General features: G+C 38.3%; 1 protein-coding gene and 1 long non-coding RNA gene across 3 annotated transcripts; one reads left to right on the top strand and one right to left on the bottom strand.

Moving 5' to 3' along the window:
• Positions 1-45970: 45970 nt before the first annotated feature.
• Positions 45971-81049, bottom strand: LOC311584007. Of its 2 annotated transcripts, none has more exons than XR_014774749.1 (5): positions 80208-81049; positions 58555-58734; positions 48179-48452; positions 46898-46997; positions 45971-46815 (listed from the first exon to the last, which is right to left on the bottom strand). It is a non-coding gene; the product is annotated as an uncharacterized lncRNA (long non-coding RNA). The 2 variants fall into 2 exon arrangements; XR_014774750.1 differs by lacking the exon at positions 80208-81049 and adding an exon at positions 77842-78396.
• On the top strand, positions 78553-284190 carry TLL1 (tolloid like 1). The gene is made up of 21 exons (XM_084758020.1): positions 78553-79418; positions 178385-178495; positions 181655-181735; positions 183656-183808; positions 184289-184406; positions 195913-196091; positions 199691-199796; positions 204399-204523; positions 211135-211250; positions 226153-226255; positions 229135-229251; positions 230403-230548; positions 243981-244176; positions 245452-245577; positions 249023-249183; positions 252553-252733; positions 258109-258234; positions 260568-260695; positions 270014-270227; positions 277781-278031; positions 279139-284190. Exons 1-21 carry the CDS (start codon positions 79250-79252, stop codon positions 279271-279273), a joined length of 3042 nt encoding a protein of 1013 aa, XP_084614146.1. The 5' UTR covers positions 78553-79249; the 3' UTR covers positions 279274-284190.
• Positions 284191-288358: the final 4168 nt, after the last annotated feature.

The following is a 288358-nucleotide window of genomic DNA, read 5'->3' as shown; positions in this document are numbered from 1 at the left end:
CTATGAGCCTCCATGAGCCCTGCTTAGTTGATTCTGTGGGCCATGTTCTTGTGGGGTCCTGACCCATCTGACTCCTACTAATCCTTCCTCCTCTTCTACAGGGTTACTTGACCTCTGCCTAGTGTTTGAGTGTGGGTCTTCGCATCTGCTCTTATCAACTGCTGGAGGAAGCCTCTAATGTCACCTAGGCTAGGCACTGATCTATGAGTATAGCAGAATATCAATAGAAATCATTTCAATGAATTATTATTATTATTATTATTATTATTATTATTATTATTATTATTATTATTATTTTATTTAGTTTTGGGCAGTCAAGCTTGGTTATACCCTAGGTCTCTGAGCCTTCCAGTTTCCTGTTTCTGGCCAAACAGGCAGTGTCAAGCATGGCTCCCTCTCATGGCTTTGGCCTCAAATTAGGCCAGTCATTGTGTGGCCACTCCCACACAAGTTCTGAGCCCCAGCAGATCTTGTAGGCAGGACAGGTGTTGGGTCCAAAGATTCTCATCTGGGCTAGTGTCCTAGTTCCACAACTGGGAGCCTTGCTAGGTTACCAAAGATAGCCAGTTCCAGCTCCATATGGTATGTATCCTATATATGGTAGGAGTTCTAGCTAGGGTCACCCTCCAGAAATTTGCCACTGCACTGGATTTTCATATCTACCCCTAAGTGCCCCCATATTGCAGTCAACTCTCTATGTACTCTCTCTGTCCCTCCCTCCCCTACCTGATCCCTCCTGTCCTCCTGTCCACCTGCTCCCAGTACACCAGGACCATCGATACTATTTCCTTTTCCCAGGGAGACCCATGCCTTCCCCATAGAGCCTTTCTTTTACTTAGTGTCTTTGTGTCTGTAGATTGTGGTGTGATTACACTTAACAGCTAATGTCCACTTATAAGTGAGTACATATCATGTTTGTCTTTCTGAGTCCGGGTTGCCTTGTTCAGGGCGATTTTTTTTCTAGTTCCATCAATTTGCCTACCAATGTCACGGTGTCATTGTTTTTAACAGCTTAGCAATACTTCATTGAGTAAAAGCACTACGTTTTCTTGATCCATTCTTCAGTTGAGGAACATCTCATTTGTTTTGAGTTTCTGGCTATTATGAATAAAGCTGCTTATGAACATAGTTGAGCAAGTGTCCTTATAGTAGGATGAAGTGTCCTGTAGGTGTATGCTCAGGAATGGCACAACTGGGTCTTGAGGTAGATCGATTCTCAATTTCATGGGGAACCTTCTTATTGATTTCCATAGTGCAGTTCCACCAGTAATGGAAAGCTGTTCCCCTTGTTCTACATCTTCCCCAGCATGAGCTGCTGCTTATGTTATTGATCTTAGTCATTCTGATATTTGTAAGGTGGAATCTCAAAATAGTTTTGATATGCATTTTCTTGATAGTGGAGGTTGTTGAACATTTTAAAAATTGTTTCTCAGCCATTTGTGATCCTTCTGTTGTTCTCAGTTTAGATATGTACCCCATTTTAAACTGGATTGTTAGGTTTATTGATATTGACACATATTTTCTTCAGTTCTTTATATATTTTAGATATTAGGCTTATGTCAGATGTGAATTGGCGAAAATCTCTTCTTATTATGTGGGCTAACTGTTTTTTCTTTGCCTTACAGAAGGTTTTCAGTTTCTTTTTTTATTATTATTATAGTTATCAGTTATTTTTTTCCCTTCTTCATTCTTTTTTATATTTTATTAATTTATTCATATCACATGTCAATAGTTATCCCCTCCCTTGTATCCTTCCCATTCCTCCCTCCCTCCCATTTTCCCCTTACTCCCCTCCCCTATGACTGTGACTGAGGGGGATTTCCTCCCCCTGTATATGTTCATAAGGTATCAAGTCTCTTCTTGGTAGCCTGCTATCCTTCCTCTGAGTGCCACCAGGTCTCCCCATCCAGGGGCACCAGGTTTTCAGTTTCTTGAGGTCCCATTTGATAATCATGGATCTTAGTGCCTGTGCTACTAGTGTTCTATTCAGAAAGTCATCTCTTGTGATAATGTGTCAAAGGTACCTCCCAATTTCTCTTATATCAGTCTTAGTATGCCTGGTTTAATGTTGAGGTTTTGATTCACTTGAACTTGAGCTTTGTGCAGGATGATTAATATGGCTTTCTCTGAATTCTTCTACATAAAGATATCCAGTTTGAGTAGTGCCATCTGTTGAAGATGCTTTCTTTTCTTCAAGTGTATATTTCTAGCTTCTTTATTTAAAAAAAAATCAGATGTTCATAACTATACAGATTTATCTCTGGGTCTTGAATTCAATTTAATTGATCAACATGTCTGTTTTTATGCCAATATCATGTGGTCTTTATTACTATCATTCTGTAATACAGCTTGAATTCAGGAATGGTGAACCTCTGGAAGATCTTTTATTGCTCAGGATTATTTTAGACATCCTGGGTTTTTGTTGTTGTTGTTTCATATGAAGTTGAATATTGTTCTTTTAATGTTTGTAAAGAATTGTGTAGAATTTTGATGAGAGATTTTGTTGAATTTATATATTGCTTTTGGTAGGATGACCATTTTTACTATATTAATTCTACTGATCCATGAGCATGGGAGATTTTCCCACCTTTTCATATCTTCTTCAATTTCATTTCCTGAAAACTTTAAGATTTTATCATACATGTCTTTCACTTGCTTGGTTAGATTTACCCCAAGATGTTTTTTATATTAATTGAGGCTATTTTGAAGGGTACTTTGATTTCTTCTTCAATCTGTTTGTTATCTGTATAGAGGAGGGTTACTTATTTTTGGAGCTAATGTTTTATCCAGCCATTTTGCTGAAAATGGTTATCAGCTGTAGGAGCTCCCTGGTAGACTTTTTGTGGTCTCTTATTTATACTATTACACCATCTGCAAGTAATGATTCTTTGGTTTCTTCCTTTCCAATTTATATCCCCTTGATCCTTCAGCTATATTATTGCTCTAGTTAAAACTTCAAATATTGTATTGAATAGATATGATGAAAGTAGACAGCCTTGTCTTGTTCCTGATTTTAGTGAAACTGCTTTGTGTTTCTTTCCATTTAAGTTGATATTGGCTATAGGCTTGCTCTACATTGCCTTTATTATGTTGAAGTATGTCCCTAATATCCCAAATCCCACCAAAAGTTTTGTTTTTTATCAAGAATAGGTGTTGGATTTTGTCAAAAGCTTTTTTGCCATCTAGTGAGATTATCATTTTTTATTTCAGCTTGTTTATATGATGGATAATATTAATAGATTTAAATTTTTAAAAATTTATTATAATTTGATAGATTTGAACCATCCCTGCATCTCTGGTATGAAGCATAATTGATCATGGTGGATGATCTTTCTGACATGTTTTTTTGATTCAGTTTGTGAGTAGTTTGTTGAATATTTTTGTATCTATATTTAAATCAAAAAATTGGTTTAAAATTGTCTTTCTTTGTGGAATCATTTTGTGATTTGGGTATCAGAGTGAATGTGGCCTCAATAAAATGAATTGGGCAATATTCATTTTGTTGCTGTTTTGTGAGATAATTTGAGGAGTATTGGCATTAATTCTTTTTTGAAGTTTTGGTAGAATTCTGTGCTAAAACTATCTAGTGCTTGGCTTTTTTGAAGGGGAGTTGGAATTTAATGACTGCTTCTATTTCTTTAGGGATTATACATCTATTTAAGTTGTTTATCTAATCTTGATTTAACTTTGGTAAGTGGTATTTATGGAGAAAACCATTCTTCATTAAAAAAAAAATTCCAATTTTGTAGAGTAAAGATTTTAAAACATAAGGCCTAGCGAGTCTTTGGATTTTCTCTGTCTTTTGTTATCTCTTTGTTTTCATTTTTTATTTTGCAATTTGGATATTATCTCTCTGTCTCTTAGTTAATTTGGATAAAGGTTTGTCTATCTTATTGATTTTCTTGAAGAACGAACTCTCTTTTTCATTGACTCCTTGTACTGTTCTCTTTGTTTCTATTGTATTGATTTCAGCCTTTAGATTGATTACTTCCTGCCATCTACTCCTCTTAAATGTGTTTTCTTCTTTTGTTCTAAAGCTTTCAGGTGTGTGTCTAAATTGATAGTGGTAGATCTTTCCAGTTTCTTTATGTAGGTATTTAGTGCTATGAATTTTAAGTTTGAGTATGTTGTGTCTTCATTTTCATTAAATTTTAGGAAGTTTTAAAATCTCTTTCTTCATTTCTCCCTTGACTCAGTAGTCATTCAGTAGGGAATTGTTCAGTTTTCATGTTTTTTTTAGGCTTAAACCAGCTTTAATCCATGGTGGTCTGATAGGGGGGATATTTCACTTTTCTTGTATCTATTCCATAAGGTGAAGAAAAGAAGGTATATTCTTTTGTGTTTGAGCAAAATGCTCTGTAGATATCTGTTAGAGGCTATTTGGTTCATAATGTCTGTTAGATCCAGTAATTTTCAGTTTACTTTTGTCTGGGTAACCTGTCTCTTGGTGAGCATGTGGTATTAAAGTTTCCCACCATCAATGTGTGAGGGTCAATGCGTGATTTAAGCTTTAGTAATATTTCTTTTACAAATGTGAGTGCCCTTTCTTTGAGAGTGTAGAGGTTAGGAATTGAAAAATCATCTTGGTGGATTTTTCCTTGATGAGTGTAATGTGCCTTTTTTAAAATCATTTTTTATTCATTAATTTTTGTTTGAAGTCTAATTTTTTCATATATTAGAATGGCCACACCAGCTTGTTTCTTATGTCCACTTGCTTGGAAAATCTTTTCCCTAACCTTCCCTCTGAGGTAATGTCTATCTTTGATTCTGAGGTGTGTTTCTTGTATGCAGCAGATGGTTGGATTTTAGTTTCCCGTCCATCCCCTTAGTCTATACAAATATTTTCATTAGAAGGTTCTGTTGGTAACGTCTCCAAATTTTTAAGTATACATCTCCTCATTTTTCCCCTAAGAACTATTTTGAAACAGATTATAAACGGAAACAGTGAAAAAGTTAGCAGGATCTCAGCTCAAGTAGTTTATATATTGTGGTCAAATGTGATCATGATTTACATGGGTTGGCAAACTTGCAGGCAGTGAAACACTTATCAACCTTAAGTGTGTTTCCAGATCAAATCAATATTCCCTGATTGCATGTTGAGTATGTGAGAAACAGGAGTCAAGTTTGAAAAGGAATCAAAGGTCTCAGGGATGGAAACCATAATGCTACTACTAATACGGGAAAATGAACTATAGATGGCATAAATTTGAGATGATGAACAGCGTTTCAGTTGAGTTATTTTAATGTCATCCTTACTAGACAGCCAATAGAAGTGTGGCTATGTGAGTGTGAGGTTCAAGACAATAATACCTATTTGTCAGTTTTTAAAAAAAATCTGTAGATGATATTTAAAGCAATGAAACTGTACAGGAACACAAAAGAGGTAAATACCTAGGCTAGTGGGTGGGTCACAGTTGCAACCACAGCACATGGAAGCAGAAGGGTCATCTTGAGCTTTAGGCTAGACTGAGCTGCAGAGTGAAGTTCCCTTTCAAAGAATGAAAAGAAAGTGAGTACCTGGTAAAAGAAGGATAAAAAACTGAGTCTTGCAATGTCGGGAAAAACGTTAGTGAAATCAGCAAAGGGGATATACAAGTGTGTTCACTGAGGTTGGAGGGAATGCATGGCAGGTATGGTATCCTTGGATTCAAGTGAGAGAACTGTGCAAAGTGAAGGAGTTAGTTCTCACAGTCGAATATATGGAAGATTAAAAAAAAAAGCAAGTAATTATTACACACTTGGATTCTAAAAAGCAATCATTCTCAAATTATTTCCAAAAAATACAAAGCATGCATTCTAACTTGCAGATAATATTATCATTTCACCAATGTCAGATAAACCTATCACAGGAAAACTCTAAAGTCATACACATTAAAAAAATATTTAACAAAATGCCAGAAAAAAAAAAGAGGGCACTCAAAGGAAGGATAAGCAGGCTACCAAGATGAAACTTGATAGCCTATGACCATATAGTTGGGGAGGATGTCTCCCTTGGTCATAGACCTAGGGGAGAGGAATAGGGTGAAAGCGGGAGGGAGGGAGGAATGGGAGGATACAAGTGATGGGATAACAATTGAGTTGTAATCTGAATAAATTAATAAAAAAGAAAAAAAGGCAAGTATTGATTCCCCCACTAAATAATAAGTCACTATATATTTTTTGAAACATCAGAGATGATGTTTGATTGTGTTAATTTTGGGTTTAAGTGTACAAACATGCTAAAGTTTTGTTAAAACTATTTATTTTTAAATTGCTTTTAAAAATAGGTTATTAGCATATATTCACCATATAACTTAAAGGTGTACTATGTGGTGTCCCACATGTGTCTACACTCTGCACTGACTAAATCCAGATATGCCCTGTCTACTCCCATCCTCATTGTATTCAGGCTTAAGGAATACAAATTTGACTTAAAGTGAACCGTTTCAGCCTCTGTGTGGTACTGACAGATATGGAAGCACCATCTTCTGGTGAACACTGATTTCACTGGAAGTAACTATTGATGGCCTTGACTTGGGCAACTTTGGTTTAAGAGTGGAGGTGAGCAATTAGCTGTTTGGATTAAGTTTAAATGTTCGAAAGCAAATGGACCTTTCAAGGGAACTGGTCTTAAAAGAGAGGCGGAATTAGGAGTTTTGTGCTACATTTGGGAGACAGATTGGCTGGCTGCAAGAGGGGGAGTGGAGCAGAGACAGTTGTTCTGAGAGGTCCAGTAGTCACCAGTTATAAATGAATAAAGTTGTAAATAAATAAAATTGAATAATTGAAATGCTAATAGTTTGAAATGGAATATGTTTTAAGTAAAAAACAAAAAACAAAAAACAAAACAAAACCAAACCTCCTATGTATCAGGTTTCCATTTTTTAACCAGGAAAGTAAAATATCTGAATATTTTCACATTTTCTGTGTTAAAATGATTACTGTGGATATATAATAGCACTTGGAGGTTATACATAGCGCTAAACTTAACGTCACCAGAATTTTAGTGTTTATGAGATGTGTATAGATACTAGAATATTGAAACTTACATGCTGGCTGACTTGTGTGTTTCACAGACAATCCCTTTCGTCTTAGTAATCACGTCATAGGGGATGATTCATCTTTATTGCCAACTTGACTAGATTTAGAATCACCTGAAATACAAACCACTGGGTATGACCTTATGAGCATTTCAAAAGAGCTTTAATTGAGGGGGGCGGGGTACCCGTCTCTGAAGATAAGTGCCACTGTGTCCCATGCATAGGTGTACCGGATTGAAAATAAAGGTAAAAGATAAAGGAAAGTAAGCTGAGAGCCAGCGAGTGCCCTCTTTCATCTTTCCTCTGCTTCCTCTCTGCAGACAGTAGTCAGCAGACACTTCCTGTCCCTACCATGACAGGCTCTATTCTCTCAAGCCGTAAACCAGAACAAGCTCTTCCTTCAGTTGCTCGTGTCAGGTACTTAGTGGTTCAAATGAGAAAAGTAACTAATACATCCCGTGAGAGTGTACTCCTGAAATAGGGCATGGCGTTTGGAGCAGGATACTCATCTAAAAGGTTCAAGGTTCTGGATTTGAACCCTGCTTCTACGGGAACACACAAAACCCAACTAAACAACCACGCCATGCCCTTTTCAGGAGAGAGCAAAAAGGAAGGAATTCTCATACATTAAGACCATGGATACTCAGTCTTCTATCTATTATCTTCTTTATCTAGGATACTGTAGTACTTGTTTTAGGTAGTTAAGGATAATAAAACAAAATCCCCAAGGATTGTGAAAAATATTGTCTTAACATTAATAACCCAAAATCAAAAGTGGAAAGAATGCTCCTTTTAAAGCTTGTGAGCAAAATTTTTGTGGTGACAATAATGCATTTTCTCCAGCCTCTCACAAAAATCAACTGAACATGAGGATGGTGTTCACTGCTATGGGATTGCACACACTAGCTCATCTTAGCATATGAATGCACACATGTAAAACAGCTGATAGGTTTTCTGAATATTTTGTTATTAGTGCATTAAATTTCATTTCATGGCACTTAAAGCTTGAAAGGGATATATATTTTACTAGAAATTCCTTAGTCTGGTCATTATCTCACTGTCTGTAGATATTTGATGACTGCTCCTTAAAGATATGGTTTCATCACATATCCAATAACTAGATAATTGCGTAAGTAGGAAATGACTCAGCTGTAGTTTGGTCCCACCAAAAAAAAAAATTGAACTTTTGTTCAAATATTTCAAGTGAAATGAAGTCTAAAGTTCATCTAGTGGAGGATATTTTACTTTCAGTTTCAAGGCCATGTGTATTTAGGAAGACACCCGATCCATAAACTCATGCATCACACCTAATTCACTAAGGTTTCTGTTATATAACCAGCATCTGATAGACTAGGAGCTGTGTAAGCCATCTGCATAGGCTTGCTCATCCACAAAGGACAGTCCGATGCTCTAGAAGATTTGTGAACTGACTAAAGAGCCATGCTTGTCTTTTCTTCTCTAAAAGAAACTCACGTTTGTATTAACCCCAAAGATTCTTACCTAAAGTTTTTTAAGTCCATATTATCTATATATCTTGATTGTCAATTCTTTTTCAAATTTTCTTAATGAATTTATGTAATATATTTATAAGTGTACTTACTAAAATTTTCAAACATATTAGTCTTAAAATAATACTCTCGCCAAAAAACAAAAACAAAACAAAAAGCCCACAATTAGAATACATTTGTCACAATGCTAAACTACACCACCTTAGTTTTTAACTGTGTCTAACAAGTCTCCACTATTACAAGCATAATTTGGAAGGCCGGGTTGTCATTATTTATAAAAATTACTAAGCTCTATGACAATAGTTTCTAATTTAAGTAGATTTGATAATTTGAAGTCTACTTTCAAGCACTTCTACCGTGAAGTAATGATAGTAATGGGTTGGTTTCTTTGCTTTTCATTGACTGTGTTAAGTAGTGTACATGACCATATGTAGATTCTATAGTGGACCTATATACAACAGTCAGCTTTACCCGACGAATTTGATAGAGGATAAAGGGGAATCACTAGGACTCATAGGACAAATCCTGCCAGGAAAGCTATGAGCTGAAGAATTTCCCCCGACTCTGAACTGAATGGGAGTCTCCCTTTCTGTATCTTTTCTTAATCCTTTCTGATCACAAGAAGTCTCTGTTGGAAAGCTGCTGCAACTGGTTAATCTGCTCTTCATTTACTGTGTGCTTGAAATTAATAGTGTGATAGAAAGATGGTGTCACCTTCCTCTCCATATGTTCCTCAGTTTGCTCGGTGACAAGATGCAGGAAATAAGTAATTTGGGAGTACTCCTCCCATTTTAAAACTCTGGATGAGGTGTCTTTACAACTGGCAGTGAGCTCAAGAATAGTACATATTTAGCAGACATTAATACTGCATGACTTAGTTTCTAAGTGAGAAGACATAGAGGGTTGTATATTCATGGAAAAAAAGACTCGCCAGTCTCTTTCATAGCCGATGAATTATGTGCCGAAGTGTGGAGTGAACATCATGGCTTATCTTCCTCAAGCTTTCTCCACAATTCATTGCAAACTCAGTTCTTAATTCTTACAGCACATTACTCTTTGTTGAAAACGTGCCCAGAGCCCATATGCATTATATTTCTTAAATTAAAGAATAAATAAATAGTGAGATCTTCAAAGTGAACAGATGTTACGGTTTTACATTCTATATTTATCAGCTAACTGACAACTGCTCAATCTTCCTGAGCCCCGGTAGAACGTCAGTCTGGGTTTGGGGGAGGGCTTGTTGGCAGGATTGCACATGCTTACAACTCTTGTGGAAATGTGTGAAGAATGGCCTATGGTTCTGCTGTCAAAAACAAATGGCTCGGCCACATGATCGGTTTTTGATGTTGTCAGCAGCCAGATTGCTTTCCTGTGTGCAGAGTAGAACAGATCATGTGGTTGTATTTGACTTGTTCTCCTTCAGACTGAGATCCTGTTTGTTTACTCCAGATTCAATACCCAAGGCAAGCAGAGTGTATTCTCTTTTTACTTCAATTTGATCCAATTTGGATTCACTTTTTTAGTAGGTAAAGTGGCTGCAGATTTTGTGTGGCAAACCATTTATATTTGTTTACTTTTACTAGAGTATAGGCAATGATGTGTCCACCATGAGTTCATAAGTAGCCCTAAGTGGGAACTGTGCCGTTCTCTCTCAGCTGCCTGAACCTACGTGTAAGGACAGGGAAGATCAGTCCAACACTCGTTGGCTATGAACACTCACTATGCAGCCTTTCTTTTGGGGATAGTCATTTCTCTGTGCCATTTTGGTTTTCAGCTGGGTGCTACCCCAGCATACACAGTGCTAACCTTTCCACTCAACTCAGCAATGGGGCAACTTTGCCTGGGCAGATGGCAATGTGCACCAGCCTGTGGAGTCTGTTTCCATGTCAATGGGCATCATGGTCTTTGCAGGAGCAGTTTCAGATAGAATAGAAAATAGAATGTGAAGCAATAGGTTCACCTCTGAAGAAGGTGTTTTTTAGCCATCATTTTGAATAAAACATCAGGCAGAAAAGAAATTTAAAAAGTGACTGCATTTTCCAGCCTTTCATCTGCCAATACTGAGCTATATAATTTCTCCGGACTTTAGTTCTATCACATAAAACTAAGGTTTCATTTTATATTAGGACTTCTAAGTCAACTTCTTAAGCTCTATCTCTTTAAGATTTACAGTTCAGAGTGTTATACAAAAACTGAGAAGCCTTTAGAAATATTTGAAAGGCCAGCGATAAAGAGGTCACTTTGTATTTACTGAACATTACTGAATTTTATTTGACTGTAGAGGATCCTATCATTTAAATGCTAGGATACACTTCACATCACTCTTTAAATAATTCCCAAAGTTCTATTTTTCAGGATTTTATGTGTCTTTACCCCTTGCTAATGGCTTCCAGTAACACTTAGTTGATATATTATCATTTAAAACATATAATTGATTATTAAATGTCTTTTATATCAGAAATTAGCGAAATTTGTCCACAAATAAAAAACTTAGTATTCACATTTGATTATTTTCCTCATAAAACTTTATTTTTAATATTCCACTTAACTGATGTTTTTCAAATTCATATACTTTACAATCACTAATTTTGTCATTTAGTCCTTCAGTGGTAAAAGTACATAAAGACCAATAACTAACCATTAAATTTGGAACTAAAAGTTGGAATTTATTATTCTTTTTGCTTACCTTTTATTCTATGAAAGTGAGCAATATCATCCAGACACTGTAAAACGAGGCAAGATGATTTCTTTCTACTTAGCACACCAGACAAATGACATTGATATTTAGGTTATGAGCTAAGTCTACAGTAGACATGGTAAAGTTTGGCAGGGTTATGACAGGTTGATAGAATATTATGTAGTATAAAAAGTTTCACCTAATTACAGTATTCCCTGTAGTTACATGGTAAAAACAAGAAATAACATTTAGACATATAAATCACACCAGATGTCATATAACTGTGTTACCTCAAAATGGTTCCAGCAAAATCTGGCTGCTACCACACTGTGGGAGCCTCACAAGCTAAAGGCTTGCCTGCTTTCCCAGTCAGTTTTGACACTCTTGTTCCTGCTACGCCACACAGCCTCCTCTGAATTCTTCACTGCTCTCCAAAATTGGCCACCTGATTATTCTGCAATAGACAGTGAGTGGATAAAGACTACTTAATTCTACTCTGCATTTGTGTTTCAGGAAATGCTTGTTTTCCATTTGAGGGTGAAAGACTGCCCAGGTGGTTCATAAAGTGTTTTTTAAAGTGTTCTTAAAGAGTGTCTTCATTCTAAACCTCCCCTAGATCCCAATAATACCAATAATTAACTTTGTTTAGTCCTCACTATATCCTGGGTAGTTCCTATGGATTTTATCCTGCAATTGTCAAGGAAGAAGTGAGCTTGCTCTACAGATAATAAAAATCAAGGTTAAGGCATACAGCTGGTGACAGAATTAACTGTTTTGTGTTTACCCACATCTTTACCATCTCCCTCTTGCCTTTTGTAGGTCTCCACATCTAGGAAAAGAGTTTCAGCACTTCTTCCCAAAATGTCAAACATATTTTTCAGTCATTTAATTAATATAGTGTTTTTTTTCCTCTTTTTCACAAAGGACATTCTGTGGAGAGCCACAGAGCCCTTTGTGGACCTCGCCCCAAGATGGTGCCTGGCATGCAGCCAGAGCTGCCTCGATGGAGGTAAACAAGTGCTTATTTGGAAGACGCCCGCTGCTTGCATTAGCTCTGCCTCTACGAGCCTATCAGCGCGTGAGACGTGTCTTAGTGTGATTGGCTGTTTGGGTGGTATAAATGAGCATGACGGAAGTGGCTCGGGGGATTCTCTTGGAAAGAAAAGCCTGAGTAAACCGCTTGAGAGAAGAACTGGTGGTCGCGTCTTTCTTGCTGGTCGAGCAAGGCGCGACAAGTGGTGGGACCCGACTCCCCCACCGTTAAGTTCAGAACTCCAAGTGGTCAGGGATTGCCGGCGGGTAAGTTCCTGGTAAGTGGAGCTTACGACCCCTGGGGAAGGGGAAAGTCCTCGGGAGGGAGGCTATCCTTGGGTCTCCGGAAGGGAGCTAATTCTTAGGTCTCCGGAAGGGAGCCAATATGTGAGGTTTATCACGGAAAAGAAAGTGAAAATATCGGTGCATCACAGTCTCATCCGGTTTTCACCGCTCTTCAAGAGCTGTTAAAATCAAAGGGAATCAAGTTAAAGAGTAAAACCTTGGAAACCTTTTTGTCAAAATGTGATACCGTAGCCCCCTGGTATGCTGTATCAGGTCAACTAACCTCCCGATACCGTCCAATCCTTTTAACAATTGGCTCCTTTGTGGGGTCAATGGCAGCTGACGCTGATGGCCATGATTAATGGAGGAGCATTTGGTAATACTACTTTCAGCTGGAATACATCTGACCTTTTTGAAACTTCTAATGCTTTAGTGGCTACAGGACGCAATGTTTCTTTTGGCCCTACTCCTGTATGTGTTTGGCCAACGCCTTAGAGGTTCAGACCAACATAAATGCACACTTGAAAGGTGGCATCATAATTTTCAATCCGCGTTGATCTGGTACAAGAACAAGTAGATATCCTGTTACAGGTGGTTCAGCTCGGATGCGAATGGAAATGTCAGGGTTATTCACTACATCTGTGCCATATAACAATTTTACACGAGCTGCTAACTTGTCTAAGAGTCTTTCAGTTTATCTCCAGGGGAACTGGTCCACAGAGTTTGAACATACCCTAAGAGATCTGTGCCTCGCCATTGTCACTGTGAATTCAACACGAGTAGATCCTCCCATGGCATTGGGCTTCTCCCCCTGGATGTCGATGGCTATAAGCCACCTGAAAGAATGGGCAGGAATAGGAACCCTGGGGTTCTTGATGCTTGCAGTATGTGTGGTATGCTTTTGGTGTATTTGTCGCTTGCGTGCGTCTCAGATGCGTACGTCTCAGATGCATACTCAAATCATGATGGCTCAGGCATTTGCAGCAGTTGAGGCGGGGCAATCTCCACAAGTGTGGTTGTTGGACCTGAAGAATTGATTATCTCGTCATGCTCAGGGTGCAAGACAAAGCACTGCACAGGAGGTACATTGTTTACAGTTAATGGCCTCCTGGGGAACAAGTCTGATTGCATGTGGGTTGGTACCCCAGACCCCACCTCCAGAAAAAAGGTACCGGACGGGTCCAGTGCTGAGCCAAGTGAAGGGCTTTGGCTGAGTACTGTTGTACATCAGTGTCCATTCAACAGGACGGGTTCAGCACTCAATCTGGTGGAGGGCTTAGATTGTGGGCTGTTATACATCAGTGTCCTCGTAGAGATCAGACCTCTACTCTCACCTGTTGCGTCAGCGCTAATAAAACAAAAAGGAGGAACTGTGGAGAGCCACAGAGCCCTTTGTGGACCTCGCCCTAAGATGGCGCCTGGCATGCAGCCAGAGCTGCCTCGGTGGAGGTAAACAAGTCCTTATTTGGAAGATGCGCGCTGCTTGCATTAGCTCTGCCTCTACGAGCCTATCAGCGCGTGAGACGTGTCTTAGTGTGATTGGCTGTTTGGGTGGTATAAATGAGCGTGATGGGAGTGGCTTGGGGGATTCTCTTGGAAAGAAAAGCCTGAGTAAACTGCTTGAGAAAAGAACTGGTGGTCGCGTCTTTCTTGCTGGTCGAGCGAGGAGCAACAACATTCAATTTAGAGAGTAACAGCGTCAACTTCAACAATAAATCTATATATTATATACAAATTATATATTATTATATTAATATATTTACATATTTTATGTGTCAATTAGAAGCATTTTGTTATTAAAAATCAACATTAAAAGAAATCAAGCTTACTTTTCCCTTTCATCATATTTGCATGGAAGACATTTGAACTGAAGCAAGTTGAATAAATAACTCCACTTTTCAATAACTCAGAATTAAGTTATAATTATTTATGTGATTTTAAAATATATATGCATTCTATTTCACCTCTGACTGTTCCTGATATTCCCTTGGTACAAGCTGATGTGAGTGTATTTACCACTGGGGCTGAGTAATAAACTAGTTATCATATACTTTGTTTAAGGACAACTCTGTAGAATTGGAGATTATATACTCACCTCATGTCTAGTATTGTGAAAAGGAGTTATACTTTGGCTTATAGCTTTTTAAATCACTTTTGGGTGGAAAGGTAAAGTTGATATTTGTAATGTTCCTGCACAGAGTGGAGAGTCTGAAATAAATTCTTTCATGCTAGAAATATCCCTCTCATAAATTTCAGGAAAAACAGGGAAAGAAGATAAGAACTCAGGACAACATCCAAGATGACAGTGATGATCTAGCACAGTAAATAGAGTTAAGCTTTGATAGACTTCAGCTGGCTGAACAACCAGATCTTAGTTTATAAAAGAGACAACTAAAATATGCGTGAAATTTTTACTTATCTACCCTCAAAAAGAAGTACATCTGTCTAACTAATACGTAAGGACTAATTTGCAGCCCACTACCAAAGGGCATTACATTTCATTCAGTTAATTTTGAAGTTACATCTCCACTTTGAACATACACAACAGCTCCAAGAAGTGCCGTAAAGTCAGAATGTGAGTGAGTGAAAGGAAAAGCATATTGGTGTGCCTTTACTTAATAAATTCTATTGTCATTAGGAATAGATCTAGGGTGGGGCTGGAAGGAGGAAGAACTTCCAAAGCATGCAACTTTGTTTGAGGCATCAAATGAATATTGCAGGAAGAAGATAGTGAAATTTAGCAGCCTTGCACATGGCAAACGTGTACAATGATAAGCATGCACAAAGATGCTTTCTTCAGTTATAAATTTGAGATTGACCATCTTAAAACTCTAATAACAATTCATGGTACTGAGTAGCTGGTGAGCATCTAGGTTGGTTAGTAATAGCCGTGATAAACGGAGAAGAGAGTATGGCACCCTAGAATCCATGAAGAGATGTTGAGAAATAGCAAGTCCTATGAAATAACCACATACTGAAGGTCAAATAAAAAACATACCTGAAAACTATTTCTGTAATATTTAAGAAAATATCAATTCACATTAGTCCTCTTTAAAAAACTGCAGGAAGGTATAGTGTTAAAAATAGGAAATTGTAAAACTAAGCTACCTGATCAGAGACTTGAGAAGGAATAAAGTTGATTTCCTGAGTACGCTGGGAGTGAAGGTTAGTAGCTTTCCAAATGAGAAAATGACAGAGACAGTTTGCTACCTGAGTTGTCACCCAAAACTCTATAACAGTGGAGCATATTCCTCAGCCTTCTGGCCCAAGATATCTGACAGACATATTTGTGAGGCAGGAACTATTGTGGACTTGCTTACCCTGTCTTGAAAAAGTTTGGCTGTAGACTGCCTGCAACCAAGCTTGCCATTTTAAAGGTGGAATTCTGTCTGTGATAGAAACAAGGACATTTTTGCCCAGTTGCTTTTTTACCAGGTCTAGATAGATGTTTTAAGTTGATAATGACAATATGTGATAGAGATTGATTTACATTTAGAATTTTAGATGCACCAAGATAGGAAAGACATTTTCTTCAAGGCTGTCAAATACAAATAGCCAAAACACTAAGAATGTAACATTTATATAATTCCCAATTGTGTCATGGATCTTCTTGCTATAAGTAGTTTATTGTACGTATATGTAATAATATAAATGTATACATAAAAATAAAAAATGTTTAATTAATTAAAAAAATTAAAAAAGGAAAAGGTTAAAGAGTGTGAAAAGGTTAAAATGGCAAAAAAAAAAAAGAGGAAATGTCAGGATTAGAGGAAATAAAACTGCATTAATATCAGCAAGAAGTGACAAGATGGAACATAAATATAAACGCAAACACTCAAGGCATATGTAAAGAGAATAGGTCCTCTAGGAAGCACTACTAATTTGATGGGAGGGGGGAATCCTGAAATGGTCTAATAATGTGATAATCATTGCAGAGTACAAGGAAACTTAATCTGTCTCAAACAGGTACTAGGGTGAATTCCAAGTGGATTAGAGAAGCAAACACAAACACAGAAGCCCACAGCATCTTCAGATATTATGAGACATGGAACCCAGGAAGAGGCCTGGTTAGTTTCAGCCCAAGGCTTCCAAGTCCTGGGTCCAAAGTAGATGGTGTTTTCAGCAGGAGGGAGGCCCAGGGAGAATGACAATCACCCATATTGTCTCGCGAATCTCTTGGATCATCCAACTGAAAACTGGAATGGTGTGTGTCCGTGTGTGTGTGTCTTGCATTCATAGAACCTATAGCCTGCTGTCCCGCTATCTAGAGTTCCTTCTCTTCTCTCCTCCCTTGATCTCTTTCTATAGTCTTGAATTCTGTGGCTACTTCAGCTTATAAACTGAAATCTAAAGACTTAGAGTCAAGATTCCCAAATAAGGTTGAACATGGAGCGTTTTTCTTTCTGAGTCTGAGTTGCTGCACATCATACTTTCCACTTCCATAAATTCACCTTCAAATTTCATCATTTATTTTTTTCCAGGTGAATAGAGTCCCACTGTGTAAATCTGCCAAATTCTTATAATTCATTTACCAGCTGAAGGCATATTGGCTGCTTCCGTTTGCTATCTAATGTGAATAGAGTGGCAGTAAGCATGATTGAGCATGTGCCTCTGAAGTAGGACATACGATCTTATGATATATGATGGGACTTTTTTTTTGTCTCTAAATGCTTTTCGTGTTAGGGTCTAGTATTTTTTGTTTTACTTATTCATTTATTATTATATTTGAAAATGTTTTCTTATGGTATCTGATGTTATCTCTGCACTACTGAATTGTCCAAGGCACAGAAAGAGTCATGGAAGTTAGGTTGGCAATATGAACAGAGGGGTGAGCTTAAAACACACATTAATTTGAAGCCTTTGTGCCATATCTGTCAAAATGCTTCTCCTACCCTCCCTCCATGTTGTCTGTGACCTCTTGGCTGAAGGAGTTACTCTGTTGCATAGATCTCAAATTAAGTCCATTTTATCATCTATAAGCTAGCCAGAGAGCCTACATGTTGATTTAAATAAAGCCTATTCTACTTCCACAATCATAGTTATTTCCATGGAATTCGCTTTAATTTTTGTGTTGTACTCATCTATACTAACTCTAGAAAAAGACACAGATCTATACACATCAATTTTATTTTATCTCTACTTCTTTATTTTGTTCCTTATATGTAGGATATAAAATATGAAGTAAACAAGTGAAAAATCTGTTAGTAATTCTTTACAATTCTTTTTTAAATACATATTTTATTAATTTATTCATATTACATCTCAATTGTTATCCCATCCCTTGTATCCTCTCATTCTTCCCTCCTTCCCATTTTCCCCTCACTCTCCTCCCCTATGACTGTGACTGAGGGGGACCTCCTCCCCCTGTATATGCTCATAGGGTATCAAGTCTCCTTTTGGTAGCCTGCTATCCTTCCTTTGAGTGCCACCAGGCCTCCCCATCAAGGGGTCATGGTCAAATATGGGGCACCAGAGTTTGTGCGAAAGTCAGTCCCCACTCTCCACTCAATTGTGGAGAATGTCCTGTCCATTGGCTAGATCTGAGTAGGGGTTTAAGTTTGCTGCATGTATTGACCTTGGCTGGTGCCATAATTTGAGTAGGATCCCCAGGCCCAGATCTGCCCGTCATAAATGTTCTTCTTGTAGGTTTCTGAATCGTTCTATTTTCCCCTTCTCCCATGCTTCTCTCACCTAAAGTCCCAATAGTGACTCCCATCTGTCCCACTTTCCTGGTAAGTGAAGACATTCATGGGACATGCCCCTTGGGCTAGTGTCCAGATATAAGTGAGTATATAGCATTTGACTCTTTCTGCTTCTGGGTTAATTCATTCATTATGATCTTTTCTAGTTCAGTCCCCAGAAAACTGAGAATAAGGCTTCAAGACCTAGCTATTCCACCCCTTGTAATATACCCAGAAGATCCTCCAGCACACAACAAGGACATATGCTCAACCATGTTCATAGCAGCCTTATTCATAATAGCCAGAACATGGAAACAGCCTAAGTATCCCTCATTAGAAGAATGGATAAAGAAACTGTGGTACATTTACACCATGGAATACTACTCAGCTATTAAAAACAAGGAATTCCCAAAATTGGTGGACAAATGAATTGAACTAGAAATGATCCTTACAATTCTTAACTAACAGTTGTAGGTGGTTTCCAAAACAAGTTCTCCCAATTACTGGATTTAGAAGTCTCGGCTAAGCTTTTTCTCAAGGAGTGTTGCCTCCTCCAAACATAGTTTTGAAATATAAGCACTTTGACTTATATTTATAAGTAATTTCCCAAGCAGCAAATAGTAGATCTGTTTTGCTAAAAAGAACGTTTGAGTATTTTGATCTGCATATAGGTAAATCTTCCAATTACATGGTAATTAAAACAAAACCCAGAAAGACCCTCAGAAAATCCAGCCTCTCAGAAAGACTTACTGTCTATCAGAGGTTCGCCTCAGCAACAGAGATGCTCTGAAACTAACCAAGAGCTTTGAGGCTGTAAAACTCTGGTGGCAATCACAGAGAACTGAGTAGCAGAGATTGAACCAAAGTGGAGTTTTCCTTTCAACTCTCTTCCTCCATTATCTTATGCAGAAAAGTTAAAACCAGTTAATGTTGACTCCTTTATCTGTAACAAAGGTTTGCCTCAAGGAGCAAATTAAATAACAGACGAAAACATGCTGGAGAGGGGATGCATCCCCCTGATGTGTGAACTAACACAGACATGGCAGAAATGCAGAGAAACTCACTGGAGACTGAAAACCAGAGCAGGTGTCCCAGGAGTCCACCAGCATCAGATTGACCTGGGACTCAGCTTCACCTTCAGCAGCAGATGCTCCCCTGAAGGTCCAAATGGTTCCTGCCTAGCTTGCCTTTCCCTGTGAACCAGTGTGTAAGGCAGAGTACGTTTTAGAGTTAATTCCTAGAAATGATAAAAACAAAAATAACGACTGTGACTTATTCTCCTATCAACGGAGCAGCTTCGCTCCAGGGCCGTTGGTTCTTGGATTCTCCTGTGATGTTTCTGGAAAGGCCTCTGAAAAGTATGATGAAACAGGAACAATTCCAGAACATTCAGCCTGAGCTCTCCTGTTCCTACAATCACGCAGAGTCTAGACTTTAGATGTAAAAGGAGTTGTCAGACAAAGTACACTTTGTACCTCCAAAGTATCCAACCTCCAGTCGCTTAGTTTGTAATCGACTTGAACAAATAGAGAAAGAAGCAGAGAGATCATGGTGCAGAGGAAGAGGATGCCTTCCTAATAGTGAGGAAATTGACAATAATTCACAAGGATGGAGACATACAAAGTTGAAAAGGTCACTCTCCCAGCTGTGACAATAGCAGGCGTTTGTTTCATACAGGAGCCAGGCTCAGTGTGAACCCTGACTATTCTCTCTGTATAAATCATTTTGACCTGCGTTGCTTCTTGCTTTACAGTGGCTTCCTACCCTGGTCTTGTCAGCATTTATAACTACTGAAGTGAAAGCTCCAGTATAATTTTACTATATTACTTTTGAAACAAGGGTTTTACTTTTACTCTCTGCCTTTCGATACAGTATGTAAATTACAGGGCTAACACAGAAAGTCTTACCAAGTTTGATGAATAAGATTTTTAGAGTAGGTGAGTGGAACTCTTCTGAGAATCAAATGGAATTAGAAGCTTTGCAGGAATGCCCATTTATTCGTGAGGCATTCAAATAGTAACACAACTACAAGTTAATTTAAAACTCACAAAAGTATCTCTAAGAGGCCTTAAAACAGCTATTTCTTGTTAGTTTTAAAACTCACAAAAGTAGCACCAAGAGACCTTTAAACAGTTGTTTCTGGCTAATGTCTCTGAAACTAATGCCTCTGCCATGTATCAGCAACTGTAAAGGGGACTTTTGCTAGTTAAAAGTGTTTCTCCTTTATGTCAAGTAGCCCTTTTAGATAAGTATGTCTAAGATGCAAAACTGATTCTCTTCATTATCGATACTAGGATTAACAGGAAAGAAAAGGTATCCACTTATACTGTAATACCTGTTTTCTATGGAAGTGGGTCTGTGCATTGTGTTGATATTGATGTAACATGTATGAGAGTTTATCCCAAAGCACACTTGGCAGGTGCACACCTCAGCAATAATGTAACCTCAGCAATAACATATCGAAACCAACTGCAAACAGGTCTTCTCTGCTAGAAGTAGCTTCATTGAACATTATCTTCAATGCTGTAAGAGTAAAACCATCCAAAGTAATGTTTTGAAACAGACAAAACGTATTAACCATGTTCCTCTTCTCTTACAGAGGACATTTGTACATATGTTGGCACCCATGTTTGCATGTGCATCTGGAGGTCAGAGAAGGGCATTCTGTATCTTTCTGGATCATTCTTACCTTATGTATTCAATCAGGGTCCCTCACTTGGACACAGGTCCTGCTGATTCAGCTGCCTAGTCCGGCTTGTTTGGGGGTTCACCTCTCTCCTCCATCCTGGCCTTCGCCAAGAATTATAGGTAGGCTGTCTCACCCACTTGGAACGCACGTCGTTTCTGGGAATCCAGACTGTGGTTCTCACACATGCTCAGGGAGCACCTCTTCCACTGAGCCCCCTTCAGAACTCTGACTGAGGCCTTATATTGCCAAATTTGATGAATAGAACTAGTAGTTGAGTGCTTATATCTCAGCATCACTAAGAGCATGTGTTTAGTCTGCTCATCACGGAGGCTGTCGAATGCTTGAAGTAACAGGTGGAAGATTGGTTTGATTTGTTTTTGCCATAACAATATGACCTTTATACACCATAAATGAAGACAGTCACAATTTCTTAATTCGTCACAAATATCTTTTAAAAATATGCTCTTGTGAAAGTCAGACACCACTCTCCACTCAACTGTGGAGAATGTCCTGTCCATTGGCTAGATCTGGATAGGAGTTTGAAGTTTACTGCACGTATTGTCCTTGGCTGGTACCATAGTTTGAGCAGGACCCCTGGGTCCTGGATGGGGAGACCTGGTGGCACTCAGAGGAAGGATAGTAGGCTACCAGGAAGAGACTTGATACCCAATGAGCATGTACAGGGGGAGGAGGTCCCTCAGTCACAGTCATAGGGGAGGGGAGTAAGGGGAAAATGGGAAGGAGGGAGTAATGGGAGGATACAAGGGATGGGATAACAATTGAGATGTAATATGAATAAATTAATAAAATATATTTAAAAATATGCTCTTAAACTTTTGTATTTATTTTAAAGTATCTGTATTTATGTACCTGCTTGCTTGTATGTGCACTGTATGTGCAATGCTTTCAGAAGCCATAATGGGTGTTAGATGCCCATATCCTGTAAGTTATAGGTATTTGTAAAGCACTGCATGTCAGTGCTGGGAGCAGGGCCTGAGTCTTCTGCTCTGAACCTCTGGGCTATCTCTCCAGCTCCAGAAAGATATTTATTAACCGGATTTTTTTTTGTATTTCTTCTCAATCCATTATGTGTTAGCTAAGATATTCTTCTGACTTTTAATGTGAAAAAATACATAGCAAAGGGACTCTAGCAAGCCTTAGTGTGGCAAACAGGGTTCTGGCATGCCTTGCCCTCCTCCCCCACCCTCCCCCAGCCTCACTAAAATCAGTTAGATCACATTCCTAAAGCTAGGCACCAAGGTCTCTTCTCTTACTTGGCCACCTCCTCCTCCTGAGCCTGACTACCAAGGCCCAGCTATCAAAGTTCTGAAGTGCAGCAATCAAAAACCCCTTTTGATTCACCCAACTAACATGCCTAATTAAAATCAAACAGCACATCCTAATACGGGGTTTCCCTTTTACCTTTATAAACTGCCATTTGCCTATGGGCCACTTCTGTCTCCTCTCTATCCAGAGGTAATTCTTTGTCCCCTCTGAGACAAATACCCTCCCCTCACTTGTTCCTTTCCTCTTCACCCTTGTTGTCTATCTCTGTCTTTGTCTCCTATTCTCTGCCCTTTGTCTTCTGGGGCAAATAAATCTCCTTTATGCTGAGTACTTGGTCTTGAGGGTGCCTTGTGCCGATACTGCCCCTTTCTTGTAGACTGTAAAATCTGGACCAAATACTGCATTTTTGATGACTTCACTGGCATTGTTTTAAAATATTTTGCGACCTAGAAAGTTCTAGAGTTTGTTGCTTCATGAGCATCATTTAAATAAATATTTATTATAATTTTGCAATCTTACATGCTGATTGTTATCCCCTGCTTGTATCTTCCTCTTCCCATCCTCCCTCTCCTGCCCTACTCCTCTCCCCTAGACCACCCGCAGGGGGTCCCTCAATCCCGCACAGACTGACCACAGCCTATCAGGCCCACTTTTAATTTTTAAAGATTTATTTTATTTACTTTATGTGTATGAACGTTTTGTCTGCATGTTGCGTAATGGTTTCCTCTGAGATAGAAACATTCCATTCTGCAGGAAGCTCTTTAAGCAGGAAGGTAAACAACTCAAAATAGCTTCAGGAAGTCCCTGAAACTGACTAGATTCACTATGCCCTTCCCTGCCAGATTGAGCAGTAAAAGCCTCAGACACAGGAGAGCCAAACTGCAAAAAAGACTCCCAGACAAGCTGAACTGCAAAGGAGACTCAGAGACCATACAGACTTTCTGGAAGGAGTAAAAAGCAGCAAACCTGGCGGCAGCAGTTTAGGTCAACTGAAGCACCTGGAAAGAGCATTCCTCATCCTGTTGAACTGCCTGCCTGCTGTGCAATGTACTTCAGGTTCCAAGCTTTGCAAGCTCTCACTCATGCTGGTATGGCTTTGGTAATGCTGCTGTCTTTGAGTCATTTCTCCTCCTGTAAGTAACCTCTCACCCATATCCTGTAAGTAGCCAAACTTATCACTTCACCACGTTGGACTTTGGTCATCTCTGTTGTACTTTGATGTGTCATCAGTTCTTCATCTGTGGTGAGTAGACATGGGTATTATGTCTTCCCAGGAAAAGCTTTTTCTCACAATGTTGCATGTGTATATGTGTGACATATGTGTGCCTGGTACCCATGGAGACCAGAGAAAATGGGTGCTGTGCAACTGGGGTTACCTATGGTTGTGTGCTGCCATGTGAATGCTGGGAACTGAACCCACATCCTTGGAAAGTGCAACAAGTGCTTTTATTCATTCACCTCATCTTTGTTTCTGATGCCACTGGATATTTTCTGAATTTGTCCTCATTTTTACCCTATTCATAGTTTCATTAGACTATGAGTGAAAACAAACTTCTTGTGAGCATGTGTATCTGCGGGTCCACATGGCTGCTTTGATGCTCATTTGGAGGCCAGAAGACAATCTCACGTACTGTTCAGAGACTATCCACTTTTGTGTTGATGGATTCTTACTTGCCTAAATCTACCCAGAGAGCCTTAGGGATCTGACTGTCTCAGCCTCCCCAGTGCTAGACTTAGATCTGCATGTTACCTCACATAGCTTTGTTGTGATCTCAAGGTTTCATGCAAGCATGGCAAACACTTTGTTCAGTGAGCCTTCTAGCCTCATCCTCACATGGGCTGTAAAGATCTTTACTGTTATTTTTTCCTTTTTGTCATTTTTAGCTTAAACGACATTCAGAGATATGAATGGGTTAAAAATTACACCCAATCCTGAAAGTATCTAGTGATCATTAATTAGATAATGCTATCATTATTGTTAAAATTCTTTGATTTATTTCATTGTTTTCTCAGCTCTCCTTTCATTCATATGTAGCTGCTATTACACAGTTTAACATGTGTATTTGTTCATGTGAATATACGTACTTGAAAAAGAAATGCATTTACTAGACTTATCAGCGTACAAGCTCTAATTTAAAACACTATGGCACAACCTTATAAACTCATCAGGGGAATTGAGAAGGAAATGTAAATATTGTCATTTATCATGGTTATCATTTTTCAGTTGAAATCAATAATTATTTAGATTATATCACCTATATTGTCTTTCTCCTCCATCTCCCTTCTCCCAAGGATCTATTCAGTTGGCTTTGTTCTTAGAAAAAAATTTGCACAAGTAATTGGAAGCAAAGCTGCTTGACAGTACTGCTGGAAATAAGAAATTGGACTCCTGATTGCATACACCACCCTCCAAACCTAATCTAACAGAAGGTGTGGTTTTGTTCCTTTTGTTTGCTCCAAGTTGATTTGTGGGGATAAACTGAACAGAACCAATATACATAGTATTAATAAAATAAAGAATTTTTTGGAAAATGGAGGTGAATGCAGGATGCCCAGGAGCATTATAATTCAAATGACTGTACTGTTAGAGCAAGCAGTATTGTCCTGTGCTGTGGTCAGCAGGGAAGACAAGGTCCTCATCATCTGTGCCTCTTGGTCCAAACTTTGAATCTCAGTATGAGACTACTTAAGACCCTGCCAAAGAGACATGGAGTTTGTACATTTTGCTTTCTTAAGGCAAATAATATGGATCCTCTCACAATCTCGTTTATAAAAAGAAACAGTGTGTTTGTTGCCTTACTTTTTTTTTTTTTCCTGTTGGACTTGACACAAGTTGGAGTTATCTGGGAAGATGAACCTCAGTTGAGAAAATGCTCCATCAGATGTCTTGTAGGCAAGTCTAGAGGGCATTTTCTTGATTGATGGTTGATGTGAGAGGGCCCAGCCCTTGTGGTCCTGGGTGATGTAAGAAAACAGGTTGATTTAGTTCCAGTAAAACTTTTATCTTTCTTGGGTCTCCTTTGACCTATCAATCATTCAGTAACGAGTTGTTCAGTCTCCGTGAGTTTGCATAATTACTGAATATTTGTTCTGCATAATTTTTAATGTTTATTGTGCTATGGTCATACAGGAAACACAGAGTTAGTTATTTAGTCTTTCAAAATTTGTTACACTTTGTTTTGCATCCCACGATGTGGTCTGTTTTAGCAAACTTCTGAGTGCTGCTGGGTAGAATGAACATTCTTTGGTGTTTGGGTGGAATATTCTATAGGTACCTGTAAGTCTATTTGATATGTAATGTCATTTGATTTTGATGTTTTTCTGCTTATTATTTGTCCGGGTGACCTGCTCTATTGGAGGGATTCTGGTTTAGAAATCATCTACTGTTACTGCATTGATGCTATTCTCTAGTATGGACTCCAGTAGTACATACAATACAACAGAAAAAATTGCAATAATTATTGTAAGCATGCAGGAAGATAGGGCATATGACAGATATGAGCAGTGAAGATGGGGATAGAACATATTTATTATTTTGAGAAAGAAAATAGAAAGAAAGCACTTTCTATAAATGCTTTTCATATTGAAGTGGTTGGGTGTTTTTTGTTTTGTTTTGTTTGTTTGTTTTTGAAATGAAAATGTTTTTACCTCAGGAAAGCTCAAGAAACTATAGGAACTTAAAAAGCACGATTCAAAGAATCTTATACACACATGCATTTACATGTATTGATAGAGAGGCAGAAGGAGAGTTAGAGACACGGAATAGATATAAATAGACAATAAGTAGGCTGATGATAGATGTTAAATAGATGGTAGATAGGGAGATAGATGAGAAATTGATTGATAGATGATAGAGAGGGTAGCTATAGATAGATTGATGATAAAGATAGATAGCTAGAAGATGATTGATAGATAGATAGATAGATAGACAGACAGACAGCCATAGAGGTAGATGACAGGTAGGAAAGTATGTGTGTGTGTATACACACAAATATTTAATTATATTAAGCCAAAAATTACACCATTCAGATTGCCATGACCTTTCCTCTTATCTTGTGGATGGTTAGTATTTAGTTATTTACATTTATTTGTATGTACTTATTTACGTTTTTGCTGCTGGTTTAAAAATAGATGTGCCCCAAATAACTTCATGGATGGAAGATCTAGTTTGTCTAATGTCTTTATTATATTTTCTTCAGTCATGGTGGGGAAGACAGGATGGGTTAGCTCTGTCCGGCTGTAGGTGCAGGTGTAGGTGCAGGTGTAGGTGCAGGTGTAGGTGCATGAGGAAGAGGCCATTCATACTGTGGCAGACAGGGAAACAGGGCGTGTATACCTGGATCCCTTTAAAGTGACCTACTGTTACCAGCTACACTCATGTCCTAAAGATGCCAGTCTCCCAAAAGAATACCACTAGCTTGGGAACAAACATTCAGAGCATTTTATATTGAAAATATTACAATCCATGGTATAAATTGTTACTCAAAAATTGTAAAAACATTAAACAGAACCCAGGCACTGAAGGTAGAAGAAGGAATTTAGCTTTTCTTGGCTTCATTTTTCACTCTAACACCCACTTAACAACTCTATTTACCAACTCCCTATTTCTTTTATGAAGTCTCTGTGTGAAGAAATGGGAGCCTAAAAAAGAGACTGTATACATTTGGTCATGATTTATGGACTGCTTTTTGAACCTGTGGATTTTATGGGATTTCAATCTATCTGCAAAATGAAACGTTTACATTATGTAATCTAGAAGACTGCGGTTTAAAAATTATGAAGACTCAAGTAGAACACACTTTTAAAGAGTGTCCTGTGGACTATTTACTTACATATAATGTATAATATATCCATATTTTTATTCATTGTAAGTGTCAAAATATACAATATGGCTGTTAAAATTTGGGATTGTTTGTTAGTAGACAAACTTTCTAGACAGGTATGACAGTCAAAGAAGGTATCAGACATCTCCTCTGCGTTTTAAGATTTGGGATGGAAACTGTTCTTTTAGAGGACAGAAACTGGAATGTTCTTGGAAAATATGAAAACTGAGGAGGGTCCATTTTTGACAAGAAATCTACCTTCATATTAACTTGCTTTGCATGGTCAAATGTTTCAGCAACTCTTGGTTACCTATGGTCTGAAAGGTTAAATGAAAAAGTCTATAAATAAGGCATTTGTAGGTCTTAAGTTGCATGCCATTATGCAAATCATGCAAATCATGGCGTTTCATGTTGTAAATACTCCATGTGACTCCAAATGAGGGACCTTCCCAGAATCCAGCATACCCAGGTTGGTTATGCTTTTATGCCAGTAGGCTGACTACCACAGACTCATAATGTTAGTGGTCAGATTGTTTAATTTAACAATGGCACCAATGCCCAATAATAGTGATGCTAGCAATTTGGATACACCACAGAGAAGCACTGAAGTTCGTCTGCTCAGTGAAAAGTGAAAAGGTTCTGACTTAGCAAAGGGGAACAAATTCCTCCTACACTTCCAAGAACAAATAGAAAAAAAAATGTAGTGTATAGTTTTAGTCCTTTCTTCATCAAATAATTCTAACTTGTTTCAAGTTGATAATCAGCTAGCCAGAACAACAAAGTAGACCACTATAGAGCCAAAAAGTGATACCTTCTCATTTGTGAGAATATGGATGAACTTAATATCTGCTATGTCGTGAGGTTTAGAGTGAAGTACTGCATGCCCTTACTTGTATGCAGAAAACAAAATAAAGCTGATGGGGCATTGACATTGGTATGGAAGAACAGGGTGATGGAAGGACCCAGAGGGTTCAAGAGGAGCCCACAAGGAGACCATCAAGGCTGGTGGTACCTGACTCAGAGGAGCCTACACAAACTGTTGCACCAACCAAAGACAATGCATGCAGTAAACCTAGACCCCCTCCCTGTACAGAACTAGCCAATGGACAGCTTATTCTCCACGGTTGTGGGGGAGAGCTGGGACTGCCTCTAACATGAACTCTGGTGCCCCCAATTTGATCACATCTCCTTGGTGGGGAGGTCCAGAGGGGAAGCAGATTATCTGGATGAGAACTGATAGGCTGTGGTCATATGGTGGTGGGAGGGGGGAGGTCCCCTTTTGTCACAGGTCTAGGGAAGGGAAGTAGGGCAGAAGAGGGAGGGTGGGAACGGAAAGATAAGAGGGAGGGGATAGCAATCAGGGTGTAATGTGAATACATTATAATAAATTAAAAAATTCAGAAAAAGTTGGGAGAATGGACAAAGAACAGAGGAGCAAAGACAGAGAGCAAGTAACTAGTGTGTACTGAGTGACAAATAAAGAGGTGCAAGGTGTTCTCGCATGAGGCAGAATCCTCACACATGATCTCTGTGCTGTACAAGCCTGAGGTCTTCTGTTTGGATCCACAGCACCCACTTAAAAACCCAGAACTGGGGTGTGTGTGTCCTGCAGTGATCTTTAGGGGCCTGCTGTTCACCAGTCTAGCCAATCTGGAAGCTCTGGGTTTATAAGGGTTCCTGTAACAAAAAAATGAGGTGGAGAGAGATAGAGGGAGGTCATCTCTGGCTTGCATGTGCGCGCACACACACACACACACACACACACACACACACACACACACACACACACATACAAAGAGGCTGCGGTTGCACAATTAGATGGCCACACAGACAGCAATAATATATTACACATTTCAAAATGGTGGAAGAAAGTATTTTGAGTGTTCTCAGCAGAGTAGAAATAGTGAGTGTTAGAGGCGACATTGTGTTTTATTTGTTCTAAATGTTACAGAATACATACATGTTTAAAAATTACAGGGTACTGTAACAGTATGTATGCATTTTATATTTCCACGTACTATTTAAAAGACATTTTACTTACATTAGAAGACAGTATATTTCCAGCTGTGCACTGATGTCATTATTCCTGTTACTCAAAGCTTTTTTTTTGCCAGCTTTTTTAAATTTTTCATTTTTTATTAATTTATTCTTGTTACATGTCAATGGTTATCTCATCCCTTGTATCCTCCCATTCTTCCCTCCCTCCCATTTTCCCCTTATTCCCCTCCCCTATGACAGTTCCTGAGGAGGATTACTTCCCCCTGTATATGCTCATAGGGTATCAAGTCTCTTCTTGGTAACCTGCTGTCCTTCCTCTGAGTGCCACCAGGCCTCCCCTCCAGGGGACATGGTCAAATGTGAGGTACCAGGGTACGTGAGAAAGTCATATCCCACTGTCCACTCAACTGTGGAGAATGTTCTGACCATTGGCTAGATCTGGGTAGGGGTTTAAAGTTTACCACCTGCATTGTCCTTGGCTGGTGCTTTAGTTTGAGCGGGACTCCTGGGCCCAAATCTGCCTATCATAATGTCCTACTTGTAGGTTTCTAGGACCCTCTGCATCCTTCTACTTTGCTATTCTCCCATGCTTGTTTTACTTTTTTATTTTAAAGATTATAACATAATTACCTACTTACCTTCTCCTTCCTCTCTTCATGCCCTTCTATGTACCCCTCCTTTCTTTCTTCAAAATTCATGTCTTTTTTCATTGTTATTGCATGCATACATGCATGTGTATATACATATATATTCCTAAATGTAACCCGTTCTGTCTGGATAATCCCATTTGTGTATATGTCTTTAGGAGCTGACAATTTGGCGAAGTGATTAAACTGCTTCATAATATTAAAAATAGAAACAAAGGGTTCTTTTGTGAGCTTTATATTTTCTGAGCTGAGCAAAACTAATAATGAAGGTGAAGAAATGTGATATGCAGATTATTTCATCCTGTTAGGGGGAGAATCCTATCTGCTCAGTCTAGACGCAGTGTATTCTCAGAGGATCAGTGGTAGAGCAGAAGGGAGCCATGGAACATAACAATCCATTGTTGTCATTGAGATAAAGCCATTCTATTCTAAGCAAAGGGTGCACGGATTTGTGTTTATACAGATGCGAAGCTGCTGTCCTGACCGTGATCCCATCACAACTCATTTCAATCACACCGTCCTCCGCTGAGAGTGTGGTTGCATTGGAGAACAGGTGGTAGCTTTGGGAGAGCAATTAAGTAAACAGCACGAAGGCATCCAGGGTGCTGGTGCTGGCAGAGAGCAACTGAGAAAACATGGACAACAAATCTGTTCTGTAGTGCACGAGCAAAAGCAATAGTCAGTCAGATCTGGAACAGGAATAAGAAGAGTTCTTGCTGCTGAAGTGTGTGTGTGACTTGATCAAAACTGCTTTAGAGTATGTGGTACCCGGCGGTTCTGTTATTTTGGGTAATAGAGTTAAATTTCCCCATCAATCCCAATGTTATTTTGATCTGGGATATACCACTGAAGCCCATTTCAAAGAGTGGTGACCCTTAATTGACAAGATTAGACGTTAAATTTTACAAAACGCTGGCAGAACAGCTTGCAACCTGGCGATGATACTCCTTGGGATACCAGTGCCACCACTCATGTGCACGTACACCTGTGTAGTCAGCTTTTGCTACTTGGACTAGTTAGTTAACTTATGAAAAGTACGGTTGTGTTCCTACAGAATGCGGGGTGGTGGTGGTGCAAATTTAGTTATGGAGAGGATGTATTGGTCAGAAGGAATTCGTGGATTTGAAGATCTGGGAAAAAGCATCAGCACAAATATACAGGAAGAGAGAAAAGTCAGATTGTTCCCCAGTCAACAAGGATTGCATCTTCTGATGATTAAAAAAAAAAAAAAAACCCTTTCTAATACCCTCCAGTCAGGGCTGTTTGTTTTACAGTTTGAGTTTGTAAGACTTAAAAGGGGATTAACTGGGTTTTTATAGACTTTCCCACAAGGCCAAAGTTGAGCTGAAGAAAAGTTTTTAAAAATTATTATTATTATTATTATTATTATTATTATTATTATTATTATTATTATTTCAAAGCCTGGGAATGACTTAGGACAGCAAGTAAGTTGGAACAACAGATGTGTTTGTTTTATAAAATTGAGCTTTGACTGTCACCTTGTGCCTTTTGTGCTGCAAAGCTGGCTTTTAGAAAATGAAAATATCAATAATAATCAAAACACTGTGTTCACTGGGAGCCTGAGGGAACAGTGAAGTTCCTACATTTGCAAAGTAGCGATTTAAAAAAAATATTTGCTTGGGATTCAATTTTTGGACTAAATATATTAGCTCAAGAGAATTAGTGTTGCTGGATTTTGACCAGTTAGGCACAGGCCTGCAAGGTCTTTCAGATTGATTAAGAACATTCTGATTGAGTTACTGTTGGCTTCACTCTGGTGGTGGGTGTGACAATGATCCCTTAGACTTGTGGAAAAGTTAAGTTTGTGGTAGACATTTCCTTGTGAAATGAAAGATACAATTAGTTTGTAATGTCTTTTTGATGAGGAGCACTGTTTGTTTGGTTTTTTTTTTTTCTTTGTTTGTTTCTGGCACTATAGAATGTGGTCCAGCTAAGTGTGTAAATCACATCTTCCTGTAATTTTGCCAATATGAGTTAGGCTTCCTGAGTGGTGTGTGTGTGTGGGGGGGTGATGTTTGCTGAGTGATGTTTCTGTGTCTCACTGCTGTGTTGTGTGAGCTTCAGCTTAGGCTCAGAAGGCCCTGGTTAGAACTCCTGCACCCACGGATGCTTGCACACCACCCAGAGCTGCATTAAAGTTTAACTTGTGTGAGATGAACCAAAATGTCTACTTCTAGGTTTATATATTTAGACTTTGGTGGTGGTTGTTATTTATACTGTTAAGAGATTTGGTTCTACTTTTCCAAGATGCTTGCTGGGAGTTTAATGCTTTGGCCATTTCTGCACAATTTAGAATCAATCTCTAAGATTATTAAAAATATAGCAAAAGAGTTGATGAAGTCTTCAAATGCTGCAATGGGTGGAATAAATGTGGAATTTTAGGAGTTAGAAATGATCAAAAGATTCCTTAAGTTCATTTATTCATATATTAATTTATTTTTGTTATTTGCATACAAATTATTACTTTTCACTATGACATTTTAAAAGTTGTTGTTGGTTCTTGTATTGCCACCCCACCCCTGGCTTCCCCGAGCATCTCCTTTGTGATTTCTTGTCCTGTGTGTCCTTTTCTATTCTCTCCCTTCCTGCATTCCTCCTACCCATTCTGACACTTCCTTCCTTACATACCTATAAACACTAAAAGTTAGGATCTGTGTTTGAGGGAAAATGAGATTTTTTTTCCTTTGAGAAATTTATTTATTTTCCTTTTTTTTATTAATTTATTCTTGTTACATCTCAATGGTTATCCCATCCCTTGTATCCTCCCATTCTTCCCTCCCTCCCATTTTCCCCTTATTCCCCTCCCCTATGACTGTGCCTGAGGGGGATTACCTCCCCCTGTATATGCTCATAGGGTATCAAGTCTCTTCTTGGTAACCTGCTGTCCTTCCTCTGAGTGCCACCAGGTCTCCCCCTCCAGGGGACATGGTCAAAGGTGAGCACCAGAGTATGTGAGAAAGTCATATCCCACTCTCCACTCTACTGTGGAGAGTGTTCTGTCCATTGGCTAGATCTGGGTAGGGGTTTAAGGTTTACTGCCTGTATTGTACTTGGCTGGTGCCTTAGTTTGAGCTGGACCCCTGGGCCCAAATCTGCCTATCATAATGTTCTACTTGTAGGTTTCTAGGACCCTCTGGATCCTTCTACTTTGCTATTCTCCCATGCTTCTCTCATCCAGAGTCTCAATGGGATGTCCTACCCTCTGTCCCAGTTTCTTGGTAAGTGAAGGCTTTCATGGGACATGCCCCTTGGGCTAATATGCAGATATAAGTGAGTATATATCATTTGAGTCTTTCTGCTTCTGGCCTAACTGATCATTTCTAGCTCAATCCATTTGTCCACAAATTTCAGAAATTCCTTGTTTTTAATAGCTGAGTAGTATTCCATAGTGTATATTTACCACAGTGTATTCTTCTACTGAGGGATACTTAGGCTGTTTCCATGATCTGGCTATTATGAATAAGGCTGCTATGAACATGGTTGAGCAAATTTTCTTGTTGTGTGCTGGAGCATCTTCTGGGTATATTCCAAGGAGTGGAATAGCTGGGTCTTGAGGAAGCCCTATTCCCATTTTTCTGAGATAGCACCAGATAGATTTCCAAAGTGGCTGTACTAGTTTGCATTCCCACCAGCAATAAAGGAGTGTTCCTCTCTCCCCACATCCTCACCTGCATGTGGTGTCGCTTGAATTTTTGATCTTAGCCATTCTGATGGGTACAAGATGGAATCTCAGAGTTGTTTTGATTTGCATTTCCCTGATGATTAAGGAGGTTGAGCATTTCTTTAAGTGTTTCTCAGCCATTTGATATTCCTCTGTTGAGAATTCTCTGTTTAGTTCCAAGCTCCATTTCTCAATTGAGTTATTTGGTTTGGTGGTGTTTAATTTCTTGAGTTCTTTATATATTTTGGATATTAGGCCTTTGTCAGATGCAGGGTTGGTGAAGATCTTTTCCCAGTCTGTAGGCTGTCGCTTCGTTCTCTTGGCAGTGTCTCCTGCCTTACTGAAGCTTCTCAGCCTCATGAGGTCCCATTTATTAATTGTTGACATTAATGTCTGGGCTGTTGGTGTTCTGTTCAGGAAGTTATCTCCTGTGCCAATATGTTCCAGGCTCTTCCCCACTTTTTCTTCTATCTTACTTAGTGTCTCTGGTTTTATGTTGAGGTCTTTAATCCACTTGGATTTGAGTTTTGTGCAAGGTGACAAATATGGGTCCAGTTGCATTTTTTTTACACATAGACATCCAGTTAGACCAGCACCATTTGTTGAAGATGCTATCCTTTTTCCATTGAATGGATTTGACTTCTTTGTCAAAAATCAAGTGACCATATGTGGGTGGGTTCATATCTGGGTCTTCGATTCGATTCCACTGATCAACCAGCCTGTTGTTGTGCCAGTACCATGCTGTTTTAATTACTATTGCTTTATAGTACAGTTTGAGATCAGGTATGGAGACTCCTCCAGAGCACCTTTTATTGTATGAGATTGTTTTAGCTATTCTGGGTTTGTTGTTTTTCCATATGAAGTTCAGAATTGAACTTTCAATGTCTTTAAAAAATTGTGTAGGTATTTTGATAAGGATTGCATTGAATCTGTAGATTGCTTTTGGTAGGATGGCCATTTTTACTATGTTAATTCTCCTGATCCATTAGCAAGGAAGATCATTCCATCTTCTCACGTCATCTTCAATCTCTTTCTTTAGAGTTTTGATCACTTGCTTAGTTAGAGTAACTCCTAAATATTTTATATTGCTTGTGGCTAATGTGAAGGGTGTGGTTTTTCCCAATTTCTTCGTCTGTAAGCTTGTCATTTGTGTATAGAAAGGCTACAGACTTTTTTGAGTTAATTTTGTAACCAGCCAATTTGCTGTAGGAGTTCTCTGGTGGAATTTTGAGGGTCACTTATGTAGACTATCATATCATCTGCAAATAGGGATAATTTGACTTCCTCCTTTCCCATTTGAATACCCTTGATCTCCTTTTGTTGTCTTATTGCTCTGGCTAGAACTTCGAGTACTATATTGAAGAGATATGGAGAGAGTGGGCAGCCTTACCTTGTTCCCAATTTTAGAGGAATTTCCTTGAGTATCTCACCATTTACTTTGATTTTGGCTATTGGCTTGCTGTATATAGCCTTTATTATGTTGAGGAAAGTGCCTTGTATCCCTAATCTCTCTAAAATTTTAAACATGAATGGGTGTTGGATTTTATCAAACGCTTTCTCTGCATCTAAAGAGATGATCATGTGGTTTTTTATTTTCAGTTTGTTTATGTGGTGGATTACATTGATGGATTTCCGAATATTAAACCTTCCCTGCATGCCTGGAATGAAGCCTACTTGGTCATGATGAGTGATATCTTTGATGTGTTCTTGTATTTGTTTTGCAAGTATTTTATTTAGTATTTTTGCATCGATGTTCATAAGAGAAACTGGTCTGAAATTCTCTTTCTTTGTTGAGTCTTTGTGAAGTTTAGGTATCAATGTGACTACGGCCTCATAGAATGAATTTGGTAATATTCCATCCCTTTCTATTTTTTCTAGTAGCTTGAAGAGTATCGGTATTAATAAGCATAAATATTTAGATGTAACTTTTTTTTAGTAATATACAGAAATTATGCACATGTGAGTAAATTAAATATGTTGGTTTTTGCTCATTATCAGGTTTGGGTAGGCAGTATTTGATATATTTGTGTCTTTTTTCTTGTCAAGTACATTGTCTCTATTAATGACTATAATTTTTTTTTCATTTTATAAATGAAAAAATTGCTTTTAATTGTTATGATTGCCCCCTAAGTTTTTATAAGAAAAATTTACTGGAGAATCCATGAGAGCCCTTCTCATTTACATCAAAGCAATGATATGCTAAAAAAGAAAGTGTGGTATGAGAAAACAGTTTTTTTTTTTTCAGCAACATAAAGAGGTCCAGAGGCCCAAGGAATCTAGTGTGTTATCTTTCATGAACTAAACATATCAAAGACTGCAAATCTGACAATTAGATGAATCTAGAAAGTGTGTAATAAAGAGTGGCATCCCAGATGGCCGTCAGGCCCTACCAGCTCATCCCAGCCTCGCATTTCTACTTCTTCTTCACCTCTACTTAGTTGCACACGTGAGTTGCCTTCCATGCATATCAGGCGAATGCAAACTCATTATCGGCTTATGCCTCATAGTTATTAACTTTGCATAGGCGGAAGTACACATATTTCTAATGTCTTCATTTTTATAATTTTCTTAGTCTTTTCTCTTTTTGCCACTTAAAGAAAAAAACCAGTGAAATCGGCTAGCATAACCAATACTTGCAAAGGCATGTACTGGGATGCACACCCACACAATCTGAGGTAGTTCTACCTGATGTAAAGATTTGTATTATTTTGGGGTTGAAGAGATGGCTTGGCAGTTAAGAGCACTAATTCTCTTCCAGTGGATCCAGTGATTGATTTCTAGCACCCACAAGGGTAGACCATAATCTGTAATTCGTGTCTAGCAGATCTCATGCCCTTTTTTGGCTTCTACCAGCAAGTGGTGCACATGCAGGGAAAACACATAAAAATAAATAAACAATTGAGGAGAATTATTGTTGTTTTCCATCATATAAATATTATATGTATATATATATTCTTGTCATATATATACACACATATGAGTATAGATATATACTTGTGAAATTTCAAGTCATTTGGAGTAAGTTGTTCTTTACTGCACACTATAGGCTCATCTTGCAGGGAAGGACACTTTCATCTCACTGAAATGAGACAATCAATGCACTCCATTGCAGGGGACTTACTACAGTGGACGCCAGCCAGGCGGTTCTGCCAGAGCTTTCTGTCACCACAGTCACTGGAAACTTCTCCTGTCACAATACCACACACTTTTGGAGGGTGACGATGATCGAGCTTTAAAAACAATGCTAGAGGTGATTGGTCTGAATTGGTGTCTATCAAGGTGTTTACAGACTGTCCTGTGAACGCAGCTTCCTTGAGTTTGATTGGGAAGGAAACCAGGCAGCTAATACAAGCCTCCAGGATATCCCTCTTCTCCTGTGTTTGACATTTGCTTCCATATATATCTTTTTTTTTCCAGCTGCTTTGATACAATCTTAAGAGCTAGAAGATTTTTACATTGTTAAGTTCTTCAGTGTCGATTTGTTGCTAAGCCCCGGTTTTATTCCCCTCTCTAGATCAAAATAAAAAATAATGACAGACGGAGCACTGTATTTGTGAATTCTTTTATAGCTATTCCCACCTAGGGTGCATTGTCATTCTGCTGTGGCTTAATATTATACTTTTCTTTTTCCACTTCTGTTTTTCATTTCCAAAAGATAGTTTCTCAAGCTTTTCTCGAGATAGTCTTCCATCTTTTATTATCCTCATCACATTAACGGCACTTGTTTTCATACGAGGAATGGTTAACATGTCCAACACAATACTTTGTGTTGCGCCTCATCCAATCTTCCTAGCTACTTTCTAAGGAAGGCACCGTTGTAAAGATGAACAATCAAGACACACAGAATGAGGCTGAACAGGCTACTTCACATTTTCAGTTGCTGTCGAGCTCTCCTGGCCACTGGCTGATGCATGCCAAAGTTTTCTTTAAACAAAGGTTCTCAACCTCTGTGACTATCTGGAGCCCTTATTCTTTTACTGGCTCCTATCTTTTCCTGCTCTCAAGTCTTTTTTTTTTCTCCGGCTAGGTTTCTGTATATGTGTTTAGTTCCTTCCTAGTCCCCTTCCCATTTAATTGTGGGTTCTTTTTCACCTCATAAATCCCTCGGGATTATCTGGAAGCCAACGGTAAATCTGGGAGTGCACAGGGCTCTGTTTACAGGTATGTTATTAGATGGCGAGATAACAGAGAGCTGGGAAATTAGTCATAATGAGTGTTGCTGTCCTGTCCGGGGAGGGCAGGAAATTGCACTCCGTCAGTCATGTTGACTGTAACTGCCCGGAGTTCGTGCAGGGACACAAGGCAAAAATAACGGCTCATGTTATTTGATTCATCTCTTTGGCAAACTTGGGCTGCATTTCATCGTACGTACATGTAGCAGATGAGCCTGCCTTCTTGTTTGGTGAAGGGTGGGAATAAGGTAAAGAGTGTGCTTCGCTTAGTTGGTTTTCCTTTCCTCCAAACCTGGTACGAAATTCCTCTTGGCATGCTTTTCTAACACTTGGCCTGTGTAGCTCCCACAGTGATACCTAGTATATACAGGAAGCAAAATTCAACAGAGCGCCTTTGGCCACAACCCATGCTTCTGTAGAAGAGGAAATAAGCCATTATCCCACTCTCCACTTGCTGAACTCTGGCTGCCATCACCATGAGGACAGTATGTATCCTCACCTTCCTTCATTTGAAGTACTGTATTGTTTTCAAGGCGTGGAGTGAGACAACAGGAACCAAACCCAAGGAAAACTAAAGTCTGGCCTCCCACAGTCGGGGATAGCTCTTAGGATGAAAGGATAATAACATCCCCAAGTTAGGTACACTTAGACACCGGTGGCTTTTGCAAAACAAAGCAGCTCACGAGACAGGCGTGAGAGACCATAAGACCTTATTCTCTTGAAGGCATTTAAAGGTCCTTTAATTACAAAAGTTGTAAAGAGGCAGGATCTTAGTTGACAGATTCATAGGGAATATATGGATGTTATAAACATTGACACTGCAGGTGTAAGAAATCCGGAATGAGAGGGAGAAAGCTTGTTATCTGGTGTTACGCGGTAAGAGATCCAGCTGAGACTTGGCCCAGGGTTTCTGGATATGGTGGCTGATATCTTCCACATATCCTACATGACCGGAAGCTTATTTCTCATGCTGGTAGGTATTAGTGCCATCCTGCGCCAGTCTCCTCTGTGACGGAACACTGCGCACACAGCAACTTCATTCACCCTGTCCTTACTTTATTGTCCATGAGACAATAATATTACAGTCCTTCGACAGAAGCACAGACTAAGTATTCATGATGGGAGGAATTTAGAGAGCTCTTACGGGGAGTTTTAGCCAAGATTAATGGGGGAGAGGAAGGTTGCTGGGATGAACAGGACCAGAGATGCTTCTTTGTGTGTTTAGCCCTAGGACAAAGTCTGGCCCTGCAGGTGTTAATTACAGCTAGACAGAGTTGTGAAAGGAGTGAAGGAGGGGGTGGAGGGTGCAGAGGATGTATAGATAGAGAGAAGAAAAAGGAGGATGTACAGATAGAGAGAAGAAAAAGGAGGATGTATAGATAGAGAGAAGAAAAAGGAGGAGGTAGTAGGAGAGGAGGTAAAAAAAAGGAGAAGGGGGGAAATTACTATAAATGGAAGACAATAGAACAGAAAAATCTGGAGTATTGAAGCAAAGGAAGACACCAGCTGTTTCGATAATTGGTAATAAAATCTCCACTAGTGAGAAAAATGGATTGGTTTAATCAATGTATTTGTGCATTATCAAATATCTTAATGAGTCACTTGAAAGTTATTGATGGTCCATTTGAGAAGCTCTCATAATAGTATATTAGCAGGTATAGTTATACTTCCGTGGAAAGCATAACCAAAGAAAGTTCTCATCATCACAGATACTGAAACCTAATATATTCGATAAAGCAGAAATGATCAGTAATGGAAACAATAGTATTATATCACCATTTCGGTTTTGTTGATGAGTCCAACAATTTTGTAGCAATAACAATGTTAATAGATTGATTCTATTGAAATTTCTATTTAACTGAAGACACTGATTCTATCTAAATCAGAGATTTAGCTTGCACCTAGGATTATCATTTGTCGAAACTCATAGTGATATTGACCATGCATTCCTTAGAGTCTTGAAGACCTTCCATGGACGGCACACAGTGTCTTCTGCATGGCTGTCCTGTACACATGCCAGAACTTTTGAATTCTCATAGACGAGCTTCAAATTTCAAACAGTAAGACCTGCGAATAAACTTTTTCTCAAATTTTAGTTTACTTGACCACAAAATGGGAATTATAAAGCTTAGAGCCTCTTTTGGGAGGATTAAAAGAAGCAAGTACCAGAAAATGTTCAGCAGAATGCCTAGGGCATTTATAGTGTTCTCTGTTGTAAGCTCTATTTCCTCTTGCCTGCTGCTTCTGTCTCTTGATATTTATTCTTTATGTTTCACGGGGGTGAGGGATGCAGGGGGACAGGGGGAGACAGTTGAAAGGCCTCAGAAAGTGTTTTCCTTCTTTAACCTGGAATCCTTGAACACCAGCCATATATGTGCTGTCATATTGTTTCTGTTAGGGCTAGGAATAATACAAAGTTTTCATACAGAGTTTAAAGAAAGAAAAAGCTCAGTTTGTCACAGAGGTACCCTCACCCACAGCTTCTCTTTTCTCTACAGGCCTTTTGTCTTCCTGCCCCTGCTCGCCTCACGTCCAGTCTTCACCCTCTTATCGGGAGATGCTGGGGCGGGGGGGGGCTAACTCAAAGGAAGGCTGTATTGTGTAAAACACATAAGAAAGCCAATCTGAAAAACTAATTGATCTATAAGATAAAAATGCATTACAGGCTTTTCGCATATATGTTATGCTTTCTGTTTTTTTTTATTTTTTTATTTTTTATTTTTTTTTCCACGGTGACACCATCACAAATTTATTTTGTGTATGAACATATTAGTTAATACAATGCAATAAAAAGAACAAAATACTCGCAAAAGGTAACACATTTTCATTTCCTCTTTCAAATGCAGATAGTGGATTGGATGTATGTTCTTCCTTGTCTCTGAGTTAAAAGCCAAAAATAAAGAAGATACGCTCCCAAGCACCAAGGAACTGGCACAGGAGTCAGCAATTGCTGGCTCTCCACAACTGTTTACCACCAAGGAATAATTTGTTTGCATTTCTTATATAATTCCAATCATTAACACAGTTATTATATATATATATATATATATATATTATATAATATATTATATATTGCCCTCTGTACTAGGATAATGGAATTACAAAGCTAACAATAATATATTCCTTTCACATTTAGTTTATTTTTTTTCTCCTTTATTAATTTATTCTTGTTACATCTCATATACAGGGGGAGGTAGTTCCCCCTCAGGAACAGTCATAGGGGAGGGGAATAAGGGGAAAATGGGAGGGAGGGAAGAATGGGAGGATACAAGGGATGGGATAACCATTGAGATTTCTGTTTTTTTAAAATGGGATTCCTGTGTATGTGAATGTGTGCTTCTGTGACTATGTTCTTCTCATGGTTTTTATGCTTTTTTTGGTCTTTGTTTTGCCTTATTCTGGCTTGATTTTGTTTTATTTTCATTTCATTTCATTTTAATTATTCCTTAGATGTCTGTTTGTTTTTTAACAACAGAAGGCAGAAAAGGCATGGAATCTGGGCGGTTTGTTGGGGGGTGGGGGAGCAGGTGAGGTATGGAGGAAGTGGAAGGAGTAGGGGGAGGGAAACTATAATATATAATATACAATATAGGATATATTGTAAGGAAGAAAATCTATTTTCAATAAAGACAGAGAAAGAGAGGGAGAGAGAGGTGGGGGAGAGAGAGGGGGGGGAGGGAGGGAGGGAGGGAGAAGAGAAGAGGAGAGAAGAGGAGAGGAGAGAAAAGGAGAAGAGAGAGAGGGGAGAGAGAAGAGAGAGAGGGGAGACAGAGGGAGGGAGGGAGGGAGAGAGAGAGAGAGAGAGAGAGACAGACAGACAGACAGACAGACAGACAGACAGAGACAGACAGAGGTCTCTAAAACAGCATAGGTTGAGGCAGGGCACTGCTCTTGGTTAAGCTCCTGCTGAAGACACCGCATACTTTGGCTGTAGGACTTAGTGAAACTAATCTCAAACTGCTTCCCTGACGACAGCATTCACAGTGCAGAGAAGTACCATGCAGAGGTCAGGGAGGAATAAACAGACAAAAACCATCACATCACTGGTCTGACTCAGTGCTGGACCCGGCAAGCAGCAGGCCTGGCGTGCCAGCAAAGGTGGGCTCACTGGGGATGGAACTAAGTAGTGTATGATTGGAGTTGAGGCCAGCTCCATAGGATGCCCGGGGAGGAGGAAGCACTCTTTTTTGAGGGTGTGCTCACCAGTAGGGTTCTCATGCTCCGCTGGATGGCCCCACACCCATGCTCATATGCCACACAGGGGCAGTGGTGACTAGACTAGGTGTGTTGCAGAAAAAAAGAAAGAAAGAAAGAAAGAAAGAAAGAAAGAAAGAAAGAAAGAAAGAAAGGAGTGCATGAAGTTGGCTAGGGAGAAGAATGGGCTGAGGATATAGGGAAAGTTGAGGGGGACATAGGGAGTACATAGGATTGCATTTCATTGTATTCTTGTATGGAATTTTAAGCAATTTAAAAAAAGGAAAAAAACATATGACACCTGATGTTTCATTATCTCTCTTTATAAGTGAAATATATTCTTTAAAAAAAGATTTATTTATTTATCATATCCCGATCCTTCCTCGCCTCGTAGTCCCACCCTCCCTCTCTCCTAGTCCTCAGAAAAGGGAGGCCCCACCTTCTCAACCACCCCAGTTTATCAAGTCATATCAGGACTGAGGGTGTCTTCTTCCCCTGTGGCCTGGCAGAGCAGTCCCTACAAGGAGAAGTAATCGAAAAGCTGGCAAGAGAGTACGTATCCGTGACAGTCCCCACTCCCTTTATTAGAGGACCCACCTGAAACCTGAGCTACCCATTGATCACATCTTTCTAGGATGCCTACGTCCATCAAGTCCATGCAAAGTCCTTGGTTGGTGTTGCAGTCTCAGCAGGCCCCTTTGGACAGACCTGTGCCTTATTTCTCCTTTTTTATGTAAAATCATACTCACAAAATACTAAAAATAAATTCAGATCCTATTAATACAACATCATTACTGAATGGATCTTTGTGCTGTGTCTCCCTCCAACAACCTAAAGGAAAAGATATCTGCTTTATTTGACTTCTGGCTTTTAGTTCAGCTTAGGTGAATGGAATGTATCATCAGAAGATTGGCAGCTCTCAGGGACAGTGTAGACCTCTGCACACACACTGCTGTCACTGTTGAGGAAGAATAAATGTCCTCACAGAGTGACACTTTTGCTGCCTTAAGCTGTTTTTATTGTAAACCCAGTTGTCTTAGGACAGAAAGAGCCTCCAGTGCCTCACTAGAGAAGAATTATGGATTCTTTATTTGACAGTCTGTGATCTCTGCCTAGCTACTGATTTAAGAGAAACTATGAGGACTAAGAAGGTGGTTCAGTGGGCAAGAGTGAAGGCCTGAGTTCAAATCCCAAGCACCTGTGTTTAATAGGCACTTGTAAGCACAGTGCTGTGGTAGCCAGAGAAAAGAGGATCCCTAGGGTTAACTGGATAGTCTGCCTAGTTGCAGGCTCAGGAATAAGGAAAAGTATAATAGAAAAGGACATCTAATATCCTCTTCTGTTCTCTTTGTATGTATGTAGGTGCATGTGCCTGGACATATGTGTGCATACAATAGCCCCCATACATACATACATACATACATATAAATATATATCTTCATACATACACATGAGAAACCAAACTCATTATTTAAAAAAGTATGCCCACTAGATTAAAATGACCTATAACATCCAAATCTTTCTTTTTTATTTCTTTGAAAAATGTTTTATTTAAAAAGCAATTATGCTCATAGGGTATCAAGTCTCTTCTTGGTAGCCTGCTAGCCTTCCTCTGAGTGCCACCAGGTCTCCCCATCCAGGGGATGTGGTCAAATATGAGGCACCAGAGTATGTGTGAAAGTCATACCCCACTCTCCACTCAACTGTGGAGAATGTCCTGCCCATTGGCTAGATCTAGGTAGGGGTTTGAAGCTGAGCATATAAAGGGGAGGAAGTCCCCCTCAGTCACAGTCATGGGGGAGGGGAGTAAGGGGAAAATGGGAGGGAGGGAGGAATGGGAGGATACAAGGGATGGGATAACCTTTGAGATGTAATATGAATAAATTAATAAAATAAAATAATAAAGAAACAAGGGGAAAAAAGCAATGATGCTAGGCCCAGTGACACGCACCTTTAATTCTATCACTCAGGTGGCAGAGGCAGGCAAATCTCTGTAAGTTCAAGGCCAGCCTATTCTACATGGTGGGTCAAGGCTACCCAGGGCTACATAGAAAAACATTGTTTCAAAAAAAAAAAAAAAGCAATGATGACAATCATGTTCCTACTAAAAGTTCTATTGACAGCTCTTTGTCTTCCATGTTTTTATAATCTGAGAAACGGTTGGATGAGTGAATTTTATTATTATTTTTGAAAAGCAAATGCTTTTGTTGAGGGTCAATAATCTTTCTGTTAACTGACCAAGTTTGGAAACATGGCCTACAGAAATGATATTCTAACAGGAATTCATTTTTTTTCCTGAAAGTGAAAAAGAAATTTATAATACTGAATATCTTTGGAATCATGACTTCATGTTTCATAATATGCATCTCTCTGATGCACAAACATCCTTAATTCCACACCTGATGCATCAAGTGCCTTACTGAAAGTAGGACCAGATGCTTTCTTACCTGGAGCTGAACAGTCCAGAGATGCTCTATCATATTCGCTCCTGGGAGCCCCACCTCTCTTTTTTGGGGAAACACTGTTCCTGAGAAAAGTGTCTATTCACTAAGGACATGCTTGCAGTTTTCCAGAACATTCGGCACCCCCAGAGATCTCTCACTTGCTGCTGGTCTAGTCTGGCTTGCATAATGGATAGACCTCACTATGAACAATAGCAAAACGGGGATACTGTGTTTCTGCATTTCATATTTGTTATTTCATAAAAGAAAATTATGTCAAAGCACAAAATCTTTGATGAATATATTTAAAGTTGGAAGTTGGGGTTAATATTTCGTATCCAGATCATTGGTCCTCTCTCCCTGTGGACATCGGTGAAAGAGTAATATCCCTCTTGCCTCTGTGTGTCTAGGTCTCCTCTGTTTATGCACACCTGTCCTTTAGTGAGCACCGCATTGATCTTGTCTCCTTTGTCGCCCTTTTCATTTATATTACATTACAACCGCTATAAAAAGGACATTTCTGTATTATATATTAATAGCATTATACAAACACTACCCAAGGATCTCTGTCCTTTGTCTGCAGATGACTTTGGAGCATTTGTCAGTACATTTAAAAAAATGTCTAAGGGGGCAGCTTTGAGTCCTTTCTCTGTGATGTGAAAGACATCATGTCTGTTTTCTGAATTATGTCTGCCTTATGAATAAAACCGTGTTTGACTGTGCACTCTAATTAGTGGAGTTCACTTTCCGGCCAGGTCCCTATTGGCAGCCCAGAGTGGATCAGAGCCAAATATGAGGTAGGCTGTTCACTGAGTAGCTTAAACACACACACACACACACACACACACACACACACACACACACACACACGGGTAGGCCATAAGCAAATGGAGTAAAGCTGGTGGTTGTGCAAAAGCTTCATTGCAAATGATAATACTTGTGCTTTCCACAGCTCCGCTTACTTTATATGTATTCATAAAAATTCTCCCTTGATCTTCACCTCCTAACCACAGGATAAATTGACACGCACTCGGCACCTGTCTTTATTAACACGATTTGCTTTTTAATAATTTTTCACTCTGGGTTAATTTCAACCTATCTTACATCTGTAATGAAAGACATTGTGAAGACCACAGGCTCTGCACATGGGCATGCCTGGGTCACAGCCTACCTGTGCACCACTGCACGACTAGGGCTATTACTCAAACACTAGAAACCTCAACGTGTTTTTTTTTCCCTTTATCTATGAAATCAGACTCTGTTATAACCCATTTCCTTGGTACTGTTGCACAGACTAACTGCGGTTTGGCACCTAGTGCAAGCAGTCATTAAATGGGGTACTTGACCCCATTATTTCTGTTACTGTTGTTGGTAATATCATGTTTATCTGTACCATAAAGACAAAGGCTGTCATTAAATGTGGACTGTTTTAATCCAGCTAAAACTGATCCTTATTTCCAAATGACATCGGGACATGTTAGCTCTCAGGATCCCTGAAATATTTATAGCTCCTAGGAAATTCTATCTCGGCTTTCTAATAGATGAGAATGCATCTCTGTATTGCTCTGATAGGCGCCATTGTTTGGCTCCTTGATTTTTATTCTTCCTTCCTTCCTTTTTTTTTTTTTTGTTAGTTAAAATTGTGGATCATCTCAGAAAAAAAAATTTTTGTTTTTTTGAGGTGAAATCTTTTCTCTTGCAGCAAAAAAAGTGTTATGACCTAACACAGAATGTCCGTAGATGCCTTATTTTGAATGAGAACCAGAGATAATGTATGTTCTTGAGGGAGGGACAGTAATCAATCTCACTGCCATCAATGCCATCAAATAGAAAAATAAACATATAGCTATGACGTTCCCCAAAGACACTGAGTTGAGGTGATATGTTTTTACACAGAGTGACCAAAAACCAAACCAAAACAAAACAAAAACCATGGCTTACAAGAGTTGAATTTAGTTGTGTGCACTGAAGTCTGAAGCAAAAACAACTACCAACAGGCATGTCCACCAGGATACATATATGCAGTTCCGTGGTTCACACTTGCAATAGCTGACTGCTCCTCAAGGTTCTCCTCAACAGAATCTGATGGAATCAAAAGATTCTGAACCAAGTTCTGGCTTTCATAATAGTTAAATTTCTTTTTTGACAATTTCATACATTATGTAATGCATTCTGATTTTTTTTCTCTCGCTCTTTTAATCTTCTCTCCCACCCTGCAACACTATCTTCTGTAGGTCCTATTTCCACATTGATGCATTTTTAAAAAATTGTTTTGTAATAATTCTGAGCAATCAAGGGTATGAAATTATCTGGTAGAACCTGGTGGGAATACCAGTGGGTACACATCTGGAGATAGTGACTCATTTACCCAGAGTCTTTTCTTTAATAACCAATAGTTGAACAAGGAGGGATAGGGTCCTATGACCCTTCCACCATCTATTAATGATTGTCAAGTCTTGTGCATGCCTAGGTGGAGGAAGTAGGTCACTTGGGTCATGACGTTGAGTAGTATATCATGTCTCCATTTTCTCTCTTCCTACTTCTTCTGTCCTCCTCCTCCTCCTCTTTCTTCTGGTCTTCCAGGCACTGAGACGCTCTGCTCACCACAAAGCCTTCTGTGAAAATCTCTTGTTTGGTTACAGACTCAGAAGTACAAGGTCAAGTGGCCATGAATGGGAACCTAGAATTGAGCCAAAATGATCCATCTTTATAAGTTGTTCATATGAATAATTTTTCTAAAGCAATGCAACGTAACTACCGACCTCATGCTTGTTTACATTCCACAAAATGGCTTGTGAGGTTCCATCTTCTTCATATCGTTATGTGTTTGTTTTCTATGTTTGAGGCAAATTCTTGCCAAATCTAAGTAGAAATACTAATATTAGTATATAAGCTTTTAAGAAAACTGATGAGAATCTATACATTTAGAAGTCTTAAGTAACAAGGTTTTCTGCTAATACACTTCTCTTTTCTTGTCTCCTTTCTTTACTTGTAGCCCATATTATCGGATGTAAGTATGAGGAGGAAAAGAAATTCGAAATTGTATTTATATTTTGTGCTTTCATGGAGCCTCAAACTCTATCACAATAGTTCCATTTCAATACCTCTTTAGGAAGACACATATATAACAATATATAACTATGTATAAATAGAATATGGAAAACTTAAATAAAGCACAATGTTTTTTCAAATAAAAGCTCATTCTTTCTAACTTAAAGAAAATGACTTATAGCTAAAAGCTTAAAAATACATTGTCGATTTATTATCACCATAGTTATCTGCCACCTTTATTCCCAAACTAAAAGTTATTTATATAGCTTTTTTAAACAAAAATATAAGACATGGAATTGCCAAATCATTGATGAAAATAATGCTAATTAACTTGTATCACTAATCAGTCATATTGCAATTTCTTTTTTTATTTTTTAAAAAATATATTTTATTAATTTATTCATATTACATCTCAATTGTTACCCCATCCCTTGTATCCTCTCATTCCTCCCTCCCTCCCATTTTCCCCCTACTCCTCTCCCCTGTGACTGTGACTGAGGGGGACCTTCTCCCCCTGTATATGCTCATAGGGTATCAAGTCTCTTCTTGGTAGCCTGCTATCCTTCCTCTGAGTGCCACCAAGCCTCCTCATCCAGAGGACATGGTGAAATAAGGTGCACCAGAGTTTGTGTGAGAGTCAGACCCCACTCTCTACTCAACTGTGGAGAATGCTCTGTCCATTGGCTAGATCTAGGTAGGGGTTCCAAGTTTACTGCATGTATTGTCCTTGGCTGGTGCCATAGTTTGAGCAGGACCCCTGGGCCCAAATCTGTCCATCATAATGTTCTTTTTGTAGGTTTCTAGGACCCTCTGGATCCTTCTATTTCCCCATTCTTCCATGCTTCTCTCACCTAGAGTCCAAAAAGGATGTCCTCCCCTCTGTCCCAGTTTCTTGGTAAGTGAAGACTTTCATAGGACATGCCCCTTGGGCTAGTGTCTAGATATAAGTGAGTATATACCATTTGACTCTTTTTCCTTCTGGGTTAACTCACTCAGTATCATCATTTCTAGTTCAATCCATTTGTCCACAAATTTCAAAAATTCCTTGTTTTTAATAGCTGAGTAGTATTCCATAGTGTAAATGTACCACAGTTTCTTTATCCATTCTTCTACTGAGGGATACTTAGGCTGTTTCCATGATCTGGCTATTATGAATAAGGCTGTTATGAACATGGCTGAGCAAATGTTCTTGTGTGCTGGAGCATCTTCTGGGTATATTCCAAGAGTGAAATAGGTGGGTCTTGAGAAAGCCTTATTCCTAGTTTTCTGAAAGTGATTGAAGATGACATATTGACAATTATTTAAAAGTGAATAGCAACTAAAGATCATGGGTTTAAAAAGTAACATTTAACATTTTATGAACCTTGACATTTTCCCTTAGATCTTAAAATGAAAAATACTTTTAAGTTAGCTGCTCTCATTGGCAGTGGCAATGAAACATTGTACGGGCATCTTTGTCTGCCTCTGGACTCTAGTTCTTATATCAGATTTCCTAGTGCAATACATATCAGTTCTTGATGATATCTGATGAAGTATTTTATTTTGCTTTATGGAAAAACAAAATAAAGTTGGGGTGGGTGCAAGTAGGAAGGTTCCATAGACTCAATTTACATTTCACATTCTTGTGGTCCCTGACACTTCTTGTTCACATTATTCCACCCTTCACCTGGATCTCCTTCATGAACAGGTTGTGACCAGGACAGGTACAGGAACACACTTGAAACACCAGCAATTGGAGACCAAGACAGGTGGATTGATAACCTGTTTTATGTGGCAAATTCCTGACTAGTTATGGCTGCATAGTGAGCCTCTGTCTCAAAACAAAAACAAAAGCAGTTTGTTATCACAGGTTATATTCCATTTTTGCAATCTTCCAGTTCTAAATGTACACTAAGATTTAATCATATGAGGGATTGACCACTTAAAGAGAGAAGAAGAAAAATATAAATGAATTTAATGTGCTTGTCTTGGAAAATATTGTTTTTAAAGAGATAGATTCATTTGTACTATCTTTTGTTACTAGAACTTCGTGGAACAAAATATAATTATTGATCTCACAACATATATATATATATATACACAATATATATATACATAGATACATACATGAATACAACATCTTAAAAAGCAATTGGTTGACTATGATAATTTGTTTGTGTTCTGGAGAACATACACACAGCTACACACATAGTTACCCACATAGTTACATAGTTATACAGCTACACACACACACACACACACACACACACACACACACACACACACACACACACACACACACCTGCTTCCTCACAGAAAAGAACATTTTACTACTTAAAAGGCCAATAGGTTAGGTAGGTTAGACAAGGGAAATAAAATAAGGAAAAAGTATATTTAGTGCCTTTCTTATAGCATTGCAACATAGTCAGTGTGGGCAGCAGGAGCTTTGGTATCATATGTTTTGGGCCTATGTCCTGCCTCATATTTCCTTCCTGTTCTGTCAAGGCATGAGGAACTGGGGAGCCCTAGGCATGTTGTTGCTGGCTTGGAGGCTTTCACCTCCATTCCCTCCTGTCAATGATCCCTTCAAGCCATGAGCTAAAATAATTCCTTCCTCATTAAATTGGCTCCAGTACGTATTCTGCCACACTGTCCCATCACCAATTAGGATTAATCGGCTATCTAGCTAATATGTGGTAATATTAGTGATCACTTTTCTTCGGTCTAGTAAAATGGCTCAGTAGGTAAGGGCACTTGCCAGGTCTGATGAAGTGGGCTCAGTGCCCGGACACTGCATGGTGGAAGGAGAGAAACAACTCCCTCACAGTGTCCTGTGACCTCAGCATTGGTGTCATGCCCCTATTCCCCTTCTCCAGTAAATTAATAGATGTGTTAAAAATAAATAAAATAACTTTCCCCTGACTGTGTTTTCTTAAGAGCATATTAAAGGTTTAACAAGTAAAATAATATCCACTAAAAAATAAATCCTTATTGGTATTTCCTATTTTGAGAGATGTGGTTGCCAAATTTTTTAACTGGCAAATGGAATCCTTGCTTCTTTCAAAAGTCCTAAATGTTTCATTTAACTTACAACTCTCCTGTTTTCCCTTGTACAGATGAAATGTCTCAAAAATATAAGTTTACAGAGCAAATTTTAGATAAAGGTAGCAAACATTAACACATAGGCAGGTACAATACACTGCCAATGTCTTTAACTTAGAAACCCCTTGACTCAAGGTTCCAGATTCTGCTGTTATCTGGACAGTTAATACTGGAACATCCACTTTCTGGACTCCAGGCCCACTCCATATCTCTCTGCTGAGCTAGGTGGAGATTCACTTTCAGCCATCTCCTTCAGTTGCTGGAAACAAATACATTTTGCCGTGATCTAAGATGCTCCATTAACTCTCACATGGATTCGTATTTACTATGTCCTGCTATTTATTCGACCTGGGATATTGTCTTAATGAAAGCTTAGCCATCTAGGTGGAAGCTGAAACTTGTAACTTGAAGCATCCCCCACCTTGCCAGGGTTGCAAATGAAACTTAATCATAGAGACAAAAACACCGGTCTTTCTAGCATTTGTGCATCATTGTTCTGGTCTTTCAGTTGCACACCAGAATATCCTGTAAAGCTCTCCTTAAGCAATTCTGCCATGCCAGCAGCTCCAAACACACCTCCCGCCCCCCGCATCCTTTCTGAAAACAAGTTTCTAAGACCCAGGAACAATATGGTCAATTTACGACAAGAGTGACAGCTGCTCTGCTTTTCTGAATTAGGCAGTCCTCTTGACAGTATGGCAGAATATGTACTGGAGCCAATTTAATGAAGAAGGATTTATTTTAGCTCATGGCTTGAAGGGATCGTTGACGGGAGGGAACGGAGGTGAAAGGCTCCAAGCCAGCAACAACATGCCTGGAGCTCCCCAGTTCCTCAGGCCTTGACAGAACAGGAAGGAAATATGAGGCGGGACGTAGGCTGATATATAAACTTCAAGTCCAATAATGTAGCAACCTGAATCCTCCAGGTAGAATGTGCCTTCCAAAGGTTATGTAACTGTCTAAAATTGTGCTTTATCACACCTGGACCTACCTACCTACCTACCTTCCTTCCTTCCTTCTTTCCTTCCTTCTTTCCTTCCTTCCTTCCTTCCATTCTTCTTTCCTCCCTCCCTCCCTTTCTTTATGAGATAGGATTTTTTTTTTGTATAGCATTGTCTGTTCTACAATTAGCTTGTCTGATTGAGGCTGGCCTCAGACTCACAGAGATATGCTTGCCTTTGCCTCCTGAGTGCTGAGATTAAAGGTGTGCACTGCCACCACCAGGCAACATTTCTCTTTCATACCATGTCAGTGTCCATAGTAACATGGAGTACATGTAGCAATGATTGTCTAATATTTTATACAATTGAAACCTAAAATTGCCATACTCTCAACTAATTATGTGTTATCTAACTCTCCTGAACTAAGTGCAGCTTACTCTTGAGGCTTCCAGACAATCACTGTCTTGGAATCTTTGAGTTGTTCAGAGGACAGGGAGAATGAGCCTCCATTTCCCTCTGTGACATGTATGACATCATGGGGCATTCTTCTTGGAAGCTAAGCAATCATATCAACAAAAAGGCAGATCCTGTTAGAAATCAGACACATGGGAGCCTCAAGAAGTTAGAATGAAGGCTGATAGTGGCTCATTCAGTATGTCAGGACTCTTTACTCCCAAGAAAGGTACAAGGAGCTTCATAATTATCCTAGTTAGCATCAATTGTCAACTTGACACAATCTAGACTCACTTTAAACTGAGTCTTGAGCAATTGTACTTATCATGTTGGTTTGTGGAGATGCCTGTCTGAATTGATGGAGAAGGGCCCGGCCTATTGTGGGTGGTGCCATTTACTAGGCTGCTTAAGAAAGCTAGCTGAGCATGAGTCAGATAAGGAGCCAGCAAGCAGCATGCTTCCATGACTGCTGGTTTAAATTCCTTCTTGAGTTCCTGCTCCGAATTCCTTCAGGGATCCACTGTGACCTGGGAGAGTAAGCCAAACACAACTTTCCCTGATAAAGTAGTTTTGGTCAGTGTGTTTTATCAGAGCAACAAAAAGGAAACTAAACCAATAATGGGTTCAGAGCTTAAATAATTAAACCAAGCTTGAAGAATAGTGAAGATCATACTGGTTCAATGTTACACCACACACACACACACACACACACACACACACACACACACACACACGCATGCAAGAACATATTGGCAGTGATACTGGAAATGAAACCATAGCAATCCATTGAGTGGCATGCTTTATTTATTTATTTTTCCTTGCTTTGTTTTTCTGCACTTAGAAAGGCTGACATAAGTACCATTGAGTTGTGTTATGAAATCCTCCTAGTTTATACATCACTAATTTTCATTGACACGTGGAGGTTCCAGTATTGAGCTGATTAAATTGCAATGATTAACAAGAAGGATATTTGGCTTGTAATAAGACATAGTAATAAAAATAATTCAACTTTCTGATTTTCAATCCTTGAAATTGAAATATCAGCCAGGTCTCTCATTGAGTTTTTTGCATTTCACTAATTGGCATCAGTCAGTGCAATATTTTATCATTATTTTTGCAAGCAAGGTGAAAACTAAGCATGGAATCCTTTTGTTCTTAACTAAGAAGATTCTACATCTACCATAATGTTTCATGGTAACACTCATACTTCTAATTTTTCATTGCAATCTTTGTTTTTTCCAGCTTAAATGGGAAGTTATATTTTTTCACTCAAAGCTTCTTTGGGGCTTAGGGTAGAGAAAACCATTTAATGGATGTGAATGTAGTTTTCCTTTCACTTTTCATGTGCATATAGGCACAGACACAATCAGTCACACATACACATACATAGAGATGACAGACATGTAAAAAGACAGAGAAAGATACAGACACATCCACAAATGCACGCGCGCGCACACACACACACACACACACCTTATTGAAAACCACTGTTAATTTGAATTAAATAAATAAATTATGACATTATCTGTGAAAGCACAGGAAAAGAAATGTTTTGCCCATGATGTTACAAGATAGGGCCTCTTTACCAGAGAAACTAAAACCAATGCCATTTTCCATGTGGTCAGTTAGAAAATTATTGTTTAATTATCAGCAGCCATACAATATTCAGCAGCAACAGAGAGATTGTTCATTTTTTCCCCATATCACTGATAGAACAATACTCAGTTACAGAATTTTATGAATTTGTTCTCTTCTAATGATTTGATAATCTCCATATCTGAAGTTAAATAACTCATGATTATAAGCTCAAGTAAAACAATGTATAAAATTTGATGTATAACTGTATGCTTGACAGAGGTTTATGTAAAATGTCTACTTTCACTGTGTTTCCTGCAGATTTTAGTGTCTAAAGACCTTGGCCAGTATTTGGATGCTCTTTTAAGCCAGAACTCCCTGAGATGTTCTTTTATGATAAGGGGAAAAAGAGAGAAAGCAGAACAACTTTGTGTCTGTAATAGTATGGAACGGCTGAAACAACTGAACATTGCTTTTGGGAAGTGAAAAGAAAATGATCATTAGCAACAGTGATGTTGTAGCCCTGGTAACTGTTCCTAAGGCTAAACCGAATCCTTTCTGGATTAAATACCATGTGGAGTCAGAGTCCACACAATAGGACTGGGAGTGGTAATGCAGCCATGGAGCAGAGACAAAAGGGGACTTTAGTTTAAATCACAGCTGTGTTAGACTTAAAGAGCAATCAGTTTATAAGCAGAACTTTTACATTGTTTATCTTTTTTTCATAAAAAGGGTATATGAATGCTGCGTTTTTCATGCTGGCATGATCTCTGCAATACTTACATATATAGTCATCTAAGCAGGATCTTTTGAGATTGACATGGGTTTTGAAAAATGTTTTTTAGATTTTATGCATTTATTTTATGTGCATGTGGCAGGCAGGTGGTGGCACCTGCATACCACAGCTTGTGAAGGACAGAGGACAGCTTACTGTAACTGGCCCCCTTCTTTCAACCAAGTGGGTGCTAGGGATCAAACTCAGGAAGTCAAGTACCTTCATCCACTAAGCCACATTTTGTTACCATGGATGCTCTTATTATTATGAACAACTGCAATACGTTAAATGATATGAGGGGATTCAGAGGCATGACTGTGCTAAGGGCATATTCATGGTGAAGAAAAGATTGGATGATCACGGAATAAAGGCACTATGCAGCAACTCCCAGCAACAGCTTCTATTGATGAGTGGCACAGACTGAAAACAAATCAGTTTAGCTGGTGAATTTTATAAACAAAAAGATCTGTTTGCTTGGAAGAAGAATGGTTCATCTTTATGTGAGCTTCAGTCATAATGTTTTTAAAAACCCTTGTTCAACTGTCAGGATAGTGTGGGTACAATCTCAGAAGGTCTCTCCTGCATGAATATGTAAGTGTGGTATGAAACTTTGGTATAAATACAGGTCTTCAACAGATTGCCTCCAGGATGCAGTTTTTGTATGAGCATCTTGCCAAACAATATGGCAATTGCAGGAAAACCACACACATGCATCTTTAAGTGGAAAGTCCAGCAATGTTTCTGCTTTGAGGATAGATGTTTATAATGGGCATGTGATCTAGAGAGTAAAGTAGTCACAAGTCACGACATTGATGAATTCTTCAGGAGAAAAGATATGTCTGTTGAAATAATAAATTATGTAGGTAAGCACAAAAGACAAGTTCAAATTTCTCTCTCTCTCTCTCTCTCTCTCTCTCTCTCTCTCTCTCTCTCTCTCTCTGTCTCTACACACACACACACACACACACACACACACACACACACACACACACATGTTTAACTCTCAGATGAAACTGTGGCATTTTACTAAAATGTGAACTATTGCAAGGCTGGCTTGTCTGAGCTAATGTAAAACTGGCAGATTCAGTTTCACTCACACTTTCATTAAATACACTAGGAAAAGCAGCTGAACTGTATGCATGGAGTGGTCCAGTGGGACATCATCTACACATAGCAAGTCATACAACCTATTTGTCCTCATCTATTGCCATCTAGAAGGCCTGTGGACTCGAAAGCATCAGAGAATGTCTTTCATTTGAAGAGTTGGGGGATGGAAAGATAGTGGTGGGGGGAAGTTGTCAGGAACTCCACAAGGAGACTATCAAGGCTGGCGGATCTGGAGCCGGAGGGCGGGGCTTGTATAAACTGATGCACCAACCAAGGACACTGCAAACAGAAGACCTAGACCCCCTGCACAGATGTAGCCAATGAACAGCCCATTTTCCACAGAGGCGGAAAGGGAGCCTGGCACTGCCTCTGACAGAAACTCTGGTACCCTTGATCTTTTCACTGCCCCTTAGGTAGGGGAGAGGCCCTGTGGGACCACAGAGGAAGAGGATGCAGGCTACTCAGATGAGACCTGATAGGCTGTGGTCCGACAGTGGGGGAGGAGGATCCCACCTGGCTGAGGTCTAGGGGAAGGGAACAGAGTAGAAAAGGGATGGAGGGTGGGAACAGAAAGGTAAGAGTGAAGGAATTACAATCGGGATGGGACGTGAATAAATTATTCACAATAAAAATAAAGAAAAAAAGAAAGGCACTCAAAATTAGTAAAGAAATATTAGGAGAAAAGACTTTGCTATGGGGAAATCCAAAGATATTAACGTCATAGACATAGGACGTATGAAGGCATTTGGGGTATGAGTGAGGACAGATGAGACACTGGTGAACAGACGTAAAGTTACAGTTACAGTAGGGATAAGCTCTGCTGCAACAGTGACAGTGATAAGTCATTGTGCATTTCAAAATAGCACAGAGGAGCGGTTGCTTTCTGTACTCCCTCCAATAGACAAGTATTTGGGATGACAGATTGTTAAGCAGCCCAATTCTCTTCATTCTCTGAAATACTACATATATATATATATATATATATATATATATATATTTGTTCAACAAAGTAAAACTTGAGTTCAGTAGATGATGGGGGAAATGCCTGCAGAACACCCGTAAGGACTGAGTTCAGATCCTGTGTATCCACATATAAAAACTGGGTACAGTGCCATATGACTGACTGTAATCCTAGCTCCAAAGAGGCATTCTTGAGGTTTTCTAGTCAGACAGTCTAGTGACCTCTAGGATCAATGAGAGAACTTGTCTTAAAGTGAACAGACAGACAGATAGAGAGTGATTGAGAGAGACGCTGGGTATCTCCACCCATGATTACACATGTATACAGCCTTCCCTTCGTACAAACACATTCCTCATATGGGAATACATAATAATAATAATATAATATACTTGAAAATTAATTTTGGGGCAAGTTTTGATCTGCCGCTTAGCAGGTCAATGGCTTTGTCATTGCTTCCATTTAAATGTCAGCATTTTACTTTGCTTTTCCATGAGAAAATACTCAAAGTTGTCTCATAAGAGTTTGTTTTCTAGAGAAATTTGGAGTAAATGTCTGACTTTCTTTTCTTTTCCATACACTTGTGCCAGGTGCAAATGAGAGTCCCTATGTTGTGTGGTGTTTAAGAGTAACCACTCTTGCTTTTCTTCCATACCTGGAATGCCAGATTTTACATGTCCTGAAGACTGTCTACCTAAAAATGCACATGCAAAATAGATTACAATGTTATTTTGGCATAATCCACTGAAGAAAGAGTAGTATTTGCTAACATTTTATCACGCCATGGTACATAAAATAAGGAACTTAGTGACTTTGGTAGCTAGTGGGAGTGCCACGTAAAGCAGCTAAGTGAACAGAAAGTGTATGATGTGCATGCATGTGCATGCACGTGTGTGTGTGTGTGTGTGTGTGTGTGTGTGCGCGCGCGTGCACGCGCATGCATGTGCATATCTCTCTCTGTGTGTTTTTTTAATTCTACAGATGTTTTCTAAAATGAATAGACACACATGGCTGTGTGCTCTCTAAGATGTTAAATTTGCTCTGTAACATTTCAAACTGTAGTCACTACTTTAAATTTATAATATGCTATCCCTGGAATTATAAATTCCTGTGATCTGGGTTTTGTGGTTGGGTCTTTAAAAAGCCTTCTGTCTCTAGAAGAATTGCAGCACGTTCCCGCGGCCTACCTTGCAGGTAGTGAGAACAGCGCTGGCATCAGTGCATTCCTCCTCGCTGAGGTTTCACTGTGGATAAGTTCTAAACGTGATAGAATTTAACTTAATGAGTGTCTCGTGATTATGAACAGAACATTGACCTAAGCATACAGACCCAGTTAACGTGAGGCACCCTCTCTTTTACAATAAGCCTCCCTAGAGGGAATTCTCGCAACTCTATCCAATAAAAAGCCAGCAAATAATTAATTTGAACTGTGTGGATGGATCAAAATGCATCGGGCGTGGCCATCTAAATCACCTCATAAAATGCCATGTTAGCTTTCTCTTCTCTGCAGCAAATCCTACAGAATCACTTGCAAGTAAGTATTGCCAGGTAGAACCAGACTTGGTGACTCTGGTTGGATCCATTTTCAAAATATCTTACTTGTCAATTCAGACAATGCCATATGATACCTTGAAGGTACTCATTTATGCCCAAAGAAGAAACATAAATATTCATATTATCGCAAACAGAAATCTAATCATTCAGAAAAAACTTGTTATATTTTTATTTTTGAAATTTTATTTACTGTACATCTCAATTGTAGCCAGTTCCCTCCTGGTCCCTCTCTCCCACTTCCTCTCTATTCCCCTCCCCCAGTCCTCAGAGAGGGGGAGCCCTTCTTCCCTGACAACTGACCCCAGCCTGCCAAGTCTCAGTAGGACTGCCTGCATCCTCTTCCTCTGTGGCCTGTTAAGGCATCCAGCAGGGGGAAGTGGTCAAAGTGCAGGCAACAGAGTCTATGGCAGGGACAGCCCCCACCCCTGCTCCCCTCAGTAGGGATCCATATGGAGACTGAGCTGCCTATCAGCTACATCTGAGTTGGGGGCCTAGGTCTTCTCCATGCATGGTTCTTGTTTGGTGCACCGGTTTCTGCTGGCCCCACTGGGCCCAGATTTGGAATAATCCAAAAGATGTCTCATTATTAGAAACATACTTTTGATTTTTGACCCCACATTTAGTATAAAAGATACATCCTATGACCTGATGAAAATGCAGCACGTGGCATAGGATTATTACAAAGCAATCCTGACACCTACAGAGAACGTATGCAAACACCCACCTTTAATTGGCATATACTCTGTTGACTGGTACTAATACTTAACATTACAACCCAAAATAAGGCACATTAAGTTGGAGGTTTTGTAGTTTCAAGAGGCATGCCATTTGTTGCGAAACATCTTATTTTATCACCTTTTCAGTGAATGCCACTGCTGCAGCAATTTGACTGTCAGTATTTTGTCAGCCAAGACTGAAGCCTACCTTGTTTAATAACAGTGTGGTGGTCCCATCTGCTGGTGCGATTCAGTGATGTGTGTATCAGCATAGTGAGAAACAACCAAGATGTTTACTCTTTTCCAGTAGGTGGGTCACAGTTCTGGTGAGGAAAGAGCTCTCTTCTTTCCTCTGGTTGTGCCATTATAGAATGTCCAGAACTTATATCTAGGTGACAACAAGAGGTAATAATAACTCCATCTTATGAAACAACTAGTCTCAATAAGCTATACAATTTTAATCCACTGCATATTATCTAGGTAAATTAAATCCCTGTTAATGAACAATAGCAAAAAGAAGGCAAAAGTCACATCTTGTCTTAAGAAAAATTTATTATGTATTAGAGTCTAACTTCATGTGATGATTACTATTAATGAAGAGAAGTAAGAATCCACTGACTGGAATAAAGATGAACATTTACCAGCAATGCTTAGAAAGTATTTAATTTGTTTTAAACAAACAAAAAAACACCCATTCTAGTTTGCTTTGTATAACTGTGATAAAGAACAGGATCAAAAGCAACTCAGCGACAATGGGGTTTATCTCATCTTATAAATTATATTTCATCACCAAAGGAAACCAGGATAGAAATTCAAGTTAGGAATCTGGAGGTGGGCATTGAAGCAACAACTATGGTGGGTGACTGCTTACTGCCTCTCTTTCAACTTCTTCATGGTTAGTTTCCATATAATGACCCAGGAATAGTACCTATGCATAGTACCACCTATAGGGAGTAAGGCCCTCCTCCTTCTATTAACAGCAATCAAGAGAATGTCTGTCTGACAGACATGCCCACAGGCCATGGTGATGGAGGCAGCTTCTCAATAGACAGTTCCTTTTCCCAGATGTGGCAAGGTGACACTAGACACTAGACCTAAAGTCAGCTTTAATAATGCAAACACACTGGATCTTAGACAAGGGAGTTATCACTGGTTGCAGAGATCTGCCCCTGAATAAACATTTCATTCTCTGGGTTTACATAATTCCACAAATCATTCTAGAAAGTTTTCCTGACGTCTTATTTTCATTGTTTCAGACATTCATGGGCAAACCAATTAAGTTTATTTTTGACATGAAGACTAACAAAATAATACTCATAGAGAAATTAATAAAATGCATTCCCAGTAGACGTAACATACCAAATATTAACATGTGATACGAAGGCAGAACAATGACAACACATAGAGCCAGCATTATATAGACAGACATATTAAATATCAAGACCTGTAATTTAGAAGTAGACTCTTGAATCAACAGTTACTGTGAAAGGAAGCATACTTAAGCTGCTCTTAGGAAAATCTATCTCCGTTTTTACCCAGGTAGAAAGACCAGAAGGAACACAGAAAATGAAGCCCATCATATTTTGGCATTACATGTGAATAAGCTGAAGGGAAGTGAGATTACATAGTCCAGAGTGACTAAATAAAGGCCAGAAAAACAGGGATTTTTGTGTGTAAGAGATACGAATGTAATTATGTATGTAAACACCAAATGTGGGAAACATACAGAAATTTTAAAAAATTACAGTATGTTTAAAAAAATTCTAAAACATCCACTTGAAATCAAGACAAAGATTAACAAAAGTCATTTCCAAAAGAATTTACTTGTGTGTTTAATAAATACTAGGAAAATCAGTCTTCTTTCCTAGTGTAGCTCATATTTCAGGAAGCCATTGATAGTATCTCTCACACCCATTCACTGTAGTGTAAAATAACAATACTGCACAAATTTGTTCCCGGGGACTGTAACCACACATCCCACCCACATATTCTTAATTTTGGGGCTAGTGAAAGTGGTTCAGTGCAAAGCTAAATGAAAAAGCACCAGCAAAGGCAGACAGGACAAAAGGAGTGACAGTTTGACTGATATAAATAGCCACATTAACACATATAAATTTTCTTTGGATATAGCACAGAAAACATGATTCTGTACTATGCCTAAGGGGCTTTGCAATAGCTTCATGTATTTTTAACCACAAAGTAAACTTTAATATATGCCAAACATAAAAATAAACTAAATGCAATTGGACAAAATTGAAAGGGAAAAAAAAAAGACAGTTTAGCTGAGTATGGGTGTGTCTTACTTTTAATCCCAGTCCTGAAGAGGATGGGGTAGGAGGATCATTGAAGTTGGAGGCCAGCCTAGATGGACTATTGAGTGAAATCTTGTTTCCAATACCCCTTCCTTTACAAGCCCTCCCCCAAATAAATAAGGTAGAAGAACAAAAATAAACCCAAACATCAACCAAAAACAGTACACCCAAGAAGAGGAAAAGCAAAATGGTATAAAACCTATGACTCAGAAACCTAGAAAATTAGAACATTAAAAACAAAATTTATGAAGAACTTTGAGCAAATACTACGTATTATCAAAGATATTGCAATGAGAAAAGTAAAAGTCGAAATGACAAGATATGGGGCTGAGGATGTAACTCAGTGGTGAGAACATGTACAAGGACTTAGGTTAAATACTAGTATAAAAACCAAGCTAAACCAAACCTAAACAGATGGCTTTTGTAAAACACTGCCTGAGTTCATAGCAAGCTGACAGCTAACATCAAATTAAGTGGAGAGAAATGCAAAGCAATTCTGGTGAAATCAGGAACAAGACAAGTTGTCCACCTCCCCATATCACCTCAAGATAGTACTTGAAGTTTTAGATAGAGCAATAAGACAAATGAAGGAGATCAAGGGGACACAAATTGGAAAGGAAGACGATATGATAGTGACCCTAAAAATCCCACCAGGAAACTCCTACTGCCAATAAATATGTTCAGTAAAGTGGATGTATTCCTTATTAACGCAAAGAAAAAGTCAGTAGCCCTCCCATATACAAATGAATGGATTTAAAAAGAAATTAGGAAAACATCCCTTCATGGTAGCCTCCAATAATATAAAATATCTTGGGTTAACAAGTGAAAGACTTGTATGAATAAAACTCTTCAAGTCATTGAAGAAAGAAATTGAAGAAGATATCAGAAGATGGAAAGATGACCCATGCTCATGGATCAGTAGGATTAACAGAGTGAAAATGACCAATCTACCAAAAGCAATCTATAGGTTCAGCACAATCCCATCAAAATTCCAACGCAAAATTCCAAGGTCTATTCTTTATAGACCTTGTACTACAGAGCTGCGGTAGTAAAGAGTGCATGGTATTGGAATAAAAACAGACCTGTTGATCAATGGAATAGACTTCAAGACCCAGGCATAAATTGATTTTTTTATAGTAAAGAAGCTAGAAGTAAACACTGGAAAAAGAAAGCATCTCTCACAAGTGGTGCTGGTCTGACTGGATGTCTGCATGGAGAAGAATGCAAATAGATCCATATTTATCACCCTGCAGAAAACTTAGGTCCAAGTGAATGAAAGACCTTAACATAAAAACAGATACACTTAACCTGATAGAAGAGAAAATGGGGAAGAGCCTTGAACTTATTGCCACAGGAAAAGACTTCCTGAACAGAACACGAATAGCACAGGCCCTAAGATCAACCATAAGTGGGACCTTATGCAACTGAAAAGCTTCTGTAAGGCCAAGGATACTGTCAATAGGACAAAACATCAACCTACAGAATGGAAAAAGATTTCCACCAACTCCACACCCTACAGAGGGCTAGTATTCAAAATAGATGAAGAACTCAAGAAATCAGACATCAACAAACCAAATAATCGAATTAAAAATGAGGTTCAGATCTAAGCAGAGAATTCCCAATGGAGGAATCACAAATTTCTGAGAAACACTTAAACAAATATTCAATATTCTTAGCCCTCAGGGAAACGCAAAAATCAAATCTATTTTGATATTCCATCTTAGACAGGTCAGAATGGCTACGATCAATAGTACAAGTGACAGCTCATGATGGCAAGGATGTGGAGCAAGCGGAACAGTCCTCCGTTACTGGTGGGAGTGCAAACTTGTGCAGCCACTTTGGAAGTCAATATGACAGTTCCTCAGAAAATTCGGAAATGATGTACCCCAAACCCAGAAATACCACTCTTGGACATATACCCCGTGGACATTCTACACTACCACTACAACACTTTCTCAACTTTTTTTCATTCTGTTTTTAATCATAATAGCCTGGATATGGAAACAACCTAGCTGTCCATCAATTGAAGAATGGATAAAGAAAATGTGTTACATTTATACAATGGGATATTACTCAGCTGTTAAAGACAAATGACATCATGAAGGCAAATGGATACAACTAGGAAAAAAAATCATCCCAAGTGAAGAAACCCAGATCCAGAAAGACAAATATGGTATATATTTACTTATAGCTGGATGTTAGCTGTTTAACAGCTAACTCATTTAATGAGTGATAATCAAGCTACTATTCACAGACTCAGAAAAGTTATTTAAATAGGAGGGCCCTCGAGAGGGACACACGGAGCTCCCTGCAAAGAGGAAATAGAATGAATGTTGTAGGTACACTGTGGGCAGGTAGGGAAGGGAACAGGAGGGATCAGTTGCGGGGTGCGGGATGGAGGGAGAGAGTAGAAGAAGAGAGAATTGGAACAGGGAAGCATTGGGGACATGGAAACCTGAAGTGGAAACTTCCTGGAATTTATTAGGGTGACCTTAGGGAGTATTCCTAATAATGGAGGTTACAGATCATGAACTGGCCATTTTTTTTTTTTGAGCCAGGCTAGGCTTCCAGTAGTGGGGTATTACATTTGGTTGAGGTGTTGTCCACAGGGCCAGAAAAGATCCTTAGACCACCCGGGCTGTGATGCTTGGATAGCAGGTCTCTTCAGAAAAGTGACAGCAGACACCATTGTGGAGGACAATGTCCACACAGTTCACTGATCATAGAGAGGTCCAGCTGGTGGAATCAAGGCTGCTTTAGGCCCTGCAAGGTGTTTCCATGCATCTAGTCTCAATAAAGTGCCTTCTGCTTCTAACAGAATGCTTTTTGCTTCCTGCAATGGAAATCCAAAAGTTTGCCACATCACCACAGAGCTCTGATTCCTACAGAATGGAACCCAGGGTTGAAATGAGCTTATGAAAAGGAAGGGATTTATAAAAAGATTAAGTAAAAAAATATTTTGGCTAGTTTAATAAGTTAAAAACTGAAAAAACGTAGAATAGGGCAAAATCAAACATCTTAAAGCACTGTATATACACATAAATCTTTGTAAACCATAACCTTTAGATAAAATAAATGGAGTGAAGATTGAATTGCTAAGAAAAATAACATGATCAAAATGGTCACATTTGATTCAAGAAGCAGAGACCTCAAATATTTATAAAAACAAGACCCTTCCTATCATAGAGAATCCTCTACTATAAGAAACTTCACTGTCTTCAGATTCCCCCAACTCAGAGTTATAAAATGGAAATATTAAAAACAGAGGTGAGATTAGAGTTTCATCTGGCTATACTCTATACTGCTTACCTCAGCAGTTGATGATCTTAGCTCTCAGAAATATTCATAAAAGCAGCAGAAAACCCTTGTGATTTAAAGTATTAAAGCCTACCATGTCAGTGCTTGAAAAGGGCTGGATATTTGGCCTTTCTTATCACTGTTTGGGCAAGTGATAAAGCAACACAACAAATGCTTATGAGCGAATAGTGCTTGGCTGGCAGATAGAAGGTGGCCTTTCTTCCTTCAGTTTGTTGGCTTTGTTAGGCTTGTGTATCTTTCCATTCAGCCAACCGATCCAGCAGATAATGAAGTTACTCAAGAAAGGAGGTAGCATGTCATACATGTGATTTACAAAGTATACATTGTATTTATTAGGTATTCTAACTAGTCTTTGGTTATGAAGGAATCATACAACTTTTATCTTTATCATTATTGTATTCATAAAATGATGAATAGCATAAGACCAAAACAGGAAATGTTGTTTTAGATTTGTACCAATCTCCCTTCCTCCTTTCTTCCCCCCTCCCTCCTTTCCTTCCTTCCTTCTTCCTCCCTCCCTCACTGCCCCTTCCTCCCTCTCTCCTTCATTCCCCCCTTCTTCCTTCTTTCCTTCCTCTCTCTCTCTCCCCCTCTCCTTCCCTTTCACCAGGTATAATGGTACCTATATATGTGGTATACTTCATCATCTCAGTTAAATCTCTCTGGAAACGCCTTCACAGATGCCCATAAATGTGTCTCCTACATGATTTTAAATGCAGTCTAGGTGACAATGGACCATTGGTCTAGACAAGTAGTTTATGAGTGAACTGCATTTCCAGCCTATACAGTTTTACTCCTCATTTGTACTTTTAGGCTATCCAAACAATTAGCTAATGGATGAATATTTCAAGACTATAAAAGCAAACATTTTTCAGGTTATAGCTCATGATCATGTATAAGTACTACATATATTATGTATTGCATACATATATGATATAAATGTATATTTTTAAATTAGCACACAAGCATTAGGTTTTATTGTGACAGTCTTAAACACAGCTGCTTTTTATTGATTCCACCTTCCTTCCTCCTCAGTCCTATGGCCCCTTCTTGTATCCTTTGACTCATAGTAACCTTTTTTCTTCTTTCGCATAGCATGTGTTATTTATTCTCTTCTCCATCCTCAACATATCAAATCTCCACATGGTCCATTTACTGGATGATAACCTGTGTTCATCCACACATGCTCACATGCACACATGTTAAAGCCTAGGATCTTCCTATAAGAAAGAACACATACTATTTGTTTTTCTGAGTGTGGGCTATTTTATCTTGTACAATACTTTCCAGATCCATCTGTTTTCTTTCAAATTTAGTTTTCCTTTATGGCCAAAGTGCTGTGAGAATTAAGTTGGAAATGATATGATTGAGTTGGCATCATTGAGCTGATTTACATTGTGAGTCAGGTTCTTTGGAGAGTAGTAAAACATCAAACAAAAATCAAGTGTGCCATGGAGCATTTAAATACCATTAAAACCACTAAGAATTTCTCTCTGAGTAATCAGAGGACTTCACAGTGAGCGAGCCAGATGACATGAAGTGATGGCTTCTTAGACCTGAGTAGTGGGCACATTATGTAGTTGCTTAGTTTCTCAAGATCTGAAGCCAGTGCCTTCATCCATCCTCTCTGCATGTGATACATGGCCAAGCAGTGTTGCTTCTGATGACAGGCTGTGCTGTACTTCATGTGCAGGAGAAGATTTGCTTCTCATAAAGAACTTTTGAGAAATGAAAACGCCCTCACTGGGTCCAGATTGTGACCTTGAAACTTAGCAAAACCAAAGGGCAGGGATATAGCTGACATACCTACTTGCCAAACAACAAGCGATTAAGAGGGTGTATGTACGTTTAGACAGAAGGAGAATGGGACATTTCTTTCTGATCATTTTAATTGTGATGGTCCTGATGAGTTATGCTAACAAATTAACATAAAAATTTAAACAATAAATTAAAAATATAAATTTCTTCATTCTGTGCAGTGTATTTAGCTTAAACATATGAGTTAATTACTTAGAATTACTTTTCAAAATTGCTGATTACAAAATCAGAAACTAGACCATTATTAACCAATATGATGGACATTAAGATTGGTTCACTGGGTCATATTTCTGTTTAGTTAAAAAATGAAGTAAGCACATTGGGAAACTGTATCCACAACGGCAGATCGAGAACTATTTAGACTAAGTTCCTTATTAAAAAATGAAACAAAGGAAGGACAAAGGGACAAAGGAAAGCTGGGGCAAGGGGAAAAGGTAAGGATAGGAGGAAGAGAAAGGGAGTGATAAGACAAAGAAGGCAAGTAACAATGCAGATAAATTTAAAAGTAAACCCTGAGCTGTATTGATTACACAATAAGGCTTCTTTTGTTCTTGTTCAAGACAAGGCTTTTCTATGTAGCCCTGGCTGTCCTGGATTCTCTTAGTAGACCAGGCTGGCCTTGAAGTCACAGAGATCTGCTTGCCTCTGCCTCCCCAAATTCTGGGATTACAGGTGTGAGCCACCATGCCCAATGGGGGAAAACCATTTTGTTATTGTGAAGGTTGAATTTATCAAAGGATACTTAAAGATTCTGTGAGATTATACTTATGCTCAAATCTAAGGAAAACACACAGAGATCAATAACTGCATGCATATACCCATCAAATTTTACTAGGGCTATGCAATCACATGCATTTCATAGGCCATACATGTGTGTGAGTATACAACATTGCTGTGCATAGACATTAGAAGCTAGTGTTTCTCATAAACTGACTCCTGGTTAGAAGTTCTTAAACCTGTCAACAGTTTGAAATCTGGTTCTATTAAATACACTTAGTGTGGAAAATACACTTATGCAACATTTTATAGGTGTGTACATTATAAATCTCAAAAAAACATTATTTGATGAAGGAAGCTTTATTAACTTTTCTAAGGATGATTTTGTTTTTATAGAACCCATTGGTTTGGGGAATTATTAACTGCTATGACATTAACATACAAGTTTAGAGTGTTCCAGTTTAAGTGCAGATAAAATTTATAATTTACAATGCTAGTTATAAGACATAAAAACATGTACAGATATTTAATTGTAAAGCCAATTTATATTGAGTATGCTTTATAACAAATGCTCTGGTACATATAGTATATTAACATGCTTATTAACACCAGAAAATTTAAAGTATAGAGGATTTTAAAGCAGAGGCAAAATATGAGAGAAAGTGTGAAATTAGTGTCTGGGTACAACTTTAAAAGAATATTTTTTTCACACTTAACTTTAAATGAAATCTTAGAGTGATGGTAAATAGTGCTGCAGAGAGGGACAGAATTCACAGGGCATCCAAGAAATCAGAAATGGCTGTTGCTCTCACTGCATTTCCCATTACAATCTCCATTGAAGTCCATTAGATGCCTCATTTTCTGCATCTATTCTCCTCTCATTTCATGAATATAATACAAAATATGCACAATATCTTATTTATTCCTCATGTAAGTCCTCATCACATGCTGTTTAGTAGTAGCCATTGTGCACCCTACTGGACTGTACATCTTCAGATTAAGAATTCATCTTTCCTGTGCGTATATTAACTGATTATATATTTATATGTGCACATGTGTATATGTACATGCATGTACATAGTTTGCTAAATATGTGTGAAAGGGTTTGTTGAACTTAGCCAACTGAGTCCCACTCTAAAACTTGTAGTTACTACAAGTAAACTTTTCAAGGTGAGGAGTGACTTATCAGCTACACCGAGCTTTGGAGTTTGAAACTATGATATTTGAATTCACTCTTTTCATACCTCTTTATGCATTTGTGTTTTAAATTGAAATGTATTTACTTCCTTAGCATTTTAACTTGAGAGAAACATATGTTTTATAAAATTAGTTAAGCTATACAGTATAGTATAATTCAATCATTCTATAATTTGAGCTGTGCAGCTTAAAAATATTTACCTCAAAACATATATCTGTTCTATATGGAAGAGGTATCTGTCTTTCAATTGAAGTCGATTTGAAATTGCCATTTAAATTTTCACCACTGGTCATTTCGTTTTTATTCTTTAGTGATAGAAGGTACATTGAATGGAATGGAATTTCTACAAAACACATTAAAATATTTGTATCATCTTTGTAATCAAGAAGAAGTAAGGAAAGGTATTGTGATGTAGCTGAGATTAGTGTTCTCCTCTCTTTTTCCACAGTTCCTACAGCGACTCAGACTGGGTGAAGATATTTATGTTGACTGACAACTGGTTCTCACTAGAGGTCACAGGATCTCAAAAAACTGACCAGCCGACAGGGACACAGCTGCTTACATTTCTCTGCATAAAGCATACTTTAATATATCTGGGGCATGCTGTGGACCGTGTGCCAGTTGGGAAGCTATAACTTTGCAACACATTAGTGCCACTTAGTGCCTGACTCTTGCTCTGTTTCTGTGTCTGAAATTAAAAACTTTCAGGGTAGATGAGATACGGGAGAGAGTTTAGAGTGGTATGGCTAAACACACGCAAGCACGTACGCACGCACGCGCACACACACACGCACGCACAGAGAGAGAGAGAGAGAGAGAGAGAGAGAGAGAGAGAGAGAGAGAGAGAGGGAGGGAGGGAGGGAGGGAGGGAGGGAGGGAGGGAGGGAGGGAGAGAGAGAGAGAGAGAGAGAGAGAGAGAGAGGGAGGGAGAGAGAGATTGAGATTCAGGACAGTGCTGTTTATAAAGATCTTAGAGAAATGTAGGCAGTGTTGGAGGGTTGGTCTAGTCTAGGAGCAATGGCTTCCTTATACTGGAGACTGATATGATAGCTTCCATTATGGTCTTTTTTTTTTTTTTTTTTTTTTTTTTTTTTTTTTTTTTTTTTAGGGTGAGTCAGATACATTTAATGAGCATCACAATCAATTAGAGGAGTTCAGCACATACAAAATCAATACTTAGGAGTCTTAGCCATTTTGCTAGAAAGTTGGGGAATGTTCTGCTCTCCTTAGTAGCCTCTGCATCTTCCATGTGTGCATTACTATTTCTTTGACGATTTTATTGCCTCAGCTCCATCTTTACGTGGGTCATACAGATGTTCCAGTGATCAAACCACAGTGTAGAACTTATACAGCTAATCTTTGCTTGCCTTGAGTAGAGGATCAAGGCAACAAACCAATACTGAAAACACAAAAATGCCTCTCACACAGTCATACAAGAGTACCCATGGTGAATCTTCTGGAGGATTTTTAAGTGGAAAATATTCTTCTGAATCTACATTGAAATGAGTAACCAAACAGTGATAAAGTTAAACTTATGGAAAAATACATTTATGAAAGTTGAGAAAAGCTGAGATTGCCTTTGATAAAAATTTAAAAGCCAGAGGAGTCTTCTATAGGCAAACATTAGCCACCATAAGGCCCATGGTAGTTGATATTGAAAGGAAAATATGACTAGTTTTGGTATGAGCTCTATTGAGTTTATCTTATGTTATTCATTTTGATGTTTCCTACTTGAAAAAATTACATATTACAAACAATATCTTGACTTAGGACCAAGGTAATTTACAGGTTAAGAAAAAATGTAGAAATTGATGTATTATGTATTGGGATATTTAAGATCAATAATTGGTATGATTGGGATGCATGTTTGATATTTCATGCATAGTTGCTGCTTTACATTCATTTAATTTTTCCTTTAGGGTATGCCCTGAGAGCTGAGGTATCTGTATATTAGGGCATGAAAATAAATGTGGCTAATAAACTCTCTCTGTACATATTGAATTAATTGCACTACTAATTACTTTCCTGTTTTATGAGTAATTAGGAGCACACAGCTTCAGTTTCTCTGCATGTGGTCTGACCATTTTTAGAGTAAGCCATAAACCTTGCACTAACACTACAGCCAAATGCATGATGATTTCCAGTCCTTGTAGCAGTTGTTACTACAGACGAAGAAAGCAAAGAGAATCATCTCACTCAATGGGCTCCTCAGAAATATTCAAAGTGTGTAGTTACTCCTTGACAGTATTAGTGCTTTACTTTTCAACGGGAGATGTACTTTGAAATTGTTCTAGCAACAGGATTAAATTCCTTTTCATCTAAATGAATAAGTAGACTCTTTGCAATCCTTCTGAAGATTGAAGATCAGAGAGAGAGAGAGAGAGAGAGAGAGAGAGAGAGAGAGAGAGAGAGAAAGAGAGAGAGAGAGAGAGATCGGGAGAAGGAGAGGGAGAGTGTGTGGTGGATGGAGAGGAGGAGGAGGAAGGGTAGGGGAGAGCAATGAAGAAGGGGGATGGTGGAAAGACAGGGAGAGAGACAGAGAGAGACACATACAGAGACACAGAGACACACAGAGAGACATACTTTGACAAGGTTGGTGGGGCAACTCTCCGCCATTGCCCCCACCAGCTTACTTAATGCTGAGGCTATGGGCTTAGCACCCCCCAAAATGATGCCATATCAAAGGAGTATAACCTGCAAGTATAACTTTTTACTGAATATATGCAAACTAAATCTAAAAACCATGGAAACTGTCCAGAAATGTCAGCATTCTCCCCCTAGCAAAAAAAAAAAAAAAAAAAAAAAAAAAAAAAAAAAATTCATGGTACCACACCCATCTGAAATAGCTAGATAATTGAGGATCAAAACCTTGGCTGGGTAATTGGCTCTTGACAGCTAGGCTCTCCTGTGCATACTGGCAAGGCAGCATGGGTAGCATGCACTCTGCCCACTCTGGAGGCAATTAGAGCCTCTGTTACGTCAGCGGGTCAGCGGCTTGTTCTCTCAAGTGTGCTCAGCTCAGTTTACAAGGCTTCTTTTCCACCTTGGGTTGTCAAACACAAAGTAAATCTGAGTGAAACCATTTTGTGAAAGGTGAGGGGGAAGTAAAGGATGAAGAAAATTGTCCCCTCTGAGTTGTGGATGCTCCTCTGATGTATCTGGTTTTTAGGGGTGATGTTTGAGAATGGATAGTATCCACACATTCTAGGGACCTTAAGTTAATGTTGAAATGCTCTGACGATGAAAAGCAATAGTTATGTAAACAGGGGAACTTCAGACATTCTGTATTGGTTTATTCTTATAGTACAAAATTAGCATTATAGTGGTTGGAAAAGCGACCCTAAAAGGAGTTATAATGCCTGAAGATGAAGGCCAAGGTCATAATTTATTGCCACCTAAAAGGCCTAGTGCAGTTTACAAATTAAATCTGGCAAGGTCCCAGAACTAAGCCAGGAACATAATGGAGACTTTAGAAATACAGAGAAACTAGTGTCCAAGTGCAGCTGTGTGTAATGAATAGCGTTAAATCAGTTATAAAATAACTTGGTGATTTTACAATGCATCATAAAAAAATGGAGTCACACAAGTTTTAAATATATAGTAAGCAATTATGCAACAACTTATTTCTGAGGCTAGTAAACAATGCTAGTTTCTAAAAATTTCTTTCATTTTAAAACAGTGTATTTTTGTACTAACTAAGGCAAGCTGCTTCATTTGAGAAATCCCAGCTGTCAGAGATTTACTTTGCAAAAGTAAACTAATACAATTAATGGTGGAATTACTATTATTTGGACATTCATTATTTATGAGTAGGGAAAGGTCAGGAGAGATGATATTCGGAAAAGAATGAATGGATCTGTTATGGATCTAAACACTCTTAGATTTCAACCTTCACTTAGTATTTCTTTTTTATTTGAATGAAAACAAAACAAAACAAAACAAAACAAAAACTCTTGCTTCTGACAGTTAGTTTCTAAGTACTGATTACAAATTTACCTTCAGAGTCTGAATTGATTATTGGCGCCCTTGTAAGGAGGCACTATTTGGGAATAGGAAAACAGGTGATGATATCCTTGCCCTTGACCTCTCACATGTTTGCTGGATGCGGAGTGACTTATCTACTCACCACATTTGCATTTTACAGCAGCAGCAATATGAGTTGTTGCTGTTGGTCTTAAGTGTTTTCTAAAGGGCTGTGTGTTAACCCTTTGTCCCCAGGGTGGCATCGTTGGGAGGTGGTATAACGCATGGGGATAGCTGCAGGTCACCAGTGGCGCCCTTAAAAGAGAGAGTGGGATGCTAGTATCTTCATATTTTCTGGTCCAGTTGCTCAGCTTTTGGACAAGCAACTCCCTTCCACTGTGATATATAACATCACCATCAGCTCCAAAAAGTAACAAAGCTAACCAAAGACTGAAATCTCCAAAACTGTGAGGCCAAAGAACCTAAACAGCCCCCTTTTTCTTTATCATTTTACTCTCTCAGTTATTTTTCGAGTGATGGGAATCTGATTGCTTCCCTATTAATAGTGAGATAAATAAAATTAATAAAGAGTAAGTGTTAAACATCAATGTAATGGCTATTTAAGCAAACTTTCTAATTCCAGAGTCAATATTTTATGCTGAATACACAGTTTTAGGTACTCATTTGTTTTTCTTTGTCACAGATAACAATTTTGATTTTCATCCAGGGCAGAATATTTTGTGGGACTGATACCCTAAATGATGTGACTTCTATTTGTTATGAGACAGATTACGTACATACAAGACAGAACAAGGAACCCCTGTCTAGAATAAAATCCAGAGACACAAGGGGGACATAGCACATTCTTTAGTAACCAATGCATGTAAGCATCATTAGCAGAGGTGCAGGGCCCAATAAAGGGCAACTGGAGGAGCTGACACTATTAAGATGTGAAATAAATGTGTTCTGTCATTACTTGGCTCTTCTAATGCTTATTCTCCATCCTTAAAATAATACCATAAAATATTGGCAAATAGTTGACATATAACTGGCCCCATACATTTTGTGCCTTCTTCTATCTTAAATGGGTGAAACTGTTTTCTTGAATTTCTATTACATTGGAGATACGAAGGAAGTATGTAGCATGTTGTATTGGGAACTTCACTTTCTATATTTTAATCATTGAAGTAAGCACAAGTCATCCCAGTCTCCCTCAGTGAGGGCACATATTTAGGAAGGGCAGAGCCACAAATACCTAAGGCATACCTGAAGATTATTAACTTGAAGGTCTCTGTTAAAACCAGTATCAAAACTAGGTATCATAAAGCCGATAACCCAGTTAAAAGTGAGGTACAGATCTTAACGGAGAGTTTTCAATAGAGAAAACTCAAATGGCTGAGAAACATTTACAAAAATGTTCAACTTAGCAATCAGGGAAATGCAAATCAAAACTACCTTGGGGATTAATCTTATACCCTCTAGAATGACTAAGATCAATAACAAAAGTGACAGCTCATGCTGGCGAGACTGTAAACTAAAAGGAACACTCATCCATGGCTGATGAGTGGACAAACTTGTACAGTGACTGTGGAAATCAGTGTGGAGGTTCCTCAGGAAGGTAGGAACTGATCCACTTCAAGATCTAGTTATACCACTCTTGGGCATATACCCAAAGAATGCTTCCTCCAACAGAGACACTTGCTCAAACGTGTCCATTGGTGCTCTATTTGTAATAGGCAGAAGAGGGAAACAACCTAGATATTCTTCAACAGAAGGATGGTACATTTACCTATTTACACAGCAATTAAAAATAAACTCACGAAATTCACAGCTAAGTAGATGAACTAGAAAAAAAAAACCATCCTGAGTGAAGTATCCCAGATCCAAAAAGACAAATATGGTATGTATTTGCCTATATAAGCATATTAGCTGTTAAGTCAATGATAATGGAGCTGCACTTGGTAGAATCACAGAAGTTAGGTCTACGTTAAGGGACTTGGGAGACAGGTAGTCCTCCCTAGAAAAGGGAAATAGAATAGATAGTTATAAGTGAATGGGGATGTGAAAGAGGAGGATCAAGTGGGGAGGTTTCAAGTGGGGCTCAAGTTTCAAAAGGTATACACATAGGTGAGGGCAATCTAAATTAAATCTCCAAATAATGTGGCAGACACAGCCCCAACTGCTCATCTTCTCATCAAATGGACCTTCTACTCCCAGGATTGGACTACAGCTGATTGAGTTGTTGACCAAAAGGCTCCCATGGGAATCCCCAACAATCCAGGCTGTTTCCAAGACTACAGAGTGCTCTCCATAAACTGACAGCAAAGGCCTCATTGCTGAAGATGATGCTTACGCAACTCACTGAACATGAAGACACTGAGATAGTGCCTACGTAGAGCCTTCACTCATACTTTCTATGTTTGGTGCAGGAAGGTTCTAGGTACAGGAAGGTATCTCAGCCACAAACCCTTTGGTTTACAGTGCCTTTTTGCCTACAACATATGCTCGTGCAGTGGTGCCACAAAGCTTATGGGAATTGCCAACCAACATCTTATTTGACTTGTTTGAGGCCCATTCCATGAGATGAAACCCATACCCAACAGTAGTTAGGTGACCAGGAACCTGAGACTAGATAGCCCAAGGACTTAGGATAAAACCTAATACTATGTTTCTTTAAAAATAACTTGCACTAAAATGACTCCTAATGACGTTCTGCTATGCTTGAAGACCAATGCCTTCCTCAGCCATCATCAGAGAAGCTTCCTCCTACAGCAGATGGGAACAAGTACAGAGGCCAACAGCCAGACATTATGCAGAGTGAGAGACCATTGAGCACTCAGCCATATTGGGATATAGCCATCAAGTCCCTCCCGTAGGGTCTTAGGGAACCCTCTGAAGAGGAGCAGAAGGAGTGTATATAGATCCAGAGGAAATGGAAGACACTCAGAAATTAAAGCCCTTTAAATCAACATAATCACAGCTCATATGGACTCACAGGGACTCTGCACCAGGCCTGTATGGGTTTGCACCAGGTCCTCTGTGTATACATTATGGCTTCCAGTTTAGTGTTTTTATGTGATTCCTGACTCTTTGAACAAGTGGGGTCACTCTGTAATGCTGGCATGTAAAATAATATGAGATAAAGAGTTATAGTGCTGGAGAGGTAGCTGAGTTTTAGTTAAGAACAGTTGCTACTCTTTTTGAGGATGCTGGTTTGATTCCCAGCATCCCCAGAGGACTAAGTCCACTTCCAAGGGATCTGGTGATCTCTCCTATCCTTTTCAGGCACCAGAAATGCACTCGGTCCACAGACATACATGCAAGCAAAACACTCATACACACAAAGTGAAAATAAGTAGTTTTTTAAAGTCATAGTTTAAAATGTTAAAAAAAAGAGTTAGAAAAATAAATGTAGAGGTTTGAATTCCACAGAGGTTCAAAGAGTCTTCACAGAAAAGTCTTTGACCAAAGTATATATAATTTTATCACAAAAAAGCCTTTGACCAAAGTATATATAATTTCATCAGAAGAACAATGCTGGAAACAAAAAGTATTCTTTTTCTAAAATTTGAAGCAATGTAAAATTGCCACTATTTGTTGTGTTTGAACCCCAGCTACGACAGCTTCTTAGAAATCTACCTTTATGGAATTTCCTAGTTACAATCTAATGGTTTTTAGCTAAGAAGAGAGGGTGGGAAGGAAACATACATTTTATTCCATAGTAAAATTTGAAAAATTTTTGTCTGTTAAGTTTTCCAGACATTATGTATTTCTCAGGAACTAAATGTTGTTTTCTTATTTTAAATGCGATTATTATTTTTTGGGCTTTTTAATTTTTATTTTTTTACAGGACACATGAAGGGAATGTATTCACATGTTACTTAATGCCATAAAAAGTTACTTTTAGCTTTTGACTAATTGGCTAGATTATAAAACAGACATATCTAGTTGGCACTCTCTACATTGCTTAGCTACTATGAAGAGTGTGGCAATTTGCTGTGTGTGGAGTTTGGCCCCTTTTCTGAGTTCACTGTTTGCTGCTACTAAGAGGGACTGAGTGTTATTGCTGGTCTGACAATGGTGGTCAAGGGCAGCCACCGGTTAGATGCCAGGGCAGTGTCAGCAGGTTTTCCTGAAGAAGTCGATATCTTCTTTCCATCTTCCCGAAGAGATTGAATTTAGATACTGCACATGTCAATGGCTACACTCAGTTTCAACTTCTTAATCACAGTCCTTTTCTTCCAAATTGACCTTTTTTTACATGTGCAGAACAAAAATCTGTTTCAACTTAGAGAGATAAATGAATATTTAAACCTGGCTGATTTGTGACAAATAGGGCTATGTCTAAGATTTAAAAAACTCAAAACTAAGGTTGGGAAGATATTTCGGTTGGTAAAAGCATTTTCTACGGAGGTCTGACAACCTGAGTTTAATCCTCCCCAAACCACATAAAAAGCTGGATGCTGACATACATCTGTAATTCAGCATTCCCGAAAGCAGGGTAGTAGCAATACACAGGAGAATTTGTACAACCTTGTGGGCCAGTTAAGGCAGCAGCCGAGGAGATTGTTCACAATGTGGGTGGCCAGAACCTGGAAGCCAAGAACCACCAACTCCCAAAAGTTGTTCTCTTACTTACACACACACACACACACACACACACACACACACACACACACACTGAATGAGTGAATGAATAACATTTTTAAAAATCAAAGCTAATCAGGATGTGAGGCCCAGAATACTGTGATGCAAACAAATACTCCTGGTAAGCATTTTAACCATAAATAAACAGCTCTATACTTCGATCTGGTGCTCGAATATGTTAGCCACCAATTCTCTGCATTATAAATATGTTACATTTTATTTATTAATTTATTTCATTGTTTTTTGAAACAAGGTCTCATGTATTGTAGGCTGCCATCAAACTCCTTATGTAGTTGAAGGTGGCCTGGAACCCCTGTCCTCCACTAGGTAGGTTTACATTTGCCTTATGTGATAAGGGAGATCTGACCCAAGGGTTTGTGCGTGCTAAGCAAGCTCTCTATCGACCAGGTTACACCCCTAGTTCAAATTTATAAAAATGTTAAGCTGAGCAGTGGAAGATCTGTAAGGAAGATCTAACAGACATCACGGCCTAATAATAATAAGGCAGCTGTCCCCGTATGGTATTATTTTCTTTCCCAATAAATGATGAAATGTCTTCACTCTTGCCAAGGACGTGCACTCTAGGTACAAACTCTTGGAAACTAATGTGTAATAAGAGTCCTAGATGTTTTTAAGCATTTAATGGGTTCCGGGCGCAGACACAGTCAGCAGTCCAAGGGCAGGGGTCTTTTTAAAGAAAATTGCATTCATCTTTCTGACATGGGCTAGGTAGGATGCAATTTTGCTTAGCCCCGCAGGAACAACACCAACATTAATTATACAAACAGCTTTTCTGGTTGGGTTAAAAAAAATATTGAACATGACTCAGCAAGATATTTCGACAACAGTGTCTTTACTTCCTTATCATGCATTTTTCTTCTTCTTTTAAAAACCAGAAGTCTGCTCTGTATACCTAGGTTGGGGGTTAGATGTTTATGACACTGTAGGGGTCTTCAAGAAACTCCAATTTTGCCAGGGAGAAGCAGTCACCTCCCCTTTACCGGCGGATTCTTTGAGTAGAACTCAGTATGTCCTTCTCCAGGATCATGTGCTTGCTTTTCCGCAGCAAGCTTAGAATAGACACATCTCCAAACCAAAAGCCAAAGCTAGTCATTTCCTATCTTAAGGTGTGTGTGTGTGTGTGTGTGTGTGTGTGTGTGTGTGTGTGTGTGTGTGTGTGTGTGTGTACTCCTGGATCCTTACTTTTGCCTAAATGGCAACTTGGATCAGGGACAGGTTCCTCAAATAAAGATATAAAAGTAACAGAAGAAAAGCCCTGCTTAAGAGACAGTAAAGGATCTTATTAGAAAAGGAAAACTCAGCTCGCCAAGCTCCCGGAAGTTTGGGGGTGGGGGAAGTGGTCTCACCTAGTTTGGAAACTACTTACAGATGTGGGGAAACCTCCTCAGAATTGCTCACACCAGGGGTTTTTGCAGAGATTTCCTTTGACTTTTTTTTTCCCTTCCCCAATTTCCCTCAACCTGTATTTGTCATGATTCTGCTCAGCTGACTTGTGGTTTACCTCTTAGATCCAGCTGCCGGCTTTTACACTCTGTCCTAGGGAGGAAATCAAACAAGTGAAGACGAAAGGTTCTCGGAGGCGCTGTGCATGGGCGCCAGAACTGTCAGAAAATGTGCGTGGCGAGTATTCCAACTTCCCTTCCTAAGCCCACGTGAGCCCTGGAGCCAGCCCATCAGCGAGGGCTTAGCGTTTCCTGCTGGTGCGATCTGGAACTCGATTTTTTTTTTTTTTGTAAATTATTTTCTCCGGTTCTTAAGTAAAACTTTGTTGGTTTGGAGACTGACTTTGCACAGATGATTTTCTTACCTAGACAGAGAAGGGCCAGATACTTTTTGTGCACTCTTGGAAGGTAGGAAGGTTAAACAGCAGCAAGGGAAAGAAACACGCTCCGCCACTGGGGTGTGGGGTGGGGGAAGGAGAGATTTGCAGCGAAGTTGTCACGATCCCTCACGCCACCCCCGGTCTGACGCTCTGCACTGACTCGTACCCCATCTATTAATTGCTGTTCGTGGACGCAGATGCGGAATGCATTCGGGTTTTTTTTTTTAATTTAATCTTTAGTAAAATAGAAATGGAAATGTCAGCGCGCTCGTGTCTGTTTGTTTGTATAAGGCTATCAAACGAAGTCAGAGAGGAGGCTGTGGCCCGGATCCTGACCCTGATTGTATGAATAAGTAAGCAGGATGCGAGTGATTGGGTTAGATGCTGCGAAGATTTTTTTTTTTTCAAGTTAGGAAGAGGGTTAAAAAAGACAGCCTGGAAGGGGGAAAGAGGCACTCCAAATCCTCACACCCCTTTGCTCTCCCGGCAGTCGGGAGCTTCCCTGGCTTCTTTAAGCTTTTAAGGTCTGGCGGCGTAGAAATGCCTGCCTCCCACCCCCTTCCTCGGTCTCCCCTTTCAGTTCAGATGTGCTGATGTGCAGACTGGATTCATCTTCCCCGAGCGGCGGCGGCAGCGGCGGCAGCAGCAGCGGAGGGCGCAGGCGACTGCAGCTCGCGCTCGCCCGCGGAGTCCTGACAGCAGCGGGGGCGCGGCGCGGGAGCCGGAGCTCGGGTCGCCGCTGAGCCCGCTTTGCGCCTCCGGGCTAGCTGGTCCAGATCGCAGGAAGTTCGGCCCCTGGAAGGACGACCTGAACCGAGCCGGGTCGGCTGCTGCTGCCCAGGGCCGAGCTCTTCACCTGCCCTCCGCCCACCCGCGGGGCCCTTAGCCAAGTTCCCCAGCACCCGGGGGAGCCAGATAGTGCTTGCCCTTTCTAGCGTCCCAAAGACACCCAGATGTCTCCGGACACCTGAACACTCAGGGCTTTCCGAGAAGCCTCCTAGTGGGGAGAAGAGCACTGTCCCTTGAGCCACGCATATCCACAAGGCTCTCCCAGTCTGGTGCCTTCCTTTTCCTCTGGGGGAGGAGGATGGGTTTGCAAGCGCTCTCCCCGAGGATGCTCCTGTGGTTGGTGGTCTCGGGTATTGTTTTCTCCCGGGAGCTGTGGGTCTGCGCTGGCCTCGATTATGATTACACTTTTGGTGGGAACGAAGAGGACAAAACGGAGCCCATAGATTACAAGGACCCGTGCAAAGCCGGTAAGTGCCTGTCTAACTTGGGGTGATGGAGCGCTGCTGGGGAGCAAGGTGCTGGAATCTCCTACAGGAGGCTGTGGGAGCTCAGCTCACCTGTTTTTTTCTTTCCCTCCTCTGCCTCTCAGTCGCCCCTCCTTTCACCCCCTCCTTTTTCCTTCCCCTCTCCACCCTGCGCGGAGGCCCAAGTTCCCTGGAGTTCTGTGCTTAGTAGGATCAGTTGCCAAGCACTGGTCCCCTGGTTTAAGGCAAACGTCCCGCGGCGGAGTTTCTGATCCCTCCCCAAGTCCCTGTGAAATTAAATAAGTCATAAACACAGCTGACTTTTGTGGGTTTTAAATGCCAGCACGCAGCGGGTTCAATGCACTAGGAGGGCACAGGACCTTCCCTGTTCCAGACGTAGTCCCCCAGCGTCTGTTGATGACCAAGTGGTCAGAGTTCTCAAAAGGTGGGTGGGGATGGCATTGCTACCTCAGGACACTTTCACTCCTTGTTCTACCAAGAATTTAAGTGTGAGTTCCAGGCCAGAAGGGTGTTGTGACAACCTTAAAAGAACTCAATTCTAGATAAGATTTCAGATATTTTTTTTCCCCTTTACAAATAAATCTAAAAATATTTATACCAAATCGCTATCCCATTCAAACTTGTGTCCTCCCTGAAAACACTCTCGGGATCTGCAGTGGGACTGGAATGGCACTGTCTGAATCCCAGGGCTCACCCATGGGGTACACAAACACCAGAGTCTAGCCCTTCGCTCCCACGAGCCAGGCTCTACTACGCGTCCCTCCTCCTCACCTCGGGTGGGCGCACAAAGCACACATAGCTTCTGTCCAGCCTGTGGTAGGAGTCCCAAGCAAGGTTCACAAGGACCACGTGAGCACAGTGCCCTAGGGCGCCCAACACTGGCTGAAGCACCTTTCAAAGTTCTGGGGATTTCCCTGTCCTAGATTCTGCTGGGCTGTGGCTGAGACAATGTCAGTTCAGCATGGACTCATGACTGACTTTGGGAAGGTTGCTGTTAACAGGCCAAAGTAGCAGTGTCCTTGAGAAACTGTAGGCACAGTGTGTCCCAGGTCCAGAAGTGTGGCTTCCAGACAAGGGTGCAGAGAAAGGGTGGGCCAAATAGAACGTAGACCTAAGTGTATCCAGATTCCAAGACTGATTGATTGGTAGGTCCCTGCCAGGACTTTCTTTCCTTCCATAGGTAAGTAAACTCTAGTCAAGCCTTCTTGAGCATGAAGGAGACCTGTGAACGAGAGTGAGGGAAAACGCTGGAAATCCGCCCCCCCCCCCAGTGAATTGTGGCCTTTGATGACACAGTGCCCTGTGCTCGAAAGTTGTCAGATCTCTCATGATGAACATTTGATGCATGCGGATTCTCAGTCTAAACTCAGAGTGGTTTGGGGGCGGAGCATCCGTCTGAAACTCAGACTCATTGCTCATCAATTGGCTCTTGCTACCATCAATGCGTTTTCCCTAGGTTCCTGAGACTTCTTTAACTGTTTGGGCCAGGAAATTCTTCTACTACCGTGGTGACTAGATGTCAAGCTACTTTCCAAATGTATTACTGAGGGCAGGCGGAGTATTTGTAGTAATGCTGCCACAGGGAAAGTATGCATATCTTGTTTGTCTTAAGGTATGGGCAAGACTCCAAAAGTATAGTATGTAAAAAGAACTGTCAATTTTGGTGCTCTTTGCTTAGAAAGAGTCTACCAGCTACCAAGGTGAGGTGCCTGTACTGTGTGGTCAAGCCCACCCTAAGCATCAGTGTTTGCTTTTCTTTGTAAATCAACACGCAAAGAAAGGAAAACGACAACTTGTGTAATACCGACTTTTTGTTTCCCCTTCGGTGTAGTATTATTTGGGAATAAATAACTTTAGAATTAGTATTGCCCTTCTTTCTGCCTTATCTTTGACTAGAAGTATGTCTGTGAGAGCGTGTGTCTTTTTGCATATGTAGAGAAACAAGGAATGGCTGGTGCAGAAGGCTAAGAATAATGAAGAGTCTGGGTCGGTCTCTTTTCAACTCTTCTCCTCCACCTTTAACATACTGAGATGAAAGGCTTTAATTTATCACTCTGGCTAGAGAGTGATAAAAATCTTACTGTCTCTTTTATTAGCACTGTATAAGACAAACAAAAGCTAATATAACAGGGAAAAACATGAGCACACTGAAAAACCAGACAGGAGTCAAAAGAAAGTTGCTGGAGAGGAGAGAAGAGGAGAGGAGGAGGAAGAGGAGGAGGAGGAAAAGGAGGAGGAGGAGGAGGGAGGAGGAGAACACAGTTGGGAAATACAGCCATTCAAAAGCAAATAGAGGTGATTTCCAGGCACAGATCATCTCTGGCCTGTCTTTTGCATGTAGTGGATTCCAGGACGTGCTCCAGGAATGAGAAGTCCTTCTGAACTTCACTAACAAGCATCCTGATGTTCCATGTATGGTAAGGTGGCTCCATGGCACACAAACAGCTCTATGGGTTTTGAACCTTTGCTGCGTGCATTGTTCTAGCTGGGTTCCCAGAATTCCAGTGTGCTGGAGCTTGTTAATCTTCTCACCACACAGACAGGAAAACGGAGTGACATTAAATCCCAGCTGCACTTTTAATTTTCCTTTCTGACACTTTGTTTGAAACACAAACCAACAACAAACAGAAACCACAGAAATGAGCACAGGTTTTCTCATAATCCTGTTGGCCTTACAGAAGAGTGCTCTCAAAGCAGATGTTGGTAAAGTGAGAAATTCATTTACTAAAAAAAAAAAAAAAAAAAGATCTAAATCCTGGATGTCAGAGATCATAACCAATTTAATTTCTTATCACAGAGACATAGTGCCAGATCTGTTCTTAGGAATCTAGTACATTCTCAACACTAGACTGTTCATAGTCTCACATACGAAATTCTAGTCCAAATAAGTTTTTTTAAAAATACAAAAATATACTACCCAATGAAAAATATCAGTCATAATTTGTTAAAAATCATTTCATCCTTAATACTTTCATGAAATTGAATGCAATTGTTTATCTGTAAGAGTTCTGATTTCAAGACTGGAAAACTATGGGAGAGAAAGGACACTTTGTAATCATTTGAGGTAACTGAGTCATTTCTGGTATAAATAAAAAAATACATGATTTAGTGTCCCATGACTTCAAGTATGCTCACAAATGAAATCTTCTAGGATGGAAGGTGGGTACATCCTTCTGTGAGTGTATTTGCACACAGGTGCAGATAGAATAACAGTAAGGGCTGTCTGGCTGAGCTCTTCAGGGCACCATACTGGGAGGGCATCTACTCAGCTGAATGCATAGTCAGGTTGCCCTCAGTCCCTGGAGTGTAAGAGGCTCCAAAGATGTGGGGAGCCTGAGGCTGTGTGAGCTTGCCTTAAAGCAGGGTATGACGTGTGTCTCCTTTCATGGTATTACTCCAGTAAGTGTTAACCTGACAACTGACATGTGTGAAGTGTCTGGGGATGTTGAGTTTACAAGCTTATCTGCCAGATTTGTGTAGAAATGATGTGTAAAAGCAGAGAATGATGAAATGATTGGACTAAAACAGCTCCCTCCCTCCTTCCTTCTCTCCCCGCTTACCTCTCTTGGTCCCTCTTTCTCTCCTCTGTCCTTTGTCTTTCTTTCTCCCTTCTTTTTCTCTTCCCTCTTGTTCTTTCCTTTTTATTTAAGAGGGCATTAATGATGTGTCAGGAAAGTGAAAATAAGGAGATGGACTAAATTGCAGTTTGAATGATGAGTAGAAACTTCGAAGACTGACAGATGAAATCCACTGTTTGTCAGTGAGTTTGTTGTCCCTTTTGCATTTACATGTAAGCTCCATGTGAAGCCATTTTCTACCTTGAAATTCAAGAGTAGTTTTTTTCCCCCTTTTTTGTTTCTTAAAGGCCAGCAAAGGTGAGAGATTGAACCTGCCCTTTGGGAAGTATCTGTGAACACGATAATGAAATCATGAAAAATAAGTGCTTGGCATCCCAAAAAATTCTTTCTACCTTCTCCTTATGAGCAGGCCAGGGCCTTAGTTTCCATATAGGCCTTAGGAAACTTTTCATAAGTTTATACTTTTTAATTTCTAGGTTAGTTGTTTTTGTTGTTCTTGGTGGTGTGTTTTCTGGCTGGACTGGAATCCTCTTAGGTACAGCATCTCAAACAGGATGCTCAATTCCACATCGACTTTATTCCATCGCAATTTGAAATTCCCAAACATTTACCTTGAAGTTGGCTCCTCTCTAGACTGCCAAGCTCTCATTTGAAAACTTATTTTCCAGTGTCTGCTGCCTTAAGGAATCTCTTCCGTCTTAATTTTCATGGCTCAGATCTTGAAAATATTTTTTTCTTCTCTGTTTGCCTCTGGTGCCAGCCAGCTTGGAAATGGACAAAATAAGGTTTTCATTGGCTGGATAAGGCATTATGTTCTGTATACTTGAATTCTGCTCTTTGTTTCCTGTGAGTACATATTTCACCCTTGTCTGGTGGGGCAGAGGCTGTTTCGGTTCACAAGTAGAATAGGTATGAGAAAGATAAATTATTTTTCCTTGAATGTATTTTCTTAGACTAAGTCTTTATTTTTTCTTTTCTAAAGCCTGTTTCGCCCTTTCCATCTTCTCTTTCCTCCCCTCCCTCTCCCCCCTTTCCCTTCCCTCCCTTCTCCTTCCCTCCCCTTCCCCTCCCTTCTTTCCTCCTCTTTCTTTATTTCTCTACCTGTTCCTGAACTCTTCACGCTTTTGTCTTCAAACAACGTGACTGGCAGATTTAAAATTCAACTGTATAGTTTTGGTTTTATGCTGTTAGTGTCCTTAGATATTCTGGATATTAGCTACTTGTTAGATATAGTTTGTAGATATTTCTCCTGTTCTGTAAGTTGTCCCTTGACTCTGTTGTTTCTTACTTCTGGTTTGAGATATTTATAGTTTCACATAGTCATTTTTTCCTCTTTTTATTATAATTTATTCAGATTGCCTCCCGATTGTTATCCCTCACTTGTATCTTCCTGTGCCCACCTTCTGTCCCTCTTTAACCCTATCTCCCTCCCCTAGACTTCTGACAGAAGAGGACCTCTTCCTCCACAACATGACCACAGCCTATCAGGTCTCATCTGGTAGCCTGCTTCCCCTTCCTCGGTGTGCTGCCAGGCCTCCCCACCAAGGGGAAGTGATCAAATTGGAGGCTAGTTTCATATAATCTTACTTGTCTACTTTTTTCTTTGTCACTTGTATTTTTTATATCCTTGACCAAAATAATCCTTGCTTGGATCAATGGTATAAAGCGGCTTCTTATTCCTTCTAGTAGCTTTACAGTTTTGGGTTTATGTCTTGGGTTTATTTATGTCTTTAATCCCTTTTAGGTTGATTTTCTAAAATATAAAGGTTAAGTTCATTCTTCATGTAGACATAGTTTTCCTAGTACTATGTATTTAAACACGTGTTTTGATGGGTGTAAGGTACATGTCTGAAATCTCAGCACTTGCCAATTTTCTTTTTTTTTTTTTTTTTTTTTTTTTGGGACGGGGTAAGAGGATTGGGGTAAGAGGATCAAGAGTTAAATGTGCTTCTTGTAGGTTTCTAGGATCCTCTGGATCTTTCTACTTTGCCATTGTTTCATGCTTCTCTCATCTAGAGTACCAACAGGATGTCCTCCCCTCTGTCCCAGTTTACTGGTAAGTGAAGGCTTTCATGGGACATGCCCCTTGGGCTAGTATGCAGATCTAAGTGAGTATATACCATTTGACTCTCTCTGCTTCTGGGTTAACTCACTCATTAGGATCATTTATAGCTCAATCCATTTGTCCAAAAATTTTGGGAATTCCTTGTTTTTAAGGGCTGAGTAGATTTGGGCCTAGGGGTCCTGCTCAAACTATGGCACCAACCAAGGACAATACAGGCTATAAACTTCAAACCCCTACCCAGATCTAGCCAATGGACAGGGCATTCTCCATAGATGGGTGGAGAGTGGGGTATGACTTTCACATGTACTCTGGTGCCTCATATTTGACCACGTCCCCTGGAGGGGGAGACCTGGTAGCACTCAGGGGAAGGATAGCAGGCTACCAAGAAGAGACTTGATACCCTATGAACATATACAGGGGGAGGAAGTCCCCCTCAGGCACAGTCATAGGGGAGGGGAATAAGGGGAAAATGGGAGGGAGGGAAGAATGGGAGGATACAAGGGATGGGATAACCATTGAGATGTAACAAGAATAAATTAATAAAAAAAATTTAAAAAAGAGTTAAATGTGGTCTTTAGTTATGAAGTATACACAGTAAATTAGGGCCTAGATTAGGCTAAATGGGACTTTGCCTCCCATGTGTGTTTTGGGAGCTTCTGTTGAAAGCCATTTGGCTCCAAGTACATCAGACTATTTCTAGATCCTCTGTTTCATTCTATTGCTTTCTATATATGGTTTTATGCCAATGCCATACTGGACTAATTATAATAGCTTTGTGATATATTTTTGGAATGACATACTGTGATGATTACCATTCTTTTCTCTTTATTGAAATATGTATTGGTTGTTCTAGGTCTTTTGTGGTATTCTACAAAATTTAATTATTATTTTCTTATTTTAGTTAAGTGAGATACTATTGTTTGAATTTAATTGTGTAAATATGTTTTGGGCTGTGTGTATACTATAGCAATATCCTTACAACTTTCCATTTATTTGTACTCTTTTCCAATTTCCCTCATCAATTTGTTGTTGTATGTATATGTGCATGTCTGTATTTATGTGTGTGTGTGTGTGTGTGTGTGTGTGTGTGTGTGTATGTGTGTGTTTGTACATGTGTATTGCCTGTTGCCTGCATATAAATATATGCACCATATACATGTCTATTGTCTGTAAAGGCCAGGAGATGGCAACAGATACCGTGGACCTATAAATGGTTGTAAACCTTCATGTAGGTGCTAGAGATCAATTCTGAGTTCTCTGAGGAAGCAGCATGTGCTCTTATCAACTAAACCATGTCCGCAACTTCTGTAGTTTGTGACAGACAGTGTTCATCTCTCCACCCTTCTCTGGCTATTTCCTGTGATGGCTCACAGCCTTTTTATGGTTACTGTTCCAGGAGGGACATATTTAACAGCTGTTATCTATATTTAGGTTTCATATGAAACATAACCCAGAGTGAATAAAAACCTAGGAAAGAAACTTTTTAAAACAATTGATATGTATAAAGCCAACTCTCACCTTCATGATAGATCATTTTTCTATGACAATCTAACATGAACATGAACACTTCTGTTGAAACTAAGTCTTCCACCTTCACTGTGTATGGATGAACCCCACTTTTGAGTGTCTCAGCTTATATGACTTATATAAACATTGAATTAACAACGGACTGTCACAGAGAATGTCCTGTGGGCCTGTTGGTCTCCGTGACACTAAAATGGTCTCCCATTCAGCAACTTGTGATTAACCACTCTTAGTTTTAGGATATTACCTACTATTGTAGTAGGGCCTTAGTGCCTCTGCTAAAAATGTTGTAAACAGGGAGCTTCCATAAGCATTTTAAAAGAAATGTTAGAAGACACAGTTGGATAGCCATTAAAACAAGGCATGGTGCATTCTGCTGGAACGATCTGGTGTTCAGGGGTGTGTGGTGGTGCTAATGGGGGATGTCTTGCCATCCCCTACAAACTCTAGGAATGCTTTCTGCATGATCATGAGCTCAGAAAAAAGCTAGACCAGGGCTCAGGGGACCAGGGAGATTCCATGTGCTGCAAAATCTCATTTTCTGGGAGATTTTTGAAGTCATATTTTTTTTATTCAAAGACTGAGAATAAATTATGGAATTATCAAATTTTGAAAAATGAAGAATTTTCTCCCCAATTTTATTTAGCAATGGGGCTTAAGTGGTTTGCTTCCATTAGTTTTCTATTGAATAATCACACTTGGAGAGGAAAAAAATGTTTAAAATATTCTTTCTAGCATCACAGACATGAAATGAATTTCGCAGAATGATGTAGCCTTCCACCGTGCCAGAGAGGTCTTCTTGTTTATTTACTTAGTTCTTGCCATCTATAGTCCTGAAGGCTGGATACTAACTCCTGGATTTTAAGGCATCTTGCCTAATGGGGTTGCTTCTTTCCTTGGCTTCTCATAAAAAGAGTGCCTATCCTATTAGGCCACTCTAATGAGCTCAGCCATATATTAGTGTTAAGAAGCATTGTAAATTAAGTGATAATTGAAGTCCAAGAGGTGAACCTAGGAAGTATTTATTCTACTCAGTCTTTTCTCTTACGATTTACATTTATAGTTTTAGCTAAATATTTGCTGCCAATCACACTTAAAAATTCCGTGAATGCTAGAAATGAGGTCAAAAGTATCTCCAAACAAAATCTAATGGTGTGTGTCCCTATGCTGTGCAAAGCATTTGACTCAGGGTAAAAAAAAGAAAAGTCTCCAGCAATGTTTAACATTGTGGTTTTTTAATGAAAAGAGTCACCGCAGAGCCTGAAATTATTAAAAATAACACTATTACTGTTCGATATCTGCTGTGTTGCTGAGGTTCTTGATGCCGTTTAATTGGTGTGATGGGGGAGGCTGAGGTGGAGGACAACAGGGTGTAACGGTTTGCTCATTCCTCGCATTTCTCAAGTATGTCGAGCTGTCAGCATGTGGATTGTGCACCACAGAGTCACCTCCAGTGGTTACTGGCCTGCTTGCTCCTATCAGTGTCTTTTGAACTCTTTCTTTGGCTTTGACTGAATGTGAAGTGCTTATTGGGATAATTGCTCATTCTTCTGCTGTGCCGGGAGCCTCTCTGGCGTCAGGTCAGTTGACTGAGTACCCTGGTCAAATGGAACTCTTCCTATTCCCTGATTTATTTGATAATGCTTAGTGTTTGAGAGTGTATGCGGTGCTGCGTGTGAAAGTGCATGTGTGTGTGTGTTCTAGTAAGTATTGTGTCTTGAGACAGGTATATGTGGTTATGTGTAATTACATAAATATAATGTTGTATATTTACATACATTGCTTCAGTAAGTAACAGACTTCATACAGCAATTGTCCCATAAAATGATATTATCCTACTGAGATCATAGCCACCTCGAGTCTCTACAGAATGAGGACACATTTATCAATCTGCGTCCTCTTGTTGAGCAACATATGACTATACTTCATGCCATAGAGAGTAGAACCGTGAAGATGCTTCAAGGAAGAACACTGAATAAGTAGAAAAAAATCCAAGGGCATGAAGGCAAGAGTCTCTGTCATAACCATCTTCATGACACATATCATAATAACATAGTTCACATTGAAGATGGGGTGGCACATGCACCTGATCCCCAAAGACAAGAGGCACGAAAAGGATGCTTTCTGTGAGTTCAAGACCATCTTGATCTATATTTGTAAATTTCAGGTCACCCAAGATGATGTAGTGAGACTAGTCTTTAAAACAAAAAGAAAAAAAGAATCTAGAGTCTCCTGTTTGTGGATAGAGTCCCTGTTACCCACATCAGTTGAACAAACACAATCTCTTGTGGATGTGTGAATAAGCTAATACCAGGGAAAGGTTCCCTGGCCTGGCCTGGCCTAGTGGTAGGAAGTGATGAGAAAGGAGCCCAGGTTTCTACACTTCAGATGTCCTCCCTCCCTTTTGTGTAGCCCTATACCCTGGAACTCCCTTCAGCACAAACATAGGAAGACTTCCAATCCAGGAGGTGAAGAGTCCACCACGGAAACCCATCTGTTGGGATTTGCATTCGCAAGGTTCCATCTTTTTCCCAGTGCTTTTGAATTTCAGAGGCCTTATGCGTGACGGGCAGAGTAAGGCTGGAGATTTTCACTTGTGTTCAGTAAAATGAAGGCCCTACCTGTTTTGAGGGAGTATTCTCTATATGTAAGGAGCTAGAAATGGATAAACCTCCACCATATATGAAGAAACTAAAAGTGCATATGACTATCTTTTTGTAGAGTTAAATATTTGAGTATTTGGGGGTAAAGGGAAGATACTGCTGTATTTTTCTTGCCTGTAGTTAAATTGTAAGGGGAACTTAGTGGTGCAGCACTTGCCTAGCTTGGATAAGGTCCTGTGTTTAATCCCCAACATTGTACAAATACTCACATACAAAACTTAACATATATGTATATTTAAATGACCTTTTTCCACCATAATATCTAAAAGATCTACTATCATATGCTGTAAAACTTTAAGGTGTAGGTTAGGTAAACTGCTTGGAATTCTAGTCCAGTGTCTGAGAAAGTTAATGTATATCATTTATGTTATGTTAATGGTAATCTCTTCAAAAAATATATTACCTTTAACAAACTATCATTTTTAAGGAAGTAGAATTCCTATTTGTGTTTGTTCTTGTAATTGCTTTAGGACAAATCTAGTAAAGACCAGTCCTTTTTAAATTAATTTATTCAGATTTCATCTCAATTGTTATCCCCTTGCTTGTCTCCTCCCATTGCTTCCTCCCTCTTTCACCCTATTCCCCTCCCCTAGGTCTGTGACAGAAGGGGACCTCCTCCCCCACTATATGGTCACAGCTTATCAAGTATCTTCTTGGTTGCCTTCCTATTCTTTCTTTGAGTGCTACCAGGCCTCCCCACCAAGGGGAAGTGGTCAAATATGGGGCACCAGAGTTCATGTCAGAGTCAGTCCCCACTCTCCACACAACTGTGGATAATGTCCTGTCCTTTGGCTAGATCTGAGTAGGGGTTCAATATTTAGTGTATGTATTGCCCTTGGTGCAGTAGTTTGAGCAGACCCACCTGGGTCCAGATCCAACTGTCATGATATTCTTCTTGTAGATTTCTAGGACCTAGGACCCTCTGGATGCTTCTGTTTCCCCATTCTCTCGTACTTCTCTCACCTAGAGTCCCAATAGGATGTCCCTGTATCTATCCCAATCTCCTGGTAAGTGAAGACTTTAAGGAGACATCCCAATTGGTCACTATGACAAAGGCAGCTCTGATAAAGGAAAACATTTAATTGAGGCTGGCTTACAGTTTCAGAGGATTAGCCCCATTGTCTTTGTGGCAGGAAGCATGGTGACACTCAGACAGACATGGTGCTGGAAAAGAAATAGCTGAGAATTCCACATCCAGATCTGCAGGCAGCAGGAAGCAAAAGACTCTGGGCATGTAACCTTGAAACCTCAAAGCCTACCTTTAGTGACACACTTCCTCCAACAAAACCATACTTCCCAATCCTTTCAAAAAGTGCTATGCCTTGGTGACCAAGTACTCAAATGTATTTGCCTATGGGTTCCACTCTTATCTAAACTACCACACCCAATGACTTGTGTTTAATCCCCAGAACCCACACAGTGGAAGGAGAAAACTGACTACCAAGAGTTGTTCTCTGACCTATTCAGGGGTACACACATACATGAAATAATGCAAAAATCAAAACCAACCAAACAAAAATGAACAAAAAGCAAAAACCAAAACAACAAAAACAAAAACAAAACTGAAACAAACAAACAAACAAACAAATGGGCTTCAGAATTAGACATGAATGGACCCCAATACCTTCTATATATTAACTATGATTTGGGGAATCTGGTTATTAACTCACTTATTTAGTTTTCTGAAATACAAAATGGAGATGATATATGTTCTTCATATGTTACTATGGGAATTAAATGAATGTAAAGTGCATGTTACTTTGCCTGAAACTTAATGCTGTATTTTGTGCACAACAGTGTAAGCTCATAGGGCATATCGAGTTACTTGTGATTTAACTACTTATTTTTATAAAGATGATCTTTATAAAAAAAACATTAGTGTGATAAAGGTCTTTTCCCCTTGTCACGTGTTAAAATGTACTCATTCTCAAGGATCCTACATCTTGTTTCTTGAGAAGTTACTTATCCCCCAAAGTGGTTTTGTTTGGAAAGGTGTGAGAGGTGACCAGTGCAGACACATCTGTTCCTAAGTCCCTGAGTTTCATATACTCAAGATAAATCGACAATGTTTGATTAACATAAACTAGTGTGTGAATAGCGTCTTGGCTGCATGGTCTCTCCGTCATTTTTTGCTTAGATTTTATTTGCCATCTGGATTGACTTGAGCTTAAACATTCATTCATAATCACGTGTTTACAAAGACAGAAATTTGTGCACACGGGTCTCAGCTATTAAACATTTGCCATGAATGAAGCAGTGTCCTTCAGACACAGAAACAAGAAGTAAAATAGAATCCTGGGGGTTCTCGCTTTACTTCGTCTCCCTCCCTCCCTCCCTCCCTCCCCCCCTATCTGTGTGTGTGTGTGTGTGTGTCTTTGTGCATGTATGTGTGTGTGTAAGTTAGGGTTCAATGTTATCACATGTCTTCCTCCTTCACTTCTCCATCTCTGCACCTTAGATTTTCAGAGTGGTCTCTCAGTGAAGTTGGCTTTCAGTGACTGGCAGATTGACTGGATATCATGCCCTAGGAGTCTTCCTGGCTTCACCCTCGTGGGATTGCACTAGTACAATAGAAACATGCCTGGAGCTCTGCATTAACATGGGTTTTAGGCACTTTACTCACTGAGTTTTCTCCCTAATCTCCTCACTTTCTGTTTTGCAAACAGATAATAAATAGTTTAGGTACATGGTTACACACGAGTAGCATAATTGCACTTTACATTTTAGCATATAATAGTGACATAATTGTATGCTAAAGTTATTTCAGTTTAGCTTTTGAAAATGGATTCTAGCATAAATTACGAGATCCGGAATTTATGATCTTATACATTTTGGGGAGATTGTTTTTCTTTACTTAAGATACAGGAAGAACAGAGCTTTGGCAGGAGTATTTCCTGTAAGTACCCTGTGGACTTTGGTACCTTGGCAGTAGACTGGGAAGGGGTGCAAGTGGTTATTACTTATGGAATAATTTGAGGATGGCCTATATTACTGTTACTTTTCCTTAAGCAATTTGATTTTGTGATTTCAGTGTGTCATATTTCCTTGTATTCTTGAATGGATAAAGTCCATCCTGGTACTCCACACTGTGTGCTTATCCTTATGTAGATTTAAAGGCACATGGTTTAAAATTTTTCTTTGTTTACAGATGGGAAAAGCAGAGACGTGATAAAATAAATTTAACAAAAGGCTGGTCTTTTGATTCATACACTTCTACTGTAACTTTGCAAAATAAATGTAATTGTCACTTTCTTTAAGTAAACTCATCTGGATTGTCACTTAGGAGTTGGAGAAGAAACTGGCCTGCTTGTCCAGGAATATTCTCTAAGCCTATTTGAGCCTTAATGTGTCCTGAATTCTGCTGTCATCCTTGACATAAGGATCAGCTTCTTGGAAATGGTATCAAAATGTCACAGGACAGATGGGCCCCATCAACTGAGTGGAAAGAAAAGTGTATCACTTCTGATTCACTGTTGGTGGGGCCGCTGGTCCAGTGTTTTAGACAAATTGTGGTGGCCATCAGACTGTAGTGGCCATAGGTCCTGCAGGTTCCCTCTTTTTATCAGACAATAACTTTGTAAGGCTGTCATGGTGGTGCAACCATGCCAAACCCAGGGCTTAGGAGGCTGAGTGTGAGACCAATATGGCCTACAAAACTAGATTCAGGCCAGCCAGAGTCATATGGTAAGACAATGCCTCAAAAAAATGATAGCCATGAAAATAATTTGCACCTAATTTTCCATCTTCTTTTTCTACATAAGTTTATCAATAAAAATATTTATCTGCCCAAAGAAACTGGGTACATCTACCTGATTCTGTAAGAGTGTTAGTGGCACATTACCATCACACCCAGAAGGAGGGTCACCCTGATGGAATTGCTCCATGAAAAATCTGGTTTGAATATCAAATGTGTGTCCAGAAGAAAGCACAAATAAAATGTTCTCAATTCAAGGTCAGTTTTCATAGCAGAGTGAATAAGAGGTATAGGTAAAGAAAGCTTTCCTGTCTGAAGACATTTTACAACTATGAGACTTATTAAAATGAATGTTATTATTTTTGTTTTTCAGACAGTCTCATGTAGCCAAGGCTGACTTAGAATTTACTGTGTGGCTAAGACTGGCCTTAATCTGCTTGTGTCATTGTCTCACCTCCCAATTCCTAACATTACAGGTGTGGACCAGCACAGCTGGCTAAAATTAATCAAACACACACACACACACACACACACACACACACACACACACACAACATTCATCAACTCAGCACAAGTATATATTTTTAGCTATCTCTATGAAATTGAACTTCATAAACCACCATTTTATCTAAATTGCCTAGTAAAGAGTTGCTTTCTGTTGTGTTACTTATGTTATGTAAAACATGCTTTAAAGCAAAGAACAAAATTTTTTTAAATGCAAATCTTTTTTATTATTCAATTTTTTTACTTTTTACATACACATTTTTATTATTACACATATATACAATAAACTCCCTACAGCAAGAAGAACCATGAAATAATCAGGAATTATATAAGTGTTACATTAATAGTATTTGGCAGCCTTGAAGAGAACATCTTTCCTATCTTGGTGTGTTTAAAACTCTGAATACAAATAAATATCTATCATATCTCATCATTATCAACTTAAAACATCTATCTAGACCTAAAAACATCTTAAACCCTAAACAACTAAGCTTAATTGTAAAACTAAACTATCTGGTCTTCAGTCCCATCAGAGACTTGAGAAGGACTAAAATTAATTACCTAAATATAAAGTGAGGGCAGGTTAGTAGCTTCCTAAATGAGAAGATGACAAAGACATCTAGAAACTGCACCAAAGATGCTATTCCTAGTATGGTTAACCATTTTCCCCAATTTTAGTTGGGCCCCTACACAAGTATTATTCATCCCAAATCAGCCAGAAGAACAAAATTCTTAAACTGTTGCCAAAGGAAGTTTTATTCTCGAGGAGTTTTATGTCAGTAACTAAAGAAGTCCAATAGAAGTTAACAACAGAAGTGTAGCTGGGTGTCATTTAACATAAAGAACACTAGGTATCTTGTAGGAAACCTGCCTACAAATCATAGCTCTTAGCATTCATTTATATTAGCTTGCTCTCCTTACAGTGCCTTTGAACTTAAGTCCTCTTTGCTGTAACATGGTATAGTACTATCCAGTTCATAAAACAGGTACGGATTACATCTGCAAGGTCTGTGTAAGCTTTCAGGCTGTATGATGTAAATGAACATAAACAATACGCTGCAGCTGATATGTTTCAGGAATGTGTTTGGTGGATGCAAAATCCAGGTCTGCGCCCTTCCTGCTAGAATTTCATTACATTACCTGGGGAGCAGGGCACGAAACCCCTCAACTGTAAATATCAAAATGTAGTAAGCAAAATATCGTGTTAGTGCTAAAGAGGGAATACTCCACATCTGGAATTAGGAAGGCTTCCCATGGAGGGTGACATTTGAGCTGGATTGTGACGTTGTGCTTTTTTTTTTTTCCTGGTAAAAGGTGGAGTGACAATTTAGAGCCAAGTAACTGGTATAAAAGCTGGAGCTGTGAAAAGTTCATGACTTTTATGAAAGTACAGGAAGTGGGGATTAGTTCAGTGTGAAAGGAGTAGAGGGTGGGAAAAAGTTTATGCTTTGGCAAGAAATAATTCTGGATGATACAGTGTCCAGGATCTTTAGCACACAGACTTTGAACTTGATCCTGTTTGTTGTGAGAAGGGGGCTTACTGGGGATTTAGAGCAGATTACTGCCTCGATCGCAGTCCTATTAAGATATATGAGACTCTAAGTGGCCTGCTGTACTAGGTGGAGGTCAAGTGGGAACAGCGTGACTGTGGGCTTAGTGACAGATCAGAGTCGCACTAATGCGTGCTGGTATTTGGGTCACAAAATAGAAAGATCGGAATTAAAAGGCCAGAGACCTCCTAGAGAGGACACGGGGTGGACTTCAGCAGAGTAAAAGGAAAGGACAGGGCACTGGGCCTGCCTCAGTCAGCAAGGGCTCTTGAAGCATGTGTCCTGGAGTTCACTGCCAGCATTCATGTGTAAGGCAGCGAAGTAACGCCCTTAGCATCCCAATGCTGAGCAAGCAGAGACCAGCAGATGTCTGAAGGTCAGCGGCCAACAGGCCTACCCTAATCTGCTTTCCTTATACACATGCACACCTACTTGTACACATGCACACACATACGAACTCACCAACATAGCCATACATAATTAAAAGAAAGAAAGAAAGGAAAGAAAAGAAGGAAGGGAGCTGGTAAAGATACACAGAGAAAGAAACAGAATATGTTTTGTGAGCGAATCATTTTGGTTTTAGGATTCATTTGACATGGATGTCATTCTTCACAGTTACTCTTGCTAGTCTTTTAAAATATTTTTTAATTTTTTATATATTTTATTAATTTATTCATATTACATCTCAACTGTTATCCCATCCCTTGTATCCTCCCATTCCCCCATCCCTCCCATTTTCCCCTTACTCCACTCCCCTATGATTGTGACTAAGGGGGACCTCCTCCCCCTGTATATGCTCATAGGGTATCAAGTTTCTTCTGGTAGCCTGGTACCCTTCCTATGAGTGGCACCAGGCATCCCCATCCAGGGGACGTGGTCAAATATGGGGCACCAGAGTTTGTGTGAAAGTCAGATCCTACTCCCCACTCAACTATGGAGAATATCCTATCCATTGGCTAGATCTTGGTGGGGGTTCGAAGCATGTATTGTCCTTGGCTGGCGCCATAGTTTGAGCAGGACCCCTGAGCCCATATCTGCCCATCATAATGTTCTTCTTGTAGGTTTCTAGCACCCTCGGGATCCTTCTATTTCGCCATTCTCCCATGCTTCTCTCACCTAGAGTCCCAACAGGATCTCCTCCCCTCTGTCCCACTTTCCTGTAAGTGAAGACTTTCATGGGACATATCCCTTGGGCTAGTGTTCAGATATAAGTGAGTATATACCACTTGACTCTTTCTGCTTCTGAATTAACTCACTCATTATGATTATTTCTAGTTCAATCCATTTGTCCACAAATTTCAGAAATTCCTTGTTTTTAATAGCTGAGTGGTATTCCATGGTGTAAATGGACCACAGTTTCTTTATCCATTCTTCTACTGATAGACACATAGGCTGTTTCCATGATCTGGCTATTATGAATAAGGCTGTTATGAACATGGTTGAGCAAATTTTCTTGTTGTGTGCTGGAGCATCTTCTGGGTATATTCCAAGGAGTGGAATAGCTGGGTCTTAAGGAAGCCCTATTCCCAGTTTTCTGATATGGTGCCAGATAGATTCCCAAAGTGGCTGTACTAGTTTGCATTCCCACCAGCAATGAAGGAGTGTTCCTCTCTCTCCACATCCTCGCCAGCATGTGGTGTCACTTGAGATTTTGATCTTAGCCATTCTGATGGGTGTAAGATGGAATCTCAGAGTTGTTTTGATTTGCATTTTCCTGATGACTAAGGAGGTTGAACATTTCTTTAAGTGTTTCTTAGACATTCGATATTCCTCTGTTGAGGATTCTCTGTTTAGTTCTGAGGCCCTTTTCTCAGTTGGGTTATTTGGTTTGGTGGTGTTTACTTTCTTGAGTTCTTTATATATTTTGGATATTAGACCTTTGTCAGATGTAGGGTTGGTAAAGATCTTTTCCCAGTCTGTAGGCTGTCGCTTTGTTCTCTTGACAGTGTCTCCTGCCTTACAGAAGCTTCTCAGCCTCATGAGGTCCCATTTATTAATTGTTGACATTAATGTCTGGGCTGTTGGTGTTCTGTTCAGGAAGTTGTCTCCTGTGCCAATGTGTTCAAGGCTCTTCTTCATTTTTTCTTTGAACTGACTTAATGTCTCTGGTTTTATGTTGAGGCCTTTGATACACTTGGGTTTGAGTTTTGTGCATGGTGACAAATATGGGTCCAATTGCATTTTTTCACACGTAGGCATCCAGTTAGACCAGCACCATTTGTTAAAGATGCTGTCATTTTTCCATTGAATAAATTTGGCTTCTTTGTCAAAAATCAAGTGACCATATGAACATGAATTCATATCTGGGTCTTCGATTAGATTCCACTGATCAACTAGCCTATTACTGTGCCAGTACCATGCTGTTTTAATTACTGCTATTTTATAGTACAGCTTGAGATCAGGTATGGAGATTCCCCCAGAGGATCTTTTGTTGCACAAGATTGTTTTAACTATTCTGGGTTTTTCCTTTGAGAATTGAACTTTCAATGTCCTTTAAAAATTGTGTAGGTATTTTGATAGGGATTGCATTGAATCTGTAAAGTGTTTTTGGTAAGATGGCCATTTTTACTATGTTAATTCTCTCAATCCATGAGCAAGGAAGCATTCCATCTTCTCATGTCCTCTTCAATCTCTCTTCAGAGTTTTAAAATTTTTTTCAAACAAGTTCTTTACTTGCTTAGTTAGAGTAACTCCTAAATATTTTATATTGCTTGTGGCTAATGTAAAGAGTGTAGTTTTCCAAATTTATTCCTCTGCATGATTGTCATTTGTACATAAGAAGGCTACTGACTTTTTCGAGATAATTTTGTATCCAGCTAATTTGCTGAAGGTGTTTATCAGCTATAAGAGTTCTCTGGTGGAATTTTGGGGGTCACTTACATACACTATCATATCATCTGCAACTAGGGATAATTAGACTTCCTCCTTTCCCTTTTGGATACCCTTGATTTCCCTTTGTTGTCTTATTGCTCTGGCTAGAACTTCAAGTACTATATTGAAGAGACATGGAAAGAGTAGGCAGCCTTGCCTTGTTTCCAATTTTAGAGGAATTTCCTTAAGTATCTCACTATTTAATTTGATTTTAGCTATTGGCTTGCTGTACATAGCCTTTATTTTGTTGAGGTATGTGCCTTGTATCCCTGATCTCTCCATAACTTTAAACACGAACGGGTGTTGGATTTTATCAAATGCTTTCTTTGTATCTAAGGAGATGATCATGTGGTTTTTCATTTTCAGTTTGTTTATATGGTGGATTACGTTAATGGATTTCCATATATTAAACCATCCCTACATGCCTGGAATGAAGTCTACCTGGTCATGGTGAATGATATCATTGATATGTTCTTGTATTCATTTTGTGAGTACTTTATTGAGTATTCTTGCATTAATGTTCATAAGAGAAATTGGTCTGAAATTTTTTCTTTGTTGGGTCTTTGTGAAGTTTAGGTATCAATGTGACTATGGTCTCATAGAATGAATTTGGTTATGTTCCATCCATTTCTATCTTTTGGAGTAGCTTGTAGAGTATCGGTATTAGCACATCCTTGAAGGTCTGGTAGAATTCTGCACTGAAATCATCTGTCCATGGGCTTTTTCTGGTTGGGAGACTATCAACGATTGCTTCTATTTTTATAGGGGAAATGGTTCTATTTAGCTTGTTTATCTGTTCTTCACTCAATTTTGGCAAGTGAAATTGATCAAGAAAATCATCCATTTCCCTTAGATTTTCAAATTTTGTGGCATATATGCCTTTTAGGTAGGATCTTACACTTCTTTGTATTTCTCCAGTGTCTGTTGTTATGTCTCTCTTTTTTCATTTTGTTGATTTGGATACTGTCTCCCTGCCTTTTACTTAGTTTGGCTAATGGTCTGTCTATCTTGTTGACTTTCTCAAAGAACCAGCTCTTGGTTTTGTTGATTCTTTGGACTATTTTCTAATTTATTAATTTTAGCCCTGAGTTTGATTATTTCCAGATGTCTATGCCTCTCGGGTGTTTCTGCCCCTTTTTTTTCTAGGGCTTCCAGCTGTATCGTTAAGTTGCTTATGTGGGATGTTTCTAATTTCTTTTTAAAGGCACTTAGTGCTATGAATTTTCCTCTTAGCACTGCTTTCAATGTATCCCACAAATTTGAGTATGTTGTTTCTTCATTTTCCTTCAATTTCAGGAAGTCCTTAATTTCTTTCTTTAGTTATTCCCTGACCCAAGTGTCATTAAGTAGAGAGTTGTTCAGTTTCCACATACATGTAGGCTTTTTGTTATTTCTGTTGTTGTTGAATTGCAGCCTAAGACCATGGTGATCTGACAGGATACAAGGTATTATTTCAATCCTCTTGCATTTGTTGAGGCTTGCTTTGTGACCTACTATATGATCAATTTTGGAGAAGGTTCCATGGGATGCAAAGAAGAAGGTATATTCCTTTTGATTTGGGTGAAAGGTTCTGTAGATATCTGTTAGATCCATTTGATTCACGACATTGGTTAATGATGTTATTTCTTGGCTTAGTTTCTGTTTCAATGACTTGTCCTTTAGTGAGAGTGGGGTGGTGAAGTCTCCCACTATTATTGTGTGGGGATCGATGTGTGGTTTAAGCTTCTTTAGCAGATCTTTTACAAATGTGGGTGCCTTTGTATTGGGAGCATAGATGTTCAAAATTGTGATGTCATCTTGGTCAACTTTACCTTTGATGATTATGAAGTGGCCTTTCTTATCCCTTTTGATTAATTTTGGTTGAAAGTCTATTTTGTTAGATGTTAAAATGGCTATGCCAGCTTGCTTCTTGTGACCATTTGCTTGGAATATTTTTGCCAGCCTTTTACCCTGAGTTAATGCCTATCGTTATGGGTGAGATGCATTTCCTGAATGCAGAAGAATGTTGGATCTTGTTTATGCATCCATTCAGTTAGCCTGTGTCTTTTTATTGGCGAATTGAGACCATTGATATTGAGAGATATTAATACCAGTGATTCTCAAGAGTCTTAATTTTGATGTTGGTTTTAGTAGAGCTTTTGTGTCATTGTATTTTTGCAATGGTGTTGTTATCTATTTCCTATGTAGTTTTGGTTGTAGCTTGTCCCTTTGGGGTGGAATTTTCCTTCTAGTACCTTCTGTAAATCTGAATTTGTGGATAGGTACTGTTTGAATTTGTTTTTGTCATGGAATATTTTGTTTTCTCTATCAATGGTTATTGATAGTTTTGCTGGGTAAAGTAGTCTGGTCTGGCATCTGTGTTCTCTTAGCGTTTGCAGGATCACTGTCCAGACCTTTCTGGCTTTTATGGTCTCTGCTGAGAATTCAGGTGTAATTGTGATAGGTTTGTCATTAAATGTTTTTCGGCCATTTTCCCTTGCAGCTTTTAATATTTTTTCTTTGTTCTGTATATTTTGTGTTTTGATTATTATGTGATGGGCACTTTTTCTTTTCTGGTCAATTCTATTTGGTGTTCTGTAGGCCTCTTGTATGTTTATAGGCATCTCTTTCTTTTGATTGTGGAAGTTTTCTTCTATGATTTTGTTGAGAATATTTTCTAGGCCTTGGAGTCTGGCATCTTCTCTTTCCTCAATGCAATTATCCTCAGATTTCTTCTTTTCATGGTGTCCTTGATTTCTTGGATGTTTTGTGTCAGGATTTTCCCAGATTGAGCATTTTCTTTAATGATTGCTTCAAGACCTATGATTATATCCTCTAGAACTGAGATTCGTTCCTCCCTCTCTTGGTTTCTGTTAGATGGGCTTGCCTCTGTGTTGCTCACCTTCCTCTCTGAGCACTCACATTCCTGTTTTTCTTCTGTCTGTGTGTTTATAATTGAATCCATTTTCATCTTCAGATCTTGAACGGTTTTATTGATTTCTTTCATCTGATTGTTTGTATATTCCTGAGTTTCTTCCGTTGCCTCTTTATAGTTCTTCAGAGATTGAAGAGTTTTATTGATTTCTTTCATCTGGTTGTTTGTATTTTCCTGAAAAATTTCCAGTGCCTCTATATAGGCCTCTTTTATGTCTTTCACCTCTTTGTCTGCATGTTCCTGCATTTGATTACAAATTTTACTTGTATACTACATTATTATCCTCATTACTAAGGATTTGAGGTCATTTTCTTGTATTTCCATTGTGTTTGAGTTATCTGGGTTGTTTTCTTTGGGATAGCTGGGATCTGGAGGTGCCATATTGTTTTGGGTTTTTTTTTTTTGAGTATGATTTTATGCTGGCCTTTAGGCATCTTGCCATCTCTTTTCGGTGGGTAGCTTCTGGAGTTGGGTGGAGGGAGCCTGGGGATAGATTCACCCATTTTCTCACGATTTCCCTAGGCCAGAAACTCTAATGCCTCACTGGTCTGGATGGCAGGAGGCTAGCCCTGTAGTTTGGGACTCTCATAGCCAGTGATCCCCAGCTTCCATGTACTGTGGGTCTTGTAGTGGTCCTGGGTCTCTGAATGTGCATTGGGTGAGGCCAAAGTGTCCACAGCCTTCTGGGTCCCCTTGTAGCACTGGAGCTCTCCAGGGACTGAAGCAGGTTGGGGAGAAGGGGTCTAATGGCCACTCTACTCTGTGTCTCCCCGAGATTTCCTTAGTCCTGGAGTGTTGATGCTCCACTGGTCTGTGGTTCCTAGTAGCATTTCAGGACCCAAACAGCTTGCAGAGTCCAGACTAGTGTCACAGGGCCCAAACTGCACACACACTGAGTCCAGTTTGCTTCTCTGTACCCAAACAGGTCTCTGGACTCAAGCAGATCTCTGGGCCAAATCCATGCACTTAGTCCAGTTAGCGCTGAGTCCATCCAGAGTCTTGGGACCAAACCACACACTGAGCTCACAGAGTTCAGGTATAGTCTCGGGGTCTGGACTGCACGCTGGACTCAGCTAGAGTCTCTAGGCCCAAACTGCATGCTGAGCTCAGCTAGAGTCTCTGGGCCTAAACCCCCCACCTAATTCAGCAGAGTCCCAGGGCCAGGACTGTGCGCCAAGCTCAGCCAGGGCCTCTGGGTCCAATCAGTGTGCTGAGTCCAGCCAAAGTCTTAGGGCCGGGACCGTGCGCCAAACTCAGTTCGAGTCTCTGGGCCCAAACTGCCCACCAAGTACAGCTAGGTTCTCTGGGCCCAAACCACCTGCTGAGTTCAGTTAGGTTCTCTGGACCCAAATTGACCCCCAAGTTCAGCCAGGGACTCTGGGCCCAAACTGCGCTCCGAGCTCAGCTAGGGATTCTGGACCCAAACTGCATGCCAAGCTCAGCTAGAGTCTCAAGACCCAAAATGCGGCCAATCTCAGCGAGGATCTCTTGACCCAAACCGCATGCTGAGCTCAGCTGGGGTCTCAGGGCAGAACCATATTCTGAGTCCAGTTCGGGTCTTAGGACATGAGCTGCACACCGAGTTGAGCTTGGGTCATGCGGCACAAACCACGTGCCGAGTTCAGCTAGCGTCGTGGGGCCCAAATCTTGCACTGAGTCCCTTCTCCTGCAGTAATTCCCAACAGTCACCATGCCAATTGCTTCTGCCGGAGGGTTCCCAGCTGCAAACCTCAGCCACTGCTGCTGCCACTGCCGCTCTGGTCCTAGAACATCCATGCTCCTCCCATGTGCATTGGTACGCAGGTTTTCTGTATTTTGGTCCTTTTGAACTGTGGAGTCCTCCCGCTGTAGTGGGGTGGGGAGCTTGGTGTTCCTGGTTCAGAATTCCGTGCAATTCCCTGAATCATTTACTGGATCAAGGCCACTCACCACCATCTTGGATCAAGGCCACTCTTGTTAGTCTTTTTATGTTTGGGACTATATTGGATATATATAGACTTCCTTATTCCATATTAACTTTGAGAGCACTTTTAAAATTTTCAGTGTCTGCATTTCACCAAAGTCATATTATCATAGGTTCATTTAGAAGGAATTACTTTTTAAGATAATCATCTTTTAATATATGAGTATTGTGTATAATCAGTATTTTTATGCCTTCTTTAATACTGTTTAATAAGTCTTAAGGGGATGAGCCATTGGGTCAGTTGACAATGTATCTTCTGAACAAGCTGAATTTGTATCCACCACTGACATGAAGTGGAGACAACTGAGTCTATCCCTGAGGTTCCTTAGCTAGCTGACCTAGCCAAGTAGACAAGCTTCAAGTTCAGTGTAGAAGAGCTAGTATCTAAAGAGAAGTCTCGAGGGAGCTGAGGAATACTTCTGAAGTCTTCCTGGCCTCTACATGTGCTTTGGTACCTTTACGCACATGTTAACAAATATATGAACACGCACACAATCTATACATACTTTTTGAAAAAGTGGTTTACCTTTGACAGTTTGTGAATTTTGCTAGACTTATTAATGTATTTTCTATTCTCTTTCTTTTTTCTCTTTTAAAGTATTTATTGATGCCATGAAGAAGTATATTTGTTTAAGATTTATTTTATTTTTACCTATGTGTGTATCACTGGGTATATGGGAGGTCAGGTAGCTATAGACTTTAGAAGAAGGGGTTGATTTCCCTGGAGGTGGAGTTACAGGTGGCTGTGAGATACCCAATGTGTTGCTGAAGCTAAATTTGTCTCTTCTGATAGAGAAGTAAGTGCTGTTAACCACTGTACCATCTCTACATCTTGAACTATTTTTTAAAATTTTCTTTTCATTAACTTTAAAGTTTTCTTTTTTTTTTTTTTCTTTTCTTTTTTTTTTTTTTTGCTACATTGCTTGTTTAGCCCAGGCTGGCCCTATATTCTCCATAGATATGAGGAGAATCTTGAATTCTTGGTTTTACTGTTTTTACTTCCCAAGTGCTTGGTTGGGAGTATGTCCCATATCACCCAGTTCCTCTCTCTATGCACCACACATATAAAAATCACATCATTGCAAATAACCATGTATTTCTACTTCTTTCTTTACATTCCCCAGTCTTTTAGCTTATTAAGTCCTCTTGTGCTGAGAGTTGCCCTGTTTTAAATTTCAGTTATTTACCAGATACTATATATTGTGTTTTTTATGTGGTAGATACCACTTATCAGGTTAAAGAATACTGCATGTTTTGAATTCTCATTTTTAAACTTGATGTGATTTTACCTAGCAGTGTATAATTACAAGAATTTATTCATCATTGTGAACTCGTGGCATTTTGCTTCAGCCTTCGCTGTGCTGGCCTCACATGTGCCTCCATGCCTGTTGATAATCTTGCTTCAGCCTCAGCTAAGTTGTATATTTGGCCGCATTTTATTTTTCTACATTGTCTTTCACTTACACGGCCTCAAAGAAAATATGGTTCTTTTAATTTGTGGAAATGTAGCTGTGAACGTTATGCTAAGGGATTATAACCCTCAACTCCTCATAGAATGAGGCTATTCTGAAGTCTTGAAGTAATCCCAATTATCATATTCAATCGATTTGGAGCAGATCATGCAAATTAAGTGGAGTTAGTAGCAGTAACTTGTGTACATGAATAGAGGTTAATTAGAAAGGTCACTCACTGACCCGCACTGTGCTTTTCATGCATTAATTATAGTTCCCTGTGAATTATGCTATTGTGTTTTGCCACCCTTTCAGCTAATACCGTTTCTCTCTCTTTTCTCTGAAACACAAATGTTCTTTTCTAGGGGTAACATGAGGGCTGAACATGAAAGATCACACCTCTTCATCAATAACCGTAGGAACCAGGATGCTGGGAAAGGACCACTGAAGGACACTAGCCTGCATTCCTCAGTGTGCTTCAGTGATGCTCTTGTCCTTAAATTCTCACATCTCCTCCATTGTTGCTTGTGTGTAACACAGGACCAGTCATCACAAGCACTGAACCAGAGACGTTGATAGACAAGAAGATGTTCTTGTCTAGAAATTCTCATACCTAGGAAATCTGAAGGAACCACTGAGACACAAGACCAACAGTAGAACTTGAGGGAAATGATGGTAGAGTGAGGGAGAAAGAGGTAGTGAAGTTCAAGTGAGGGAGGAGGGAGGGGGCGTTAATCACAACTAAGAAAGGAAGAAGATGGCATATGGAAACTTAATATTCCATGAGCTAGATTTAAAGAAACGCAAAAGAAAAACTCTACCCGAAAAGACCCCAAAAATCCAGTGGCTTTCCAGAAGAAAACTTGAGAAATTTATTGGAATGTGTATTTATTTATCTGGTGTTCAGTCAGTATAGAAGCATTGTTTTACAAGAAACAAACAAACAAACAAACAAACAAACAAACTGGGAGCACTAGCAATGTTTATCATGAGGTAAATGGTTGAATAAATTTTGTTACAACTTCAGGAGAGACCATAAGGAAGATATTTTAAAAATTAGTTGTTTTGTATTGGATAGCCAATTTGTGTGCTCTTCCTTGGGGAAGACTATTTCTCCCACACTCTGGCTGCCTGTAGCTCCTTGATTGCCAGTAGTTCTTGTGTAGGCTTGAGGCCTTATGGGCTTTCCCCCATTCATTAAGACATGAAAACATATATTCAAGTAGCACTATACAGACTGAGAAGGTTGAACTTAGGAACACATATATATTCATAATATCATATGTATCATATACATACATCATAAAGACTGTGTGGAAACAGTAAGTGTTTTATGATGTTGAGTTATAGTGTGGGGATTATTCATTTGAACAAATGCTTAAATTATAATTGCAAAATTAAGACATGCTTATGAATTGATAAGAACTGTAGTTTTTTAAAATAAGTCTATATATGTACATGTATATGTGCATGTGTGTTATATGTGTGATGTACATGCTCATTTTTATGCAGGTGCACACACTATTATGTACACACATATTTAGAGAGATAGACTAGCAAAAATGTTTCTAAATTTAATAAAAAGTAAATCTGTCTTAGAGGATACTTGAGAATATAAAGCAAAACAAACCCAATGGATTATAAAGTTATAAAAGATGACAACAATGTTATAGAGGCTGGGTGAAGTAAGAACCATGCACTGCTTTGATTTTAATTTGTTTTGTATTTGAGAAATGAAGGGGAGTGAGGAAATGGTGTAATTACATTATGATGTCGAAATAAAAAAAAAACAGCATATCAGATGTATGATGATTTTTTTAAGCAGGCAGCTAAATGATTTATGAGAAAAGTGAAGTATTTTTTAAATTATAAGGAAGAAGTTAAGGTCTTTTAAATTACTTTTAACTTAATTATTGTAATTTTTCAGTGAAAGGACTATAATAAACCAACATTTTTTTTGCACTTCATGTGCTCCCATTTTGAATTAGGTCCAATTTTAGTGTGGGTTACAGGGAGATGACTGAGAGGCATGTTTGGCAGATTCTCCAGTTCTCCTTTGCCCTGGTGTCATCCTGCCCATGGAATGGGTCCATCAAGGAATCATAATAAATCCCCAGATTTCAGTTTTATAGCTGTGAGTTTTCCTAAAGCTGTTTTCTGCTGAAATCAGTCAGCATTCATTTCAGTAATTGCTTTCTGCTAAAGCCTATGAAGCAAAACAGGCTAAAAAATTCTGATGGCATGGTTATTTTTGAGATAATTGCAGTTTGAACGTGTGTGTGTGTGTGTGTGTGTGTGTGTGTGTGTGTGTGTGTGTTTGCATGTGTGTGTGTGTGTCTTGTAAATTCCTCATGAAAACTTATGAGCTGGTTTTGAGTGGGTAGAAGTGATTGGACTACAATGAATACTAAGTATTTCTCTAATAATTTATATTTACCAGAAACTTTCATGTATCAAGTATAATTTTCAACCTTTTATGACAAATAGTACTATTCTTGATCAAAAAATAATCTTAGTTTTTGATACACAACTGGTAGGTAGCCAGTTCTTCCAACGTTGAACCACCTGTTTTCTCATACTGTAGCATCCTTTAAAGGGAAGAGAAGAAGGCACCAGCAAATGTCAACTATAGTGACACCAGGTAAAGAAGCATGGAAATTAGACTTGACTGAGGAGATGCTAGGTTCTGAAGCTCCATATATTTCAAAGAATATATGTGAGGTGGGTAGGTACTCATAGTGGTAATGCTGGACTTCTTCAGTTGTTGGTAAGGAAGATAGGATCTTTTTTTTCTCTTTTTATTTATTTTTATTTTTTTCTTCTCCTTTATTAATTTATTCTTGTTACATCTCAATGGTTATCCCATCCCTTGTATCCTCCCATTCTTCCCTCCCTCCCATTTTCCCCTTATTCCCCTCCCCTATGACTGGTCCTGAGGGGGATTACCTCCCCCTGTATATGTTCATAGGGTATCAAGTCTCTTCTTGGTAACCTGCTGTCCTTTCTCTGAGTGCCACCAGGTCTAACCCTCCAGGGGACATGGTCAAAGGTGAGCACCAGAGTATGTGAGAAAGTAATATCCCACTCTCCACTCTACTGTGGAGAGTGTTCTATCCATTGGCTAGATCTGGGTAGGGGTTTAAGGTTTACCGCCTGTATTGTCCTTGGCTGGTGCCTTAGTTTGAGCGGGACCCCTGTGCCCAAATCTGCCTATCATAATGTTCTACTTGTAGGCTTCTAGGACCCTCTGGATCCTTCTACTTTGCCATTCTCCCATGATTCTCTCATCTAGAGTCCCACTAGAATGTCCTCCCCTCTGTCTCAGTTTCCTGGTAAGTGAAGGCTTTTGTGGGACATGCCCCTTGGGCTAATATGAAAATTTGCTCAACCATATTCATAGCAGCCTTATTCATAATAGCCAGAACATGGAAACAGCCTAAGTGTCCCTCAATAGAAGAATGGATAAAGAAACTGTGGTACATATACACTATGGAATACTATTCAGCTATTAAAAACAAGGAATTCCCGAAATTTGTGGATAAATGGATTGAGGTAGAAATGATCATGAGTGAGTTAACCCAGAAGCAGAAAGACTCAAATGGAAGATAGGATCTTTATTCTGGAATGTGACAATGCTTTGGATACCGAGGATATGGAGGAACCAATGCGGAGCCTGATATTATTAAAATTGTTTTACGGTAAGCTGAAATGAAGCCAGTCAGAATGGAAGAAAGCTCTACATGGTAAAATGTGGACAACCTTTTCCCCAGTCCAGACCCTGAGCCTAAATCCTATAACAAACATTGATACATGTAAGTAAAGTTCATCTTTTTTTGTGTACCACAGCTATAAACACTTTCTTCATTATGTGAAAAAATATTTATTTGGTATTTATAATAACAGTAATAAATAATAATGGGAACCACCACTACTTTCTTCTTCTCATTCCCCGCTTCCTCCTCCTGCTCCTCTTCTTCTCATGATGAAGTTGAGACAAAAGAAAGTGGAAAGGTTGTTTGTGGTTTTATAGTAACAGCGCATTCTTTATCCGAATAACACACATTCTGCTCCATGCTGACAATGGTATCTGTTGTAGTAAATATAAAAATATCTACTAAGGTTGATTATAAAATTAGCCACTATTAACTAACTCACTATCACAATACCTGATAGATTTTAGAATAGTCTTATTTTACCTGGAGCATGGCCAATATTCCCTCTTAAGCCATCTTTACCTCCCAAGTTGCTATCCGATGCCATCTGCTCTAATAATTTCTATCTGGGTTACTTCCCATCCATAATTCCATAAATACTTGCTTATTTTCCATCTGGGCCGCTTTCTTACATCCACACCGATCTAGCCATGTGCTCCTTTCCACGCCAACCCATCGTGGCTTCTCTGCTTCCTCCTCTTTCTGGGTCTCTTTTCTCCCTCCTGAGATCCTTCTCTCTCCCCACGCCCCTCAGGATCCCACCCCTGCAAGTTCCGGAACTTTGGCCACGCCTCCTCACGCCTCCCTGCCCAGGTGTGTAGGCATTTACTCAGCCAATTAGGGAGAAAAGGCTAAACAGCGATATTTGGGATATGTGACAGTCTGCTGGTAAACAGTAAAAATCTCAGGGGAGCAAGCAATTAATAAATACAAAGCACAAGACCCTGCCCCAATAGGAATAGGTAAATGTCTAGAGTGATATATTTTATAAAAGGAAATAATCAGCCATGAGGATAAAGCAGAGAAGTAACTGGCACTAGGGACAACAACAGAAGAGTGTATAGAACATAATGATCCTGTGGTCTGTAAGGATGGAAGCAACCCAACATTAGGGTGCAGCATTAGCTGAGAGGAAACATGGGGTGCTGGTCCTGTGTGATTAAGTTTCTGAAAGCTTGAAACCAGTCCCTCAAGGGTAGCACTGCTAAGCACATGACTTTCACAAGGAAAGGATTTGCACACTCATTAAAAAGTCTGAGAGGGCACAGGCTCCGCAGTTACTTCAGGCTCCAGGCTAGGCTGAGAATGGGAGGAAGAACAGATCTTTTTAGCACATCTGGGTTGTCTGTGCTTAGGATCTATTATTTCCTTTAACTTCAAAGCAAAATTGATAATGGGAAATATTCACAGTGAAGATTCTCTTAAGAACTTTCCAGACACCAGTAGAAAGATGCAGCCTATATCTATTTGGTCTCTAAATCTTAGTTTCTCATTTTATAAAATTCAGCAGATTTACCAGAGTCACTTAATGAAAATAACATTTACTTCCTGTGATGCTAAATGGAGCCACGAGTTCCAGGATGTAGGACTTTTTTGTACCTACGGCATAAGAGCAAATGTTAGTGGTAATGTATTCAAGAAAACCAGGTGATTTAAATTCCATGATATACCCTACTGCTCTATAATGGTAATTAATAATATTTTAAATAATCACATTGGTTACCTGAAATAGTTCTTGTTATTTGCTACTCTTGTCCCATTTGACCTCTGAAGACTTGGGAATCTATTTGGTAACAACCCCATGACTGGACAGCTGCTGCCTGATGAAACACTAAACACTTCAAGATATTTTTTTATTTTTACGTGTGTGTGTGTGTCTGTGTGTCTGTGTACACATGAGTTCAGTGTGCACATTGGCCAGAAGTGCGAAAGTCACTGTGTGTGTATGTGTGTGTGTGTGTCTGTGTACACATGAGTTCAGTGCACACATTGGCCAGAAGTGTGAAAGTCACTCTGTGTGTGTGTGTGTGTGTGTGTCTGTGTACACATGAGTTCAATGCGCACATTGGCCAGAAGTGTGAGAGTCACCTTGTATGTGTGTGTGTGTGTGTGTGTGTGTGTGTGTGTGTGTGTGTCTGTGTGCACATTGGCTAGGAATGTGAGGGTCACCCTGGAGCTGGAGCTATAGGCAGTTGTGAGATACACAATGTGAGTGTTGGGAATCAGGCTCATATCATCTGCAAGAGCAGCACGTGCTCTTAAAAAAAATATTAGTCTCTCATATATAACATCCCAACCACGGTGGGTGTCCTCCTTTCTCTCCTGCCAGTCCCTCCCTCTTACTTTCTCTCTCCTCCAGATCCCCTCCTCTTTATCCTATTCCTCTGCTTCCTCCTCCTCCTCCTCCTCCTCCTCCTCCTCCTCCTCTTGCTGTTCCTCTGCTTTTTCTCAGAAAAGAGGAGGCCACCCAGGGATATCAACCAAACATGGTGTATCATGTTGCAGTAAGACTAGGCATAGCCCCTCATAATAAGCTGGATGAGGCAGCCCAGTAGGAGGAGAAGGGTCCCAAAAGTGGGCAAAGGGGTAAAAGACAACCCCCACACCCACTGTAATGTGTCCCACAAGAACACCAAGCTGCACAACCATAACATATGTGCACTCTTAACCACCGAGCCATCTCTCTAGCCATCTCCCACCCCACCCCCATTTTAATTGCTGAATGCATCTCCGGTTTGTTACTGATGCTGTGTACTTTCCCTGACACAGGGCGTTTGATGATTCACTTTAGGTTGTCCAGGAAGAGGAACCAGGGTCAGTTTGACTTCTGTCAAGTTCCCTTGTTTTGAATCATCCTGTCTTTCTTTTCAAGGTAATGGTTCCATTCAGTGCCCCCACCCATGCCTCACAGGAAATAATCCACCCTCATATTCTTCCATGTAAATGTGTTCCTTCAACTTTAGTGCCCTGAGGCTGACTATGCTATAATGCGCGGGCCTGTATAACAGTATTTCTTCATGCTAGGAGGACATTTAAGCCAGGGGAATCCTTAACCAGGACATTTTCTCCATAGATAGAAAACAAACAATAGTTTCTCTGGTAGAAGCACCTTTTCCCCTGGTTTAACAATTTATGAGCCCAAATATCAAATTTCCTGAGGGTTTTCCCGGCCCTAATGTGTCATCTTCGTTAGACTGCTGGACTTGAAACTCTGACTTCAGTTTCTGTTTTAATTACTACTCTGGGAGGCCTGCTAGCTCTGGCCCAGCCCTTTCTTGCTTTTCACTGCTCATCCCAAAGCTTGGTTGGCTTTTCTTCCTTCTCTCCTTAGCTACCCAGTCTCTGTAACCCATGTGTATCACTTTTAACTCTGCCTGGAGGAGCTTCTTAAAGTGACAGGCTCTGAAGTATAGATTGAAGTGTAGGCTACCTGTCTAGATCAGCCCTGGAGATCAATATTGAAAGGAATGCTTATGTGACTATAGAGTCCAGAAATACAGAGTCCAGAAACTTGCTTTACTTGAAGTAACATCCCAAGTTGATTTTCTGTTAATGCAGTGGAGTGCAAAATTGAGAAGGGAGGACTAAGTAAAATATTATTATAGATTGTATTATTGTGTATTATTTTTTATGGCATCTTGCTAAGAAACTTTAGTATTGTGAGTGGATTATGAGAAGAATACATTGCAAACGCCAGACAATGTATCTGTTTATACTTATAATTGTGTAAGGATATCAGAGTTAATCAGGTTTAGAATTACATGTCCCATAGTGGTCCTCATCTTACCATATAATAAATAAAACCCTTTTGGATTGAGTTCTTGTCTTTTTCCTTCTCTAATCAGTGAACTACTTTAATTATGATTTGGAGTCCACAAACAAAACTTTTATTCAAATCCTCATTATGCCACACGCAGTGTGAAACAATCACATGTCCTTTCCAAACCATTTTTTGAACTAAGAGATTTTAGCCAAGTTTCTCAATAGACACTTATCATATTTGAGTAACAAAATCTAAATCCTTAAAATAAATAGTGTTGGGCCAACGACCATGCATGGAGGGGACCTAGGCCCCATATACAGATATAAGTCTACGGTTAGCTTGGTATTCATGTGGGTCCCCTAGTAAGGGGAGTGGGGACTGTCTCTGAAATGGACTCTGTTACCTGCTTATTGATCATTCCTTGGTGGGGCTGCCTCACCGGGCCAGTCCTGATGCAACTGGATGTGCTTGGATGGGTTGATGGGCAGGGCCTCCTGTTTTCTGAGGTGTAGAGGACGGGGGACGGGGAAGAGGGGAAGAGGGGAAGAGGGTGGGACTGAGAGTAGAGGAGGGAGGGGACTACGATCAGTATGTAAAGTGAATAAATGAATAAATATTTAAAAAAATTTTTAAAAAGTGTTCAATGTTTGTTGGGATGAAAAAAAAATCTTCCATGAAACTAAAGCTAATGGTATTACCTGGCCTAGTGAATATTTAATAAATGTCTACATATGCTAAACCTTACTTGGATGCTAGAGAAACACTATCTTCATGTTCCTACCTATGCTTTTAGTGGAAGAGAACCTTTTTAATTCAAGCTTTACTTGTATGGGTCTCCATGCTATTTTCCTCTGAGACAGACCACATAGGTTACTTTTGAACTATTGGCTTAATTACAGAGAACTAGGAAAAGTATATACAACGCTATATAATTTTCTCACCAGAGAAACACACAGGTCAAAGCAGATCTTGCTTAGGCATGAAAATCTAGTTGAAAATATGTTAATATTGTGTTCCCAGGCTCTATCCTGTTTTACTGAGCCCATCCAACCTGCCTCTTACCCTTAATTTTAGTAAGGAAAATGACAGCTGTCTCATGGTAGCCAATTAAACTGAGGTATTATATAAAGGATTTATATATCAGTTTGTTTCTAATATTTAGCCTCAATGGGTAAATTACCATAAAGTTACCATAAAGCCGATGGTTAAAATGGCTACAATTCTCCACCATGTTTAATGGTTTATCACAGGAGCAAAAAATTTTATGTAGACTTCAGAAATACCTAATTATCTTTTACATTCATTACATTTTTTAGATGATGTTTTCTGTCTGTGTTTGTAATCTCTTGGCATGTGTCAAACATTTAGACGGTTGTATTTTTCTTGCTATTTCAGAGAACCAAAAGTTCTGCTCACAGTATTTTAACTGTGCGTACTTAGAGAAGCTTTAAATATACTCACGTTGGCTTTTTCCAGATTTTATTTCTAGGTAAATTATACTTATATCATCATATATATATATATATATATATATATATATATATATATATATAAAATTTATACATGTATGTAATAAGTAGCTCTTTTGGGGTTTTGTTAATATATAATGAAAGGAATATATTCTCGGAAATAGTCTTGCATTAAAAATATGTCTACCTGCAAAATAGGACTCTACCTGCTGAACAAAATCCACATGAGAATGGAAAGAACTGAGGGGCATCTGTGACTGTCGTTGGTAATGTCACTCAGACCCACAGACTGCTCTGATTTCCAGAAGGTCATGTAAGGACAGGAGGGCCAAGCCAGCTTAGGGTTATGAGAGAAATTTGATGACCTCATTCTCACGCCAGGATACCTACTGTGGATACCAGCAGTGTCAGTGCAGAGCTTCCACACTTAAGATGCTACCTTACCTGTAGGCTAGCATGATGGCACCAGTTAACACGTTCTGGCAGAAATCCTTTTTATTTTTTTTTTTTTAGAAACCAAAACTTTTATTATGCCCGGCACTGCCAAGGGCATGAACTTCATGTCTGTGGGAATTGTTCTTGCACTATGAGTCATCTGGGGATGACACAGAGTCAACCAGGCAGATCCCAGGGAAGAAGAGGGTTTTCTGAGACCTTGAAGGGGCACTGAGTTTGGTGAATGGTTCAGATAGGCTGTGAGCAAACCCATCCAGGCTTTGTCCTAGAGAGATAGGTTGATAGATGATAGATAGATAGATAGATAGATAGATAGATAGATAGATAGATACACACATACACAGAAAGAAAGAGAGAGAGAGAGAGAGAGAGAGAGAGAGAGAGAGAGAGAGAGAGAGAGGGAGAGAGGGGGAGAGGGGGAGAGGGAGAGAGGGAGGGGGAGGGGGAGGGGGAGGGAGAGGGATAGAGGGATAGATAAAGAGAGGGAACTGACCAGCAATGAGTCTGTCTTCTGCCATCTCTGGCTGGACTGTTCTTTGTAGAAAAACTCTGGAAGAAAATAATCCAGAGCAAAGGACATTGGTACTTCTGATGAGCTGTGCAGCAACTCAACAAACTCCTGATGAAACTAGCTCACCACAGGCCCAAGCAACGAATATGCTTCTGGCTTAAAGTGTCCTGGAACTGAGTATTCCAGTCTGCTACTTCTAGATTATTTGGCATTAGCTTCGGATCTCGCTGTTTGCATCATACGTACTTTAGGCAATATTGGTGATTCTCCAACTACAATAATTAAATCAGTGCAGAGGAGAGTTCACAATAGATCAGAGACTCCTTTCCATCCAAACATGCTGTACTCTGAGTTAGCAGTCTCCGTGTTGTTCTCATTTTAATATTTATTTTATGTATCTTTGCATGTGTGTGTGTGTGCACATGTGCATGCGTGTGTGTGTGTGTGTGCATGCGTGTGTGTGTGTGTGTGTGTGTGTGAGTAGATGTTGAGGAAGGCGGGGGTATAGGATTTCCTGAAGCCAGAGTGACAGGCAGCAGTGAGACCCTCACTTGTCTTGTCAGTTTGAGTTCTGGGAACCAAACTCAGGTCCTCTACAAAGGTTTTCAATGTTCTTTTCTGCTGAGCCATCTCCCTAGTTCTGTCTGTGTACTTATTTAAGCATGTTAAGCAAGAGAAGCTGAGAGTTCTTTATTTAGGATGCATTTCAGATTTGGGAACTGTTTGCAGATGTATGATGGGAGAGTTTGAACATGAGGCCCTAGCTGAAATACAAAAATCCATTGATGCACACACTATATGCAGTGCAGAATAGTATCTTATATAACGTGTTGGGTGCCTCTGCATTTTGACTATTGCTTATCACATGAAATTAAGTGTGGAAATTCCCTCTTCTACCACTTTGGCTATCAAAAAGTTTTTTGATTGGGAAGCATTAGGATTTCTCTGCCCTTTAGATTAGGCATGGCTAATCTTTAATAACCCCAATGGGAATTTTCTCTTAATAAATTCAATGTCAAGCAAAAGAAAGAAAAAAAAAAAGTGCCAGAGTGCCAGAGACACAAGGACTGAGCATTTATAAAGGATTCTGCAGTCTGAGTTAGTGTGGTTAGGAAAGGAGCTTTGTGTTGATGGAATAATCTGTATTTGTGTTTTCTTTTTGGAGGGGACAGGCCTCTAACAGCCTGCCAGAAGATGGTGTTTTTAGTTGAATTTCGTGTTCATTTTTCACACTGTTGAGGTTACTATTGGAGGCTTCTTCTCTCCCATTCAACATTGTCTATGAAAGGATTGAGGCTGGGGAAGCTGAGAGACTTTCTAACAATTATACCTCATGAAGGACTGTTGCTAATGAGTGTTTTTTCTTAAAATGAGAGAGAAAGGGAGGGAGGGAGGGGGGGCGGGAGGGAGGGAGGGAGAAAGAGAGAGAGAGAGAGAGAGAGAGAGAGAGAGAGAGAGAGAGAGAGAGAGAGACTGATTTAGCAGGAATCATCCTTCCTGTACACATGAACAACTCCACTCAGAGTAGTTATCTACCCTGAGTTAACATCTTATATGTGAAGGAACTGGCCAGAATGTAGGAAACCTCACTTCAGTTTGTGGCTAGAGCTCAGTCCTGTGCAGGAAAAAAAATTATGGATTGCTCTTCAAAATCACCTTAAAAAGACAAGTGTCTGAGCTGCAAATCCGGGGTGGCCTTAAGGACAATAAACAACCAAGCCAATTCCCATTGATTAGTGAAGCTTTCAGGTTTTCATCAATTGGCCTGGATTTCTGGGTGATGAGAGGCAGAGTGATTCAGCTACTTTCATCCCCAGTCACATGCTTGGGCCATAGGATACTATGGGAGCCCACAGAGCATCACTGAGGATGGTGCCACAGCAGTCTAGAAAGCCTCAGAGGGATGGTGCCGTAGAAGCCTAGAGAGCATTGGAGGGATGATACCATAGGAGCCTAGAGAGCATAAGAGGGATGGTGCCATAGAAGCCCAGAGACTATCAGCAGTATGATGCTCTCCTCCCCACTTAAGACGCTACAAGCTCTAGGATGCACAGGCCAAGGGGACTCTCTGAGAGCCAAGGTCTTCATGGTCCCTATTTTTAATACATCCATTCCTCTTTGACTTGTGTCCCATCTTGGCAGCTGTTATTTGGAAGATAGTTAGGTAAGGTGCGTGCTGAACACCTGTATGCTTTTAAGTGCTTGAAGTTCATGTAAGGTGGGGAAACAGATTGTAATGAATGACAGACAGCATGCTGGGATACTTAGGGGTTTTGCTGACGCTAGTTGATTTACTTTGAAAAGTGCCCAAACCAAGGTGGACTGACACATATGAGACAGATACTCCATGACACAAATGGGGGGAATGTACCAGGGTAAAATGCATGTGGAGGATGTATAATTGTTGTACAATTATTTCAACTCTTCACACTTACTTCAGTTTCATAATACATTATTCAGGAAAACCCAACACAGTTTTGCTGTTATTGTTGTTGTTAAGAGCTGAAAGACAGGGAGGTTTCTGCATAGTAAGATTAAAGTCATGTGAGGAAAAAGGAATGGTTCCCGGAAGCCACTGTTTCTGCAGCATGCAGTTACATTCATGTTTGAGCCTTCATCCAAGCTACCTTCACAAAAGTGTCAAAACACCCAAGACCAGGCTGCAAGTGGTGGCATGGGCCTTTAATACCAGTGTGCGAGAGGCAGAGGCAGGCAGATTTTGAGAAGTCTAAGGCCAGCCTTGTCTGTATAGTGAGTTTCAGGGCAGACAGGAGTATATAAAAAGCCCTATTGCACAACAAAAAATGCAAGTACTTTTAAAGAAAAACACGTACACAGAATGACTGACACTTTGGTTTTGTTAGGATACTTCCACCACTTTTGTTTATTTATTTTTTTAATCCGGTGGTAGTAAAGCTTTTTATTTTTATTGATTTGTGTGTGTGTGTGTGTGTGTGTGTGTGTGTGTGTGTGTGTGTGTATTAATTAATTAGACCTGATGGTGAGTTTATGTGCTTTTTGGAATGTAAGAGGCAGCTCTTCATTGTTTTCTGCTTACATATTTGCAAATGTATTGGTATGGTTTGATGAGTGTGTTTCTTCCATAGCATAGAAATGTGAAAAATGCCACAAGAAAAGGTCTATGAACACTACAGATTCTCCCACTGTGCTTTTTGCAAGGAGAGAGAAATGAAAATGCCTTCCTTCTGAGGTCGGATTAACATGTCACAATGAATGATTGTTTAAAATGACTTCCCCTTCACTCTTGCACTTTTTTTTTGAGGCTTAAGGACAATTTTATTTAGGTTTAATAGAAAAGCAGTGAGGCATGGAAGCTGTAAATTTTGGAAGCAGTCTAAGGGATGGATATGAAGAAAAGACTAAACATCACACGTTTTAAAGTTAGGGTCCTAGGAAGTAGGCAGGCAGCTCCAGCAGTGTGTTCAAGCAGATGCGCAGCTGAAGTTGGGGTAAAGTGTTGGAGGAGTGAGAAGGTGCAGATGTGACAGGTGCACATCCAAGCTTTGGCTAGTCTCTGAAAAAAAAAAAAAAGAATAGGCAGAAGGAAAAGGAAAAGTTAGTCTTCTCTTAGTCCTAATTTTCAAGGATTTCCAAGTAGGTGGTTTTTTAAATCTTTGCTGAATAAACTTGTTCAAGGATGTTTTCATGAATGGGTCCTAAACATCCCTACATTCTAAAATTTCCCTTGGCTAGTCCAGCATGTTCATGGAACACACACACAGCAAAGCAATTTAAAGAGGAGACAGCATCATGTCAGACCTTTGTGGGGCCATAGTGTTTAAACTTCTGAACAGTCTTGGCTTCTTACACCCATTGCTTTGTTTTCCCCAGTTCCATTTGAGTTTGTGTGGTTTTACTCAAACTGCTGGGGTTAGCCCATGAGGTGGAATTAAACTGGATAAGCCCCAGAACTCTCAAGGCTGTGCATTTCCTGGAGCTAGAGAGAGGGCTTAGAGTAGTTGTCCCCAACCTGTGCGCTGAGACCCCTTTGGAGTTCAAATGAGCCTTACACAGGGGTCACATATCACATATCCCATATGTCAGATAGCCTACATATCAGATACTTACACTATGATTCCTATTAGTAGCAAAATTACAATTATGAAGTAGGAATGAAAATAATTTTATGGTTGGGGGTCACCACAACAGGAGGAACAGTATTAAAGGTTTGCATCATTAGGAATGTTGAGATGCACTGCCTTAGAGGTTAAGAGGACTTGCTTTTCTTGCAAGGGACACAAGTTCAGTTCCCAGCATCTGTACAGTGGCTCACAACCATCAACCACTGTAACTCTAGCTTCCGGGGAATCTAGTGCCTTCTTTTAGCCTCCGTGGCCACCAGTCGTGTGCATGGCACACATGCTAAACACCCATACACAAAATAATCTAAGACAAAGTAAGAATTCAGTCAGTCTTAAATATGGCCGAGGAGAAGCACACTGCTGCTTCTGATTGGTTAATGCCAAGTTTACGCAATATGTATTAATTCCATTCTATACTTCATAATAAACCAGTATACCTACATCAAACCTGTTTAGTAATCAATATGTATTTGATTTTTGAATACATCATAGAAGAAACAAACACCAATATATTCTAATTCGAATTGTTTCAAATACATATTTAATCTTACCGTTTACCTATAGCCTATAAAATCCATATTTCATAAACAGCTAACCAACTTTCTAAATATTTCAGTAGCACATTTAGTACCAAGGTACGTAGGATGGCCATAAAGGTTATACTTTCAGATTAGATGGCAGCATAAATAATGGGTTTATAACCCACTTCTGACTCATCCTTTGGAAGAGTGCAGTTTATTCTAGGCATCCTTAACCTCTCAGGCTATGGTGGGATGATGGTGTGGTCCCAAATGGCATGTGGTCCCAAACATGGATGCAGAGTTAGCGCCTCTTGTAGGCCTTGTTTAAAACACTCACTCTGGGCTACTCCTGTGCTTCTTTACCTCCAGGCCGACCACTGCTCTAAGCAGTGCTGGGGCAATGCCTGGGCAGCCCAAGCCCTTGCCGTTCAAGAAGGAGCATCAGGACTTCTCATGATGGGAGGTCAGAGGCCATGTAAGTGACTTCCTAATGGGGGAAGGGGAGGGGGCTAAGTCCTTTCAGTGGCTGAGGTTCTTACAATGATGTTAATTATAGAGGTGCTCATTTCCTGTGTCATTTACTGTCATCATCATGCCCTGAAAAATTACCTCTGGCCTCAGATTAAGAAGAGTGTCTCTGCTCTTCCTCTGGTGAGAAGCATAGTTTAAGTCAGGATGCACTTCGTCTTTGTTTCCTTTGTGTTATTCGGACTACTTTTACTTTTCTGAAGTTTGCAAAAAAAAAGACCAAAGTGGGGACTTTTTACCTTTTAGCTTATCATCCAAGCAAGTGAAATACCGTTGCTAAGCAGTGTTGTTCAATGCAGCGTTCTATATCGCAATAAAAGTAGTTAATGAAGGCCCCAAACCAGGAAAGGACTTCCCAAAATTAAAGCAGCCAGGCCTGATGGTATGGGCCGGTGACCCTGGCTACTTAGAGGAAAACTTAGAAGGACTGCAGGTTCCAGCTCTGCCTCAGTTGCTGAGTGAGTTCAGGACATCTAGGGCAACTTAGGAAGACTGCAGCTCTCAGTGAAAGCAGGGCTGGGAATGGACCTCCGCAGCAGAGAGCATTTCACTAGCATATGGAAAGGTCCTGGATCCAATCCCTAGCACTGTCAAAATAACTAAACAATAGTTAAGTGGAAAAGAAGTTTGCTTGAGAGAAACTGCATGGGACCAGGATTAAGGTGTTTCCTTTTAGAAAATTTAATTAAGATGGGATGCTTACATTAATTATAAAAACAGACCTAGAACAGGAAATATTGGAATAACATCAAGTATTATTTTCATTTCATCAAGTCCTAGGACTGTACATCTCTTTGCAAATGGCTATATAAGTGTTTGTAGGTTATCTGCCAACTTGTTCTCTCCTGCAGTTTGGGCTCCAGGATTTTTTTGTTTGTTTGTTTGTTTGTTTTGTTTTTTGTTTTTTTTGTCATATCAAACATTTTGACTGTACGAAGGGAAAACAACTTGTGTGAGAAAGATACCCATGAGCTTCATCTCTTCTGTGACCTGGGTCAGACTTTAAACAGGTTTGAGGTACTAGTGTGAGACAAGTGAACATTTTACTCATGTATTCTTTCCTTAGAGTCGGCCAAGTGCTACATTAAAGTAGAAAGCGCTGGGCACAGAAGGCAGCTTATTCCCATGCCCGGGTATACTGCAGGTTCATGTTTCTACATCTCATAGGCATTAGCTTGAAGGTATTTCCTTGCCAGGTCTGCTGAACTGTTGGGAAAAGTGAACAAATACATCTGTGAAAGAACTCTAAAACCTGGTAATATATTTTTCCTGTTAATCTTTTGGATGTGATATGTAGAAAAAAAATCTGCCCACTTTATCCAATAACCTTAGAGATAGAACAATTCTCTTTACATGGTTTCATTTAAAACCTCAGCAAGAAAAAAAAGTGACTAACGTAGAGTGTGTTATACAGAATGCATGGAGTGGCATCAAAATATGTATGAGAAACAACTTTATTTACCATGGTATGTCCTAGAATCGAGCTCTTTTTGCTTTTCCCTTCTTCCTTCTTTTTTCCATTCCATTTCTTCCACTATTTACTGTTTCCCAATTTTAGTAGAATTTCCCACTTTGTCTGTGGATCTTCAGTTTTTACCCTATGAATCCTTCTCTATACTGTTACTTATATATGCACTGTCAGGCTTTCTGCAGAAACAGTTGTGATGTCTTTCCCTTGAGACTTTATAGTGAGACATGGTGAAGGTCTAAGTTGCTGGACCAGAAAACAGGAGAGCGGTCCTTGATCCCCAGTTGAGCAGTGTAGTGTTGACAGGTCTGTATGGTCACACTTCAGCTGAGGCGGCTCCGGGGTTTCTTTCTCCAACTGAGTTAGCCATACTTTCAATTAGCTTTCTTAAGCCCACACCATCACATGGTTCGCATGAAGTAACTCAGAGAACAGCAGCATAGAAAGTAATGTATGAAAGGAAACCAGCCAGTTCGAGAGAGGAAAAAAAAAACACATAGAAATCCTAAGAAGAAGAAGAAAGAGAAGGCATTAACAGAAGGGACATTTTAGGTGCAAAAGGATACTGCTCGAGAGCAAAGAAACTCCTTTACTTCTGCTGTGGCTGATCAGGAATGATTTCAAAAATGCTTACTGCCACTCTGGGTCACCAGGAAAGAGTCCACTCCAAAAGACCTACGCCAAGAACACTGGGCTGGGGGAAAAGATAAAAGTGAACATGTAATAGGAGGCAAAGAACATGTTTATCTTGCTGTTAACAGTTTTAAACATCATAAATTCAAGAGGAATATATAATTTACAAAGGATTTTTTGACTGGCCAGCCTCAAATACTTGCTGGCACTCTTTGTAATTGGCTAGTTCTTTTGGAAACCTACAGTGGAAAGAGAAGTGTAGAAAGCTTGCTGTTTGTGTGAACATTGGTCAGTATTCTCTGACTTCCCCCATAGCTGTTAAAAAACTGAGAATTTTCTGTTGTTCTTGCATTCCTGTTCCTCATTTTAAAAAAGTATTAAGGCCCATTTTTTGTTCCCACATGTATTTTTCTTTCTTTTCTTTCTTGTTCATGAGCCACATTGAGTTTTCAATTTTTTGCTGATTGATGCTAAAAAAAAAAAAAAAAAGCCGGATTCATATTTGTACCTGCTCAGAAAAGGAATGGTCATTCATTTGAGAGTTATTTGTGGGCATTACCTTATCATTTTACAGTTGTTTTCTACTTGGAAGTGCTGGAGATTGAAACTCGTTGCTGTATTCACTAGGCACATGCTGCACCACTTGCTACACCCACAACTGGACTGTAGGGTGTTTATGTTTGTGAGCACTGGATCATTGCGAGCATAGGATGATATTTGCACAGCACTTGCTCTTTGCTCAGGATTTAATTCAGGATCTGGCTGCCAGGACAGCATCTGAGAGCACTGGCCTTTGCTCACCTCACCTGCTTCTTCTACCTTCAGGTGATGACTGAGATGGCGGTAACCTCTGCTTTCAGACAAGGCTACCTATTCCCAAGGGCTTGCATTTGCCTTTGGACAAATTACCAGCTAAGCATCCTTTATCAGTTGAAGGATTACACCAAGGCACTTTCCCTTCCAGCTTTGTCTTGGCATTGAAACTGGGCTTGGAATAAGCAACCCCACTGATACCTACTGCTCTATATAGTTACATGTGGTAGTTTTGGGAAAATGTGAATATTCCCCCCAAATGGTTATTATTTGTAAAACAGCAAATCTTCAAAATACAGTAACAATATTTTTACAGTCTTTGGCAATAAAGTTTACTGACATTTGGAATTATATTATCAGCGTTTTGTCTGTGAAGTTGTTGGAGTTTCAAATAAAATGAGTTTTTAAAATCATGAGTTATGGCATATTAGAAATATGAATCATAAACTGGGCTTATTTCAATAACATTTAAAGTGGTTTTGTGGGAGCAATAGGCAATGTACCTTAAATGAAAATATAAACTTATGAATCCTGTCATGGATCAATAAGTTAGATTGTAGGTGCTAGTCTTGGTACTCAGAACCCCAGATTCCTAGACCACTTTGTAAGCTATGGAATGGACGATATCAACCATGTGTCCTTGCCTCTTTCTTTCTCACTGTCTTTTCTCATTTTTAACACATGAATTCAACAGTTAAGAATGTATCGAAGCTATAACAATCAGAATGGGAAAGATTCTGGGTTGAATCTTCATGCTTGAACATATAATGCTCCTCTTAAATGAAGTTAAAGCCAGGAAGAACTGTATTTAGATGACTAAGAAAACTAATATATGGATGTGACATGATTTGCACCTATTTCTACTCTTTAATCAATTATTTATTTAATTTTTACACCCTGAGTACAGTTTCTCCTCCCTTCCTCTCCTCCCACACCTTCCCTGTCCCATCCCATCCCCATTAGCATCCACTCCTACTTTATCTTCAGAAAAGGACAGGCTTCCCATGGATTTCAACTAGCCCTGGCATATCAAACTGCAGCAAGACTAGGCACCTCCTCTCCTAGTAAGGTTAGATAAGGCAACCCAGTAAAGGGAAAGGGTCTGAAAGGCAGGCAACGGAGTCAGATACAACCTCTGCTCCTACCATGGTACAAAATTAGATATGTATATGCAGAGCTTAGGTCAGTCCCATGCATGTCCCTGCTTGGCAGTTTAGTTTCTGTGAGGCCCTATGAGTCCAGGTGAGTTGACTCTGTGGGTTTCTTGTGGTGTCCTTGGCTCCTGAAACTCTTCCTCTCCCTCATCCTCCTGATTCCACAAGCTCTACCTAATGTTTTGCTGTGAATCTCTGCATCTGGTTCTATTAATTGCTAGATAAAGCCCCACTGATAACAGCTGGGCTAGGCACCAATCTATGAGTATAGCATAATATCAGTAGGAATCATTTTATGACCTTGTTTTTGTTTTTGTTTTTGTTTTTTCCATTTGTGTTTGGCTCTATCCTAGGTCACTGGGCTATCTTGTGGCTAAATGTTTTATCTTACTAGAAAGATGACTGGGTAAGAAACAGGGAGCTACTCTTCCAGGAAGCTGATGCTTTGGCATTTGATTTTTTTCCCCACCTTGTTATGGTTGTCTTAAGGTTTTTTATTGCTGTGGTGAAACACCATGACCAAAAGCGAATTGGGAGGAAAGGCCTTACTTGGCATATATATATATGCCACACACACACACACACACACATCATAGTCCATCACTGAAGGAAATCAGGACAAGATCTCCAGCAGGGCAGGGACCTGGATGAAAGAGCTGAGGCAGAGACTATGCAAAGGTCTCTGGTTTCCTAATAATGGCTTGCTCAGCCTGCTTTCTTACAGAACCCAGGCATACCATCTTAGGGATGGCACCACCCACAATGGGCAGCCCCTCCCTCACCAATCATTAATTAAGAAAATGCCAATATTATACAGGCATTTTCACAAATAAAGTTTCTTCTTTTCTGATAACTCTAGCTTGCATCAATGGTTTTACCAAGGTTTCATAGGTAACCTTTGTTTGCTGAACCTTATAGACGGCACAGTTGCCATGCATTTTTTGCCATCAGTTCTTAGCAGATTATGGACAAGTGCTACCTACTCGTGCCGTAACAGAGATAGAAGCTGGAAGTAGAACCCTAAGAGCATCCAGCTCATTAGCTTTCTTGTGCTGTCCTGCCTTTTCATTAACACGACAATAAAGAAAGCATGGTTTACGCAACTTTGGGCTCCACCCACTGTGTCATAATAAAGCTTTATTGCACCAAATGATGTGTACTAGGTTTTTGCAGTTTTATATTGTATCAGTTTGGGGTGGAGAAATGACTAGGCTGTTAAAGACTAGGCTCACAAACAAAACTTCTTTTCTTCTCTCTCTCTCTCTCTCTCTCTCTCTCTTTCTTATCAATTTTAACTTCTTTATCAAAGTTGCAAGTAGCAGTTCTGGCCAGTAAGTGTTCATGCTTGTGGTGATAGTTTTGGAAAGAGAATGGACGTCAGGCTTCATATCTAGAAATAAAAACAGAACTGGCAAGTATAGAGACAAAAGAAAACAACCACAAAACAATTAATTATGCATCAGGATCGAGAAAGATGGGGGACAATCTTAAATTTCAAATCAAGGATACATGTAAAACTTTCCCCTAGGGACATTTGTATGCCATAGAAGACAGCAGGCCTGGCAATTTATATGCCAAAGTCAGTGAAAAGTAGGCATTTATGTTTCATTAACTTTTATTTCCTTAGACTTAACCCAACACTGACTTTGTGATTCTTGTGTTTGATATTCATAAAGGAGCTTTAATGAAGTCCAAAGTAAAGCTAAGTAAAAAATATTACCCTTATATTTAAAACTTATTAAGTGTGTGTTATTTCATTCAGAACTGGAAAATTTGCATTTAGGCTCTCCCTCCCATCCCCCAGCTACTGCATTCATAGCTATAGGCCAAGTGAAAAACGTCATTGTTTTTAATTAAAAGGATTAATAAAAATGTAAGAGGATTAAGCCTTTCAGGCTTTGGCTTCTATATTTAATAAAAGAAGAATACTGGTTTGGGGCCAGTGTGCTACACATGCTAATTGATTGATGGGTTGTTTGAAGTAATTCAGAAGGTTGCCTCGCAGTGACGGTTCAAAAGGGGCGGTAGTTCTTAGAAACAATTTTGCACTCAGAGGACACAGGTCAATGTTTTAAGACATTTTTAATTGTAATTACTAGAAGTGGAATGCTTGCTATTAGCGTCTAGTGAACAGAGGCTAAAGATGTAACCTTCTTACAATATTCTGGGAAACTCTCCACAACAAAGAATCATCTCACCTAAAATACCAATTGTTTTGAAGTGGAGAAAACCTAGTGTAGGAGAATATTGTCTGAATTCTTATATATATATATTTTAAAAACTTAAAAAAAGATTTTATTTACTTTAGGTATGTAAGTGCTCTATCTGCATGTATTACCTGCAGGCCAGAAGATGACATTAGAGGCATAGATGGCTGTGAGCCACCATATGGTTGCTGGGAACTGAACTCAGGGCCTCTGGAAGAGCAGGCAGTGCTCTTAAGTCCTGGGCCAACTCTTCAGCACCCCCTTTTGTGATTATTTTTATTTTATGTACATTGACATTTGACTGCATGTATGTCTGTGTGAGGGTGTCAGATCCCCTGGAACAGGAGTCACAGAGAGTTGCGAGCTGCCATATGGGTGTGGGGAACTGAACTCTGGTGTCCTCTGGAAGAGCAGACAGTGCCCTAAGCCATCTCTCGAGCTCCCAACCTTTTATATCTTTCACTTTTCATGCCCTTCTTTTTCTTTCCGTCTTTCTTAAATAGTTTGTGCCGCTTGGTGAGGTGATGAGTAAGTGGCTGTATTTTGCACTTAATGTGGCATTTTTCATAGTCATTTTTGAAGATGTGATGTGGCATAGAGTAACAAGCACAGTTGTGGTTTACATGTACAAGCTGTATGGTCTTGGTCATGTCTTTCATTCACTTATTGTTAAAAATCAGAGTTATAGAAGATCTAATGTTTCCTTTAGTCCAAGCACAGTCAAAACAATTGCAATATCATTGAATCTACCCAACGCGGGAATCTTCTGCGTATGACCCAGTGAAAGGATAATAAGGTTTCAGTTCTGACTCTTTGCTGCTTGCTATTTAGCTGGGGAGTCAGGTAGAAAGGGACCACATGCGCTAATGCGCAATCCGTAATATCATGACTACTGTTCTTGAATACGGAGCTAGGTCAGCCATCGTTGGCCTACGGTGTGTTGGGTAAGTCCTCTGGGGGAACCCAGATGCGGCTTGGTTATCAGAGAAGGAATGGAATTACAGGACAAGAGGCAGAGTGGGCTTTTCAGATGGAAAGGAAAGCAATCAACCATATGAGGAACACAGCAATGCTTATGCTGTCTATGTTTAGTATGTTAGAAACATGAAAGTTATTGAATAAAAATACCCCCTTAGAGGGTTGGGGGTATACTATAGTTGGTGGAGTGCTTGCCCAGCACTTTGCAGGTAGAAGAAATTCGAGGCAATCCTTAGCTTCATGGCTAAGGACAGTCTGGTCTATATAAGATGTTGGCTCAAAATACTTCTCTTATTGTATTTCCTTAGAATGTTAGTATTTTGCATATAAGAGTGTTAAAGGCATGACACATCAGCTTGGCTACTCACTTTGAGTGCATGCCTCTGGAGCACCGAGATTTAGTTACCATCCCAGGTCCTCTCATCTCTGTCCCTTCTACAATCTCACTTGCTTCAACCTTGGCTTAATGTACTGTTGCATTGTTAATACCGGGACTTAAGTTGTAGAGAATTGAAGTACAACAAATCCAATTCAGGTGAAAGATGCCAGGTATTTCGCTTATAAAGGTCTGTTGAAATAATTGTGAATTTTAATAACCTCTTTGAAGCAGAAGATTTGAGTTATTAGGGGAGGGGAATAAGGGGAAAATGGGAGGATACAAGGGATGGGACAACCATTGAGATGTAACAAGAATAAATTAATAAAAAAAAGAAAAAGAAAAGAAAAAAAACCCGACAACTGGGACTTGTTACCAAATTCAAATGTTTCTTAATAAAAGTTGCTGATTAATTCACAATTCATATGGACCAAGTATAATATCATTCTATGTATACTTTCTAAAATAGAGAATCTGATGGCAGAAATAGTGCCAAAACTTGTGTGATAAATTGACAACAGTGCGAACCTACTTTTGCTCAGAACTGTAAAACATGTGGTTGTCACTGTTGCCTCAGCTGTGACTACACTCAGATTTCTTCTGTAGCTAAGTAAATAAAAATCTTCCCTCAGTGTATGACACAGGAGGGAAACAGAGTCTTCAAAGGGAAGTTACTATTCTGTTGTCTTTAATAGAGTAGATGAACATTGTATGAGTTTCACCTTAGCCTTCCTTTTGCTCCTCTGGAGAAGGGAGTTAAGTGAGAGAATGCCTTGTCTGTGTTTTATTTTTGGAAGTATCCAGGTACAATGAGCAACTATATACCTATCACCGTGGTTTCAGGGAAGTTTGGGAACTCTATACTCTATTCCCAGCCAAGCAGCTTAGTTCCTATGACACCTTATTTCTTAATGTCTGAACTCTTTCTAGAAATAAATCTAAGAATACCTACTGGTTTTTTTTTTTTTTGGTCAGAACTTATGAAGTAATGTCTGCAAAGTATGTAAGAAGAAAAAACATCTGTAGCACACAAAAACATTTTTCTGCACTTAGATGATCAAATTCTGAGTGGTTTGACACTTGACAACCTGAGTTTTTCTTTCAATGGGAAGTAAATGTCCTCATTAACTGTTCATTATGCATTGGTCCCAATCTTCCTTATATTAGTTAACTACCCCAGGAAAGAGCAGATTGAATCAAGAGTTGAATCAATGTGGCATTCCTAATTGGGCCACATAACAAAGCCAACACTATTTCAGTCTGGATTGAGCTAAGGGGGTGATGTTATAAAACACAACTTGGGTGCGTTCTCCTAGAAGTCTCTGGAACTTAAAGGGAGAGGTAATTTAATGCATTCAAGGCCACCACTTTCCCCTGTGCTGTGAAAACACACAGCGGCAGTAGAACTCTAATGAAGATTAATGGATCTTCCTTGTGATACATGAGAATTTAGTATTGAGTTCCTAATGATAGGTCTTCGTGTAATAGGGACAAACTCATTGCTTTTTATGGCCTATTAGGAAGTGAAACTGCTGAAGTAACATGTAAGAAGGAATGTTTCTGGTGTAAATGCCGCATCAAGGCTTTTTAACCACCGTTGCAGTGACTCCTTGTAGATCTCAACCAGCTCTATCAGCTGCCATCTGTATCCTACGTTGGTCATAGACAAGTTACTGAGCACGAGCTGAGGGATGCTTGGCTTGGAAGTGCTAATATGAACGTCCACTTAACTAGAGTTGGGGTGCTACTTATTCTGAGGCAGCAACAGCCCCATGATGCAGTTCATAGTTCTGTCTGATCTGTTGCTTTATCCTTTCTCTTTCCTCTTTGCTGGTATCTCAACAACTTCCTTGTCCCAAACCATTAACTCTTCTAACAGACAGTGTGGGAATCATGGCACTTGACTGTTTCCATGCTTCTCATATCCTTCCTGCTGCAATGGGCATCTTTGATGGTTCTTTGACATATTATTGGAAATTCCTGTGTGTCACATCCACCTCTTTCTTATAGTAGACTCACCTTCCTTTTCTAAGTGCAAAAGACTTATGGGAAGTATTCTTTATAAAGGAAGATTTCATAAAAAGATACCAATACTTCCTCCAGATTATTTAGCTATCCTCTGACGTGTGACTTGTCATGACTCCATCCTGGAAAAATAAAAAACAAACGCAGGGGCTTCTGTGTCATGTAACCATTTTTCTTTTATCTTGCATCAAAGTGCAGAGTGTAATGTTATAGAGCAGACACAAAGAACTCATATCCAGGGTCCAGGTGGCCTGATAACAGTGTCGAGAGAGGTCCCTTTGATGGCAAATGTCAGAAGTAATTAACGGTATTCCATATTTACAGTACCCCTTGCTTACCTTAGCACCTTGTTGGGTTCATTCAACAGATTCTCAGGCTACCACTGGCTCATTTCTCTTTGGCCTTTTCTGTTGGTGGCCTTCAGGAGTCTGGTGCACTTCAACATGCTTATCAAAATGGCCAAGGTTCCTGTATTAAGATGATTATCATTTCATATTAGTTTTAAATGCATGTAAACCAACAGAAGACAGTGGAAAATGATAAGAGTCTTGACCTATTCCCTTTGCTATTAGATGGATTGCTTCTGGTAATGTTCAGTATTTGGGATTTTACTTTGGTGAAGTGAATCTTACACTTTAATTTTTTTACATAATAAAAATATCAGGTGGTGGTTTTTGGCTGCTTTAACCTACTCCTAGACACATTTCCTGATATAAAAACAGTATCTGTGTTTTTTTACTTTTAATATATAAAAACTAAAAATCAGAATCTCTAGTCTTAAAACTAAAAGAGGTGAAGTTGGGGTTAGAATTTAAGCCTGTCTCAGGTCGACACACGTGCCTTTCAGGTTGGATTTGGTAAATAGATCACATTAGAAATACCTTGGTGCCAAAATCCTATGATAAATAAAAATTGTTTAATGCTTGGCTGCTGTAGGAGCACACTAGAAAAGCTGTGTCAAAAGAGTGAGTGTTATTTGCCTGGCATCAGCCTCCGTGGCTGTGGCAGTAAAGAAATTTAATGGAGTACTAACTTACTGTTGACGATCCATGCTTATTCCGTTAAACCTTAGCGTTAGATGACAAAGCTCAGGTGTAGGAACTCAAAAAACAGCTCAGTGAGTTGTGAGCTGAATACTTGTATTAACTACTGCCCAAATCAAGAGTCTTTACATAGCTAGCATTATAGCTCAGCGATCGAGTACTTTTCTAGCATGCACGAGGCTCTAAATTCAATTCTCAGCAATAAAAATTTATGCTGGTTCAAGTGGGACCCTTAAACCCTGTCCTGGTCAATGGTTTCTCCAATCCTCCCACACATTCCTACTGTCTTGATTTTTTATAACTTCTATTTTTTCCCTAGTGTCCTAGATACTATAGGCTAGCTTGGCTCATTTAAAAACCCAGTCTTCAAAATTTTAAGTCTAAAGCATTCCCCGCCCTAGTCTATTTCTTTATAATCTATCCAAAGCAGAGACTCGAATCTATCTTCAGTGGGGAAATTCATCTGAATCCAAGGTGTTCTGATCTGAGTGCTTTGTGCACTTGGCATGTCCCTGTGGTTTCTGTGTCTCCTGCAGTGACCATTTGGACACAGATACATTGCCAGACTCCAGTACATCTTGGATAATGCTGTGCCATTTAGACAAGACACACACAATGTCTGGTTTTAGCATTTTAAAAACGTTAACAGGTACTTGTACTTAATGTTTAACAATTAATTTATAGGCATTGGGGAATGATATTTAATCATTGATTTTAATTTATAATTAAATAATTTTACTTACATATTTTTCCTATTCTACTATTTGGTTCCCTAGAGGAAAACTTCATGTTGGGAAGGCAAGATAAAGGATTTTCCTTCTTTCTTTCTTTTTTTATTAATTTATTCAGATTAGAACTCAATTGTTCTCCCATCATTTGTATCCTCCCTTTCTTCCTACCCTCCCACCCCCACCCTCTTACCCTCCCTTAGGTCCATGTCCGAGGGGGATCTCCTCCCCCACTTTATGGTCTCAGGCTAACAGGTCTCATCTTGGTAGTCTGTCTATTGATAAGAGATTTTCTTTTCATAGTTTCATCCACAGCCTTTGCTTAAAAGCAACAGATTAGTTTTTTTTTTTCAAGATTTCTAGTTTTTGCTATGTGCATGTTTGTTTGTTGGCTTACAGATGCTAGTAGAATGCCAGAAAATGGGTTCCGATCTCCTGGAGGAGATGGATTCACAGGCAGCTGTGAGCTGCCTAACATGGGTGCTAGGAACCAGACTAACTGCCGAGCCGTCTCTCCAGTCTCCAAATTAGTATTTTTAAGTATTTCTAGGAACTGAGTAATATGCTAATGTTCCATGAGTTTAAATCAATGCACAAAATAATGAGGAATTCATCTTATTTATTTATTTATTTATTTATTTATTTATTTATAGAGATTCTGACTGTGTTGATTTGTTTCATAGCCTGTGTTCTGCCTCCTACGATGTGTATATGCAACGTGCTACAGACAACCATGTTTCTCTGCACTTAGTGAGCTATGGAACTTGACTTCCACCAACATCTGTTTACTTTTCGTACTTTCAAATATCACAGTCTTAAATATCTTTTTAAAAATGTTTTTTTATTAATTTATTCATATTACATCTCAGTTGTTAGCCCATCCCTTGTATCCTCCCATTCCTCCCTTCCTCCCACTTCCCCCCTACTCACAGTCTTAAATATCAAAGCTGCAGTTAAAGTTTTGCCCCAACCACCAAACAAGATCTAGCCCTGTTCTCATCCCTTTCAGCTATGTTAAACATTTCTCTTTTTCTTTAATGCCCGTCGTGGCTTCCTTTCTTCTCCTCCTCTTGAATTCTCTTCACTTTGGTCTGTACTTACCACGCTGGTTTCCATCCCTGGTACTGTGTTGCATGGGTAGGGCTCGGATTTTTATGAGCATCTACTGCTGTTCTAACTGTGGTTATACCAACTGCAGCACCCAGCTCAGAGCAGCTGCAGTTTCTTGGATCCATAGTCTTGCTAGGCCTTCCTGCTATGTATGTGTTTTTTCCTGTCCTGTCCTGTCCTGTCCTGTCCTGTCCTGTCCTGTCCTGTCCTGTCCTGTCCTGTCCTGTCCTGTCCTATCCTATCCTATCCTATCCTAAAAGGAAAGCCATATTCCTCACCAAAATCTTCTTCCCTTCACTTTTGTCTACTTTCATGTCACTATAACTGTCCTGTAAAAACTATATCTTTCAGAGTTATCATTTGCTAAGAGAATACATGTTTAATTGATACTTAGGTCAATAAGCTTGGTTTTCTTCAAAAATTGTGGGTGATTTCATTCAATGATTGCTTTTCCTCAGCAAGAATCTTGTTGAACTATTTTGTGTACTGAAACAACTTGAAATTTCATTAATGTAAAATTGTGTATAATTATATTTTAATCAATATGTCCAGTATATTTGCTACATTATTTTTGTAAAAATATTAGGAGTTCTAACTTCTGTATATACACAACACAATATGCATAGGCAAATAACTGCAAACTTATGCCAGATAGACATAAATGCTTCAGAGAATAGTAATTTTGTTGTGATTGAGTTTGTGATATTAAAAAAAAAGTTTGTTTCTTACATTGTTCCATGAAATAAAGTTTTTCATTAATATGAAAATGTCCAAAGTAGAAATATTTCCAAGCAAAATACCATGAGATTTCCCTTCCTTTCTGAGTTGTTCCTGCCTGTGTTTTGGTTAGGAAAGACATGAAGTGGACATGTGACCTTTTTGTTCTCCTATGCTGTCTATTTTGTTAAAGAGCAAAGCGCACATGGCCAACCTTTGTTATCTAGTTTCCCGACCAAGAGCAGCATTGAGCAAAGGAAAGCTTGCTTGGGTTCTATCAGCAATCACCATTTTGAGGTCATCTTCCTGGTGTTCTATATCCTGCTATTCAGCTGAAAATGTCTTCGTCTGCTCAATCCTGTTTCTTAGGAATGCTTGTTTTATTAACTCTGTGCACCCGTTAACTCAGACTTGACGTGTTTTGTTATACGAGAGTTCAAGATCACGTTATAACATTAGCATTTGAGAAGATACATAATATATATATATATATGTATATACACATACATATATGTGTGTGTATTACATTTAGCTTTGTAATTACGTACACGTTATATATAAATGAAAATGAATGTCTTCTTGGTAATTTAGTTTGAGAGATATAACCAGTTTGTTTACTATGACTCAAATTCTACTTTTAAACATATGACATTTACTCAATGAGATTTTGCTATTTGATAAAACTGAGGCAGGCTCTCCTGTTATTTGAAGAGACTTCTGATTCCTTTCCACATAAATTGGTCTTGATCTATTAAAAAGGCAAAAAGGTGAATTTAGGAAAGAAGAGACATGAAATGAAGGGTAAATGAAGCACAAAGGAACAATATAACGTGAATTGTGAAGTTAAAAGTGCAAATAGTTACAGTAGGGCTTACAATTCACAAGTGGAAAATCTAAGATAAGGTAACTGAATGAATGAAGAGATTTATTTTCATAATTCATTTCTGCTAAGGTATTTTAATTTCACCTATCAAATTATTAAGCTCTTTGTAGGTAAATGTTAACATAAGATGTGCTGAAATATATTTAAAATAATTAAAATATATGAAGTGATTTTTATAAACCAGCACCCACATACATTGATAATTAAATATTTAGTTTCTTGCATTTTTATATATAATATGATGTGATTATGTAGATTTTCTTCCAGTGTTAGTTGAGGTCCTAGCCAGAGCACAGATGTATAATCTACAACCTTCCGCTTTCTTTCTTTCTTTCTTTCTTTCTTTCTTTCTTTCTTTCCTTCTTTCTTTTCTTCTTCTTCTTCTTCTTCTTCTTCTTCTTCTTCTTCTTCTCCTCCTCCTCCTCCTCCTCCTCCTCCTCCTCCTTCTTCTTCTTCTTCTTCTCCACCCCCCTCCTATTAGTGAACATAAAATGCATACAACTGAATGTATACAAAACTTGTACATTGTTTTTGCTTTAACTTACAGTAATTGACTTGTATATGCCTATTAAGAGTAGAAATATTGTCATTAAGGCATGGTGGTGGACGCCTTTAATCCCATCACTTGGGAGGCAGAGGGAAGTGGATCACTGTGAGTTCGAGGCCAAGAGACCAGCCTGGACTGCAACGCCAGTCCAGGATGGCCAAGGCTACATGGAGAAACCTTGTGTTGAAAAAGTAAAAAAAAAAAAAAAAAAAAAAAAAAAAAAAAAAAAAAAGATTGTAGATATTGTTAATTCATTTTACAGATGGCTATGTCAGTTTCTCCAGAGCAGATAAGTGCTGTTTCTCTATTAGAAACATCTGCCATTGTCTTTCCATGTCATGTTTCCTGTTGGTTTTATCTCCTCACAAGTCTCCTGACCCTGATAACTTTAGCACTTGCAACTGTGGAAAGAAATCCAGCCACTTCACGTGTCTGTAGTTTTACTTGCCGCTTTTCTGCAAGGCCTCCCTCTAGCCCGCCCCTTCTCCTAGATAATTCTTTATTGTTCAAGGCTTATTTTGAACGCTACCATCACTTAAACTCTTCTTCTTGATATCTTTTGGTTTATCGACTCTGTTTGTGTGATAGTGGATTACCTGAGTTGTTGATCTGTATGATTGCACTTAGGCTCAAGTTACATCCTATCTCTCTTTGTGTAACAGAAGCTAATCCAGCTGGGCAATTTTGGATGCTAAATAGGGCAGTGATTACAAATATAACAGTTTGAAATTTGAATGAGTAAGTACGTTTTCTATGAAAACTCTAGGTAGAGTTCAATCAGTATTAGTGTCATCCTCACGGGATAATCTGTGATAAACATATTTACATGATCAGCACCTTACTGAGTCAGGGACAGTTTTGATTTCATTAGTAGCTTAGATTTCTCATCTACTTTGTAGATTTTTATCAAAGAATCAAGATGTAAATCTCATTACTTGACGTTCTTCACAATAATTTCATTTTGGGAAGATATTTTTAGTGTTGGATTATATCACTTAAAAGTAAAAATAACAAAAAAATCCCATTATTCAAGATGGCATGAACATCTGAGGTCCCTTTATTATTTTTCTGGGTACCTGAAGTAAAAATGAATTGTATTGCAAAGATTAGCTCTGTTATTCCTTGAGTAGATTCAGTCTACCCACAGTGACTTGCCAGCTTATTCGGTTGCTTAACATGGATTATTTTCTTCTATAATCTGCTCAGAAATTTTAAAAACTAATGTTTAAAACAAGAAATTTAAGCTATCATAATGAAAATAGAACTGTTAAGTTTCTTAGATGTTGTCCCCTTGGTGAAAGAGAAAATGCTTACCAGTGGCATCAACTGTAACATTAGGTTTCTTTGTGATTCTAGAAATCTCCATAGAGTTTGAGAGTGCCAAATTTTAAAAGCTCACCAATTCTTTCCTCTGTGTAACATTTCACATTTTATTGTTTTATTTTCCCATTACAGCTTTTCTTAGGAATAGATTATATTCCTGTAGTACCTCTTTAAAATGAATCTGTTTATTGTCTTAAAAACGCTTATCTTTAAAATGCTCATGTCTAGAAGCATTAAGTTGGCCATGGACTTGAGTTCTGGCTGGGGTTTCTTGGAAATAGTTTCTTCTAGTCTTCCTAAGCCACATTTACTCTTTGGAAAAAGTGAAGCAAACTATTTATTACTCACTTCACCATTTAAAGCCATGGAAAAATGCATATACTATATAAATAAGGCTGCAAACAGACACAAGTAACTTTTTATTTCTGACATTCCACATGCATTTTATTTGGAATAGGACATTTACCATTAGAAATGTTTTATTGCTGTTGAATGGGTCAACCTATGTTGGCTTCTTCCCATCATGTTATGAAGATCATCTAACCTCCCTTCCTTTTGGGGATTAGCCCTTTTTGTACCTGTCCATGTAGAGTTTAGCCATTTCAAACAAATGGTTGCTTCGGTCTTCATGGGTTCAGCTTTCTGGGAATATGCTGCCTTCTGATATATCCATGTAATAAAGATTTAAATACTTCTTTGAAGGCTCATTTTGTATTTGGAGATGTTCTTTTGGTGACCTCAACAGTTGATTCTAGGTTACATTGCAAGTGAGAGGTTATAAACTGTCCTTTATTAAAATCATTTTTATATATCAAGTTTTGTCACTTTCTTGCTTAGAAATTGTATATCCTATGTACTCACAGTGATTATACCTTCTGTTCTGCCCTCCATAGCTCTGCTTTTTTATGCCTTATCTGCTCTTTGACATATTGTAGGAACTTTACACTTCATTGTTTGAATGCTGTTGGCTCATTTACTTGGGTGACTCATTTCTACCATTCATGTCTTAAATAAAATGTTCTTATGAGTCTTCTCCATCATCCATAATGACTCCCTCCATCATGATTATACATATGTAAAATTTTATATTAACATATATTGTTACTTTTCTGATACTATGACAAAATGCTCTTGCAAAAAGCAATTTAACTATGGAAGGACTTACGTTGGCTCTCAGTTTTAGGTGTGAAAATGGAGGCAGCAGAAGCCTGAAGCAGTTGGTCACATTGTATCAATAATTTGGAGGAATAAATGAGTGTTTTGTGGCTATCTCACTTGTTTCTTCTTCTTATACTATAGTCTAAAGGCTCAGTATAGGAGGAGTCTTCCCACATCAATTAATCTAAACTAGACAATCCCCACAGGCAAGGCATCTCCTAGGCTAGTCTAGAGGCCAACAGTTGACAACAGAGATTAACAGCCACAGTTCAACCACTTGACAACCTCGCATACAAACACATCACTTTAAATTAACAACTTTTTATCACTTCTACCCAAAGTCTCATGTTCTTCTTAGAATACAAAATACAACCCAACTTTAAAAGTTTTTATGGTCATTAATGATTTAAACAGCTTAAAAACCCCAAATCCATATTGCGTATGAGACTCAAGACCCCATCTTTATTGTGAGCTCCTATTAAAAATAGAACCAAACCGAGGGATCCAAGATGGCGGCGAGCAGTGTGGACCGTGTTTGAAAGCTCCAGCGAACAATTCAGGGAATTGCACAGATTTCTGAGCCAGGAACACCAAGGTCCCCACACCACGGCAGCAGAAGTGCTCCACGGTCCGGAGGGACCAGGGTGCGGAGGACCTGCCGGCCCCTGCACACAGGAGGAGCGAGGACTTTCTCGGATCAGAGCGGCGGCGGTGAGAACAACAGTGCCCACAGCGGCTCCGGCAGCGCCAGAGGCGGTGGCTGAGGTTTGCAGCTCAGAGCCTTCCAGTGGAGGCGATTAGTGCGGTGGACAGTGGGAGTTGCTGCGGGAGAGGGGACTCTGGACAGGATTTGGGTCGCGTGGTGCCTTGAGACCCAGGCTGGACTCAGCGGACGGTTCGGCCCCAGAATCCTGGGTGGGCTCAGTGAGCTGGGCTGTGGAGAGGCTGGCTCGGCTGCCCGAGGCGCAGCTCCCCTGCTGTGACGCAGGCGGGGCAGAGAGCCGGCTTCCACCCTGAGCTCCGGCTCCGCGCAGACGTGGTTTTCCTGCTGTGACGCGAGCGGGGCAGAGCGCTCAGTTATACCCGGGGAGCTTGCTCAAGCAGCCTTGGTTTTTCGGCTGTGACGCAAGCTGGGAGGTGAGCCGGCTTCCACCCTGGGCTCCGGCTCAGCGCAAGCTCAGCTTTCCTGCTGGGACACGAGCGGGGCGGAGCACTCAGTTATACCCTGGGTGCTTGCTCAGGCAGCCTGGGTTTTTCTGCTGTGACACAAGCTGGGCGGTGAGCCGGCTTCCATCCTGCGCGCTCCGGCTCAGCGCAGACCTAATTATCCTGCTGTGACACGTGCAGGGCGGAGCGCTCAGTAATACTTTGGGTGCTTGCCCAGCTCAGCATTGGTTTTTCTACTACCACGCAAGCTGGGTGGAGCGCTCCCTTCTACCCTGGGTGCTTGCTCATCAAGGTCCCAGTTTCCCTGCTGTGACACAAGCCTGGAGAAGCGCTCACTTCTACCCTAGGTGAGTGCGCAGCACTGCCACAGTTTTCCTGCTGTGACGCGGGCTGGGCGGGGCACTCAGTTATACCCTGGGTGCTTGCTCAAGCAGCCTTGGTTTTCCTGCGGAGACACGGGGTGGGTGGAGCACTCACTTCCACCCGGGGTGCTTGCTCAGTGCAATCGCAGTTCTCCTGCTGTGACAGACGGTTCAGGCCCTGAGAATCTAGCTGAGCTCGCCACGTGGCTCGGGCCCAGTATCTCTGGCGGGACTTGGCAAGGGACCCAAAAGGTTGTGATTACCTTGGCCTGACCCAACGATCACTCAGAGACCCAGAAAGATTGCAGGATCCACAGCAAAGGGGAGCTGAGGATCACTGGTGGTGAGAGCCCAAAACTACAGGGCTAACCTCCTGCCATCCACACCAGTGAAGTATCAGGGCTTCCAGCCTACGGAAATCGTGAGAAAACAAGTGAATCTATCATCAGACTCCATCCACTCAACTCTGGAAGTTACCCAACAAAAACAGAGACGGCAAGATGTCTAAGGGACAGCGTAAAAGCATTCGCAAAAAACCCCAAAACAACATGGAGTCTCCAGCTCCCAGCTATCCCAAAGAAAACAACACGGAGAACTCACATACAATGGAAACACAAGAAAATGACCTCAAAGCCTTGGTAATGAGGATGGTATCGGAGGAAACAAATAGAATTAGAAATCAGATGCACGAAGAAGCAGCGAAGCAGGTGCGAGACATAAAAGAAGCACATAGAGTAGAACTGGAAATTTTTCAGGAAAACATAAGCAACCAGATGAAAGAAATTAAAAAATCTGTTCAAGATATGAAGATGAAAATGGATTCAATGATAAACACACAGACAGAAGAAAAACGAGAACGTGAGGCCTCAGAGAAGAAGGTGAATGACTCAGTGCTGAGCTTTTCTAATAGAATCCAAGAGATGGAAGAGCGAATCTCAAGTCTAGAAGATACAATCACAGATCTTGAAGCAACCAATAAAGAAAATGCCAAATCTGGAAAACTCCTGACACAAAACATCCAAGAAATTAAGGACACCATGAAAAGAAGAAATCTGAGGATAATAGGCATTGAAGAAAGAGAAGATATCAGACTCCAAGGCCCAGAAACTCTTCTCAGCAAAATCATAGAAGAAAATTTCCCCAATCTAAAGAAAGAGGTGCCTATAAACATACAAGAGGCATACAGAACACCTAATAGAATTGACCAGAAAAGAAAAACTGCCCGTCACATAATAATCAAAACACAAAACATACAGAACAAAGAAAAAATATTAAAAGCGGCAAGGGAAAAGGGCCAAATAACATTTAATGGCAAACCTATCAGAATTACACCCGACTTCTCAGCAGAGACCATCAAAGCCAGAAGGGCCTGGACAGAGATCCTGCAAACCCTAAGAGACCACAGATGCCAGGCCAGACTACTTTACCCAGCAAAACTATCAATAACCATTGATGGAGAAAACAAAATATTCCATGACAAAACCAAATTCAAACAGTACCTATCCACAAATCCAGCTTTACAGAAGGTACTAGAAGGAAAACTCCATCCCAAAGGGTCAAGCTACAACCAAAACTACTCAGGAAATAGATAACTATACCATGGCAAAAAGACAACTACACAAACGCTCAACTGAAAACAACATCAAAATTAAGACTCTTAATAGTAACTGGTCGTTAATATCTCTCAACATCAATGGTCTCAATTCTCCAATAAAAAGACACAGACTAACTGAATGGGTGCATAAACAGGATCCAACATTCTTATGCATCCAAGAAACACATCTCACCCATAATGATAGGCATCACCTCAGGATAAAAGGTTGGAAAAAAATATTCCAGGCAAATGGACACAAGAAGCAAGCAGGCGTAGCCATTTTAATATCGAACAAAATAGATTTTCAACCAAGATTAATCAAAAGGGATGAGAATGGACACTTCTTACTCATCAAAGGTAAAGTAAACCAAGATGACATCACAATTCTGAACATCTATGCTCCCAATACAAGGGCACCCACATTTGTAAAAGATCTGTTAAAAAGGCTTACACCACACATCAAGCCCCACACAATAATAGTGGGAGATTTCAACACCCCACTCTCACTGAAGGACAAGTCATCAAAACAGAAACTAAGCCAAGAAATAACATCACTAACCAATGCCATGGGTCAAATGGACCTAACAGATATTTATAGAACCTTGCACCCAAACAAGAAAGAATACACCTTCTTCTCTGCACCCCATGGAACCTTCTCCAAAATTGATCACATCGTAGTTCACAAAGAAAGCCTCAACAGATACAAGAGGATTGAAATCATACCTTGTATCCTATCAGATCATCATGGGCTTAGGTTGCAATTCAACAACAACAGAAATAGCAAAAAGCCTACACGTATGTGGAAACTAAACAACTCTCTGCTAAATGACACCTGGGTCAGGGAAGAAATAAAGAAAGAAATCAAGGAGTTTCTGAAATTCAATGAAAATGAAGGAACAACATACCCAAATCTGTGGGATACACTGAAAGCAGTGCTAAGAGGAAAATTCATAGCACTAAGTGCCTTTAAAAAGAAATTGGAAGCATCGCACATAAACACCTTAATGACACAACTGGAAGCCCTAGAAAAAAAAGAAGCAGAAACACCCAAAAGGAGTAGACGCCTGGAAATAATCAAACTCAGGGGTGAAATTAACAAATTAGAAACTAAAAAAACAGTCCAAAGAATCAACAAAACCAAGAGCTGGTTCTTTGAGAAAGTCAACAAGATAGACAGACCTTTAGCCAAACTAACTAAAAGGCAGAGAGACAGTATTGAAATCAACAAAATCAGGAATGAAAAGGGAGACATAACAACAGACACTGAAGAAATACAAAGAATCATAAGATCCTACTTTGAAGGCATATATGCCACAAAATTTGAAAATCTAAGGGAAATGGACGATTTTCTTGATCAATTTCACTTGCCAAAGTTGAATGAAGAACAGATAAACAAGCTAAATAGTCCCATTTCCCCTACAGAAATTGAAGTAATCATTGATAGTCTCCCAACCAAAAAAAGCCCAGGGCCAGATGGCTTCAGTGCTGAATTCTACCAGACCTTCAAGGGCGAGTTAATACCGATACTCTTCAAACTACTCCAAAAGATAGAAAGGGATGGAACATTACCAAACTCATTCTATGAGGCCATAGTCTCATTGATACCTAAACCTCACAAAGACTCAACAAAGAAAGAGAATTTCAGACCAATTTCTCTGATGAACATCGATGCAAAAATACTAAATAAAATACTTGCAAAACGAATACAAGAGCACATCAGAGATATCATTCATCATGACCAAGTAGGCTTCATTCCAGGCATGCAGGGATGGTTTAATATACGGAAATCCATCAATGTAATCCACCACATAAACAAACTGAAAACAAAAAACCACATGATCATCTCTTTGGATGCAGAGAAAGCATTTGATAAAATCCAACACCCATTCATGTTTAAAGTTTTAGAGAGATCGGGAATACAAGGCACTTTCCTCAACATAATAAAGGCTATATATAGGAAGCCAATAGCCAAAATCAAAGTAAATGGTGAGATACTCAAGGAAATTCCTCTAAAATCAGGAACAAGGCAAGGCTGCCCACTCTCTCCATATCTCTTCAATATAGTACTCGAAGTTCTAGCCAGAGCAATAAGACAACATAAGGAGATCAAGGGTATTCAAATGGGAAAGGAGGAAGTCAAATTATCCCTATTTGCAGATGATATGATAGTCTACATAAGTGACCCTCAAAATTCCACCAGAGAACTCCTACAGCTGATAAACACCTTCAGCAAATTGGCTGGATACAAAATTAACTCAAAAAAGTCTGTAGCCTTCCTATACACAAATGACAAGCTTGCAGAGGAAGAAATTAGGAAAACTACACCCTTCTCATTAGCCACAAGTAATATAAAGTACTTAGGAGTTACTCTTACTAAACAAGTGAAGGACCTGTTTGAAAAAAATTTCAAATCCCTAAAGAAAGAGATTGAAGATGACATGAGAAGATGGAAGGATCTACCTTGCTCATGGATAGGGAGAATTAACATAATAAAAATGGCCATCCTACCAAAAGCAATCTACAGATTCAATGCAATCCCTATCAAAATACCTACACAATTTTTTAAAGACATTGAAGGTTCAATTCTGAACTTCATATGGAAAAACAAAAAACCCAGAATAGCTAAAACAATCCTGTACAATAAAAGGTTCTCTGGAGGAATCTCCATACCTGATCTCAAATTGTACTATAAAGCAATAGTAATTAAAACTGCATGGTACTGGCACAGCAACAGGCTGGTTGATCAGTGGAATCGAATCGAAGACCCAGATATGAATCCACACACATATGGTCATTTGATTTTTGACAAAGAAGCCAAATCCATTCGATGGAAAAGGGATAGCATCTTCAACAAATGGTGCTGGTCTAACTGGATGTCTATGTGTAAAAAAATGCACCTGGACCCCTATCTGTCACCTTGTACAAAACTCAAATCTAAGTGGATTAAAGACCTCAACATAAAACCAGAGACACTAAATCACTTAGAAGAAAAAGTGGGGAAGAGCCTGGAACATATTGGCACAGGAGACAACTTCCTGAACAGAACACCAACAGCCCAGGCATTAATGTCAACAATTAATAAATGGGACCTCATGAGGCTGAAAAGCTTCTGTAAGGCAGATGACACCGTAAAGAGTACAAAGCGACAGTCTACAGACTGGGAAAAGATCTTCACTAACCCCACATCTGACAAAGGTCTAATATCCAAAATATATAAAGAACTCAAGAAATTAAATACCACCAAACCAAATAACCCAATCGAGAAATGGGGCATGGAACTAAACAGAGAATTCTCAACAGAGGAATATCAAATGGCTGAGAAACACTTAAAGAAATGCTCAACCTCCTTAATCATCAGGGAAATGCAAATCAAAACAACGCTGAGATTCCATCTTACACCCATCAGAATGGCTAAGATCAAAAATTCAAGCGACACCACATGCTGGCGAGGATGTGGGGAGAGAGGAACACTCCTTCATTGCTGGTGGGAATGCAAACTAGTACAACCACTTTGGAAATCTATCTGGTGCTATCTCAGAAAAATGGGAATAGGGCTTCCTCAGGACCCAGCTATTCCACTCCTTGGAATATACCCAGAAGATGCTCCAGCACACAGCAAGAAAATTTGCTCAACCATGTTCATAGCAGCCCTATTCATAATAGCCAGAACATGGAAACAGCCTAAGTGTCCCTCAGTAGAAGAATGGATAAAGAAACTGTGGTACATATACACTATGGAATACTATTCAGCTATTAAAAACAAGGAATTCCCAAAATTTGTGGATAAATGGATTGAACTAGAAATGATCATAATGAGTGAGTTAACTCAGAAGCAGAAAGACTCAAATGGTATATACTCACTTATATCTGCATATTAGCCCAACGGGCATGTCCCACGAAAGCCTTCACTTACCAGGAAACAGAGACAGAGGAGAGGACATTCTAGTGGGACTCTAGATGTGAGATTCATGAGAGAAAGGCAAAGTAGAAGGACCCAGAGGGTCCTAGGAGCCTACAAGTAGAACATTATGATAGGCAGATTTGGGCACAGGGTTCCCACTCAAACTAGGCACCAGACAAGGACAATACAGGCGGTAAACCTTAAACCCCTACCCAGATCTAGACAATGGACAGAACACTCTCCACAGTAAAGTGGAGAGTGGGATATTACGTTCTCACACACTCTGGTGCCACACCTCTGACCATGTCCCCTGGATGGGGAGACCTGATGGCACTCAGAGGAAGGACAGCAGGTTACCAAGAAGAGACTTGATACCCTATGATCATATAGAGGGGGAGGTAATCCCCCTCAGGAACTGTCATAGGGGAGGGGAATAAGGGGAAAATGGGAGGGAGGGAAGAATGGGAGGATACAAGGGACAGGATAACCATTGAGATGTAACAAGAATAAATTAATAAAAAAAAAAAAATAGAACCAAACCAAGAATAATAGTTCCAATGTAAAGTGTCACAGAATAAATGCTCCAATTTGAGAATGTAATAATTTGGGGATAGCAAGGAACTGAATCAAATCCAGACCAAAATTCAGCAGGAAAAACACAAAATCCCACATCTCCATGTTTGTGCCTGTTGCTAAATAGACTCGAAGAGAGAATAATGATTTTAAGCAATTGCACAAGGTAGCAAATCATTGTGTGTAAGCTAAGCCTACTCAATGAATAGTTTAGCTAATCTTTGCAGTGCAATTCATTTTCATTTCAGGTACCCAGATAAAGGGACATTGGATTACATGGCACATTATACTCCTAGTCTCCTCAAGTGCCATAATAAAATATTATAAGCAAGGCAAATTGTACATCAAATATAGTTTCTAGGCATCTGGAGGTAAGGAAGTTCTGTATCAATACCAAGAAAGAAACATTTATCCTAAGGCTTCTTTTCTTTTGTTGGAGTTGGCCACTATCTGTCTGTGTGCTCACAGGACTTCTTTTTTGTAAGGTTATATGATGAAGGTGGGACCTCTCTGGTCTTTTTCTTTTCTTTCTAAAATAATATGATATTCTTTATTAATTCTTTGAGAATTTCATAATGGATTTTTAAAAATATCCATCACTTACTCCTCACCTTAACTTCCCCCAGATCCACTCCTACCTCTGCACCTCCTTACAACTTAGTGTCCTCTTTTAATATTTTAAAATAATCCACTGAATCCAACTTGTGTTTCCCATATACTCATGAATGTGGAGTCATCTACTGGAGCATGGTGGGCCTACTGGTTAAGGATGGAGGTTGGTGAGTCTCTTCTTCCACGCAAGAATGCTGTCTAATTTTTATCTTGTACGGTTTCTTACTTGAATGCAAGTAAACACAGCTATTGTGAGTTCATGAGTATAGTGGTTCTGTCATGTCCGGAAGACACTATTAATCTCCATTCTTTCCGGCTTTTGTAGTACTTGTATCTCCTCTTTCAGGATGGTCTCTGAGTCTGGGGGAGTGATATAGGTGTACAATTTATGGCTGAACATTCCACTGATACTTTTCTTCGCACGTTGACTAGTTACGAATTTCTGTGATAATACACCTCTACCACACAAAGAAATCCCTCCGATGAGGTTTGAGAGCTGCACTAATATGTGGTTGTAGAGAGACATAGTGTACTCTGCCAATTTAATAGAATGGTAGGTAGAAAGCTCACACCTGGAGCTTGTTAGCTCCCCAACCCGGGGTTCTTGACTAATTTTCAGGACCAGACATGTGTGTCTTCCTATGGATCAGGCCTTAAATCTAGTCAAAAATCAGTTAGTTGTCTCTATAACATTCATGCCACTACAGCACCTATGGGCATATTTTATGGTAGCTGATAGGGTGGTAAAATGTTTCTGTTCTCTTTATTACCAAACTATACATAACTATTTGTCCTAACATAGTTCTTAGTCTGTTATTTTCTTAGTATTTTTTTTTGAGGACATTCATCCAATGAGACCCAATCCCATTCTTATTACTTCAATTAGCCTTAATACATCACACTGGAGCTTAGGATTTTCTTTTTTTTTCTGATGGAGAAATGGGTGTATATGTTAATCCATGATATTTTACGACTTCAACTGCTCATAATAAAACATGAGAGTTATAGGATGAATTATGGGGGAAATGTTAAACAAAAAGAAAGAGAAACTTAGTGATTTCTGAAGTTCTCACCTTCTCCAGAGGAATAGAGACTAAAGAAACTAAGGATTCATTGTCAATAAAGAATGCTTTCAAGAGATGCTAAGTGTGTGACTCTCCCTAGAAACCTCAGAAGCAGCAGAAGATCAGGGCACCAGGCACACAAAACACTATTTGAATGATTAGGGATCTGCCTTCCCACATTGAATTCATGGCACTTTTAGAAATCTATTGGGTGGTGTCAAATGGATGATGTCACTCACTTTAACTGAAACCAAATATGGCTTGTCAAATATAGTGCAACACTGTGACCATAATGTAAAACTCACACAATTCCTGAGAACTTTATTTTTGTAAAAACTGTAAGATTGGACAGAAATGGAAAAGGTATAAAAAGAAATAAGGGCCTTTGATATCTAGAATTCTTCTAGTAGATGAAAATGATATGCCAAAACACTCAAGCACAAACAGGTGATCATGTTCCTGAAAGATGGAGGATAATGTAGTGGGCTTTACAGAGACCATAAGAAGGATCCAGTATCCTCAGAAGACTGTCATGGGGCTCTGAACTAATGCTTTTGTCATATTTCATTACTGAAATGGCTTTGGACCAATGATTTTGTTTTACCTTTCATTTCCTTACAGCAGTGGTTCTCAGCCTTCCTAATGTTGCAGTCCTCTATAAAGCTGCTCATGTTGTGGTAACCCCCAACCATAAAATTATTTCATTGCTACTTCTAACTGTAATTTTGCTACTGCTATGGATTGTAATGTAAATATCTGATATGCAGGGTATCTGCTCTGTGACTCCTATGAAAGGGTTGTTTCATCCCCAAAGGGGCCATGACACACAACTTGAGAACACTGGTCTGTCATATCAGATTCTGGACATTTGGACACACACAGTTTTGATTAGATTCTTATGCACAGAGTTGATGCTGTAATGTGTTTACAATCTAGAGAACACTAATAGGCACAAGTGGGCAGACTACAGAGGACATAATTCTAAAGCTGCCCCCCATCCCACCTTCCCTGGTTTCTGTACTAATTTGCTACGGCAGTGATGGAAAACAAACATAAGGAAAACGAGGTTTGGTGCAAAGTAGGAATAAAATGGCCCATTAAATTGAAACACATCAGTAACTGTAATAAATATTAATGTTGTAACCATACTCCTTAAAAAAGTTTCAAATTTTTAATGAAAGACCAAACTGCCTGATATCTACTGTAACTACTTGAAGTAATCATGGTAGTAGACTAAAAATGGAGAGATAAAGATCCCTTTGTATAGGTTGTATAGGTCACGGAAGGAATACTTGCTTCAAATATATTAGGCCCTGAGTTTGACACTTTGAGCTATGAAAACAAAACAAAGCAACAACACAAAACCACCACCACCACCAAACCCCATCTAAACTCAAATTAGGTCAAAAGCAGGAGTGGTAATAGGAATATTACAATAAAGCAGCTGTAGGAGATTGCTGGGGGCAAAGAGGGCACTATTATGATAAAAATGTCAACTTATTTTTTTTTTTTGTTTGGTTTTCCGAGGGTTTCTCTGTGCAACAGTCCTGGTAATCCTGGACTCACTTTTGTAGACTAGGCTGGCCTTGAACTCACAGCGATTCATCTGCCTCTGCCACCTGAGTGATGGGATTAAAGGCATGTGCCACCATGCCAGGCTAAAAATGTCAACTATTATAAACATAAGAATGTGTACACTCTTTTTAGTTTACATTAAGTGTTATAAATCAACTATATGTAACACACAGCTTAGAACATTTTCCTAACAACACACTGGATATTCTTTTTAGTCATACCCAGAATGCAGATGCCTCAAGATTGAGTACACTGGCAGTCACAACACAGTTTTATTAAAATAAAATTGTGAACTATATTCTTGGATTATAAAATAATTAAAGTAGGAATTAATAGCAGAAGAGTAAATTGAAATAATACATATTTGGAAATAGTAATTGAAAATAATAAACATTTGGAAATAGTAAGTGTTGCAAATAACCAACCAGTAAGTAATTCATTGGCCACAAAAGAAGTGTCAGAGAGAATTAGGCAATATTTTAAGTTGAAAAAAAGTATGCTACATATCAAACTTTTAATATCGTTAAGTAACTTTGGGTATAATTTATAACAAATGATTGTATTGAAAGTATTCTGTGGTTTTGAGCTTTTACCTTCAGATCTAGATAAGGAACACAATTATAAAGATCAGTGTAGAAATCGTTTACATTTAAAAGATGCATACAGAAAAATCAATGGAACTAAAAGCTGGCTCATTGGGGGAAAAAAATCAATAAAATTCTAGACAGAGAGTCCAAGGAAAAAAAGAAAACACACACAGAATATGAACACCAGGAATGAAAATTTGGGTGGAATTACTGATCTCAGAATCACGAAGTCAGAAAGTTACAGGAGCTCTCGCAGGAGTGTGGAAGCTTTGGTAAATGAACCAAGTCCTTGAAAAACACAAACTATATAACCTCATTCAGAAGAAATGATACTCTAAATAGCCTGTAGCTATTAACAAAATCAATTTACCAGTTAAAATCCTTCAAGAAAGAAAGTTGTAAAAGTGATGGAAATTATGGAAAGGCATTGAAGTAGTAAAATAATATGAAGTTGGACCCGGAAATAAGGAATTAGTAGTTGGGGAAGGCTGATTACATGAAGAGAAACCCCAAAGTATAGACAGGAATGGAACCCATCCCTGTCCAAGGTCTGTGTTGGTCTGATTGGGTTGTGTATAGTTAATGCCAATTTATATTTCTATTGTAACTCTTTGTACCTTACAAGGTAAAGATAGGCAGTGGCTATTTTAAGAAAGCTTAGTCTCCAGAGGATGAAAAAAAATATACTTTGGTAGATGACTCACCCTAGTGAAACAACAGGTTTGTGACACACTTGACTAAATTGTGCATGACTTTAGGACTCGGTGGTGAATAGCAAAGACTCTCCTCATGCTGAGTCACACTTGTACATTCCAAATCCAGATCTTATATATGACACTGGGAGCCAATACAAGCAGCTAGCTGGATTCCAGAGTTTGAACTCATTCAAGCATTGGTCCATTTCTTCAGGTCAGCTGAATTCTGTTTTTCATCTGTTTTCTTTCTTTTTATAGAAATGTTGTTGATCTTTTTTAAAAAGCAAGTAAGGAGTGGGTTGCTTTAGTTAGGTTTACATTGCTGAAAACACCATGACCAAAGCAACGCAGGGAGGAAAGGATATACTTGGCTTACATGTCCTGGATCACACAGTCCACTGAGGAAAGACAAAGCAGGAACTCAAACTGAATAGAAACTTGGAGGCAGGAGCAGAATAGATGCCATGAGGGAGTGCTGATTGCTCTACAAGCCCAGAACTACCTGCCCAGGGAGGTATTATCCGCAATGGGCTAATCTTCTCACATCAATCAGTAATTAAGAAATGCCCTGTAGGCTTGGCAACATCCTGATCTATGGCATTTTCTCAACTGCCTCTCAGAAGACTCTAGCTTGTGTCAAGTTGACATAAAACTAGACAGTAAATGCCTCATTGATTAACAGTACTTCATGATCTTTCAAAGTCCCAGATTAAATTCCCAGCATTCATACTTTGGCTTAAAATCATCAGAAACTCCAGATATAGGTGATCAGAAGGCCTCTTTTTCTGTAGGCATCAGGATTGCAGGTGCTACTCATTGCAAACAAACATGTAGGCAAAACACTCCTACACATAAAATAAATCTAAAACAACAATAACAACAGCAATAAAACCAGCCAAACAAACAAAAAACCCAACACCAAAGTATCACAAAGCTGCTTCGTACTTTGTACATGAAATTGCCCCTTGTTATCTTCAGGGAATTGGTTTGAGAACTTCTCTGCCCCCAACATATAGCATAAAAATTTTGATACTCAAGTGCTGGTCTAACTGTATCTTTACATGTAGAAAAATTCAAGTAGATCCATATTTATCACCATGCACAAAACTCAAATCCAAATGAATTAAAGACCTCAAAATAAAACCAGATAAATTAAATCTGTTAGAGGAAAAAGTGTGGATGATCCTTGAACTCATTGGCACATGAGACAACTTCCTGAACAGAAAGCCAACAGCTCAGGCTCTAAGATCAACAATTAATAAACGGGACCTTATGAAACTGAAAAGCTTCTGTAAGGCAAAAGAATGAAATGAAAATCTATAGATTGGGAAAATATCTTTACCAACCCTACATCTGACAAAGGGCTAATATCAAAATATATAAAGAACTCAAGAAATTAAGCACCACCAAACCAAATAACTCATTTAAGAAATAAGATACAGAGCTAAACAGAGAATTCTCAACAGAGGAACATCAAATGACTGAGAAACACTTAAAGAAATGCTCAACATTTTTAGTCATCAGAGAAAAGCAAATCAAAATGACACTGAGATTCCATTTTACACCCATCAGAATGGCTAAGATAAGAAACCTCAAGTGATAGCACATGTTGGAGAGGATGTGGAGAAAAGGGAACACTCCTCCATTGCTGGTGGGAGTGCAAACTTGTACAACTATTGTGGAAATCAATCTTGTGCTTTCTCAGAAAATTGAGAATACTGCTACCTCAAGACCCAGCTCTTCCACTCCTTGGCATATACCTGAAAGATACTCTACCACACAATAAGGACATTTGTTCAAGTATGTTCATAGAAGCCTTATTTGTAATAGCCAGAAACTGGAAACAAACTACAAGTCCTTCAACCAAAGATAAAGAAACTGTGGTACATTTACACAGTGGAATACTACTCAGCTTTTAAAAACAAGGAAATCTTAAAATTTGCAGGCAAGTTGATGTAGCTAGAAATGGTGATTGAGTGAGATAACCCAGACCCAGAAAGACACACATGGTATATACTCATAAGTGGATATTAGCCCAACATGGATGTCCTCTGGGAGGCTCCACTAATTGGTGATCAGAACAGATGCTGGGATTCACTACTGGACTCCAGGTGAGAGTGGTATGAAAGAATGGGGAGATAGAAGGACCCAGAATGTCCAGGAGCTATACAGGAAAACCTTCAAGGTGGGGATCTAGACCTAGGAGGCCTGCAAAAAGTGCTATATGAACTAAGGTCAATGCGGTGCAGTAAACTTAGACCCCCTATTCAGATCTAGCCAATGGACAGCTCATTCTTTATGACTGTGGGGAGAGAGGGGACTGCCTCTGACAAGAACTCTGGGGCTCCCATTTTGACTATTTCCCCTTGGTTAGCTGGCCTAGTGGCACTCAAGAAGGAGAAGCAGGCTATCTGGATGAGACCTGATAGACTGTGATCATGTGGTGGGGGAGGAGGCCTCCCCCATCAGAGGTCTAGGCGAGGGGAATAGGGCAGAAGAGGGAGGAAGGGTGGGAATGGGAAGATACAAGGGAGGGGATAACAATAGGAATGTAATCTGAATGAATTATTAAAAAAAAATAAAATAAAAAGAAAGCATTGTATTTTCATATAACCCAAGGGATTTCACCTTTAGAGTTCAAAGCATTTCCAGTTACTTTGGTGAGTAATACGATGTAAATGCTAAGTAGATAATTGTTACTTTAGGGACAAATGCCATTATACATTCCATATACATTGCAACTTTCCCCTCAAACATTATTTTAACAATTAAATTTGTTAAATTCATTTTAAATAAAGATATATTAGCATATGTAAATATGTGAATTGTATTAAAAAGGAGTGAATTGTGGCTGTGGAGTGCCTCACTCCCCAGTTTTTGGGTAGTGTTATTCTCATTGTTACACTTTTACTAAGAAGAAATGAGTTGACATTTTGTGTATAGTTCATTCTGAACCATTAAGGATAAAAGATTGATTATTTTTGAAGTTACATATAAAACGAGTAGCTTTCATGTGATTAAAAAAAAATAACTTCCTGCTCATTAAACTATTCTAATAAAGGTCAAGGAAAATGTGAAATGATCTGGTGCTAGATTGGAACATTCTAAGTGAGCACACTGAGTTTCTGTAATATTTTAATAGTTTTTTTTTTGTCTGTGGTTTTGTCCTAATATAGTTGTGACGTCTTGTCTATCAAGTATAGGGAGCTGTAAGCTTTCTTACAAGGTCTCAAAGAGCTACTTGGAACATTTAAAGGAATTGTTCTAGGTTTGGAAACTTACTGGGGACTTAATACTCAGTTTTGCAGTAAGAACTGGTATGGTCTTATTAATAATTTATATATGCAGGGGGAGAAATAGGGAAAGCATTAAAGCCTGAATTTTAAAATACCCTTTAGGAGTCTATGACCTTGCAGCTATCACTTTTTTTTTTTTATGAAGAACCATGAAAGTGGGCAAATAGTAAAGATTTTAAATGCATGTGTATTAACAAATAAGCAGAAATGTTACTGCCAGCCTTAATAAGAGAGGCTTCTCTTTGCATGAATAGTGGTGAATACTGAGGGGGAAAAATGAACGAGGTGCTCAAGGTGTTAGGAACAAGTAAAGGATGAGTGTTCAGCCTTAAATAGAGAAATTATCCCACCCCACAAAGGCCCAGGGAGCATCACCGAAGAAGAGGTTGAAAAATGTAAGAGCTGGAATGTATGGAAAAGGGCTATGAGATACTGTGTTCTAAGCATGACAGCCAGTGCAATTTGATCTCTCTGCTGCTGGGGCTGTTTTTCTTGCACTGAACTGGGCCTTGTTAACAGTCCATCACAGCCTGAGGAGGACTCTTCCATCACATGGTTCTACCATCCAGGCTGAACTCCTGGCTGCTGATGGATTCCACGGGGGAGTGGCAGCCAGTATCTCAGTTGTGTGCCCGATGATGAGCTCACCAGGTACCACTGGGGAATCTCCAAACACATGTAGACACAGATGGCTCTGTGTAAGATCATGTGATCACAGAACAAAACCAAACAAAATGGCATCAGTGAAGAAAAGGCATTTGAAGGGAAGATGGGGGCTAATAGGGAAATAAGAGAGGGTAAGGGACAACAGTAATCAGAATACATTATACTCATGCCTGAAACCGTGAGAAGAAAAGTTTAATAAGACTTGCACAAAACGAGAAAGAAAAGAAGCAATGCAGTCTCAAGCTATCCAGAGTCTTCTGTGGACATGCATGCTTGTTGTTTTGATGATTGTAAAATAGTAAGAGTGGAAGGTACAATAGAGTTGATTCTGGCAACATTCCTGTGTTATTCTCTTACTATTAATACCACTAGGCACAAAAATCAATATTTTCCCAAAGCCAAAGAAGCCTGACATTTACCAAAAAAGAAAAAGAATACTTGTGTTGTGCCTTTCAAATTATACTATATTACACAGGCTGTCTCTGTGTGTGTGTGCATGCGAGCTTGGTGCTTGTGTGTATGTGTATGTGTATGTGTGTGTGTGTGTGTGTGTGTGTGTGTGTGTGTGTGTGTGTGTGTGTGTGTAGGGTGATGGTGGGCAGGTCTAGAGAGTGAGCATGGTCCTTTTTTTTTTTTTTTTTACTTGTCACTGTTCAGAGCAGCGTTTCACCCAGCATGCAGTTTTCAGGAGCCACGAGGTCCAGCCAGATGGACCCACACACTTGGGTTCCCCAATGCTTCCCTTCTCCATCTGGAGTCTGGTTGGCTTTGCCAGCACTGCAGCATCAGAAGCTAGCTTCTACCTGCCCCTCCAGGCTGTGTTCCCTCCATGGAGCATCTATTTATACACCACCTCATGCTGCTGCATCCAGCTGGTTTGTTGTTGCTGTTCATTTGCAGAGATGTTGACTGCAGTGGTATTTAGTCCTCCCTAAAACACCTTTGACGTGGGTCCTCCATTTGCTCCTTGCAATAATTTAGACACAATGAGGATATAGAATTTACAGAATTTCTCTTTCTTTATTCAGATGTTTATAGTGTTATTTTTTTTAGTTCCACACAGGAGTACTGTATTTCTTTTGTTTTAGACAAAGATGCAATGGCATTTGGATACTTTAACAGTAGAACATAATCTCCATTAATTTTATCTTTCTGCAACTTTTGTGGTGGAAAAAGATTTCTTAAGTGAAATCATTTTTATAACTGAAATCAATTATAGTGGAAAATATAAAGGTCTGTGGAGAATAAGGAATCCTATAGCAAAACACTTGAAATAGAGATCATATTTTCTCAAATTTTCACTTTTCCTAAAAAGACCTTTGCTATTAACCCTTAGTATTAGGCTAATTTATCTATATCAAATTTTGTTCCAGTGCCTGAGATTCCTAACTTAGACCTTTGTTTTGACACTCAAATGCAAATTTATTTGTTCTTATCTTTTATTCAATATCTCAAGTAATGGGCTGGCTTCTTTACAATATTCACTTCAAAAACAATATTGTATTTGAATGAGAAATTGTCAGAATCACAACAAATATGCAGTAAAATGGGGAGTGGCAAGAGACAGGAGAAGAAGAGAATTGTAGGAATGTTTGTATAAGATTCAATGTAACTGTTTGTCAGGAATACTCAGAATATTTGTACATTTGAGAAGAGCAGAAGGATAATATATTTATATTGAATGAGTTGACTCCCTCATATTTACAGAATATTTTGATATTCTACAAAATATAGATGGTCTTATAAAGAGATAAATGGAAAATATGACTGTGAACTTAATAATAAAATTGAGAAGAAAAACCTAGCTAAGCATGGTGTGACAACAAAGGAAAGAAAGGTGTTGATGAATCTAAGCACGAAGGAGTTAAGAGTTGAGGTTCTAAGCTGGGTGTGGTGGCATGAAACATTATCTCAGTATTTAGGAGGCAGAAGAATCTCAGCACTTGGGAGCTGGAGAAAGGAATGTGAACCCCTGGTCATCACAGATGAAGAAAGGAATATTGAGCCAGGTAGGACTATTTAATAAGACTATCAAAAATATTTCAGGTAAAGAGTGTGATGCACACAATGCTTTCTCCCTGGGCTTGGATTTTTCACCCTCTTATGTTGTCATATTTTATATTTGTTTTCTCTGCCCAGGTGGGCAGAGTTGAGTTCCAATTCTGTATTACTAACATATTTGTACTGATGTTGGAAGAATAATAAATGAGCAAATCCAGGTGCGTGGAAGAAACACATATATCACTGGATACCTGAACCAGTGTCTGATCTAATTAATCATGGACCATGAGAAGTAGGATGCAAGCTCAGTAGATGCGGCTGTGTAATGGCCCACTGGTTTGCAGATTCATGGCAGCTCAGCCTGGGTTCAGAAGGAACCTGATGAGATGCACCAGTGCAGCTAGTGAGGCATGGCATGCCTGTCTATCAGCACACCACTGAAAATATCTCCAGCTATAAGAGCCTGGCACCCTTAAAGCACATCTTTCCTAGAGTTGTATTAACTCCTACTGAGGCTCTTTATTGCATCATACTCTATGGCAAGAGCATATTGTTGTTATTTTCTTGTTGTGATGATGGGCTTTTCTGGAAAAAAAAAGCAAATGAAAGGAAAGTATATTTTAGCTTACACTTCCAGTTCCAGAGCAAGACAGTCCATCACGGTGAGTAAGCCATGGTTGCAGCCAAGAGTAGGAAACTGGCTTGTCACATGGCATTCTACACGAAACAGGGAGAACAGAAAGTAGGCCTCAGTTACCTCATCGCTCTCCCCCCCCCTCCGTCCGACTCCCCTAACTTACTTCCTCTACTGAGGACAGCTCCACCACCTTCCTAAACAGAAACACCAGCTGGGGAACAAATGGTCAAAGCTATGAGCCTGTAGGGGAAACTTCACATCCCCACCACAACACTATAACCTTCCACTCAGTGGGGAGATGTGTTTTGGTATGTACAATGAAACAAGTTAGCATGGTAAGAGGAAGATATCAGAAAAATAATCATAGCTGGATATTTGGGCCCTGGAATCAGAATGAGTTTGATTATGTTCTGTAATTTAGTGGCTTAATTTTTCTTTCCCAAAATCTTGGGAAAGTTACTGGGCTATTTACCTGTTTGTATAAGAATGGTTTGACGTTTATTGCCTACAGAAAGTTTGTTTGTGAGATTAATCATGACCAGACTGTTCTAAGAACAAAATGGTGATATAAAGGAGTCATGCTGTTACAGCAGTACACATATTTTAATAACTACAGAATTGAAACTCGATTGTCCTTGCACTGTGAGGGAGACATAACTTCCCCAATCAACCTGGACAGAAAAGCAAATATAAAATATGACAACATAAGAGAGTCAAATCCCAAGCCCAGGAAGAAAGCATTATGTGTACCACACACTCTTCACCTGAAATATTTTTGATAGTCTTATTAAATAGTCCTGACTGGCTCAATATTCCTTTTTTCATCTGTGATGACTAGGGATTCATATTCCTGCCTCCAGCTCCCAAGTGCTGAGATTCTTCTGCCTCCTAAATACTGAGATAATGTTTTGTGACACCACACCCAGCTTAGACCCACAACTTTGAAACTGACAAATATGTAATAATATAAATGTATACGTAAGAAAGAAATAAAAACTTTGAAACTCTGTGCATGTGTGTGTGTGTAGGCATGCATGTATGTATGTGAGTGTGTGTGTGTGTGTGTGTGTTTAGGCACAATCAAGAAAAGAATACTGGATCTAATATTATCCCACAGATCTCAACTCTGCTCCCACCTTGAAGCTCATGATTTGTGACTCTTGTGTCATTACCCATTTCATCTCTCCTCCTGTGTTGTAATTCTTACCTCCAGGGGCTATGGTGTGTATTTAAAAAGACTCTAAAAGCACAATAAAAAATAAATAAATCTGTCCATCTCAATTATTGTTGCATAATTGGGCACTTATGTCCTTCATTATGTTAATGTAGAAATATGTGGTTATACTCAAGTTATTTAGATTTCTGAAATTATATTTTAATTTGTCTTTAGAATTTTTTGAATTAGAATAATTGAAATCTATAGCTGAATAGTTGGTTAAGACGTAATTCTTTGTAGAAGTGTTTTTATGACTTTTGATGAGATATTTACTTGAACAATAATTCTACCTAATCAAGACTGTTCTTTGAGGATTTAATCTACACGGTGAGCCTGAAGTTAGATTTCTGGCTATTTCAACAGTCTAGAACAGAGGCTCAAATCCTATAGTGAGAATTCAAGCATCTCACAGATCTTTGCCGTCAAGCGATGTGTTAAGTAGGTCATTTTATTCCTTTCAATTTCTGCCAGTTCTTGGTAAAATATTCTTAATAATCTCACTTACTAGCCTTATTGATCCATGTCTGTCTGCATCTGAGAACAAGGAAAGGACTGGGCAGAGACTATAGAAGCAATTTTTAGTAAAAGAAATGTTCCAGAGCAGGCAGACAGTGTCCTTAAAATCAACATGACTGTGTGTGAATATAGTTACCAATGGACTAAGATTTCCACTGTAAGTCACTAAGAAGGAATGCTGTGCATGCCAAGAATACATTTACATGTGCACTGTACTCATCTACAGTATCACTGCCTAAGAATTTGGTGTGCGATGACCACTTCTTCAGGCTCCTAAGTCTCTGTCGTTACAGCAACCCATGAAAACTTTGGGTTTGAACCTAAGTCCAAAAGTGAAAGGAAGTTACAGCAAACCTTGTGGTCATAGGGTAATGAGAAAGCTGAGGAGAATAAGGCACAGGGAAAATTCAGACTTTTAGGCATGTGTGTGTGTGTGTGTGTGTGTATGTGTGTGTGTGTGTGTGTGTGTGTGTGTGTGTGTGCAAGTGTATGTATGTGTGGGTGTGCATATATACATGTATTTGTCTGTATGTGTGCGTGTGATGCATGTGTGGATGCTAGAGGGATATTTCTCTGCTCCTGGGGCTGTACAAGAAATCCAACTGACTAGTGAATATAAATGTCTCTGTGTCTCTAGCTTCCCAGAGTGTATTCCAGTAAATTGGTATTAGGTTATGGGGTCAATAATTTTTCTCTGATAACCATGTTACCCAGGGTGCACACTTTGAGAAGCAATACCAGTGAAGATAAAAGTATATGTTTGGATTTTTTTTTCTCTCAGTATAACTGAGAATGTTCCTGAAAAATAACTCTGGTGGAGAGGTCAATGTGGTAGCTATTGATTAGTTCAGCCAGGAGTGCTGAGAGCCCTTACTTACTTCATGTTAGGACACATGAAACACATGAGGGGTGGGCGAGGTCACCTCAGCAAAATTTAGTGATGCACATTAAATCAGGGCTAGAGATGGGCAAAGCAATGCAAAGAACACTCAGATTATCTCTACAAAGTAAATTCATTTTAAATGCAGCAGACAGATTTTATATTACACTGTCCTTTATATGATCATAGTGAGGCTGGGCTCCTCACAAGCGTGGTCTGCACATTATTCTAACATATTGATAAATGTCTTGTGTTGAATTTCACCCCTTTCTCTCATAGACAAGTTTCCTTATGTCCCTAGGTTTTAGTTATCTTTTCTGTAAATGGGGTTTGGCAGTTTCTCAGAGGCAAACATTTACTCAGATGTTTGCCTCTGAACACATTTACTCAGGGCAAAGCTCTGAATTTGTGCTTCTGTTAGGTTGGGGACTCTGTTCCTGGGGCAAGAATTTTTATTTCCATGCACGTTCTTCTGCAAAAACTTATCTAAATGAGAAGCATCTATCTAAATTTATGAGTCGGGTTTGAACATTTTTTTCCCCCACAAAGAAATGTTACATGAGTAACCACCCCAGTGTGTATGCAAAGAATTGAAATTCTTTTGTAAACAAACTGCTTCTAGGCCAGTGGGTCCCAAGTTTCACCTCTGAGCTCAGGACTGATCCTTAGTTCAAACGCCTATTCTCCCTATTCTCACAATAACAACAGAGTCACAAAGCAAGTGACTAAGTGAATAACTTCTCAGTTTCCTGTTCAATTTTTATTCTCTTGGGAACAAGGACCGTTTTCTTTGTCAAAATACTTTTGTTTTGTACATGTTTAAGTACTATCATGAACATGGAAGCATTGGGTGGGGAGTCAAGTCAAATCAGCCACATTTGTGCTCTAAGAGGGAAGACATGCTTTGTTGGAATGAGAGATGTGACATAGCGCTGGCCAGTTTGGTTTTTGTTGTTGTTGTTGTTGTTGTTTTTAAATTAAGAAGCAAGATCCAATCATCAGGAATCTTATCAAATTGCCGCTGCAGCCCCAGTACTCAGATTGTTGTGGTAGTTCATGTTTGACTTGAAAAGTCAGTCTCTCCCTATGTGTGATCTTGGCAATGCTCACCCTGACGTCAACAGAGGAGGGCAATACCTTGGGTGAAAGAAATACCCGTCGTGTTTTTGGAAAGCTGTTTTCACTGCTGCCTGGGTGGTGAAAAGCAAGAATATAAATGCCTATGTGTTAAGCCTTTGGAGCCTGGAAGTGTTTTGAGTTTGGGAAAATAAAATTTCACGTTGAGGTATTTTGTGTGTAGCAAAACTCAAAACATACTTTGAAAACTGCCTTCTCCCTCAAGTTTATACTTCTGGGTATTTTGAGTCATATTATTTTTGTTTCTTATTCCCTTCCAATTTTTTTAAGAGAGATTTTTGATAATCACAGACCTTTTCCTTTGAACCTAGAAAATTTGCCTTGCCAATATTAAATTGTATTTGAGTTCAGATAACTGGGCTCAGTTTAATTTTTTTTTTTTAATTTGTGAGCTGATAGTTGGCCAAATATCTTGAGCCACTCCTCATAAGTCTGTGTTTAATTACACTGAAATACTTAATCAGTGTGTTATCATTGGCTATGCAATTTTACCTTTGAATGTGTCAGTGGGCTTTCACATGGAAAGGTCATGAGTCTAAACTGGTGAGGATCAATGGAGGTCCCACACTTTATTTAATGGTGAGAGAGTGCATAATATGCTAAGTATTTTTGCACACATATTTTTAAATATTAGATACATATTATGTAGTATTAAATGGGCTCCAAGCTCACAAATTCCAGGTCTAAAGTAAGCTGGAAGAAAATGTTAAGGGAATGACTTTCTACAAGTGAATGAAAATTGTTATGGCAGTGAGGACTGTGTGTGTGTGTGTGTTTGTGTGTGTGTGTACATGTGTGACTTGGTGCACTGTGTTTGTGCTCATTAACATTATTTTAGGATGACTTATCAGTGTGATTTATGATAGCAGAGAGGGTCATAATTTGGTGTTTGTGTGCCTGTTATTATTTTAGGAATGACCTAACAAATTACTCAATGTCTGCTTTTCACTTTCTTTCAGGACATTGTGGAGGTCATGAAAATAAACAATAGAGCGCAAATTCAGTATTAGTAATCTCTGTACTTCAGTGAGCCCTCTCATATTGAAAGACTGAAAAATACTAAGTGTTCCCTCGAGGAATCTTGCTTGTGTACTGTGTTAACACAGGGACATTCTTATCACAATATGCTGATAAGAGGCTGTTTTTCCTGATTATGCTTTCACACTCTGTATTGTTGTATGTGCAGTTGTACAGGAATCTGAGGCTTCCATTCAGATACTGGAGGTTTCTGAACCTCTCCTTCTGATGACTGTTCTAGAATCATAGAATGCTACATTTGAAATAAAAATAAAATTCAACATTGTCCTTGTCTAATAATGTTTTCTGTGTATTTTGGTGTTTAGAGAGACTTCAGTAACCCCCAGAAGTGTTAGACATTGCTCTTGTTTCAGGGAGGCTTTGTTCCTGGATGTGGTGCGGTAGTGAAGAAGAAAAATGAGGACACATATTAGAAGTGGTTTTCAGAATGATTCATGAGAATCTTCTACAGTGCTTAACTGAAATATGACCATATACAGTATACTTCAGCAAGAAATTCCTTGAGATATTTAAAATACATTTAAATGGTTTTAAAAAATATTTCTTTTCGTTCTCAGTGCTTCTTTCCTGCCAAATGAATGATTACAGAGGACACTGTTTTTTTCCATAGAAGCCACCAGAATGCTATTATTTAAATAGATATGTTAATAGTGTGGATGACCGGATGCTAAGACTATTCATCTTGACTGCTTTGCTACTTGAAGTTCTCTTTCTTGAGCATCCTCTTCAAGGATTTAGTATGCTAATTAAATGTATAAATGAAATTGGATCAATGGTGGTGTCATATATATATTCTCATTTCTTTGCGTCTTTCTAAGTTTGCTCCCACCTAGACACACATATTTAAAAGTTAGAGGCTAGTATCAACGTTTGGTTGAGAGCATATGTATTTGTCTTTCTGGACATGGGTTACCTTTGCTTAAAATAGTGTTTTCTAGTTTTCTTTAAGAAAAGAGGTGGGGAAAAGACAACAGAACACATGAAATATTAAAATCGGAATGAGAATACTGAAACAAAAGTGTACAAGGAAAGAATGGAGGGGAGAGAAATCATTCCATGGGTGACATACATGTGTGTTACAAGGAAGCCTTTTACTTCATATGCTAAATATAATACAATATATTATAATATATTGTAAATAATGTAACAAACACATGTACACACACACACACACACACACACACACACACACACACACACTGGCCAACAGCCATTTGTATCATCTTACAGTGTCTTCTTAAAGGTTTTGCATCTTGTATTCTGGAACAGTGATATACCATGAAAATTTCCTTTAAACCAGTTCATGATTTGCTTAAAATTAAGTCTTTAAATACTTTCAGATTTCCTACAGGTACAATTAGGGCAGGTTTTGCATAATAATTTGAACACAGCATCTTGTTTCCTATTTCAGGATTGACTTGGCCCAGTTTATGGTACAACATATACCAGGTATTACTTTTGTCTCTACAAAGGGCAATAAAGGAAGATGTTTACTAACACAAAGTTTCCATCAAGAAAGAAGCACTGAACTATTCTGATAAGTGTGAAGAGCATGATTCTTTAATTGGGTTGTAGGCTTCTTCAGACTCAGAATACAAAGAAATCATGAGATTCATGATTTATAGGAAAAGATACTCATTTATTCATTTAACATACCTGTATCCCATTATTTCACAAGTTGGACCAGACTTTATCACATCTACTAAGCTTGGCTTGGGGAAGCTATCTCTTCCTTGGCATTCTGTTAACTCTTAGGATTATATCCTAGCCCTCAGTCTTATTTTTCTTTCACAGCCAGTTTGAAATCTCCATTCTTAAAAGTCTGACTGCATTGTATTGTGTGTACCAATATCAGAGTCAACTGTTGGAGTTTGGAGCACTCTGAAGGAAGACTGGACAGAAATGGTTAAAGTGATGAGTATAAACTGGGAAGGCCTTTCTGGATAGTCATTTATTAAAAAGGAAAGGAAGCAGGGTTAGGCTGAAGATGTTGCGCAACAGTGGGCTCAGGGAAGGTCTCAGAGAGAAACTCAAAGATCTGATGCTAGGGTAACCAACTGAAATGTTCCACTCGGGTCGAGGCAGCTCAGAGATAGTCTTTGACCAGCCTTGGATACTGAGTATAGGAAGTGGTTTGGGTACAGATGAGGCAGCACTTCAGCCAAGAAGCCTGACAATTAGAGCCTTTCAGTCAGCAACCCTCCCAGTATTTAGGGATAAATACTTCAGTCTTGAGTTTATGTCTGGCAATCCATCAAAGCATCCTCTGGAAAACTTCAGGGAAAGGACTCTAGCAGTCATAGCCCCCACTTCCCTTTCTGTATTTGTAGAAGTTTTGGGAGAGAGTATAGACTGTTGTATAGAGACGTCTGCCCTTAAGTGGAATATCATGCCCAGATGATTTTACAACACCCCCTGCCTATTGCTTAAGAAAAATTCACATTCATATATGCCAATTAACTGAGAGACTAGGAACAGAATTATGACCGCCAGGTCATTTTATGTGGCTGGTTTGGCTTTGATTCCAAATTTATAAAACACAGTTAGTAATGAGAAACTCATTATGGGATGCTTCCATTTATAAATATAAACGGTGCAAGACATTTAAGGAAAGGTATGGAGATAAAATATCATGAATATTTTCATACGAAATCGTAAAACTGAGGCTCCTTCTATCAGTGCTTGTGCTCTGTGTTAAGGTTTTAGGAATTTTGTTAAACAAAGCAACCAAAGCGGAACATAGACACACTCATATTTCCTGTACCACAACTGGAATGTAAAAACACAACACAGCACAACACAACACAACACAGCACAGCACAGCACAACAGAGCACAGAACAAGGAAACACGTGACGTAGCATAATACAACAAACATGACATGACATAACATGATACAACACAGCACTACTTGAATAGAAAATTTGTTTTTATTGAATGGCAGTAGGCCTATTGGAACCAATTCACTATGTCTCATGGATACAAGAACAAAACAAAATCTCTTTTTTAAAAACATCAGACAACATTTAGAAAACATATTATAAAATGCTAGTATTAGATATGGTCACAAAATCCATATTTTTATTGAGAAATAAATTCAATAAGGTATATGTATGGTTTTGGGAAGAAATTTATACTTCTTTATAAGAAAATAAATAAGCCTCAGAATAGATTGAATATGATCATGGATATGAATATCAAATTTTTAAAAAATAACTACTTATGAGTAAATTTGCAGGGTTATTGCAATTCTAATAAAATCTTGAGATAATTCTTGTGTTTGGCTGCTTCTCAAATTCAAATATAAAATACATTGCCTAAAACAATTGAGAAAATTCTGAAAGCACAGGAGAATAGGAGACTAATTCTCCTAAAGCTTCTAATGAAGCAATTATTATCTTACAATAGAGTATTAAAGGCTAATGTACCAATGAAACAGGATAAAAGGCTTGGATATTTTACAGGTGCCACAGAGTTCATGTGAAATGTGCCAAAAGCGCATACAATAGAGCCTTTGTTGGTAGTTAAGATGCAGTTGGGAGGTTTTAGACTCTTTAGGGAGTGGGGACTGATGAGGAGAGGCCCATTCCTTGGGTGCCTGCCTATGGGAGGGATATGGAGATCCTGGCCCCCTTCTCTTACTGTCTTTACTCCAGAGTTGTCAGGAAGCAAGTGGTGCCCTTTGCCTCTGGTTTGTCCCAAGGTCTACTGTATCACCACTGGTCCCAACTTGGCTTAGTGAGTGATCTTGAACAGAAAAACTCTAAAATTGTAATCCAAAATAGTCCTCTTCCTGTCCTGTTGTTTATTTGAGTTATTACAAAATAGGCATAAAAAGATGATTATTGTGGGTGACAGAGTTGGTATCACAAATATCGAGGGAAAAGACTCATAGTCTTTGTATGAGACAGAGAGTCACTCATGCAGAAGAAATTCTTGTCACAACATTTTTTTAAAAAATGACTCACTTTAATTTAAAGGTATTTATGAAAAGTGGTGTACAAACTTCAGGGAAGGGGCTGAAGAGATGGCTTAGCAGTTGAGAGCACTTTATCAAAGTGCATATCCCAACACCCTCATTAGGGAGCTTACTAATAGCTATCAATTTAGCATCTGAACTCCATGGGAACATAGACAACACACAAACAAATAAAATAAAATCTTAATACCATTAGGAAGTGTGGGAAACTAGCATATGATGTTGAGAAAAAAATCTGTTGTTTAAACATTATTTAAACATATACAATCTGCACAGGATGCCACTCTGGCCATGAAGCTATCTGCTGGTAAAGAGACAATTAGTTTACTGGATGTACCAATGCCCCATGGCTAAGAATAGTTGGCTACCATAAAAACTCAATGGTATTTTTCTGGAGTTTTCATTTTGCTTTGTTTTGGCCCATGTTGGTTTTATTGATCTTTTGGTTGTTTGTGAGTGCATACACACATGTGCGCGTGTGTGCGTGTGTGTTTGTATATATGTTTCTTGTTTTTTTCGTCCTGTTTTTTTTTTTTTTTTAAAAGAAGGAAAAGAGAAAAGGAGCCATAAAGTTAGGTGGATAGGGAGGTGAAGAGAATTTGGGAGGAATTGCACGAAGGGAAAACAAACTATGTGTTATATGAAAAAATTCTTTTTCTTAAAGTAATACAAATGAAAAAGCATATAACTTAAGGAAAATAGTAAAATTCATTATATGAAATAAATGACAAGTATTGAAGTTGAGTTTAATAATAAGTCACATTTATTCTAAATGAAATCTACTCTATGTCAGGGACAGGTATACACAGGGGATGAAGTCAGGTTCCAGAGCACATGGGAAATGTCTGCATAGCATCCAGGCAAACATCTCAGCGAAAGGAGCAGAGAGTTCAGAAAAAAGAGTGGATTTGGGAGGCAATACAGTACTTTACCATGCTAGTTATCAGGCAGTGTGCTGTTTGAAATTTATTTCTCTTTGCAAAAAAGAATTGAATTCCAAGCATTTTCCAAAAATGCCTAATTACATTTTAGCATTATAATAACAATAGAGTTAACCATATTTGATAAAGTATTCCTATCTAGTAAGTTATTATCTTTATTGATATGCAAATTTTGACCTAATGGAATTTACTCAGTTTTTTTTTTCTCTGTGTCTTACAATGCACCATTTAACTCTTTGGGATCTTTATTGCTTCGTGGGACTATGCTATATGGATAATCTTACTCATTCTCTGCTGCAGGCTTGTAATCACTTCTTACTTTCACAAAGACCGATTTCTCTACTGAAAAGTTTTTCTGTGTGATGGTGGTGTTTATTACTATTGTACTGGCAGTTCACTGCTTCTAATTAGACTGCGAAGCATATTTAGTGTGTGTGTGTGTGTGTGTGTGTGTGTGTGTGTGTGTGTGTGTGTGTGTTATGTATGTCATATGTGTGCCAATGCCTTCAGAGGCCAAAAGAAATTATTGGATCCCATGGAACTGGAGTTACAGAAGTTGTTTGCTTGCCTGACATGTGCTCTTGGAATTGACTGATGATTCCCTAATAAATAAGCAAGCGCTCTTAACAACTGAGCCACATTTGCAATTCATGTTTAAGGTATGAGATTTTTCCATAAATATGCAGTGATAATTCCAATTCATATTTGGAATTTTAAGTTTTATGTTATACCCTCCCTTACAGCCAACTCCTTCTACCCCAAGAAACACTGGTTCTTCAACATAGTAGCTTTTCCGTGTACATGTTATCTTATAAAACACACTTTACAACAACAATTTTTGCCATTATCAGCCACTGCTAACAGTAATATTGTTGAAAACAGCTTATTAAAACTTTTTTTTGAGTTTACAGCTTATTTCAGTGAGTATACATAAGGAAATTATATATTTTACTGTTTTTCAAATGCCTTGAAATATATGTATGAGTCTTCGTTTTTACTTTGGAAAGTCTGATTTTATTTTATTTTTATTTATTTATTTATTTATTTATTTTTTACTGATAAATTGCTTTTATTTTATACAAACAATGTTTTTTTTAATGGTTTCTTTTTTTTTCTCCTTTATTAATTTATTCTTGTTACATCTCAATGGTTATCCCATCCCTTGTATCCTCCCATTATTCCCTCCCTCCCATTTTCCCCTTATTCCCCTCCCCTATGACTGTTCCTGAGGGGGATTACCTCCCTCTGTATATGCTCATAGGGTATCAAGTCTCTTCTTGGTAACCTGCTGTCCTTCCTCTGAGTGCCACCAGGTCTCCCCCTCCAGGGGACATGGTCAAAGGTGAGGCACCAGAGTATGTGAGAAAGTCATATCCCACTCTCCACTCTACTGTCCATTGTCTAGATCTGGGTAGGGGTTTAAGGTTTACCGCTTGTATTGTCCTTGAGAGATGGCTCAGCCGTTAAAGGCTAGGCTCACAACCATAAATATAAAAGCCTGATTTTAAAGTAGGAATGGAGAATATCCCATCATTTATTTTGGTTTAGCTGCTCCCATAGGAAATCCATATTAAAATACAGATGATGTCTTTAATACATTTTAAAGAGCACACGGTATGACCAAATTAGCTCCTGGATATATTTGCCAGACAAAAGCTTACACAATGCATGATGTTAACCACAGGAGTAATTACACGGAGGAAAATGTCATACCATATAAACTTCAACAAAAAGATATATAAAGGGACATCAAGTGTCACATAAATAATATGTTAAATACTAAGAAGCCACTATGAGCCATGAACCAACACTGTATATTTGGTATTGAGAAGATAATCTAGCTGTAGGACACATGGTTTAATGATATCTGAAGAGAAACTTAAATCATACAGAAGAAGCAATACTGTAGTTTTTCTAGATCCATAAGTGAATCACAGATGAAAGGAAGCATACACTGGAATAATAAATACTATACACATGAAGCTGCTGTCTTTGGACAGCAATGGGATAACGGGATTGGGAAATTTGATTGATGTTCCAGTAACTCAAATTCAAGGACAAATTTTTCAAAAAATAATCCCTCACATGTTTGCAAATTTAGATAACTGATGCAATTTTCAGAATGTTTAAAATATAGCATGACCTCTAAGCAGAAGAGGGGTACTGCCTTTGTTGATTGAGCACATTTATATTAAAAAACACAAAAGCATATCAGTCATAGAAGATTAGGTACAAAAGCCAGGAAAACATAGTCCCAGGGCCATTGTTGAAAGTGCCTTTCTAAACTCTTCTTGTTTGGGGGTGGCCTTCTCAACTACCAAATAGATTAATCTGTGAAGAAGACGTCTTTGCTTTGAATCTATACTGAGTAGGTGCCTTTCTAGGTATAGCTCATTCCTTAATATATTAACATATATCTTTGAACACGTGGTGAATAAACATCCTAATGCTCATTCCCTTTTACAACTATTCATCTTATTATGAACTAGAATTCAAAGTCTTATGAGCCTTTCCAAGGACGTCTGCGTTTTCACATGAAGTGAACCGAGGGCCCCACGGACCCCACAGACACGATAGGGCTTCTAATTCTGCCCTTAACTTAAACTCGTAATTAAAAATAGCTCCGAGGTTTCATTCTGGAAACGTCCCCCGCTTCTACTCTTCTTGAGTTCTGGCCAAGTGGCAAGTGAACGGCTGACAGAGTGACAGCCTCGGAGAAAAATAACCCATCCGAGTGCATCAGCATTCATCCAGAAATACTCAGGCTTAGGGGTAATTAGCACTGCAAGTACGGAACTGGGAAAACCACCTACCCAGTGAACACTTGTAGGGCGGCGTGACTCATTCTGTCACTGCCGTCTATTTTAATGTCCCTTGCAATGCTTTAAAGTAGGCTTGAAGAGTCTTGGCCGGCTGAAATTTTCTGAATGATGAGTAGGAGACTCAAGCGTCCATTCAAAATTGAGTGTGAATGGCTGCTATAAAGCCTACCCAAACTACAAATTATTATTAAAGTGAGGATATATAAAGGAGTCCTTTCCAATACCTAGGAGAGCTTGGTAAAATGCAATTCCAAAACGCAAAGAGAGTGATGAAGCCCTGGATGTCAGGGACTGATATCAGCAAACAACACCTTCACTGTCTATAATTTCCTTCCCGTCGAGGAGATGGTCTGGGAGTCTGGGAGATGACTCAGATGATAAAAGTGCTTGCTGTGCTGAAGTGCAAAGCCGGTCTGACCCTCCCCCCCCTCACAACCCAGTAGCTCTCAACCTTCCTAATGCTATGATAATTTAATACTTAATAATACTCATGTTACGGTGACCCCCTAACCATAAAATTATTTTGCTGCTACTTCATAACTGTAATTTGCGACTGTTATGAATCACAGTGTGAATGTCTGCTATGTGACCCCATGTGAAAGGGTCTTTTGACTATCAGGGGATCACTGCCCAAACCTATTTACACAGCGAAGGCTACTTTCATGCCTGTAAGCTCTAGTCTCAGGGCTGAGCCTGGAGGCTCACTGTGAGCAGCTTGCTATCTGCCAGCTGAACTTGAGATTTACTGGCTTCAGAACATGCACCTGGGCTCACATACCCTGCACATGTATGCGTATACTGTAGACATATGACCATACACACATACACACAGAGAAAAGACAAAATGAGCCCTTTAAAAAACCAATTAACAAAATATTTCCTTCCATCATGTGGTACCCTGAAAAGAAATGTTGAACTGTTTTGGATACGGTATTTGCCTAGGAAAATGAGGTGAACATATAAATCTTAAGGTTTCTTTTCAAAAGACTATAAGACAACTCCTCTAACAAGTTGTGCTGTGAGTCACTTAAGATGAAAATTACAGTTCTATTTTTATTCCACAGATGTAAAGAACTGATAAGCTCTGAGTCAAAGGGTGTAGTTAACATTGATTAGTAATACCTCAGTCAGATTATAGACTTGATGAGTCAAAGTTTTAATTAATATATTTGCTAACTAAAAGTTACTAACACAGTTCAAAATACTTAAATTTTAGAATGACATATCAAGGATTTTGATTTTTTTGTTGTTTTTTACAAAAGATTTTACTTACTTAGGAGGCATTCATAATTTTGGATGTCAACATATAATTTCCCCATTTTTATTCCAGACAATGCTTGAAACAGTGATGGCAGGTTGTTAAACAGATGTGAAAGATCACACTCAGAGCATAGGTAGAGTATCAGGTGGTTTCTTCAATATTAGATCTAAAGTTATGGTTCAGTCTATTATTTATCAAAGGCTTTCTTTGCAGTAGCTTCCACTTTTCAAGAAAGGAAATCATCCATACGCGTCAACGTAAGCAGCATTCTTGTTTCTGCAGCCATACACAGGTAGTAGCTATCTGTCTTAAGATTTTCTTGCTGTGAAGAGACAGCATGACCAAGGAAACTCTTTAAAAAGAAAACATCTAATCTGGAGCTTGCTTATAGTTTCAGAGGTTTAGTTCAGTATCATCATGGCGGGAAGCATAACAGCGTGCAGGCAGACATGGTGCTGGAGGAGCCAGGAGGAGACTGGAATCTCACACTTGACAGAGCTTGAGCAGGGGAGACCTCCAAGCCTGTCTCCACAGTGACACACTTCATCCAGCAAGGCCACACCTCCTAGTAGTGCCACTCCCTAGATTCCCTTATGGGCATGCATTCAAACACATGACTCTATTAGGGGGGGGTCATACCTATTAAAACCACTACACCATCTTTTCCATCAATTTCCATGGAGGACTTCTCTGTGGTTTTGACACTTTACAATAATAACTTCTAGTAGAAAGTTTGACAGGTGATGCTTCTAGTTAAGAACTATGTGTATTTCTGAATTGGCTTATTTATTCTGAGGGGGGGGAAATGCTTACCTCTATCAAGTAAAGGTTAGAGTTTATCTGATAAGCAATAAGAGGTTTGGGTGTATTTTTTTTTTCAGTTTGATTTTTAAAAACATTTTATTCGTCTGTTTGTTTATTTACTTACTTACTTACGTGTATATGTGTGAAGACAAGTGTAAGTGGGTCAGAGGACAACATGGAAGGTCTGATTCTCTCTTTTTAGTCTGTAAGTTCTGGGGTTTGAGCTCCGGTCTTCAAATTTAGCAGCAATCACCTTTATGCTCTGAGTCATATCCCTGGTCCTTTTAAAACAATGAATTAATTTGTTTCTTTGACAGTGTCGTACATGTATGCAATATATTCTTATTTCTCTCACTTTCCGGATGCACCTATTTCCCTACCACTCAACTTAACCTGACTTCTTTTCTGAAGTTTTGCTTGGGACCCACTGTTTAACTAGAATTATCTGGGGTACCAAGGGCATGGAGATAATTAATGAAGATTACTCACTAGCGGCCACACATCTGAAGATAATGAATCTCTCAGAATCCATCAGTAGCAAATAATTCAGCACTGAAGGCAGTACCTCCTGATCCCCTCCCCAGTCCATGACTGGCTCTTGACAGGTGATGTCTTATGTAGGACTAGTCTAGGCAAGCCACTAGGCCAGCTGTAAGATCATGATCAGAAGCCAGGTTGATATCCATAAGAAATATTTGCAGCCCATCTCCTTATAGACTGGCTCTTACATTCCTTTATTCTTCTCTTTAGTGGTATTATCTGAGCCTTAGGGGTTTGGAGTGGTATAAAAGTTCTGTTTACAGCTGAGCACTCAACTGTCTCTTATTTTCAGCTCCCGGAGAAGCCACGGGCAGCTTCATTCACTGCCCTTCATTGAAAGAGAAGCTTCTCAGATTAATGCTGAAAATAGCCCTTAACATGAAACATTTAGAAAACAATTTGCCAACATGTTTAATTTACTTAAACTGCAGTATTAAGTTCCCTTTAGTGCCTGTGTCACACATAGCCATGGATTTTTTTTTCTGACTTACAATAACAGGAATGAATTTCATCCTGCAATGCAGGCCTTGGTTCCATTCAGAGACCTGCCCCAATAACAGTTGTACCACTGTTGCCACAGGGGGACTGTTGAATTGGTGGGTTGTTAGATTAGTCCATAGGGGCTTTTATTAACGTTAGGAATATTAATAAACATCAGGGTGCTGTAGTGCTCAAAGAGCATCATATCAGGAGAAATTATACTCTTGATATTAAGCATCTTACATTTCAAATTTGCAGAAGTTATACTCTGCGGAACATTTAAAATAAAGTCATAAAACATTAAAAATGATAGAAAGAAACATTATAGATCGTTTCCATTTTTACTCCTTTTGGCTGGAATTTAAATCTCCTCAGCTATGCTCCAAATCCTTAAAATTACATTAGCAATAAGAGAGGAAATAAAAATCAGTGTGCTGAATCAGGTTCTCATGGAGTCAGGTCAGTTTTATATTCCACATTATTTACTTGACTGATCCTGAATCGTTCTGTGGTTGTGCAGTGTGAGATACTAACCAAAGAAAACCCTCTAGCCTTTGACCTGTACCAACAGGAAATCTTTTTATAAGAGAATAATAATCAGAAGGATTATAATATCAACATTTTTCACGACTACCATTGTAACGTAAGCTAAGTAAAATGATAAAAAGAAGGAAAAAGGCAAGAGATACTTCTCTTTGTGGGAAGAGTGTAGCAGTTAGTAAATAAAACGAAACTAGTATTTAGAAAAGAGTCAACTTGCATAGCTGGTCTTACTTCCAGGAACATAGAATAAGGTTTACTTCAAGAACTAGTGTGAATATTTAGAAAATAAACAGGCTTAATTAAAAAAAGAAATATGAGGGTCAATCCTACACTCCCTACAAATGTCAACAGTTACAATACTAAGGGAAAGAAAAAAAAAACCTGATGTTTTCTTTGTCCTTACCAGATGTATGATGTGGGAAAAACAAATAAACCCACTCTTGTTAGTGGTTGATTATGAGCTCTGTGTTTGAACAATGTAAGAATGGTAGATTTACAAAACTTGGGAGCTGCAATGATTTATTTTCTTAAGACTTGTGAGAAAAAATATTAGGCCTACACGCAAAAGAAACTCAATATTTATTTTTTCATTTGTTTGATCAAAGTACTTTCAGACAGTGTTTTTTTTTTTCTGTTTTGATACAGAGAGTTCCAAATGAATATTTGTGGTATGGGTGATATTTTAAAAATGTCCTGAGAATCCCTATCCACAGGCATTGTGGGTTATAAATGCAGATTGACAGGCAGTTTCAATGAGTCTTTTGTTATGGGAAAATTTTTGTTTTCTGACTGTAAGAAAGATGTTTATTTGAAAAATGTAACATTTGATTATATCCATGATGTAAAATTGTGTGGAAACAGCGAACATTGATTCGAGAAAGAAACACAGCTTTCTGTCTATGTTCAGCCTTGAGTGGGAATAATACAGTACCACCCTGCTAACTACCAGGTTGTTATTAACATTAAGAAGTGACTTTATTGTCAAATGTCTCCATTTTCAGAAGGATTAACCCTTGTTGACACGGTATATCGTTCCATCCATCCATCCATCTATTCATCCACCATCCATCCATCCACCCATTCATCCATCCATTCATCCATCTATATAGCCATCCCTCCACTCATTTATGTCTGTCTGTCTATCTATCTGTCTCTTTCTGTCTATCTATCCATCCATCCATCCATCCATCCATAGATGTACATATATGGTTACAAACACATTTATTTCACCTTTTCAGATACAACAACAGCTTATGTTTTCTTATGTTTTATTTTTCAACCTAATAATAACTAAAGATGACCATTGTTTTCTTTTTTTCTGATTTTTACTTTTTTTTTACTTTTACATATACATTTATATTACTACACATACATACAATAAACTACATTTAACTAGAAAAAAAGAAATCCATGTTCTTTCAAGGGGTTTCAAAGATTAGAATGTGTATGAAAAGTTTCTATCTCTCCCATAAGCAATAATTCATAGTATAAGTTCTTTTATATTACATATCCACCACCCTACGTCCACTAAAATAATCTCTACTCTTGGTAGATAAAGAGAGATTGACCACGTAAAATCCATCTTCCAATTCTGTTAATGAAAAAAGACTGAGTAAATATTTATTTTAATATTAACACTTAAACATAAGCACTTTTCTAACAAGTAAATTATTTTTGTTAAGTTTATGTTTAAGATCATGGGCTTTTCCTCTACATCTCACAAGAAACACGGAAATGCTGATTTTGAAAATCTAAAGATATTTTAGTTTTCTTTCATGTTGAGGCAGGGTCTTGCTACTTAGTCCACTGTGGCCTTGAACTTGTGATCTTGCCTCTCAGAATTTTCAGTACTGGAGCCATGAGTATATGGCCCTTGGCATGGCGCAAAATGGTTGTAAATAAAACATGGAGTGGGAAGCTTATTTTCCTTTCTGGTAATTTAAGTAAGTCACATGTTTCCTGGAAAAATTTCCTCTCCTTATTTTAAGCATATTTCTAGGTGTTGATACATTTTATTTAGTTTACTGTATCAAGCAAAAATTTTCGATACTTGTATGGGGCGAAGGGCTCAGAGAAAAAGGACTTCCAGGTCATTCTTGGTTTAATTGGGAGTCAAGAGCACCTTAGCTTTAGGAGACCCTGTTTCAAGGAACAACAACAACAACAACAACAACAACAACAACAACAACAACAACAAAGCATATAATTGTTTTTCCTCTTGGGAGTTTATATAAAATTACATGTGTGACATTTGGAGAAAAACTTTCTCTGGACCTACAAAATGCTGACAGGAAGTGATTTTCTCTTCTAAACTTGTCTCTAAAACACGTTTTGGATCATTTTCCAAATCACGTAAAGATAGTTGATGTACGAACCTTTCGTATTGCCCTTGTCTGGGAAAAAAAATCCCATTAGGCTTTCATTGTGAGTCAAAGCAGCCCTGTCAGTTCTTTATATGATGTCATTCTTCCTCCCTAAATCCTCTATCAAAAACAGCTGGAAGTTAGAACTGGAAATTGGAGAATGGGTAGTGAGAAGGCAGGTGCTCTTGGCTACTTTCGGGTATTGAAACTTTCCCTCTGAGTCCCAACCATCTCAAGGTAACTGCCTTCTGGGACATTCATGCCTTCCATGAGCCTGTAAGTGGGTAGTTAGCAGAACAGAGACACATAATACAGTGCTACTTCATAGCATATATTGCAAGAACTAAAAAGAAAGGCAGATTCTTTGAAATTATATTTAAAAATATACTTCAATAATACACTTTATATTGAATGAATTTGAAATGTTCATTTTGGGGCTGGTGAAATAGCTAGAATTTTTCTGTGAGGCAAATTAGGTAAATTTGTATCACACCTAGCTCACTTTTTGCAGAACTTCTACCTAACCTGTGTTATAATTCCATTTCCAGGTTTGATTGTTTTTAACCAGTGTGTGTGTGTATGTGTGTGTATGTGTGTGTGTGTGTGTGTACGTGTGTGTGTGTGTGTGTGTGTGTGTGTGTGTGTGTGTGTGTGTGTGTGTAGAAACATTACCATTTTATTTATGTGAAGATCAGAGGACAGCTTTTAGGACAATCTTAGATGTCACCATTCCTAGGAGCCGTCTATCTTGTATGTGGAGGTTAGAATACAACCCAAAGGAGTAAATTGATTTTCTCCTTCCGCCATGCAGGCCCTGGGGATTACACTCAGGATGTCACATCTGGTGACAAGTACCTTTACAAACTATCTCAATGATCTCCTATTTAGTCACTTGTAATTAAGCATTTTGTTTTTAGTCATCTAACCATAATATGCTTTGTGCCTTAAGACTCTTTATGGGGAATGTATCCAGAGTCATGGGTTAGATGGCACAGTCTTGCCATACATTATTTTATAAAGTACATTTAATCTGTGTACCATAGCAGATCCTGTGGCATCAACTTCGTCTCCCCCCCCACCCCCAATTTTGTTGAATATTGAAGACAAATGACCATTAGGTGAAAACTAAACCTTGTGGTTTTGTATGTAGTTTCAAAATTGCCCTTTCAACATTTAGTTCTGGCTCACTAGTTAGCTCTAGCTACCTCTTGGCCACAGGAATCCCACAAGGATTCCAGACAGATAGAAAACACTCTAATCCCACTTGAGAACTTACTTTGTAGTATCACCCCATAGACTAGCTTCTCATATTCCTTTTAACTCTAATTTCCTCCTCATCAAATCACTGTGTTAAACAGGCCAAATTAATAATAATTTATACTTTTGCTCTTTAATTTTTGTTGTTTTAAAATCAAGATCACAAGATCGAAATAGAGGAAAAGAAAAAATATTCCAGAGTAGAGTCTAGAATCTCATGTATTTCCTTGCCACTAAATATCAAATCTATAGCAGATTGTAATGAAAAAGCTAAATACACAGTACAGATTGTGATATTCTAGCTGCACAGACCAAGGCTTTCACAGGATATTTTAGCATACAGAAAAAATAACAGTTAGTTTTAATAAGAGAGACAATAAGAAAACCTTAAATGTGTGCCATATAAGAAATGGGAGCATTTTAAGTTTACAGTGTGCATTGTGTATACACATGTGTGCATGTGCATGTGTGCGCACATGTTTGTGTGTTTACATGTGTTTGAAGATGTAAGTATGCATCCTGACAGTACAAAGTGACTCGGCTTCATCACTCACTACTTCCAAGGAAGTGCATAGGGTGTTTTCCTGGACCAGTCAGTTTATGACATGATCAGAACTCTCTGCCAAGCTGTATCGCAAGCTATGAGTTAGAACAAAATATGATTAATTATAATGGGTTTATGTTCTTCAGAACAGTTTTGTCTCCACCTAAGTATCATCTGCCTTGGTTCCTCATTCTTCTTCTTCTTCTTCTTCTTCTTCTTCTTCTTCTTCTTCTTCTTCTTCTTCTTCTTCTTCTTCTTCTTCTCCTCCTCCTCCTCCTCCTCCTCCTCCTCCTCCTCCTTCTGCTCCTTCTCCTTCTCTTCCTCCTCTTCCTCCTCTTCTTCATTTTCCTCTTCTTCCTCCTCCTCTATAGAAATAATGTTTTCCTTGGACTGCTGACTGATGTACACAGGAACATTGGGGCACTTGTGTTTACCTCATACAAAGTTCCATACAAGAAAATTAAAGTTCAAAACATTTAGATTATAATTTACTGAAACTCTATTTATGAGAAGGTTACTATGTTTTTTTCTAGAGTTCTACTCTGAAAAAATCTACAGCCCAATAGCTTCAGTGTTCCTGATTTCTAGCCAGCCAGTCTGAAAGTCTATTATTACAGAAATAAAAATGAAAACTTTTAAAGATGCTGACAGTGATAACCATCCACAGTAACTGTGAGTTTATTAAATGCAGAGATCTGAGATTCATCTCCAGACAGAATCCTGGGGTTTTGTTTTAAGCAGATTCTCTGACTCTTTAGCAAATTTAAAGAATCCCTGCTTTAGGTTCTCTAGTTGTCTACAAGACTACAGCATTAAAGAAGAAGTGGGCTGACTCTGCCTGTCTGTGGTCACAGCCATTCCTCAGTCATGCACCCAAGAGAGTACCATTTTAAAAAGTAGCAAACTTGAATTCACCTGAATGCCTTGCATGTGAAGTCTATTTTAATGAAAACCAATCATTCTTTCATCATGATTGATAAATGATAAATTAAGGTAGATTAGTTTTTTATGAGATGAGTGGCTTGAGGGGTATGTGAGCTTTGTGTTTCATGCAGCATGGGTATGAAGCAGGCTTCAATTTTAGAGTCTGGACTTAATTTTGGGCATCAAAGCTTTTACTGTTATATACTGTTCTATCTCTGAGACTTTGTTTCTATGATTGCAAGTGACAGTAAGCCCCTCCCTATACTGATTAGGTGGCCATTGTATTGACAGAGTTCAGCATTGGTGACAGGGTGAGAGAGAGCAGTTGAAAAGAGAATTTGAAGTTTGAATTCTTAGGAAAGAAATCTCCACATTTCACCCAATAACCTGCCTTGAACTGAGCTCTCATTTTTTTCATTTCTTGGTTTGCATATCAATCCAACATTCCCCACACTCCTGCCAGATTTGTGTAGGGACTCAGACTTGCCAGTTGGTTAATTTAATTATATAATATGAACAGCCTTTGAAGAAATCCTCAAACAGTTCATAACCTTTAAGATTGGAATTAAATCTGGTAAGTTAACTACATTAAAAAAAAAAAGCTAGCTCTTTATAATGCTAAAATTCATAAAGAAAAAGATTATAATGTAATAAAAGAGGGAAATTTGGAAAACATAGTTTAGATCACTTCATAAATCTTCATATTCCTGTCCTCCCCCATTTTTTGCTTTGCAGAAGAAAATATGAAGTTAATTATAAGCAAAAAGGATATTTGTAGGCTAATATTAAAAAGAAAAGAAAGAGAAAACAAGAAAGTAACATTGGAAATTCTAGGCCTTTCTCAGGGCTTTACTGTATTGCGATGGATCCATTCTCTCTGTCAGGCTCTCTGAACTTAGTGTACTGCTACAAAGTGAGCTTTGATTTCTAGGTTTGATTTGATCAAGGTAGCTATTTTATTATTAGGTTAATGTTTAATGATTAATATTATTTAATCATAATTATAATATCATAATGTTAATATTATTTAATCATTAATATCAATGATTAATATTAAAAGATAAATTTGTGTGCTAGTTGTAATTGAGACCCATAATTTTGCAATGGCTTATAGATATTTGCTTTTATAAAGTAGGATAAAGCCCTGCATAAAATCTATGTGTTTTGGGTTATGGAATGATTTTGAGCTTCCAAAAATGAGCAGCTGTGTCTTATTGGTTGTTAAGAATGAACGACATAGCACCTGTTGTCTAAGTAAATTGCCTAGTAAAACTGACTTAACACTTAGTTGTGTTAATTGCATATTCATTTCAGATACCCAGAGGCAGCTTGGCCCTTAAACAGATGCCTCAGACGCACACAGCATGTGCTGAGTGAGGGGCTACCCAAGCCTTCTAGTTTGCATTGCATGTCACTGAACTGGGTAACCACAGAATATGTTTTTCCGTTACTGCTTCCACCTGTTGGTGAGGACTTGCACAGGGCTGTGGGCATCCACAGAAAATGCAAATATTCATCCCAGCATTTCACAAATTAGGAGATTAGCTCATGGTTACCAGCTTCTCCTTGCTTAGCATGCCCATAGAACAGCTCATTCGAGCAAAATTACTTTTTGCTTTCTGCCAAAATGCTGAAGTTTGGGAGGGTGGTGGGAATACACTTATATTGTGACAGGTCGAATTCACCCAGGTAAAATGACCTTCAAAATGTGCTCATGTTTGTTTTAAATTATGTTTATACGTGTGGGGTTGTGGGGAGTAGGTGCACACGAGTGTCATGGTCATGCAGCTGGCGTTCCTAAGGCACCTAAGGTAGGTCCTGGAAACAAATGCAGGCCCCCTGCAAGAGCAGTGGGTGCTCAACCCCCGAGCCAGCTCCCTCCCTGTTTTATAATTCAATAAATACTTCTATTTGCATTGATTTTACTCTGATTTTTTTTTTAACATTTCAATTCCACTTCTCTGTTTTAGTTGTGTTTTGGGGTGACATCGCCCTAGATGATGAGGACTTAAATATCTTCCAAATAGACAGGACAATTGACCTGACTCAGAGCCCCTTTGGAAAACTTGGACATACCACAGGTATGGCTGATTTTATGAACAAATTTATAATAGTTTTGGAGAAAATCCAATTGAATACGCTTAAAAATGCACATCAAATTTGACTTTGTATTTGGAAAAAAGCCTAGTTTAAATTTTAGGTTCTAATCATGGCTTTAATTCTTAGTGAGATGTTATAATAAAATGAGATACAGTCTCTTGTAGCTCAGGAAAGCTTCAGCCTTGCTGTGTAGCCCAAGCTGGCCTCAAACATTGGATCCTCCTGCCTTCACCTCTCAAATGCTGTTATAATCATATGTTAACAGGCATTAAAATATTTATTAGATGCCATGCCATTTATCTTATTTAATTTTTCCTTTTACTATTTTTCCTTCTCTTATCCTAAGTGATATTAAATATGCATATAATCCCTCTCTGTTATCCAGCAGATAAATCTATCCCAGGGTTAAGATTTTTTACTGTGCACCACTATTTCTTTGTCTAACTCATTCGGTTTAGTAGCTTTCAACATTTATTTCAGCACATTTCGAATATATGAAAAAACTGGATGACAATGCAGAGGATGCCAGTGGTACAATTCCTAAATGCAGCAGATGCTGCCAGTTTGCTCTGTGTGTGTTCAGACACGCAGACTGCACATGGGTGGAGACATTTTGAAATTAATTACAGAAAATATGCATAAAATGCAATACTGCACTCCAGTGCTATATGTTTTAGCAAGCAGTCTCTAAAAATAAGAGTATTGACCTACAGAGACCACTCCCTCTTGGTGGAGAGGCCTGGTGGCACTCAGAGCTGGGGTAAGCAGGCTACCAGGATGAGACCTGATAGGCTGTAATCATATGGTGGGGGAGGAGGTCCCCTTCTGTCACAGACCTAGGGAACGGAATAGGGTGAAAGAGGGAGGGAGGGGGGAACAGGAAGATACAAATGAGGGGGTAACAACTGAAATGTAATATGAATAAATTACTTAAATAAAAAATAAATAAAAATAATAAAATACTATTATAACAGCTAAGAAATATCTTTGTAATGAGAAATATTAAAGGAATTTACTAAAAAAAAACATTCACTGTTCTTAGTTATACATAGTGAAAATCTTTTCTGAATTCCTGGACTAGTGTATGTACTTACATAAATATTAATACATAGATACTATATTTAATATGTAAACTATATATGCTAGGAAACCTGAAAACTGTCTGTGACTGGCATATGTGCATCTGCTGGGCTGTGCATTCCAAGTACCCAACAACTTAGGGTCATAGAATTTGCCTGGTGACCTCAGAGTTTTAAAGCCATCAATTTTCTTTATCAGGAGCAACCATGCAGGTTTCCTTATGACGTTTTTACATCCACTTAGGCCTAGCTGGTCCTCTTCTCCTACCCTCTCTGCTGGCATTTGCATGGAATTTAGACAGCACATTCCTCTATAGTATTTTCCTTCCTCCGCTTCTACAGTGACAGTTTATTATGGACAATAAAGAGCTGGCATGACTCGTCAAAGCCTCTTGTTTGTTAAAATGCGTCTTAACTTTCTATTAAAGTTCTCCTTTGGTGTAGGTCATCACTTCATCCTCACTTCCTGTACTATTGTGGAGCCATTGGTTTTCTGTGATGAAGAAAAATTAACACTATCATTTGATGTTGTTATTTTATTTAAAGATAGACTCTGAGAAAACAGAGTTGTAGGGAAAGTAACATCAATTTACATATGTAGTATAGGACATATTATAGTTTTGATATTATGAACATTATAAATTTCTGGCTGAAAAGCACGCAGAGCAGACATCTCAGTTGTAACTTGCACTATCCAGATGAATTTCAAATAATTTAATTATCCTATATTTTATGATTTTTCTGTTTTCCTTCCATGTTAATGTATTTATGCAGAGCTTTTATTTTTTTCTTCTTCTAGTGTATGACTTATATTTACAAAGGAATAGACACTTGATTTGTGTATTTCCATTGAGTTCTAGAACAAGTGACAACAGCTTTTAAAGCCTAATGAACTATTGGTACCAAATTTTATTTCATTTATTCTAAATAGCTAAAATATTCTTCCAAAAATGACTGTCTTTTGTAGACTAAGAACATGGGCTTTCGAGTGTAGGATTCTCGTGCCTAGTACTTGATATTAGCCAAGACATTTCTTTCTTTTTTATAAGGAGCCTTCTTAAACACCTAGTTACACAAGCATCTCAGCACCATTTAATGTAAATAAAGTTTTCATATAACGGTCATTTCAAACATGTAAAGCCTACACTTTAAAAGGGTCTCAGTAGCTGCTTAGGAATGAATACATTTGAGTATGACCTCATCTTCCTGAAATGTCTGATGGAAAAATTTCAAAAATTTTTCTCAAGATGCACAGCAAAAATGTGACCATGTAATGCAAATAATTAAGCCGACTAATAGCCCATACTCCCAGTAGTTTGCCTTATAAGGACATTTGACACCTCCTTTAAGAGGTTAGAGTTCTTTATTTCTCTCTGTTTTTCTTCCTTATATTCTGAAAAATCCTTTAAAGACATTTTTTTTAAAACTTCTTAAACTCTTGCAAATCATATAACCCAATGCAACACATTTTGCAGTTGAACACCCATGGGTCCTTACTTTGTATCCTTTTCCTGATATATAAATTAGAGGAAATAACTTTCAAAACATAGCTGAATATATTATAAAATTTGACCTCATATTTCAAAGTTTAGGAACAAGGCTTGCCCTTCTAGTGTTTTAATTTCTGTTTACTGGCAGGACATCTGAACAGACTCAGTTTACATAGGGGAAATAGCTGGGAAACCATCAATAGGGCTCTGTGATTTCCTGACAGTCTGCATTCTGCATAACATGGTTATGTGGCAACAGGTGGTGTCAAGGTCACAGAGAAGAAAAATGTTTTAGGTTATCAATAGAAAACCCACTTGTCACGATGCCCAAATAAAGTCATTTAGGCTGCTCACTGAGTTGCTCCCACCTCCCTGTTTTTACTTACTAAAGTGTTCCCATAGAAACTTTACCCATACAAAGATTCCTGGATACTGATTTCTAACACATTAACTCCTCGCAAAAAGAATTTCTGACCAAAGAGAAATTAGCAGTATTAGTATTGCTTATTAGCAAGGACCGACAGTATTAGACTTTAAATACATACATATATATATTTTTTTTATTTTTTAGGTGGCTTTGGAGACCATGGCACGCCAAAGAAACGAGGGGCCCTCTACCAACTTATAGACAGGATCAGAAGAATTGGCTCTGGTATATCAGTGTTTAACGTTGCACACACTTGACTTGATGTACACTACGTATGATATCCATAGAAACTCAGTTAATAAAGATTAGTGTGCAACTTTCTGTGAAGTAGGTAAAGGACATGCTGAGAGAGTCCCTTATTCATTTGTGTTTTAATTGGCACTTCATGTATGCTTTTTAGAGCTTAAGTTGGAGCGAACCCACAAGTTCCTTTGACTTAACCTAAGCTATGCCTTATAAAAATGATATAAGTATGAATTTTTTGTTGATATTTATTTGCAGTTGATTAAGTTCCATACTAAAATGTTTTTTATATGTTATGGAGCTATGTTATGGAGCTAACGTAACTTTTATTAAAATAAACAAAACACAGCAATATATATATATATATATATTTAAAACAAGAGGCATTTTGATTAAATTGACAAAAGGATATTTCTATTTAGAAAATAGTTGAACCGGGCATGGTGGTTCATGCCTATAGTCCATAGCACCTTGGAGGTTTGTGTATTGCCATAAGGTAGAGGTGGCCTGAGTTACATTGTGAATTTTAGGAATACCTGAGACCCTACCTCAAAACAAACAAACAAACAACAAACATATGAACAAACAAATTCCTAAACCAAAACCATAGCTAAAACAAACCACAACCAAACTCGGAACAAAACGAGATCCTGGGCTCAGTGGTTAAGAGCACTTGATGCTCACCAAGAGGACCTCCATTCAATTCCCAGTGCCAGTATTGCAGCTCACAACTGTAACTCTAGTCTTGGTAGCTGATACTGTCTTCTGGCTTCTGCATGTACCAGGCAGAAATGTAGTGCACAGACATAAGTGCAGGCAAAACACCCATGTACATAACAGTAAATACATTTAAAACAACAACCAAAACACCAAAATAAAGAGTAAGAGTAACATGTTTATGTATGCATGTGTATATTTCATAAAAATTCTGAAACAGAAATCCATTCTGATTTCATAATTATTCCACACCCATATTATGGCATTTATCATTTGTAGATTCTGAACACTTTCTGCAACATCCTTTATTTGTGTTTCATGTCCTTATGTGTCTTCAGCTGATAGGTTAATAATTAAATGGTTGAAGTAGAGGTTTTTCTAATATATTTGCTCAATAACACTGAAAAGAAAGATACATGCAAGACTTTGTCATAGAAGCCTCTGTTCAGTATCTGTCACAGCAAAGCATTTAATATCAAGAGGCATCCCAATGACACTGATTGATGAGTGAAAACAGTAATCATGAACATTTGTGAAAAGCAAACACAGCAAGAAAAATTCCAGGAATGACATAGAGAGAGTTTTCTTTGAATAGGCAGACTTTTCTGTCACTATTTTGTAGCAACTTTTGGCTCAGGCAGATAGCTGTAGAAGAACACAGGAGATAGCCTGTTGTCTCAGTGGGTAGCACCATATTTTTCTTAACTATGTATATGGCATAGCATTTATGGCTTTTGGCTGTACTATTGGAATACCAAGCTTTATTTAAGTGATTAAGTAGATGGAAAGAATAATATAAAGAAACAGTCCTGAAAGTTAAGCTCTTTCACTGATTAATATCTATTTTATCAGTTGTGGAGACTGCCACATGGGCTGATACGATAGCGAATATAAGACAGTTTTTCTGTGACATTATACTCTTTCTACACTTCTATATCCTAGTTTCTGCAGTGTGGAAATTCATCATAACTCACCCATAGAGCATTAAGAAATTATATTGGGCATGAAATACATCAATATTTCTGCATATCTCTTAAGCGCATAAAATGACTGTCATTTTCCTTTAACACAGTTCAGGCATATTTACGAATACGTATATGATGCTTTAACTTATATCCTTTAAGGGATGTATGACTCTCTGACCAAGGACTTCCATTTGATAGAATGTTTTAAATGTCACTTCAGGCTTGGAACAAGTTAATGCCACTAAGGGAAAAGCACCTCCAAAATTATCAGAGCAAAATGAGAAAAATCGAGTTCCTAGAGCTGCCACGTCAAGAACGGAAAGAATATGGCCTGGAGGTGTCATTCCTTATGTCATAGGAGGCAACTTTACTGGTAAGATACTCCTAGCATGTGTGTGTGTGTAAGGCAATCTATTATGCAGGGGATCTGTTTTTATAGAATATTAATATAGAAAATAAACTATTCAAACCTGAAAATGGCTCAGTTAACTTGGGTTGCTAGTTTCAAATATCTCTGCCCTTGAAACAAAATATCTTTAGTCTAAGTATTGTGCTAGATTCTAAACAATGTTTCATATTTGCTGTGCAGCCTCTCTGCCCTGACAGGAAGAATGCACACTCCATTTCCAGAGTCTCCTACTCACGAATTTATAGAGCTAGTATGCCTTAACCCTCTGAGTGTAAAGTGAGTGTGGATTGCAAACAATGTCTCATTTGCGGTGCCGGGAACTAGACATGGTTGATGTCAGTGCTGTTTGGCATCCTGAACTGCCAGCCAAGGTTGGGGGAGCCAGCAGCAAACACGCCTCCCTGCAAGCCCACACTGTTGTATTAAAGTCGTGAATTTTTCCAGGCAGCCAGAGAGCCATGTTCAAGCAGGCCATGAGACACTGGGAAAAGCACACGTGTGTGACTTTCACTGAGAGAAGTGACGAAGAGAGTTACATTGTGTTCACCTATAGGCCTTGTGGGTAAGTAGAGAATGGGCTTTGATACGTGGTGGCGCACGCCTTTAATCCCAGCACTCGGGAGGCAGAGGCAGGCGGATCGCTGTGAGTTCGAGGCCAGCCTGGTCTACAAAGTGAGTCCACGATGGCCAAGGCTACACAGAGAAACCCTGTCTCAAAACAACAACAACAACAAAAAAAAGATGTTGAAGATTAAAAGGGGAAAGCCTGTAGGTGGGAGTCTTCTCTTTCTGTTCGCGTAGTGCTTTTGGCCAAGAGAGAGTCTGAGTTTTACATAAGAAAACTCACATTCAGACAGATGTGTTTTTGATCATTAGGATTTGTGCCCCTTTGATGTTTTCTTCTGAAATGGTGCTTTCCAAATGTGCTTACAAAATAGTATAAATTAATAAAAAACCTTTAAAAAAGAAATGAAACATTCCTAACACCTCAAAAAATAATTTTAGGAAAAGAAAAACTAAAAAAGAAGATATGGCACTTAAAGATAAATGAGGGGGGGACTCAGTAGGAGTTGGGGAGATGAGTAAGATCAATTTATAGCCATAGATGAAATTGTCAATGAGTAAACAAAGTATTGCATTAAAATAAGTTATAATTATAGGAAGTTGACAAGAGGTCCCAAAGAGTAAATGTGCTTGCAAACACACCTGATTGCCTAAGTGATCTCCAAAAGCCATGATATAAGTAGAGAATTGAATCCTACAAGTTGACATTATACGTGTGTTCCCAGTCGTGTGTACCACTTTCCCCATACAATGAAAAAATAAATGTAAACATCTTTCAATTAAGAAGGATTCTGTAAATAATGGACTGTATTTTAGTAATTACTTCTACAGCAGAGTAATGCTTTATTAATTGAAACAGGTCTTTCATCCAGTAGGTTCTGATTGTTTCCTGTTCTCCAACCCTTCCCAGATGCTCCTCACCTCCTTCCACTCCAGAGCCACACCCATTGTTGCTTCTCTCATTTGAAGAAGCTTAAAAAAAAATAACAAAAATCTCTTAAAGGGCAGGCTCTCAACCAAAAGTGTTGATTGATCTTTTTTTAATATTTGATTTTTAAAAATATATTTTATTAATTTATTCATATTACATCTAAATTGTTATCCCATCCCTTGTATCCTCCAATTCCCCCCTCCCTCCCATTTTCCCCTTACTCCTCTCCCCTATGACTGTGACTGAGGGGGACCTTCTCCCCCTGTATATGCTCATAGGGTATCAAGTCTCTTCTTGGTAGCCTGAGATCCTTCCTCTGAGTGCCACCAGGTCTCCCCCTCCAGGGGATGTGGTCAAATATGGGGCACCAGAGTATGTGAGAAAGTCAGTTATTTTCTTTCTTTTGAATTAATTACATGAAGATCTTCTAAGCACAATAATTGATCTAAATGCTCTAACTATCTAAGTACTAAGTGTTCATAAAGAAGTAAAAATGGTTACTTAATTCTTTTGGAGAAAATAATTCTTGCCCTTTCATCATGCCCTCCTTTTCTATATAAGGGAAACATACATAATATCAGTGAGTGTGGGAGAGTGTCCCATCACATTATTTTCACTGTTTACATATTTTCCATAGATGATTTCACTTTAAACAGTAATGGATTTCAATTTTACACTGACATGATGGCGGTAAATATCAAATATTGTCTCCAGATATTTTTGGGTAGTGCCTTAAAGTAGTATACATTGTTCAATAATTAAGTCATGTTTTCTTCAAATACTCTAATATTGTCTGGGTAATTTTCAGTTAACTTTGAAATGCTCCCTAGTTTTTATATCTGTTTAGCGTTTTAAACATCCAGATCTCCGAGCTTCCTTCTGATTGTCCAACTTTAACAATTACAGACCCGTTTAAATATCTCTGAATACATAATGCATTTGTATACAAACATCCCGCCTCTTTCTCACTGTTAAACTTTGTAAAACATAGCTCTATTTTTGTTTTTAATACATTGACATTTATGCTCACTTAACTTTCAACTTTTAAGTTTCTTATTTCACTTTCATCCTACCAGACCAGTTTATCCACTCATCATCTTTCTGACTTTGTTCACAGTTAGCATTTAAGTGCCCTTATAAGTTAGATGATGCGTTTAGAATGCAAGAGAAGAAAAGAGACTGAACAATATGGAAAGTGGTATTTCTCAACATGAAGCAGTTCACCCTCTGCCAAAGCAGATGGTGACGATATGGAAAAGCCAAAGTGTATAATGGGCAAGCACTCTGGTGATGGTGGTCTGTCTTGAGATGGAGGTAAATATATATAGGGAGGCTCCATTGAAGAAGACTCAGTTTTCCCTGCCAGTATGTATCAACTGCAGATAGCTTCATGGTTAGTGGTGGGAGCCTGCATCCACTTCCCCTCTCACAGAAGGAATTCAAGGATGTTTTTGTAGACGTCTGGTCTCTGATTGTTTGTTTGTTTGTTTGTGTTTGTTTTTCTTTTGTAGTATTGATCATTTGCTTGCTTATTTCACTTTCACTTTTGTAATTTGTGTCAGTTGTGTTTCTTTGTGTCGTCTTGATTTTTCTCTTTCTGTTATGGGGGAAGAGAAAGAGCAAAAAGTTGAGTGGGTAGGGATGTGGGGAGGGGAAATCTGAGAGGAACCGAGGGAGAGGCAAACATGATCAAAATACATTGCATAAGCATTTGTTTCAATTAAAAAAGATGGATCTTTCTAGAGATTTCACAGCAGAAGCCTGAGCGAATGAGACCAAACTAGCCCCTTTTTTCCATTTTGCCAAGGCATTATTGCTAGAAACACATACATAGAAACATTCTGGTCCCTACATATGTGCAGAGTCACTATTTGTCCATTAAAATTCAGGAGGCATCAGTTGCAAACCACTTGCCTTGCATGCACACAGCCCTACGTTTGATTCCTAATGGACTGAAATTAGCAAATATACAAAATAAATTAAATTGATAAAAAAAAACCCAAGTGGTTTTAAAATGAAATAAAAATTGACACTATTGCTGCATTTTCCTTGGTGGAATTCTTACCCAGGCTTTGTTCTCACCTACTTTTGAGAATCTCACAGTTGGATATTTTTTTCCTCACCCACAGTGGTTACAGTTACCTTATTTCAGCTCTCTCAAGTGTATATCTTTGTCAAGGATGGGGGCACATGACTTACCTCAGGCTCCCTCATCCCTATATACTGTTTTGCATGTAGTTGATCATGAAAGTATAAACAATTTCAACATTATTTTAGTCTCATAAGTTTCTTAAATGGTAAAACAATGTAACAATTTCTCTTTTACATCAAAGTAATTTAAAGAGTTGCAACTTATCCAAAGATGATTAAAACAAACCTACACTCCTAAAAAATCAAGCAGGTTACATTAAAATTTTTTTTTGTTTTGTTTTTGAGGTTGTAATTTAACTATATTTCCCCTTCCATTTCCTCCATTCAAATCCTCCCATATGCTCTTCCCCACTCACCTTCAAGTTCATAGCTTTTACAAAATAATTGTTATTGTGTGTGTGTATATATATATATATGTATAATAACCTGTTGAGTCCATGTTACTTTTATGAAAACCAGACTTTTGAGTGTTATGTGCAAATATATTTGTCAATATTATCATATTAATATTTCATTTTGGTGATCTAGGGGTTGGCATTTCACATTTCACTCTTTGTCTTTAGTAATAATAATTGTTTTTATTAATAATAATGATACTTTATAATAGAACTAAATCAATGGCTTTATACCATTTTAACTATTTTGGACTTCTAAATTTTACACAGAGCTTATGATAAAGTTATGTCACCTCTTTCATTATGATATGCTACATATAAGTTTCAAAAACTGACTGGACTTTAAAGGGGCTTGGAATTGGTATTGCATAAATTATTTAATGCCTGCTACACCTCAAGCATTCATCTCACCTTCTGAAAGGCATCAGTGTTGGGTCTTTCATCTTTTAAGCATCAAGGCATTGAATGTATGACATTTAATTACATATAATATGACTCTCTATGGAATATGACATGCCTGTACCATGGTGCAATTGCAATTGATGGCAATATTCATTAGTTACATTTTTTCTTTTTAAGATACATTTATTTTATGTGTATTGTTTTGTTTGTATGTATGTCTGTAATGTGTGTGTGTGTGTGCATGTGTGTGTGCGCATGTGCACACATGTGTGGTATATACAGAAGACAGAAAAAGGCACTGCATCCCTTGGAGCTGGAGGTATAGTTAGTTGTGAGCACCATATGGGTGATGATAATTGAACCCGTGTCCTCTAGAATAGCAGCCAGTGCACTGAATCACTGAATCATCTTGTCAGCCCTCATCAGTTCTAATATTAATACAGTAAAGAAGTACTTATATCTGGACCCTAGCCCAAGGGGCATGTCCCATGAAAGTGTTCACTCAACAGGAAAGTGGGACAGATGGGAAGACATCCTATTGGGACTTTAGGTGAGAGAAGCATGGGAGAATGGGAAAATAGAAGGATCCAGTGGGTCCTAGAAACCACAAGAAGAACATTATAATGGACAGATCTGGGTCCAGGGGTCCTATGGCAACAGCCAAGGATAAAACATGCAGTAAATTTTGAACCGCTACCCAGATATAGCCAATGGACAGGGCATTCTCCACAGTTAAGTGGAGAGTGGGGAGTGACTTTCACACAAACTCTGTTACCCCATATTTGACCATGTCCCCTGGATGGGTAGGCCTGATGGAACTCAGAGGAAGGATAGCAACCTGCCAAGAAGAGACTTAATACTCAGTGAGTATATTCAAGGGGAAGAGGTTCCCCTCAGTCACAGTCATAGGGGCGGGGACTAGGGGGAAAGCGGGAGGGAGGGAGGAATGAGAGGATACAAGGCATGGGCTAACAATTGAAATGTAATATGAATAAATTAATAAAATATTTTTAAAAAAAGAAAGAGAATTTACCTTTATTACTTTGCCAACAAGTCAACTTGTAATTTTTATAGTTTCTAAAACTAGGAACCCCACCCACCAAAACAAAAACAAAAACAAAAACAAAAACAAAAACCTCCACACGCACAGGGAGTACTAAGGGTTACTCCATATAGAACTTTCAGTACTTTCTATAACATTACATTTTATTTAATTTTTTTTGCATTTTTTCTTTATTAATTTATTCTTGTTACATCTCAATGGTTATCCCATCCCTTGTATCCTCTCATTCTTCCCTCCTTCCTCTTTTCCCCTTATTCCTCTCCCCTATGACTGTTCCTGAGGGGGATTACCTCCCCCTGTATATGCTCATAGGGTATCAAGTCTCTTCTTGGTAACCTGCTGTCCTTCCTCTGAGTGCCACCAGGTCTCCCCCTCCAGGGGACATGGTCAACATTTTATTTTTATTTTGTTAAGGAAAACTTTCCTTCATGCCATATTGGTGGTAGGGAGAAAACTAATGAAATGTAATAAATAAATAAATATTGAAAGATATTAGCAACATTTTTTGTTATTTATCTTTAGTGAGTTTCATGGTATATAATACAGTTATAACTATTTACAAATTTTTACCAGAATTTATGTTTTCATAAAAATGTTCATACATCTTATCTTTGATTCATTTTCAGTAGGATACATAATTTAATCTTCTATCCACTTTGAAAACTCTTAAGTATTAAAAGTAATATTTCAATGAATGGCCGTTACAGTAATTATAGTTATTATAAGAAAATTATCAATAAAATGTGATGCATTTTAAAGGAAATTATTTTATTTGTTCTGTGGGAGATTTATGCCATCAAACTTATTACTTTAGTCTAATGTCTTTCATTTCTACTACTTGTATTATTCTATTAGCTTCTTGAGTAATATTTTTCTACCTAATTCTCTTTAACGAATGTTAAAAATACTACTGAGTTAATTTATTTAACTATTCTCTAAGTTTTGTTTTGATATTTGAATTTTGTCTGTTTGGATCAAGACAGCAGTGAAATTATACTATACTTATTTTGTGCCTACAGCATTTTGTGCTCCTTCCATTCTATGTTTTGAGACTATAACTTTGAGCAGATGTTGTTTTCTTTCTGCATGAGGATTTCAGTTAGAAGATGTGTGCAAACCAAGATTCTTATATGCAAACAACAGACACAATTAATTTATTAGGAGGAAAAACTGGAGAGCCATGTTGAGGGCTGAACACCAGAAAGAGTCTCTTCAAGCCTAGCTGTGCCTGCTACGGCCCCTGGAGTCTTAGGTCTGCTTTCTGAAATATAGGATTTAACTTCTCTGAAGTATTTATGGGGGCGGTGAATATATAAGATTCTGTTCTGTGTGCTAGGTAAAGCTAGAACAGTGAACAGGTGGGAGTCCTGCCTCCTAAAATGCTTACATGCTAGAAAAGACAGGGAGAAAGAGTATAATTAATGAAAAATAAGACAACACATTCTCAGAGGAAAAGTAAACAGAGAAGGTTAAAGGTCAAATTTGTGCAAAGACTTGAAGAAGGTATAGAAAAGAGAGAGAGAGCCACTTAGGTTATTTTGGAGGTTGGTGTTTCTGTTGTGATAGACATAAAAAGACAATGTGGCATGGATTTGCTCCATGTTCAAAACACAGCAGGGGACAGATATGGATAGAGTTGAAGTGACAACACGTATAGTGGTGAGAGAATAGCGGTGTATGGTAATATTTAGTAATATTTATGAGTATGAGGAACATTCAGAAGATTTCAGACAGCCAGATTTAGTCAGCTTGATGATGTTATATGCTGTTAAAAACAAGTGGTTGCTGTATATCAGTGGCTTAGAGTATCAAATACACTAACACGTGGCCATTAAGTCCTCTGTGCAGTCTCATGGAGGTGGCTCCCCCTGGATATAGCTCTTATGGCAGACTAAACGGTAACCACATGCTCAGCCATGTGCTGGCTCTTAACTGTTTTCTCTAGAAATGAGAGTTGGGGCTTGTGTGACATTGTCCAGAACAAGCTGTGTAACCAAACCCGGCATTAGTGGAAGAGGGACTTGTAATCACCAGCCGGAGTCAGAGGATGAGTGTTTTTGAGCATTGGCACAATTTACCACAGAATTGCTGAATAATGAATGTCAAGGTCCTACTTGAAATTCAGAAACCACCATGATGGTAAGAAACACACGGTGATATCGAAGCAAGAAAGAAAAGGAGCAACAGCGGTGCACAATTCCAACACTTCACGTGGGGGAATGATAGCTTACAAGAGGGTACTCACCTTGCAATCTGTGATAGGGGATGGATTCTGGGCAGAGATTAAAGTTACAGCCAATAGGATTGACTACGGGGGGGAAAGGGAGGCTTCAGGATTAATGGCGGTGCTTGAACTGAAAAAGCCAAAGGAAGTTCACAGTTGCCATTCATTTCACCTGGATGAGCCAGTGTGTGGAGAGATGGTTTTTATTTATTTATTATTCCATTTCTCGTGAATAAAACTGGGAAGATACTCAGTAAGATACTATTCATGGATGTGGAGATGCTAAGGAAGATGCGCAGGTATTTCAGGAAGCTCTCTGGTACATAGTATGTGCCATGAGCTTATTTGCCTTGGAGGCTTGAGCTAGACACTGAATAGAAGAAGCAGAGACCCTTGTCCTCATGTATCTTATAGTCTAATGTGACACTTGAACTTCTGGGGTCTGAGATGTCTTTTTTAAAATATGTTTTATTAATTTATTCATATCACATCTCAATTGTTATCCCATCCCTTGTCTCCTCCCATTCCTCCCTCCCTCCCATTTTCCTCTTACTCCCCTCCCCTATGGGTCTGAGATGTCTTAAAAACAGAAAATAACAAAAGAATCATTTTAGTGAAGATCATATAGTTAATAAGTAAAGTAATTGGAAGTAATTTAAAAAGAAATCACAGAAGGTAAAATGAATCCTAAGTTATGTATCGACCTAAAGAAAACTTTCAGCTGTGTGCACGAGCATCTGCTTGTAATCTCAGCACTTCGGAGGCACAGGCAGGAGGAGCTCCGTGATTTTGAAGCAACCCTGGGCTATGAAGTGAGTCTAGGACAGCCAAGGCTACCCAGAGAAACTCTGTCCCTAAAAACCAAAGATGGAGAGAGAGAGAGAGAGAGAGAGAGAGAGAGAGAGAGAGAGAGAGAGAGAGAGAGAGAGAGAGACAGACAGACAGACAGACAGACAGACAGACAGACAGACAGAGACAGAGAGACAGAGACAAAGAGAGACAGAGAGATAGAGATAGACTGAAACAGAGAAAGAGAGACAGAGACAGAAAGATAGAGAGAATGTGTGTTTTGGTCTGTACACTTCAACTGTAAGCCTTAAATGAAAGTCAGAAACAGGAGATTTACATTAACTTATATAATTTAAGATGAAATAAAACTTTTCTATATGTGTGAATAGGCCTTCCTTTGAGAGGAGAGGTTGATCTTTGATGTGTCGTATTGTACAAATGACAAACAAATTAGAAATGAAATGCCAAGAACCTGATAGACAGAAATAGTATCAAACATGATTTTATTAGAAACTAAGACAGTGTTTTGATTAAGCCACGTATTTTTTAATTGCATGTTACCGTGTCAACACATGCCTGATATTTTTATAGGCATATATTTAATGAACCTTAATGTCTAGAAATCTCCTGGTCCTAAGACCTTTAGTTGGTAAAGGATCAAAGTACCACATTTTTCTTATTTCCCTGGGCCATTGAAAATAATAGCTCTATGAAATCAGCTCTGTAAAATCTGTTTTTCCTTTCCACTACGAAAGCTATCTTATTATGGGAAATTGCTCTGGGTTCAATTATGCCAAAAGGGTGTTTTAGGATTACATAAATAGACAGCCTTTCTATCCCTCAGAATTTCTTTTGCAAAGTAATGTGTTCTCTGAATATAACCAGCTAGAATGACTCAACGTCGGTATTTTAATTGCTATATAATCACCAGATATTTCTGTCTCCTTACATTGCTTTAAACTAGCAAATATTTTGGATTAAATATCCAACGTTTGGAAAAATAATATTTTTCTAAATCAAGTAATATGTGAGGAATTAATTTTTAGTATGCAGTGTCTGTGTGTGAATTGCATGCATTGTTTATAAAATATATATAGTTTACAAGAGAGAATTTATTAATTTATCAATCCTCCTTACCTCTTTTCCAATACTTCCGTTACTGATATACTATCCTTAATTCATTGGCATAGCACTCACAAATAATGAGCATTAACATCTCAAATTGGCATAGTATGAATTAAAAATGTATAGATAGTTGAAGTCTGTAAATTTAAGTTGGGAAGAATAAGATGGTGACACGGGAACTTTATTTGTGAGAAATTAATAAGACAGTCAATTGACAAGAGTGAGATTGAGAGAGAAAAATCCCTTCTCATCATTTTAGCAATTAATTTATTGCATTAAAAATTAATAAATGAAAAAGAGGCTTTTGACAGTGTCTAGTGCCTTATGATTCCCAACTTCAAGGCCAACTATTTCTGCTGTCTGTTGATGTCTAGGATCATCTGCAGAAATGTTTACATGGAAACTGAAATTAGTAATGTCTCAGATGAAATGGAATTGATTGGCACTCATGACTACAGCCATATTATACTATTTAAAACTTACTTTACAGTAGATATCTTTGTGTGTGTGTGTGTGTGTGTGTGTGTGTGTGTGTGTGTGTGTGTGTGTTTGCTCTTGTAAGTATTTACCAGTGTCAATAAATGTATAAAATTTTGCAGCAAGTTGTTCTTGAGTGCTCAGCATTCTGTTTGACCATCAAGGGCCCTTCTTGAGTAGGCGTAATGAATATTGCAACTCTGCTATTAAGTAACTGACTAAAAGAAACATTTCATAAAATTTTGACAATGTTGCAACGGCCACCAAATGGTGGTTATTCTTCATGGGTTGTCATGGACTGCACAGTGCTCCATCACTGAGCACCATAGCCTAGGTATCTCATCCACTGTGAACTTTGTGGGTTCTGTGTTTGCTGAGGACACTCCTTGGATGTAGAAGGAACGTGCTCATGCTGTGTTCTTTTATTGTGGAATGGTGGAAGGTCTTTCCTCCATCAAGTCTCTGAACTTACTAATGAGGAATCCTCATTCATGAGCAATTATCTTTTAAAGCTCCATTTTAAACAAGATCTCATCAGGGCTTATATTTAGATATATGAATTTTGGAGAGACATTGAGATTAAGCATCTTTCTCCAGTAAAGGTAATTCACCTTTACTTGACTTTAATAATGTTCTTATGTTTATCTATTTGTATGTGCATATGTGGGCAATCTGTGTAGATATTCATGCCATGGAACACACGTGGAGATCAAAGAACAACTTCCTGGAGTGGGCCCTCTTTCTTTCTACCACATGGGGCTTGGGAATTAAGCATGTATGTTTGGAATTGAAAAAAATCTTCATTACTCTTTCAGCCATCATGCCAGGCCCCCTTTTTCGGCTTTGGGGTGTGTGTGTGTGTGTGTGTGTGTGTGTGTGTGTGTGTGTGTGTGTGTGTGTGTGTGTGTGTGTGTGTTTGCACATGGAGGCCTAGGTTGATGTTGAGAATTGTCCTCAATGGCTCTTCCACCTTCTTATTGCGTCATAGTCTCTCAATTATACCACAGATCAGCCCATGTGGTTAATTTGTATCTCCCATAATGTTAACCTTGCTCTGAAGATTACCCTGTGTTATGACTCCAGTGGCTGGGATTATAAGGATTTCCAGTCCCATCTGACATTTCCATGGGTTCTGAGGATCTGGCCTCTGGCTCTTATATATGCAATGTCAAGTCTTTAACTCTGAGCTGCATCCCCATCCTTTTTTTTCTATTTAACCTTTGAAAAGAAATTACTTTTTTAAGAATTATTTCTTGGGTAAAGAAGATCAATGCATTTTTGATTATGTCTTTAACATATGGATATTTTTCTTTTTCTCAAAAACATAAAAGCAAAATTTAACTTAAAAGAAAAGTAGTATTGGATTATTGCTAGATAACCACACTGGTAATGTAGTGATTACAGGTACTAATTTTGGAGACTGAGTATACCTTTCTTTTTTTTATTGAAAAATAAAATCATTCATATTACATCTCAGTTGCTATCCCATCCGTTCCTCCCTCCCTTCCACTTTCACCCCATTCCCCTTCCCTATGACTGTGACTTATGGGGACCTCCTCCCCTTGAATATGATGCTAGGTTATCAAGTTTCTTCTTGGTAGTCTGCTATCCCTCCTCCGAGTGCCATCGGGCCTCCCCATCAAGGGGACATGGCCAAACCTTTCAATAGCACATTACCTTCATTATCTTAATTGTCTGTCATTTAACTTCTAAACACTTGTAAATAAATGACAAAGCTTGCCTTCTAATATAAAGGTGATTGCCAAGCCTTTAATTATTGAGAAATTTTTTATCATAGATGAACTTAAAACTTGCTAAGGAGATGCTGTCCTGACTTAGGATGTGCTGGCCTCTACAGTCAGTCACCATGGTTTCTGGTATTTCCATGATGTCATGCCCAGCTCTCTCCTCTTCACAAGTCTGTTCTCTACTGTCCATTTGTTACAGATGTTGCTCCTATGTTGGCCGGCGGGGCAATGGCCCTCAGGCCATCTCTATTGGGAAGAACTGTGACAAGTTTGGAATTGTTGTTCATGAATTGGGCCATGTCATAGGCTTCTGGCATGAACATACACGGCCAGATAGAGATAACCATGTCACCATCATACGGGAGAACATCCAGCCAGGTGAGAGCTGTTGGGACCCACAAACTGGCATTTCTAAACCATACAAACATTTTTTACTGTAGTAGAGTCAACATTTTATTGTGTTAAAAATGACCATTTCTAAGATTTCTTTCTTAAGATATACTACTCCAATTTAAATATCTGTGCTTTTCATGAATGGGTATGATAGGCTAATAAGATTTAGTAATTAAAAAAAACTGTTTTTGTAATTAATTCTTTAATTTATTCTGTATAGACTTAAAGGGGCTAAAGATCTGTCATTATGTACTATTGCAGCAGGAAACAGTGTTGTGTCAGGTATAATTTCTGGAGAAAATCCAGCAAAATGAGTAATTACCAGAATAGCCCTAAGAATTTCTTGGAGTTTTTTTTTTCTTATACTTGACTATATTAAAGAAAGTTTAAAGGATGCTTTCACTAGTTGAAATATAAGTTTATAGTAAGAATCTAGTTTTCTCTTACAGTCTTGTGAGTGATAATATCCTCATTGTAAAATTATGTATTTATTTCAACTTTCATATTCAGAAATACCAGTATATTTCATTTGTAAAAAATTTCTAAGTCCTCTTTGGCATTTTGTTGTAGTATGCATTTGAAGTTAGCAGTGTCAAAGAGTGTTTTATTTTCTTATTCGCAGTCAAATAGAGGACTGTGTTGAAACTCTTAGAATTTTGTGTAAGCAGTAGCACTGATTTCTTTGTTCCTCACGTACTTCATTCCAGTTACCACAGAACCAGTTGTGTGGATATGAAAAATACAAAGCTTAGTGTGGCTCTGTGGATAGACACAGATGAATTTGAGTGAAAATGGGTCAATAGGCATAATTTTAGAACACTGCAGAGTCTAAGCAAAACATGAATTAAGAAAAAAATTTAAGGACCTTGAGTAGACAGGGGCTCCATGAGAAGACCAACAGAGCCAACAAATCTGGGCCCAGGACAGCCTGCAGAGTCTCAATCACCAACCACAGACCACGCATTGAGAGTACGTAGGCTTCCTGCTCAAATGGAGCCCTTAAGCTCCATCTCCATGTGAGTACCCTGGTAAAGGGAACAGGAACTGTTTCTGCCGCCATGGACTCTGTTGCCTGTTCTCCAATCATTTCTTCCTGTCAGGCCACAGGGGAAGAGGATGCAGGGTTAATTGGTAGTGGAGGGAGGGGTCTCCCTTTCTGAGGATGAGGGGAGAGGGATAGGGGTGAAGAGGGAAGGAAGGAGGGACCGGGAGGAGACTAGGGAAGGGTGTAAAGTGAATAAGTTAAAAATAAGTAAATGTAAACAAAAACATTAAAAAGAAACATTTCAAAGAAAAGAAGCGAAGAGGGAACCCAAAAGCTAATGAAATCTTTAGGCTGTACTACCTGATAAACAACTTTAGCTCTGGTGTACTACTCTATGGTAAATTATAAGTGGAGGGGTTGGTTGTTAATTATTAATTTCCTGTGTGAGCTACGTTACAAAGAATTGGAAGCATCTATACAGTCTACGAAATGTATGCTCTACTCTCTATTCAGGAATAGAGGAATAATTGAAGGATTGTGTCCTAGTTACTTTCTATTGCTGTGGGAAGACACTCTGGCCGAGGCAACTTATAGAAGCAAGGCTTTATTTGGGGCTTGCTGCTTTAGAGGGCTGGAATTGGGAGTACATGACCATCTCCATGTCAGAGATCATAGCAGCAAACAGGCAATCATGGCACTGGGGCAGTAGCTAAAAGCTTATATTTTGATCTGCAAGTAGGAAGAAGAGTGAGCTAAATGGAACTGATGTGTGCTTTTAAAGCCCCAAAGACCACCCCAAGTGACACACCTCTTTTAACAAGGTCATACCTCCTAATCCTTCCCAAGCAGTTCCACTAATTGAGGACCAAATATATTCAAGCATATGATTCTATGCAAGATATTCTGTTTAAACCGTCGTGGATAATAAACAAAGCTAAGATTTGAGAAGAGAAAGAGAAAACTCTAACTACTGTGGTACCTTTAACTTGGGATAAAGAAGATGAAGATGAAGTTTCAGAGAACTGGCAGAATCCTCCATAAATAGTTGCCGTGAGATGAGTAACTTCTCGGTATTTGAGTAGGAAAGAGCACGGATAGTTTCAAAGTGTTTTAATGGGAACATGACAGAAAAATCTTCAACAGTTTTATTCCAGGAAACAATGTGAATATTGCTTCTATCAAATGGAACAAGAAACACAGACTAAACACAGGAGTTTTTTTTGAGAAAGAAAATTTGAGAAAGAAAAAAGACATACTGATTGCTTTTAGCCTAACTCTGGATTTGAAAACTCTTTAACTATTCTCCATGGTAGCAAATGAATGATAGGACAGGGTTTAGAGGAGTCTCTAAAGAGAAGCATTTACTAGTAGATTTGACTATTTAGTAGCAAGCGGAAGGAACAGGGGAGGAAAAGCTTGCATGTACAAGATGAACAGCAACAGTACTTAAGCAACTTTTATAGAATTCTTCTGAAAGACTATAGAAACATCTAGATGTAAGAGCAAAATAACTGGAGTATCCTGTCCAGAAGCAAGGGAATAAATCTTTTTCAAGAATGATGTAATTAGTAGAGGAAAATCAAAGAAAATGATTATGACCTTGTGGAATGCTGAGGAACTGGAACCAGTTGTCAGTGTTCATCTTACATTTATATAGTTAAGAGTGAATTAAAAGGAGATAATATTACTGAAACTTTATTCAATCATCAAGTAGATGATAAGTTTGCTATTAGCTGTCTTTGTATTGTCCTCGGTCTGCCAGTCACTCTTGTCACGTGGACCAAGAAAACAAAACAAACTTTTAAAGGGTGTAGTATTTGAAAATGGTTCCTTCTCTTGAGTGTATTTCTGATTCAAGATAAATATATGCTAGGACAAAGAAGAAATGTGAATGTGGTAAAAATCGATATATAAATAAATACATACATTGCTGGAAAAATTATAACTCAGCATACTTTTTTTGATTAAGTGTTCAGCCTAACACAAAAAAGAACAATTACTGAATGAAGTTTTCAGATTGACTAGAATTACGACAGCAGGAAGATTCCAGGCTGAAAATATGCACACTGCATATTAACTGTGCATTTATGACTTACTGTCAATCAGAAGCTTGAAATTAGATGATTTCCTCAAGAGCAATGTCTAAAATGCAAACATGTCAGCTTTAAATTTACATGTAATGTAGGTGACTGTGATAAAAAAAAAAAAAGAAATTTGAACGGAGAGAGCCGATTACTTGAATTTATGTTATACTATGGTTGTAAATAATTATTACAATTATTTATTTAAAACCTCCAACAGCAATATAAATTTAAATAAAAGAATATTATGAGATAGTTAAGGAGAATTTAGAAGAACAATATGCTTGTCTTTATCTTCTTTTATAGAAATTAGCTCATTGCTCCACTCCAAAATCACTTTCTACTTAGGCATTAGAGTGAGGACATATGGTTTTGCTTTATTTTTTGCCTAGGAATCGGTGTGTGTATAGAAACAAGCAAGCCATTTAGTAAAACCTAAATATAGGTCCCAGATTTCTTTTCTCTTGTCTCTCATTTACGAGTCTTCTTCTGTGGTTTTGTTTTTCCTGCACTCGTAGGTCAGGAGTACAATTTTCTGAAGATGGAGCCTGGAGAAGTGAACTCTCTTGGGGAAAGATATGATTTTGACAGCATTATGCACTATGCCAGGAACACCTTCTCAAGGTTGGAGTCTCAGGTTATACCTTTTGACTTTTAATTCCCCTTTTACACTCGACTATCCCTAAAGCTGTGTTTGTCTTTAGAACTAGAACCACTTTCAGATATCATTGCCCTGGGGACAAAAACGGAACAGAGAAATTGCAGTTAACAGTCATACCGACAGCCGACATTTGTTTAAAAGACATTTAAAGCACACTTTTCCTGTTCTTCCTAAATGGCAGAAACTTGAAAGAGAGAGAGAGAGACGCTGGCAACACTGCAGAGTATTTGAGCAACTTTATGTCTACAAGTTATTAAATATTGAGTGAGAACAACTCCTTAACCACTCAGCACGTTTCATTGGCAAAGCACTGTTTAATAAAAAGCAGGGATTCACAAGTCAAGCACGTGCTTCTGTTGTTGCATCGACATGCCCTCATGCATGTTTGAACTGTGTGCCAGGCTCTAGGCTTTCACCTTCTGCATCACTTATGCTAGAGAATTCATAGTAGGAGATGGATTCCCAAAGACTATGTTAGGAAGACACTTTACTTTCATGTAGTTGACCATCGAAGTTATTCAACTCTCAATTTAAAGCCATGTCAGTGCAGTCATAAATGTATCTGTTGTTCTTCTAGCTCCAACATATACTGTATTTCCTAGTATGTGTTGGTAGCCAGATATTGGTAACCATTTTGTATAAAGGTTAAAAATCCATTAATACTTGAAAAAAAAAAAGGAAATAGTGTTCCTCTCAAATGCCTTTACTGGTTAACCATGTGATCTTGGGAAAATAATATATATTTTTCATGCCTCGTTTTCCCTCATCTTGTGTTTACATGTATTTATTTATTGTACCGGCAACTTTATAATAGCAATAACTTACCGTGTGTTATGATGAGAATGATGATGGGGATGATAAATAAATGGAATATTTGCAAAAAAAATCATGTCAGTAATAGCTAAGTGCCTTACTTTGAATTGTAATAAGTTTGGATTTTGAGCTACTTCATTTTAAAGATGATTCTACCAAGTGAATAGCTCTCAGGTAAGGAAGCTGGAATCCAGGCACTGAGTTCCCCCCTTTCCCGGTTTTTATTTGCTAGTGCTCATTTCGCAGCCACTTTTGTTCTTCACCTCTGTCCACTCAACAGTTCATTTGTATTTATTTTGTAAAAAAGTGTCACAAAGGAAGAACAAAGTCATACTTATTTCCCTGTTCATATTATTTAAATGAAAAAACTAAATAGAAGCATGCTAATAATCCCTTAAAATGTGGGAGTGTTTCAAAACATCTTCTATTAAAAAAATAAAAGGAGTGGAGTGTTAACAGGACTTTGAAAAGCATTCTCTCCTAAAGTACATATAATAGACACATTTATGCAAACGGAGTGGCATCCAAATACTTATTGTTCCAGACATATGGGCTGAAATTAGAGTTATGAAATTTTATTGTTAGGTTAAGAACTTGGAGTCAAATTAAGTTTTCCACAGAAACATGTAAGAAATCGATGTATGTGTCTCAGTTCAGACAAGACTTCTCTGTCATGGCACTAAAGTGAATTATCCAGAATTAACCTAAAGTTTAATTCTTTTGAATATGGGAGGTATTGAAGAGTCACCAAAACGGTGACAACAAAGCATCTTCCTGTTCTTCACAGATGATTTATCTGAAGTTTGAATTGTCTGTCCTTCCCCCCCCTTAGAATATGCTTTATACGTTATTTGCATCTAACCCTGTAAGTTAGCACCCTCTTGTTGCCTGTAGTCTGTTGCCCCCAGTGTCTTCCTCCGCCAGCCTTGAATATTCTTATGTTTTTAAAGGCATCTTGGTCATCTCACAGCTGCTGTGACTGTGTGCACACTTGCACAAGGTCCAAGCCAAACGCTAGCAAAGATGAGGGGAGAGTCTCACTACTTCTGAGGAGCAATTGACAATTGATGGCTCCCGGGAAAGGAGTGGCCATGTTTTTATCAGGAATGTGCCATCAGAAAAGCTTTTCCTGGTAGAGGAGATGGCCCTAGGCATTTGTCAATAGTGACAGCACTAACTGGACTCGCTGTGAACATGAAATTGAGAGGGGATAATGTAGGAGGGGAAGGTAGGGAAAGAATTGGAGGGCAGGGGATGTGTGAGAATTTAGCCCCAACACATTATATGCATTTATAAAATTCTCAGATAATAAAACCCCATCCTACACCTTTTTATAAGACTATCTACATTTAGTAGGTTGTATCTATCCATTAGAAATATAGTTATTCGATTGATCTGATGCACAATATTTTAGTTTGCCTCTCTAAAGTGTTTGTTTAATAGTATATTTAAACAAATAACTTTAGGAAATAATTTTGCCACCTCAAAAGCATTTAAAGCTGTTTTTAATGGTGACAAGACAATTTATCCTTTTAAGGTGTTCATTTTAACAGTGTAAAATATATCTCCAGAACTGGTCCATATTGCAGAGAGGAAAATAGTGACTCTATTAGACAAAATCCACCTCCTCTTTTGTGTTTAACCTTTCAGCACCATCGGTACCCTTTCATTCCCAAATTCTACGAGTTCAGCTTCCTGTAACTGAACTCACTTGTATTTTTCTTTTTGTAACTGGCATGCTACACTTAGGATTATTTCCTTAAGATGTATCACAGCATTTACTTCCATGATACTGATGAATAATATTATCATGTGTGTACACGCTTGTGCCTGTGTCTGTGTGTGTGCCTGTATGAGTGTGCCTGTGTGTGTGTGTGCGTGTGTGTGTGTGCGTGTGTGTGTGTGTGTGTGTTTGTGTGTGTGTATAAACTTGGGCTACTTGGACATTGCCATTGTTTCTGATTTCTGGCAACTGAAATAGCACAGCCACGAGTAGGGTAAACAGGTATCTCTCAGAGATGTTGTTTTTGGTTCTTTTCTCTGTCATCCCAAGAAGCTGGAATGCAAAGTCACATGCTAGTCTGTCTCTTAGTTTTTCACTGTGGTCCACAGTGACTGCACCATTTTGCAGTCCCAACTCATGGGCGCAAGGACTGCATCCTCTCAGGCCCTCCCAGGTGCATATCTGTGATATCCTGACAGCAAGAGTTAAAGTGAGGGTGGGAGGACACACCACATTGTGATTTTGAGCTACATCACTTTCACATTAGAATCACTTTGAAAAGGGCAGAATCCTAGTTTACTTAGGTTGCTGTTATAAAGTCAGGCCTAGAACTGTGCTTAATAAATGTTTCCTATTGGAAGGAATTGGTGAAGCTGAAAGTGACCTTTGTGTAGCTGTTCTACAGCCTTCAGTTCAACTACAACACATTTAGTTTCATATTTTGGAATGGAATATTTCTATGCTCACCTGAATTTGAATATCTTTATATTTTCATTAATTATTTTAAAAGATTTTGTATAAAGTGTAAAATCTATTATTTCTTTTCTTCCTTAAAAATGGATTTATACAACATTTCCAACTTTTACCCTTGCAAAGACATTTCTAGTCCATTCACCATCCCTTCAGTCACATAAATGTTTGATATACTTTACAAAGTTAGAATGCAGCTTTAGTGCATTGCAGTCAGAATTTTAAATTATGCATATTAAGGAAAGTAGCAATTTCTCACCACAACCTTGAGTCCAAAAGAGCTCAGTGTCTGTGGCAAATATTAATAAACCATCAGTAGTGTTTTTATTTAAATAATTTATTCATATTACATCCTAGTTGTTATCCCCTCACTTGTATCTTCCCTTGCTCTCCTCCCTCCCTCTTTCACCCTATTCCCCTCCCCTAGGCCTGAGACAGAAGGTGACCTCCCCTCCCTATATGATCACAGCCTATCAGGTCTCATCCAGATAGCCTGCTTCCCCTTCCTCTGAGTGCCACAAGGCCTCCACACCAAGGGCAAGTGGTCCAATAGGGGGCACCAGAGTTCACGTCAGAATCAGTCCCCATTGTCCACACAACTGTGGAGAATGCGCTGTCCATTGGCTAGATCTGAATAGGAGGTCTAGGTTTACTGCATGCATTGTCTGACAGACAGCACATGCTGGTTCAATAAAATATTTTTAATCGTGTATTGATTTTGTCTAGATAAATTGAAGATTATATACATTTGATGTGCATTGTCATGAATAATTGGTTACTGTCTATTTTCATTCTTTCAGTGTAAGCTGTAGTAATAATTAGAATCCAGGGGCAGACAGCTGCAGTTGGTAGTTTAATTAAAATTGCTCTTTAACTTTTGGCTCTTGCATATTTTTTTAGTAACCTCAAAACAGCCTTGCCATTTTTTCCTATATTTTCCCCTTTGTAAGAATTATTTTAAAATCTGATGATCTAAGCAATCTCAGATCAGTATGGGGGAATAAAACTAAAGCTATAATGTCCTCTGTGGGGTATTGTTAAATAATCCTTATTTAAAAAAAACATAACACACATGTAGGAAAAAAATGTCCCACTGACTTTCTGAAAGTTGCACACATTTATAAGCTTTTGCTAGGATATATTGAGAGCCTCATATCCCGCCTTAAATTCCCACTGTTTTAACCGCGGATTGAGTTCGCGGAAGGTGGCCCTTTTCCTATTTATGGCTATGTAGCGTGTGGCTTGGTGACTTAGGTGTGGTTTGCTTCTGTTTTTCCAGGGGGATGTTTCTGGACACAATACTCCCCTCCCGTGATGATAACGGCATCCGCCCTGCAATTGGCCAGCGGACCAGGTTAAGCAAAGGAGACATTGCCCAAGCGAGAAAGCTGTATCGATGCCCAGGTACTGCACAAGAAACACGGGAAGACTCGTATCTGAGCTCCTTCCAAATAACCGGGCCTCGATTTCCCCAACTGCTCTCTTGTCTGTCTTCATTCTTGCAAAATGGCATACATGTTTCAAATTCAACAATTATAAAGAAGGACAAAGAGAACTTTAGAATTTGGATGGTTGTAAACCGAAACAGACGGCCAGAAGTCGAATTTCGTATATGGAGTGTGTTTTATTTAATTTAAATTAATGGGGGAAAACACCAAATAGAGTTGTTGATCATTATTAAATAATCAAGTCATTTTGTAGTCAAATGCTGTGTCCTTGACACCATTCAGCAGAATAGTCTTTCTTTCACAGTCAGATTCCAGGGCATGATGGGTAAGGGGCTTGGTGGATGAGAGAACTTGTAGAACAAGCAGAAGAGCCTGAGCTTGAACCCTTAGCACCCACACACCCATCTGAGAAAGCTGTGTGTGTCTGCAGCCCCAGAATTGGAAAGGAACCAAGGACAGGTGGATCCGAGATTGTAGGACAAGCAACCCATCCAGTCAAGTTTTTGATGCAGTGAATGGATGTAGGGGAGGGGAGAGAGGGGGTAACGGGAGGATTCAAGTGATGAGAGAACAATCTAGTTGTTATCTGAATAAATTAATTAATAAAAAATAAAGAAAGAAAGCCCTTGTCTCAAGGCAATACCTCAAAGGAAAGTGGCAGAAAGAGATACCTGCTGTTTTTCTCTTGGCCTCCCTATGTTTATTTACACAGAACCCACACACTCATGTGGATACCATACTGATACTACTCACCATAGGCAGAGTTTGAATATTCTGTATTTGAAAGACCATCATCAATAGGATATTAACATTTTTATTAGTAAGGATTTGTAAATGTATTCCAAAAACTAAATGTTATCCTAGTCCTAACCATGTTATCAGGGACTGTTCAAATGAAATTGGGTAAGATGATTAATGAAAGGTCTTAATTAGAGTGTACTAATGAAATAACAGAAATCCAGTGCCTTGATAAAACAAGAAAAAAAAAACCCCCACTCTTTAATCCAAATTGGAAAATGTTTGGACTGCATGTACCTCTTGTATATTGCATCTCAGTTTCTGATGTTGTCAAAGAAGCTTGATGCTTCGAAAGCTTTCCTCAGACTGTTTGCAGAAGGAAAATTTTTCCTCACCCCAGTACAGACTTGCTGAATCTACTCCTGGAAGCTGGAATGGTTACTAAACTTACTGATGGTCACATAGGTAGAAAGGTTTCGGATGGCACCGATAGAAATGATTTGTGCAGAAAACCGAGGATAAATTGAGGATATGATAGACATATCAATTAAAATTTTAGGATAATAATTATTAAAAAGCTATTCATATATTAAATTCTTGGGGGGGGGGCTCTTTCATTCCTACTAATATAGCTGTAAACACCATCGCTTCATTCTAAATAATATAAAAAGTAGCTTAAAATATTTAAAGTATAATATACACAATGTACGTATTATCATTTTCTTTAAATCTGTATTAATTAATTTTATAGGAATGTATGTTGAACCTGTGCCTTATAATTTATTATTATATTTACATGCACACACACACACACACACACACACACACACACACACACACACTAGTATATGGGAATTTTTACTTCTTGTATAGTCATTCCATATTCATTATGGGAAGGCTTAACGTACCAGCCGACTTTGATTTTTACGGTTCTATTAAAAGGATGAGTTTCATAGAATTTAGAATTGTTTTCACTTCACTTTCTTGCTCTTGGTTTTAGAGACAGGTAACTCCAAACACACATGCACGTGCACACATACACTCACACACATTCACACACATTAGCTGAAATACAACGGCAATACTTATGAACATCACTCATTCGTTTCCCTCTACTTTTTCATAGATGCATTAATTCACCTACCCGGGCACACCTTTCCTCATTGGCAGTCGAGTAACACAACCCATCTGACAGTCCAGTCCAAGATGCTAGAGAGACTCTCACTTCTGCATCTGGTTCTTGGATTCCTGCCTTCTTAGTCATCTGGGTACCAACCTCTCTCATTGCATCAATAATCGCGCGTTTTGCCTTGTGCTCTTCCATTTACCTTTGCATTTTCTGTCTTCCAGCCACACTGCTTGCTGTCCATGTGACATTCAAAAAGCAGCTCACATCTTTAAAACAAAGGTTCATTCCCCTTTGAAGCTATTTCTTCCCAAACTTGTCCCTTTCCTCAGACTCTTCAAAGGCATTCCTGCTACAGCCTTGTGCCTCATTTTCATTTCCTTCTTCTCCTAGAGTTATGACGTCACTTGCTTTGGACTCTTCCTGCATTGGGGACCCTGAAAACTGCCAACTCTTTAAGTCTCCCTAGGTGAAAGCTCCCTGCTCTCCCTTTCCAAACAGACGTGAAAACTCTGTTTCATCATCGCCGTCTTATCTTATTCTCATCATTCTTGCTTTGACTGCTATTTCCCATTATAGATCATACACTCCCCCAAGCTCTCACGCACATTAAAACATGCTATAAATCAGGTGCTCAGCTGATACCAAGGAATGAACCAGCTTCAATGTGTGAATGATACTGTGCCAGATGCTCCAGGCACAGGGAAGAACATAGGAATTTATAGATAAGTAGCACTACATGGAAGGTGAATCTCATGGGGGAAATACAAACATGGTCTCTTTTGTAAAACCTCAAACTTGCTTCCTAGCCAAGGATGATCTTACTGCCTCCATTACGGATGTTCTGGGACTATACACATGTAGTGCTATGTCTAGTTTATGTGGGCAGGACTTCATGAATACTGGGCATACTCTTCACTCACTGAGCTATGTATATAGCCATTATTGTCCTTTTTGGAGAATCATTTCAAATCCAAACATATATACAAAATGTAAAACTTTGAAGGGAAATAAATAATGTAAATACATTAGGGCCTCTTAAGTTGTTAAAAAAAAGGTTTTATTTTATACATACATATGTTTTAATTACACTGAGTAAAATTATAAATTTATTTCTACAAAATTTGGAGAAGAGAATTTTTTGATATGTGTTGGAAACTTTGGACACTGAAAGGAAAATATTTGTAGAAGGATATTCAGTCCATTGTAAATTTAGCCTCATTGTTTTAAAAAAGACTCTATAATTGCTCAAAATATACCATTTTATAATATCAAATTAGAATTTTTTATATTGAAGGAGGATATATATGGGTCATCTAATTCACACATAAGTAGATCATATGGTGAAGAATTTTATCTTTTAATTTGATTAGATACTGATTATGATAAATTGTCTTTTGGGGGATTTTGTACAAGTTTTCAACCCTAACTAGCTGAGATGCTGAGGCGGGAAGATTATAAGTTCAAATATTTTCCGGACTCAGAATGAGTCAAGGGTACAGCTCAGTAATAGAATGTTTGCCTTGTAGGGACTTGGGTTCACACTAGAACACTAAAACAACAGCAGCAGCAACAGCAGCAACAACAGCAACAGCAGCAGCAACAACAGTTTATTTCGTTGTATTGTTTTCATCTCCCCAATTATTGCTGAGGCAGTAGTTCTAATCCACACATACAGACTCCTCAGTCTTCTGAGTGTGAATGGAAGTATTTAAATATTAAAACATGTCATGAATTATCTTTCACCTTAACAAAAAGACCTCATGAAATCTGATTATCAAAGTAGGTGTCTTCTGGCATGAAAATTCGTTGAAAGCTTTTGAGATCTGCTGTTATTTTGGAATTAGTCAGTAACAGGATTGAAATAAAATTTGCCCTCTCATCCCTGTATTTGCTGTTCATAGACAAGTATTTGAATAAACCATGCCAAAAATCTGTCGTTGTTCTGCCCCACGCCCCCCACCGTCCCTTCCCCAGGTTTTTTTTTTTTTTTTTGAATAATGCTGTTTTAAGACAAAGTATCACCCTGTAGCCCAGGATGGTCTCCAACCTATGGCAATTTTCCTGCCCAACATTCTAGTGAGATGATATTGCAGATAGGAGCCACTATACCCAGCCAAAGTTTAGTCTTTATATTTGAGCATAAATTAATCAAGGCTGTGATAGGTCAAGACTGTGAAAAGGAGACAGTCATCCTTATTGAAAAAAAATCAAATGCTTACTAAACCTTCAAATAAGATGCTTTGAGATATTTTTCAGTGTAATCGGGCTGTAATTTATAGTGATAATTTTAAGTTATGTTATATTTTGGTTTATATTTTAGGATAATCTTGTTTTAGTCAGAACAGCATAAGTTTGTATATATCTGTGAATCAAACATTTCGCTATTTTAATTCTACTGTAGAAAATACAGCTTAAGCTTCATTTTGGCTAAGAGAGGCTTTGATTTGTCATGGAATTTGTTTATAAAAAGTGAGGAAATATATATTTTTAATGAAACGTATTCAGCTCCCTAGTTGTTATTTAATATCTAAATATATTATTGTTAGAAGCAGGGTGGTGTAGTGTTAACAGATTCTTCTGAGTCCCCTTGCAATGTATCATGTGTCATAGACCCTATGCCGCTCAATAACTGCTAAATTTTGTGTCTCTGACCTTCAGAGTTTTAGTTTTCTTCTGTGGTGATTTCTTTTGTCTTCCTGGCTCATCAGAGTAGGCATCGCTCACTTCTCTTTTAGATTTACTTTGCTGTGCAATTTTAGTGTCTATTTTTCTGGTGGTATAAATATTTATAACATCTCGAGCTGTTTTTATAGCTCTGTTTTATGTTTTCAGAGTCATTATCCTTCTTTATTTAACACACGATATCCAGAGTCTTTTATAATTTATTGAGTATTTGATGAGATGAGAGTTCACATGCCCCAGATCCAGGGAATGTCTCAGTTTTGAGTGCAGTATCCTTCACAAGGAAGACACTCTGTTTTTAGACTACTGAATGAAGGTTGTGAAGGGTGCAGTGTGGAAGAATTTTTTCTTAAATAATTTATTCAGATGACATTCCTACTGTTATCCTCTTACTTGTATCTTCCCATTCCCCCCTCCCTCTTTTGCCCTATTCCCCTTCCTTAGAGCTCTGACAGAAGGAGACCTCCTCCCCCACCATCTGACCACAGCCTATCAGGTCTAATCGTGATAGCCTGCTTCCCCTTCCTCTGAGTGCTGCTAGGCCTCCCCACCAAGGGGAAGTGGCCAAATAGGGAGCACCAGAGTTTTATTAGAGATAGTCCCCACTCTCCTCACAACTGTGGAAAATGAGCTGAATGACTGAACTCTACCTACATTCACAAAGTGCATAGCATGACCTTTGCAGAAGTTATGAGAAAACTAGTAGAATTGTGTCCATTGGCTTATGGCAAGACTTGATACCATGTAAAATTCTCAATTGCAGGTTGCTGATAACTATTTCCAAAGAATAATGCAAGATTAGAAAGAGAACACTATACAACTATTCTAGAAATTTCTACACATGAGTGAAGAAAAAAAAAACAGAGAAAGAACATGTATAGAACATTCTAGAATATAGGTGGTTTCCATGATATTTTTAAAAAGACTTATTTATTTTCATCTTATGTGTATAAGTAGTGTTTTACCTTCATAGGTATCTGTGCATGTGGGTTCCTGGTGCTCAAGAAGGCCAGAAGTGGGCACCAGTTACCTAAACTGGAGTCCAGAGGGTTGTGAGCCACAGTACGAGTGCTAGGGAATAAACCTAAATCATCTGCAAGAGTAACAGGTGTTCTTAAGTACTGAGCCATCACTCCTGGAGCCATCACTCCTGCCTCTTCATACTGTTTTCTTATTTTAAATCATTGTAAATTACATTTTGATATTACCTTTATTGGATATTTATTAGTTATAATATATACATTTTTGAATATTAAAGTAGTATATGACATCATTATGAAATTACTATTTAAATTTGTTATACTTCACTGTTAAATGTAGCTTTCATTCACATTGATTACAGTAACTGGAAGGAAAAGAAAGTGTCTCATGGTTCCAGGAACACAGAAGTAGGTCTTCCCCAGCCCAAATGAGTATGGTGTCCTTGAAATTGCTTGCTGTAAGAATGAATTTAAAAAGTTCCCATGAAGACAACTTTATATATACTAAATTATTTATCACCTCTTTTCTTGGTTTATGGTTATCTTTAGTGACACCAGTAAGCATACTGAAGTTCTCTAAGAAAGACATCAAAAGATATACGTTTAGAAGGGCTGTCAGTCTCTGGAATGGGGCATTGGTGGAGCATACCTGCAGTGTCAAAACTCAGGAGCCTACAGTAGGAGGATTTGGAGTTGGAGGTCAGCACTGCTTATGGAAAGAAAATAAGCAGAGGAAGGATAGCAGGGTACCAAGAAGAGACTTGATACCCTATGAGCATATACAGGGGGAGGAAGTCCCCCTCAGGAACAGTCATAGGGGAGGGGAGTAAGGGGAAAATGGGAGGGAGGGAGGATTGGGAGGATACAAGGGATGGGATAACCATTGAGATGTAACAAGAATAAATTAATAAAAAATTTTTTTAAAAAGAAAATAAGAAAGAAAAATAATAAAAATACATGCTACTATCCAATGCTCAGTTTATTATGTTCTTGCTGTTCATAATGATTAGTAAATAATCTCATGCCTCTTCCCTTCAGCATGTGGAGAAACTCTACAAGAATCCAGCGGCAACCTTTCCTCCCCAGGATTCCCAAATGGCTACCCTTCTTATACACACTGCATCTGGAGAGTGTCTGTGACCCCAGGAGAAAAGGTAGTTGACATCCCAGGAGTTCTTCTTCAGTGTCCTCTAAGTAAAGCATCTCACAGGTTTTTACTATACTTTGTTTACTGTTTATTTATCATTATCGTTCCTTATTATGATTTTGTTATTGATGGAGATTGAACCCAGAGCTTCAGACGTGCTAACCAAACACTTTACCGGAGAGCTACAGCTACAGCTCCTCTGTGCTTTCTATTTTAAGGTGAGGTCTTTGGAAATTTCCCAAATTGTATTTAAAACTCACCGTGTAGCCCAGGCTGGCCTTTAATTTATAGTCCCTCTGACCCAGCCTGTTAAACAGCTGGGGTCACAACTGGGATGGCATTATCAAGCCTCGGTTTTGTTTTTGTTTCATTCTTAAAATGTTTAAGTAAAATGGAAATGGCTCAAATTTGGAGCTTTTGAAAACCTTACTTTAAAACATTTGAATGCTTTAGAATGGTTGCTATAGTTGAATCATATAGTCAGACACAATGAAATTGACATGAAAACTATCAGAAGGACAATTAAGTTTCTATATTTAAAAAAATTTAAAAAATATAAATATTAAAGTTAGCCAAGAAGAATTTATAAGGAAAAATTGAAACTACAGTCTAATACAAATCCTGAATACCACACCCACACAACACAGTTAAAGCAGTAGTTAGCAGGAAATTTACGAGTCTTAAATATTTGCAAAAGGAGATAGAATGGCCATGATACAATCAGCTCAGTAGCCAGAGAAATATATAGAAAAAAGCATGGAATGAAAGGAAAGTTTCTTAGAGAAGCAAAGAAAAAACACAAAAGAATAAATTCAAAATAAAATGTCAAAAAGGTGAACAAAGCTCCAAATAGTAACAGATTTCTTTCTTTCTTTCTTTCTTTCTTTCTTTCTTTCTTTCTTTCTTTCTTTATTACTTTCTTTCTTTCTCTCTTTCTTAAAGAAAAATAGAGGGGAAGAGATCATGAAAGGCCTGTAATGGATAAAACAAGTGGATGATATTTTTTAAATGTATATTTTATTTATTATAATGTGCTCACATTGCATCCCGAATGTTACCCCCTCGCTCTTATCTTCCCGTTCCCTCCCTCCCTCCCTCATCAGAGGGTATAGGGGACGGAAATAGGCTAATATTTCTTAAAAGAGATTATTATAAATATATAATTTGAACACCAAATGAGCTTAAGTGTGTATTTTGAACATTGTGTTCAAATTGTGTAATCATGGTCACTTTTAATGCCACCTTTGCTTTTTCAACAAAGAAACCTCGGGTTCAAATAGTCTTTGTGAGACCCTCCTAACAGTTATTCTCAGAGGACAGATAAAGAAAATATCCTGTCTACACGGGGAAGGAAACGTTACATCAATATTAATACAGACAGTGAAGAAAAGGATTTATATTCCTTCAAGTCACATGAGACTTTTATACAGAGGCATAAAATCTCACCATAGTCACCAAACCAAATTCAGATGCTTCTATGTGTATGTCTATGTATTTGTATGCATATATGAGCTCCGAGAATATCAAACATAAAATGTGTATTTTGGCCCCTAACACAGTTGGGGTAATAACTAAAACAACAGTTAATCCTGATCAAAGAAGGCAGAGAAGATAATTTCTAATTATTATTACAAGTTCCATGCTTATTAAGGAAATTTAAAAATACTTTTTTCAGATAAAAAATTTAAAAAGAACAAACCTATAATTTAGTTCCATTTCTTTTCTTTAACATTATTACTGGGAAATCTTAGCTTGCATATTAATGCAAGAGAATAAACATATGAAAATTGAAAAGGAAGACTAGTGTTCTTCATTATATTAATTCCATTAGGTTATTGCCCTAAAATATGTAAGAAATGAAATCAGTGAACCTACTGGTTGCCGGATTTATGTTAAAATCAAACTTCATGTCTTTAATTGTCATAGTAATGCCTGCATGTATTAATATTAACAAATATATATTGATAAGAGGGAGGGAATAAAAATCAGCATGCAATGTGAATAAATTACAACAAATAAAATATACAAATAATATTAACACATATATATATAACAAATATAATTTTTAGTTTCTACAAGTTATTGTTTGAATTTGGTGCCTTTATTCACATAGAATTAATTAAACACACACTTCAGTCATTTTGAATATATATATATTTTAGGTATAAACAGTGCTGACTGTACTGTCCTTCAAGTCTACTTCATCTTATTCCAATCAACTAGTAATACCGTATTTTTGTAGTTATTACACTCAACTTATTTTGTCTTATTATTTTTCTCAACCTAAATTTTTAACAACATTTGATTATTACCATTTACCAATGCTATTACCATTCTTTTCTCATTACTGTCTCTTCTTTTCATCATTGGACAAAATTATTTCTGGCAGTGTGACCTTGGATGACACCAATATATATGTAAATAAAATCTCAGTTTTAAAAATATGTCCTGTCCAATGATGCATGCAAAATTTTTGTTTCGTTAGTCTTTTAAATTGTATGGCTAATATTCTCTGTTGTTGCTTTTAGCCTACTTGATGATACAGAATTGTGCCACTGTTTATCATTATTTTGTTGTTGTCTTAATTACACTTTAAACTTTTATGTTTTTGTTTTCTTCAAGTGAAGTAAGCTCATTTTATTTTTTTATATATACTTAGAATCATATTATCATACATATACATAGACTACTACATGCATAGAATATTATATCTTTGTGATATATTTTTCTGGTCTTACTATATAGGGGATTTCTATTTCTAGTCTGTGTTCAGTTTAAAACTCTGTTTAATCCTAGCACATGGAAGCAGATTTCAAGGTCAACTTGGTTTACATAATGAGTTAAAAGATTGCCAGGGTTAATAAAAGAGACTCAATCTGAAAATCCAAATAGATAGATATATAGATAGATAATTTAAACCCTCTTTTCTGATACACCTACACCTTCTTTTGACTAATTTCTGGTATACACATATTTTATTTATGCATTCAATTATCTTGTAAATTCAGATTGATGACTTTTTTCTTACCTGAAATTCTAATTACAGTTATATTTGCTGTGATTTTTCATATTATAGCTTACCTGCACATGTATGTGTTCTTCCATTTTGTTTGCTTGTTCTTCTTCCTTTTTATATATGCATAGTAGGTCATAGCCTTAAAAGTTATAAATCCATAATCTCTTCTTTAATATCTTGCTTCTACAGCTTTTTTTCTTTACAAGATAGATTAAAATAATATGTGCTTTCTTTTCCAGGCATGGTCCTCCCATATAGTTAACTTGGATTACTTCCATTGGCTATATTCTATTTTTCACTTTTATCAGACTTTTTTCCTTCTCACATTGAAGAATCATTCAGCTGGCCATGGTGGTACATACCTTTGTTCACCAGCACTCAGGGAGGCAGAGGCAGGTGGATCTCTGTGAATTGAAGGACAGCCCAGTCTACAAAGTGAATGCAGGGCAACCAAGGCTACACAGTGACACCGTGTTTTGCAAAAACAAAATATATATATACAAATAAAAGGAATAATTCAAAAGAATCAGGCAAGAATTAAAGCAGGACCCCAGAATTGTTCAAATAAAAATGTTATTAATTGGATTAGTTAGCAACTAGATTTAGAAACAGAAGAGTTTGCTTTGTAACTAAAATGAACAGAATGGTAGAGTATTTTTCAGGATGAAACACTCTAGTGTTAAAAATGTACAGTTTTCTCCAAATTCATGTAAAAATGTATAGTAATTCCAAACCTGTTTTCAATAGATTTTTGTTTGCCAACCAGACTAAGTTTTTTTTCTAAAGTTTATTTAAACGGTGACATAAGCAAGGCAACACTAGCCAAAGGGTTAAAGGTGCTGAGTAAATGCATCTGAATCTAGTAGACAAACATGAGATACTTCCAGAGTCTAGAGAGTGTGGCATTGTAGAAAGATCCTCTTATATCAATGGACTAACAAAAAGCTCAAGTTATGCCAGGTGACATTGGCTTCTTCTGATACATTAATATTATAAAGAGCATGTATAAATAAATTTGAAAAATTTGAAAAAAGTTTTCAACAAATAACCCTGAAATAATTTATTAGGAAATATGAAAAATTAGAATTTTATATCATATCACATATTATTCTTTTGAAGAAAATGTAACTCTTTTTATTAATTTTTACATATACATTTATATTATTACACATGAATAAAATAAACTACATACAGCGGGAAGAATCATGAAACAATCAGCAGTTATACCAATGTTACATTCATAATGGTTTGACTATTTGTATTTATCAAAATTGAAAGCATCTTTCCTATTTTGTTGAGTCTAAATTTCTGAATGAAAATCCTTCACTTACCAGGAAACTGGGACAGAGGGGAGGACATCCTATTGGGACTCTAGATGAGAGAAGCATGGGAGAATAGCAAAGTAGAAGGATCCAGAGGGTCCTAGAAGCCTACAAGTAGAACATTATGATAGGCAGATTTGGGCCCAGGGGTCCCGCTCAAACTAAGGCACCAGCCAAGGACAATACAGGCGGTAAACTTTAAACCCCTACTCAGATCTAGCCAATGGACAGATCATTCTCCACAGTTGAGTGGAGAGCGGGGTGTGACTTTCACAAGAACTCTGGTGCCTCACATTTGACCACGTCCCCTGGAGGGGGAGACCTAGTGGCACTCAGAGGAAGGATAGCAGGCTACCAAGAAGAGACTTGATACCCTATGAGCACATACAGGGGGAGGAGATCCACCTCAGGAACTGTCATTGAGGAGGGGAATAAGGGGAAAATGGGAGGGAGGGAGGAATGGGAGTATACAAGGGATGGGATAACAATTGAGATGTAACAAGAATAAATTAATGAAAAATAAAAAAAAGAAAATCCATTTCTATCATATCTCATTTCCATTAACTTAAAACATCTATCTTGATCTAAAATTATCTTAACCCCTAACCAACTAAGCTTAATTGTAAGACTAAATTATCTGGTCTTCAACCCCATCAGAGACTTAAGAAGGGATAAAACTTAAATACCTGCGTGAACTAGAAGTTCAGGTTAGCAGCTTCCAAAATGGCAAAATGACTGAGAGAGTTTACTTCCTGAATAGTCGCTCAACATTCTCTATAACATTGGAGCATCATCTTTGACCCTCTAGCCTGATATCTCTGATAGACCTATTTGCAATGCAGGAACTATTGAGGACTTGCTTGCCCTGTCTGGGACTCAGGGACGTCTCTCTTTTCCTTTATCTTTCTTTCATAGGTAAGGAGATAGTAGCACAAAAGAAAGAAAGGGTGATATAGAGGGAGGGTAGAACAAAAGGTAGATGAGTGAATCTACTCCTCAACTCATGGCCTTGATTGTTACTTACAAACAAGGTTGTTTTTATTTCATTGGCATAGAATTTTGTATGTTGATGCAAATCATGGTCCTATCAAAAACTAGTCTAATTTTAATCACAAGAATATGTATCCTAGGTCTAACAAATAGATGTCATTCTACAGATACATAAGGAAAAAAGTTAAATAAGGTGTTCAAAAGCCTCAGAGCCCTACAGAAAATGGCATTTAAATATTTTTTATTATTCTAAACATTCTTTGGCAACAAGACAAGTTGACACCTGGAAACACCCAGACTATGTCAAAGAAGATGGTGAGCATCAGTTGAACCTCCTTATGGAGTTGGCTTCAAATGTGGCAAACCAGCTACTGCGCAAGATGTCCTCATTTCCGCCACAGACAGAATTCTACCTAAAAAAGGGAAAGCCTGGATGTAGGCAGAGTTGACGGCCAAAAGTGTAATTCTTTAAGTTCAAAGAATAGAACAAGTGCTTGAGTTAGAAAATTAAGGAAAGAAAAAAAATTTACTATATATGTCTTAAAATGCAGCTACAAGTATAAATTAAAATATACACTCACAGTACAGAAGGTCAAGTGGATGTTAGTGCTGTTCACACATCAAATCTGTTTAAGAAAAATTCAGAACTCTCAGTAAGCATGAGCATCACAGAAGCAAATGACTGAAACATCAGAAATCCTTCCAGTTATGAATACAGTTCTCTATTCATTTACCATGGAGGCATTGACTGTCACTGTATGAAGGAGATATTCTTTGAACCAACAGTGATGTCTCACACTTCACCTCTCAAACCTTCACAGATAGAACAAATTCATAATATCAATTGATTTGACAAGGTTCAAATTCTAGAAAGAAGAAACTGAAATAATCTCTAGGGAGACATTTGGCAATGTGTGCTACATTCTAAAAGATGTTCTTGCAATTTCAGCAATAACATCTTGGACCATTGATTTGTGTGCATATTGATAATGAAAACTTGGGAATGATATAAAACAAATAACTGCAAATTTGGGAAAAACAGTTACAATACAATGTGAAAATGAAATAGCAAGTTGAACATCATATACCTAAATGGTTTAACTTTTAAATTGCATGCACTAGAGACAAAACTATAGATGGGTAGCTCTCTATGAGAAGCTGATAAATAGAATTTATTTTGTCTTTTTTCATTTTCTACATTACACATACATTATGTCTACATTGAAAATATTGTTTGTAAGATAATGTCATAATTATGACAGCACTTACACTTAAAGTGCGTAAGATGGCAAGTTCAGTTTTATGGGCATTCTCCCACAATCAAAACCAAAGCCCAGCAGTTCACAACAATGTGTCCTAAGGCTCCTGTCTCCTAAGGTAAAGAGATTACCTTTCAGTCTAAGCCTTATCTTAGTGTTTTAACAGTTAAGCATGCATAGCTCAGAATTTAGCTGTGGTGACCAGGCAGAAGCATATAGTATTGATCTGTCTGTCACTTACAATTGATTGACCTTTGAACAAGGGCAGATAGCTTATGTCTCAAATAGAGTTAGAATAGTCTCCCTTTTTCCCCCTGTATAACCCATTTAAAAGCTGTCATTCAAGTATTCTCTTTATTGCAAACATTTATGCTTTTTTCATTTTTATCTATTTATTTTTAAAAATATTTTACGTATAAATTTATATTATCACACACATATATAATAAACTGCCTACATCAAGAAGAACCATGAAATAGTCAGGAATTACATAAATGTTACATTCATAGTGTTTTGGCTTATTTGTATTTGGCAGCCTTGAAGAAAACATCTTTCCTATCTTGGTGGGTCTAAAATTCTGAATGTAAATCTATATCTAACATATCTTGTCACTATCAACGTAAAACATCTATCTAGGCCTAAACACAGTTGAGTCCCTGAACAACTAAGCTAATTGTAAAACTAAACTATCTGTTCTTCAACCCCATCAGAGACTTGAAAAGGAATAGAATTAATTACCTGAGTAATTAATTTACTGAGCAGCTTCCGAAGTGAGATATTTAATCATTTGTCTATGCTCTGTACACCATGATGATTCACAATCCAGCATTTATATTGCCAAGGGTATTATGTACAATAAGCAATATGTATGTATATATTCACTAATTTCTGACCCTATTCAAATAGATGTATTTTCCAACATGTAAAAGAAATATTTGCTGTAAATAACCTAGCAATGTTGTATCCCAGTAGTAATACTGCTAAATTTTGAAAAATATCAGAAGAAAGAAAAAAGCAACTTGTTATGGGTGTATGGTACCATTTGGATCTTATTGGATGTCTGAAGATGACTGAATCGATGGTAGCTTTTCACAAAGAGTAGAAGAGGTTCAAGGCATGGGAAGGGTACAAGAGGAATCCAGGCACACCTGTGTATGCTTTGAGGATAGATGCTAATGCCAGGCAGTTTTTTTTTCAGGGCACAAAAGCTACTGATAACAAATAGGTCTTTAGTTAGTAATACATATATTTGATATCCTAAATGTGAGACTGCAAAAAGGCATCAGAGATCTTGACTGTCAAACGCTCGCAAAGTGATTTTATCCAGACGTCAATACAATTTATGTTGTCACAGAGCACAGGAAACACTGGAGAGGCATTAAAATATAAACCAAAGGGCACTAAAATTTGAAACTAGTATGTCATGTAGGAAGCAAAGAGTAGCACTTTTCTGTGTAAAAGCTTGCAGGGGAAGAGGCATGGTTAGAGGTTTTGCAGCACGTAGAAGTTGTCAATGAGCTAGGAACTGTGGAGCGGTGATGAAGGAGACGTGTAGAACACTGTAGTTAACACCAGGCGATGTCAGATCACAAATCTAAACCCAAATACTGTAACACATTTGGAAGTAGAAGAAGGCCTTTAAAAACCTAATCCCCACTCTTTTCCTCCATCTGCCATGTAATTGACCTCTAAGGGAAGTTTGACCATTCTGGGTTACCTACCCTGTAAGGCAGAGACTTCAATGAAGGTCGCAAGGCCTCTCTTATCCAGTCTTAGATTCTTTTACATTTATCCCTGTAAACTTTTTTCCAGTTTCTAAAAAAAAAAATATTTGTTTATTTATTCACTTTAAATTCTGGGCCCCATCCCTCCTCACCTTCCATTCCTTCCTCCCTCCATCAGCCCCTCTCCCCTTATTCCTCAGAAAAAGGAGGCCCACTTCTAATCCACCCCCCACCTGATGAAGTTGCTTCAGAACTGAGCATGTTCTCTTCCCCCTGTGGCCTGGCAAAGCCGTCCCACCAGGAGGAAGTAATCAAAAACCTAGCAACAGAGTCCACACCAGAGAAAGCCCCTGCTCCCCTTACTAGAGGACCCACATGAAGTCTGAGCTGCCCATCATTTACATGTTTGTAGGAGGCCTACGTCCATTCCGTGCAAGGTCTTTGAGTGACGCTTCAATCTCAGAGAGCCCCTCTGGGGCCTGGTTAGTTGACTCTGTTGGTCCTCTTGTGTTTCTCCTGTCTCCCCCAGGTTCTTTTTTCCTTCACCCCACTTTTTTTATACAACACTTCCTATGCATTGCCCAATGAAACTTTAAAATTAATGTCTTTTAAAACATGTTTTACAGCATAGTTGGCTTATGACAAGTGAACTGATGTTTTTCTTTGTTTACATTTCTTTTCTTTTATTAAAATTGAGACTAGATATTTCCCTCATACAATAAATCCTGACCACAGTTTCTCCTCGGTTCACTCTTCCCCGCTTGCCATTACCTCTCCTCTACCCTGGATCCAATCCTGCTCTGTTTCCCTTCAGGCATCCAAGGCACAACAAAACAGAACAAAGCAAAACACAATAAGACAAGGCAGAGCAAGTACACAGAGGCTGAACAAGGCAAGCCAGCAGGAGAGAGAGAGAGTCTCGAGAGCATGCACACGAGTCAAAGACACACCAGCTCACACAGTTAGGAGTCTCACAAAACACCATCCTCACAGCAATAAAATGTATCCACAGGACCTGGGGCAGCCCCCTGCAGGCCCCATGTTTGCCACTTCAGTCTCTGAGTTCAATGGGCATGTTTTAGTGGATCCAGTGGGCCATGTGCTCCTAATGTCCTACATCCCCTCTGACACTTACAATCTTCCCCCCGCCCCGCCTCTTTTCTTCCTGATTTCTGAGGGGAGAGACCTAATGTAGACTTCCTCTCTCTCTCTCTCTCTCTCTCTCTCTCTCTCTCTCTCTCTCTCTCTCTCTCTCTCTCTGTGTGTGTGTGTGTGTGTGTCTCTCTCTCTTTCTGCATAATGTCTGGCTGTGGGTCTCTGCATCTGTTCACATTTGCTGCTGGAGGAAGCATCTCTGATGACAACTGGACAAGGCCCTGATATATGAGCATAACAGAATATCATTAAGAATAATTTCATTGTTGTTGTAGGTTAGCATTGTTCTACCCTTGTCTTCATAGCTTATGTTATGGTGAATGCTTGTATATTCACAGTGACAATGATAAACTCATGACCATTTCACAGTGCTTTAGGGTTGCTAGTTGTTTCTCTTTCACAACATTGAGTTAAAACTTTACAATCTAATTACAGAAATGCAAGTTTGATATGATGGCATTCTACTCAAAAGAGTTATTCAATATCCAAATGTTTAAATAAATTAAAAATCTGAGAAGCTAGGGCTCTTCCTCAAACCCAAGTCTCTTGAGTTAGTATAAAGAATAGCTTCTAATTTCAGAAGGAGATAGAATACTTTTCAATTGTCATATAAATCAAGTTTTGATCTGACTATGACCCTAATGGTCAGTAGCTTCTGGAATTACAGATGACATGCAATCGGTAGATTTACCTTTATATGTTTGTCATAAATATTCATTTCTGCAACTACCATGCCAAAAGTGACATAGACAATACAGTACAAAACAGTAAAGAATGGTTATAATTATGCATTTATTTAGGAAAATGAGTTGCAGACAGAACTTGTCTATAGATATATAATTTATTCACTTGTTCTGTGATTTCTGAACTCTATCACCAAGGAAAACTCTGGAGCAAACATAGTGCATTAGATTTTCCTAGGCTTCCTATGGACAGAATCCAGCAATCTTATCACATCTTATTGCTTATTTGTCTAATATCTTTCTCCCAAAAGCCATTTATTAACATCAGTCAAATGGGCTAGGTATATATGTTCCCTCACCTTCTCTCACAAAGGTGCAAATGCTATTGTAATTGGCCTCTTAAGAGGGCCATGGACTTGTGTAGGTGGGCGGTGTTGCCTCCGTTTTGTTGAAGTTCCTCCATTCTTGCTCTAGAGACTTGCAGATGTCCGGACCCTTGAACAGCTAGCTAGCTGATCTGTCTTCCTTCAAGATTCTCCACCCTGCACCACTGTCAAACAGAATCCTTAACGAGCAATCTCAGCTGCAATTGTACCACTTTAGCGTTGCAGTTGAAACTCCTCACAGACCAGGAAACCCGAGAACTTACCCTGGCGTTCTCCTTCCAGTCTGGGTTCTGAAGGAGCTGTGATTAATTTCAAATTGATGCTTATTACCACCAGGAATGAAATAGTTATTCTAATGTAGCATTCACTTATCATTCTTTGAGAGATGAAATATGTTTACACAAACTAGTATAATACAAAACAAATCAGTATTTACCAAGTGCTTTTAATTTGTAATTCAACTGGGGATTTTTCTAGCAGCATTACTCACAGGGCCAGATTTTACCTCTATAGTCACAGCCCTAAGATTTGATTTTAGAAAACCTATCTTTATTACATTTTCTACTTCTGAAGGATTCTGTGTTTCATATTAGTGTCAAGCCGGTTTTGTTCCTCCACGGTGCTTGAAGCTTAAACTAGAGATTAAAAACAAGATAGGGAGCTCTTCTGTTCAGAATTATCCCTCCCCGCCCCACCCCCCCCCCCCCCCGCCACCCACCCACCCCCCCTCTGCCCGACCAGCTATGCATTGGGCGGGGGAGGGTGTTCTAAGATTTCACGTATTAACTGTTTGCTAGCAGTCTGACCACATTAGTTTTAGTTTGGGATGGCAGTTGATTATAAAGGTCTTTCCAATCTAGCTTATTTCTTTTCCTCATCTAGGAAGGAATTGAAACGATTTGCACTTGATTATGAAGTTTCCTCTTAGTTTTTTAAGAGCGGCCACACAGGAACTTCAGTCACCTTCTCGACCGCACCATTCAACTTCTGCCGTTCTGCTCTGTTAGGGGACTTCTCCCACGGCAGTGAGGATCTGCAGCCCCTTTGGCTGCTGTTGGTAGAATACAAAGAAAACCATCCGGCACAGGTGTTACCTCTCATACGTTAGTAGGCGCAAATGAAACACAAGTTAAGGTGAAAAATCCAGAAATTATTTCCCAGCTCTATCCGAAGAATAGTCTAAAGTTGCGCTGGTGTGGAAAATGTTTTGGGAAGTCTCTATAAATAATTCAGAAATAAACTTTTTAATAATCAAATATAGAAGGAGACCGAGAAAGAAAGAAAAAATGGATCGAATTTTTGCTCTAGGAGTTTAGGAAATTTTGAAAACTTTTTGATACAGTTCGGGACAATAAACTGAATAAAGGAAGAGAAAAACGAGGAAAGTAAAGGGGAAATGCAAGTTGGGAAGATTAGAAACAAAGAGCTTGTTTTATTAAAACCAAGTTATACCAGAAAATGATGGGTTACAACTTTGAAAATGCATTCCCACTGTCTCATCCTGGGGAGGTTTTGTCTTTTAATAATAATTTTAAAAAATGGACACATTGGTCTATGTAGACAATTGAAACCAAATTTGTAGTAAAATTTCATCAGTGGTCACTATGGTACGTAGGCATATACCGTATGACCTTTATTTACAGGGATCTCTACTGTTTACACTGCCAAGGTGTGGGCTCAGCATGAGTTTTACTCTAATTGGTGCTTTCTTTTCTTTTCTTTTCTTTTCTTTTCTTTTTTTTTTTTCTCTCTTTTTGTGCATAGGCATGTGATGTGCATGGGTATGTGTGTGTGTGTTCATATGTATGTAAGAATATGCTTGTGTGTGTGCATTTGTGCACGTGTGTGTGGCAGCCAGAGGTTAAAGTTAGCTCTCTTCCTCCATTGTTCTCCATCGTGTATATAGAAGCAGAGGCTTTCACTTTAACTGGGAGTTTACTGGTTTGGATAACTGAGCTAGTCAGCTTGGTCCAGACGTTTCCCCTTGAAATTCCCAGGATGGCTGTAGGCAGCCAGGTCTGCCTGGCATTTATTTATGTTATTTATTTATTTATGTTATTCATTTATTTATTTATTTATTTATTTTTCGAGACAGGGTTTCTCTGTGTAGCCTTGGCTGTCCTGGTCTCCCTCTGTAGACCAGGCTGCCCTCGAACTCACATCGATCCACCTGCCTCTGCGTCCCTAGCGCTGGGATTAACGACGTGCACGTTTAAATGGGTACCAGGGGCCCAAACTCTAGTCCTCTTATTTTTCTTGCAAGTCCTTTATCCAATACGATCCCCAGAGCTCAGTGATCATCTTTCTTTTCTTTTGTTCCCCATTAAGATAGTGGTTTTTAGTACCTTTGTGTATACAGAAGTAGGAGTTTTAGATATTGCAGTGTTCAAACTTCAATTTCTTAAGGAAGCACCTTTACTTCCCATAATGTGTATACCAATTTATATTCCTAGCATTATACAAGGGTTGTTTTTTTTTTTTTTTTTTGCCACAATCATACCTATTTTTAAAAAATCTTTTTCAATAGTTATTCTAATAGGTGTTAAGTAGTACCCCTCTGTGACTCTGTGACTCTGATTTGCATTTCTTGGGTGGTTATTACTGTTGAGCATTTTTCATACTTATTTGTTTTCTGTGGAAGATAGATTTGTTATACAATATAATCTGTTATGTTTCCCCTCCCCCAGCTCTCAGGCCATATGCACTTCCCTCACCACCACTCGCCAAAATCCACATCCTTTCTCTTTCTCTCCATCAGGGTACAACAGACATCTAAAATGTTAATAATAATAATAATAATAATAATAATAATAATAATAATAATAATAGAAGAGAAACATACTTTTATCAGAGTTGGCAGGCTGCTCTGGAATATGAATGTAAGGTTACTTTATTCTCTCTCTCTCTCTCTCTCTCTCTCTCTCTTTCCCTTCTCTCTGAACTTCTTATATTCAGCTTTCCACTATCACTAAAAGGTTCTTTGAACATTGTTACAAACCGTAGTTTTATAGAAAGGAATTCCAAATATGCACAATTTATTGCTTTTGGCTAACATTCATTTCAGTTTCTAAAGAACAAATTTATTATGAGCCCTAAACCTATTAGCTATATTTAAAGTGCAGGAGGGTGGAAATGGGTTTTTGAATATACAATAAAGTTTCCAAATAAATTGCACTTCATAGAAGTACATGTCACATATTAATTCCATTCTACTTTTGGTATAATCAAGTAAAAATAAAGATGTTGAGGATTTGAAAAGTGAAGACTTTTACAAAGCCGTGAGAAAATTATCTTTCCAAGGATTGTTTTTTGAATTATCTTTATAAAAACAGCATCATTTGAAACAGAGAGGAGAATAGAGGGTCGTGTACAAGGTCGTCTGGCTCGGAAGCCTCCGCATGTATGTTCTTGGATCTGGAGAGCTGCTGTGCCATCTGCTTTTAATTACACTCAGAAGGATAAATCTGAATGTTAGGGCTGTATTTAAACATTTCAACACACACACAACTATTATGTTCTGGGAATATAGCACATGGTGTTTATTTTTAACATAATTACAGTTGTCTTGATGGTTGTCTTTGAAATAAATTATTATAAAGAAGTCATTCGTGGAAGAATTAGGAATTATTCATGGTTCGAATCTTTTTTTCTTAGAAAAAATTCAAAGTAAACTTTTGGGATAAGTGTTTCTACTTGTTTTAGGATGGCTCAAATTAACAGAATGGATTTCAGGTTAATTGCTGAATGGTCACTATTCCCAATGATTAACACTGTGTTGCTGTTGCAATTATTAGGTTTTAATTGGAACGCAGCTGAGGGTGGCTCCCTTGGTAAAGTGCTTGCTTGGGTTCAGATCTCTAGACTACAAAAGTTGAGTGAAATGTCAGACCAAGAGATTACACCTGCAATCCCAGCAGAGGTGGGACCACGAGCAGGGTGCCTGCATCCCTACAGCTCTCTCCAGCCTAGTCTACCTGGCAAAATTCCAGACGAATCTGAAACATTGTCTCCAACAAGAGGTGGAAGATCTTAGAGTACTGACACTTGAAGTTCTTCTTTGACCTCTGTGCACATGGGACACCCACATACTTAGGTGCTCTGGTACATGCCAGTGCACAAACGCATGCAAGCCATAATAATGAGAACAAAAAATTTGGCTTCAAGTTTTTCATGAAATATATATATATATTATATAATAAATTATTAAATGAAATATATATATATTTATTATATATAATATATTATTAAATATGTAAAATAAATACATATTAATTATATATAGATAGATATATAATGTCATTTTCTGTTGTCGTGCATTCCCTCCTGGAATCAAATCATATACTACAAGTCCTTTTTACTCTCTGTGTTTTGCAGATTGTCTTAAATTTTACCACGATGGACCTATATAAGAGTAGTTTGTGCTGGTATGACTACATTGAAGTAAGAGATGGTTACTGGAGAAAGTCCCCTCTCCTTGGTAAGATATGACTCACCTCCTCTGTGGCTGCGTATGGATTCCATCCAGGGTGGAGGCAGATGGTGTTTTCGAGAGTTATTTGAAAGTTTCAATCTATATGACTGAACTTGTTTATATTTTAATTACATGTTTTTTCAACCATACAAAAAAAACCGCTTAAGGACAAATAGATGAATAGATTGATTCACTGATTTTAAGTAACTTAAATATGGGATAGATTATTTGCTCTGAACACAGTGATTGAGCATAGCATCCCAAAGATTATTCTTATTAATTCCACACAGTATTTATTTCTGCACTTGGAATGTAAGGATAATAGTTTTTATAGATATCATATGTATATGGTGTGTGTGTGTGTGTGTGTGGTCTCTTCCTAAGGCAGAAGAATGAGTCATTAGTACATCACGTGAATTAACTGCCTTACTGTGACAAGCCCATGTGTGCCTGCTAAGACATCTCAGCTTGTTTCTTGGAGAATAGTTCAGGGGCCAAGAGGAGACACTTGCAGTTTGTGTCAGTAGCTGAAGTTCAGATTGGTGCTCATGACTGTCTGCCCCCAGCACTGAACCACAGCCTGCACAAGAAGCTCGGCTGGAGCAGTGTAAAGTTGGGAAGTCCTGTGGGCCAGCAGCTCCACAGCATGCCTCTCTTTTCCTTCTAAGATTGTGGCCTCTCCTTGACTTTGCACCATAGCTTTGCTCAGCTGAGCTTTGGTCCAGTGCTGATCTTTTCTTTTAACATCTAGAACCTGTGGGATGGGCATTGTTTACTTGAAGGTGAAACTGGCTTAGTAACTCCGTGGCATCTACGGAAATAATTCAAAACAAGAGCAAAAAAACAAGTCAAGCTGATGTGAAACGTAAAGTCAAGGAAAACAAAAGCACTCATCTAGTTTCTCAGCCTAGACGAAATAGTGTATTGCAATGTGTAGATGGACCCCCAAGAAAACACTTCAGAGGCTGCAAGTTGGAGAATCCAACCTGGATCTACATTCTGGAAGGATCTTGAAATAGCTTCACCTGCTTCACTGGTTCAGTACAGAATGGTCCACCAGACCAACTCAGTGTGATGTAGATAATGTGTGAAAATCTCTCCCTAAAATTCCTCTGAGTGGCGCACCTAAGATTGACAGCATCAGGCTCACCAGGAAAGGAGTTAGAATTTTAGAAACTCAGGTTCCTGCTTTACACCCTTTAAGATGGAAGACACATTCGAACAGATTTGAGGATAGCTTGCATGCGTGCGACAGTGAATGCAGTGCTGTCTTTACCACCTCTCTATAATTTAATGTGCAGTTTCAGTCTTTATTCAAATTAGCTATGATTATTTTACTTTAAATTTCTGGGTATGGTTATTTTCAGTAGTACATACACACACACACAAGCATAGTAATGCCAATGGTTTCTGTTCTTTCTCATACTTTAATCTGAGCCAACAGTGTATACATGTTTACACATTGTAGCTATAAATGGGACTAAAGCCTAACAACTCATTTAAAAAGACTGTTATAGGTAAAACTAGGTACTGCAGAAGGACAGAGTCTGGACTAAAGAACACAGAGATTCAGAAAGAAACAAAACAAAAGGCTGAAAGGTGGGTGGTTATACAGAGTGATCAGGGTGGTGGGGAGAGGTGAGGGAGATGAGGCAGAATGAAAACATATGAAACACACTTCATTCAAAATTGCCACAATGATATGTAGTAGTTGTATGCTAATTTAAAAATCATTCTAAGAGCAGATAGCAGTATAGTATGATTTTGGAGTTGTGTGTGTGTGTGTGTGTGTGTGTGTGTGTGTGTGTGTGTGTTTAAAGATTTGTTTTGTGTGGGAGCTCAGAGCTGCAGGTGGTATGGAAGGAGCCATGAATCTGTGGAAGGGTCATGTGGAAAGGCCTAATTCTGTTTTTTCATTCATTTCCTCCTAATAACGTATTCATATGTATATAGAGTATGTGTTAAGGGAATATACCTGGGGCATCTTACACTTTTTGTTCTGAGATATTATCACACCTTGATCAGGGGTGAAACTTCTTTTTGTGTTTGGAGCGAATTGTACACTTCTAGGTTGGGCAGATTTATAAATACTCCAATTTCTCAGGATGACTAGAGACTTTTTCTGTTTCACATAGCATCACAGTACCATCCTGATGCATTATGTGACCTTTTTATGAATTTTGGGGGATTAGCTCTTAAATTTTTATATGATAATGACACTGGTGTCAGTTGGTTGAAGATTTTGAATTGGGTCTGAAAAACGTGCTTGATTTCTTTACCTTTATTTTATTTTATTTTTTGCCAACATTTTTTTTATTAATTTATTCTTGTTACATCTCAATGGTTATCCCATCCCTTGTCTCCTCCCATTCTTCTCTCCCTCCCATTTTCCCCTTATTCCCCTCCCCTATGACTGTTCCTGAGGGGGATTACCTCCCCCTGTATATGCTCATAGGGTATCAAGTCTCTTCTCAGTAACCTGCTGTCCTTCCTCTGAGTGCCACCAGGTCTCCCCCTCCAGGGGACATGGTCAAATGTGAGGCAACAGAGTACGTGAGAAAGTAATATCCCACTCTCCACTCAAGTTCTTTACCTTTATTAAGATAAAGTTATAGCTCTAATTCTGTGATTCTCAGCATCTGTAATGTTGAGACTCTTTAATACTGTTCCACATGATGTTCTTGGCTACTTCATAAGTATTACATTTGTTATGAAATGTAATATAAATATATTTGGAGATAGAGGTTTGCCAAGGGGAACAGAACTTGTACATATATATGTGTATATATATACAATATACTTATATATTACTAATGTGGAGTATAAGTAGGGCATAGTACATATTCATATTTAGGGACCTCTCTTTATTCTTTTATTTCTTTTAGGTAGATTCTGTGGGGACAAGGTGGCTGGAGTTCTTACGTCTACAGACAGCAGAATGTGGATTGAGTTTCGTAGCAGCAGTAACTGGGTAGGAAAAGGGTTTGCAGCTGTCTATGAAGGCAAGTCACATTAAATTTAAGAGACTATTTCACCCCCGGTGTCTCAGCAGAAATGCTGTTTCCTTTGGTTTTATTAGAACAATATGGAAAGCTTATTTCGTTATTATGCAATTTTCTGAACCAACATGTTAACGTTCACAGGATGAATTTTATAAAAATACTTGATAAATTTAAATGGTAATATCAGCAGGCTCGCTAGTTAAATGGTGAAACAGGAGAGAGAAAGCAAATAGACTACAGTTAAGTTTGTTTCATGATGGTATGAAATGTTAAGAAAAATTAGTATTTTCTTTTTTTTTCTTTGTACTGAGTTTTAAAAAATCTGTTTGACCCCATGTAGTGGTGAAACACTCCATTCTAGGAAACTGCACAGAGGGTGATTGTATACAGTTCTGAAGCTTGCTTTGTCTAAATGGGAGAGTCAGCATGTGAGGAAGAATTCATCAGATGCTTTGTTCATATTTTTTGAAGACAATGAGCTGATGATCAAGCTTCCTGGCTGTAAACCAGCCTTTCTGGGCAGAGTGTGGGTGGATAAACCCCTTCCTAGTACAGGAGATGAAGGAGATTCCAAGACAGGAGATTCCCACTTCCTTTAAAATTGTAAGTAAATGGGAATATTTTGTTTTAAAGACTCACCTCCTGGCTGAGGAGAGCAGTGCTGGGCAGAACCATGGGTGCAGCACACATGCTGGTGTCAGAGCTCCAGCGGTTCTGTCCAGAGAGAAGGAGAAAAGCTTTTTTCCCCGCCCCCCTCCCCCCCCCCCCCCCCCGCTAATGAGCTGTTTTACCTGTGTTCAACTCCCCAAGGAAGCATCTCAGGGAATCACAGGACAAACTCAGAGAACACATTTACAATGATCTTGCAAGTAAAAACCAAAACAAAAATTGATTTTAGTTTTGGTTAAGGTATCCGAGCAATTAAAACACATGTACTGTATGTCTGGTCATTCTCTAAGGTACACAGATAAGTGACAGGGTTTATCCCATAATCTTTACAATGCCACAACTGTACAGCTTTGATTTTCTTTATGGCATGGTTCTGTGCGTTTTCATAGGAACTGATCTTGAAGACAAGTAATGCCTTTGAAGACAAGTAAATTGAAATGGCATGGCAGGACTTATTTGTTTGTGTGTTTTGCCTTCTCCAGCAATTTGCGGAGGTGAGATACGCAAAAACGAAGGACAGATCCAGTCTCCCAATTACCCAGATGACTACCGGCCAATGAAAGAGTGTGTATGGAAAATAATGGTGTCCGAGGACTACCATGTTGGACTGACCTTTCAGGCCTTTGAGGTACAGTCTTTTAGGAACCTGAATGGGGCATCTTCTCCATAAATGATGGCAGCATTTAAGGGCTTCCTCATTAAGTCAGCATAGAAGTAGAGAATCAGCCTTTTAATCAGCAAAGAAGCAGAGGGTTGCCTATAAAATGTAACATCAAGAGGAAAAGTCTGTTTTTTGCCTTCTCGCTTGTTACAGACATTTGCAAGAAGATTAAAGTGGGTTTACATCAACTGTGGTATTTGAATTAGACTGTTTGAAGTGTTGACAATAGCTTTTGAAGCTTTCCCCTCCCCTACTAAGCAAATGCATGAGCCTGTGTCATAAGACTGCTGGAGGGTCCATTAAATCATAGAACCTTTATTTCCCCTCTAGATATTTCTTTTTATGTTATGAGGGGAAACTTTTTTTTTGTTTTATATGATCACAAAGCTTATGTATATCAAACATAATATTCCAAACATTCTTAGGAGCTTTTACCTTCATTAAGAACTATTAGTCAATGCTTTAGGGAGATAGCTCACTGGATAAGGCACCTGCTTGAAGAGCAGAGGTGTGATCCCCAGAACTCACACAAAAGGTAGGCCGGTGTCGAGGCCACCTATGACACCAGCTTTCTCGGACAGAAGATCAGGGTGTCTCCTAGGAAAATTGACTCACTAGACTGTCCAGAATCCCTAAGCTTTGATTCTGTAAGAGAGTCCACCTCAGTAAATAAAGTGGGAAAACGATGGAAAAGACTTTGGCACAAATTCTGGGATATAACACACACACACACACACACACACACACACACACACACACACACACACACACGTGCATGCCTGCACAAAAAGAATGCCAGTGAGATCAACTGCATTATTGCATTAATGTACTATTAAGAAATTCGAATATTTCAAGGCCAATCAAAATTATGGACTAAATTTTGACTCTGAACCTACTAATCAAGATTGTTAATACGCCATCCCTTCATCCCGTTCGTTCCTTTGTCCCTTCATTCCTTCATCCCTTCGTTAGTCCCTCCCTTCCTCCTTTCCTTCCTTTCTACCATCTGTAGTACAGTAAGAACTAAGAGAGGAAGCAATTAGAAGTAAAGATATGGAAGAATCATTTTAAGAACTCCAAAGCATGGTTGAGTCAATCAAAGAATCTAGAAAGTGAACTCAAGGTGAAGTGGGAAAGAGTAATGAGATGAGTGGGTGTGGTAGGTCCAAGTCAGACTTGGGAATTCAGATGTTACAATTGAGAACTATTTCTCTATGGATCAGAAAAAGCCTGACTCAGTGCCCAAACCATCAAAAGGCAGCAGAGGCTCCCATGCAATCACTGGTTATGTCTTTTGTCACCATAGCAACTGCATCAGAGATACCTGGAAGATATCTATGCAGTTAGCCCATCTCCTATCTCACCTGCCGACCTCTGTGATATATCTTTGATACTCTCTTGTTTTTATTCCTTTGTTTCCCAGACACATCTTCTTTAATCCTGAAAAATAAATCTTTTCTGCATTGACCACAATGTTGTGTTTTATGCTTCTGACAACTTTACAGTTGGGAAATCTTGAATTTGAAACAGACTCACATTTGAATTTGGTTATTTTAAGTATAATAATAAACAACATTCAAATGCAGTAGCTTAGAGTGAACAATGAAATAAACTGTCTCACTGAAATGTGTATCCCTTGGCTCAGTGGTTAAGAATACTTGCTGAAAGTCAGTCCGTACTCTCTGCTCAAATGTAGAGAATGCCCTGACCATTGGCTAGATCTGGGTCGGGGGTTCCATGTTTACTGCACATATTGTCCTTGGCTGGTGTCATAGTTTGAGCAGGACCCCTGGGCCCAGATCCACCCATCATAGTGTTCTTCTTGTAGGTTTCTAGGACCCTCTGGATCCTTCTACTTCCCATTCTCCCATACTTCTCTTGCCTAAAGTCCCAATAGGATGTCCTCCCCTTCATCCCACTTTCCTGATAAGTGAAGACTTTCATGGGACATTCCCCTTGGGCTAATGTCCAGATATAAGTGAGTATATACCATTTGACTCTTTCTGCTTCTGGGTTAACTCACTCATGATCATTTCTAGTTCAATCCACTTGCCCACAAATTTTGGAAATTCCTTGTTTTTAATAGCTGAGTAGTATTCCATAGTGTAAATGTATCACAATTTCTTTATTCATTCTTCTCTTGAGGGACACTTAGACTGTTTCCATGTTCTGGCTATTATGAATAAGGCTGCTATGAACATGGTAGAGCATATATCCCTATTGTATGCTGGAGCTTCTTCTGGGCATATTCCAAGAAGTGGAGTAGCTGGGTCTTGAGGAAGCCCTATTTCCAGTTTTCTGAGATAGCACCAGAAAGATTTCCATATTTGAATGGGATAACTATTGAGATGTAAAATGAATGAATTAAAAAATAGTTTAAAAACAAAACAAAATAAAAGAATACTTGCTGATATTTCAGAGTACCCAAATCTTGTCCTATCACCCTCATCAGATGGCTCACAACTACCAGTAACTTAGTTCTGGTTTCTCTAATGCTCTCTTCTCGGCTCCACAGGCAATGCACAAACATGGTGCACATGTTCATGAACTCAGAACTGTATACATCTACATAGAATAAAATACCATTTTCCGAAGTACTGAGCATTAAGAGATGAACCATCAATAAACACAAAATTCAATAAGTTATGAAATTTCTCACAACAGAAATGATTTCTAAAAACTGAGAATATAGCAATAGTAAAATAACTCTTCGGAAGTTTATTTATATCAGTTAAATGGTTGATAATCAATTTATTAGTGTCAAATCTTCAAAGGTAAGATGGTATAATGACAAATAGGTATTATCATCTCAGGCACGCACCATTCTTATATAAGCCATATAATTCTTATTGATAGGAAGAATGATTCAATGACCACTATGCTTTTGGTTTTGATTTTGGACAACATAACATTTTCTTACTATATTTAATTTTCTTCCCTTTTTATTATTTGGCCTTATTTCTATTGCTTCTGTCTCTAATTATGTCCTGAAGACATCTAAATATGTGCTAAGTTTTTTTCAATTACCTAAATTAGATACTAAACTCCTCCTCTCTTACTCATTTCAGCACTTGATATCAACACTCATCCAAGGAGTACCATCAAATCTACTCCCTCACTTAAACAAGAGTACATAATGGTTTATATCAACTGTCATTAAACAGTTCTGTTCTGCCTCATCCCTTGCCTCTTTGCTTGGAACTCATGGTGAGAACGAACCTCAGGCCTTAACTCTTGATCTACATATCTTATTCTGTACAGTGTAAGACTGTAACATCACTTACAATCACCTAAGGCGCTTTGAGTCTAAAATAAAATCAAGATTCAGTTGCTGTGATTCAACCCACGCCCGTCCTCACACCTTCACTGTCAGCCCTTTGGTCTTCCTCACCTTCTGAAAAATGACTGAGTTTCTTCCCATAGGACAGTGTTTGCTTTCAGTGTTCCTCTGATTTTAGGTCTCTAGATATTCATTTTGATTTTCTTTCTCTTTATCTAGATCCTCATTCATGTCTTTCTCTAAAAGATAGTTACTGACAGCTCAGCGTAAGCTTTTGTCTTACTCACAGTTATGTCTAAACCATTACACAGTTTTGTTCGTTGCAATTATGTCTACTTGAACTGAAGCTAAGTGACTCTTTACTTATAGCTTTGATTAAGGTTTCTCATTAAAATGTGATCGCAGAGAGCAGAGGCCTTGCCTGTGCTGTGGGTCACTGTATTGTCAACGCCAATGGCTCTGTGATTACCATTTGATAATATAAAGGATGAATATTGGTGTGAGAGTGCATTGTAGATGGTTGGGTTTTGGCAAACCATTTCTTTTGGAAAAGTACAAGAGTTTCAGTCAGAGGCAATGAGAATAAATAGGTAAGTTAAATTTAAGGTATGGAGGACTGGTGTACTCTCTGTCTGAAGTTAGACAGACATCCTAAATTTTAAGAAATTCAGAAAGGCAAAAGACTTAGGTGTACTGATAAACCCTAAATCTCCAAACAGAAACCAAGCCTGGGTCATTGAGTTTCTTACCAATTAAAAAAAAAAAACGGCGTTGATATCTACACATAGCTAATTCTTGTTTTACTTGCTAATTTTCCTACTTGGCAAATATTATAGAAGCCCCAAATCAATATTCTATTCATGTCTTCAGATGTTTTACAGACAGCTACCCAGCACCTAACAGGCACACTACAAGCTGTGATTTGCCTTACTAAAAGAATCTGCATTAGATAAACCCCACTGATGTATGACTCATAGCGTTGTTGGCTGTGAGTTTGGTATTAATGAATTGACAGTATAAATTAAAGCATCCTGAAATAGAAATACACTTAAAACAAGATTGTGTGATGGTTTGTTGATAAAACATTTTGTGACTAGAATCTCTCAGAAACATGACACTTTGTTTTCCAAAGATCAAGGAATCCATACTTGTTACTTCACATCTTTTCCACAACTTTATAGAACATAAATATTATAATAGTAGGGATATAAGAAGATCAACCAAACATGTTTCCTTAATTGTTCAAATAGGCACGTAATTTGAGGTATGTAATTATCTGTTCATATGAATTCACTTTTGCTTACATGTATTCCTGTAAGGCTGCAGAGAACATGTGTTTGGTTTCTAGAAGCCACACGGCAGATCATAGTCACCTTTGACTCCTGTTTTCTGACCCCCCACAGACACTGGGCATGCATGTAGTGCAGATAGACAAGCAAACAATCACACACATCCAATAAAAATAAATCTAAAAAGGAAATACATAAATACGATATTTCTAATATGAAGATTACATCTTTTATATTCAATAGTTATTAATTTTGGTTTTTAAAGACACCATACACAAGTACTACATTTATATTACTCCTACTTTTTCTTCCCCTACTACTGAAACATTCCGCCCTCCCCCTAGTTCACGATTTTTAATTAGTTATTATCATTACATATACACACACATATATGTATATATTTTTACACCAACTGAGGGTATTAAGCATCGATTATGTTCGTGCATATGTGGCCAGATGTAAGTATTTGGGGCTGGGCACCCTATGAGGGACCTAATCCCTTAAGGAAACTGATTCTCCCTCTCTCAGCAGCCACTGACCACCCACCGTGCTCTTCATTTGTGGGTGGGACCACATGGAATTTCCCTTGTCCGTGTTGGCATGTTCAATGGAGTCATTATGCTGGTCTTGTTTAGGCAATCGTGTTGTGATTTTGGGGATGCACTTTCCCTGTCACACTTATGGGACACTATCTAGCAATAGATATCATGAAATTCTGTTTCTTAGAATCTTTCTGCTTCCTCTCTCTCCCCCCCCCACCCAGTATTATTCTACTCTTAGTGTAGAGGTTGCATTGCAGAAGTATCACTTAGAGTTGGACACCACACAATCACTTGCTCACCACCTTTTGACCAGATGTGGATTTATGCAAGAGTCTCTATCTGTTGCAAGAAGAAACCTTGATGAGGGCTTACATTTAACTATGGATAGAAAGCTAAATATTTATAATATAGTTATAAATTGTATTGGTTTTTAGAAAAATGACCATGTTAGGTTCTTGCAAGACCATGAGCTCTTCAGTCACAGGTAGCTGGCTAGCTGTACAGTTTCAGGCATGAATTGCCTCCTATTCTGTAGACCATAAATACAATTTAAAAAGCTTCTGCTTACCCCGAGATAAAAGTGTCAGTTGTGCCATTGGGGATATCCTGCCAGCCTGATTGTTATCATTTTTCCTGGGCTTTACAGATAGGTAGGACCACTGATTTTTTCTCTCTCTTGTGGCAGCTTACATAGCACATTCTGATAATATAAAGCCAGTCCTCTGGGAGGACACTTTCAGGTCAGTCTCAGCCCAGTTGCCTCAAGTCCTGAGTCTGAAATGTGTGCTGCCTTCAGCAGTATGGTCTCAGCTTCTCATTCGGGGAGGCAACCCAGGACAGTGACAATGGGGCACATTGTTTGGGAAGACTCTTGTATTTCTCTGAAAAACAATTTGAAGGAGGTTCCTATGGATTTATGTCTGGTAGTGCATGATTCTTGGGGAAAGTACTATTACTCGATATTGTGTAACATCACTTAAATACGTAGGTACATACACAACATATGGATGCATATACACATACACATCTATAATATATCTAATGTAAGCCCACAAATCGTGTTTCCCTATGTTTTCCCACAAAAGTCCTTGATGATATTTATCTCCATCCTTCTTCTACTTCTGTTTTTACTTTTACCCTGATTTCCAATTAAAGTGCCCCTATTATTCTCACTTACTCCCATTAACAGCACCTGTCTTCTACTGCTCGCCCCTCAGCAGCTCATTTGTTCCCCATGCCTCTGTGCTTAAACTCCTGGTATGAAGTCACTCTAACTTATACACTCAGACTTAAAGATTTGAAACAAGTTCTGCAAATAAGAACGAACTTCTGATATTTATCTTTCTGGGCCTGGCTAACTTACTCAATATGATATTTTTTAATTCCATTTACTTGGATATTTCATTGTCTTTACAGCTGAATGGAATTTTGTTGTGTATATTTAAAAAAGTTTTCATGATTCATTCGATTTAGTGTCAATTAGGTTGTTTCAATCAAAAGATTTTCTGAATTGATGATCAAAAAACACGGCTGAGCAATCTGTGTCCTAGGATGTAAGATACCTCGGTTCTTTGCCAAGAAGTGAGACAGCTACGTCATATCACAGATTTGTGTTTAGCTTTTGAAAATTCTACTCACTGATTTTCAGAGTGACTGCACCAATTTGCAGTCCCACCAACAGTGAATGAAGGCTCTCTTCTCTGGCAACCTCACCAGCATTTTTTAATCAGATCTTAGCCATCTGACTTGGATGAGACAAAGTTTCATAGAAGTAATTTGAGGTTACCTAATTGCTAAGCATGTTGAACAATCCTTAATTTTTTTTAGCTAAACTTCTTTCTTTCTCTTTCTTTCTTTCTTTCTTTCTTTCTTTCTTTCTTTCTTTCTTTCTCTCTCTCTTTCTTTCTTTCTTTTATTGGGAACTCTCCATTATAATATAAATCACATTTTTACTGGGTCATTTGTTTTCTTGAGACTTTGTTTTTGAGTTCTTTTTATATTCTGGATATTAATCCTTTATCAAATATAGATAGAAGTCTAATTTTATTCTTCTACCAATAGATGTTCAGTTTTCCCACGACTTTTTGTTGAGATGTTAGCTTTTTCCCAATGATGTTTCTGGCCTAATTGTCAAATGTCTCATTATAGCAACTATGAAAACCCACATTTGAGTTATGTTTTTCCATCGATCTATGTCTCTGCCTCTGTCCCTGTACCATTCTGGTTTTATTACTATAGTTCTGTAATAAAGTTTGAAATCTGATATACTAATCCTTTGGAATTATATATTTGGCTCTGGGTTACTTTGGCTGTTGGACCTTTTGTGGTTCCATATGAGTTTAGTATTCTCATCATAATATTTGTGAAGACTATCATGGAGATTTTGATTGCAGTTGCACTGAGTCTGTAAATTGCTTTTGATAAATATGGTCTTTTTTTTTTTTTTACAATATTCTACAGATCCATGATAAGGAGATATCTTTCTATTTTCCAGTTGTTTTTCTTCAAATGTTTGATTTTTTTTTTCGCTGTAGAATTCTTTCACTTTCTTGGTTGGGTTAATTTCTGGATAGTTTACTATTTTGAGGCTTATTGAATGGTAATGTGGCCATGATCTCTTTCTTAGTGTGCTCTTTTTTGCTGTATGTGAAGGCTAATGAATTTTGTATGTGGATTCTGTTTTCTGTTACTTAGCTGAAAGTTTTGAGTAATTATAGAAAATTTCTGATATAATATTTGATCTCCTTTATGTATAATATTACATCATCTAAAAATGTGGATAATTTGACTCTTTCTTTGTCCATTTGTGTCTCTTTAATTTCCTTCTCTTGTTTTCCTGCTCTAGCTAGGGCTTTCAACACTTACAGACTCAATGATCACCAAGAAAACATTTTATCATACACAAAGAAATATATTATAAGAGGATACTGTAAAGACCTATATTCTCTTAAGTAAACCTAAAATGAATGGATGAGTTTCTAGATTCATCCAGACTACAAAGGTTAAAGTAAGAGAGGTCAACAGCCTAAGCAAACCCATACAAAAAAAAAGAGAGAGATTAAAACAGTGATATAACGTCTCTGCTTAAGAAAAGCCCAGGTCCAGATGGAGTCACAGGAGATTTCTACCCAATTTGCAAAGAACTGTAATCAATAGTTCCTAAATTATTTTAAACAATAGAGAAAGATGAACACTTCTAAACTCCTTCTATGAAGGTATGACACTAATATTAAAGCCATATAAAGACTCAGCACAAAAAGAAAACTATAGGTCAATATCTCTGAGTTAAAGGTCCCCAAAATAGTGTACACAGAATACATATATCCATCTATCATCTATCTATCTGTCTATCTATCTATCTATCTATCTATCTATCTATCTATCTATCTATCTATATTCCATCCACAATGATCAGGTAAAATTGACGTAATGCTAGAGTTGCAGGATGGTCCAATAAACCCAAGTTACTAAATGTAATAAATCACACAAATGGTTTTAAAGACAAACATCACAGACTAGCTTCAATAGATGCAGAAACCAACTTTCACAATATTCAGCATTCTTCAAGATAAAAGTCTGGAGAAAGGCAGGCCTGAAGGAATGGACTTCACACAATAAAAGCCGCATTGTGACAAACTCACAGTTAATGCCGTCCTAAACAGAAAAATGTAATCCCACTGAATTTGGGAGCTAGACAGGGTTATTTACTATCTCCTCTCTTTCCCAATAAAGTTTATGTCTTTTATATTGAAAATGTATAATTATAGAAGACAAGTTCATTGGTTCTCATTTTTTTCTGATGTCTAATAAAACAGCTTTAAATTAATTTAGCTCAGTTTTATACCTTCTTTCAAAAGCTCTTCTGGTCTTGAATTTTTATTCTTTGTGTAACTTTTCTCCTTCAGATGCTATTAAGATAAAATTGTCTCGCATTTGATCAATATGTATTGTAATACACCCACTAACTGGCCATCATTTATACTTTTGTGGGAGTGTACCATAGCTTTACTGTTCACACTGCTACTTGCTTTGTTATGTAAATACAGAAAAAAAGCTATGACAGTTTCTTTATTAATGAACTTCACAGAGCAAGGCCTGACATTACTTGGAGGGGCATACAAGTTATACCATTTGGAGATTGCTGTGTTCCAAAAACTTGGTCTCTCAAAAACTGTGGCCAGAGACTACATAGCCCATGTTGAATTTAAGATTTAGAGTAATAGGAAGTGATTAGCTGCCATCTCACAAATGGGCTCAGGGCCCTGTGAAAGAGGTACCAGAAGAGGACACAATGAGGAGGCCTCCTCTAAAAGGAGCATCATCATCAGGTAGTGAATCTGTCATTACTTTAATTATGAGCTTGTCAGCTTCCAGAAAACAGTCCTGTTTTCTACAAGCCACTCAGTCTGAGGTCCATGGCCTTTAAAACATGTATCCCAAATGGGCCAACACAGGGTTTCCTCTTCTGCTACTGAATATATTGCCTCTTAACACCAACATAATAAAGTAAGTTTGTATGCGAATATGGGATCAATTTGTAGCACTTAAAGTCCCTTCATCGGCAGTATTATCAATAAAGGATCTTCTAATACAGTTTTATTTGAGAACTTTTGGCGTGTAGCACTACAGCAGAGGGAGAAGAATTGGGAGACTGGAAATGTTTACAGGAACAGCTTCAGAGAAATGCCAATAAAACAGAAAGAAGTAAAATAAACCCAGGGCTTAGTTTTGTTTAGATTGAAATCCCCACATGCACTAATTCAAGTGGGATTAAGTTTGAGGGGCTTGTCAACATCGCCACACACCCTGGCTGGATGCTGCTTCTCTTATGTAAGCCAAATATGTTTAACAGCCTCAGCAGTCCTTGAAATACACAGCAGCGTTCTTTACTCGGCATGAGTTTTTGCCTTGCTGCTGTGCCTAGCAGAAAGCAATCATGTTGTTTCTTTAAATATGTTCCAATTAGCTCACAGTAAATGATTATGCTCTGTGAATGCACTTAGTAAGCCAGGATAGGAAGGTGTTCATTAGTTTATGTTTTCCAGTGGTCACTTAACTTATTGTTTTGTAGTGTTCCACTAGGAATATAAATTGGCTAATTGTTACTCAGAGTTTTCTTTATCATTTTGCTCAAAGGCAAAAACAAAAACAAAACAAAACAAAACAAAAAACAACAAACAAAAAAAGAAAACAAAAAACCCCCAAAACTTTTAATGTTTTGCTAAAATTATACCATTATGTTATATTATCTATAATATTGCATCATTTGGATTGTAATACTAATATTTGATTGTGTTAATTATATTCCATTGAAATAATATTTTAGGCCTTGATCTATGACATTTGTGAGATTTTTACTATAATAACATATATATATATATATATATATATATATATATATATATATATATATATTTACCACCATAATCACTTTTAGATGCACTATTCAGCCTGAAAACATACAATAGCATTTTAAGCATTATGCAAGTTGTACACACACACACACACACACACACACACACACACACACACACATATGCTTTCAATGAAAGAAAAGGGGGTCATGAATTTTGTGGTTATTGTTGTTTTTGTTTTAAGACAGGGTTTCTCTGTGTAGCCCTGGATGTCCTGACACTTACTCTGGCCTTAAACTCAGATCTGTTTTCCTCTGCTTCCCAAGTGCAGTGACTAAGGACAGGTGGGTGGGGTCAAGAATTAGAAGAAAGGAGTATATTAAGGATTTTGGAGGGAGGAAGGAAAGAGAACGTATCTTGTAATTGAATTGTAGTCTCAAAAAGAAAAATAAGAAAAATGAAAGAATTCTTCATAGTGTTTTGAAGTTAGTTTCTAGGCCCCCTTTTTATCTTGCAATCTAAATTGTGTTCCCAGTAAACGACAACTCCCTTTTTGTTTCACTTCCAGTACCTTATAACACCAATCTTTATGATGCCTTTGAATTAGGGTAGTCTAGAATCTTATGTAAGTAGAATAACTCAGAGTTACTTTTAGCTTATTTCAGTTACCATAAAGTCTTCAAGTCTCATCTACGATGTGGTACATATCACAGATAAATTTTAAAAATTCCTTCTGTTTAAACCACAAATAATACTTCATTTTATTTACATGTCAGATTTTCTTTGTCTTTTCATATATCAATTGGTTGGATGTTGCTTACACCTTTGTCAATCATTTAGCTCTGAACATGGACATACATTTGTAAAATATATATCTATATATGTATGTATTTTATAAGAAAGTGAGTATATATGTGTTTAATAAATAAACATATATAAATGAGCATGTAAATAGAAACATAAAAATATATGTTCATATATATATGTATACATGTACATATATATGAACATGTATACAGTGTAGCAGGGAATTGTGTGGCTGTCTGTGCCTTGAGTAAGAGCCTGGTCCCTTTCTCTGAGACCTCCTGTAGTATTGGATTTTTGACCCCTTTGGTCCAATTTATTCTATTTTAGTTCTTACTAAATGGAAATCATTCATTGTTTTCTTGGTTCCTCTTGAAGCAGCTGTTGAACCTAGGAGTCTTCTGAGTCTCAATGAAGCACTGAGCCCCTCAGAGAGTCTGAACTTCTTATCCCTTCTTTGTGTGTTTAGATCTTCTTCAAAGGCTGAATAAATATCAGTTTTTTAAAAAACATGCTCAATGTTTCCCTTAACTTTCACCATAGCTTTATGAATTTTGATCTGTTGACATTGTAATGACCTTGCCAGATTCATAAAGAGTTTATGCTCTGGTTATCTTAACGTCTGTAATCAATAAACAATGCTATTACCAAAACACAGTCATCTTATGTTAATTGTGCATGGCATTGCATCCAGTGCCCAGCTTTTGATCTGCCCATTCTGTATCTTAAGAAGAAATTTCCCTTTTTCTCTTTTAATTTTATTATTATTATTTGCTTTCATTTGTCATTGGCCTTGTTCTTTTTTGAGTGGAACTTATGATTATTGGCTTAACACCCACGGACTTGATTTAAATATTTATCCTTTTAAATTTATGTGTATGTGTGTGAGCCTGTGAGTATAGAGGAGCCTGTGGCAGTTTGAAGATGAGGCTCGGATGCCTTGTGCGCTGCTGTGTGAGCACTGGTAGCTGAACCAGGTTCATTGTAAGAGCAGCCAGTGTTTTTAACTACTAAGCCATCTCTCCAACTCCTTAATTCAAATTTTAATTTCTAATATAACATAGCTGAAAAATATTGAATACATGATGTAAATTAAATAAATCCCAATTTCATTTGTGCTTGATGTTCCCCCCAAGTAGACGAAGTATAGTTGTCCTTACTGTCAGTGGAAGAGATTCATTGTTCAGACTTTCCACTCAGATTTAACCTGGAAAGGTATGTAAACACCAGCATTACCAGAGTGATAATGTCTCTCAGATTGGTGCTGGGAAGCGATGACGCATTTCTGAATCCTATAGACAAATGTACACAAAGAGCAATCCATTTACTAAGCAACTCAATTGCAAACGTTTACTGTGTGTGAATACAATTTACATTTCTATTTTATTATTCATCAGTACACAAATAATGACAGATCTGTAAATAGGTACTGGTGAAAATATCATAAAATATGAAGTTAGCGATTTTATGAAATATTCTCTGGAAATATACTTTTGTACCTATAAATGTTTGACCTTCCACCTGTAACTAAATGGTGAATTTGCTATAAATTTAAAATTGAAGCAATAATGACACATAATGAGTGTTAACAATGCGCTAAAATCAATGATCTTTTCTCAAGCACAGAAACAATTATTTAAAAATTTTCAATAGTTGCCTCGGTTGCTTTCATCATGACGAGTACTGATTTTGAAAAGAATAGTCAACCCAACATTGAGCTTCTTTGTTTTTAATATTGCTAAATTTTAATCATCAAGACTTCCAATGTAAAGCAGCAAGATGTGTTGAGTTAGCGGCCAGTGTGGAATACATATGTAGCTCCAAGATATAACCTGAGCTATACAGTGAGACTCCAGCAATCAATCATCAATCAATCAACCCTTTTATTCATTCTGGCTTATGTTGGTGTACTTTTTCTTAGCTTTAAAAAAACAGTATGAGTTCCTTTGTGTGCAGTGTGGCTGTGGACTCATTTTTATTCACACACACAACCTTCCATTGTTGTGTCATTTTTTCACATTAATAAGTTATTGCTGTGACACTAAGAATACCCAATAACCTTGCCACCTCACTTGTCTTATTTCTATTTATTAATGAGACAGATTATTTTTTACAACTTCCTCATTGTAGATTGAAAGACATGACAGCTGTGCCTATGACCACCTAGAAGTTCGAGATGGAACCAGTGAAAACAGTCCTTTAATAGGACGGTTCTGTGGTTACGACAAACCTGAAGATATACGATCTACTTCCAACACTCTGTGGATGAAGTTTGTTTCTGATGGAACTGTGAACAAGGCAGGGTTTGCTGCAAACTTCTTTAAAGGTAACTCACAACAGCTTACAAATGGGAGGGTTTCTTTTTTTTTTTTATGGCGTTATCTTTGATTCTTGGCAAAATTGGATTGGAGTTTTTTGAAAGCTGAAGTATGTTCTCATTTTCCGTAACTACTGTGTATTCCTAAAAAATAAAAATAAAAAATAAAAATAAAAGTGCAGAAGTTGCATCAAATTTACGTGTCGGAAATTTATAGGCACTTAGTTGAAGTGTATCACACTTGAATGAAAATAGAAAGAATGGAGACGTTTTTCCTCTATATTGGTTTTTATAGGCTAAATAGGTCAATTTCTGTATGCCATATTCACCAATAAAGAGCTAAGTTTCTCCATTATTAAATAACACAGTTCACTTTCAGCAAGAGCTGTCAGGGATTCATTTATGTAAATTGAAAGGCAGATAATGTTGTCACTTTAGCTATATAAATTCACATGTATATGAATTTCTGGATATGTCATACATCACTATGATAGAAACATTTATTTCTTGTGATTATGTATTTAGCTGTCAAAGTTCTTAATATGCTGATATATGCACTATAAGGTATTTGTATTTGCATAATCTATATTAGTTTATGAAGAATAAAATTATTATATGTGTTATTTTATACAATAAATGACACATATATTTATGTAAATACATGTTCTTAGTCTAAGTATTTTTATAAAATTCACTGAACTATGAAAAGATCTAGCCAACTACTAAGTTTCACTTTTAAAAAATATATTATTACCACAATCTACTTGACGATGGCATTTGTTTAAAGCATTTAGTGGTGTGTGATTGTGTGCATGTGCATATGGTATTTATGTGAAGTGTGTGTGTTGGTAATTAAACCTAGGACTTATCATATGTAAATCATATATTCTGCCACTCAACTGCATATGTCTCCAGCTCCTGAAGGCATATTCTGAGGTATATTTAACAAATTATGCTGTAAAACATTGACACTGTGGTTTTTTTTTTTTTTTTCAACTTAAAGAACATCTCTGGGATTTAGCCTCCATTTGCTCTTAAGTTCAGTAATAAAACACAGAGTGAGAGTTCCTTCAGATGTCCATATAGCTTGTAGGTTTCTGGTTTCTTCTCTCTCTCCCTCCCTCCGCCCCCCCCCCCCACAGGTCACACAGCAAAGTCTTATTCCTTGAACCTTTGTTGAGAAATGAATTGTCTGTTTTATTCAGAGCCACTAAGCATCATGTTTTAGTCTTGTTAACAGAGATAAAACACTGTAGGAGTTCTGTATCATTCTTGATTTTATAGAGGAAGATGAATGTGCCAAACCTGACCGAGGAGGCTGTGAGCAGAGGTGTCTTAACACGCTGGGCAGCTACCAGTGTGCCTGTGAGCCTGGCTATGAACTGGGTCCTGACAGAAGAAGCTGCGAAGGTGGGACCTCTCTCTGTCTCTGTCTTCTCTGTCCCTCCCTGTTTCTGTTTCTCTCTTTATCTCTTTCGGTCTGTCTGTCTTTGCCTCTATGTCTCTGTCTGTCTGTCTTGTCTCTGGCTCTGTCTGTCTGTCTTTCTCTCTATGTTTCTCTATCTGTCTCTGTCCCCCCCCCTCTGCCTTCATTTTCTCTCATAGCATCCAGAGCTGACATGAAATCTTACCTGCTCTCTTTTTAATAACGTTTGCCCTTCCTCTTGTCTTTATGAGGCCTGTATGTGCTTCCAGATCCACTTTGCTTGGCTTCTAGCTCTGTGTGCATCCTTTCACCCACTCTCTCGTCATCCTCAGGCCATCCATTCTGCCCTCCTTGTATCTATACATTCCTCCCTTCCTTCTGTTCTTCAAGCAAGGACGTATTCTTCCATGTGTATTTCTGTCCACACATTTCTATATTGCTTATTTTTATTATTTTGTTGACATACTGCATGCATAGATCACACTTTTCCATTTGTTAGAGTAACCAGCCCTAATTTGGTCATCTTCATATCTTCATCACCTGCCATACACATAAGCATTTAGTAAAAAATCTAAACATATATTGTAATATTGGAATATACCCAGAAGATGCTCCAGCACACAATAAGAAACTTTGCTCAACCATGTTCATAGCAGCCTTATTCATAATAGTCAGAACACGGAAACCGCCTAAGTTTCCCTCAGTAGAAGAATGGATAAAGAAACTGTGGTACATATACACTATGGAATACTACTCAGCTATTAAAAACAAGGAATTCCCGAAATTTGTGGACAAATGGATTGAGCTAGAAATGATCATAATGAGTGAGTTAAGCCAGAAGCAGAAAGACTCAAATGGTACATACTCACTTATATCTGCATATTAGCTCAAGGGGCATGTCCCACGAAAGCCTTCACTTACCAGGAAACTGAGACAGAGGGGAGGACATCCTATTGGGACTCTAGATGAGAGAAGCATGGGAGAATGGCAAAGTAGAAGGATCCAGAGGGTCCTAGAAACCAATAAGTAGAACATTATGATAGGCAGATTTGGGCTCAGGGGTCCCGCTCAAACTAAGGCACCAGCCAAGGACAATACAGGCAGTAAACTTTAAATCCCTACCCAGATCTAGCCAATGGACAGATCATTCTCCACAGTTGAGTGGAGAGTGGGGTCTGACTTTCACACGTACTCTGGTGCCTCACCTTTGACCATGTCCCCTGGAGGGGGAGACCTGGTGGCACTCAGAGGAAGGATAGCAGGTTACCAAGAAGAGACTTGATACCCTATGAGCATATACAGGGGGAGGAGGTCCCTCTCAGGAACTGTCATAGAGGAGGGGAATAAGGGGAAAATGGGAGGGAGTGAGGAATGGGAGGATACAAGGGATGGGATAACCATTGAGATGTAACAAGAATAAATTCATAAAAAATTAAAAAATTATCATGCAACAGTTTTGTTGTGGTTATCCACACTTCTTCATTGAAACCTCACATTTGTGTTTATTACAATGCTTTGTTACCAGGAACCTGTCTCTTTCTTCATTGTTTAAAGCTGCTTCATTTTAATTCCTCTTTCTCGATTACATTTTTTGTTTTTTTACAAATTTATTTATTTTATTGTATGAGTGCATGTTTTGCTTCCATGTATGCACCCATGTACGTGTATCCCATGCATACCTAATACCCTCAGAGGATAGGAAAGGATGCTGGATCTCCTGAAACTGGAGTTACAGATGGTTCTGAGTCACCACGTGGGTGTTGATAACTGAACCTAGGTCCTCTGCAAGAGCAACCAGCGCTCTTAAGCACTGACCGTCTCTCAAGCGCCTTTCACTCATGTCGTTCATGTTTCATCCCTCAGGGTAAAGGCACAAAGTATTGGCTAATCATCTTCCTTTCAGTCAACTTCTCTCTCATGATCTCTGCTGCTTTTACCTTCACATATATTTACCATTTATATCTATATAATATAATTGAGAGTCTTAGCACCCAAAATGTTAAGTCTCCTGAAAGTAATTCCTCCATTATCTGCTGTGATTATATGAAACTACAAAAGAATGTAAATCATCTGACATCATGTTTGATGCTCTGTGGTCCTGGCTTTTATTTTTAATGACACGGACACCTTAATTCTTAACAGTTTGAAGTCCTGTTTAGTTTTTAAGTCTCCGCCCTACATATTAAACAACCAGCCTCCTCTCTGTACTGGGTATAGAAATGAAACCTGCACAGTTATGAAGGATGTGAGGTATTTTTAAAGAGCACGTGGTGTACCAATCCTAAAGAAAAATGACTCTTAATGAAGATTCGTATTGCTGTCTGCATCTCCAAACCAGTGCCTTGCACAACATAGGCAGGTGCTGTACCACTGAGCTGTGTCCCACAGATTAACATCACTATTTCTTACATGTGGCTTCTAGAAGTACATCTTTTCCTTCATAGTCACTTATTAAAAACCCAGGACAAATGTGTGTACCAGTCACTTTAAATATTTGCTAATAGACCATGAAGTACACACGTACCCTTGTTTATGTGAGCCAATAAACGTACCAGTTATCCCAGGCAACTATTGGACATCCCAGGGACCAGTCATGAGCTGGTGTGACATGTGCTCATTTTCTTCAACTTGTCCTGTGATAGTTTGACTTTGGAATTTTCAATAGGCTCCAAGAAAGGAAATGTAAGCAATGTCATTAAATAACAAAGAGAAGAAGTTGTTAAATTAAAGTCTTTGGAATAATATGTTCTATTTGTTATTTTATCTTTCTTGCCACTGTAAAATGGTCTTACTTGCCTTTTTAAAAAGTATGGCAATTTAAAAGAGTGTGTTTCATGTTATTTTACCAGAATATTTTATGCTATCTAACTCAATATTTATCATCTATCCATTCTCTCTCTCTCATCTATCCATATCATCTATTTATAATAATTTATGTATACATCTATCTATTATATATCTATCTAATCTATCTATCATCTCTCAATTGTTGATTTCTTTTTAGCCATCATCTGCCAATCACCTATCTATCATCTCTATATATGTTTTCCTTAGTTTCCACATTTTACTAATTTCCAAAAAATAATTTTATTTTAATTTTCCTGTCATCAAAATACTGTATGTTATTTTACATGCATTTAGAAGAGAAGAGAACTTGGACCTTATTTTATTTTATCCGCTTAAACTCTGAAGCAACTTAAAATGGTGTACTTTAGCCATAATTTGCATTGTCCCACACTGCTGATTAATAGCTTAGGAGTGGGACTTGATGACACAATTCTTTTAATTAAACCTAAGGAGTGAGTTGTAGTTTCCACGTTTAACAATTAGAAGCTGCTTTACATTTCATGCTGAGGTGCTGGGTGATGGTTCAGAGGTACTGAGAAAGAACACCTTTATTAAGGAGCACAGTTTTCTCTTTTCTTCCAGCTGCTTGCGGAGGGCTTCTTACAAAGCTCAATGGCACAGTAACTACCCCTGGCTGGCCCAAAGAATACCCTCCAAACAAAAACTGTGTGTGGCAAGTGATTGCTCCAAGCCAGTACAGAATCTCTGTGAAGTTCGAGTTTTTTGAATTGGAAGGCAATGAAGTAAGTAAGCAACGCCTACGTCTTCACCATGTTTTGAGAATGCTAAAAGGCTATCTGACGAAGTTAGAGAAAAGAACACAATGCATTCATGAAAAATGTCCTCTTTGTTACTGCTGCAAGTACTTATGAGTCTTCTGGTATGGGTAATATTTAAATTTGTCTGGGAGATTGAAAATTACCTGTAGGGATTTTCAGTTAATTTAATGTCCAATATTTTCATTATTCACTAAATAACTATAGAATATTTAGGATATGCTTTCATATTGCATAGGTATTTCTGGCAATATAATAAATGAAAATAAACAATAATTGAATCAGATAAAAACTTTCCACTTATGAGAAAAGTATATTCTACTTTTGGAAATTAGTGTATTTTCTTATTATGTTAATTTTCATTATGAATTGTGCTTGTGGTTTACATACCAAAATATTAATTTTAAGCTAAGAAAATGTAAATTTTGGCACAGTCACTATTCCTTTTCAAAATATGATTTCTGGACTGAAGGCTCAGCTTTTGAGAGATGGCCACATTGAAACCCATGAAACCACTTATCTGGTAATGTCTGTGGACAATCAACAGACACAGAAAGTTCACATGAAATTCTATGCTTAGGAATGATAACAAGATAATACCAACTAGATTTTTGGTTTCCTTGCGTCACTTTTTAGGTACAAGGTTATAAGCACTTGCTTCTTTGATATCCCATTTTTCTTTTAAAACCTTTTTTTTCTGATTCCTATTTCTAACCTTCATTTATATCTATTGAACATGATTTAATTCCATTAAGTATAATGAAAAATTTTAACTAATGAAAATTAGTTTGCCTTTGCTGTATACTTGGAGAAATATATAAAACACAGGATCAGAAATGTATGAGCACTTCTGGGCCACAATTGTTGGGGGGGATGTTGTAGCTTTAATATACACAGTCTCTGGTGTATTTTTTTGGCTTTTGATTATTTTTCTTTCTGCTCCTGTTACTGCCTTTTAAATATTCTTTTTTTTCTAGTAATTCAACTTGTAGTCATTAAGGTACCTAAGTGCATTTAAAAAATCATTAGGAGGATTTGAATTAAATGTGGCAAGTGGCTTTTGGGTGCTAAACTTAGGCCTTCTGGAGGACTGCAGGATCACACAACTTGATTGGCTGGCATAAGTAAAAAGTTGATTTGGTAAAAGATTTGTCATGGAAACAGGACTTGAGCCCCTTATCCAGCACTTACACAGGAAGCTATAGGCATGGTGGCCCATGCCTGTAGTTCCAACACTGGGGAGACCAAGACAGGCCGATCCACAGGCCTTGTTGGACATTCTGTCTGGACTAATTGGTGAACCTCATGTTCCCTGAGACAGCCTGTCATAAAAAAGGAAGCTCATGAAAAATGATCACCGAAGTTGACGTCTGGCTTACACATGTGCATTCACACCTACAGGTACAACCATATGAAGATACAGAACACACACAAGTCAACAGATTTATTGAGGTTATTTTCCAAGATCATATCCGAACAATTTGATGGCCATCCCTTAATCCTCTTAACATATTTAATCCACATGGAATATAACTTCTCTTTAACAAATGCCTCCAATCAGGATGAATATTGAAATGAACATGCTGATTTTATAATACATTTGCTCTACTCCTTTCGTAAATGGGATTTCTCTACCAGTCTGCAATTTTTATAGTAACAGTTCCTGAATTAGCTCTACTATCGTAATTGTCGCTGCAGCTATTACTTATGTCAGGGAGACATTTTGAATTGACACATGGTGTAAGAAGAAAAGGAGTTTGTACACAGGAGGAAGGAGCAGAGGTGGTTTCATATAAGTGAAGCTCTGTGTTTAGGCAAGCCTCATTCTCCTTGGAATGGCCACCATTCACAGACTAGCTGGCTGTAAACTTGTTAGTGTATGCCAGAATTCTTAAACTTTTAATGGTGTTACTGTGTGGAAAGTCATCTCAGCATTCTGTGTATTTTCAGAGCTTGATAACTAACTGGTTACAGTAAAAGGCCCAAGCAAAACATTGACTTCTAGAATATTAGAATAAGTCAAAACTTCATTAATTTATTTCCTGTACCGATGTCTGAGAAGAACATCAACAGGAGAGACCTTCAGCATCTGAAATGTTCTGTTAGAATGGAGTTCCCTCTAAACAAATACCTCAGCCTAACAAAGTATGTAGAAAAATTACCTCATTCTTCCCAGTAGCAGTTTGTTTATTTAGCACCTAATTAATATCACAAAAAAAAACCTCCCAGCGATTTGAGTTGACATATTTCGAAGTACAGATCATGCCCCAGGGTCCACGTGTATGCATTGTTAAACCTTGCTAATTATAAGTTTATATAATAAAGTTGTTCATGCAAGATGCATTCTGCAGAATATGTTCTGTTAGACCTTGGGAAAAGTGTGCTGTGGAAACATCTGTTAGTGGCCATAAAATTGCTTAAGAACACTTGGCATTCATTTGTGTCCTTGCATTTTCACAATGCTAGGTAAAATAAATCAGACAGGCATATTTCATTTTGTTGCAAAAGGGAGGCTGGAGAGGTTATTACAATGAAGAGATTTCATATTTGTTTACAATCCAGTAGAAGCCCTACAGAATAACCTATGGTACCTAACATTGCAGGAACTGAAGGAACACAAGCCTTCCACTAAGCTTTAAGGACAACATTTTTTTTTTACTACACACTAATTTTCTTGTGCTGCTCAGATCAGAATGCCATGGTTACAGGACACAGCACTGGTGTAAATCCTACCCTGATCTATTAATCACTCAAAAGAATGTGTGGCAACAACACCTTTGTACATATATGAAAATTTGGAACAGATTTTTTTTTGTTCATCCACAAAATGGAAAAGTATGATTTGTATTGATCGTTGTCATTTCAGGAAAAATGTAGCAAGTAATTTCAGGTATTCATCATCAGTGTGAGTTAAGACATGACAAATGTTTGTACAATTCATTCTGAAGTTTAAAATAAAATAAAAGTAGAAAGAAGGCAGCAGCTGTAGCTTATGTTCTGCCCATTGATATCGGCTTTGAATAAATGCGCATCATAATTTTCCTCCTAGTTCGGTATTTTTTTGTAAAAGATACATGTCATGCATGAACCATACAAATAATTGCTACAAGCTTGTGCCATTCCAGGTGTTTTCCCATAATAAACTTTGTGAACTTTCATGCATTCTGCCCCATAGTTGACTCCTGCTGCTGGATATTTTTTCTTTGAGTTAATCCCAGTAGGACTACGATAGGACTAATGAACTAAAGCCATGTCTGTTTTTTTTTTTTCTTCTAACACAAATGACAATCATCTGGTCCTTTCTAATTGGTGATCCTGACAACCATGTCTGTCCAGGTTTGCAAATATGATTATGTGGAGATCTGGAGTGGTCTTTCCTCCGAGTCTAAACTGCACGGCAAATTCTGTGGAGTTGACGTACCTGAAGTGATTACTTCCCACTTCAACAACATGAGGATTGAATTCAAATCGGACAACACTGTATCCAAGAAGGGCTTCAAAGCACATTTCTTCTCAGGTAAATGTGCGCACGTGCTGTATGAACAGGAGTCTCTTTCTTTCAGTGTGTACTGCTCTTAACTGCTGTCTCTTCTTCACTGTTGTCTGTGTGTGTGTGATGGGGAAGCACATGGAATGCCTGAGCTAGGTTTAACAGCTTGATTACCTAAATAAGAGCTCTTACATAAAATTTAAATAGAGCAAAGGCTGGTACAACAACTAGGATATTTTCACATACTGATTGTGTGTGTGTGTGTGTGTGTGTGTGTGTGTGTGTGTGTGTGTGTGGTAATAGTGACACCAGACTTTCCCAAAATTGTCAGATTTTTTTTTCCAAATAACATTTATTGCCTCAGAAAATATGATCTCATTTGAGCACTAAACTTGTTTTACTGTTTTTTTGTTCTTTTATATGCTAGGCTAAAATCAATGTCATGTTTTGTCTAGTTTCTATAGAAATAATTGTGGTAGGTATGGAAAATGTAATTTTTAAAGATTACATTTATATAATATAGTATAGCTTTCCACAGAAATATGGAAATGTAATTTAAATGATATTTTGTAGAGATATAACAATAGCTACCAATTAACAGGTTGTCACTTTGACTAGACTTTAAAATTAATTAAAAGTATAATTTTTACATAAAAATCAAACACCACTTTTTACAAACATTACGCAAACATGCATAAATCATATTTTCTCAGCTTTAGACTCACTTATGATAAAACCATTCCTTGACCTTCAAAAATACGTGGTAATAAACCTTCCCATGAAAATCTAGTCAGCCTGTGTAGCTAGCAATCTATTTAACACAACTGAATCCCAATTATGTTTTAATATTAGGTAATTTGGATTGAGTTAATTCAAAGTCTATTTATGCCATCTTCCCTCAACTTAAAATTAATGAGATTTACAATGTCCAGGGTTTGTTTCCAGTTTTCAGGGTAATTGAACTTAATGGTTCACAAGCTCTATTGAGTTCCAAATCAATGGATCTGTCTTCCCTTGTTCTCCTTCCTACCTTTCTCTGAGATTTAATTACCTTTTAAAATTCTCTTCAATCATTCGTTTAAGATTTATATTATTCAAACGGGAATTTTAATATCCTACTCTAATAAAAGGAAGATATTTGCAGACCTATCTATTTTGTAAATGTTGTATATCTTGAAGTTTTTAAGTGGTCCAGTGTTAGGTGCAGAAAAGACTGCCTACCTTAGTACTGTCTAAATATTTATTTTAAAAACTGAATTTATGAAATAAGTGGATTTTTGTAAACAATTTAAAACACATAGAATTTTTTACATTACTATAAATGTACATTTTATCTAAAATTTGTTTAAAAGTTGTACTAAACAGCTCCTGATCCCAAAGTATGTTTAACTCTCTCTATATTTTTTTAATTTTTTTTATTAATTTTTTTTACATTTTAATAAATGTACATTTATACATTTAATAAAAATTTATTAAACATTTAAACATTTATATTGTTACACATATCTACAATAAACTACCTACATCAAGAAGAACCATGAAACAATCAGGAACAATATAAATGTGACATTCACAGTGTTTTGGCTGTTTGTATTTGGCAACTTTGAAGAAAACATCTTCATATTCTTTAAATTTAAATTTTACTTTGTTACTCTTGGCCAGGCCAGGCTTTTGTGAACTGTAGTGTTTGTGTGTAAAATGCCTTGTTTCCCTCTTGTAACATGGATGTAAAAAGGCATGCAGCAGGAGATCTGGCACATACAAGCACGTGTGCTCTGTGTGCTTTGTGAAGTAGTCACATCCTGTGGCAGCACCCATAATTGGTGAATCGTCATAAAGCAAGTTCCTTGATATGATCATGTTAAAGAACAACTGCTATATTAGTGTTTATGTCAATGCTCTAATGAAAAAATTTTGTAGGTATAGATTATATAACTTTACTTAATTTTGAAGAAGTTTAGATGAGATTATTATGTAGAGCGATGCTGCTGAACATATGGAATAATTAAGATCAAGAGGTGACTGAAGCCGTCACTACACTACCTTTGTGTTCATCTGAGGGCAGAGACATCTAGGGAGGAAGATGCATTGCTCCACATCACAGTGTTATCTACTCCTTGGTTTAGCTTGCTCTACCAGCCATTTGCTTAACCTTACCATGCTCAGCCATGACCCTGGCAGATGGCATTGGTAAGGTGTTACACTAAGCATCCCGAGGACATGAGGAAAGAAAGGCACTTTTTGTTTCTTTTATAGGTTGCCACTTGATAAAGGCTACAATAATTGTTAGAGAGAATAAAATTCCATTATTCTCTTTTGGGTCTTAGAAATGTATCAGATTCAGGTTTAAAATATTTTTTTATATATAATTAGACCTGCTGTAGACCTAAATTCTTGGTGTCTTCTGTTAGCTAATTGGTAAGTTTGCTCTAGGAAAGGAAGGTAAAACAGTATTTGACATAAGTTGCTACTTGAGGTGCAAATCAGGATGGCAACAGATGAAGAATACTAATATAAGATGAAAACTATGAATTAAGTTCAAATTATCTCATAACAGGCAATTGAATATGCATGCTACTCTAATATACATATGTAGTTATTTTTGTCAAAGATTAGTCTGAAATTTTTATTCACAGAAAACAAAAGTTATTTCATTATGAAATTATAATCAAGAATATAATATTCGCAACTATTGTTACATGCTTTACAATAGTAATTACTGGAAAACTTAATGTTTATGAATAAAATAAGTTGTTAATTATTCTATGTTATTCAGAAAGGAAAGCTATTTGAAAACTTAGTTCTCTTAAAAGAAGTGATTCATTAGGAGGAAAGACAAACAAATGTATTCAAAATGTAATGCATTCAGTGAAATAGTGTATACCTAGTTTTATTTCTGATATATCTAATAAAATAATCAGTCATAACTTTTAAATATGTAGTTTTATATTTAAAAGGAAGGATAAAAAGTATTTTTTAGAAAGCTTACCTGAGAAATTAATGTCCATGATTTCTGTCACTTCCATAGTAGATAAATTAGCATGTTTTTCATGTATCAATTTTATGTAATTATAAGAAACTAATCAGAATTTTAAGTTAATTGATTTTGTGTTTGGTAAGTCTATGTGTATCTAGAACTGCAACTGAATGATTTTTATGTATATATATGTATATATCCTATAAAGCCCCTACAATACTAGGGTTCTATACGACTTTTTCAAAGGTCTTTAGTGTTAGTTATCTCTCCTCACACTCACTCCTCTACCCTGTATTCCCATCCTATAACTTTCTTCCTCTATTATTCCCCATTCTACCTTTATAACACTTGCAACCTAACTCCCTTTCCTTGAATAACGGCATCCTCCATGGACCATTACTCATTTCCTGATTTCTCTGGCACATCTATATCTTATAACCCACTCCAAAGGTCAGGGACAATCCCAGCAGGAGGAGTGGGTAGAATGGAAGAGTTGGAGACAGCAGAGAACTATATCAAAACTGTTTTCTGCATACAACAAGGCAGTTGTACATGTGAGTTCACAGCAGCTGTGATCACGTGTTCAAGACCTGTATAAACACAAGCCATACAAAGTGCCAGCATAGAGGAGGAGGCCATCAAGTCCCACCGCTTAGTTTAGGTGCTCTTGGCAACTGATGGCTGCTATAGAAAGTCTGCTTTTCTCAAATATGTGGCCTTTGATAGGTTGCACATACTTGAGTGGAAGTCTTTGTAGTTAGGCACATACTGGCAGTGTTAAGTGGATTAAGTGGGCGGGGGGGGGGAGGGAGGGACGAAGAAGAAGAGGAGGAGGAGGAAGAGGAGGAGGAGGAGCAGGAAGAGAGAGGAAGGGGGAGAAGGAGCAGGAGGAGGAGCAGGAAAAGAGAGGGAGGAGGAGGACAAGCCGGAGGAGGAGAAGCAGGAGGAGGCGGAGAAGCAGCAGGAGGAGGAGAAGCAGGAGGAGGAGGAGAAGCAGGAGGAGGAGGGGAGGGAGAGGGAGAGAGAGAGGAGAGAGGGAGAAAGGGGAGAGTGGAGAGAGCATAGGAAGTTGGGTGTAAAAGTGGTGGTGGGATGTAAGAGAAACAAGGGGGGATAGGATGGATTTGATCCACTGCATTATGAATACGAAATAAAATATTTTTAAATTGCTCTCAAGTTATTAACAAACATATTCCCCATAAGTTGCTTCTAAAGGGAAAATACTTATCAGAATGAAATCAAGAAAATTAGATTGTTTTGTACACAACCATAAACTCACTAGCTTTTGCTGGAAATACAGGCTGTGAATGGAGAATTCAGATTCAGACTGACCCGAGATTGAGATTGCTTGTGCTGTGTCTTTTTTTTTTTTTGTTTTCGTGTGTGGAAGGAGCATCTGAGAGATGTTGCATTATATATGCATTAGGGACAACCTTCCAGTTTGATTTAAACGCGTATGCTGGGCTTAGAATGACAGCTCAGCCTCACCCTGCCATAGCTGCTCCTCTCACTGTATTGACTCCCTGTTAATCCGGTTTGGCTTTGTTCCCTGTAATGAATATGCTGGCTGCCTCTAAAAATTTCTATTCATTTCCTATTCTAACCTTTGTTTTCCTTCTCACATACCAAAAGCCTTTTAGTGCATGAGTTATTAATTAATTGCTCTGCCACACCATTCCTTAAAATACGTAAAATTTAGACCCACGTGTAGAATGGACTAAAAATACTTTTCTTCTCTCTCTCTCTCTCTCTCTCTCTCTCTCTCTCTCTCTCTCTCTCTCTCTCTCTCTCTCTCTCTGTGTGTGTTAGGTAATGCCTGAAGTAATTAATTCTTAGTATATCTATAAAATTTGAAAACAAAACAACTCCCCTAGTTACACCGAGTAGTTTTTAAGAGTCACTGTACCCACATTTTGGAAACTTGTTTAGCTTCTGTTGTGGCGGTAATATCGCTTTTCCTATACCTCTCTTCTTTATCCAGACTACTCACAGTTTAAAATTTATTTCTCAAAAATGGATAATGAATGCTAAAAATCAGTTGAAGAAAGTCCTTTTTCTCCTATCAGAAATTTCTACTCCATCACAAAAGAAGATTGCCAAATGCCCAAACACCACTACTCTCAGACCCTCAGTCCACAACTAGCACCAGTGTGTTCAGAAATTCATCCCACGCGATGCAGACATGTGCTCAGAAGCCCCTTCAGTGTCCAGCGCCAATACGCTCAGACACAGTCCATAGTCAAAGACTCCAAGTTAAACAAGGAATGAGTCAAACTAAGGCACCATAAGTTTGTGTTTGCTTTACGTTGAAAACCAGGAAGTGTGTAGCCTATTTTATCCTTTCTCAGACCACCGGGGCGAACTGTTTTCGACATCGTTTGTTTTAAAAAACCGCTGTCTAAACGGGCCTTTATTTCTTCTCCAGATAAGGATGAATGCTCGAAGGATAACGGCGGCTGTCAGCACGAGTGTGTGAACACAATGGGAAGCTACGTGTGTCAGTGCCGGAACGGGTTTGTGTTGCACGAGAACAAACACGGCTGCAAGGAAGGTACTAGAAGAAACAATCTCTTCTCGACAGCGCCTCAGATCTCTCATGGGTAGAGTAAAGCATGGCTTCCATGCTGTCAATCACATCAACGAACGGCGGCGCTGCTGCTGACCATACAAACCTCACAAACAAAGCGAAACAGAAGCTAAGGGATTCTGTTTGGTGTTCAGAGTTTCAAAGGATGCTATATTGGACACCTCATTAAATGACCCGAAAGTTTTGCACTTCACACATGGATGGCATTATTTAACAGAGAAGCTGCTGCCATGCCGCCATCTGGTAGAGAAAGCTTCACCACATAGTTTTAGGTCTTTGTAGAGAGATCTCATTACACTGCCCACATATAAAGCCCTCCGTAATGGTTTGTGTTTGGTGTGTTATTCCTCCCTGAACGTAGAATACATTTGCTACATGAGTGATACGCCTTTAAATATCAGAAGTATCAAACTCAAAAGGTAGATTATGTGCCCTTTAAATTTTTAAGCAAGGGTGTAGAGCGGAATACATACTAGTAGTATTATAATAACTCACTAGATTTTTTTTTTTGTATCTGATGTTTTGGCTGCCTTGATTTAAGTGGGAACAAAAGGCAATTATTTCGTTCTTTCTTCTCAGTGGGTCTGCTGTGGAATTGCCTACTTGGATTGCAGGCAAGCTTCTTTTAAAGGAAAATAAAGCTTACTGAGGAAATTTTTATACTGTCACCATCAGGAGAGACCTGTGAGGAGTTTTCTTTTTCAAATACATCTTTGAATCATACATAACATCCATATAGACCTTCATTTCAAACAGATTCACATATCAGGGATTTTTTTAATCTTTTTCTTTGAGAAATGGCATTGTGCAGAATCACAGGCAAGCAAGGATTTTTGCTCTCTGCATTCATGCACAGGATGTTTATAACTTGGTGGGGGCATGCTACTAAATCAAAGACTGGGACAAAAGGCCCAATGATTATGTAGACATGTAATGTAATTCAAAGAAAGGAAAACAGCTTTTACAGATCATGTGTGGAATCCGTGCTCAAATCTGCTCCTGACAGTAGCTTTCTGGAACTTATTTTATAGAAAACTTCCTGTTAGACAAAATGATTTCCAGACACTCCCTATTTATGGTTCACTTTTATTGCCAGGAAAGGGGTTGAGTTTTCCTTTACTCGTGCTGTACAGTACACACCTTGTATTGCCTTGTAGGGAATCTCCAACTTTGCTGTGGGCTGCCTCAGGCCCTGCAGATGCCATGACTTATAGGTCAAAGACCAAACATGGGCAACAGAAGCCACACATCAGTCCAGAATTTTATCTTTCTGCAGTGTTGGACCTCATGCATGCAAGGCACTTGCTCTACCATTGAGATTTTTAAATCTACATTCTTCTTCTTCTCCTCCTTCTTCTACCTCCTCCTCCTCTTTCTCCTCCTCTCTTTTTCCTCTTCCTCCTCCTCTTCCTCCTCCTCCCGCATTCCTCAGTTGAAAATCAAATCTTCCTATGAGAACATGGGCTGATATAGAAGGTCTTTTAGGAAAGAAGGAAACTGTCATGACAGCAACAGAAATTATCTTAATTCAGTTAGAGGATGGACCGAGGGGGAGCCTTGCTGTGAAACAAGTATGTTATATATATGAGAAAGAATTTTCAAAATATGGCCTCAACTAACGTGACACCAATTGTGAGAAACATAATAATATATCGTGGTAATTTACTGGGACACTTACTGAAATTACTTCAAAATTTCCCTTCAAAGTTAGTAACAATTTGTTACCTTAGAGCTTCATTACACCAAATCACATTGGGTTTATTTTATTTTGCCAGCTAAAATGTCAGTGTAGACACTCAAGTGGATATTTAACTGTAGAAGAGAGAAATATTAGTGCTTGAGTAATAGAATGGTTTACCAACGTTAATTATCAGTAAGTGATGTTTCTGTTGATAGCAGACAAATGACAGGAAACTACACAGTTAATTGCCCTTTCATTGTGTTGACATATTACATATTTTGCTGAGACCCAGTTTTGATGTGGTTGGTTTCCAATGTATGTTGCTTTACTGAATTCTGAAATTTCCAATCCAATGGTTTAAAATAGAACTTCACTTTCTACTAGGCACTTAGGTGGTTTGTGACTAGCATACATTTCCCGTGATTCAGTTGGCAAACACTGCCTGATTATGTTCAGCAACAGATTCTCCGAAGCAGATGAAAATGGTAGCATTGCATTGGTGTGACAATTAACTAGCATCAGGGAAATCTTTCAGCAGGGCAAGTAGGCTGCATCTTTTCTCACCTAATCTCTCATTAGATTCCCATACCAACTTACACTCTTGTTATTGGCACAGCTGAGTGTGAACAGAAGATCCACAGCCCAAGTGGCCTCATCACCAGTCCGAACTGGCCAGACAAGTATCCAAGCAGGAAGGAGTGCACGTGGGCGATCAGTGCCATTCCTGGCCACCGCATTAAATTAGTAAGTGATCCCCCTGCTTTGATTAAGCTGATTATCCAGGTCTTTCCTGGCTAACCCACAGAGAAGGGGGGACAACACTTTAACCGAATTGAATCAATTTTCCATGCTTTCCTCTCTACTTACACAAAATAAATGCTTGATTTCCCGGATTAAGGTGAAAGTCATGTTTTCCCAAGGCCTCTTTAAAAGGCATTATTAAAATTACTATTAGCTTGAGGGTTTGCATCCTAACATTACTGGTAATTGTATGTGTACATGGGAGAATAAATGAAGTATCAAAAAAATCAGAAATTCATCTGTAGAACAATAGTCTAATCTTTCATCTAAAAACAGTATTATGTATTCTTCTGATTGTATAAATTGTTTGCCTCATAGATAGAGCATAGTTTTTAAAAACAAAACCAAATTTGCCTTGTTCTTTGAGTCATATTAATTTACACTATCTATAACTCTTGACAATAGAATTCTTACACCTTTATACTATTCTTATAATTGTGTCAAGCAGTACTCAATGGCTAACTCAAATACTAACTATAGATTATTTTTCACTCCCAATTTCTTCGAGTCTTGAATTTCTGCCTGATCATCTGATAGTAATAAATGTTATGGGGTTTTTGACAGAGCATAAATTCTTTATATTAGCAACACTTGGAAAATAAAAACAGATGCATATGTTAATTATAAATATTTGTTGACCTATGTGTATATAGAGGTAGCTCACAAGGCTTGGATCATAGTCTAGGAAACACTATATTAAAGAGCAGAAATGCTTAAGAAAGAGACTACTGATCTGAAGTATTGCACAGATCCTGTCATGCCAAAAAGTGTATTGTAAGGCTCACCTCTTTTTTAAAATATATTTTATTAATTTATTCATATTACATCTCAATGGTTATCCCATCCCTTGTATCCTCCCATTCCTCCCTCCTTCCTATTTTCCCCTTACTCCCCTTCCCTATGACTGTGACTGAGGAGGACCTCCTCCCCCTATATATGCTCATAGGGTATCAAGTCTCTTCTTGGTAGCCTGCTATCCTTCCTCTGAGTGCCACCAGGCATCCCCATCCAGGGGACATGGTGAAATATGGGGCACCAGATTTCGTGTGAAAGTCAGACCCCATTCTCCACTCATTTGTGGAGAATGTCCTGTCCCTTGGCTAGATCTGGGCAGGGGTTTGAAGTTTACTACACGTATTGACCTTGTCTGGTGCCATAGTTTGAGCAGGACCCCTGGGCCCAGATATGCCCATCATAATGTTCTTCTTGTAGGCTTCTAGGACCCTCTGGATCCTTCTACTTCCCCATTCTCCCAAGCTTCTCTCACCTAGAGTCCCAATAGGATGTCCACCCCTCTGTCCTACTTTCCTTGTAAGGAAAGACTTTCATGGGAGATATCCCTTGGGCTAGTGTTCAGATATAAATGAGTATAGGAATTTCCAAAATTTGTGGACAAATGGATTGAACTAGAAATGATCATAATGAGTGAGTTAACCCAGAAGCAGAAAGAGTCAAATGTTATATACTCAAGACTTACCTCTTTAGACTCTTCCAGTTAGTGAGGTTCACCCCCACCCCTTTTATCTATAAAATGACCGTATGGAAGTGAGGCACTATAATGCAGTGAGAGATGGAGACAACAGAGCTGCATTCCTCTCATGGAGCTCCTTACACTTACACTTGTAGGAGACCTTCCTGAGCAATCACAGCTCAGTCACTGTGCTGAAGGATGTTACTTGCTGAGACCACAGGATAGCACAATGCCATACCTCCTTAGTGCTCCACTCCTGTCCAAGGTGCTGATTGGCACAATGAGCCTTTGAATGCAAATGGGCTTAATAGAAAGTCATTCAGCTTGTCATTTTGGGAATGTGGCTTTTTAAAAAAATCCCATTTACTCATGATACTGTAACCTTTCTCTTTAAATTGCTTAACTTTATGCTGTGCCTAGAATACACGCAGCCTGGTTATTAAAAAATATTTTGTTGGGCATAGAGTTCTAGGACAACTGTATTTTCCTTTCTGTACCTTCTCAATATTTTCTCCATTGTTTTCTGGATATTGTAGCTTCTTATTATTTTGTTGAAGACTTGGTTTTTTAATCTTGGATACATAGTAATATTTTTCTGTATTTACCATCAAAATATTTTTAAATAAAAAATTGAAAATGCTGTACCTAGGTTTGCTTGCATGTGGATAATAGTTTTATTTTGTGATACTTATTCTTCTACAGACGTCTATGGATTTCTTTCATCTGTCTTGTGGCATCTGCCATTAGATTCAAACATTTCTTCACTTAACTCTTATATGTCACTGTATCTCTATACCTAGTATTGAAATGACAGTTTCTAGTATCCCACAATTCCTGGATGCTCTTAGTTTTGTTAATTGATTGGTTTTGAGCTTCAGCTAGAATAATATATTTTTTATTTTCTTTGAATCATATTTTATACAATATTTTCCAATTAGGATTTCCCTTTCCCCAAATCCTCCCAGATCTTCCTCACCTACCTTCCAATCCAAATCCACTCCCCTTCTTTTTTCTTTCTCAGTAGAAAACATACAGACATGTAAAAAATCATAATAAAATAGGATAAGCTGAAAACATTTGAGCTAAAATAGAACAAAATACACTGAGGAAAAGGAGCCAAAGACACATCACAAGACACACATGTTCTCACATATGGAAATCCCATGGAAACACAGGACCAGGAACCATAATATCTATGCAAGAGATCTATAAAGTTAAAAAAAAACACTTTAACAACATATTATGAGACAGAAAACCTCTGAATTCTTATTTATGTTGGTCTATTGCTGAGCAGGGCATGGAGCCTGGCCTTAAGTGTTGTTGGTATACCAAGTAAGAGTCCACTGGAGAGAACTAAATTTTCCTTTGTGAATGGCTGTTAATTAGAAATAACTTCTGGTTTAGGGATGATGGCTTGTTTCCACAGCAGCACCCAGTGCTGTGATTCTATGTGGCCCAGACCTCTGCAGGCCTGGTCCATGCTACCATAGTCTCTGTGAGTTCATACGTACATTGGTCCTCTTCAGAAGACCTTGTTTCCTTGGCATCCTGCATCCACTCTGTCTCTTGCAGTCTTTCTGCCTCCTCTTCCTCAGCATTATCTGAGATCTGAAGGAATGGATTTTGTGGAGGTGTCTCATTGAGCACAGAGTGTGCCAAGATGTCTCTCTCAGCAGGTTTTCTAGCTGTGGTTCCTCTATTTGATCTCATTTACTGCAAGGACAAATGTCTCTGATAATGGCTGGGGAAGACACGGAGCTATGAGTGCAGCTTGAATGATTTCTACTGGACTAGCTTCACTTTAAGTGAGCGTTTCATTCCTTTTGGATAGATTGAAAAGATTGTTAGGCACCATTTGTTTTAATATTTTTGTAGTACTCCTATTGAGCTCACGGCTAGAGTTTATACCACTGTTAGTCTGTTGGTTGTCATAACAAAGTATCATAGACTGGAAAACTTAGATAACAAAAATTAATGTAAATTTCCTCACAGTTATTAAGACTTAAAGTCCATGGTCAATTTGCTGACTGTTTGGGTGTCCGGTTGGATTCTCTTCTTGCTTTTTAAATGCACTGATTAAAAAAAAAATGGCTACATTCCCCTTGGTTTCAGTGACTATGTGCCTGTGTTTTTATCGTGAGATGATCAGATTATCCTATGATAACTCTGAACAAAAAGCCAACTAGAAAACCCATACCAATATGAATGAATGAGGACATGGGTCTTTATCCCTGCCTTCATTGTGTATTGGCTCAAAGAAAGACAGTTAACAATTATTTGTGGTTTATTTTTCTATTTTGAGTCAATCTTCATTAAACACACACACACACACACACACACACACACACACACACACACACACACACACACACACATTCTAGGCATAGAGACATTCTGCAATAAACCGAATTGCTTATGTTGTTTGTTATTTCATTTATCATATACTAGTATCAGTTACAAACTTAAGTATCAATGTCTAGAAGGCAAAATTATCCTCATATGCGGCACGTAATTTCCAACTTTAACTCAATGAAATTATACTTGATTTCAACTATGAAAGAACTACTGAAAAGGAAAGGTTCTTCCTTAGAGGAGTGGGTTTGCGTTGCACTCTGTGGTTTTCTCCATTGCCTGAAAATCTTTTTATTTCAAATATCTTTTTTTATTGTTTTTTTATTAATTTATTCTTGTTACATCTCAATGGTTATCCCATCCCTTGTATCCTCCCATTCTTCCCTCCCTCTCATTTTCCCCTTATTCCCCTCCCCTATGACTGTTCCTGAGGGGGATTTCCTCCCCCTGTATACTATGGCTCATATCATGCAAGTGTTCAATTTATTTCTTTTTATTTTCTCTCCCTTCCTTCCTCTCTCTTTTCTTTCTTGTTATTCTTATTTTGTTTCTTTTTCTGACTCTTTAATTCTCTCAGTTTAAAACTTCACCTAAGATAAGCTACATTATGGGCAATCGTATTATTGCTTCTTTGTGAATGCATCTGTGCTTTGTCTGGCACCATCATTCCTCCAGTGTTTGTATTGAGATTGAAATAACCTCTATGTCCACTCCCTGAGAAAATGACATAGCCTGGCCAAGGGCAACCTTGTGCAGAATAGCCTTACCTGGGTTTCCAGAAACACACGGTCATTTCATGTACAGACTATTAGCAAAGCAAGTGCTCAATTTTCTTTTATTTAAAGTGGACTCTTCAATCCTAGTTGATTTACTAAATTGATTTAAACTATTTCACCAGAACTCATGGTTATTTCCCATCTTCTGCCTTCCTATTACCTAGATTATTGTCCTCTTCTCAAATTGTAGAAATATAATCTTGGTATGGATATGCTTTGATGGTTTGAAACCCTTATAAAGCTTTGGTGTGGATGACTGAGAAAACAACTTAGGGCCTTGGGATATAGCTCAGTGTTAGTGCACTTGCCCAGCATCTCTGAAGCCCTTATTAAATCTCCAGCATAGAAAAATAGTAAAATACAGTTGTTTTTAATGTACAACAATATTTTAAAAATGACTGTTCTGCACCTATTCATAGCTCAGTATGTGTCATATAATATACTAAGAATCACATTTATTGGTTACTTTTGTGTCAATGACACACACACACAAAACTAAAATAAACGCAGCTTAAAGGGAAAAGATGCATATGTTGGTTTGTATCTCTGAATTCACAAGTTTAAGTACATCATAGAGGAGAAAGCATGGCAGAACAGCTCAGGTCATTATGGTGGGGCAATGTGATGGAGGCTTTTTCACATCATCATGAACCACAAGACAAAGAGGCAGGACCAGGCGTTGGAATCTCCTTCACAGACAATTGTTAGTGACCTATTCTGCCAGTGAAGCCGCACCTCGTAAATGTCCCAGAGTCTCCCCAAAATAGCAGCGCCAGCAGAGAGCAAGCATGAAGGCAGGCATCAGCCCGTGAAGGACATTTCAGCCTCAAAATGCAATGTACATGTTACCATCAGAATTCTAAGCAGCATTTCAAAAGTAATTACAATTACTGTGGAGATCCCCCAATGACTGTATGGCCTAGAATTTTTTTTAAGCTTACAGAAAGGAGTTGTATAGGCACACACATCTATGCATGTGTCTCTATGGCACAAAGGCCAGACTCTGCAATCTCTAGTTGAAGTCCTGTGACCATCTACTGAATTCCATGGAACTTAGAGTAGGGCCAATTTTTGCAATTAAAAAAAAAAAAACCATCATTCTTTGCAATTGGCCTAACAAGGTGCTATTTATTTCTAGAGGAAAATTCATTAACACTCTAATGAATGAGAGCTGCTTGACTGCAGTAAGTATTTATCGTCTGTGGAAATTTTGAATAATTTAACTATTGTCAACTTAGGCTGATTCAAGCAGCGATTTGAGGGAGAGCCGCAGGGCTTAGCTCTAGACGAGTGTTGGTATGACCCACAGACTGCTAGCTCAATGCCACTTTGTCCAACGTTAACTTCATTCGGTTAAGCAGATGTTATTATTTACTCCAAAACATCCTGAATTTCACTAGAGGGTGAAAGAGTCACTCATTTTTCAAGGAAGCCATGAATGATCTAAGCCCATGTAGTATGCCCACGCTAGTCTATTTTTTGGCCATTTATGAGATATCCTTTTTTATTATTAATTTATTCAGATTACATCTCAATTGTTATCCCATCAATTGTATCCTCCCGTTCCTTCCTCCCTCCCGCTTTCACCCTATTTCCCTCCGCTTTGTCTATGACTGAAGGGGACCTCCTCCCCACTATATGGTCATAGGCTATCGAGTCTCATCTTGGAAGCCTGCTTATTCTTTCTTTGAGTGCCACCAGACCTCCCCACCAAGGGGAAGTAGTCAAATACGGGGCACCAGAGTTCATGTCAGAGTCAATCCCCACTCTCCATGTACCTGTGGAGAATGTCCTGTCCATTGGCTAGATCAGAGTAGGGGTTTAATATTTACTACTTGTATTGTCCTTGGTTAGTGCCATAGTTTGAGCAGATACCCCTGGGCCCTGATCCACCCAACACAATGTTCTTTTTGTAGGTTTCTAGGACCATTTGGATCCTTCTATTTCCCCATTCTCCTACATTTTTCTTACCTACAACCCCAATAGGATGTCCTCACTTCTATCCCAATCTCCTGGTAAGTGAAGACTTTCATGGGACCTGTCTTTTGGGCTAGTGCCCAGTTATAAGTGAGTATATGCCATGTGAGTCTTTCTGCTTCTGGGTTAACTCACTCAGTATGATCATTTCTAGTTCCATCCATTTGTCCACCAATTTCAAGAAAGCATTACCCCGGTCCTTCTTAAAATGTTTTTTTTTTCCTACATGGGAGATTCCCGTGTTTCTTCTGTTTATAGAAGAGTAAGTGTAACTCAAAACCAGAAATGATGACTACTTGACATGTTGAAGGTTTTGTTGCTGTGATAACATACCAATCTAATGAGCTTGGGGAGGAAAATGGACATTACATCTGACAAGTCCCAGGTCATACTCTATCACTGAGGGGAAGCAGGGCAGGAGCCTGGAGTCAGGAACTGAAACAGAGGGACTAACATTGCCTTCTGGCTTACTCCTCATGGCTTGCTCGGGCTGCTTCCTTATAGCACCTGCCCAGGGGTGGCACCACCCACATTGAGCAGGACTCCCCTACATCAACCGCCAGTCCCGAAAATGCCCTACAGAATTGTCTACAGTGAAGTCACATGCACGCATTTCCCCAATTGGGAGTCCCCCTTCCAAAATTATTCTAGCTTTATGTCGCATTGACATAAAAGTGACCCATACAACCTGGAATGGTTTTCAGATTCTGATTTACCCAAAACAATAATGTTTTATTGTCTTGCAGTGACATGGCTCTTCAGATGCTTGGTTTCCTACTTAATAAAGAATCTGGCCAGAGTTGAGCCAATTTTTCACTTAGTGGTTTCTTACCAGTTCCATGCTGATACTAAGAATGTGGATATGTGCCCAGTCGTAACAGGCTGATTGAATAATGTCTCAGGAGAGGCATGAAACCAGAGAGTTTGGTTGGCTACATCAACAAAGTTTTCAGGGTGAGATGAGGATGGTGGTTAGTTAGGCGCATTAGTTGACAGATGCAATCAACCATGTAGATACCAAACGGAGGCTCTTCTGCATCCCGTACTCCATGTCTACTACACTGTACTCACGCCCTGGATTATAGAGATTGATTAACTTAATTTATAGCATGACCCCTTTCAGTGACTGCCTGCTTTGCTTGCTGCACTGCAGGATAAATAATTTCTGCTACTGATTCCTTGTTCACTGCTTTTCCCTATGCAATTCTGATATCTAGAGAGATTCTTTGTGCTATAGCCAGCCTTACTTTTGTGTTTTCTAGTGCTTTGACTACACGAAGTGATCATTGCTGTTGACTCACAGTGATTAGAACAATGATATTTTGGTGTATGTGTGTGTGTGTATATATATATATTATATTATATTATATATATGATTAGTACTCAGCTGTAAAGGAAAATTAATTTTAAAACTTGGTAAGAAAAGGGGACAGTCTTGGCATGTGTCATACTAAGCTGTGTCACACAATCTCAGAAAGTAAGAAAAAATATGCTCTCTTATATTTGGAATCTAGCCAATAACATGTGTTTATATAAACAAATGTATATGTGGGGAAAGATATGTCATGATGAAACGGGCATGCAGAAGTTCTGAACGCAGGCAGCAGACATGAATTATTTAAGATGATGTAAGGGTAAATGTTTTTCTAATTCTAATTCTGCCATGGAGGTTTTTTGCTTTGCTAAGACTTAATGTGAATCTGTACAGACTCTATTCTGAATGCCTATTCAAACTTCTATAGGGTTTTTGTTTACTGTTTTGTTTTTTGGGGGACTGTGATTTTTAATCCTATTTGCAAGATTTTTTTCATAAGTTCATAAATAAAAGACAGTTACAGTAGTTGCATATGTTGTAGCGCTCTGTTTTGCAATTTCCAATCATGTGAGGCAGCTTTCTATTTTTTAACAAAATGCCTGGAACAATGAACTTATCAAGAACAAATGTTACCAGCCGGGTGTGGTGGCGCACGCCTTTAATCCCAGCACTCGGGAGGCAGAGGCAGGCGGATCGCTGTGAGTTCGAGGCCAGCCTGGTCTACAAAGTGAGTCCAGGACAGCCAAGCCGAGGATATACAGAGAAACCCTGTCTCGAAAAACCAAAAAAAGAAAAAAGAAAAAAAAAAAAAAAAGAACAAATGTTACCTTGGCCCATAGTTACTGAGCTGGGAGCCCCTGGCTGTATTACTGGGCTTGTGACAGAGAACTTCATGGTAGGAGTTCAAGATTCAAGGGAATACTCTTTGCCCCATGGCTGGGAAGAGCAGGTGAGAAGGAACTGTCATGCCCCTAATGCCCTAAAAGATTCCCATAGAAACATTCCTTCTATAATCTCCACCCCTTCCCAGTTTGATCTCTCTGGGGTCAAACCTGTGACACAGCCCTGGTAGGAACCCAGATCCCAGGACAGCATAACAATTACACTGACACCTTGTGTCCATCCTTACGGTTTTACAGGAGATAACAGCGTGTGACTGTCACAACTCTTCAATGGTGTGCTCTTTGGATCAATTCCTGTGTTTGCCATGGACGTAATTTATTTGATAGTTAATTTGTTCCTTAAAGAATACTTTTAAAAAAAGATTTATCCTTTTTTTGGCATATACATTTATATTATTACTCATAAGTAGAAAAATATTTTGAATGATTCATTGCTAGAATCAAAGTTTCCTTCTTCTTTTTTAATAGGCTTTCAATGAGTTTGAGGTTGAGCAACACCAAGAATGTGCATATGATCACTTGGAAGTTTTTGATGGAGAGACAGACAAGTCACCAATCCTTGGCCGATTATGTGGCAGCAAGATACCAGATCCTCTGATGGCTACTGGGAATCAAATGTTTATTCGGTTTATTTCTGATGCCTCTGTTCAGAGGAAAGGCTTTCAAGCCACACATTCCACAGGTATGCAAATTACCTTCTACAAATATGTTCTACAAAATATGTTACAAAATAGGACTTTCATTAACACAAACACACACACACATACACACAAATGTATGGTGCTATGCTTTCTTTTATAACTCTCTTTCTTGATTTGCGAAAGTAGTCGTAGCTTATTAATAAAATTACCCAAAATTATATGACCTTAGCTGATGTCCTCGTTTCATTTCTGTTGTGTGGTGATGAAATGCCTTGACAAAAAGTAACTTTTGGGAGAAAGGAAATTGGCTCACAATTCCATGTTGTAGTCCGTCACAACTGGGAAGTCAGGCCAAGGACTTCAAGTTGCTAGTTTCATTTCCACTCAAGAACACAGAGAAGACATGCGTGCATGCATATTTATTTACAGCCTCCTCCCTGTCCTTGGGCAGGCAAAGATCTGCTGTCTAGAAAGTGGTACAGCCACATGGAGCTGTGTTTCCCCTTATCAATGAAAGTAATAAAGAAACCACCCACAGACAGGACCGGGGTCAAACTGATGTAGATAATTCCTCCCTGAGATTCCCTTTCAGGAGATTCTATATTGTTGTCTGGTTGCCAAGCAAAAGTAAACACGAGAGCTGGCAAAAGCTCACCACAATGTGTTGTGTGGAATATTTGGGAAACTGCTCAGGGTCTGCCTTAATGCTTTTGCCTGAAGTTGAAAGTTTATGGAAGAAATTTAAAGCAACAAACAATAATAAAAATCATAATAAATTTTAGTTTGATCTCTTATCAGTGTAAAATGTGGAAGTAGAAACATTTCTACCAGTTTGTAGAATTAATTTTATAACTAATCTTTGCAGTTTCACTGAAGTGTTAGCTTTCACAGATAGGAAAGTCTACCTTGTTATAAAAATATTTCATTTACTAAAATATTTGGTTTGTCTATATTTTGTTTTAATACATGTATTTAAAGCGGATTTGGGATTTATTTCATTGTTCAACAGACTGTCATAATTTGCATTTTGTATGCAATATAATTTTTTTCCTAATCCTGATCTCTAGTGTTTAGAGATTTTTAGCTATATAGGGACATTTTTACTTTACAACAGTATAAAGGTAGAGGTAAAAATGTAAGACGAAATTATTTATACTCTGGGACCAATTTAAGTATACTTCATAAAGTAATCTGAGGACTATTCCTTTTCTTTTAAGATTTCGGCGGGGGCGGTGTGTGTGTGGGGGGGGGTGAAATCACAGCTGTTTGTAAAAGTCATTGAGCTTAGAGCTCCCCCTTGTGGCCATTCCGAGGAATGAAGGGATGAGACTGTACAGGTCAATGATGCACATTCATTCATGAAATAATTTAATGCAATATTTGCCACGTTTTCTTTGTAATAGTTTCAGTTTTCTTTAACTTTATTCTAGAAATCTGTATTCTCCACTGAACAATATTTTCACTTCTTTTTATTTTTCCTGCACAATTGATTAACGCCCAACTCTGTGATAAACTGGTAGTTGTTAAAATAGTGGTATGTTATGCATCATTAATTATTTAACTCTTTATACTAGTTAATCTTCTTCACAAATGTTATGAATATTATGGTTTTTAACATTCCAACTGTGGACATTTCTTATTAATTTTTGCATTCATTTTCTATTTTGAGCATATTCCTGTTAATTTGCCAACTATTCAAGGTATAGAAAAATTGGTGGCCGTTTCCTCTTTTGAATTTTCTGATGGTACAAAGTTTTTGCATTTTAAGTACACACCACACACACACACACACACACACACACACACACACACACACACACACCACTGATAACGGTTTTGAAGTTACTGACAGCTGTAAAACCCTATGGCACTTGTAGTGTATTTTGTGACTTCTACCCTTATACTCTATTTGCAGCTTGTTTATTCTGTATGCAGTTTGTGTTGATTCTCTCAGTCTATCTGAGACCAGCAAAGTAGTCTTCACTGTGTGGAGGAAGAAACTGAATTTGTAGATGATTAATTAAGTTGCAAAGGTTTATAACACAGTATCTAATCAGGAATTTACTCCAATTTTGACCACCTCCAAAGCTATTATGTTACATTATGGGATATTTTATCACTTTAAAAGCCTAGAGTTAGGACAGAAATATATGGAAACTGTGTCATCAGTATTTGAATAAGTAAAGTCTGAATAATCTTGTGTTACAAATAATGCAATGGTAGGCATGCTTGATTTTCTCTGTTCAGCTCACATCTATTCAAACATTCTGGTGACCAACCTCACTCAAAATGTTAGAGCAAAAATGGCCTTCGGGTATTATTCATTTGCCTCTGTCACTTCAAATATGAGGAATCTGAAGCTAGAACTTAAATGTCAACCAAAATACCACAATACTAGTGACAATTGTCCTTAGCATCTCGGCTTCTGCACATTTATTCTAATCAATATGTCTGCTATCATGTGCAGGTTTGACTCTCCTGATATTTATAAACTTTAGCCTTCAGATAATGAATGATCTCGGAGCTTTTTGGATAGAATTCTTCTGTGCTGATGCAGAACAGCACTTTACATAGAGTAATCTGGGCTCCCCCTGCTGGGCACGTCTCCTTGAATAAAGGTCTTTCTATTGAGTTCAGTTTGTTCCATAACTTGCCATTTACTCAGACAGTGTGTGTGATATATCAGTATTCCTTGGGGGGAAAACAAGCCAGGGATTTATGTGAAAATGACAATGGAAATTCCCATAAGTTAAGAGCTCACAGTGTAAGTGAAATTGAAACCCAAGCTGTGATCACATCTGCTAATTTCATCACATTGTTATATTACTTACCTTCTTCCAAAACAAATGCAATAGGTTTGTGGCCTCAACTATAAATTTTAATTTGACTAAGTAAATTTATTTTGTTAATTTTGTCTCCAAAAGTGTTTTAAACAGCTAATTGCGATGTGTTTATAATATAATTGTTTTTGTTTGTTTTTCATTTTCTTTTGTTTTTTAAAAAATATATCTGTGTATTTATTTTTATTAATTTATTCAGATTACATCTCAGTTGTTATCACCTTACTTGTATCCTCCCATTCCTCCCTCCCTCCCTCTTTCACCCTATTTCTCTCCCCTAGGTCTAAGACTGAGGGGTGCCTCTTCCCCCACCATATGACACAGCCTATCAAGTCTCATCTTGGTTGCCTTCCTATTCTTTCTCTGAGTGCTACCAGGCCTCCCCACCAAGGGGAAGTGGTCAAATATGGGGCACCAGAGTTCATGTCAGAGTCAGTCCCTGCTCTCCACATGACTGTGGAAAATGTCCTGTCCTTTGGCTAGATCTGAATAGAGGTTCAATATTTACTGCATGTATTGTCCTTGCTTGGTACAGTAGTTTGAGCAGACGCCCCTGGGCCCTGATCCACACGTCATGATACTCTTCTTGTAGGCTTCTATGACCCTTTGAATCCTGCTCTTTCCCCATTCTCCCATACTTCTCTCACCTAGAGTCCCAGTAGGAGGTCCCTGCATCTATCCCAGTCTCCTGATAAGAGTTTCATGGGACATGCCTTTTGGGCTAGTGTTCAATTATAAGTGCTTATATACCATGTGAGTCTTTCTGAGTCTGGATTAACTCACTCAGTATGATCATTTCTAGTTCCATCCATTTTCCCTCATATTCCAGAATTTCTTTGTTTTTAATAGCTGAGTAGTATTCCATAGTGTAAATGTACTCTGTTTCGTTTTACAAGGTGATGCTATCCATGACACGGATTTGGACTTTGTTGATTGGGAAAAGAACTTAATTTTCCTCTGACAGTTGGTTCAGAGTCAAATTCACTTTGTTTGAATCAGGTAGTTGAAAGAAATAAAATTTGCAGGAAAAAATGTGCATTCTATGAGGTGTCTCCAATGAAGAACAGTGGAGAAATAATTGATTTGAACAATGACTTTGCCTTTTTAAATGATTTTTTCCTAGTATCAAGCATTTTATGGTTTTCTAGTGACATTTGATACTCCAATAATATGTTATCATGCCATTTTCAGAGAAAGTTATTTACGTGGAGCTCAACTGTCTAGAATGGACCACTAAAAACACTTATAGGTCAAATTACAAGATGTCTTCTGGAATTTAATATTTACCAAGACACAAACAAATACGTCTTTGCAAATTAAAATGAAATCTACCACATAGTATCTCTTACCAAGCCCATTTTCAATTTCTCGGAAGTGTTGATGAGGCATTGGAACCTTCTAAAGCACTGCTAAACTCTTGATTTAAAAGTACTATTACTGACATACTCAAGATTTGTTTTATATATTTTAGCTTGATAAAGTATTACAGATATTTATTGACAATATTTTGACTATATGAATTACCTTCTCCAAGAAATTGTCAAATATTATGTTGATTTGAGTTTGAGAAAAAGACAAACAGTAATGAATTGCCTCATGATATATATTATTTTATAATGTAGGGTTTCTTTCAAGGCATATAAGTTTTATACCGCTGGCATATGTAATATCCCCAATGTTTATCTTAAAGCTATCCACTGGTGGTGTGAATTTCCTCTATGTTTTTTTAATGATAAGAGCATAATTTTTATATTTATTAGTATGAGCAGAGACCTCTGAGCACTAAGGAATGAATAAACCTGGTGAACAAGAGTCATTTTTGTAGTATTTTACACTGTTCTCAAAACTAAAACCCAATGACTTACTAAAAACATGTGTTAAGAACTCTGTTATGCCTTTCCACATTTTGTGTTACTATTTCACTTCCACCTTATCTACCGTTCCGACCTGTGGATGACAGGGGACTATCTCCAAAGTAGGCAATCCAAACACACACGCCCCATGCCTCCTGCCACCACTGCCCCACTTCTTCATGACCTGTGGAGTCATGGTAGCTAAAGTGTTGACAACTTTTAAACCTGGAAACAATATCAATTTATCAATATATCAAAATTTAAGAACTGGTATTTCTTAAAATCAGAAACTTCAGTTCACTGGTTCACATAGTTTTACCTTGCAATCAGATATATATTTTTAAGATTCATTTGTTTTTATTTTGTGTATACGGATTTTTTTTGCATGTATGTATGTGTTTGTACCACATGCATGCCTAGTGCCTGTGCAAGGCCTAAGAAGGCATTAGATGCCCTAGAGTTGGAGTTACAGAAGTTTGCAAACCTTCTTGTAGATGGTGGAAATTGAATCTAGGCTTTCAACAAGAGCAGCCAGTGCTTTTAACTACTGAGACATTTGTAGCCACAAATCATATAGCTTTTCCACATAATGTTTTACATGTCTCCAATATATGTTTGCTTTCTGATAGAAAATTAATACTTTTAACATGATATTCTACTTTTTTGTAGCTTTCAATAAAACTCCTGAATGTTTTCATGTACTATCATAGTGTAAATAAACCATTTAAGACATCTCTTAGCTATGAGTCTTGCACCATATAATTTTATGTATGGGTTTATCATCCATTTTCCAAAGGAACTTTCTCACATAAGCACTGTGTGTGATCTCCATTTTAAGATGAAACTATGGAATCTGGAATGTAGCTCAGAGGTAGGCTACAAGCCTTGCGTGCAACGCCCTTCGTTCAAACTTTAGCCACCAGAGAAAATATAAAAGTAAAGTAAAAATAAATAAATACTTAAGAAATAAAAATCACATAGAGTAGAATTTCTGTACAGAGCAAGACAGAGCCTCGATTTGGCTGTACAAAATCTGACTTTGAAGGTTTGGGGGATGTGGAAGAGAATATTTCCTGAGAGTTGTATAAGAAAGAGCTACTGTGGGGAAGGAAGCCAGGTGTTTGGCTTCCATGAGATCCTAGAGTAATACAAACCCAAATCTGATGGGATTTCCAGTCTTTAGGGATAGTATCATTGATCATTATTTGACATGTAAATGCCTGCAAGACAATAGCATCTACTAGCTAACTCTATGAGGAAGACGTTTTTGGGGATAGAAGATCTCTGAACGAATAGCTGCCTAAGGACTGACACCCCACATTCGGATACAGCCTTCTTCCATCAGATTCAGAAACATTAATCTAAAATCATTACCAAGGAGACTGCTGGGGAGATGGCTCAGGCAGTACATTGCTTACCTCCAAAGCACGAGAGCCTGAGCTGAGATCCTCAGAATTCAGGTTAGATAGCAGGCATTGTGCTACACAGCTCCCTAATTAGATACTGGGGAGACACAACACACTTGGATTTGCTGGCCAGATATTCTGGCCAAATCAGCCCAATTGGTGAGATCTTGACTTAGTGAAAAACACTGTGTCAAGAAAATAAGATAGAGAATTGAGAAAAACACTCAGTGTCTACCTCTGACTCCCAGTGTGTGTACACATGCATCTTCACACATACAAACAACATGAATAAAAAATAAAATAAAATTCCCCCTAGCCCAGTGTGGTTTAACATACACAAATCTGAAGAATTCTCCTAAGCACTTCTCCTCAGTCCATCCTCACTATGACTTATCTTATGACCAATGGTGACATTGTTATGAATGCGTCTTCATACCCAGTGGTGTGGCTTGCCAAGTCTTAGGACCCTGGTCTTAGCTTTGAACTTCATAGTTTGTCCAGATGCTAGAAAATGTCGCAGGTGATGGCAAACAGCCTACTTTCCTCCAACATTATCACATCTTGTTCTTTATCTCCGTGCTTACAGGCATATATGTTGGTAGGTCATTTTTAGCTTCCTGATGCATCTATTTAATATCTGCTATAATAAATTATGGGGCTCTGACCATAGTGAACTACTAAAAAGTTTGGAGTAACACCCCTTTCTTTAAATTAGACAAGCTATGAAATTTTATCCTCATACCTCTTATCACTTTGATGTGTTTTTCATGGATGATGATGGCAGTATACAGAACTGATTTGTATTTCTTTAAAACAAAGTGTAGCTAAAATTTCATTATAGCAAATATGCCAATTATAACTGGACAGATTCTGTGATGATTTCTGTATTCTTTTGCTGGTCATTTGAGATAATATTAGTACACTTAAATAATCTTATTGCATACATATAATAATGTTATTGTATATATTCAGTTCTTTGGTTCTTTGTAACAAAAACATATGAATTTTATATGGTTTGCTATTTTTTTCAGGTTATTTTTATTCCATTGGTCACTAAGTTCTAAGTTTTCTTCACAAAAAGAATGATTTGAATGTAAAAAACAGTACTAGATGTATCTCTCATAATTCTGTTGAACATTACTATGTGATAAGTACTCTTTCACTGGACTTGCGTGACCATATTTTGAAAACTTATGAACACTGGTGCTATTATCACATGTATTTTGCCTTTGGGGAAATAAGCATCCGAGACATGACCTTGATTGTCCAAAGTCTCATAGCTAGTTCGATGTTGAATCTGAGTTCGTAAGCCAGACTGGCTGTGTGTGCCACTTCTGCCCGTACACGTGACACTGTCTGACTCTCCAGTCACAAAAACATGGTTACTGCTGGATGTGGAAGCAGCCGCCAGAGGCTGGAGGGAGGCCGCCGAAATGGAGGCTGCACCATGGAGGTTAACCAAGCTTATTCTGTTCCTCTTCCTTTCCCTGGGCAGAGTGCGGTGGTCGACTGAAAGCAGAGCCCAAAGCCAGAGACCTGTACTCCCACGCTCAGTTTGGTGATAATAACTACCCAGGACAAGTGGACTGTGAGTGGCTACTAATTTCAGAAAGAGGTTCTCGACTTGAATTGTCCTTCCAGACTTTTGAAGTAGAAGAAGAAGCCGACTGTGGCTACGATTATGTTGAAATATTTGATGGTCTCAGTTCAAAAGCTGTGGGTCTTGGCAGATTTTGTGGGTCTGGGGTAAGTACACCACCAACAGGATTTCGTAGTCAATTAATGAGGAGCATGTTAGTCAGGGGCTGTATTTATAATATTTACAAATTGGAAAGATTCTTGAAAAAATAAAAGGCATACTGTCTTATTACCAGTGGCTTGAAAAAATAATCATGCCTCTTCCATCTTCCTGTTTCTTCATTTCTCATGAGTTTACATTACAATTTACGTGAGTAGATGAACTTAGCTGTTCAGGTTTCTTGTTGCTTTTCATATTATAAATTTTCATTGTGCAGTGTATATTTAAATGGTTAACACTCTAAAAACAATATATCCAAATACAGGTTCATGGCTATGTTGTTCTCTCCAAAATTAACGTATAAGAGAAAAGAAAATCCAGTTCACACTCCTTTCTTAAGAAATCCCTCTGGTCAGAGTAGCAGGGCCAGCCACTGGCATAGGCCCAGCCATGCAGAACCCTGTGTCTCTTGTCCCCATGCACAGATAGAGTACAGAGTCAGGTAGTCGGGAGGCCACCTGGGAAACTAGAATGAGAAACACATCTGGTTTTCTCTATTTTCCCCAGAACTCACTGCATTCAAATTCAGACTATTCTGAATGGATATTTTGCTCGAGATGACAATAGCTTCAACATTCTGAGGCTCTTTTTCAACTCTTATTATGGATTTACTAATAATGATGATGATGATGATAGTAATAATATCAAAAGTCTACCCAAATAACACTTGTAGAAAAAGTTTTTTAGAATGCTGTAGAATATTAAAAAAGGGAAAAGTGGAAGATTTAGATTCCACAAATGGCTAAGTTCAGAATAATGACTGAATATCCCCTGTTTTGTAATCTCTTTTATTTACATATAAGTCAAACGAAGATGGATTAATGTTTTGAAAAAATTACCAAATCTTAGTGAAAATTATGAAATTTAGAAGTGAACAAAAATGTCTTCAAAATATGAGCGCTTGAGTGTGCCATCTTCTCCCTAAGTCTAAGAAATCCGACAGGACTCCTTTGTTAGCTTGTTGGATAGCCTGAATTATTAAAGCGTGTGCGTTACGTGAAACAGTGGCTAATTCTACTGCTCACGTGGTTTCTTTCTTTTTTTTTTCTTTTCAGCCACCAGAAGAGATTTACTCAATTGGAGATGCAGTTTTAATTCACTTTCACACTGATGACACTATCAACAAGAAAGGATTTTATATAAGATACAAAAGTATAAGGTACCCAGAAACCATGCATGCTGAGAACTAATGTTGACCCTCTCTAAGAACGGGAAGCAATGTGCACATGGAAAGAATACATTTTAAAAATTGACAATATTAGCACAAATGTTTTATATAATGAGTTTGAAAAAAGAGAGAACGGCAAGATTAGAGCTATCTCTGAAATGAAAGAGAACATTCCGGAAAACCTAAGCGGTATTGCAACGATGTTTGAAAGTCAGGCTTGATGATTAATAAAGGTGGTGGATGGCTATCACGTGCTTCAAGGAAGATTACCAGCCTGAAATAGATGCCTCAGACTTTGGACAGTTCATTTCAGGGCCTGTGATTCTCTGGAGTGAATTCTTGACTACTTTCTCAAGATTTGGGACATAAAATGATGAAACAGATCATAACAGACTCTCTTTTTGGGTCTTATCATGTTTGCTTAGACTTTGTAGGTCAGACACAATGTAAACCAAATCATGTAAGGTGGTGTGGAATAGTGGTCTTTGGAAGATGGTTAGTCATTTAAAAGTAGGCGTGTGTATGTGAGCTGCATTTGTGTGTGTGTGTGTGTGTGTGTGCGCGCGCGCGCGCGTGCGTGCACACATGTGTATGTATTTGGAAACTGGAATATTTCATCTTTATTATTTTCAAATGCAGGCTAGCTTAACCTCTTCACACAAATAATTTTGTGATCACTTCATTGTATCTATATCCTGAGAAGTTTGAAATATCTATAGTGTCTGCAGTGCAGTTAATCCACAGGTATAATATTTAATTGCTGGATAATACCCAGTTCTTTAGTAAACTCATTTCTGTCTTTGAAAGTGCTGAATAGTCACACCAAATCCAAGAAACCCATCATGTCTTATGAACCTTCATGACAAAGTTCCAATGTATGTGCAGCCTTTTTCCCAATGACTGCTGGACGGTTCTTACTCCAGTTACTGCTGCTGCTGCTATGGTCTTTTCCTTTGTTGTTAATGTGTTGATGTGTTACTGCAATGGTTATTGTTACTGATGTTGTTACTATATTTAAAAATGATGAGATGAGGTAGGAGGAGAGTTTGGGAGACATGAAATCTCTCTTTCTCTTTTTGTTCTCTTCTTGAAATTCAGTTTGAAAAAAATACAATATTGGGGTGGCAATGATTTGTTTCTGAAATATTTCCTATGGTGCTATTCCATAAACATTAAAACAGCAGCAATGACAAGTTTCTGACCTTTGAGCCAAATGCCTATGTACTATGAATGCCTCCCTATATATGGGGCTGGCAAAGAAGACTAAAGACTTGTTTAATACTTCAAGAGTGTGTCATGGCAAGGGCAAAGCTTGTCCTATGGAGCAACTACTTCCAATGCCTTAGACTTCCTGCACATAATAAGCAAATCTTCTGAGAGACATGCCTCTTGAGATGTTGACCATCATAGCTGCATGTTAATCAGGAACTCCAAGAAGAAAATCCATTTCCATAGCAAAGACATTGGACACATACAGAAACACATACATGTGTACATCCTAATCTGCTTTTGTGTAGAAATGTAATTTTAGAACAAACCTTTGCTTTATAGCCTTGCCCATTTTTAATATTAATGTATGTATATGTGAGACTCAGAGTGAATGTGTCTGCTAGAAATTGAAGTGCTGTGGGTGATTGACAGGTTCAATTCTGTGTGCCAAGTTGTCCTAGAACTGTGTTTGAAGTAGCACCCTGCTAATGTTTCATAGATATGAAATGGAGAATTCTAATTACCATAAATGTTATCAGAGGAAAGCCTCTTCCCAATAGACAATCTGTTTTGAATTTTTTTTTATGTTGATGTGAGTTTCTGTGCAAAGGAACTTTTTTTTCCTCTTAAATTGCCATGAACACTCATTGTCTAAAAAAAAAAATATGGGGTATACTTCTTTATTTTTGCAAAATTAAACTACATCTAGATACAACAGTTTCTTCCTTTTCACATCATTCCCTTGATCAATCTTTCTCTACGCATGACTTGTAAAGCGTCAGTACATTTTTTTTTTTTGAACCAATGTTTGGATCTCACTGAATGTTGCCTTCAAGATATGAATGTGTTATCTGTGATATACAGGAGCCACTCGGTGAAAATGATTCCTTCCAGTAGCTTAGTCCACATCATATCACTCATCCCCAACTAGCCAAGACACTCCCACAGTGGGGTAAATAAAAGGAAGAGGCATCCACCCTGATGGTCTGTACTGTTCCGGGCCTTGTGTAGGCAGGAGCTAGCTCCTCAACTCCATGCTTGCCACTCTTCAGTAACTGCTGATTTAAACTGTGGAGTGAGGACAGTGAGACCTAGAGATATTATGTCATTGCCCAGGGTATCAGACGAAAAGAGATGAAGAAACTCAGTCTGTGTGCTACCAAGATGTTATGTGCTTGTTGTACAATATGCAGTACACTTTATCACAGTACACTTGGACAGGGAACTTTTTAATGATGAAATGGTTCCACACAAAGCTAATTCCAGGTATGAATCACAGACAGACAGTTATTATTTTGTGGATAACATTTTCTTTTCAGCAACAGCATGAGGACTAGGATGAAAAGTACGCATAGATGTTCTTATGCATCAAAAGTAGTGCTAAAAATGAAAACAACCTTGATCTATATGAGCTACTTATGAAAATGAATATATTAAATTATTTTAAGTGTCATGGTGGGGAAGGGTAGCTGTTTTAAGAAATAGCCCAAATACTCCCTTCAATGTCCTCATAGGCCAGAAACGCTAAGCGGAAGACAACTAGGAATTTACAGAGAGTTTGTAAATGTGTTTTGTCATCACTTTAGATCATTGATGTACATATTAATTTTTATTGTATCTTATTTCAGAAATTAGAAAATACAACATATTATTTTAAAAGTAATTCAATGTTTGCCTTAAATGCATTGTTAAATGAAAATAGAGTGACCATCATTGTTTTTTCCATAAGTATTATTGTCCTAGGCATTTTATTAAATTAATTTTGTAAATTATTTAATATCTCTACAGTATGTTGGTTGTACTCTATCTGCCAAGGTTCTGAAAACCCTTAAAATTCCCTCTGTACACAGAAGCAAACTATCATATATTATTTTATTACAAGTATTAATATTAGAAAGAGACATCTAATTTACTAAGGAGCTCATGACTTTAAGTAATTGCACAAAACAACATTTTAAAAGAAATAGGTGAGGGCTGATAAGGTCAGTGAGCAGGAAGCATTGCTTACTACCAAACCGGGCGATGCAAGTTGGCTTCTGAAGGCAGCATGGAAGAAGGAGAGAAATGATTCTTGAAGGTTGTCCTTGAACCATGATGCCCACAGCTCAGCATAGGTACACGTGTGAAGGGGTTCAGCAGGCCTGCATTTAAAAATAATGAAGATGAAATAGTCTAGTTTCCAAACACGCCCTCCCCCACGATTACACAACTTTTAAAGCAATAAAGAGACGAGAACCAGGATTTCTGTATCTATTCCTCTACTGGCTGACTTCTGCTATCCTGGACTAATTTTATTGTAGCGTGCTATCACGGTCATAATATTTGTTCATGGTTTTTTTTTCTCAGAATGTCCTTTTCTGCTGTAATGAGTGTTTTAACTGTCGGATACTTTACAGTAAGCCTCAAATTTAAATAGTTTTGCTGTGTAGAATTCTCTATGGCATCTGGTAATTTTATTTTTAATGAAGTTAAACTTTACTTTTAAAAGCTGTACTATTTTTTTAAATGTTTTAGAATTACATCTATGTGTTGCATTGAAATACATTTTACCAAGAAGGAATTATGAAAAGAATTGGAAGCTTTAGTGATAGTGACTTGAATTTTTGAAAACCTTTGATTTTGATTTTAAAAGGTAGCATGAAAAAAAGAAAAGCAGAGAAAAAGTTTCCCTTCTAAATATCTTTAAACTAAATTATGGGAAACCCTTCTACTCCACCACGACAAATATACAACATAAATTTACCATGAAGACAAGTGCTCTCCTAATAGAATATTGGAGCGTCTTAATGTTTCAAGGTAGGGCAAATGGTTGTCAAAGATAGTAACCTTTGGTCTTTGATTATTATTGATACATAATTAAGAAACATTGTCATTAGCATAAGAACAAGTGATGGAAATGCTAACCTGATCCAACGTGAAACATCACAGTCTCCACAAGTCATCTTAAATCAACTGTTTTCACTGCCTATCTTTAACCTGCCCATTTTTCATTGACTGATCCTGAATCCATGACGATCATCTCCTTGCCATGGTATCTCAGGTTAGGGCCTAATACGGGAAATTCGAAGTGCTCTCAGGGCCCTGAGTATAATTCACGAAATGTCACCTCACCCTCCTCCAACAATTCGAGTAGAAATGAACAGAACAGGATATATGCTGACATTTAACTTTAAAACACTTGTAAAAATATACTTGAATTTAGGCACCCCCCCAAAAAAAGCAAACCAACCTAACAAAAATAAACCCTCAAGGTATCAGTACAGATAATGAAGTATGTACCTACGTAGTCCTCACAGTGAGCTTTGTGGTGCTAGGGTACAGAATGAAGTATGGAATAAACACACCTTATTTGTGTTATGTGTCTCATTTTTATACATATATAAGCAATGACTTTATCAATCATTTTGACTTCACCTTGCTCAGTCTGCCTACAATATCCATGGAGCCGAAAGGTTCGTTTGTTTAACACCCCAAATTTTCAGTTTACACTCATCTCACATAAATATAACAACTAACTGTATCACACCAACATTCACTAGCTTATGTACATTATCAGCCTTCGGCATATTTTGTAAGTCATATTTTAAAAGCTATTCTGTGGTGCTTTGGTTGAGTAACAGTAAAGGATGACAACACGAGTCACTTGCTTCGTGACGAATCTACGGATGGATCTGCCCAAAGTGTTACTAGATTTTTTTCTCTAAGCAACTGTAGAAAATTAAAGAACATTTTCAACAGAAATGAGAAAGTAAACATACAGTCTTTTGTTGGAGAGCCCTGCTGCTAGAGGTTGCCGCCTCCATGACAGGACAGCTATCTTGAGTTTGGCCCAGGATGGAGGATCCTGTTCCCTGAGAGGGGTTTCCTAGTCTTGGCCTCCCCTTATTTAGAGGATGTCCCTGATCTAGATGCTTGGCTTATTGTAGAAGCAGGTTCTGATACAGCTTCCTGCAGAATGTCCTCCTCCGCCTACATGACAATTAGGTCCTGCGCCCCAGCACAGGTGATAGGACCGTGATGTTTAAGGCAAATGAAGTACACTGTGAACACCTATCAGAGTACTTCCTGGTTGCTTCCCTTTTCTTATTTATTCCCCTCACATATGGAATGAAGTTGATCTGCATCCCTGCTGCTGATGCCTGATGCTATTCCACCATGATCAGGCCTCCTTAGCCCTCCACTCTTCCTGCCCTTGTGGGCTGGTGCCCAACAGCCTTCAAGGGGGAAGCGATCCACAGCCCTTCATATTATTTTTATGTTTGAATTACTTTTTTATTAATTAATTTATTTATTCATTTTTCAATCCAATCTTAGCACCCTCCTTCCTTTCCTCTCGAACCCACCCTCCCCTCCTCCTGAGTATCACCCCTTCCTATGCCTCAGGAAAGGGAAGCCCCCACGCCTTCACCTATGCCAGTAGGTCATGTTGCTCCAGGACTGAGCACATCCTCTACCACAGTGGCCAGGCAAGGAAGCCCCACCAGGGAGAAATTATCAAAAAGCATACAAGAACAGTGAGATAGCCACTGTTCCCCTTCCTACGGGACCCACATGAAGATCAAGATGCCAATTGAGTACATATGTATAGGGTGCCTAGTTCCATTTTATATATGGTCCTTGGTTGGTGTTTCAGTCTCCACAAACATCCCTAGGCCCAGGTTAGTTGGGTCAGCTTGTCTTCTTGTGGAGCTCCTGTTCCCTCCATATTTTTCTGTCCTTTCTCCCACTCTTCCAAAGGGCTCTCTGCCCTCTGCCTAATGTTTGGGTGGGTCCTCTCAGAGGACAGCTATGCCACGTTCCCATCTGCAAGCCTAGCAGCATGTCCTTAATAGTGTCAGGGGTTGGCTCTCTTGCAGGGTGTAGCCAGGCCTAAGTTGGACATTCCCTCAATCTCTGCTCTTTCTTTATCCCTGGGTGTTGAGGTAGAGCTATTTTTAATTTTCTGAAAAAGCTCTAGACTGGTTTCCAAAGTGGTTGTACATGTTTCCACTCCCACCAGCAATGGTAGAATGCTCCACTTTCTCCACATCCTCTCCAGCATGTTCTGTCACTTGAGATTTGAATTAGGGCTCAACAAAATCAAGAATGAATACTAATAAAACAGAGCCAGAGGGCTGAGGAGGTTATTTCAAGAAATTTCTTTAAGCTTATCTAAATAGGATGATTGTTTAGAAACAAGTGAAGTGAAAGAATTATAGAAAATAAATCTCATATTTCTTTCTAAAAACCTGTAAAGATTACTGAATGGGCATTTCGTAGAAAGGTATATTAACACCTTAAGTACATTTCAGGAAAGGTTTGTACTTTATTTGTAGGGCTTCTAATAAATGTGCCAAATATCTTTTGTACCGTATGTTTTATTAACTGTTTGATTTTCCTGAGACTAACTGATATTAAGTCATGTTATTCCCCAAATGAAAGGATATACATGCAACACATAATTTGTCGGTCATATATTTTCTGTTTATTATTTATTAGATCAACAAATATTTGTTTAATGTTCAGTATTGTGCTAAGTACTTTTCAAACCACCTTCACTTAAGGTAAAATACGTCTGATGATGCTTAAATTTTAGTTAGAGAGACATGTGTTTGTTAAAAGTAGTCCCCCAATGGGAAAATTGTAAAAATGAAACATAAATATGTACCGTAGTACTATTTTGGTGACATTTCAAATTTGACATAGTCCCTTTTTTGTGACTAACGTTAACACATGCGTTCTTTTCTAAGATTTGATGTTACATTGGAGCATTTAAAAAATTTCAATTGACTTATAAAACTACTTATTTTCACATCATTATTGTACTTTTAATCATCCAACTTGTATATTTTCAAGTTGGTTAATAGATGTTCTTTATAAATATAAATCAAAATTACTGGCATATGGACTATTGCCCCTGTAGTGCATGCACTGAGAAGCGTAATCGAGGAGGATGTGAGTTCAGCATCAGCCTGGGTTACATAGGAACACCATATCTTAGAAACAAACAAATCTTGGAAAAAAGAGGACACAAGGAGAAGACAGAACACACCCAAGCAAAGTAAGATAAAACCAAGCCAAACTTGACATGCAGTACTGAAGTTATTCAACACACAGGAGAAGACAAAAGTCTTAAAAATAATCAAACAAATATACCTTTTTGGAAAGAAACAAATTTTGAGAAATATAACAACTCTGATATAAAAGGATATCATATAGTAAATGTATAATACATTCAATATATTATATTAATATGCAGTATATTAATTATATATTATATCAGTTCTGTTTCTCTAGAGAACACTGACTAATACAGAGACTCTATAGTGTTAAAATAAATGACTAATTCAGGAAACGACATAAATTTGGAGGAATTTAAACTTAAATATTTAAATATATTAAATTGTTGAAATCATAAAATATAACCTTGTGACACTCAGAGAAAGGATAGCAGGCTACCAAGAAGAGACTTGATACCCTATGAGCATATAAAGGGGGAGGAAGTCTCCCTCAGGCGCAGTCATAGGGGAGGGGAGTAGGGGGAAAATGGGAGGGAAGGAAGAATGGGAGGATACAAGGGAGGGGATAACCATTGAGATTTAACAAGAATAAATTAATAAAAAATAAATATAACCTATGAAATAACAGAAGATATTTATATTTCAAAAAGAATGGCATTGAGATTTAAACTGTGTATGATGATTTTTTCCAGATAAAATATTTACATCAGATCATATAAATTTTTTTCATATTTCATATTAAAAACTTCAAACAAAGAATTATTTCCCATATTATGAAAGAGAACCCTAAGATTTACTGAGATCTAAAAAACTGAAAAGATGAGGAGATAAAAAAAAATCTTTATGTGAACAAAATACACCTTGCTGCCTGTTTATGGTATACAGGCTATGAAGAACAGATAAAAGTCTCTTAGTACTTGGGCAAGGTACACTGACAGGAGGAAGACATTGCCTGCTGGCATGTATTACTTGTTCTTTTCCCAAAAGAGATAATTAATATTATTTTATGATATAATTAATGAATATATATATATATATTGAAAAGAATAAATAATATTGGCCAATAAGTATGGAAAACAGTTTTGGGTGATGGAGACATAGCACATTTGTCAAGACAAGTCCAGAGGCATCTGCACACACACACACAGTCACACAATGAAAAATACCTTTATAAAAGCACAAAGTGAGTTTCAATAATTTAGTTAAACTCATATTTAAAGACAAGAAAGTCCAGGCGAAAGGACTCAGAAAGAGAAATAGAACAGACAGCAGAAGTGTTTGAAGAGAGGGAACAAAGTAGGACAGGGAATGCAGAGAGATGTGGAGATAAAGATCAGACAAGGGAGGAGGGGAGGGAGGCAGAAGTCCTGTAGAGAGAAAGGAAACCATGGGCAGCATCTGAAGACCTACAACAGGGTAGGCTTCTGGGGAGATATGGGAGTGACTCTAGCTGAAACTTGTAGTAGCAGGGGTCATGGAGACTGAAGAGGACACCTTCTAACTATACAGGACTCCTAGTAGGTGGAGGGGAATGCCAACCCATCCACAAAAAATTTCACCCAATATTTACTCTAGCTTTAATATGTGCAGGCATAAAGATAGGGAAGAGATTGAGGGAGTGTCCAACCAATCCTTGGTCCAACTTGAGGCCCACCCCATTAGAGAGAGCCAACCCCTGACACAATTAATGATACTCTGCTATGCCAACAGACAGGAACCTAGCATAAGTTCCCTCTGAGAGGCTCCACCCAGCAATAGATGGAAACAGATGCTGACACTCACAGCCAAACATTATGTGAATTGTAGGCAGACTTGTGGAAAAGTAGAAGGATGGATAGAAGGACATGAAGGTGACAGGAGCTCCACAAGAAGACCAAAGAGCCAACTAACCAGGGCCCA

Source organism: Acomys minous, assembly GCF_964271855.1.
Source record: "Acomys minous genome assembly, chromosome: 15".
Taxonomy (NCBI): domain Eukaryota; kingdom Metazoa; phylum Chordata; class Mammalia; order Rodentia; family Muridae; genus Acomys; species Acomys minous.
This window is presented reverse-complemented; position numbering and strand designations above follow the sequence as displayed.

Bases quoted from the DNA above. Each gene is read 5' to 3' on its own strand.
- TLL1 (XM_084758020.1), top strand. From the start codon at position 79,250: ATGGGTTTGCAAGCGCTCTCCCCGAGGATGCTCCTGTGGTTGGTGGTC. The intron at 183,809-184,288 runs GTAAGATACTCC...GAATTTTTCCAG, and splicing joins CATAGGAGGCAACTTTACTG to GCAGCCAGAGAGCCATGTTC. The intron at 211,251-226,152 runs GTAGTTGACATC...TGTGTTTTGCAG, and splicing joins CTGTGACCCCAGGAGAAAAG to ATTGTCTTAAATTTTACCAC.